Source organism: Rhamphochromis longiceps, linkage group LG5 (assembly GCF_057381845.1).
Source record: "Rhamphochromis longiceps isolate RC_006_pf linkage group LG5, R_longiceps_female_GT1.1, whole genome shotgun sequence".
Classification (NCBI taxonomy): Eukaryota; Metazoa; Chordata; class Actinopteri; order Cichliformes; family Cichlidae; genus Rhamphochromis; species Rhamphochromis longiceps.
In genome coordinates, this window is record NC_140561.1 from 31,952,364 (window position 1) to 32,240,721 (window position 288,358).

Here is a 288,358-nt window from a genome sequence, read left to right on the forward strand (position 1 = left end):
CCAAGGAGTGAGCCGGTGTGTACCTGGACGCCCATCCTCGGACACAAAGAACCACCAACGCACCGATGTCTGAGGGCGTCTGCCACTGGCAGGGGAAGTGGTGGGGGAGATAGGCCTCCATACCTTGGAGGACCTGGGATGTCCCCAGAGAGGTGGAAGCTGCTTCTTCAGTTCTAAGGGTCAAATGGTGGAGAGTCCCAGATTTAAACCCAGTGGGAGTTTCCCCCCAAAGAGGGACCAAGGACCCCCTCTGTGGTTTACGACACCAACTGTCTGCCATCTATAATCCAGTTTTGAGAACCCTTCCCAGACGCCTTAACGCCCACTCACATCCTGGGCCATCTGACCTCAGGAAATCACATGATAGGGTGGGGCCAGGTTTCACAATGAGCTCACCCGAAACCCTGGCTGATTGTGACCCACACCTCCTTTCACACCTTGGCTCATGTGATTAGGTACTGTAGATGATCATCAGGAGGTCCTTTGTCCCTTTTTGGGGGGAAACTCCCACTGGGTTTAAATCTGGAACTCTCCACCATTTGACCCTTAGAACTGAAGAAGCTTCTCGGATGAGAGGTGAAACGTCTTCAAGCAACTCAAAGAAGTCCAGACGCTTTTCTTTCCAAGCTCCTTAGACTACGATGACCTGGATGACTGAGAACCTTCACAAACATTTTGTCAAGTACATTTTCCTTCAAATACAGCAGATATCCTTAAAAGGATCTTCTGTATTAAGGATATCTTCTCTGTGTTCTCTGGCTTTGAGCATATATGTCCCGCTTACCAACTGTTCAAATCTTCTGTTTGAGAGGATCAGCCAATTAGAAGAAAGTTGGCCTAAAATAGCTTGTTTCAAACAGAGATAGAACAGATGCAAGGGCCTGTCTCCATCTAAAATAGAGCGAAGATAAATAAGGATCATTTTAAACTCATAATTGTGCATAGGTACTCGAGGAGATTCTAAGAATTTGGTTCAGCAAACCTTGATTTATTTTCTTTGACACATAGGAAAAAACAGTTTTAAGTGGTTCGGGTCTTTTGGGTGGGCTTTTTTCTCACTTAGCCTAGAAACCATCATCATCAACCATCATACCTTTAGTGCATCGCATGTTGCACTCTACCATCCTGACATAAACGCATAAGGCAAAGATTTTCTTGCATGCTAATCACTTCCATTTGCTTTTATAGATAAGACAACAACAAAACATAATGAAGTAAGAAATTACATTCTGTACGTTTCCATAACTGCAATGCAATTTCTTTAAAAAATAAAAATAAAAATACAGCTGGATTTCATTTAAACATGTCACCTCACCATCCACTCTGTGCTGTATTTGATCTGCAGGCAGTGGCTGTCCCCACTGACTAGAAAGAAAAGGCGTTTGTTCAATGAACTGCAAGTCTGTAAACTGTTTATGTATTAACCACACAAGTACTGCATGATGTATATTTGTATGCTGGTGTGTGGCCAGCCATGTTCTCTGTTACCAATCGATTGGTTTTTAAAGCTCTGCTGCTATCCCTGTTGTCTCCGTGGGGGTATTTTATAAATCAATGAAACATCACTGCTGCTGGTCACAACACAAGTCCAATGAGTTTCATTAAGAACACACCGAATACATTTACTAGCAAAACACAGTGAGCAAACCAAAACACACTCATTTATTGCTGCTGTGGTTTAATTGAAACAACTAAGCATTCATCACAGATGACAGAAATGTATTTACTGTCTATGCTTGATAATATATGGGTAAAAGGTAAGGTGTAGTTTCAAGGTACACTTTCATTTTCAGAGGTCTGGACGAGGAAAAGGACAAGGAGAGGTGATGCCAACGTTGGACATGGCTCTCTTTGACTGGACAGATTATGAGGACATGAAACCAGCAGACAACTGGTCATCTTCCAAGAAGAAAGGTTAGTAAAGTTATTTTAAAGTTATTAAAAACAAAGACAGATGGATGAGTTCCTACCTAGAACCCAGGACACCAAAGACCTCATTCTGTGAAAACTCTTAGAGAAATTATGGATGAGGACCTTAGTTTCACTGACCATATTAAGACTAACTAAAACAGCTTCTGTATTCGACAAATATAGCTCAAGTGAGATGTGTCAAAGCAAGATGTTGAGACGCTTATCAATAGCTTTATCTGTTGTAGATTTGGGTACTGCTATGCTGTCTTTATCATCCTTCCTAAAAAAGACTATTAGACAGCTACAGTTAGGTCAGAATGCTGCTCCTGCAACTTTAACAATAACTAAGAAAAGCAGTCAAATCAAACCAGTTATTAGCTCTCATTATTTTAAAAAGAAGTTAAAAACAGCATTAATCAACACTGCTGGACTTTTTAAAACTATTTAACTCCACTTATTTTTATTATGTTAATTTTGTCATAAACAATAAACAATAATTTTAAAATGTTTTTTTTTTTTAATTTTATCTTGTAAAACACTTTCAATAACTGTGTTTGATAGGCCCTTTATGAATAAACTTCCCATGACTTGCTTGTGGCTCCACAGAAACATCAGGATATCTATGTTTTTAATTTATCCACAAGAGACCTTGAATACAGTCAGAAAATCTCACGGCAATCTATTTAACACGTGTTCACTGTTTAAGTAAAGGCATTTGCTGATGGTGCCACAGACAGGTTAGGTGACGCTAATATCTGCATCAAATTTCATGGTAATCTGTCACCACTGTGATGAAGAGATTGACTGACTCAATATTACCATTACTAGAGACATGTTAGGATGGCTACAAACTGCATTATTAACACTTTATTTAAATTATATTTTAAATTTAAACAACTTGAAGCTACGGTGGCCCTGAGAGGCCAAACGGACTGCAACTTAAGAAAACACCAGCAATAAGAAAAACGCTGCAAAAGCACACAAAACATAGAGGAAATGGGAAAAATGACAACGGAAATAGGAAAAAACAGAATTCCAAAAGCACAAGGGAAGTGTTTGTGGGGAGACAATAACCCGACGGACCAGTTGCAGGAACCAAAATATGCTAATAATTGTGCTGGAAGACACTTAAAAGAAGTGGAGGATCTATCGGTTTTGTGAGGAAAGAAAAGAGGAGAGGTAAGTGTGTTAGCATAACTATTTGCCTAAAAATCTGTCATCAGTATTATATGAATCATGATAAAACACGCCTACCATGTTTTGGGTTCCTGCAGCTGGTCCTTTGGGTTATTGTCTCCCCAGAAACACTTCCCTTGTGTTTTTTCCTATTTCTATTTTCGTTTTTCCTATTTCTGTTTTGCTTTTTCCTATTTTCATTGTGTTTTGTGTGCTTTTGCAGCGTTTTTCTTATTGATGGTGTTTTCTTAAGTTGCAGTCTGTTTGGCCTCCCGGGGCCACCGTATGAAGCTCAAGTAAATGAAATATAAACTCAACACACATAATTATTTTGTAAGAAGTAACAAAGCACTTACTGCTGGGGGGCAGCTGGAGGCCTTAAATCTGCCATCAGTGTTTACGGGTGTCATGTTAAATATGTGAAGTAGAATTTCTTTTTTTATACATGAGGATAGCAGCAAGATTGAAGGGGAATGTTTAAAAGACAGGTTTGAAAATGCTGACACTGACAAAAAGGAGGCTGAGCTGGAGGTAGCAGGGTTGAAGATATTGAGACTTTCATTGGGAGTGACCAGAATGGACAGGATTCAATATGCGTACATCAGAGTAACAGCTCAGGTTGAGCGCTTTGGAAACAGAGTTGGAAGACAACAGAAAAGATTTTTGGATGTAGTGAAGGAGGACACGCAGAGGGGTTGGTGTGACCTAAAAGGAGGCTAGGGATGGGGGTCACATGGAGACAGATGATGATGGTGACCCCTAAAGGAAGCAGCCGAAAGAAGATCACACACCAAGTAGAATTTTGTTACTGCGTGAAAAACCCAACAGTTTGCTTGGATGACGCTGCACACTGATCAGTGGTTTGATGCTCAAACAGCTGTTTTCATTTCTTGTTCTGCAGACAAAAGGCGGAGTAAGAACCTCAGCAGTGGAAATATGACTGTGGATGCTGATGCAATTGAACCATGTGACCACCACCTGGACTGTCTTCCAGGTCAGTATAAACAAGAGTCATATTTATTTTTCAGGACCTTACTGTGACCTTATCGCTCTTGGCAGTTATCTTAAAATCCATTTATTGACTGTTTATAAAGTGATAAAACACCACACAGACCATGTATTCACCAGCATTGAAAACGGTGTTTTACACTGTTAGGACTGTGGTGTTGGTGTTGTATATTAAATGTCTATGCACACATATAAAACATGCTTGATTGATAAAAGACGTGTTTTTCTTGAACAAGGTTCCTGTTGTGACCTGAGGCAACATGAGTGTAAACCTCACAACAGAGGTCTCAACAACAAATGCTACGACGACTGCATGTGTGAGGAAGGTGAGAGATTATTACTTTAGTTTTTTACTCACTACTAGCATCATTAGGCACTTTAGCATCAGCATCAGCTCATCTCTTCATGTGCAGTTGTGCACTTCCCCCAAGTCTTACTGTTTACAATTAAGATTTTAAAAGTCTTTGACTTGTAATGGGTCCCCAGAGGGACTAAAAGATTAGAGGCTGACTAACATAGCAGTAAACAGTAAATCTCAAAGTGTCAGTAAATTGAGATTTTTTGTGTTTCATGACATTGTTTTGAGCTTAAAGTTGTTCATTTCATAGATTATGTGATGATGATGCAGAATTCTAACAAATATTAAATGTAAGTAATTTAATTTATACCTTCTCAGCTACATTAGCGTTGCTGATTCAGCTCTTTATTCTATCCTAAAATAGAGCATTTCTACTAATGTTAAAGTACTGCCTCTGGTAATTTAAAACTCATATTTTATCCAATTCAATCACCTTTTCAGATAATGGGTCACTTGTTATCTTTCAGGGTTTCGTTGTTATGCTAAATTTCACCGGAAGCGACGCGTGACCAGGAGAAGGGGTCGCTGCGTGGTGCCGGAGTCAGTCAGCAGTGACCAAGGGGGTTTCATTACCATATAAAGAGGAGGTGATGAAGGCCAAGGTGGAGGAAGAACATAAATAATGACCCCCCCTGACCAAGAAGCCACATGACCCTGCTAAACTGACCAAGTACTTAGAGGTGATGACTTGCTGGTTTTTCAAATCAAACCCACAATATATAAATCACCCTGATGCCAACACCTAGTCAGCTAAAGCGAAGTAACAGGTGGCCAAAGTGGAAATAACATTTCAATGTTGCATTGTGGGATACGTTATGCAGCCTAATCCAGCAAATCACCAACTTTAAGCACGCTTGTTTTAATTTAGTGTTGTTCATTCCCTGCAGGAAGACGGCCTCTCCAAATTCTTGTCATTAAGAAAACCTGCAGGGTTTTTTTTGTCTTTTTATTTGCCTGGTTGAAAAGATTCACTCATTGGGTGACACATCAGTGACTAAAGTTTGTAGCTATCACACAGATTAGGTTTGAATATTTACTGCCTTCATGGTTCCTGTTGATGTGGTTTCATTTTTAGGCAAGAACAGATTTTGTAACTTTTCATCACGCTGACCTGTTCAAAATAATTTTTAGTATTGCTTTAAGATCTTTGGAGTCCCAGAACAGTGGCGTTTTCCGCTTCAAGACTTTTAGACCAAGTTAAATAAAAATGGAAACAAAAATAATGTTAAAAATTCTTTTTTATCTTTGACTATTTGCCGTGACTATGTGAAGAAGCGTGTCAGATTTCGTTCCCTGTCCTCTTCTCTGAGCTGGTATTCCAAACAACTGCTAAAAGTTATTTTTAAAAATATTATCTAAACTGGTCTGCTGTCCTGTACTGTATATATGATTGTGTTTGAATTACCAACACCTTTTTTAATTGACACCACTGTTAAAAATGTGCTTAATGATAGTAAGATAAACAAAATGCTTGTCTGACCTTCCACTTTACATGTCTGTTTTATTTATTCAGTACTCAAACACGTGTTTATATATTCAGTTCTTCTGCCTGTTTTTATTTTTACAATTAAAACACTTACTAGGATGCACACTGTGTGATGCTAAGCTGTTTCTACACGTCTACACACTGTTTGGCTAAACCATTTTTACTAATCCTAAAAAGCAAACTCTCTATCCTTTAGACCAGGGGTGTCAAACTCAAATACACAGTGGGCCAAAATTCAAAACTGGAACAAAGTCGCGGGCTAACGCTAATATTTATTGAAAAAAAAAATCTCTGGATATAAGAATGAATCTTTTCTTATGGACTCAAACAAGTTTTGCTGAAAAACTGAATATGGAACAAGCAAAGCTTAATACTAAACAATATATATATTAACTGTATAATACCAGTAGGCCAGCGCTAATAGTAATTTGGTATGGCTTCGCGGGCCAAATGTAATTAGGCTGCGGGCCAAACTTGGCCCGCGGGCCAGAGTTTGACACCTATGCTTTAGACGGTCGTTTTATCGACACTATTGTGTGATGAGACACAAGGAGAACATTTCTAAATGCAATTTTTATATCACATAAAACAATTATTTAAAAAAAGTGCTTTACTTTTTTTAATATATTTTTGGACAAGAAAAGATTTGATCTTCTTTTAAACTAGTACTTAAACAAATATGATTTAAAACTGACATTTTTTGTTCATTTTCATAATTTCAGTAAATAAATGACAGATAAATAAGTAAAAGCACGTCTACATTTCCTAAACCTTCAAATAGATAAAATGATAAGAGCATTCTTAAGGTTCAAGTTTTTCTCTTTGCTAATCAGGTGTACGGTGTCACAAATCTAAAGCGCTCTCCGAGGCCTTCACAAGTAAAAGGTTTCGATTCTTGTGAGTCTGCCATGAGATTTAAAAAGATTTCCAGATAGAAACAAATTATTATTCTATAAATGGTGCAGATTTTAAATAACTGTTAATTTTTCCTGCCTGCCACAGGAAATGTATCTCATTTTGAAGAAGTGAGAAAGAAATCAAAGCCTCCAAGTACCTGAAAATGTAATCACGGGATCTGCAGATAACTCTCGCAACCATCTGTATCAAAGAGTATCAGTCTACAATCTGAGAGACACGCATTTGCAGTCTAAAAATAGAATTGGAACAAAACTGTAATTGGCCAGTGTCCATTTATACAGAAAGACAAGACCTATTGGAATAATGTGTTCAAAGATAACTGATCAGGAGCAGAAGCTTCTTCTAACTTAGGCACGGTGCTGGAAATGTTATGGCTTGGGGTTGCTTTGCCTCAGACATGAGGCAACTTGCAGTCACTGATTCAACAAATAATTCTTTATCTTACCAAAGATTATTTAATTGAACATAAGAGGTTATCTTTAGGAAAGCTGGACTTCACCTGGACAGGATTAATAATTTAAACACACTAGCAGAAAACAAAAAGAAAGTTCATGAAGTCCATAAAGAAGGATTATTAAAAATTAAGAATAATGACTGCAAAAATATACGTCTGCTAAAGAGAGCTATACTGACTCTTGAGATTAACACATACTAACTTTGACAAAAAATGTCCCATTTTAAATAATTTCTAAAAGCAATTATTGAAAAACATGTTCACAGGTAAAGATAATGAAAACTACTGCATGTGATTACTCTACCGCCGGGAATCTATGGATTTTTGGCACTTAAAATATGGTATTTATGTGATAATAACATCATATTTTCCTTTTTTTTTTTTTAAAATTAAATTAGAACAGAACAAAATCATTTACTTTGCTTATGCTTTAGGAAAATCTGTGCTTTAGGTTTATCTTGACACCTACTGGGTTTATGCAAATCAGTCAAATTAACACCTACTTTTATAATAAGTAGAACATGCAGCAGCCAAAGCCATTTACAATTGTAAAAATAATTATAAAACATGCCAGTTTCACTGCCACTGCTAAGCTAGCAGGGTTGGTGGTGAAGGTTTATCCTTGCATTGTTAAATTCTGTGTTTTTTCTAAAGATTTCTTTTGGATGTGAAATCCATAGGTAGGGGGAATAGCACGAGCCATTGTTATCGTTGCATGTATGCAAAATTAACACGATAATGGTCAACGTAACACACACAGGCTGTGATGCAAATATTCAAAGTTGGTTGGGTTGTTTGTTTTTGGCTCAGGGTCACAGGGAATCACTGGAAATGGGTAAAAGAGCCACATGAGGCTGCGACGCTGCAGTTTCAAGAGGAATAAGCCAAACACTGTACCAACCATGAAATAATAATTCGAGTCAGTTTTGAATTTAGAAACTGAAACAATGTGTCCTTATATTCTATTATAAATAGGCTTTTGGAACAAAGGATGGTGGGGAGTACTGGAGAGTGGTTCATCATTCTGTGGAAGAGGCAAGTCATTTAATAGTTTAAGGATAACATTTCTCAGTGTAGAAACACAAAAAGAATGTGAAATCTTCATCATCTTCAGTGCTCAGTATCATTAAACTGGGATAAATCTTTGCATGCAAGGGACAAGGCTGAAAACCAATGGCTGTGATGTTGAGTTTTGCCCTGAAGCAGCTGAAATCCAGTATCCAGAAAGCTTTAGAAACCACAGCAAGTAATGCCCACAGTTCTGAAACACTTAGAGCGTGCTGTTAAATGGAGAGGTGATGCAACGCGCAGTAGGAATCACGCTTAAGTGTTTCTGGCATCAAAGTCAAATTAAGCATATGTTTGGCTCTGGTTTTGTTTGTTTTTTGTTTTTTAAATCCCCCCTTCTTCTATTTATATTTTAAACTTTCTTGGAAACAGGGTTGCACAGAATATGTAATTAATCCCCTTCCACCACTGGGCCAGAAGGTAGTTAGCTAGTCCCTTTCTTTCATTATTTTATATCACAGTTTTAAGGAAAAAAGATAAAATCTTTATGAAGATGAAGCCTAAATGGCTCACTTTGCTCGATACACTTTGTAATGTAAGCCTGTTTCAAAGAGAGCATTTTCCTTAATATGGAGATTTTTGAGGCACCAAAGAAGCACCGTCTATCTTCATGTAATAAGATAATCTGCCATCTACACTTAAGTCTCAGAATGCTTTAACACAAAGCTTACGACACATTAGAGCAAGTGCAAGAAATTACATTCAGCGTAGTTCAGATCACACAAAGCCTCTGCAAATCTAGCCACATCAATATTTCATTAGATGAAGAAAGTAACACAGATTTTTCTTTCCTAAGCACCATCTCAGTTGAACTGCGATTGTGCTATCCTGATTTACAGACACAAAATAAAAGCAACAGTCATGTATTCTTTATATTTACCTATGTCAGAGTGCTCTGGTAGAGTGCCCTGTTGAAACCTGGCCAACAGCCAGAGAAAAGATAGATTACACACAGCCACATCCCTGTAGAGCTGCAGCTACAACAAATGCATGTTTACCTTTCTTGAATTAATTAACCCCCATGGTGTCTATTTCAAGGGAACTTTTCAAAATCAGGTTACTTCTTAAAGCACATAGATGAGCAAGAAATGAAAAGACGTCACATGGGAGCTAGTCCGAAATCTGCCACCACGTGTCAAAACATCAAAGAAATTATATGTGCTCAGTTCAAATATTAGTTTTTTGTATGAGTGCTTTATCTGTGCTGGATAAAGTTGTGACGTTACATTACAAAATGTAACATTCGTGTGTTTGTCCCACTGCAGTCTCATTTTCACACACATGTATACACGAGCACATTCAGGACAGCAAGGCTGCTAAATTTAATTATGGTGGATTTTAAAAAATTTATCTTTCAGTCAAAGAGAAAAATTAATTTGTGTGCTGCCACTGGGGTCAGAGGTCACGTGTGGGGTCAGAGGTCACATGTGGGGTCAGGGTTAATGCTGGATAGTGCAGAGGCCATATGCCAACACTGGGCTGTGAATCTGTCTTCAGTGAAAAGGGCACAGAAGTGCCAAAGACTGAGTCAGACTGCAGAACAGAAATCACAGAGAGTGAATCTCATATTAACATTTTAAAAGTTCGGCAGCTGCTCTCATCCACAGTGACTTACAGCGAGCTAAAGGTTAAATGTGCTAAAGTCCAGGGACATAATGTCACACAGGCATCGGTGAGGAAGGCAAATGGCAGTCACATAAGGAACGAGTGATACATACTTCATGATTCTGGTCATTTAGAATATTAAGAACCAAAGGGCAAGCAGCGCTCACCCTTTGAAATAATATAATAATCAGACAAGCACAGTTTTGAATGATTTCTACAGCTTTCAGCTGCACCTCCCTCCACTCATTCTCTTCCGCCATGGTGGGTGGAGCCTATCACAGCTGGCAGAGGCCAAGAGGCAGGGTAAATCCAGGTTGCCAGCCTGTCACAGCATCTGCACCTCCTGGCTTTCATCCACTTGAGCTGTGTGATGACAGACGAGACTGCTTACATATATTTTATATGCAGTAAGTGTTTCTGTGGTGATATATGATTATGGCTATTGCATATGTTTTTGTTAAAAACTATACTTATGGACTGAAAGACAAGAAAAGATTTTTCCACACCAGCTGTGTAAGGTTTACAGGAATGCACCTGCAAGATCTTTTGACCAGACTGTGACTTAATTGGACTTCACTAAATGTCTGAACTAAATAAAGTTATAGCTTACTTTGAAATCTGAATTAGCAATAAGAAAATGCTTGTGAATTGAGTCCACATGTTGTTTTCATTAAGACTCAATCATCATCAGGAAAATGTTTACTGAGAACTCAGTGAAGGTGGCTATAGGTTGTTGTTGTTGTTTTTTTGTTTTTTGTTGTTGTTGTTTTTTTTTGGGGGGGGGGGGGGGGGGGGGGCATGTATTGCACCAGTATCTATTTAAACAACAGACATCATCTGCTGCAAGTGGTTCAAATGCTCAAAGTACTCCTTCAGTCCCAACTTCCTTTTAAAGTCATTTTCACACTACTGTCTGTTAGTGCTCCGTTGATGTTATCAAACACAAAACATCTATGACAGTCTAATGGTCTTGTGGATACAGGATGATTAAATAATGCATGACAAGGTTTGCAAGAGTGTATGCTGATATGTTGGTGTGCTGCCTGACAGTGTCTCATTAGAAGTAGCAAACAATAATAAACATCTATCAACATATACGTGACTACCAAACTCATTTTTTTAATAAGCAGTGTCATTGTGGTATTCTAGTTCATGAGCTGTAAACACACAGGCTTCCTCAAAATGTGCATTGATTACGACACAGCTGGTCCAACCTACAATAAAGCTTAATGCTGCTTGACGTTGGCATTGTTGATGTTCTGTTGAAACTGCTTTAAATACAAGTGACTGAAATAAACTTACTGAGTTCCTCTTTGGAGAGGCTGCTGGTTCACTCTCTCTGGCTGTTTCTGAAATTTCATGCTGTTTAGTCGTGCTGAGTAAACTTAATAGTGTGTCACATCTGACAATGGCTCTCTGTCTTTAGCAACCACTGATAGCTAAACCATTTTAACTTGTTAGCTGTCCTCCATTGACCTTTGTTCTCCAAGCATTTCTTTAATATTTTTCCTTTTTCTATCCTTACTTGGGTAGAGACATGATTCGGGATGTGGATTAGCGGTTACTAAAATACAATAAATTAGCTGTGCTGTGAATGCATCTGCAAGAGTGGGTGGACTAAGCCACTTTGCCTCATTTGTAAGGGATGAAAGAGGCATCAGAGAGCTTCACTAGTTTTTGGAGCCCAGGGTGCTTGGGTAGTCAACCTCCATCACCACACTTTATATTTAGTTGACAGAATAATAATAACTCTTAAATAAAATGTTACTATTTTTTATATAATATAATATTTTTTTATATTAATCTTGTATTTTTTTTCTGTCAGCACTGAAAACTTCACAGAATTTTTTTATGTTAATATACTTTTAGAAAGGCCACTTAGGAAAATTGAACCGGGCTGTGCTGAGAATCCGGGTACAGTTATATCCTCCTGAGAATGTGTAATAGAATAGTTTTTGGTTGATATCTTTTGACTTATTTGAGCTACTCTACTAAGATGTACTAAATACATTCTGGACCTTTAATTGAAATCTCATGTGTTTGTGTGGCAAAGAAAAGTTCAATAATATTAATTTAATTTACCATGCGGGGAATATAAACTAAAAACAAGAGTGAAATATCATTTCAATTATATATATATATATATATATATATATATATATATATATATATATATATATATATATATATATATATATATATATATATATATATATAATTCCTTGCGTCCAGTTATTATTAAATCTCTGCTTAAGGAAGTAATACAAGAAGCACGGAAGCGGCTGACTGCCGCACACATATTTCCGGGTCTCTTCAGTTAGTTAGTAACCTTCCTAAGCAAATTTGCCAATTGAACCGCACCCCAGGGGTTGGGGGAAGGGGTGAGGGGGTGAGGGGTGAGAGGGGCAGGAGTCACATGGGAACGAGTCAGGTTGCTGTCACATGGCTTGTGTTTGCAAGGCTGAGCCGACGGAAGGAGGGGTTTGGACAGAAGTTTGTGTAAGAAGAGAAACTGCGGTACTTTTTCATGTAGCTCTTTAACAAGTTGAAACGCCGAATCGGATCAAGGAGGAGCTGCTTTGTCCAAACAGACAATTATGGAAATCCCTGCCATAAATCTAAAGGTGAGGTTTACTTTCTGCGTTTCTGATTGCCTCGGCTTGTACGCTCAAACAAAAGCTGGTTTTCAATGAAATGTCAGCTCTGTTCCTCAGTGGTAATTCCTCTGTGTGGCAACGACCTTCCTCTGCTTGTGACTCAGATCACAGCAAACTGCTGCTCTACTTTTTGCTATTAAGTAAGAAGTGTTTAAGGTAATGTTCAGGGGATACGGTCCCTGAAGGACAATTTTGAGTGGCAGCAGGTCCTTTGACAGAGGTCATTATTTAAACATATAAACATATTTATTTTCACAAACACTTTAAACACTCATATGCAGTGAATTTGGGGGGAACTAAGGTATCAAAAAATAGTAGAGACAAACTATATTCTGTGATGAACATTAACTGATGAACTGATGCCTTTGATTAACCGTGAAACTGAACAGGGACAAAAGTGTCCTTGTGCTCTGTCCAAAGAATAAAATGGGTCAAATGTAATTTTGGACAGCTCTTTCAAGGATTATAAAACCTGTGATGTTAAAAGTAAGCTTGGAGGACACTAACAGTTTCTGCACGATGGTGCATTTTTATATTCATTTAGTGTGTTCAGTCATTCGTTCATTTATCTCTTAAAGTTTTTTGAAATGAGTTAATTTTACTTTGTTTCACAGAATTGAAGGAAATCATATGTATAAAAAAATGCAATTTGGCGAGGTTAAAAAAGATGTCTTCGGTCCTCTTAGAGACCTAAATAAAAAGATAAATCATTGCTGCAGATTAGCTGCACGCAGTTATTATTTGAAGTTTTTAACTTGTGTTTGAGTGATAGAGTTTCATCATTCTTAGCTATACACTGGTTGTTCTGGGTCTCAGTTCAGTGTAAACACATTTTTGTCCTTCTCTATTCCAGGCCATCGTACTGGTGCACTGGCTGCTTACAGTGTGGTGAGTATGAGCACAGGCTTTTTTTCCACAAACCTGAGGAATTTCTCTCCTCTTTTGGCACACAGACACATGCTTATACTCCTGATTCAGGTCAACTCCTTCACCTACATGTCTCATCCTCTGTGAAATCGCACGTAACTCTCCTGGGGTGTGTAAGAATCTGTCTCGTATGAATTGTGTGTTTCCTTCAGGGGGAGTATGGTGTGGCTGTCGGTGGCCTTCACATGGGCGAACTTTAGCGTTTTAGCAGTTGGAGTGTGGGCGATTGCACAGAGGGACTCAATAGATGCAGTGATCATGGTGAGTCTCTGCCTTCATTTCTTCATACGCTCTTATAGCATCATGTGACACATAAAGTAGTCCAACTTTAGGTGCAGTGCTGCATATCTGTGCTAACCTATTTGTCTGTGGAATCTAGGGCATTCTGTGAGCATCCCTTTGAAAAAGAGCCCTTAATTTACCACAGTACAGTAGCTGAGGCCCTCAGACAGTTTAAAATGGCTCCTTAAGCAAATGTAATTTAAATGTTTGAAGTTTCAGAATTGTCAACCCATATCATACCGTAACTCTGAACCCGTGACTGGTGTTTCCATTGTACATTAGTGACATCAGCTGACTAAGGGGAAAAAAAACTAAACAAAAGTGTGACTTCAGAATTGTTTTTTGATTGTGTTCTGAAGCAAGAACAGCTTTTAATGAGAGCCGTTATCAGATAGAAGGAAAACTTGTGCAGTTGGCTCTTCTGTCTGTCAGAGGAAACTATTAAGCGCCTCATCCTGACTGTGGGTCAACAAAGTACTGAGCCCTTCTCATAGACTGTATATAGAAGATGGCCACAATGGTATGTGGTTTTTCATGGCTTTAGTTTTGGATCGAGTTTCACATTCTGGCTTTGGCTGTGTTCATTTTTTTTTCCAAGTCAAATCTGACCATATTAACATGAGCAGGCAGTGAGGAGGAGTTGCTATCTATTGCTAGCTAGTTTGGTTAGCAGGGTACCTTCATAAAGTGTTGTAATATTAAATGGGATGCTTATTCTGACTTGCATCAAAACAGGCTTAAAATTACTCAAGTGTGTTTTTGTATGATTGAACACTAAACAACACCAGATGTCAAAATGCTTTATGCATTTCTGCTGTAACGTTGGACATTTTTGCATGGGACCTGATTGGCCCGTGAAGCCAACCTCAGGGGCTGCAGCTTTTGGTGCTTCAGCTTCAGCTCTTATTTCATTTTTCAGCCCCAGAGGTTGCTACATTTTAGTTGTGTGTTCACTGCATAAATAGTTTTATGCTGATGCAAAATATTTGTTACACTCTAAATCTTCATGTCCTTGTAATGGACGGATTCTTTCAGTTTCTGTTTGAATGATGTGGTTACTTATTTTATTTAACTAAAACAAACTCTTTACTGCAATTGATGGGAAATTATATTAATCTCAGGGGGCTATGTAGCTTTGTGGATGACTCTAACCCACTATGACTAACTTTAACTGATGGATTTAACAAAACTATACTTAAAGTCCACCTTTGTCCAGGCTTTGAGTGTTTGAAATGAAGGGATGAATCTTGAACAAAATAGCTGTCTACTGTGTTATTCTTTGACAGTAACCAAAACGAGAGTTTGACAGTACTGGACTCTGTCACTGTACTGAACTTAATTTAGACTTATAGACGCTGGGATGTAACCACAGGGGAGCCTTTTACCTTGTGTACATTAAAGTCCAATGTCATATTCACTCATGTCCAAGATCTATCAAGAAAAAACACTGGTGCACAACTAATGGATAAGCAGGATTTCTTAGCACTGAGTGGTATTTTAAATTGGATCAATCACCCGCCCAATCAGCTGCAGGTAATATAGCCCACTGTATATCTTTTCCAGTATGGTTAAGTCCTGGCAGCATTTTTCTCAGGTGCCTTAAGTGAATTCACTTATTTTCAAGTGTTTAACTAATAGCATGTTTAACTCATATTTAATTCTTTTTTTATTGGAAAGTTATTTCTCATTTAACAATATGGACATTGACTGTCCCAAATTATAAGACAAGATCTTGTTTTGTTTTACTCTTTTTGTAATGGCTTGCCTCAAAAATCTTTTTCCAGAACATGTATGCTATACTTTAGTTTTTTTTTTTTTATATCACACCCACCAACCAAATGACTTCATTTTCCATGTTACAATTATGTCGCTTTACATGTCTCTTTTGTGTGCTCCCTGTAGTTTCTGATAGGGATGATTTTGACAATATTGACCGACATCGTCCATCTCGGAATATTCTACCCTCTCGGTGCCTCGACCGACTTGTTTCGCTTCGGCGCAGGGATGACCATCCTCAACCTGCTGCTCAAACCCATTTCCTGCTTCTTTGTCTACCAAATGTACCGCGAGCGAGGAGGAGATTACAACATCAACTTTGGTAAGTACGACTAGATGGGTCACGTACAGTAGCATAAAACATTTCGAGATTTAAAAAGATTTTGGCTCAGGTTCCTCAGTTTTTCATTTTGTTGTCATGAAAGCTGTGAAAAGGTAATGAAAGCAGAAATACATACACAACACAGAGGGTACATCTCCCAGTATAATTTCAGAACTAGTGAGAAAGTATCTAAAATACCTGAGCCTACCCACCACTTTATGACCAAAGCTCTAAGGTATGGAGTAATGCATGTGTCCAAGGGCACTTTGATGTCTTCCTTGTGTTGTTTTATGCCGTTTGCCATGAAAAGCCTGCCGAGAGCAGCAACCTGGCAGGACGCTGAGCGAAAGCGCTGGCAGATGATTCCACCGTCAAACTGATTAGTTACAGTCACAAGACTTAAAATGCAGAGAAATATTTGAGCTGCAGCTCGGCCAGTCAAAGAAACCCTTTCTCAATGAAATGTTTATTACATTTGTGTGTCATCCTGGCAACCAGTTTATACTGCATGGAGAAACACATTAAGCCCATGCAGGCCTACGAGTGTATGATCTGCCATGATAGCACATGGACAGAAATAGCACAGGAGTGATGTGGAAAGAAACACAGATGGACTCAAATCTGATGAACACAGAAAGAGACTCTTTGTGTTGGCACTGACTTTTGGGTGTATAGCGTTCTGTTTGCAGGCAAACATCTAATAAGCACGCTAACAAGTGAAGGGATGTTTGATCAAGTGTGTGTGGTCATTGATTTGCAGACTTTATCTCTCTCTGCTGAGAGCTTTTCCATTAGAAATCCCACTGAGCTGTGATGTCCGCTGGACTCTTAAATCCCGGAAAATGTTACTCATTCATTAGCGATTGATCCATAATAAGAGCAACAACAACACAAATGGGAAAAATAAAACCACATATTGTTGGTGTAACGCAATTTTATTACTATTAATATTAGTATTATAGGCCAAAATACTATGTTATTTCATGTCACGCTGGGTAAAGTAATGAAATTTCTCTTGCATTGCGACCCAAAACTGCAGTTGACAAAATATATTTCCTGCATGCTTGGCAGATAATTGAATATTGATGAATGTGCTCTCTCTGTGGTTTTACTTTACCGCCACATTCACACAGCAGGTACATCCATTAGAGTGTGTAATGACTGATGAAAGCGGCTAATGTCAGTTTCAGATTATGTGAGTTTTAATTGCTGCCTGATTGCGTTGTTGGCATCTATATGGTTCCCCGCTGCACTGAGCACTCTGGGAACCAGACAATCAAGTGTGTATGAGTGAACTGTTGATTCAGGTATTTGGGGCTCCCAGAATTTTGATTGATGGACCTCTTATGGTGGTTGAATTACTCTGAGTTTGTGTATTAGACTTAAGTTTTACATCCAATGAAGCAAAAACTGCACATTTGAGCCGTCACACTTTTGCAGTCAGTCAAAGTGACTGTGGTCATTAAACCAACCAGTGCTTAGCACCTATAAACAGGCAAATCCAGACTGTCAAAGCACATAGAGGTGAGGCACGTACTTTACATGGGTAGATGAAAGCATTGAAAAAGAACAGCAAGTAATAAGCTGTGATTTTGTTTACACTGTGAATGATTGGCAGGTAATTAAAAGCCATAAGCAAAATTGAAAGGAAAAGGTGCCTTCTCATTTGTGAGCCATAGATGGTAGCATTTTTTTTATGTACATCTTGTTTTTAATGGGTTTGGCCCTATTTTGTCTTCAGACCTGCCTTAATTCTTCATGGCATAGATTCAACACGGTTCTGGAAACATTTTTCAAAGATATTGATCCATATTGACACGACTGCATCACACTATGTTGCAGATTTGTCAGCTGAATTTCCTTTTCCATCACATCCCAAAGGTTCATTCTTAGATTCAGATCTCGTGGCATTACAGTGAGATCATTGTAATCTTCAAGAAACTATTTTGTGATGATTTGAGGTTTGTGAGATTCCAACTTATCCTGCTGGGTAACTTGGCAGCTCTCGTGCAGTAGGAATTGAGGCTTATTAGACAGGGCACCCTTTTTTTTTTTTTACAGTCTTCTGTAGTCCAGTTTAAAATTGTAGCCTCATTTTACTGTTCTTAGCTGAGGGGAGTGGTGCCTGCTGCTACTGTAGCCCATGTTACAAGTTTGAAGGGTTTCAAATTCAAATTCAAATTTTATTTGTCACACACACACAACCATACAAAGTATGACATGGGGTGAAATGTTTGTAGCTGTGCAATGCCCGACTATTAAATGACAGAAAAAAGTTTTACAGTATTTACAATTTACAGGTTACTACAAAAATTTACAAATTAACTTAGAAATTTACAGTAAAAAATGTGCAAATAGCAGAAAGAGGTTATAAAGATTATAAAGATTTTAAATTATAGAAAGATTGTTGTTGTTTTTGTTCTGCACACCTTGGTTGTAATGAGTTGCTTTTGCCTTCCTATCAGCTTGAAGCACTCTGGCCATTCACTTCTGACCTCTGGCCTCAACGAGCTACAAAAAAAATGTGGACAATTTTTTTTAGAGTGAAAAGGCTCCATCTTTGAGTTTGGTATCCTATTTATGTTTACGGCTAACTGCAATCATTTTGAGGTTTTAAATTGGCATTAGAAAAAGCCATTTATTAATGGTTTGAATAACTTCATATCTCAAACTGTGCCAGTGTTATCCAGGGTCGTATTTGCTAAAGAGACTTAGCAAGTGCTTAAAAACACACACACAGATAAGATTAATTTTTATCTCTGCGTTTGTGTAGTTTGATTTTTAATCGTGTGCATGCAAAGACTATTGTAGACAGACCAAATAGCAGTCTGAACAGTTTCCACATCATACAGTAAATACTAGGCCTAACGCCTACCAGGGACCTTTAAGCTTTAGCCAACAAATGCATATTTAAGACTGTTTTTAGGAGTCTCATTTTCATACAGTGCACCTCAAGACATTGAAAAGTTAGTAAAAACTCTGCAGCCAGGGAAACTAAATACAACAAACGACTGGAAAATTGACGGTTGGTTGCTAGATAAACATAGCACGTCTGAAATGACAGACTCATCTTTTAAACACTTATCATTAATTTTGAGCAATGAGTCTGCTGCCATTATGTGTGAACTGTACCAGAACTGTGCCGTGATGTAAAGTGCAACAGCCTTGCTAGCAATAACTAAGTAAATTGCAGCTTAGCAGACTGCCTGCCATGCATTACCCTTAAATTAATGTGCTCCTAAATTAAATTAATGTGCACTCCTTAAATATTTGTTCCCAACTTAAAATGTCATTATTTTTCTTGCATGTCATCCTTTGCTCTTTGGCATACCTTACTGTCACACCTTAGTATTTATTTTTTGTAAAGGCTGATTTTTGTTGTTGTAGTTGGAATTTGATCATTTCTTCTTCTCTTCTCTTCTCTTCAACCTTTTGACCTCTCAGACTTTGAGACCTCTGTGGACAGTCGATGCACTACGGACAGTGCTGACAGTGCCTTTATTGGGCGCCGCTATTGATTCCTGGCCTCTTCCCTTTTTACAGTTTCTCTCCTCCAATCATCCTCTTCCAACTCCTTCTATGCAGGAAGTAAGATTCCATATCAGGCTGCAGGATGATAAAGAGAAATAGATTTATTTTTTTTCCCCTTTTGTATTTATTTCTAAACAATCATCTTGTCAGTGTTCTGCTGTCCATCTCTTTGTGTGTTTTTTTTGTTTTTTTTAAATCTGTCTTTTAATTTGACTGTTCCCACCTTCAGTAAGCCCATACCTGCCTGCATTGCTATGTTTGTTTGTAGAGATTGCTCTTATGCAAACACTATTTATTGTATTTTAGGAGTTTATATGTATCTGAAAGTTTGCATCAGCTATATGGTTTATTCAGGTTTTTAGTCCCCAGATGCCTCATTTGTGCTCTTGCATTGTATTTGCATGTATTTAAAGCAGAGCTGCATGATGCTGCACATTCTAAAATGAGCCTAATTAAAATCAACATGATGTGATGTGATACTAGACAGTGAGTATGGCCTGGTTTTATGCACACGCTTTGTTGAGCTTTATGTGATGCCATCCTTTGGTCAATCTTTGGGCTATTGCCAATATTCCCACACAGCTGCAGTGAAACCAGATTTCTTGTTTTACTGGCGTTAAAGGTGCATGTTTGTCACCGCAGTTGGACTCTGGACTGTGCAGAGGTGCTGTCTTTGAAACGCCAAAGGGGATAGTTGATATTCTGGCCATGTCAGAGTCAGGACTGTTTGTTGTAGATGCTTCATGTGAAGTCCCTTTATAAAAATCTTTCATAAACGTTCCCACCTATAATACAGCAAGGAAGCTATATCCTCTGGTAAATTTATTTATTTATTTTTTTCAAATAATCTTGATTATTTGACTGCTGACAGAAGGACAAGAGATTTTTCATGTTCAGTCTCACATCAGTGAAGTTCCCGTGCCCAAACTCTTCTCAAAATGACTAATCAAACAGTAGTGGGGAAATGGGAGGAATTTCTTCTTCCATCAAAGAAGGATTTTGAATAAAAGTGGCTGTTTTCTCAGTCTACCATTCATCAGAGGGAGTGTGTATTTTTAATGTATGCTGGTAATAACAGATTCAAGCACTGTCATTTATATTTCTACAGACATGGCTGGGCACTTGACTCAAGATAGCAAATCTGCATAACCGTTTCATGAATCTGTGTGTAAGGAAAAAGGGAAAACAATAAAGAAAAAGATTTGAGCTTTCTGGGTGCCAGTACTTTAAATATGTATATCAACAACAGTCCAGTCTCCAAGGTCCATGATTAGATGTGGTTAAAATCTGATGTTGAAGACTTGTGGCTTGTCTCTGCAGGTTTCCCTTCTGTATCACGAAACCGAGATGCCTATCAGTCCATTGACCAGCAGGATGGCTCCTCTACCTCAGGAAATCCCTTCAACCAGACGCCGGACAGCAAACCAGGAGTTCGCGCTTACTGAACCAAGCAGCCGTTGAGCAATGCAGTGTTTTCCTTTCAGCAACACCTGCCCAGCACTTTGGGACAAGTATTATAATCAATTCTGTGTCGTCCCTGTTTTGTACAGTTGGCGTGTAACTCTGAAAGTTTTATTATGCTAAGTAGTCATCAGTTTGAGCTTCAGAGTGAAATGTGGCATAATTACACCCATTTTCATTTCAAACTTTGGCACATACCTGCTGAACGCACGCAGAGGAAAAACTGTTCTCCCATTCCCATGCTGTGATGCCGTACTTTTCACCTTCTATTTTTAGTAGACAGGTGTTGAATCGAACTGCTGTGTCTACAGCGGTTTTGTTTTCTGTTACCTTTTTTATTTCCCACAAATGTGGTACTTTCGGATGCAAAGAGTCCGTTTCTCATTTTGTAAGCAGTAGATTAATATTTTTCAATTGATCTTTTTATTTTAAATATTACAGTTCTGCTGACTAGAATGGAGGTTTTTGACTAACGAGAAATGAAATTAATGTGCATTGCTGTGCCTTGGAAGTTAAACTTTGGGTGAAAAAAATACAAAAGCAATGTGAAATTTGAACTGCTTCAACCAAACTGAACGCATAGCAAGAACTGTAGTTAATGTTTCATCTCCTAACTTGGCATGAAAATACACTCACTGCAAAGCAGATGGGCCCTATTCATTTATGCTGATATTTAGTTTCTTCATACTAAGACTTTTTTCATATCAAGCTGCCAATCTACCAAAATGTAAAATATAGAGACTGCTGATTTTGTAGCATCACATAATCGTCAGTTAATGATTATTAAAAAAAAGTAAACGATTGTTTTCTTTGTTATTCTAATAGTTGCAAGTAAATTGCTTAAGTATGCAAAACCTGTTTACAGTGTTTAGCGTAAATTACAGACCGCACCATACTGATATGTTACAATATGTCTGCTGTGTAGGCACAAGAGATATGAGAAAGTATTATTACAGTAAAAGTGTTCAAAGCTTGAAATGTTCACATCAGCACTGTGGTTACTGAAAATGTGCAACAAGTCGTTCACTGAGCTTTTCAAGAAGTGTGTACTCTCAGTTTTTGTTGGCAGATTGTCTGACTATGGTAGCGATATGAGTGTAAAGAAAAGCGGCTACAGGGATTGCATCATTTGGACAATTTGGACTCGGTTCACTTTTGAAAGTGTTACAAGATTGGAGTTTTGTGTTTTTTTTTGAAATCCTGATAAACTGTGTGACTAAATGGAGATGTGGTAACTATACTGGTCACAGTATAGAGATGTGAAATTATGCATGCCATAGTAGCGTGACATATAGATCACAAGACACACCTTACTTGCAGTTACTAAAGAGCCTGTAAGAAGCATACTAAATAATGCAGAGTTGCAGTTTGCTGTATTGCTTATGTAAAGTTATAACTTCTAAAGTTTAAGTTGTATTTTGAGAAACTGTTTTTGCACCACAAGAAATGCAGGTTACCATAAATTAACAAGAATAATTTAATTAAGCCAAATGTTTAATCTAATAGCCTATTTATGTTATTTATCAAGCCTTTACGTTAGGTTTAAACAGACATTACTGCTGTTGCTACTAAGAATTTCTATAGTTAAGATAAAAAATTAAACTAACACTTAATTCACATATCACAGGCTGAGGCTACTTTCACTATAGCATGGTCCCCACGTACCTGTATTCAGCCCTGGCAACATCTGGATCGTGTCCTTGGGCTTTCCTTGCAGACTTGGATCAAAGCATCAGTGAGCTTCTGGACAGACTGTAGTCCAGGTTCAGCATCACAGTTCATAAAGTCTGGATTCAGGCCTGTGGAACATGAGGGCCAGTCAATATCATCAGTGCCTTCATCATTCAGGGAGCTGCCTATGCACGTTTGCCATATGAGTCATTGTCCTGCACCAGGTGGTACTTAGTGCACCAAGATAAGGTCTAACAGTGCGACTGAGGATTTTATCCAGGCACCTAATAACAGTCAGGGTTGGTTAGCACATTCAGGTCTGTGCAACCCTCAAAGGATATACCTTCCCATATGTTTGCTGTCATGCTTGCACATGTTGCATAGTTTTTGCCGTCGCATCTCCAGACTTTTTTGTGAACCACCTCTAATTTGTAAGGAGAACTGGATGTAGCTGAGGGTTCTGGTGTTCTCTACCACCGGGCTGTGAGCAGAGGTCCCACTACATCACATCATGCTTTCATTCCACCCTCGTGGATTCTGATTCTGAGAGTTTGGTGTGAAACACACACAAGTAGCCTGCCAGAGGCCTTTTGTTGTGCTCTGGCAGTGCTCCTTTTGTTCCTGCCCACATAAAGGAGCAGGTACCGGACCAGCAGCTGGATTGTTGCCCTTTTAGAGCAATGTATTTCTTTTGTGTTTAATGGTCAATCTCCTCCACACCTCTGAGTGTGCAGGAGACACACAGTTAACATGGTGTGGATGAAAATACCTGAAGGAGTGGGCCTGAGTGGGCTGCAGGTTTCATCTCCTAACAAAAAAGAAAATGAAAACATCAATCAGAGGGATCTGTGATCTGTGGCCTCCACGTGTCATTCGCACAAAATCAGGTGAAATTGATGAAGAATTATGTGGAAGTTTAACTGATTCTGTGATGATCACCTTATTATATGACCTTATTTTTTTATTTTTTGTTTTGCACAGTCCATTTTCTTGCAATTTAATTTTTTTTCTTTTACCTTCTCTCATATACCTAGTTCCTCTCATCCTGCTCCACTAACATATATCTTTACCATTCATTTGTACCCCCGTCACAGAAGACAAGAAAAGACATTCATCTTCCTGTCCTCCATGCACTAAACCATTTTTGCACTCCACTGTGCATGTTCTGAGAGTCACACTACTTTCAATTTTGGCACATTTTGGCAAATTCACGCTACAATGAGTGAGTTAAAATGACACAAATGTTTAATACACACAAAAGAATCATGAAAGTGAAGGATTCGTTCTCCACTGCCTCCCTCAGCACAATTATAAAAATTCAAGTGACACAGTTGTACACGCGTGGAATGTAAACCACCTCATTAGCATTTTTTACCCACACCTCTGGTGAAAACAGGTGTGGCTCAGTAAATTATGTTGTAAATGAAAACATTTTATATACTCTAAAAGTAGTAAGTTAACAGATTATGAACCTGCAGTCAAGGTTTTTGTCACTAAGGGCTTTTATTATGATGAGGTAGTTAGCTTAAATGGTTTATTGTCCTCAAATGTGCAGGCTGTTGAGCTGAAAGCCCTTGAGCTGAGAGCTTTGTCATCTGTTTGTAGATTGTAGTACTTTGTGGGCTTCTTTATAAAGCAGGGAAATTCAGTTTCTGCCACAATAGTATTGTTGAGTTTAAAAAAATGTTACAAAACAGTGTAAAATTGACATAAAAATAGAATTAAATGATTTAAAAATTATATAAACTTCATGTAAAAGAAAGAACATTTCAAAAGAGTCTTTCAGAAATAAAAATGGGGACAGTTCACCAATTTGTCAAAGACTGCAAATCCGTATATTCAAAGTATTTGCTCATCATCTATGGTGCGCAATATTAAAAGACTCGTAGGATTGGCCAGATTCCACACACAAGGACGAAATCAAAACACAACGATTGTGATCCACAGGGAGCAGTCGTGTAAAATAGACACGATTCTGTAGTGGTGTATGCAATGGAAATCACTGCATGAGCTCAGGATGCTTCAAACAATATTAGTTATGTATTCAGTAAACAGTTTCTTCTTGCACTGGTAAGTGCAACCTCTACCATTTAAAGACAAAAAAATATGATCCTAAAGCACTGCCACCTTTTTAGGGAGCTCAATTAAGATGCACTGAGACGAAGAAGCTGCTGTGTGCGCATACCAAGAGGTTAACAGGTCAAAAAAAGTAAACTCTTAAACCTCTTGGAATAAACCCCACATATTTTAACATCCACGCATCCATTCTCTTCCGCTTATCCTCGTCAGGGTCACGGGGGGGCTGGGGCCCCTAACATAGGGCGTGAGGCAGGGTACGCCCTGGACAGGTGGCGCCAGTCTAATAGAGACAGACAATCATTTACACTCACACCTAATTTAGGTTTACCAATTAAGCTAACCCAAACAAGGGAAGAAAGGCCCCTACCAGGTGGTGGAATCCAACTTAGGACCTTCTTGCTGTGAGGCAACAGTGCTAATCACTGCACCACTGTGCTGCCCTATAGTGACACACTATGCTTTTGATTAAATGTTTGCTTTTTTCTATGGGAATGAGTTTTTTCCCTCTATAAATTTTACTCTCTACTGTTTGGTTGGCTAGATGGTTGATTTAGGATAATAAATGATTGATCGCATTAATGAGATTGTGACTTACGCACTGTACTGCCTTATTCAGCCTTGTTGTAAAAAGACACCTTTGAGGTGATGGCTGAAAAGTTTTGAATATACAAAAACACAAGTGAAGTTTGCAAAGTGTCTCATTTCCACTTTCAACTTGGCACTCCACTGTTTTAAAAGAGACAAACATATATGAGCAACCCTCCAACTATAAACATGGAGACAGCAGACATATTTTTTTTCTCATATTATTTATCTGCCATATTGTAGGTCATCCAGGAGGGATGTCAGCCAACAGCAAGCCATAAAACTGAAAGAACCAAACAGCACAGTTAATATGTTCTCAGCATACAGAGTAGGATCACGATTGCAGTTCAAGTTGAGTTGATTATTCACACCTGGGGAAGATGTTTAATTCATTTGGTCAAATGATTTGAGGATACGGTCAAAAACAAGGTACCGTGATGATCTTTGAAAAATAATTTCCTTTCTTTTTTCTTGTGATAACAGCTAGCTGAGGACATAATGTATAGATAACCTGTGAAAGATAGAATGAGAGGCTGTGGCTTTAAAAGAGAAAGGGGAAAAAAAAAAACAACGTATGAAGACGACAGAGTGTGAAGGTGCACCAGAGGAGGTGGGGGAGGAGGAATGGCCACGAGCTCAACAAGCTGTTGATTAATAAGGAGCTGCAGGACTGCCTCTCCTGAGCCTTGCATGCATGCAGGTTTAACACATCCTCGGGCTCACACCTGATTCCTCCGAGTCAAGGACACGCTCACTCACTGCCATTGTGGTATACGCAATAAAACCAACTCAATTTGTCAGCTCTGTTATTGCATTAACCATGATCCCTAGAGAGGTCTGAAAAAAAATGAATGCGTGGGCATCAGGACTGCAGACTTCCAACACCAATTTTCAGCATCTTTAGGTGTCCAATATTTCTGAAATGAAACTGGCCTGTAGGGTTTTTAAGGGAATTTATGTTGTTAAGTGAGCTACGTTTTTATTCCTCCATATTGTTTATTTAGGAAATCTGATAATTTCTCTGTGGTGACTGAGATAAATGATGGCATTACTACAGTTTCATTTTTTTGTCTCTAATGAGATACATTTGAATATAAGAATTAGTAACACAATCTAGTCTGTTAGCTTAAATTTACAGTTTATGTTATGGCGGTTTTACGTATTCCATACACTCATTTTTCATTTATTTTTGCCCTTCTTTCTCTTGTTAGTCTTTATTGTTTTCTCTCTCCTCAAACAAAAACTCAGGTTAAAATAAATTTCTATTTATAAATGCGATCTCTGTGTAAATACAAAGGAAAAAATATTTTTAATGACATGCTTTCAGCTGAGGGTGAGGGTAAAAATGTGACCCTGAAAGCAACTGAGGTCAACCTGACTCCCTTGGCTGTGTTCCTGGGTAAATTATACAACATGGGGGAAGTGAGTGATAAAATATATATATATATTTATTGACAAGCTCAAGCTGACGAGTCTCTAATTGAGTCTAGATGCACAGGAGAAAGAATCTTTGGCTTTCGTAGACGATAAGTTATGGAAAGCGTTACTTTGATATCCCAATCTTCAACATCTTAACCCTCCACCTGCTCTCTGGAGCTCTTCGGCAACCAGCAATAAGAAAACTACAAAAACAACAACAACAACAACAAAAATGCTCAAAAGTCCTCTGAGATTAAAACGTGTTTACATGTGAAATTGATCCAGCAGTGACATTTTTATGCCTCAGGCATCTTGAGTCCCCTAGGAGAGCGCTCTCAACCCTTGACCTTTTCACACTGCAGCCTCGTGCATCTGCCACCAGCGATAACGGCATCAAAATTGATTCCAATTACCCTCCAGTCCACACGAGCCTGAAGAGAAGGGGGTCAGCAAACCCCTGCCCATTAAGCAAGGACTGATTTATTTGCAGGATATAAAATAAAACTAAGTAAACACAGTGAAAACAGAGTCAGTGTTTCTCAGGGTTATTTCACAAAAAGAAATCTGGAAAAAGGTGCTACTTCAGCCCTAATTTCAGTTCAATTAAACAGTTCTGAAACCATTCTGCAAAGGCAGTTTGGTTATAACAATCACTCAGTCTGCATCACATCAGGAATCATTAAGAAGACAGAAATTTAAAGACAAATATTCACTTACAAATAGTGTAAGTGAATAAAAAGGCCTAGAACTGACAAAAAAAAGGAAAAGGTTGTAAATAACAAATGTAATGCTCGTGCTCTGCAAAACTCATAAAGGCCCAATAGGAATAATCACAGGAATAATGACTGATATCCTCCCTGGTTCTTGGACCTCAGGTTTGTAGTTTTTTATGAGGGAGGGATAGCTCAGTAGGTAGAGTGGTGATCGAAAGGTCGGAGGTTCGAATTCACTGAACCGCTACTCTGAGGTACCCCTGAGCAAGGTACCGTCCCTACACACTGCTCCCGGGCGCTGGAGTGGTGGCTGCTGACTGCTTCACTGGGTGAATGGGTTAAATGCAGCGGGCTTATTTCCCTATTCTTTATTTTTGAGAAGGATTTTCTCCTTTGAGAGTTCATGATTCCTCTATTTTGAATTTGTTTCTTTTGTAAATTAGCTTAGCTTTGGAGTTCTGTATAGTTTGTCCTTTCATCAGCGTATCCTCAGTTTTCCATTTCTGCATTCTTAGTTTAGTTACAGTTTCTTCCTGTTTTATTTTGGTAGTCTTTCATTTCTGGCGCTGTTTAGTTTTATTGCCTTGTTGGCTCATTGTTCCTGATTAGTTACAGCTGTGTTCCCCACCTGTTCTCCCCTCGTTACCTTTTGTATAATTGTCTGTCTCTGCTTATCGTTTGTTGTGTTGTCCATTTTACTGTGTCTCCTTGTTCTGTGGTCTCAGTGAAATCTGATATTTGGATTTCCTGTTCTGCAAATGTTTTGGGATTTTTGGGTCCTTTGTTTATTTTGTTATACTTCTGGCATTAAAGGTTTATTTTTTAATTTTGGGTATGCAAGACTATAAGACACTCAATGTTTCATAACAGAGACATGTTTTTATATTCACTTTAAAAATCATCAACACTGGTTGGTATCCTGGTAACAAAGTCCAATATCTGTGAACATTTGATCTAATTTATGAGGGAAAAAAAGAGTAAAGAAAGTTGTGGCCATCAGGTGTAACCATGTGACCCTTATATCAAACTTCGAAGGAAAACTCTTACAAGCTTAAATGGAAAAACCAAATGGTCTTTGATTTTTCTCAGCGTTTGATTTTATTATCTCTAAGATCTTTCTATATATACAAATGTAACGCACTAATTTAGCAATCTGTGCTTAGAAATGCTTAATCTCAAGTGGTCATGTGACTTCTTCTGGACACTGTTTTAAACTGCCCAACTTGCAAAACTAGCTTGCTGGTGAGTAGATGACTAGTAGATAACTGGTGAGTCCGACCTCCAAAAAACATGAAAGTGACCAAAAATAATTCTTCTTCCTCCTCTTTGTCCTCCTGCCTTTAGGGCTCACCACAGTGGATCATCTCTACAGGTCCTAAAATCCTAATACTGAGGCTCTGAAATGTGGAGAAACCATCTTTTATATATAGTCTATGCTTTAATCTTACAGAATATTCAAATATTCTCACTACGCAGGCTGCCATACCCTTTTCCAACTCAACTAGGTTACACTACAAGCCTCAGACATGGAGATATTACTCTTCTTATCTAGATCTCCACTAGAAAGTCTGTTAATAATTTTCCTAAAATGTTTATTCCTTTAACATTTCACTGGGACCAAGTATTACAGTCAGATTAATGTGTAATTTATTAGGGCAGTCCAAGGGCATCAGTGCCTGAACAGACTTCCCATGACTGTGATTCAGAAGCAGGTATTCTTATTTATTTATTTCTGTTAACTTGTTAATCCTTTGTGGAAAATTTCCATTGCTCTCATATGATCTTTGTAACTGTAATCCATTCAAATATAATAGCACATTTTAACAAATTAACCTGTCAAACCATTTCCAGCCAGCTAATTTTTAGAGCTAATTAGAGTTATGTTTTCATATTAAGTGCACTTCTGTATGCAGCATAATTAAGACTTTTAACTGTATTTTCACCCTCATTATAAAACCATGTGGTTTTATTCTTAATCTGCTCTATTTGCACTAACTGCATTCATCTTATTGTCATACATTTAAATTTCTTCCCTGACCCAATTTCTCCTGAATCATTAAACTTTCATTTTATCTTTTCCTTCTCTTCCATCTTTAATGCTTTTTTTCTCAATTACATGTTGATTAGGGTTTGAACATTTAAAAAATGGAGTTGTGAAGGCAGCATATCCTGTTAGTGTCTATACGAGCACTTCCAGTAAAATAAATGGCACAGAGGAGTGCTCTGTCATTTGCAGTCAAAAGAGAACCATCTCTCTTTAAACTTTCCATCCAAATGTGGTATTAATGCCCCTCAAAAATATTGATTTTTTTTTTCATGATGTAAAATGGCCTTTGGTTTTACCCCCCGCCCAACCTACAGTAGGTGAGGACGCACAACTCTTAGGGGGAGAGAGAGAATAATGAATAGTGAACATGAGCCTTGTATTTGGATGAGTGCAGATGATGAATGACCAGAGGGAGGAAGTACAGGACCAGAGCAGAAGCACAGCCATTTGTTACTCTGCTGTCACAAATGTATTTTTAATGAATTTGCACCTCTGACTCTTCTGCAGAGCAAGACTGTTCCTTAAGGCCAATGTGACCCCAATATTTCCTCTGAAGTGGTGGCTCTGAATGAACCCACTTTAGCTTCTCCGGTGTAATGTAAATAACCTTGTCCTTCTGTTTGCTCAAACCATCAGTCTGGCTCCTCATTATTATCCGTACCTGTGCCCAGAATAGTTTCTGTGCTGGTAGCAGGTGTGGAGGTTTCACCTTGAATTACTACTTAGTGTGAAGCTCTGTATTACTCAACTATGTTGTTTTTCTTGGCAGATTAAAAGTCCTTTGAAACAACATCATTTACACTCCTTGACGGTCTCACCTAAAGTGATTTAAAATTCAAATTGTAATATACTGCGTGGAAGCCCCTGTAGATCACCCAGCTTTTTCAGTGAAATGTAAATACTTTCATAAGCCAAGTCTTTTCAGTTTTATCATGGGATTTGTTTAACATGCCAGCGTGATTAATTAAGAAAAGATACAAGGGAGAAAGAAGGGCAGGAGAACAAGTAACAGTGTAAAAGTTTTCTACCGCTTTCCTGCAGGGCAAACACCTTAAAGCATGCCGCTGACACTTATCTGTGATGAAGTCCAGAGGCAAACCAAGAGGAATATATTTCATGCAGCACTACAGAAAGCCTTAGTTGGCTGGCATATTGGGGATGAGTATGATGTTGGAAAAAGCTAGCAGGAGATGGAGGTTAAGGCAAGGCCAGTAACATTCACACACCTCTGCCATTACAGCTCTTCTGCTTTTTGCATGTGGATGTTGAAACTGCAGGCAAAAAAAAAAAGCTCCACACACAATCCTGGAATAGACTGCCTCATTTTACGTTACGCCGACGCACGAGATGATACACATGACACACATCAACATGTGACCTCAGCTGACACCAAGAATGACACACACATCATTGCATTTGCTGTGTTTCATCTGTGCTGTCACGCCGGTTCAACGGTCTTCTGGGTAATCGGACCCAGGCAGTCATCCATCATCAGCCTCCACAGGAAATGTTTTATGCAAAGAATAGATACCAGAAAATGCAATTCCACACACTGTAAAAAAACAACCAGACAGAGCGATAATTCACAGTCTCAGTGTACTCATCATTCTAACAGCACAACAACACAAACAGAGCAACAAAAGGCAATCCAGAAACGTCACCTTATTCACTTTTGTTAATGAATCCCATGACAGCTCTTTATGATATTGTTGTATTTGTCCACATTGAATAAGGAGGTCCTGTAAGTCAGGCTCTGACAGGTGTGAGTCCTTGGCCTCCGTGTATATCCACTTAGTGTCAATCCCAGCGCTCACCTTGGAGCTGTTGACAGCTTCCTGCTGCTAAGAAAATGTCATGGTGTGGACAGCCATGAGAGTCACATCCCATCCTGTGCTTGTCATGGCTGAATTAAAGCACGCTGGTGCAATGAGTTGGTGTTTATGAAGGCATCTCATTGCCGCTGGACGCCTCTGTGGGGCCCCTCTGCCTGCCTGTACGGCGGGTCTTGACAGGATTCTCCCTCGAGCATCAGTGGGCGGCTGTTCTTGTCTCTGTCTTTAACACAAGTCTGGTTGTCACTGTGAATGAAAATAAATGACAATGCTCACCGTAAAACCAAACACATAAATCTTTTTGATGCCAGTGACTACATTTAACAGCATATATTACAACATTTTGGGTGAACATAAACAGAAATGCAGATAATTGTTTGATTTTTACTTTTATATGTCATTCTAATAAGAGTGATGAAACAAGGCATAAACATTTAAATGTTTCTTGTGTGTGTGTGTGTGGGGGGGGGGTTAGTTCTACAAATGAACAAAAAAAACACAAACCCCACACAAAAAGTTCCCTCAATCACTCAAACCTTTGCATCAAAGGCAGAAAAAAATCCTCAGAGACTGAAGAATTTTTCCTGAGGTTTGAAGTCCTTAAATTAAAGTACATATAATCTCTTATTCACAAAACAAACAAAATCTTTCATGCTGTGTGGCAGCTCTTTTATTCTAGCTGACAGTTTCTACTTAACATGAGTCTTCAGCTAGAGAAACCCTCTGTTAATCACAGCAAATATCAATACCTTTCTTGACAGTCTTTTGTCATTGTGCTGTCTTCATAGATTTTTAGCATCGTCTCGGTGCGGTCATCGAGGTGCTCTTTGGGCCCTTGAAACCTGCGAGACACATTTTAAGAGATGATTACCAAAAAAAATCACACACAAACACAACATAACTCTAGCCACAGCCTTTCCTAATAAGCCTGTTTGTTTCTTTAAAAAAAAATAGGTCACAAATGTTTTGCATGTAGTGGGGATAAAGATACACGTCTACATTCACTGTGAATAAATGTCAAGGTTTTGCATTAGTATGTGTGTCCAATACTTTATATTTTAGGAGATCGTGCTCTCTGTCTTTATGTAATCACTGAATCATTGCACCCAGACATTTCTTGCATAAATTTGTGGATGAAAGACTTTTATGGACATTGTGTTACTTTCACTCTTTATAATTTACTTACTTTCTGAAAGCTGATTATTTTTGGTGGAGCTTTCGTGTTTGAGTAACGAGGCTGTATCGTGTTGTATTTCAAAATATAAACTTTATAGTTGGGGGCTGTTTTTTGTGGCAGATTGATCCAAACTTTGTTAACTATCAGTGAGAGCTGCCTCTGTGTTGCCAGACATTGTAGTCATCCACTTTCTTAATACAACACCTGGGCTCAAGTCTCTCTTTCACTTTAGCAATGGACAGGATGTAGGGGCTGATCTGTCTAGCGATGGTGGTGAGGTAAGAGTTCTCCTGCTTCAGCTGCATCAGGTCCTGAAGCTGGGCTGCAGTCAGTAAACAAAGTTAATTAGACCTATTAAAAAAAGATTCTTTAAATTTGAATTTTTGTTGTCATTATTGGGGACAAACCTTCATAGATCTCCTGCTCATTCGTGACCCTCTGAAAAGTCTCATCCCACATCTGCAAAGAAAAGGTGCAAAGTAAGCTGATTCTCACAGAGCAAAATGTTGCAGGAACTGCAGTTGGTTCACTCAAGGGATACATTGGCATTTGCAGTTTTCTTTTTTCTTCTGTTTGCATTCCCTGTAGTCTACATTTATGACAAATGGGTGAAAACTAGCTTGTTAATATGTAATATTTAGCTAGAGGTACCAATCAAGCACACATGTTGATAGGTTTTAATCAGAAGTGCCAGAACATACTAAATGTCAGGTATCACTCGGCGCACCTCTTCAAACATGACTCTCATAGTTTCTACTGTGGAGTACTGGGCAGCTATCTGACTGTCAATGTGTAGCGATCTGTCCAGGATCTCCCCCATTTTATCTGTGTTGATGATGGAGTGGTGCTTGGTCAAATCTCTGTGCAGCTCCTGGACCTGGTCCTTCAGATTCTGCATCTCTGTCTGCAGAGACTATAAACACACAGACATGCACATATATAGGGCAACCTGTAAGAACTTTCCTTCAAAATGATGGGTGTACAGATGCCTGTGAAGTGCAGCTGAGCATGAAAAACTTGCTGCTCACTACACAAGTTGAAAATGATCTCCTGGTGGAATTTATGCTGCTGTGTTTCACTGCTTTACTTTGTGGGCTCCTCGTGTACTGTTGCGTATCTCAGTATCTCAGTGCATCCAAATTCAGGTGATTTATAAAGTAAATATAAAACGGTAAAATATTTCATTTATCTTTATAACTAATATACCCTATTTTCTACTGATTACAAAAGCCTACTAAAAACAACAAATCATCTTTTTTATATTTAAGTAGCTGTAAGATGATGGTTCTCTTGTAACCATCATCTTAAGAAAAGAAGCACCTTTAAACCTCTTACTCCTTGGTGTAAGTATAATTAATTGTGCAAACTAAAATATTTTTGGACCTAAGGATTGGGTAATTACCACAAATCCTGAAGGTGAATCCACAATATCACAGGTCACACATATCAGCTCACCCTGTAGGCGTTCTCATAATTGCGGCAGTGCTCGGTGAAGGGTGTTTCCCTGCCCTCGGCCAAAAGAACCTTAGTGCAGATGTTGCGGTGAGAGGTGGGCCTTCGCCCAAACGCCGAGCCCAGGGGCATCTCACTGAGCGACGGGGAGCGACAAGACACAGTGAGAGGGGACTGGAGCCTGAAGAGACAGGACAAAATATATTACCACAATATCTTATATTAAAAACAAAATTCTATTCTTAACAGTCAAATTAGTTAATAAGTCAAAACCTATAATATGTTTACATAATTTATTATAGATTTTGTGTGTTTTGGTGAAATAATTAAATCAAAAACTGTGCCAGAAAGTCAAGAGAGTCTGGAACCTTTACAAAATTTACTACATGCAAATATAGTCCATTTTTGGTTCTATTTCTCTTTCATTCTTATTTTGTGTTATAACTTTATCATGCTACACATTTTTAAAGCATATTCAAAATGTATAAGTTAGACTAATTTATAAAGTCTCCTCTTTGCTTCTTCTTCCTTGGTACTTTGTAAGCCGTGCCGATTGTAACTCAAAGTTTTAAACATGTAACCTCATCAGTCACTTAGATTTATTATTGTAAGGTCTACCTTCCAATATAAAGCACCTTGAGGTGACTGTTGTTGTGATTTGGCGCTGTATAAATAAAACTGAATTGGATTTAGAAAGTATGAAAGTACAGATATGTAAGCTACCAAAATCAAGTATCCACTATATCTCACTAATGTCTTTGGTGACAAACATACATTTTTACATTTTCTTTCCATAAAATACTGCAAAATTTGGACAAAGCAGACCATCTGCTGCTGTTCATATTAAAAACTAACCACAGAAAAAACGACAGACAGCGACAATAAATCCGCAGAGGAACTGTTTAGAAGTTGTCACTATCATGAGTGCGGTCATGAGTAAATCAACATAACTGCTGTCACTCAAAAGAGTAGCGCCTTATTGTCATCACTTCTCTGAAAGTATAAAGGTATGCAAGCACAGCATGTGGTAGCGCAACTAAACCTGCTTTTATCTGGGTCCTGGTAGGACCATAATTTTGGCTTCATGCCTAAAACAGCATAAACAACCAGAAAGGCGTTTTGTGGTGGGTGAGGTGTGAATGGATTACTCTCACGTTCCCATCTCCAAAAATCCAGGCTGTGTCTCAACACAGCTGATTAAAGACTTTGACAGTACTAAAGCAGCAGCATTCTTTGCATGAAAGAACTTACATGTACGACTTCACTGAGCTTCTGTTCTGTGAAATTATGATAAAAGGGATTGGCTGTCCACCAATCCCTGCTTGCATTGCATCCTGCATTAGAAGCATTCAGACACAACAGCACATTCAGCTGAGTAACAGGCTACACCATGTGGGTGTTATTTTGAACTACCATATGGTAAAGAAAAGCTAATTTATTCCTCTGTTTCTGAATTGAGGTACAAAGTGAAGTTCGAAGACTGATCAGTCAAGCACCTTGTGTAACCGCTGCCATCCTACAGTGCCACAGGCTTCAATGGAAATGTACCCACGAGTGCTAAAGCCAGGCTCTGATTCATAAACAAATTTAGTCAAATCTACACAGCAGTGGTGACTTAAAGATAACTCCAAAAGTTAAATAAATATTCTGGGCTTACAATGCAAGTTAAGGTATATGTTATATACTCAAAAAGAAAAGAAATTACCTGCAACCTGGTGGCCTCTTACTCCTGCCTCTTTGTCCAGAGCTGATGCAACAGCAAACTTGTCTGAAACATGTATTTCTCTGTCTGCTCTACACGTTATCCTCTGAACATCCAGCCCCTGTCCTCCCAGTAGTGACGCCAGTTAAAGACTTCGCCCGTGCTAAAACAGTGACATCAACGGTCTGGAACAAAACGGTCGGGCGGCCCCTGCATGCCAACTTACAGATGAATCCGAGAGAGTTCTGTGAAACCGGGATAAAAATAGTGCCAGGCAGCCGACTGACCACCAATCCCTACCTACTTTGCATCTTGCATTGGCAGGGCGTTAACTAAATTGCAAAGGAGAGTTGTCAGTATGTTGGCATTAGTGGGTGGGCTTAAGGACCTGTGAACAGTTGCGAGACACTGATGTGGAAAGAAAATGATCAGGGGAGTTTGTGTATGTGGATAATGACATAAAGCAAAACAAGAGAGGACTGAACTCTTCGTATTTTTATGGGTAGCGGCATGTGTCATTGTAATGTAATTACAATGTATAATTAATTTTATTTCATATTTTACTATTGAGAAGCACTTTGGTGTACCTCTGGTCTATAAATGTGCTATATAAATAAAGTATCGATTGATTGATGTGTCATATTTACTGTTGACTTAATATGATTACAGCTTGAGGAAAAAAAGAGAAAAAAAACACTGTGCAGGAACTGTGAGCACGTGCAACCACTCATGCATCCTTCTCCTGAATGTTATCTGGCCACGGCACAACCAGACCTTTTTAATACAGGACGAAGGACCTCCTGTCCAGCCTCCACACGACAAGGTGAGTTACATAACTATATCAGCGTACAGAGCTTACAGACAGATGAAATAACTGCCATAGTGGCAGTCAGCACGGCGCCTCCTTTTGTCTCACTGCAGTCCATGTGCACTTGCAAAACATTTGGGGATTTTGAGTTTGGATGCTTCACAAGTGTGAAATTTTCTGCCCAGACTTTTGTTTACTTGGAAGAATACAAAAGATGCCGTGGAAATATTCAGTTGGTGAAAGAACAATGTAAAAATAAAACTCACAGGAAGGGATCAGTTAGTGATTACATTTAAAGTGGTTCTAAGCCAAATGATCTTACCGTATTGCAGCACTTGTGGAACCAGTGACAGAAGGAGGGCAGCGTGGTCCTATCTGCAGCAGAGGCTCTAGACAGCGAGCAAACTCACTTCTGTACTCTGTGTTGATCTAATGGAGAGCAGAGATAATGTCACTCAGCCTTATTCGGGTTAAAAAAAAGAAATAAATAGCACAAAGTACAAAGAAATATCAAACAAAGTACTTTAAGATTATACAACTTATTTGAAAATGCATCTGTGGATAATACAATCATAACACCCATGTCTCCATCATAGATTTTTTTTTATATGAGATATATTTGTTAGCATGTATCTGTTGCTTTAAATATTACGATTACAGATATAGAGACACAAATGGCAGAAACACTGCAGATATATTTTCTCGTAGACACACCTCCTGCTGTCTGCTTTGCTGATTGGATTTATGAGATTAAAAATTATGCGAATCTTCACCAAACCAGGAAATGTCTTTTGAGTTCACGAATCTACATACTGAAGCTCTCCAGTTGCCTTAAGATGATTAAATGCCTCACCCAAGAAGTGTTACATATTTCTTTTTGCTTTCCTAGATTATAATCTATCTGTTTAACCAAGTGGCTTTTAATAATAAGTTTTAATAGCTCTTCCTGTATGAGTGATGTTTATTGCTGTCTGCAGCATTTATGTTATGTATTTCCACATATAACACAAAAACATCTTAGCCTTGCTTGCTGGAGTGTACTTACTTAGTCCTTTGCTATGTTTAGTGTGCCGATGTAAAATTCTGGGTAATTTGTTAGCCCATGTTTTGTTCTGATTCATTTATCGTGTGTCCTCTGTGCTTCTGTCGTTTTGCCAGCTATTTCTCTTCCTTATTTAATCTGTTGCATTAAGCTATCAGAGATCCACAGACAAACTGTGTTGTGTCGCTTATTAATAAACAAATGTAGTGCACGTTAAAAGGCCAAAAACTTTATATAAAAGAAAAAGTAGTTCTGACTAAAAAAGAATAACAACTAAAGGCTCCAGTGGATCGCTTTCTCAGTGTAACCTTTTTTATGTCTGAATGAATGCTGTTCCTACTTACTTTGCTGCTCTGCACTGGTTTCAGTCGATGAGGGAGCTTCACAATCCTCTTCAGCCTCTCCATGAGTTGCTGTGTACGCAAGAACATCCAGGTGTGATTCAGTGACCTGTTTAACCTCCCCAAGACACTGTGGACCTCATCTATTTAAAAGCCTATTCAGTGCAGCTAATACTGCAACTTTTCTCTTGCCAAGAAAACTTCCCCAGAAAGAGCAGAGCCCTTTGTGTACGCAGCAGACAGGACAGTCTCCTGTTATTAATCCATGCGTCTTCTTCCATACTCACTCATTCTTTTGTACTCACTCATTTCTTTTACTTTTGTACATCTTATACTGAAGGGCTGTTTTCCTTTATTGCAAAAAATACTAAAATACTTTCAAAATTATGGACATGGATCACAGCTTCTGTTCACCCAGTTTTTGCTATACTTACATAGCCCATATCCAAAAACTCAAACTTGTTAGCCGAGCTGAGGAAGGCTGAACAGGTGACAAGGTGGACCTTTAAGGATGAAAAGTTAAAGATTAGAGTAAAAAAAAAACAGATGCAAGAAGAAGAAATTTGCAAATGTATACAGATCTATATAATACAAATCTACTGAAATAACCTATTAGCTGTTTTGTTTTTTACTGTTGCTTTCATTGGCTGCTTGATTTGTTTTTGAAACATAAACTGTTTTGTTAAGTTAAAAAAAAGAAGGTGTAATGGGATGAAATTCTAACCCAGAATGTTTAAAAAGAGAAACCCAGAGCCTTAACAGTCGAAGAATTTTCCCAGTTCAGATACAGTTAAACACGAGTAGTTCCTTGTTGTAAAAAATAGTGATGTATTGTTTACTTTATAATCTTTATCGTTTGCTATCAGCTGTTTTCACCGTACTGTTTTTATTTCTTTATTACTGTTTTCCTTTAGTTTTGTGATGTAATTTTCCATAAACAGATTCTATTTGGTTGGCTTTCACAATGTGTGACACGACGTCAGCTTTTACAGCTTTTACCTGAGTTTTTGCACCACAAATTGGAGTGCTGCTGTATTTAGCATTTTAACCACTAAATGTATTATGAAGATGAAATAATAAATAATCATCATCACAACCTTTCTGAATTAATGATTTTAAACATTGTATTACACTATAAAAGTTTACATTACATTTATGTCAATATTTTTGTGCAGATACAGCCTTGATAGTATTAAACTGTATTTATAAAGGAAGGTTTTTGTTGTTGTTTTCTTTACAAGGTTTCTTGTATTTAATTTGTTAGATTGTATCCAGTGCCTTTAAAATGTGACAAGTGTTAATATGTGACCAGGTGGGAGTGATACTCGTCACACAATTGCCACAGCCCAGTGCATGATGGGATTGACACTGAATGGGCATCTTGTGTATCCACTCAGAAACCTGCAACTTTGATAAAATCTCAGCATTTGATTCATTTGTAACCACAGCTCAACACTGGCTAATTGAATATGTCTCAGTTAAATCAAAACAGATCATAATAAGTTGATTTATTATTAGAATTATATGCAGACAGATTTTTATACTTTATTCACTGCATTATTGCAGTACAATCAGGTAATTCAAGTACTTTTTGCTCATATTTTGCGTTTTTACTCATTCTTTTACTAGTTCTCTTAATTGCGTATTTTTATGTTGTTCTGTGTGTACTCTTAATTTATTAAGGATCCGAGTATTTTCTTTCAAGGTCTGATAGTTGTGGAGAAACAGAAACATTTGTCTACTTTACAGCACTTAACCTGGAGGGTAGGTAGGAGTGCAGTAAGGTGTGACAGTTGCTCCTTCAGTGCTTTCTCCTTCTCTTCATGTTGGCTGCAAACACACAAATGCACAAATATGTAAGACTACACCTTCACATTCACGCTTGCCACAATACACAGAGGAATCAGCTCAGGAGATGCAACCGCAAACAACATACTCCATATTTCCAGGAGCTAATCTATCTGTCTTCTCTTGTAACAAACACACAAGCACAGATGCCGGCTCAGATACACAAAGCCTGACATAAATAGCCTTTAACGCCCTTCCGGGAAGGCAGCCGCTGGCTGGCTTCCAGGCAAGAGGGAGACAGAAAGAGATGGAGAACACCGGCCACAAAAAATCTCATTAAAGATCCCCACAGAGTGCAACTTCATACACTCACCCACTCAAATACATAAAATTGTTCCCATTCAATCATGCACACGTACACATGGAGTGCTTGGAGAGGCGAGCAAAAGTGCTTGCAATGTTTTCCAGACAAAATAAAAACCTGGATAAACACAAATTTAAGTTTGCGAGTTTATCATCAGTTGGTGATAAGCCATTAGTCTTTCATAAATTTTACCTGACGTGCAGTTAATTGAACCAACGTACTAATTAGCTGCAACAGTGGCATTTAATCAAAGTTTACTGATTCTAATATAAATCTATTTGTAATTATTTTCGTGGCATAGAGTCAATGTTAAATAGTTTGAGAAACAAAAGTTCTGCACAAGCAAGCAGCTAAAAAGTAAATAGCAAAGTGGGAAAGAAAAGATAATATTCTCAAGACAGTGTATTATATATTTTCACTTGACCCATCAGTCGTCGTAAATATGTTCTGTTTTAATGCAAAATGTAGAAAATCTACAGACAGCTTCTAGGCTTTCCCGGAGCAGTTGCTTTTGTTGATATTATAGACTTCAGTAAGTCTGTGATTTACATATCATTTATTTGTTTTCCAACACTTTTCAGTTAGCCTTATTTTCATTGAATGGATGCAGACACACATATAATCTTACTGAAGTGGTTTAAATTCAGCTCCATGCTTTGATGAAAATCCAAGAAAAGGTGTTCGGTGCGGACAGAGATTATTCCAGAGCAAACAGGGCACTGCTATTTATCACCCTGTGCACAATGCAGCATGATACAATGGAAAAGGGTACCAAGTCATACAGTGACAGTGGATAATGGCATTCAGCCTCGTAAATATTATGACACAAACTGTGTGGAACAATGTAAGAAAGCTAACTCTTTATAAATGTGGTTTTTACCTTTGAGCTGCTTTTAACAGGATCTTCTTCCTCTCTTCTAGTTTTTCCTGTCAGATCAGAAAAGAGAAAACAGACTCTTTTATCCACCGTAAAATAGCCTTGAGGTCTCTAACATTAATTTTCAACATGTAAAATCCACAGTGTGCTTTCTGTTCTGTTTGATTGTGCATTTTGCAAATAAAATTCACTCTTCTCTCACAATTAGGTTAACAGAGACATCCAGTGGCCAAGCAGTGCTAATGGTGCCAGAATGTGCCATGTGTTATTTCTGTGAAGAAGATGATTAAGGCAGATGGTTAAATCTAAGCAAACTATCTGACAGCCATTCAGTTAGTCCAGATTAGTCCACTTCTCTGCAACTAATTTAATCTAAGCAGACCTGACACATTAAATCCTGGTAACCCAATGGATCATGTGAACATAATAAAAAACATTTGGTGTTAGAGATGATCTCTGCATTCACTTTAAACCCAAAAATATTTCTATAGACAGAAGTTTAGAGACAGTTGGATCTTTTTCCAGTAAACAATTTTAAGATTCAAAGAAGAGAACAGGGCAATAACCCTTTTTCTAAAGCTAAGGGATCATTTTAACATCTTTACACCTCACCACACCTGTCATCACAGCGCCTGTTGTGGTTACAGTGTTTAAACATTCTGATGCATCATCATCAGAGCTAGACTCAAACACTGTCAACACATTCAAACAAATATTTGTGTACGCAGTTTTCTTTTCCTACAGTTGGCTGGGGAGGATAAACAACAGCACCCGAATAAAATTGGATCAATATGTGACCTGCAAACTGTTGAACAGACTGCAGATTGCGTTCTCTTCTTCCTCCACGTTCAGACACACTTCTCCTAGCATAGCTCTCAGCAGAAGGATCGCCTCTCCAGTTGAAGTTTGCAGTTCCTTTACCACCTACAGAGGGAAAAGAGCGCTTGGTGACAATCGTGAGCTTTTTAACAACTTAATGAATGGGAATCATCTTTTATTTCAGGGAATGCAAGATCGTTCAATCGATTGTAGCACTTGATTGTACAGATATACTTAATAAAGTCCTTGAGATTTGGACTGGTTTAGTGTAGCTGTTTTTTTTATTGCCCAGTTCCAGGTAACACACAAAACACAACAACCGCCCTTATTTCTGAAATATGTCCCCAAGCACCTTCAAGCCAGAGGACATGGTTTCTCAGCCAGGCTGGGGATCGGACCTGAGGCAAGAGGAGTTTGGAGTTAAAGTATCTTCAGGTTTTGTTAATATGTGAAGGAAGAATAGAGCAGCAGACTGATAAGACCTCTACTCACAGTAGAGCCTGTGCACCTCCTGATCCAATGGTAGTTTTGATATCTGACTAGGATCTTATGAACCAGAACATAAGAGATGATGTCTCTCAGATGCCTTGATGAAAACATCTCTTTACAGTCTTAGTTATGATGGTGGAGGCGTGTTACAGGGAAGATAGAGGTCTGAGGAACTATGCTTGAAGTGCTTGTCCTGTAATCTGGACCAGGATAAGTGGCAAAAAATGGATGGACATACTGGAAATACTTTATTACTTGAAAATGTCACATATATGACTGGACAGTTCTATAGACTTTGGGCATGCAAGCTTTTCTTGGTAAGCCCAAAAAATGGGCAGTCAAATAGAAGCACAAATTAAAATGTTATTTTAACGAGCTAAACAAATTTTGGGAACACCTGCACCGCATCTCACATTATTATCAACACTTCATAGTACCTGAATTATTCATAATGCTTTTTTTTTTTTTTTGCCTTGAGTGTCATGAATATGTAGATGAACAAACAGGACTCTCTCACCAGCACAGCTTGGTCCAACATCTCACACCCCTGCATGTAAGCAGTTTCAATATCAATGCAGTGACTCCGACTCTCCCTGGGGAAAAACAAAAACACACCTGAATTAGCATGGAGAAGAGAAGAGAAGAGAAGAGAAGAGAAGAGAAGAGAAGAGAAGAGAAGAGAAGAGAAGAGAAGAGAAGAGAAGAGAAGAGAAGAGAAGAGAAGAGAAGAGAAGAGAAGTTCTGACAATCATAAATTTTATGCAGCGGGTTCACTCACACTTGCATGTCCCTGAAGCATTTGATGCAAAGCATAGACTTATTCTCTGTAGAGAATAGGATGTAAGGTTCCTCGTGGAGAGCTGTGGAGACACAGACGCCTTTTAACTTCAGCTCACAGGAGTGCCAGAGTTAAAGTACTGCTATTCTGTTATTCTAGTGGGCCGTATGTAACAAGTAAGGTTCATAATACAGACACAGGTTGCTGATTAAATTTAAAGACCACACTCATACTGACTGGGGTGTTAACACCACTCATTTTTATGCTGCGTTTAAAAATTACCCACCACTGCGTGTGAGAGTATGATTAACATGTAGCCAGGAAAATTCAGCCACAGCGCTGGAATAACTACAGTTCTTATGAACATGTTTCTACACAGGTGTAATTGAGCCTCGTAGGTGAGTAATTCTTCTGGAGTAAATTACAGGTGGCACTCACAGCATTTCCTGTGTTTGGCTTTGGTGCGTTTGGCCAAGGACACAATCTCATGGTGGGAAAACATTCTGGCCTTGTGTGTCAGCTCCCTGCAGGTGGCGCACAATGGCTGGCTGCAAGTGTTACAGTAGTACATCACCCCTGTGTCCTGTATAAATAAGAATATTTAAGAATGTTTTAAAAGATTTATGAATATGTTTTATATTAAAATTTTCACTGTTGTACTCAGTGGTCATTTAGACTTTAATTTAGAGAACATATATTATAGGAAGAATGTGAGCAGCATTAAAATTGCATATGAAACATCAAAAAATTAAAACTGAAAAGCTGAAGTGAAAAATTTTGAAGTTCTACAAACACTCCTGCAGAAATTAAGAATTCAGCCCCTTTAAAAGCTGCATCCCTGTTAGCCTTTGGTTTCTCCTATGCACTTATAAAGCCCAAGTAATAGGTTGCCTGTTTCCTAATATGTGGCTATGAAATAAGCATGCCATTAAAAGGGACTGTTTTGGATCCTGGTAAAGCTGGCTGTGTTAAGCATGTGAACCGTATGTTTTAAGGCTATTTACTCCTGGGTTCAAGTGAGCTTTGAGGCCATTTACTGCATGCCTTTCTCCTGGCTTTCCTGTCATAATAAAGACTAAAGAATTGGAAGCCTTTAAGAGAATGCAGGTAATTTTCTGGTTATCCATGGGCTCATTTAACATGAATTAATGTTGGTCTGTTAGATCAGTACCTTTTTGTTGCTTTCCTGGTCACAATTGGCACACTGCACCGCCTCCTCAGCATCTGCATTGTTGTCAACAAGAAACTTCAGAAGACGGTCCTCTGGTGGGAGGCTATTATTCCCTTTTACTATAGATGGGTATCTGTGGCAAAGACAAACAGCTTAAAAAAAATATGTTAAGAGGAATCATGAAAGTTATCTACAAACAGTATTTTGTGAATTTTCAAGTTCACTCCTGCTGGGAATCACTAAAACAATAACGACACAGTAATATGCAGCTCATCCACTCATAACATATAGGGCATTCTAAAAAAAAAATGCAATAAAAAAGGGCCTGACTGTCAGTCTATATCAGAGAATAATTTGCTTTTCTAAACTACACCAGACAGATTCATCAGTTTGCAAATCGTGACAGTGTTTTTACAGGAGGCTGTGATTCAACACATAGTAATTTAAAATCTGTATAACATGCAAAAGATCCATTCCATTTTGCACAAAATCTGCTAAATCAAAAATGTGGAGCTACCAACTGTGGTGACCCCTTGTGAATAATGGAGCATCTAAAAGTAGCTTTTAATGTGATGCAGCAGAGAGTAAACACACCCCTGTCACAGTGTTTTCTAAAACACTGGGGGGGGGGGGGGGGGGGGAAGGGGCGTTAGTGCTTTTTTCAAAGGCCTAACATTTTCTCATATCTTATATCTCATATCTATCTTTCTTCATAGATAGATAGATAGATAGATAGATAGATAGATAGATAGATAGATAGATAGATAGATATTTCCAGTGATCTGCAAAAATATAACAAAATCACACATAATATAAGACCGAAATATTTTTTTAAAAAAGAAAGAAAGAAAATTGCAAAACGAGCTTGTCTCCATGAAGAAGAATAAAAACCTTTCAAATATTTTGGTGCAGTATTGCAGCAAGCCTGAGGGGGCAGCACTGGAGACCTAAACACTGCCGCTGTCACCGGCGAAGAAGAGAAAGCGGAAGACTGTCAAATAAACGTGCGCTGTAGCGGAGGTTTGGTGGTGTGTTATCTGGAAATTTCTAGCAAGAGCTATCTCTGTAGGGAAAACGACAGCGTGTGTAACCTTTTCGACAAAGCGACGTTATAGTCAGCGTTAAACATGTCTGTTATTTCAGAGGAACATGTTCGAGGTGGCAGCGTTTTCAAGGATATTAGCGCAGACGACGACGACTGGCAGCCCACTGAGATTGAGAGCCTGTGTATGAACTGCTACAAGAACGGTACAACACGTTTGCTTCTGACCAAAATCCCTTTCTTTAAAGAAATAATTCTGAGCTCCTTCAGCTGCGCCAACTGTGGCTGGACAAACACTGAAATCCAGTCTGCGGGTCGGATTCAAGAGCAAGGCGTGTGTTACACGCTTAAAGTCAAAACAAAAGAGGACCTAAACCGGGAGGTTGTAAAAGCAGACAGCGCGACCACAAGGATCCCCGAGCTGGATTTTGAAATCCCTGCCTTCACTCAGAAGGGCTCTCTGTCTACCATTGAGGGTCTTTTAGACAGAGCAGTCGCAGGATTGGAGCAAGACCAGGTTGTGAGGCGAGCCACACATCCTGAGGTGGCTGTGAAGATAGAAGAATTCATCCAGAAGCTCAGGAAGCTAAAAGAGGTTGAAAATGAGTTCACTCTGGTGATTGAGGATCCATCTGGGAACAGTTTTGTGGAAAATCCTGTAGCACCGCAAAAAGATGAGGCTCTCACAGTAGCCTTCTTCAAGCGGACAGTCCAGCAGGATATACAGCTGGGAATAAAGGCAGATGATGACCTGGATGAGGAACCAGCTGGCAACGACCTGGAGACGATGAGAAATGAAGTTCTGACATTCAACACTAACTGTCCCGAGTGCAACGCACCAGCCTCAACCAACATGAAACTGGTCCAGATCCCCCACTTCAAGGAGGTAATCATCATGGCCACTAACTGTGACAGCTGTGGCCATCGGACCAATGAGGTGAAATCAGGTGGAGCGACAGAGGCGCTTGGCACCAAGATCACCCTGCACATCACCGATCCTTCAGACATGACCCGAGATTTGCTGAAGTCAGAGACGTGCGCCGTCATCATTCCAGAGCTGGAATTCGAGCTGGGAATGGCAGCCCTGGGTGGGAAGTTCACAACTCTTGAGGGCCTGCTGAAAGACATCAAAGACCTGACTGTCTCCAAAAACCCCTTCATCTGTGGGGACAGCAGCACTGCAGATCGGATACAGAAGCTGCGTGAGTTTGGAGAGAAAATAGACAAGATCATTGTAGGAGAACTCGATGTCCATGTCATCCTTGATGACCCTGCAGGGAACAGCTATTTACAGAATGTCTACGCTCCGGAGCCAGATCCCGAGATGACTGTTGAGAAGTACGCCCGCTCGTTTCAACAGAATGAAGAGCTGGGACTGAATGACATGAAGACTGAGAATTATGAAGAGAAAAATAATGTGCCAGCAGTACCTGGAGGGACTGAATGAGTTTATCTGTGCTAATTAATGTCCAAAAGAAATCCCAGTATAATTAAGTTGCTCCATATTTTCGGCCACTTTGACTCATTTTAAGTTAAACACTGGGTGAATACTCCCTTTCATTGGTATGTTGATCAATGAGAAGAATTCCAAGTTTTCTAAATGTACTTTAAAAATAAAAGGCATATAATAAGTTGTATAATAACACATTAAAATGCTGTTGTTAATCGTACATCCTTGATGACTTAGTGCATTCTTGTGAAATCCCTGAAGATGGCACTGCATTTACTCAGATTAAAGTGATGTTTTCCTTTTAGTGGGCCACTTTCTGTGTGACAAATGTATTTATTTTGACACCTGTAAGTGTGCCAAATACTGGTATTTAATTGGCAGTTTGGCTCTGCTCTTTGATTTGGCAGATTTGACTCTGAAAGCTGAATTTTACTTTTTGTCATTGCCTTGAGTCTGAAATACAAATTCTCACTTCACTCATTTTTTGGTAGTGTTCTCAATTTATTGTACCTTGAACACAACATTTTAAACTTATTTGTTTAGAGATTATCAATATTTATTTTTTTACAGCGTAAAATATCCTATTAGCCCAGTATTAACTGACATGGAAGAAACTGCAGCAAATTTCTAATTTCAAAGGTTGAATTGGAGTGTTTATGTTTGATTAAGAAATCAATTTGAACTGAAGAGCGATTAGTTGTCTATAAACCAATTAAATTACCTTACATCTAATTAATACTGAATAAAATCACTACCTTGGTAAGAAAGTGTCTTATTTTCATACACCTTTTTAAGCCTAGTTGTAGACCTCAAAACTTGTTTCACTGATTTTTTTTTTTTAATTGTTTAAATAAAGTGTTTTTAGAACCCTCTAAACCAGTTTCCTACACGTGATTCAACCCAGTCCCGTTTTTAAAGAAATAAATACAGGACTGGGTTGAATCACGTGTAGGAAACTGGGTTAGAGGGTTATAAAAACACTGTACATGCAGATTGAAACCCAAGTGCTGTACGACCACATGTAACCAGTTTTTGTTATATTACCACATCTGCACAGGCCCGTTTGACTTAAATATTGTTCTTCTTGCCTCCACTATGAACATTTTATCTAGTTTTCATAGCAACCGGGATCCATTGTGTTCTACTAATAGAGTTGTGAGTTCCTAGATTATGTGGTTCTTGAGTGAGCAGCTGTTAGCTGATGGAAATAGCTGCCAGACAGTGGGCCCCTGTATCCTGAGCTCAGACAGCAGAGCAGAGTGGCTTTGTGCCCACTGTGTTATTAGTGTAAAAAAACAGATCCAATATGTAAAAACATATGTGTTGGTATTACTTTGACTTTTACTGTTGACTATATAATCTGATGCACCTCATGACAGTTAAACTAGCTCTGAGGAAGTTAGATGCGGGGTTCCACAGTCATTAATTTTTCAAGAGAATTGTATTTTAAGAAATTCACCTACCTCATTGGCAGTGTAATATGGGTATGTGTAAAGAATCAATATAAATTCAGATATAAACCCAGAGGAATTTGATATACAATGTTTTGGTTTTTTAAAGCAGTTCCGGGTTTGAAACTACAAGAAAGTGGAAAGCATCTCAGAATAATTAAAATACTCTCAAATTCATCACCACTATATCTGATTCAGATAAGACAAAGTCGTATGCGTTCTGACACAGTAGAATAAGACTGATACTGTGCATCAGAGGACCTTTTCTATGGACCCATGCTTTGATGAGGGAAAGTTAACACTGCAGATCTGAAGGTGACTGTGAACCACGGGTCATTCCTTAATAAGATATTAAATGGACTGCTATCATGTGACTTCTTTTGATTGTCCTAAGCTGTTAGCACTGCTGCCAAATACCAGTATGCTTTGTTTGCTTTGTGACATGGCTTCATGGAAGTTGCAGCCCCTTTGCGTATTGGGGCCAAGGGCTAAATAAGAGACTGGGTTGACCCTGCAGCTGCTCCAGCCACTCAGTTCTGCCCTACCCACACCGGGCCAGCAGTGGGTCATAGCAGCGCCCTAAAAAACAAAACAGTGAGACTTGATGTTCTTCTTCAGTCTCCTGCACAATTTACATGGAACCAATCCTGTTGAGCAGCGCTGCCCAAGATGTGTTTTCAAGAAGTAAAGTTATATTTTATTATAAGAATCCAGCTTTTATCATATTTTGACAGTTTTACTCAACTTTCTAATACAAAATATAAGTAATGTTGCTGTAAATTGTGTAAGGTTGTAATTCAAAATGACAGTGTCTTAAGCCACCAAAACCACAAGTCATTCACTTTGGTGTGCTTAGGCTCAGGTCTCCTAAGCACATACTAAAACAGCATGTTTGACTTATACTTTCATAGTCTAATTTGACCATGACGAACTTAAAAGTGCCCTCTCTTACCCACAGAGGGGGCAGCTGAGGCGATTGTCAATAGTCCGACTTCTCAAGCAGCGGGCACAAAAGATGTGGTAGCAGTCCAATAAACATGGGGACTGGTACTGCTCATGGCACAGGTGACACATCAAGGGGTGAACATTAGCACAATCCACTTTACACAGACTGCCCAAGTTGTTGAAGATTCCTCCTGCCATCTGGGAACAGAGTACACGAATAACAACAATCCTTTAGTTTGTTCTTGGAACAGCCTTTTTTTAAGACTACAAAATCACATTACTTTAAAAAGCTTTCGATAGTGCTGTGATACTGAATTACACCCCAGAGACCAGGCCAAGAGTGATAATGAAACACTTTGATCATGAATAATTAAACAAGGACAACATTTATTGCTTACCTTGTCAGACAAGTAATACCAGCCTGTAAATTCGGTGACTATGCACAATCCACAGATCATAAATATATAACATAAAAATAGGATGTCATCACTAACATTATATCCACTATCAAACTAAACTTACTGTAAATGTAGTAGGCCGGTCTGTGGAAAGCACAGAGTGGCTCTGTCTTACCTTTTAGTGGTGCTATCAGCTACCCACAGCAGGAATGACAGCAATGCAGAAACTCTTCAATAGTAGGGCGATGGGCTCTGTCTGCCAGGCAGCTGACAGCACACACACACCTCATGCCAGCCCCCACGTGTTGCCAAAGTGCAAAAGGGAAATTTAATATTGCCATCCCACACAGACTGTAACAACAGTTGTCCTATTTCTAATGTCCTCCTGCTCAATCCCACGTGTTCATCTGGAATATGTACATATATTTATACAACCTACTCATTCACATGTAATCTGTAGACTCAAGTAAAGTGCATTATTCCAAGGCCACATGTTTATATGTGTAGGTAGGTAGGTAGGTAGGTAGGTAGGTAGGTAGGTAGGTAGGTAGGTAGGTAGGTAGATAGATAGATAGATAGATAGATAGATAGATAGATAGATAGATAGATAGATAGATAGATAGATAGATATTGGAAGAATGGGCCAAAAACAGACCTGAGCAATGCTTGCAACTAGTTTCTCCATACAGGTAGTAGGTATTAAATACATTTCAGTAAGCATGTTCAGTACTTTTCCCTGTGTCATTTCTCATTATTACACATGACTTAATTTATAGACATCTATGTTTTGATTTTTTTGATTTTTTTTTTGCATGTGTGGATTGGATGGATTGTTACTGACATCTGGCAAGAATTTCATCCCAATAGCACCTTTAGAAATATGTGTGGCATGTTCAATACTTACTTTACCCACTGTATATAGTCTAAAAATAACTGTTTAGACATGAGAATAGTGCACATTGGGGCTAATCTTATTTTTTACATCCTCCAAAACTGTTATATATATATATATATATATATATATATATATATATATATATATATATATATATATATATATATATATATATATATATATGTTGTGTTTTTAAATAATGTTTGCATGTGTAGGTATGTTTATGTATATGTATACACATATACATCAGTCTGTTTATCTGTGCTTTTAATTTTACACAGCATCTGAGGGAGTATAGCTATAATTTCATTATCCTTCCATAATGACAGTGAAATACTAGGAAAAACTGTAATATATTGTAATGCCATCTAACAAAATTACTTTTTTCCTCAAGTGGACCACATTCTGTGTAACAAATTTATCTATTTTGACACCTAGAAGCATGTCATCATCCAAATACTGTTATCTTAACTGAGTTTGGCTCTGCTCTTTGATTTGGCAGCCAAATCAAATGAATCTTGAAGTTTGTGGTTGCCTTCAAACACAAATACAAATTCTCAGTTCTATCAAGAGTTTGTTTGGTTTTGTGTTTTTTTTTTGTTTTTTTTTTAGTAATACTGTTAGTTTATTGCACTGTACCTTGAATACAGTCTTTTAAACTTTTTTGTTGCCAAAATATTATTATTGTTATTATTATTTTTTTTTCTTTTGCAGTGAAATATATCCTATAAATAACTTGTTTTATTGGTTCAAAATGTAACGTATGTACACACACACACACATACACATGTCAGTCTGTCTTTTATATAGATTTTATGAACCATATGACAGAGTATAATGACAAAAACACATAAAAAATTGTAATATGTAATCACAATAATTGTAATGTCTTCTAGCACCTTTGAAGGTATATTGATAACCTGCATAACACTATTACAATATTATTACTATTTATAATGTAATAATAATAATAATGGTAGAATATCTTTTATTATTTTCTTTTATAATTCATAATGCTAGTTAGGTTATTACATATGTGTTTGATGTTATTCAACTTTTCTAAAAAAAAATTATGTTTCCCTTTTAAAACCTACTACATAATACAAAAACTACATACTTAACCAGCACCTAATAGGAAGCTGTGTAGCTAAGTGCTAGGAGGGTAACGTCTCGCAGCCATCTTGAAATGCACTTTTCTGGGCAGTTAAAAAAAAAATCAAAATCAAAAAATTTTTAAAAAAGAAATATTGGCTTACTTGGCCCAACATCAAGGTTTTAAAACGCCCATTAAATCTGTTATACTTTAAACATTTTAGCCGGGAATTTTATAGTTGTAAGTGCAATAATCTCTCTCTATGTCTGGTTCCACTCCAGCTGACAAACTACTGAACACTGAACAAAGTTAACATTTGGTGCAACTTTAAGTGGCATTAACAATTTCTCGTACCTTCTTTTTTCTATGTAGTGCAACATAATCGAGTCTAGAAAAGTCGATGCGATCGATTTTGCGGCCGGCTCTTATATTTCCCGTGCAGCCTTTGCTCCTTCCCTTTTCGCTGAATTCTTCAGCCATGGCTCCGATTGTGAGTAGTAGCCCGACCAAATAAAAGTGCACACAGGCCACTTATTTTAGCTTGTCTTTCCATTTATAGACTTGTATATACGTGTGCACAGTAATATAGAAGAAACGAGTGTTCACGTGCGATTTTGTTTGCCTTTTTTAACGTTTCGTCTCAAACCACGTTTTGCTAACTGTTAGCGCAAGCTAGCAGCGATCGACGTGAGGGTTAACAGGGTGCACGTAAACAGTTGTTCGTGGTTTTTGCAACATTCTTTTACGATATTTACTTGAAATGCTAGTATAAAATGTCTGGAACATATTGAACACGCTGTGACTAACCGCTAATAAAGATATCTGAAGACTATTGTTGCTTCCTTACGCTTCGCTTTGGGGGTTTTCCGAGTTTAAGCAACTTTCTCCATTTGTGTTAGAAGAGGCAGGTGGTTAAGAAGCCGGGTGGGAAGAAGAAGAAGCAGATCCTGAAGTTCACCCTGGACTGCACCCACCCTGTTGAGGATGGCATCATGGATGCTGCCAACTTCGTGAGTAGATCACCTCTGACAGAAATGACATCTTGTCTGGTAATCAGTGTAGCAGCTGTCAGACACAAATGCTCTGTGTCAGACACTACTGTCAAATAAGGGGCATCAATCAAAGCCCTGTATTAAGGATCCAGTCAGTTGATATTAAAAGAAAAGAGAGAGGGGGAAAAAAAGACAGATGTCAGTCATATGTTTATAAGAAACTCTGATCTGTAGTTCATAAAGAGGCCTTCATTTCTGGTGCTTGCTGTGTGTGACTTGCTGTGTCCTCTGCACATGCAGGAGCAGTTCCTGCAGGAGCGTATCAAGGTGAACGGCAAAGCTGGAAATCTTGGTGGTGGTGTGGTGTCCATTGAGAGGAGCAAGAGTAAAATTGCTGTGAACTCTGAAGTTCCCTTCTCAAAGAGGTAAATAAAAGAAAAACAGTGCAACTATGCCATATTGTATTATTTAACTGGTCATAGTCATTTGCCATCATACCAGCAATCCTCAGTAAATACTGTGCACAGTGCTTGCTTCAATGTCTAAAAAGACAAATGTTAAGTTTTTAAGAAAATCTCTGTTGTTTGTGTGGAATAGAGAAGTATGCAGAATCCTGTTGAATGTAATATTGAGGGAAATGAAACACATTTGACATTTCAGCCCCAGTAATATTTTAATAGACTTAATGAACAGACATGAGAAGACTCCAAACAAATATGGCTGTGTTTGGTTGTCACTTTAACAGTGGTTGCAAAATTTTACTGATACTCAGCCTGAATGTGTCTTCTGACTGATCATGCTGTCTTTGTGGTTTCCCACTTATTTGAGAGCTTGTGATCTGATTTTTTTTCCAGTTCCAGCACAAGTACATTTATCCAGTATTACATGAGCTGGTTTCACACAAGTGTGGCAATAAATACTCTGGACAGATACACCACTAGAGAGTATCTACCTTATGTGAGAAGCCAAGAAATCTCATAAAAATGCTTAAAAAAACAAAAGATTTTTAGGGATCAGATAAGTTCATCATTGCTTGCCACATTGTGCAACAAGGTCCTGCTGCACCCTAATGTGGGCATAACATCAAGTTTGATGTGTGTAGACATAACAATAAAAAATGACTGAATCGTAGGCTATGACACACAACTATGGTCTCTTCCTATGGTGTGTCATCTTTAATGTGTACTCGTGCTGCCCCAACTGCACAGTATTTTCTTCTATGCTTGAATTCATTACCTTTTTCACAAGTTTTACTGCCACATTTTTCTTTTGTGTGTGAAATTGTCATTGATCAGTGCCTAATTTCATGCTGCATTCCTGTTGGTTGATTTAACAAAACAAAAAAAGGTAGGTTGTAGCATAAATTTTGTAAGGTCAGTACTCACTAGGGTGTCGCGTGTCAGGTGCAGGAGGCAAAGTCTAGTATTTATTATTTGACCATACTGTCTACATACTGTGTCTACAGTACTAAGAAAATACAAATACCATTGTGTATTTAGAATGTCGGCATCGAAAGGTACCATAAGTATCGGTTCTGGTGACATGTGCCTAGTGTGGAAGTCTCGTCCTCTGGCAGTCAGTTCTGAAGAAACATCCCTGCTGCTTAAAGGTTCTTCTGTGAACACATGAAGCAGTCGAATCATATAATGAGAGTTTCAGAATTATTGTATTAATTGTGGATTTGTCTGAAGTTTTGTAAATATTTAGAAAAACCAAAACTAATATCTTAAAGTGAGATCTATTTCAATTTCGATTCAGATTTATTTATATAGCGCCAAATTACAACAACAGTTGCCTCAAGCACCTTCGAAACACAGATGTTACTGTGAAGTGTAGTACTTAATGTAACTGATTAGAGTGGCACAGCCAAAATGGTTATCTTATCTTGTTATATATATTTATTAGGCTGTAGCCACCACTTAATAATGATGCTAATTTTCTATTTGGACAATAAACAGTATTAACTGTATAATAACCTAGATATAATAATGGCATGTGTATTATACATCTGATCATTAAAGTACTTGAACTCATTTTTAAAACCGGCTGTACCAAAGTTGCAAAACATACACATGTCCACCTAATCTACATCTTTTAAATGTTGGGTTACGTGGATCTGTGTGTATTTCTGGAACTTTCCCTAACCACCTTCATGTCCACTTCATACTGTAATTGTTCAGTAAATTTTAAACACCACCACCAGAGGGGGACTGTGCCACTCTCAGTCTTAAATGAAGCATTTGGTATAACCAGTGTAGGTCTCCTAGGTTAGAGCTGATGCTAAAGCAAATTAATTTTGTGATTCCACTTTTCTGCTGGTCACTGTTATGGCAAAAACCGCACAGAGCTGTTTTTTTTTGTGCATTTGGGCTACTGAGAGTTTTAACTGTTGTATGCCATGTTTAACAATTTCTACACCTTCATATAAATGTAGAAAAACAGCAGGATTTTGCTGCTTTACGGTATATAAATTGTGAAATCTAAGGGCAGATCGACTCACACTCTTCTGCTCTCTGCTTCCATTTTCAGGTACTTGAAGTATCTTACCAAGAAGTATCTGAAAAAGAACAACCTCAGGGACTGGCTGCGGGTGGTAGCTAACACCAAGGAGAGCTACGAGCTGCGCTACTTCCAGATCAACCAGGATGAGGAGGAAGAGGACGAAGATTAAACCTTACGCCACTCTTAATAAAATACTTAGAGAGAAAACCCTTCATGGTCTTGTTTTATTTGGAAACATTTGGTTTGAGTATGTTATCTGGATCCCACACAGACGATAAAAACAGAGATAAGAACATGTGACTGTGCACTCTGATTTCATTTAGCGTTTTTCAAAAATAATCCTTGCTATTTAGATGCATGATGACAATTTTGCATGTGTAAATTGCATATAAACCTGACATTTTTAGATTTAGGAATGTTTTCTGGTTCTTTATTCTGATGTGGGATGGTGCTTTTTTTGTCACCTGGTTACAAAAATGTTTATTTGCATTGTGTGATTTGCCCCCACCCCCCTAAAATCCTGCAGGATGTGGGATGAGCTGGAACTCTCAGCCTTTCATTTGTATATTTTGATAAAAGATAAAGTGACGCTGAAGCTGATACTTCCTCTGCTCAGCTCTCTGTGGGGCATCCTGTGATACAGCTGTGGTAACCTTGACAACAGTTAGACCACTGGCAGTCAGGACTCCTCACAGCTTGCAGTCATCAGCCTGCACTTGTGTGTGCTTTGTCAGGACAGTGTGGTCGCTTGCAAGATGAAATCGAGTCGGGTGATAGTTAGTTGGGGGTTTTATGCCTTAATTGACGTCCAAATCAACCAAAACGTCCGTTTACACAAACGGTTTGGCTTCAAAATAGAAAGCAATGCTGTGTTTCCACCTGCAGACACACTTTGGAGTGGAGCTTGTGAGTGAATAGAGCAGCAGCTGTGCGAGAAAGTGGGAGAAGTTTCTGTCTCAATTCTCCGGACTTCCAAAAGGAAATGGACAGGCGCGGGGAGTGCATCCGTCTATTAGCAGCACACGGCGCTCGATGTGCATTTTTTTTGCACGCTACTAGTTGAAGTGGTAACTAGGAGAGTATGACTAACTAGTTGTGGGTGAAATTATGGGATGCATCGTCATGGCAACAGACCAGACGTCACAATCTGGGCATGTGTGTTCCATTTTTGTCTTTCTTATTTTTCAGACTGGAAGACCTGGATAGAGATCATTGGAATATATATATATTTTATTTTTTTTTTTAAATTTTTTATTTTACTCGTGGAGAGAAAGCCCCATGTTCGTTGCACAGAAATAAAAAAAAAAATCTTACATTTTTCACAGCGACGAATACTATTCTTTTTGGGTGAAGAAAGAGACTGTGCTGCGGCGTCTGGAGGGTTAACTTTCAGTATTCCCAGCCTAAAAGGGGTTTGGGGGCTATGAGATAAAGATGCCGGGGTCGCTGAGCAATGAAGACGAGGGACAAGACGACATGGATTTTGAAGACGATATACCAGGTGAGGGAAAGGGGAGAGGCGGGGTGTCCTTCAGATAATTTTGCGCCGCTACGCCTTGAATGCGGGGAAAAGGGCTTGTCCTGCGTTCCTGAGACCGGAGAGGAGGGGTGGGGTGCAATAAGCAGAGTCATGCTATTATTTTTTTTTTTGTACGACCTGCAGTCTTAAAGGTGGCAAAGGGTTGTAGTTTTTTTTTAAATCTCTCCCCCCCACAGCTGTCCTCACATTCATCCTGATTTGGGGGCACGATGGAAACGCTGCTGCATGGTTTCTGTGGGCTGCCTTTTCTTTCACAGACTGCATGCGTGTACAAGTGAATGGCTTTGAGTCCAAACACAAGTTTTGTTCAGAGAGCTGTTAAAAAACCCGTACTTTGCTCGTTTCCGTGTCAGTGTGTCCATTGGCGATTTTCTGTCCCTTTTTAGCTCGTGGATGTGCTCTTTTGTGGAAAAAAAAGAAGGGGGGCTCCGGTGACAACGTGCGTGTTCATTTTGTTGTGGATGATGCGCTGCCGTTAGCGCTAGTGATTAGGAAGCTGTTTCAACTTTAATTCTTTTTTCTCCCACTGCATGGCCGCAGAGGTGTGAAAGCCACGTGTGGGCTACAGTAAACAGAGCTTATCAAGTGTGCTCCTTTGCCTTGGACGTTGATGACACCGGTTAGGTCACCGGCAGCCCTTCAGCTCTGGGTCGTGCGCGAACTGGAATTAACTCTAACCCACATTCTCTGCGTGCTGCTAATTCATTTCACATAGCAAGTTCATACAGGAGAACCTATGCAATAAAATTCTCCAGGCTGAAAAATGAACATGTCATCGACTCTGGCAGTGAACCAGCTTTCAGTGCTCCTACAGTTTCCTCCTTTAAAAAAATGGTCAAGATCAAATCAAGTCACAGGGGGTTTTAAGATTCCCTAATTAATGACCATGCACAATAAGGTACTTGCCAAATTTTGGCCATTTTTGTTTTCTTTTGGCTGGTAAGTTTGTTAGACTTTCTGGCAGGTGTCAATCCTAGGGCACAGGGGAATCCCAGTCTTAGTTTTTTGGCAGGCATGGCTGTGGTTACTTGTGACATTTACTCAAATTGCTAACTGTGTGGTCCATAATGTACACCAAAGAGCAGGCATCATCAGAATCTTCATCTGCGCAACACAAACCCAGTTCTGAACTGCTACTGATTGGTTTCTTGATCTAGTGATGCAGCAGCTCAGGTGATGAAGTGCCCTCTTGTTGCAGCCTGCTGAGCTGAATATCCAGACATAAGATTGTCCCGTGCAGCCAATGAAGTTCCTTTTATTTTAAAGTTCTTATAGCTTGCTCCAAACATCAGATGGTTGATGTCAAGGGCATGATTTAAAAAGTCCTGCTTTGCCCTCTGCTTCACTTTCACATGTGGAAAATGTTTGTGGTTGTAAAATACACTCCAAAGCCAAAAACAAAAGTCAGAAAGGTCGGAAAGTAAGAGCCCTGCTTTGGATCAGAGAGCTAGTTTCAGCGAAGTCAAATCACCCCAAAAAAATGAGGTCAGCTGACTCCCTCAATATACTGAATGACCAGGTTTTTCCATCAGTGGTTTTTGTTCTTCCCCGATAACAAAGACATTTTCCTGGATGACAGTACCAGGATTCATTGGGTTAAAACATGAAAGAGCAATTCAATGAGCACGAGACATCATTTTCCAACAGGGACTGGCCACCGCAGAGTACAGACTTTAACCCCTCTAAGAATCTTTGGGATTTGCTAGAGAAGATTTAGCAGACTGTCAAGCCCATCGCCAATACAAGGCATGAAAGTAACACAGCTCTAGGTGGAAATAGGTGTTGTGACATTGCATAAGCTTATTGAAATGATGCCTTGATGAATGCTGGCCATGATCAAATGAAATATGTGAGTGTGTGACTGCTTTTTATTGGCCGATCAGTGTAGATTCAGCATGAAATGAAGCTTCTAAAATCCAATGCAATGTTTTCTCTAGCAGCAGGCCCTCCTCGTCTTAAGTGTTGCTCAAATAATGCAGTGATGTGGAGTATAGAATACATGTGAAAGAAGGCACAAGAAGTTTTATTTATTAAACATCTTGCTGGTGTGTCTGTTGCATTGGTATTTGGTATTGCTCGTTACGGAGTGACGAAAAGTCATTTACTGGGACACTACTTCGGTGGCTTAATTGTGAGCAGTTGTCACAGTACTGAGTTGCCAAATTGCAATCCTTGCTCATTTCGTATGTGTGTTATAAAGCTCTTGAACATCTGAGGCTTTGAAGTGCTGTCACAAAAAATGAGGTAGAATGCATACAATTACGAAATTCAAGGGTACCACTGGTTACCATTTCTTAGACAGAAAAAGGTAATATACGCCACAATATTCAAAAATTACCTCTGCGTTTAACACAAGGTCTGAGTATTGTGATATCTGCATTATTTGAGAAAATCTTTTGCATTAAACACACATTTCTTTTGTTTATATACATATTTTTTGACGAGGGTAATTTGAACTTGCTAGTTTTTATGTGCATTTATGTGCATCTTAGCAGTAAGCAAGTGAAAAAGGAGGCAGACAAAGAGAACGGAGAGTCAGAGGGGGAGTTAGAGCAACATCTGTGACTGCCATCCATATTTAGAGGGAGAATACAGGCACTGATGTGTGTCCTCAGTAACGCATTAGTTTGTTAAACATGTATAAGAAAGGAAGGCTGCAGCTGAATATGGCAGGTGAGTGAATATATGTCAGTATTAATTAAGTCAAAAAAATGAAGAATGTGTTTAAATTGCTTAAATATGCTTTGATGGGATTTTTGTAGTCATGTGTTTCAGGCTTCAAAAAAAATTTCTTGTAATATAATAAATACCAGTGTGATCCTCTATGATGACGCACAATGTACCTACTCGAGGGTAAATCTAGTGAAACTCCGACACAGTGGTCCATATTGGTTTTGTCATCATGAAATTGTTCACAAAAGGGAGTCAGTCTTTCTAGTCTGAAAATATGACTGTTTTATTGGAATAACTTTCTTTTAATTTGTCATATCACGCACTCATCACAACAAAATGCTGCGGATCAATTGTTATGCTGCTGATACACGAAGCACTTTCCAGACAGTTTATGACCTCATCAGCAGGCTTCAAAGTGATAGACAAGGTCAGAAATCCAGGTCAGAGTTTTCTACCATGAAGACACTTCAGTGCAATTAAAACACAACAGTGTGGGAGCACATTGTGTGGGGACTTCAGACCCCAAAATGCTATCCTATCACAGTCTTTATTTGTTGTGCCACGTAGTGTCCTAAGTCCCTTTGTTTCACTCTGGGCACTTACACTGTCACAGATTGTTCCATTGTGTTTTCTGTTTTAATTGCTTTGTTCTTCCATAAAATTGAAAGATTATCATGGGCTTTTGTGTGCCTACAAATGTTATCCCCAGTTGGAAAAGGGGCTATTTTTGGATCCCTCACTGTGAAAGTTGACACAGTTTTTTTTTCTTAATGTGTGTGTATGTAGCGTAAGCATAAAAAAACATGCTTTTAAATATATTTTTGCAAATGAGTGGAACATCATTTGTTATCTGTTTCCTACCTGTTTATATGGGATGTGCTATGACCTTAGAATAGATATACTACAATTTAATGATGCTATTTAGGCTTTATCCTTCCATCACTTAGATGATAACATTTTCTAATAATAGCCTACGGATGCTTTTGTCTGAAGGCATTTAAAGCCTGAGCCATAAGTACCTAATCGATGAAGATAGGAAACCCTTTGGCCTCGTCTTCCCTGCATTGTGGGAAGCAATGCTGGGCAGCATTAAGTGGGTATTTCCACACAGGGGCCAACAGAGAAATGACTAATGTGCTTTCCAGTAAACTCTATCTTCCTCACTTGGGACTCGTTCATGAATCTCCCTTCTAATGGGTCAGTCTGGTGGCCAAGCCCTTGCAGGAAGGTCAGAACTGTGTCTGTGCCACATTTTACAGAAGGCTTGTTTGCCAACTGGAGCTTTGGTCGTCTTCCTAACACAATCTGTTGCCAGACCTCGGTGTGTCACATGACTGAGCAACCTCCCCTACTTCCAACACCTGGCACTGCCTGGTCCAGTCACCAAGCAGAAAGAATATCTCTCCCCTGATGGCTTTCCCCACGGGGACTTCACAGGCCATTTACTTTAGTCAGGGTTCAGATTTTAAGGCAATTCAGGTGATAAACACAGAGCTGTTTCAGGGAGCTGCATTGCTGTGACACATTCCTGTGTAACAAAAAATGATTACTGAGAACCCATGTGTTCAATATTTTATTTGACTCTCTGACAATCTGTTATCAGCACGTGGTTCTGTTAAAGAAATGTCAGCAAGCTAACATGGCCCCAGTTACAGCGCTTACAGGCTGATGTTTGGCAGATTTTATATTTAGAACATATATATATAGTTTAGTGCCATCATTAATTACAGTAATGAGCGCACAAAGCACAATGGTACAGCAGTAAAATAATGTATGACTGCCATTTTTTCTGCAAATTAAAAAAATCGACTAGATTATAGTGCAGAAGAACAGATCATTATTAATGCGCCGTGGATGTGTGTATGAAATCTCACAATAAACCAGTTGAAATAGTTCATTTAAAACTGCATATACTGAACTCATGGTGAAAATATCATCAAAGTAGGGCTCATCCGCTGGGGACCTTGAACTTCTGTATCAAATTTCATGTCAGTCCATTCTCTAGTTATTGAGAAATTTTAGTCTGAACCATAGAGGTTAAACAACCAAGAGGCTGACATTGTCAGACCTTGAGCTTCAGCACCAGCATGGCTAAAAAGAACTCAGCTCAGTCTGCTCAAAGTGAATTAGGTGCTTATCACCGAACCATTTAAACCCCACATCAGTAACACCGCATCACCACTGTCAAGTTGGATTGATTTATTTTACAATAAGCAGAGCCAAGGGCACAGAGATATGAACTGTACGCTTTGTGTAATCCAAAGCCATCTCGATCTGCACCTGAGCCATGTCATCATCTGTGCATCTGAGAGAGAATCAGAATCAGAATCAGAATACTTTATTGATCCCTGGGGGAAATTATTTTTTGTTACAGTGCTCCATTTTAAACCAACATTAAGACAAGACAGACAATACGCTAACTAAGAATAGTACAATATATACATATATATACATACATACATACATAAGTCACTTATAAATAAATATTTGGAAAAGAAACGTGTAGTTGTAGCAGCAAACAGTGTGTTAAGTGTTAAGAGATGTAAGGCTCTGCCGTGCTGTCGTCATAAGTTGCCTGGCAGGTGGCTAACCATGCATCTGAGACACAAAAGAGTTGCCCGTTTGAGCTACTGAATACATAAACTCAAGGCTTTATTTAGAAAAAAAGAAAGTGAAGAAAAACACCAAGGTCTGTGGGACAAGAAGAAAGAAGGAATGAGTAGCAAGGCAGTAAATGTCTGTCAGCACATTTCCTATAATAATATTGGCCAAGAAAAGCACAAGTTACCCCCAGTCAGGGTTGAGGAAAGGATGACACAGTTCATCTGGAAGCCAGGACAGCACAATGAGTTTGACATTGCCTCTGATTAAGGCTTTGAAATCAGTGTACTGTATGTGTATGCGTGGAATACCTCCTGCTAGCTTTGCTAAATAGAGGATAAGTGGCTGGTGAGGTTTGTGTGTCTACTACACAGGAATCCCTCCTCCCCAATCTCTCACTCCAGCTACCCAGGGGAGTGGTAGACTGCAGGGCTAGTGTTGGCTGATTGACTCTGATACATGTGCTGCATATTTCATGCCCTCCAGTCTGTCTGCGTGAGACACAGAGAGACGGGAGACATGCAGATAGACAGACTGGAAGAGACAGCGAGACAGTTGGGAAAATGAGATTAAATAAACCTTTTTGGGGCACTAGAGTTGCATCATGTGTGTACAATATTTTCTCTGTGTGACTTTTTACAGAGATGTATTGTTTGGGACTGTCTCTCTCCCTTACTTACTCCTCTGTGACCCACTGTGGCATCAGCGAAGTCTGCTGTGCTCAGCAGTCAGCACGTTTACACAGCAGCTTTGAGGCGGTACAGCTGACAACCAGCAGCAGGTCCCTTTAGTCCCAGCAAGCATTAAAGGCAGAAGATATGCTCAGTATACCTCAGTGGTCCTCCAGGGAGTTCCCATTTAGCGGCAGGGCACGCACTCCATTTATTTGTGTTTTGATGGGTAAAGTTGATACACACTCAATGATGTGTGATTATGAGGTTGATTTTACCAAGTGCTCCTGTTGGTCTGACATTGATTCATCATTGTTATTTTCACAGGAGGCTAACTGACTTTTCATCGTGGTGAGCTTTCACAGTAGAGCCTGCAGCAAATGAATATTTGCAACATCTATTGTTCATTTTTAATCTTTTTGATTAACCATTTTGTCTGAAATGTCAGAAATTTCGATTTCCCAGAACCCGGGGTTACGTCTTCATCTCTTGTTTTGCTGCCCAATTTCAAAACTCAAAGGTGTTTAATTCAGAGTAGATTCATATCCTCACTTTGATCAAACAAAATCAAAAAATTGAATAACCACTCACTGAGGCAGAAAAATGTACGAGTCAGGCTGAATGTGTCAGTTTAGTCTTATTACAAGCTGAATTATCGGTGTCGTTTAAGTGTACTAAGCAAATAATTCTCCTTTCCCCCGTGTTCAGATGAGGATGACGAAGGTGAGCGCAACACAGTTCCCCTCACACCTCTCGACCGCTTCTTTTCTGACGACGAGTCCCTCAAACAACAAAAGAAGAAGCCCAAAAAGATGAAGGAGGGAAAACTGCCGAAAGTTAAGAAGAGGAAAAAAGAGGTAAGGCATAATTCACATTCAGCACCATCTGTCCAGACCTCGGACACAACAGCTTGGCAGGCATTTTGGCTCTAGCCATATCCCGCATTCTCTATTTCTCAAACCATCGCTCTTTTGATGTCTCTGCAATTGGATCAAAGGTGTGTTTTGGCTGCTGGACTGCCTCTGTAATCTAAATGAGAGGCAGTGGACTGTCTCAGGCTTAGGGGAGGTTGGCAGCATTGTCACTGTTACTGCCAGTGTAAGCTGTGGGCTCCAAGCGACAGTTTAGAGTGTAGATTTGTGCCTGTGGTGCTGGTGCTGATGGCAGGGACTGTAGGTCAGAGGCAATGTGTTCATGCCTATCCAGTAGCGGGAGTGAGAGTTATGACAGAGCGGTTTTGACAGTCCTTCGCCTCTAGCCTCTAATTTCCAATATTTAGATAGCAGGATTGAGACTTGATTGGCTCAGAGCATTAACACCAGCGTGATGTTGATAATTTTACAGCTTATGAGGTGAACGCCTGCTGCTTTTGCTGAATAGGTCACATGTGGCTAAAGGAGACAGTTAGAGAATAAGGAAAAATTGCAGCATTAAGAGGTTGCACAGTAGTGTCGTGGTTAGCGCTTGCTTCTTCACAGCAAGGAGGTTACAACCCCTCTGCTCAGGGTTTGTCTGTGTGGAGGTTGGACACTTTCTTTGTGTCTCCACGTGTTTCGTTCAGGTGTGCCGGGTTCCTCATATCAAAGTGATTTAGGTCAATAGATGATTCTAAATGGGTCATGGGCATGCAAGAGTGTGTAATTATCTGTTTTGCTGCATTAGCACTGTGATTGACTGGTTACCTGTGCAGAGTGTACCCTCATTAGTCAGTTTTTTAGAAAATGGATGGATGCTAAAGTCAGTACTGTACTTTATATTATTTCAGTTCCATTTTCTGAGGAGACATTGTTTATAAATGATCAATTATTTAATTTTCAATTTATTATTAAAGAGATGGTTCTTGCATATTTTTCATCAGGCCTCTAGTGCTATTTATTCATTTGTATGACCTGCCCAATTTTGTAGATATTGGCTCTAGACATGTTTCCTTTCTCTTGAATATAATGGTGAAAAATACATTTTATTTTGTAGTATTTAGAGCACCAAAAATATAGTAGAAAAACTGAGATGCAGTGCGTCATTCCAGAGTTGCTAAAATACATCTTTTTACCCAGTTTTACGCCATTTTATGTAGAAACTTTTCTTTGTACAAATTTGCATCCATCAAAAGAAGCGTAAATAAGCTTTCTAAGGGTATAGCAGGGAAAAAACAAGCAGAGTGTATTGAAACCAGCAGTTTTAGGTTAGAGATCCAGTTTTATTCATACAGTGACCTTGTGGTTAAAAGTGCTGAAATTTGGATGATGATTATCTTTGGGCTAATAAGTCTACGAATGACCCCGTTTGCACTACCAAACAATGCATTTGATCCAGCATTACTTCATGATCTGCAGCTTGAAGGGCCATCCTACAAATAAAGTCAGCCCTTTAACTTCTGGAAAAGTTTTGTTTCTTCAAAAGCCCAGAGGCTAAAAGAAATATTTATTATTCAGTAATTACAGGAATTTGCTGTATTCCCAGTGATCTCCCCGCTCATGTTGGCGAGCTGTAACCGTGTCAGTGACATAGCCAGGATGTTCCCCTCCGCTGACTGGAGATGCCAGCAGTACCGTGAGGAGTTTGGCTGACCATGCTGCCACTCGGCCCTTTGGCTGCTCGTGGTAAACACTAAGCTCTGGGTCTCACTGAGCTAATGAAGCGGGGGGCTCCCTGTGACACTCTCCTTTCCCTAACTCACAGACACTGCTCTGTATTCTCCTTTTCTTCCCTCTCCTCTTGTCTCCCACATGCATCACCTCACTTTGCTTTGATTACAATGCTGCTGTTTTCTTTCAGTCTTGCTTTCTTGCTCCCCACCTTGCTGTATTTGTGTCTTTTTTTGCCTCCCATTCAGAAACCATTGCTCCTGTAATTCACTTCCAGTTACTCCCCAAAGGCTGGTGTCAGACAGGGGCCAAAAGTCAATTGGGGTCAGAGACTGTCAGTAGCACATCCCAGTCTGAGTTCACAGCTACTGGCAGGAGGAATGATAGCCACAGAGAGGTGCGCTGTGTTTACTCGTCTTCTCCAGTCTGCAGTGAAACAAAGAGCTGTGTAGATATGACAGGATATTTAATGGGCTTTTTAATAAAATATCTGTTAAATCAGTGAATTCTGGGTTTATGGAAAACAATTCATTTTAGCAGCAGAGGAAACTGCTGCATTTTGGCCACAATAAAAAAAAAACCATGTAGCTGGTTCTTGTAGCATTCACATTTTGCTTAAATACAGTCGGTTTGAGATGAGCTTCTGTCTTGTTTTTATAACTTCAGTATCCTCTCTGGGATTGTGAGTCAACAAAGAGCTGTTTCTGATTTCTGGACAAAAGGAGAGGCCATTGTTTAGAAACCATAAAATAAATTCTTAGAGCAGTTTTCTTTTTTTTTTCCTGTTGCACTACATTTTATTGAACATCCACTTCTTCGCTCATTTGATATTTTCTGTGGCATCCGCTCCAATCTCCCTAAGGCAGAGCCATTATGGGAAAGCATCTAATTTGATTAGGTTATCAGCACTTATCTGATTTTCTTTCCTCTGAAAGAACAGACACCATCTTTGCTGCTGTGCTGTTGTGTCCTTTGCTTTTATGATATGTGTTTAACATTGAACTCAGGGTCACCAAGAGACTGTTGCACAGTTTCACCTTGTCTTTGCAGTTGCTCTCAATGGTGGTTCTGCTTCTTTGCTTTTTGCTCCTCCATCTCCACCCCATCCCCCATCCACAATCTTCAATTTACTCTCTCTTTCTCCTTCTTTCTTTCTCTCTCTCTCTCTCTCTCCCTCCTTCTTCTTCTTATGCATAAATGAGATTTGTCTAGACGGGTGCTGGAGCACTGGCTCTGCAACCACAGGCCTCTGCATAACAAGCTCGTTATGCAAACGTGTCTGATTGGATGGCGCTGTTCCATTGGCTGCTGCTGTGATAGAGTGTGTGTGGGGGGTGGGGGGAGTGAGTGGCAGGATAGAAAGAAAGAGTGAGAGAGGAAAGAGAAAGGGGGAGAAGTTAAGAGATAGAGTGAGAGAGAAAATAATGGGGTGGAGGGGTGAGAGAGGAGAGCTATGAGATGTAAAGGAGAGAAAGTAAGAGGAGGAGAGAAAGAGAGAGAACGAGAGAGAGAGTTAGAGAGAGCCAGACACTGCTCAAATTTGGTCACCATGGCAACACAGCCAGGCTGCTGGTAGGGTTGGTGGGCGCTGCGGCAACGTGAGCCTTTCCACTGCGCTACAGAGCGAAACGCCTGCAAGTCTCTCCATGGAGCCACACAGGCCTGCTGAGCAACAGGCAGCGAGCAGAGCACAAAGCTGCTGTGCTCTAATTTTGCTCCACTGCATGTGCACACACAAGTTCACTCTCACATACAGTCATGTTTTACATATGCATAAACACACGCGAAGAGGAACTCTCACAAAAATAGCGTTTTGTTTTTTTTTTTTTAAAAAGGAAAGCACTCACAAAGAATGAGCGCACCCACACACACACGCTCAAAAAAAACCCCAACATGTCCACAAACACACAAAAATGCTCTCTCACAGGAACGTGCCCAGTCAGAGACAGGGGCACAAATGGAAACTTCCACAGGCCTACCACATTCAAACACAAATAATTAGGTGGCATGTGCATGATGAGAGAAACAGCACACTTTCCCTCTCTCGCTTACTCATGCGCACATACTATCGTGAGCAACCACTAGCAAATTTGTTCATATGCAGCACTCTTGGTCACACAAACAACACCTGTTAACTGTTAAATCCTTACAGCCTTCTAGATGTCTCATATTAAACCAGTAGGATGCAACTCAGGCTACAGATTAACTCTGAGCTCTGATTGGCTTGGGTACCTGAAGTGCTCTTTTTCTGGGTTTTCATTTCATGTAAAAGCACATTTAAAAGGTGACCATGCAGCCGCCTTGACTCTTCATCAAGTCACTGCTTACTTGTACTAATTTAAATATTTCATCACAGGCAGAAGAGTTATCATATTAGCAAGGCAGCGACACTTTCGAGTGATGTAATTTAATTTATGCAAATGCCATCAAGTAGTAGCTTTTATCTAAACTGCTTTAAAGTGCATTCACAGAATATGTTTTTAGAGTGGGTGGCCTCTGTGGGAGCTCTAATCCCTCACCCTGGCAAAATTAATGTCATGCTTATTTGCTTTATCAAGTTTAGTATTTTAATTATCCCCACCTTTTTAGCGCTAGATATAAAATTGGGTCTCAGAAGATTGCGCCTAGATTTCTTTTGTCCTGCTGTTTGTAAAATCCAAACCTGGAATCTAGTTGTGTCTCAGGAATCTGGCTTTGATGGCAGCTTTAGTCAGTCACGCTCGCGCCCTTAGGTACAGAGCTGAAGCGAGATTCAAAGCCAGATTCTACGTGTTTACATTTATAAAAATAGCTGCTTGGCAGAAGCTCTACACTACATCAAAGAAATAGCTTAGACAACATTTTCATTTAGTAAAAATATAAATCCAAATATACTAAAATATACTTTCAGCCTGTAAAGATGCCAGATTGAGACTGAGAAAGAGTGACATATTAACCTTTGCACAATTAAACAACATGCTGGTTGTTGGTGTATATGTAATGGGTTTTTTTTTACCTTCTCAAAATCCTCCAGGGAACAATTCAGGCACGACTTGACAGTGACCTGGAAGAGATTTCAGAGGTGGAGGAGGAACGGGAACGTCCGGAAATCGGCTCCGAAAGTGAGAGCAGCATGTATGGTCCCACCAAGAAGAAGAAGAAGAAACCCAAGGAGAAGAAAGAGAAAAAGCCCAGAAAGAAGAAGAGAGATGAAGAGGATGACGATGATGACGACGATGATGGTAACATGAAAGTAAGTGTATGTTCATGATGCTGACATGACTGTGTTTCAAATGAACATTAATGTCTGTAGGGGGCTCTAGGTAATGTGTGCAGAAATTGTCCAAAGTTGTTATCACACAGCACAAGACCAGCCCTGTTCTCCATGCTTTAACTCCACTTGGTTAAGGTCAGTGAGCTGCCCGGGTGAAATATGCAGGGAGCTGGACTGTGAATTTGCTGGACAATTACCTGCTGTTCTCACATGTGCAAATGGAGGAAACCGGCAGGTTAAAGAGCGTTTAGAGTCTGATCCCTTTGTAATGCACATTTGCATTTCTCTCACCTTTGTCAGCTAATCTCTAGAGAAGTTCAGGGGGGTACTGCATGTGTAAAAATCACATTTATCAAAATAAGTGACCGTTTCTTTATACAGTAATCTGACGATAATGAAAAAACGTAATGATGCCAAGACTAAATTTAATATTAAGTCTCAATTGACTAATGGTAGATGAAGTCGGGGAAGGTGTTTAACTTTTTAGCATAGTTATCATAATTATAGGCTAAAAATAGTGTCTGATACCGAAAGACCGTGAAAACATGGCGTGTAATGCTTTGTTTGTGGATGTGGAAGGGTAAAAGATTAAAATAACTTTAATGTTCACATTTCATGTATTAAACATCATTAACATATGTGCGTTGATCTGTTATCTGTACACCCCCAGGAGCCCAAATCATCGAGCCAGCTGATGCACGAATGGGGTCTTGAAGATGTTCAGTATGGCTTCACTGAGGATGACTATAAAACCATAACCAACTACAAGGCTTTCAGCCAGTTCCTCAGGCAAGCATCTAATTTTGTCTGGATGATCTTTCATTGTGTTAAAGTGCTTTGTTTTGCCTCAGTTTCTCTGGACTGTCAAAGTCATTCTCTGAGAGTCTTCCAGCAAAACTCCACTGTGAGACTAGACTGTGTTGTGACGAGCAAACACTGCTCTTTTTGTTTGAGCTAGAAAGCTCGGCTGTTGGTATAAAGAGTCTGTCTCACCTGGGGCTATCTGGCTCGGCTAAGCTTCTGCTCTGACAAAGTGGAGCATGAGCTCCTGCAGTGCCCCCTGTGTGTAGTCAGCTGCTTACTGGATGCCTGTGACAGCCAGGAGGCTCTGGGACTCGGTGCTCTGACCCACTATCTTTCACAGGCCAGCGTGCCAAACCTCAAGCTGTTGCCTGACAAATCGCAAACATGACATGCACACAGCAAAGCAGGGAGAATAAAACTTAAGGGGCAGTGGAGTGTCAGCAAATCAAGACCCAGTTCCCTCCAGTGCTGTGGGAAGCAGAGCTTCTATTAACAGGAATGAAGTGTGACATAATAAAGCTGCCATTGTTGTTTCATCTCCCCCTGGTTTTATTCAGGCCTCTCATTGCCAAGAAGAACCCGAAGATTCCCATGTCAAAGATGATGACAGTGTTAGGGGCCAAGTGGCGGGAGTTCAGTGCCAACAACCCGTTCAAGGGTGCATCTGCCACCGCTGTGGCCGCCGCTGTGGCTGCTGCAGTGGAAACGGTTACTGTGGCACAGCCAACGTCTGTCAGCAGCAGCCAGCTGAGCTCTCAGCTGGGGCCGATCAAAAAAGCCAAAACCAAAGAGGGAAAGGGTAAGACCTAATAAAAAGCGAGATCATTTTTAAGAAACGATAGCAAGAATGCCATCTGATTAACAGATCTCACGACTGACTCTGTGTGTGTCAGGACCAGGAGTTAGAAAGAGAAGTAAGACTGTGAAAGAAGTGAAGAAGAAGCCCAAGCCGAAGAAGACCAAATCAAAGTCGGGCCAAAGTGGGAAGAAGAAGAAAGCATCCTCGGTATGTCTTGCAGAACCCTTTTCCCTCAGCTTTCCCTTGAACGACATCAAAGCCACCGGCCTGTTTGCAGCACTTATTGTGAAAGTTGGTTTATCTTAATTCTTTCTGTAGCTCTGCGCTCCTTAGTTTCTGTGTTTGCTTTTCTAGAGTGAGGAGGACTTCCTAGAGGAGTCAGACTTTGATGACATCAGCATCCACAGTGCCTCTGTGCTTTCTGATACCTCGGGGGCCGCCACCAAGAAAAAGGCCCGACGTGGGCGGAAAAAAAGGAAAAGTATGTTTACTGTCTACTCTTGCCATGCTCTGTGGTGTGTTTTTCCCTCTAAAATCCCATTGAAATCCCTCAGAACCAGACTGTTTGATTTTGGGTAATGAGTAAATTAAAATGTATTTTTTTAAGCTTTATTTATTCTGGGAATGCTTTCTAAAGGCAGATGGTCTTCCACAGCAGCTAGTGTGCTTATACTCATTAAGATATTTTTTTATATAGAGGATTCTAATGTGTAATTATCTTGCATTTATCTATGCATCCATATCTATGTGGCTTTCTATATGAGGGAACTGCCCAGGTTTAATTGTTCTGTAACCTTCTCCAGAGGAGGACGGTGATGGCTATGAGACAGACCACCAAGACTACTGTGAGGTTTGCCAGCAGGGTGGAGAGATCATCCTGTGCGACACCTGTCCCAGAGCTTACCACCTGGTCTGTCTGGACCCTGAGCTGGAGAAGGCCCCAGAGGGAAAATGGAGCTGTCCACACTGTGTAAGTACATTAGTTTGAGCAGACTGACACATTTTGTAAGGTGGTGACTGCCCAAGTTGGATTCATGAGAGTTATTTTTGGTGATATCTTTGATGCAACTAGTCCAGGGCTATACAATGTAACAGCCTGAACTGTTGGCACCATCTTTAACCATCAGCTCAAGTTTGATGTGAATACGGAGTCAATAAAACGGGGTTAACAGAGAATACGTTTGTTAACGAGGCTGAACTCTTTTCATGTTAATAAAAAACTGTATGCAATTTTTAGTATTCATTTTTAGGAAGTCTTTTAACTTTTTCTTGCTGGTCAGGTTTTTCATCTATTAAGGATTGAAACTCCCTCAGAAGTATTGTTAACACCTGCTCCGAAATCAGAGGCAGAGAGATTTGTGCTCACTGTGAGGAAATCAGGTGATAAATAAGGCAAAAAAACATTATTATCCATCCTGAATATGTTTTGCCATCTGAGTTCAGGAAGTTGCTCTCAGGTCACTGTTACTTTGTACCCAGTGTAGAACAAACAGATTAAAATCCTTCATTACCTCAGATATTAGACAATTAGTGCTGACAGGAGTCATTCAGGTTATTTTTATTATTTTGTTTTTAATGGCTTTTTATTCTTACGATGTTAGTTGACTTCTGCCTTAACGTGCAGCAGTGTTTGTGATCAGCATTTAAAGACTGTAGGCTGTGTGACTATTAAGAGGAATTTTTGACTTTGTGAGCAGGTTTTGTGTATAAGCTGCAAACAAACTGTTCCCGACTGTGCACAAAAACAGCCAAGAAATCACGCAATTAAGAACAACTGGACTGTCAGTGTTTACGATGTTTGTTATCTTAACTTTACTTTCTGCGAATATCTCTATGTCTGAAAAATTGACATAGTCAGAGTTAAACTGAATATGTATGCTTAGTTTTACTCCCTAACATGCCCACATCAACTGTGTCCTCTAGGAGAAGGAGGGAATCCAGTGGGAGGCCAAAGATGAAGATGAAGATGAGGAGGAGGCTCCAGGTGAGGAAGAGGATGACCACATGGAGTTTTGCAGAGTTTGTAAAGATGGAGGAGAGCTGCTGTGTTGCGATACCTGCCCATCATCCTACCATATCCACTGCCTCAACCCGCCGCTTCCCGAGATACCAAATGGGGAGTGGTTATGTCCGCGCTGTATGGTAAGTTCATCTCAGTCGCCGTAGTATTTGATATTATTTTGTTTAAAATGGCTAATAATTAGGCATAGGTTCATGAAAATGTTGTAGTCAGAACAACTGGACATTTTACATACACTCATGATGGACATGAATGCTATTAATGGGACTTTGGGATTTCTGAACTGGTTTTTTTTTTTTCAGCATAAATGGTTGTACAGCATACACTCTTAATGATTTTAAACAAGAACTGAGTGCACAAGTTTGATTTATTTTAGATTTACTATAATCCACACAGTTCTTGTAGTTTCTAATATATCCATATACTCTCAATGATATGTGGATAAACTTTTCTTAGCAAGTTGCATCTTGAGAGGACACTTTTGGTAGTCATAAACAAACCTATGGCATAATTCTGGCTGGATATTTGACAACTCTTCTTGGCAGAATTGGTAAAGTTAATTGGTTGGTTTCCTTGAAAGTACCCCGTTTTTAAGCCTACTTCACAAATTTTCAATAGTGTCGAGGTCTGTGTTTTAGGAAGCCCTTTCCAGAAGTTCAATCTTAACCGACTGTATCCATTTCAAAGAACTGTTGTCATACTTTTGACCCTGTGTGCATTAGAGAAAATTGAAAATAAATACAAACTTGTGCACCAAAATCTTATTGTTTTAAAGTCAATAAAGATGTATGCTATCAATTCATTCATCATTCATCCTGGAAAAAGAGCAGTTAAAAAAAATCATTAAAAGCCCAAAATTTGCATGACATTCATCTCCATGATGAGTGTAAGTAAACCTCAATTGTATATGTGCACAACGATATTTAGTTTAACATTTGCTTTGGTGGCAGCACGGTGGCACGGTGGTTAGCACTGTTGCCGCACAGCAAGACGGTTCCGAGTTCAATTCCACCATCTTTCTGTGTGGAGTTTGCATGTTCTCCACGTGTTTGTGTGGGTTCCCTCCGGGTACTCTGGCTTCCTCCCACCGTCCAAAGACATGCAGCTTGTGGGGATAGGTTAATTGGATAATCCGAATTGCCACTAGGTGTAAATGTGAGTGCGAATGGTTGTCTGTCCCCATGTGTTGGCCCTGCGACAGACTGGTGACCTGTCCAGGGTGTACCCTGCCTCTCGCCCTATGACAGCTGGGATAGGCTCCAGCGACCCCGAAAGGGAATGGATGGATGGATGGATTTTCTTTGGTGATTTTGTTCAAATTATTTTGTTTTTCAGTCTTGTCTTTTCTCTTTGTTGTTTACAAACGTGACACATTTACATCATGTTGATTTTAATTACCAGAGCGCTGTCACTGATACATAATTGAATGATGCATAAATATACATTGTTAGAGAGCCAGAGCAGATAAAGGGTGACCTCTTTCACTTTGATAAGTGTGCACACCTACAGCAGTTTCAGCCACATTAGCTTGTTGATGTTAATGTGAAATATGTCTCCTTTAGGAGGGTGATTGCTTGTCAAAGACTTTCATATTCATCTTCATATTTTTACAGAAACTCATTATTGTTACTCAGTCAGAAGCTAAGAAGAGCTGTGTGTGTGACAGAACCTTACTTTTTCCTTGCAGTGCCCTCCCCTTAAAGGAAAAGTACAAAAGATTATGCATTGGACGTGGGGAGAAGCTCCGCTGCCAGCCGAACCACCTACAGGACCTGATGGCAAGCCAACAGATCCGCTCACCAACCCCCCGCTCAAGGGCCGCCCAGAGAGGGAGTTCTTTGTTAAGTGGGCTGGCCTTTCGTACTGGCACTGCTCCTGGGTCAGCGAACTGCAGGTGAGATGCCAGAAGTCAGTCCAGTCTCAAATTAACATTTCTGCTCTTCTTGGCCAAAGTGTTCTCTTTGTTAAATATAGAACAAACCGAAGGAGCCAAGGGAGGATTTTACTGGATGATCTATTACTTTTTAATATAATATTAGAAAAACACAATGTTACATGAAATCTATTTTTCAGTTTTTCATGGAGAAGTTTTCCTTCAAATGCTCGACAAAGCACCTAATTTATTTTACACGAACTTTTTCTTTATTAATATCAGTCTGGGTTTTTTGTAACTAATTAAGTCAGTTTCATTGTTACAGATGGAAAATAATATATTGCATTTTTGTACCTACTTTGCTCAAGGAGGTGCTTGAAGGAAACTTACAAAACCAATAGTTTTGCTTTGTTGCTGGTTGTGCAGTTGGAGCTGTACCACACGGTCATGTACCGGAACTATCAGCGTAAGAACGACATGGACGAGCCCCCGCCATATGACTACGGCTCCGGAGAGGAGGAGCTCAACAGTGAGAAGAGAAAGAGCAAAGATCCCCAGTATGCTGCGATGGAGGAGCGCTTCTACCGTTATGGCATTAAACCAGAGTGGATGGTTATCCACCGGATAATCAATCATAGGTAGCTGCTCACACAGACTCTCAGATCAGGGTTTTCAGGATGTATTTAAAATACCATACATTTTATAGACCAGATATTCTAATTATTGCTTTTAACATTTCACAATATATCTGTATAACAGTTAAATGATCAGAAAGAAACATCTTCCATATGGCGGTCTCATATCAAGTTGTTTTTCAGTGTCTGTTTAATGATCAGTGTGATAAATATATAAAACCTGCAGCTGTTTTCTGCTTTGTAGTTTTGATAAAGATGGTGATGTGCACTACTTGATCAAGTGGAGAGACCTGCCCTACGACCAGTGCACCTGGGAGGTGGATGATTTCGACATCCCAGATTATGAAAGTCATAAAGCTTCTTACTGGGATCACAGGTTAGTTAACTGTGTTTTGTACCTTTTTCAAGTAGCTTTCTCACGGTGGGAAGATGACAGTGAGAACACAGAAATCCCCTGCACACAAAAGTAAACAAAAGCATATGCCTACATCTGCTGCTGTTTCCCTTCATCCTCGCCCTCTGTCTGTGACAACCGTTAGAGTCATTTGTTGTGACATGAAATTGTTGCTTCGTTATAATTTTTTTTCCTTTTCCTCAGAGAGCAAATTTTAGGAGAGGATCAGCGCCCTCTTGTGGTGAGGAAAGGCAAGAAACTAAAAGATGACCATCCAAAGAGAGAAGTCCCTCCTGATGCCCCAATCATAGATGTAAGTTTGGATATTTGGGCCCACTTCTGCCAACTGAACTGTGATTGCCTGCAGCAGGTTTTTGCAGCAAACATTTCAAAAGTAATGCTCTCGATCTAAAGCCACAATTTATCGTGGCTGATTATTCTAGAGTCTATATTTAAACTGCACATATACAGTACTGTGAAAAAGTTATGAGTCACCCCTCATTTCTTTGCATTTTGCTTGGAAAATGGTATATAGGTGCTACGAAATATGGGCTAAATGGAAATACAGAGTAAAAGTCAAAGCCAAAGTTTTTACAAATTTAATTAGCTTGATATGAACACCTTCATTCTTCCGGACAGCCTGAACTCTCTTAGGCAATCCTTCATATAATTTCTTTAAGGATAATTCAGGGATAGTTCTCCAGGCCTCTTGAAGGACATTCAAAGCTCTTCTTTGGATGTTGACTGTGTTCTGTTCAGTTCTTTGTCAAGAGGATCCCACACAGTTTCAGTAATGTTGAAATCCAGGCTCTGGGGAGGCCAATCCAAAACTGATAGTTTTCTATTGTGTATTTTTCTATTCAGGTATGCTTTTACTGCACTGAGAGTGTGTTTGTGATGCTTTTAAATTGCATTGCATGTTGGATCAAAATCTTATGGAACTTTTCTGCATTCATAATTTCAGCAGTTTTGACAAGATCAAACCATGTTTTACATGGTGAAGCACCAGATGCATCTCTCACATCTTATCTCATGTTTTCCTGGATCTTTTCATGTTTCATAAGGACATGACTTTTAGATACTGTTCATCTGCTGTTGGTAGTTTTTTAGGTCTCCCGCTTCTTGTTTTGTCCAACTGTTCATTTTTTAAAGGCAAATTATGGGTTTTTGTGACAGATTGCTTGTAATGAAGCCCATAAAGATAAAATTTCAGATTTGTCCTTTGCTAAGTTTTCTTATGTTTATGCTAATGTTTTTTATGCTTAAATGATTCATAGGTTGATATTAAGTTGTTCAAAAACTACAAGATCTGGACTGGAAATGAGAGCCAAAGTAACAAAATAAAAAAGCATTGAAAGATCTTCCGAAAGACTCTTACAAGATTCTGCCTCCTATTTCTATTATCAGCCCACCATCAAGTTTGAGCACCAACCATGGTACATTAATGCCACTGGGGGAACGCTACATCCGTACCAGCTGGAAGGCCTGAACTGGTTGAGGTTCTCCTGGGCTCAGGGCACAGATACGATCCTGGCTGATGAAATGGGCCTGGGAAAGACGGTGCAGACGATAGTGTTTCTCTACTCGCTGTATAAGGAGGTAAGACTGAAAGACTGTCCTCTTTTGTCTTTTCCATATTGCATTGCATAGATCACATTTTGGTTCTGTGGGTGTAATTCATAAAGCACCTGTTAGTAATATAAATGGGAATATAAACTTAGAGCTAATAATATTGTGCGTAAAAAGTAAAATGATGAACTGAGTTCTTCTTCGGGTGATGTATTTTATGGGGAAGTAACCTAATGTCTCCTGTCTCTGTCAGGGTCATTCCAAAGGACCTTTCTTGGTGAGCGCACCCCTTTCCACTATCATTAACTGGGAGAGAGAATTTGAGATGTGGGCTCCAGATTTCTATGTGGTGACATACACTGGAGACAAAGACAGCAGGGCAATCATCAGGGAGAACGAGTTCACCTTTGAAGACAGTGCAGTAAAATCAGGGCGGAAGGTGTTCCGTATGAAGGTAGTGTACCCCATGCTCATCCATGTTTTTCTCACCAGGTCAAAATACTGTTTTTCAAGTGCATACTTTTTGAAGCCGCAGGTGATGAAATAAATGATAATTTTACTTTGTTTTTAATTCATTTTATGCCTATTACATGCAGCACATACTAAATCATCGTATCTACCATCCAATCTGCTCCCTTGCAGAAAGACACTCCTATCAAGTTCCATGTGCTGCTGACATCTTATGAGCTGATTACTATAGATCAAGCCATTCTGAGCTCTGTCACCTGGGCCTGTCTGGTGGTAGATGAGGCCCACAGATTGAAAAACAACCAATCAAAGGTAAAGCTGCACCGCCTGCACTGAGATATATCCTATCATATGCTTTGGAAGCAGAAACAGCATCCTTTTAACAGAAAAAGAAAAATGCATGAGAAGGATGAGTAGAGTAGGGTGTACATCTCTTCATATGGCATTGACTTTCGTCATCTTGCACAATCTCTCATGTTCAGTTTTTCAGAATTCTCAATGGGTATAAGATCTACTACAAGCTGCTGCTCACTGGAACTCCTCTTCAAAACAACCTAGAAGAGCTGTTCCACCTCCTTAACTTCCTCACCCCAGAGCGCTTCAAGTATGTGCTGTCTCTTTTCTATCGTATATAATTTCCTACCTTTTTTTCTCATGGATTTCATGCATTAAATTATGATATATATATAATGTTATGAACAATAAAAAATACAAACAGGAAGAAAGTGAATGTAAATAACTTCATTATAAATAATTGTGTATAAACTGATTTTAAGTCTTTTTTAATAGTTTTCTAAAGCCAATGAAAATTCACCATCATCTAATATTTTTTTGCCCGTATAGACTCAGTTTCTGTGCAGCTCAGGTAAATTGGTATAGATTTTATGACTGATCCTCCTTATTATCTCATAAGTTCAGCCCAGTAATGAGTCTTGTCCATTTAAAACTCCAGAATGACAAATTTTATACATTTCCAACATCACAGGCACAGCTAACTGACCAAAACACTTTTACATTTTGTGATGAGTAAGACTATCAGCATCCATTTTCAAGCAGTTTTAAGTCAGCACATTGTACTGGAGCAAAAATAGATAGATCTCTTGTTTTAAATAAAATACATTTAAATTAAGAAATAGGCTTTTTTTTAAAAATATAATTTCATTTCATTGTGACCTGCAGTAACCTGGAAGGCTTCCTGGAGGAGTTTGCTGATATCTCTAAAGAGGATCAGATCAAAAAGCTCCACGACCTGCTGGGACCTCACATGCTCAGGAGGCTGAAAGCTGATGTCTTCAAGAATATGCCTGCAAAGACAGAGCTGATTGTCAGAGTGGAGCTTAGCCCCATGCAGAAGTAAGCCTGAAAAAAATAAGCATAACCGTGTTGAAGGAAGCATGGGCAAATAATTGATTGTGATTTTCATTTCTTCTCCTGACTCTATCTGACCTCTAACCTGCAGGAAATATTACAAGTTTATCTTGACACGAAACTTCGAGGCTTTGAACTCCAAAGGTGGAGGGAACCAGGTGTCCCTCCTCAACATTATGATGGACCTGAAAAAGTGCTGCAACCACCCTTACCTGTTCCCTGTGGCCGCTGTGGTAAGGCAGATTTACTTTATTTGTTTTATTTCAGAGTACAGATGACTTATATCAACCAACACAGAAAACTAGAAAACTGCCCCTTTTTCTGAGTTCGGTTTAGCATGTTATTCAGAGATACTGTAGCAAGCAATGATTCTCGAGCTAATCTCCATCCTGGCATTGATTGTTTTATCTTGAAGGAGGCTCCTGTTTTACCCAATGGCTCTTATGATGGCAACCTACTGGTGAAGTCCTCAGGAAAACTGACGCTGCTTCAGAAAATGCTAAAAAAGCTCAAAGATGAAGGACACAGAGTTCTCATTTTCTCTCAGGTAACACTCAAATAAATGTATGTGTCAGAGTCTGTCTATATTTTAGCCATTTCTGTGCGATGGCAGTTTTATGTGATGAATGACATCAAAGACAATTTCAGGTTTTTTAGCTGTAAGGTCCAACATTGTGTTTACAGATGACAAAGATGCTGGATCTGCTCGAGGACTTTCTTGAGTTTGAGGGTTATAAATATGAACGTATTGATGGGGGGATTACTGGAGGTCTAAGGCAGGAAGCCATTGACCGCTTCAATGGTGAGGGTTGTTTTTTTTGTGCACTTGCACATTTGTCTCAGTCTGGCTTTCACTTACTCACACACTCTTAAACACACAAAGCAACTCGCTGCTCTGTTTTATGTCACAGCACCAGGTGCGCAGCAGTTCTGTTTCTTGCTTTCAACACGAGCTGGAGGCCTTGGCATCAACCTGGCGAGCGCAGATACTGTCATCATCTACGACTCTGACTGGAATCCTCACAATGACATCCAAGTACTGACTCCACATAGAATATTTTAATATTGAATTATTATTATTATTTATTTATTTGTAATTTGTAACAAGTTGAGCTTTAATTCTCAAGTGAAAAACCATCTCTTTAATTTCACCTCTTCACTCCAGTGTCATGCCTTGTATCTTCCTCTTTGTTACAGGCATTTAGCAGAGCGCACCGTATAGGCCAAAACAAGAAAGTGATGATCTACCGGTTTGTGACTCGAGGCTCAGTGGAGGAGCGAATCACCCAAGTGGCCAAAAGGAAAATGATGCTGACTCACCTGGTGGTGCGCCCTGGCCTGGGCTCCAAAATGGGCTCCATGTCCAAACAAGAACTGGATGACATCCTAAAGTTTGGAACTGAGGAGCTTTTTAAAGATGAAATGGAAGCAGCACGAACAATGGGTCTGTCTATGTGTATACTGACGTGTGTTTCTGTTATGGATTGAACAAAAGCACACCCATTTTTATTGGGGTTTGTCTATTCACAGATATTCCTGTGCTAGAGACCTTTTTGTGTAGATTTCTATCAGCATTTTTAAGCTTACACACTTTCCTCTGCTCAAAAGCGCCTCCGCTCGTTATTAAGTAAAAGCCTCTCATTAACAGGTGATAACAAAGATGGTGAGGAGGGCAGTGTGATTCACTACGACGATGATGCTATCTCAAAGCTGCTGGACCGCAGCCAGGATGCCACTGAAGACACAGAGATACAGAATATGAATGAGTACCTGAGCTCCTTCAAGGTGGCTCAGTATGTGGTGAAAGAAGAAGATGGAGAGGTGAGATTTTAACCGTCTTCACATCATGTGACATCATGATAATTGGGGTCGCACACACAAAATCTGTAGATCTCATTTATATCACAGTTCAATTATTTTGCTCAATACGCTACCTTCGACATAGGCCTTGTTTTAGAGATACTTACGCATGTGTTCTAATGTGCTATTATTCAGGAGGAGGTAGAGCGAGAGATCATTAAGCAAGAGGAGAACGTGGATCCGGACTACTGGGAAAAACTCCTCCGCCACCACTATGAGCAACAGCAGGAAGATCTGGCGCGAAATCTGGGCAAAGGCAAACGCATCCGAAAGCAGGTCAACTACAACGATACGACCCAGGAAGACCAAGGTAGGCTCAAGAGACACACAGCACCTCCCTATCAACATGTCTGCCGAGTTTTATTAGAGAGACAAGAGTGTGGCATTATCTCAAAATGGGATCATTTGGGTGTATCCTCTTCATTGTAACTCTTAGAATTCATTATACTGCCCTAAAGCTCACTTGTACCTCATGCATTTATGTAGTTTTATCAATGGGTGTTAAAGCACCCCTTTTTGCAGTAATTTTGCATGCTCAGTGTCCTGTCGATTGTAGTTGTCCTGCAGTTGAACTTTTATTTAAGAGTGAATAAAGACTTTAAAGCTCATTGTAGCTTAGAGTACACTCAAAGTTAAAGTGATTGTCTGCCATAGTTGCAAACCCTCACTTCACTTCCAGAGGCCTGAAGTGGTACAGTATGTGCATGCCCGACTGTAGTGGTCTGTAGTAATCTGCAGTGCCATGGCGCCCTCAGGTGGCCACCAACAGAAGCGAACGCAATGTACTGTTTCTCTTTGATGTGTGGCTCAGAATGGCAGGATGATCTTTCAGACAATCAGTCGGAGTACTCCGTGGGGTCCGAGGACGAGGACGAAGATTTCGAGGAGAGGCCTGAAGGTAGGCAGCAAAAAACACGATAAGTCACATTTGAATATAAACAAAACAGATTCTTACTGTATTTTTTCTGTCATTATACATGTCCCTACATGCGCCCATCTTTCTGACAACGGACTTTGTTTTGTTCTACGTAGGAGGACGCAGACAATCACGTCGGCAGCTCAAGAGTGAGAAAGACAAACCTCTTCCACCCTTACTGGCTCGGGTTGGAGGCAGTATCGAGGTATGAATTCCAGGAAGTCCTCGCATATCTTCAAGTGTATTGGCTTACTTTAATTGTTTGTCTTACCAGATCATTTTGTAATCAGTCACTTTAGAATATTTCCTCATTTGAAGAAAATTTGACATTTTTGAGCAGCATGTCAGGAAGCATCACTGCTCTGCAGCTGATCATGTGCTTCTTTGTAAAATGAGAAATCAGGATCAATAAATTCTCACCCTGTTATTACATCATAAAACATATATCCACAAGTATAATTTAGAACTGTTTTAATATACAAGGGAATACTTCTTATGTCTTTCTACTGCTTCTTTCTGACTTTTTGAATTCACAACCTCTTTATCTAAAACATCTCTATTACTCTGTTTTCTGATTATCATCATTTCAAGGTCCTTGGGTTCAACGCTCGTCAGAGGAAAGCCTTCCTTAATGCCATCATGCGCTGGGGCATGCCCCCTCAGGATGCTTTCAACTCTCATTGGCTAGTTAGGGACCTGAGAGGGAAGAGTGAGCGCGAGTTCAGGTGAAGCTCTAATATTATTCATTTTTCAACTATGACACAAGTAGCGTTATTTGAATCAGTTGTAATTTTGTTTTCACACAGTGCAATTTTTTTCTCAAGAGGGGCCTGTCATTATATTAAGTGGCAGCTCTTGGCTCTTTCATCAACTGTTTACACTGTTTGCTAGCCCATGGCAATGCTCCAGATTGCTCATGTCACGTTGGTAAAGGTCGGCCTTGCCAATTTCACTTTAATTTGGAGCAGTGGGAAAGAAAATGCCCACAGGTTGTTAAAACTAAAATTTTATGCCTGCAAATTATAACACATCACTCCTGTTGCTGCTATTGCAGCCAATAACACTATTGGCAAACCTATTACTTTGACCTTGTTCTCAATCAGTCAGTTGAAGTGATGGCATTATGTTTTACCAAAGCGACTCACTACACTGCATTAGCATTTACTTCAGCTGTCTTCTATGTATTGATAGTTTCTTTAATAATTAGAGATGGCACATCCTATATGTAGTTATGGATAACCATTTTACTAAGCTTCATTAAACAGATCAGAAAATGTTAACCTGTAGCTTACATGCTGATGTAGTGTAACAGTGCACCTGTCTAGTACACAGTGTCATCTGTGTAGTTTCAGTTTCTAATAGATGTTAAAATGTACAACAAAATCTAGCATGAAAGGTAGGGTATGTATGTGCTTCCAGCAACAAACATCTTCAGCACTCGCTGTGGTGTTCCGACCGTGTCGAGCGTGTAAGCCTGTGAAACGTATATAATCGTCTTTTCCTGAAGAAGAAGCTTTGATACTGTCAGGAGAGTAGTTTGGGCAGTGTGAGAGTGTGATACACTGACTGAAAATGGGTGTCTCACACTAGGTTTTTTCTCATGATGTTGTTATTTGGGGAATTCTCCAAAATGTCATGTCGTTTAGTGAGCTGCACAGCAGAAACATGTTTGAGTTCAGAGTGATACATGGCAGTGTATCACCTCGAAACAGTGAGATTTCTGCCACCAGGGTGTGCATTCTTGAATGACATTAAGATGACAGGAAAGGAGTGCGTGTCTGAAACAAGCTTATTGCTACCTCCCTAGTCGTTAGTAGAGGTTTGAAAATGTGAGTTTGTGCTGGTAACCTTATAGAAATTTTTGTGTTCCTTAGGGCCTACGTGTCTCTGTTCATGAGACATTTATGTGAGCCGGGGGCAGATGGAGCAGAGACCTTTGCCGATGGAGTCCCTCGCGAGGGGCTGTCTCGTCAGCATGTTCTTACCAGGATCGGAGTCATGTCCCTTGTCAGGAAAAAGGTACCGATTATTCAGCCAAAGAAATTTTCTTCCTATGCTGGAACATTGAGATTAGAAAAAGTAGGTCAGCCCATCCTGGAGGAAGCCAAAGCGGGGGGGCGGGGGGGGGGGGGGGGTAATCTTTGGGTACAAACTTTTTCTTGCTTTGAACATCATGCATATTCCAAAATAAGATGTTTTTTGGAGATTTGTCAGCAGTGAATACATCTGAGACTGAAGTGAATGAAGATTTGTATGTAAAGTGTTTAGAAAGGTTAGAAAGTTACTAAATACAGTTTCCACAATTATATTCGCCAATGTAGGATCACAGGCTAATACTACTTTTTCTTTATATTATACAGTACTGTGCAAATCTCTTGAGCCACCCTTGATTTCTTACCTTCTTACAATTCTTACAAATGGTCCTTTACAATAGTTTAACCATTTAACACTGACCTATGAATAATTTAATCATAAAAACACACCAAACTCAAGGGATGGAGGGACCGAAGAAGTCATATGGATGGCATCCAGATGAAGAGACTCTCAATGACTTCTTCAGTCGCTTGGAAATCACTAAAAGTTTGATTTTGTTCATCTGGACTCTGTTTCCAGATAAACAGAATGAACTTTCTGGGATTTCCTTACCTGAATTATTGATCCTGGATCGAGATCTTGACTCACTTGGGCAAGAACTGCCTAAAACTGGCATGTGAGTACAAGCAAACAGCACGTACATCACTCTCTTGGATCAGTGATGAAATGTTTCACATTTCTGAGGTCCTTCAAGAAGCCTGGAAAACTATTCCTGAAGACTACTTAAGTAAATTAGAAGAAAGTTGCCTAAGAGAGTTTTAAGTTTAGGCTTTGTTGAAGAATAAAAGGTGATCATACCAAATATTGACTTCCAGGCTCATTTGAACTGTTAACCTTTTTAACTGTCTGTCTTTATATGTTTTATTTCCAAGTAGGTTAACAGGTGTTTTAATAAATTGTTGCACCAGTTTTAACAACAAAATATAAAGAAGTTATGACGAGCTTGGGACTTTTGCACACTACTGTATAAAGCAAATAACAATAGCTATATTAATTCATTTATTTAAATCTATACATAGTAAACTTGTAGTATTACAAGATTTTTTAAAAGTATAACATTAGTGTATTACATGCTCAAGTACTACAGATAGAGACTAGCAAGTAGCTACAGCTGGCAGAATACAGCTCTTCCCTTATGAGAGCTACAGTTTAAAATTAGATTTTCTATTAATGTTTTTGTGCATGGCCTGTGGCAAATAAAGTTTTTAAAAAGTGTTGAAAAACCGAGTTGCCATGATAACTAGGCTAAGTTTGAAGTTAAAATGAGCTGGTCCATCTGGCTTGAGCCAGAATTAATATTTTACTAGTGCTTAATTATGCTACATGTACTTTATAATTTTATAATAGAGTTCTTCCTAATGCCTTATTTAAAGAAAGTAGGACATCCAGTGAAAGTATAGGATGTTCTTTTTATCACAGTTGAATCTCTTTTCTTTACTGTAGGTGCAAGAGTTTGAGCATGTAAATGGGAAGTTAAGCTCTCCTGATCTGATTCCCATTGGAATGGAGCTGAAGAAACTGAATGAGAGTGTATCCTCTGATCCCAACACGCCTGTGCCAGCTAGCCCTGTGGCTACTCAGCCCAGCACTCCTATCCCACAAGGTCTGCTTTGATCATGTTCTGTTTTCCTCTAAATGTTAAAGTAAAGTTCATGCTGTATCACTTTATGACTGCAAATGAGCTGAGTTGTTGTTTTCTGGAATGTAGAAAAAACTGAGTCTTTCTTGGGTACTGCGGAGGACAAGGAAGCCACAGAGCCAGAGAGCAAGAAACTGTCAGAGCAGGAAGTGAGTCCTTTTTTTTCTCCCTTTAACCACCACTTTCTTTCTTTTCTCCTTTATTGTCTTGTCCATCATCTCATGGGTCATCACACTGTAACCATAACTCATCATTCTCAGAAGACGCTTGTCAAACTCCGACACCTTTTAACTTGTCTTTTTTTGCCCTTTACCGACTCTATCCTTTCTCCCTCTGTTGTCCTGTCTGTTTTCCCTCGGCAGGCTTCCACTGTTGAGCCAGCATCTGCACCCGAGAAGGCAACTGACAGTGACGAGAACAAGGGCAACTCAGAGGAGAAAACAGGAGATGAGAGGAACAGAACCGAGTCGCCCTCCACAAAGACGGAGCCATCTGCTAACCCAAAAGAGCCAGCTTTCAAACAGTCCGAAGCGCAATCCACTATCACCTCACCTAAGAGTGAGCGGTTTATGATCTGTGTACTTCAGATTTTACTTATCTGCAAGGCTGTGCTTTGTTTATTCATTCTTTTTTCTTCTATCCTCAGTGGAGCCATGCAAAGAAACCGAAAAGTCCTCAGAAAAAGGAGACACTGATTCTCCTCTGGCAAAAACTGAAGACAAGGAAAATAAACCAGGTAAACGTGCTATGACTCCTTAAATTAAAGATGGAGGATTATTCTGCTATATACACCACTATATACACCACAGATATTTATTTTAATTAATTGTAACCTTTGCAGATGATGTAAAGAGTGAAGACGCATTAGAGGGTCGAATAAATGGAGACAAGGACACTTTGGATGAGATAGACGAGAGCAGGAAAGAAGACAAAAATGGATTCAAAGCAAAGTTCATGTTTAATATTGCTGACGGAGGTTTTACAGGTAAGAATCAATCCGATTTCTGCTATTTGTCCTTAATATACCTGATGCTGACTGACCAGGTGTCACCTGGAGTACTCTGGTCACATTCCTCCTTCATATCCACATATGAGATATGAGATAAAGTTGATCAATTAGACTCTGAGTTCACAAAGTCACTGACAAATGTTGTGTCACTGGGAGAAATTGTCACTTATAAGCCCATCATAGAAGTCTTCTGAGTCTGATTTTCTGAGACTATCCATATCGTCAGACTGTAGAGTGAAGTCTGCACCTTATAAATAGATATTCTTTCTCTTCCCACTTTTCCTCCCGTGTTTTCTTTGGTTTACTCAGAATCTCTACTGCAGGTTATTTCAGGTGTCACACTGATTTATCTTTGTTTTGATATAAGTTTTGTTTGTGTTTATATGCTCTTATTTCTCTTTACGTGTTACAGACATATGGGATATTACTTTGTATTTTTGTAAGAACCCTGTTTTTATTTTTACGCCGTCAGAGCTGCACACCCTCTGGCAGACTGAAGAGCGAGCAGCGCTGTCTTCTGGAAAGATGCATGACATCTGGCACCGTCGCCATGACTACTGGCTGTTGGCTGGCATCGTGACGTATCCTTTCTTCCAGAGTGAGGAGTGAGAAGCATATGGCAGAGCAATGTAATTACTTATGACAGAAGTAGCTGCGGAGCTGATATTTACAAAATGTGAGGATGATGTAAAACTACGCTTTCCTGCTTCCTCTTTATTTGAAGAATTTTATGAGGTTTTCCTTGCTCCCATTTGCTTTCTTTGACCGTGAATTTATCTCAGACATGGCTACGCTCGCTGGCAAGACATTCAGAATGATCCACGTTATGCGATTCTGAATGAGCCTTTCAAGACCGAGATGCATAAGGGCAACTACTTAGAAATGAAAAACAAATTCCTGGCTCGCCGCTTTAAGGCAAATGTGGAGTTTTTTTTGTTTTGTTTTTTTTTAAAAACAGAAAAATAACAATAATACATTCTTCACATTATAATCTGAATACAAATGGAACCAGTTTGCATCTCCCTGCTATGTCTGCATTTCATACAAACTTCTCTTTGTTACTTTGCCTCACTGTAGTTGTTAGAGCAGGCTCTGGTGATCGAGGAGCAGCTGAGGCGGGCGGCTTACCTGAATATGACCCAGGACCCGAGTCACCCTGCCATGGCACTCAACACTCGCTTTGCCGAGGTGGAATGTCTGGCCGAGTCCCACCAACACCTGTCCAAAGAGTCTCTGGCTGGGAACAAACCTGCCAACGCCGTGCTGCACAAAGGTCCGCAGCCCAGTGTCAAAAACAGCAACAGTTTAACCTGGCGAGATTCAGCTACCCAGTGCTGATAAATAGCTTTTTGTGATGCAAAGTAACTGGTTTGTTTGTGCTTCGTTCTGTTTCAAATCAGATGCAGGAGGAAATATTAACTTGAAACTCCCTAAAATCTTCCTAGAATTACCAGCACTTCACTATTTTTTAACTGAGACAGTATATTTTATGAAATAAATAGTATTTGTGTTTCTTTCACAGTGTGCTGTGTTGTTGGAATCAGTATACTAATACCAGAGTAAATTATGTTGCTCCAAGACAGTAAGAACACTAAGGAACAAGTTAAAACACCAATATAAAAAATTCCAAATGTTGCAAACAATTGCAAAATAGCTCCAATAATACAAACAGCTCTACGTATGTCATTCAGTGGTGCATTTAGGTCACCTCAGTCTCTCACTGAGCATGCTCCTGTGGCTGGACAGCGTGTCATGGAGTGGGTGGGTTAGAAGAGATTTATAACACGTGAAAAAAACTTCTGCAGTTACACTTTAAAAAGTCTTTTTTTATGTTATTTGAAACGGTGTCAATGTCATTTCACTAATTACTAGTACACAAAAGCTATTTTAACCTGTTAATAATACATGTTTTGTTTCCAAATGGAGACAGCGGTCAATTCCATCCATCCAGACAGTAAACAGGATGCCAAAGGAAGCATTTACAGATATTTCCACTCCACTGTTTTGTGAAGAGCTTCTAAAAGGCAGCCAGTAAATATCCTGTTTGACACAGTGGCTTCATTTTATGTTAATTTGACTCACCATTAAAACATGCTTACAGTGATTAGTAGGATGAAAGTTTGGGAAGAGGCCAAAGACTGATTGAAACTGAGGCGTTAAAATGTTATCGTTTCAAAATGATGCTGACTGTGACCCTCACTGATTTGTCTGCCAGTGAAACATGTTTTGGCATTTAGTTCTTGGCACTTGTTAATTTCAGGTCCTGGAACAAACAAATTAGCTTTTTTAATTATTTGAGGTTCACACTAATTATGTCAAGGGTGTTGGAAAAGTTTTACATGCATTTTCCCGACATTTTATCGAAATCATTCTTTTAATACTAACATAAGTGAAACTGCTCTTGTGTGTGTTCGTGCTCTTGCAGTGCTGAACCAGCTGGAGGAACTTCTGAGTGACATGAAAGCAGATGTGACACGACTGCCCAACATGCTGTCCAGGATCCCACCGGTGTCGGCGAGGCTGCAGATGTCTGAGCGGAGCATCCTGAGCCGCCTCACCAGCCGAGGCAATGAACCTCCACCGCAGCAGGTGAGATGGAGCGTGGTTGTCAAGGAGATCAGGTGGGTTTTAGAAAGCTTTTTAAAAAAATGGAATTAAAGTTATTTGAGCTCATTTCCTGTAAAACAGGTTAAGGCTCAAAAGTGGGCAACTTGGCTAAGTAAATTTAAGAAAAAGGAAAAGCTGTGTCCCAAAACCTTTGAAGTTCGCCGTTGTCGCAACTACACAGCCACACTATTCCTTTGAAATCTCAAACTTAGGCTCGCTATTCCCCACGGAAGATTTCCCTCAGGTGCGATATGGGGAAAGAAAAATCTCCCTTAAGTTGTTTGCTTTCACCACTGTGCTCCACATTTTGCTCCCAGAGGAGAAAAAGTTGTTGTGTCTTTGCTTTCCTCTCTGCTGTAGAGTGTGTATTTTGTTCTGTTATACAAGGGATCATTTCAGCCACGTAGTCTCTGTGGCCATATGCTCTGACAGTCTTTTTTTGGTTGTTATGACAACGCTTTCCTGACCATGACACAGTCGATGCACTTTCCTCCGCTTTTATCTGTCTTTACTTTGCTGGTGTAGAAAGAAAACTTCTCTTACAGAGCAACTCAAGCCTTTTAAGCACTGTATAGTAGAAAAAACCTCATACTGAATACCTGCTGTAATCACAAAGCTGTTTACAGCAAGATGACTAATCCTTTGTGTGTGTTTCAGCCGTTTAGTCCAGGTGGGTTTGGCTGCTCCCAGATGTACAGCGGCAGTTTTGGAGGCGGATTCAGAGGACCAGGCGGACAGCCTATGGTTAACTATAGTCAGATGCCCTTAGGACCATACGTCAGCGGTAACAATCAACATTTTGCACTATATTGTATGTGACACACAACACAGATAGCATTTCAATTTCATGTGCAATAGGCTGAGAGATTACATGTACAGTAAATGATGTCACCTTGGCAAATATGCAATAAAAAGCTACAAGCAAAAGTCTGCATATGTTTGCAGAAGCACTAGTTTTCTTAGATAAGTCAAGTGATTGTTAAGGATCATTTTAATTAATCAAGAATCCATGTTAATCAACTTATTGTCATTGTTCTTGCCATCCTTACTTAATGCTAATAGGCAGTCATTTAAAAGTAGAAACATTAGTAGAAACCCACAGGTTTTAAACAGTCACATTAGCTAAATTCTATCTTCCCACATCACTGCAGATGTCCATTGTGCACTTTGGCCTATGACCTAGCTTTATAAATAGCTGGTCATAGAGCTTTAATTTGTCATAGAGCTAATTTTTGTTTTGTTTTTTAAGAAAGATTTAGAAATTTACTGACTTTGTTTTGCCTTTAAACAACTGTCTCATACCATCTGGCAAAATTCTCAACATTCACATTCATATTGTTTCAGTGAACCACAAAAAAAAAGATCTCTTCTCTTTTCAGTCTCCACTAATGGCCCCCCACCCCCTACAAGCCATCTGGACAAGAAGTCACTTGACTCCTTGAGGGACGTGGCTACGCCTGACCTCAAATCAGGCAAACCTAGTGATGTCATCTGTATTGAGGACTAGACCAGCTCTGTAACACTGACCTCAGGTCAGAAACTCCCAGGGATGGAATCTCAATGGATGACTACTGACCAACTCTTACGCCACTCTCTCCTTGTTCTCTCGCTCCTTCCTAACTCCAGATCTAAAAGTCAAGCTCTCTTCTCTCTACGGATAAGGCAATTAACTTTTTAATGCAGACGTATGTATCTTAACAATTGCACTTTTATCTTTAAAGAATCCTATAGAAGTATTTCAGTAGATGTTTGCTTTTGTTTACCTGTGATGGAAAGCTGCAGATTAAGAAGGAAAATGGAGCAGCTTCTTTGAAAACAGCTTCTTTCGCTCTGCACTACAGTGGAAGACTCGAGCAAGTTGGTGGCACTGAGTTCCTGACGCGCTTGATTGGGGCTCATTCTGATTCTGGAATGTGTGTTTTATTTGCGTCAGCCTCAATTCTTTTCATCTGCATACACTCAGTTGCTTTTACTCATCTGCCTATTTACTGTACACTGTGACTGTGCTCCCCCGGAGCTTGTCCCCTGTGAAGAGTGGAGTCGTCGAGGATGTCTACAGTCATAGCTTGATAAGAGATTGCTTTTTGAAGGCCAGTATTGTTATTTTAAATAAACTTGTGTTTTGTCATTCATGTTGTAACCTGTGAAGAAAATATTGATTTGAAAGAATCAAGAACTATTAACATGTATGCAGTAGCTGGACACAGGCTTTTGGAGAATCCTCTAAAGACTGCCACCTGCTGGTAATCTCAAGAAAGTAATTTCTGCTAAACCTGCAGGGAGACTTGACTGCAGTACCTGGGAACGTTGGCCTCTTGTACTGTATATACTGAGAGACTGCTGTTTATTTTACCTCACATATGTCTAATGATAGTGAACACATGTAAACATACATGGATGAAATCAGAAGCCTGGCTTAGTGTTGTACATGAAAATCAAGTGAGAGAAACTTTGGGAGTGGCAAGAATGATTTTTAATGCATTTTAGAGAAGACTGAGTATTTCTGTGTATGGTACAATATTTGTGATTCTTTCTATATTTGAATGTTAGTAGTGGCTGTAGAGCTTAACCCTGGGGCCATGACCGGTGGGACTTCATTGTAAACAGGGACCCATCTGGTACATCCACATACAGGGCTTCAGTGTTACCGAGACCAGAGTCCTGAATGGAGGGTGGAGTTTTATCCCTCTTATATCCCAGGGACTTTCCCAGTTCCCTTTTAATTGTTAGGACTAAATAAGAACACATGTGCTTATGGTGCAATGTCACCTCAAGTTTAACATTTGATGCAGACTGCGCTTTTGTTTGCTTCTCTTTTTTTGAGGTTAAATCTAATGTTTTTGGTCACTTGGTGCCATTAAAGGATATGATCCAGAATGATTTGTTCTTGTTGCAGTGCATTTCCTCCGCAGAGGTTAAGACTGTAAATTGTGGTGTTACAGTCAAAGCTTTTCATTTGAAGTAATATTCTCTGTGCATCAGCATTCAAGGACCATCATTGCTTTTAGATGATGTCGTCACTTTCAGCCTCCTTAGTAACAGTGTACGTGGTCATTTATTGCTTTACCTGGTGATAAGGCTACTACATGTTTACTCATTCCATCTACTGTTTTGTGCTAAAGTGACTGCACCTGGTAAAACAGTCTTTTTATAAATTCACACGTATTTAATTTTCTATTAACACACTGCAAGAATATTAGGACTAAATGTACAAATCTTTATTGACAAATCTATCTTTTTTTTCTTTTTCCAATGATATGTTTGTATTATGATTATTATTATGCCATTGCCAAGGCACTTATTTGAAAATGCTGAAAGGATAATTGCTATTGACTAATCTAAAGTGAAGAAATAGTGATTTATGGTGAGTGTATATCCTTACTCTGTTTTTTGCCAGTTCAAATGGTTGTCCTTAGGTGCTCTCTTCTGATTCCCTCTTCATTTTTCCAGCTTGTATCGCACTCATCGTTTCTCGAAATGCTTTGACTTAAAAGTCAAATTCAAAACATTACGATTTGGAAAGCATCATGAGACTAATCTTGAGTGCACTACGCTTTTTTAGTGTGAATCGATGCTGTTTCCGTTACCGTTTTTGTTCATGCCAGCAACTACTTGACCATGACATGGATGGTTGACAGACAGAACCTCAGAAACATGTAAATACTTGTTGAAATTGAAAGATTTTTCAGAGATAAGTCCATGTCATATAGATTTTTGTATTAAACTGAAAAAGATGAATGTTTACTGGATGGTGTTGCCATAGAACTGCTATGTGCACCGTATGTGCTCATCAATCAAAAACTTGTCCTTTTCCTCTGGAACTGTGACCATGAGATGACGTCGAAAAACACAATACTTCACTGAAATGCAATCAAACTGAAGTCAGTATGAATGTAATGTCTGTTAAAAAGGCTTCAGTCTAATATTACCAATATGTTAACAATGTATGCACATGCTTATTAATGTGGCTTCAAAAGCTACCAAAAGACCCTGTTAAAAGGCACCTTTGTTGCAGTGAATGCACAGCATGTGAAGCGTTTGATGGTTCACTTTTGGGAGGTGGTGGTATAGCAGGCATTTACAGACAATGAGCGCCAAGCAGTGTTATGGTACTGATATTTGTGCTGTATAGCAGTTGAATGAAAAAGTGAATTGTCATCTTTTTATTTGTATTCTGTGTATTTGTTCAATGTGTTTTAATAAATCTTCTGAACAACAGAATGTTTTCTGGTCAGTTCTTGCCCTGTACTCAGTCTGGAGACAGCTGAAGAAGCATGCAGATAAATAACTGAGCTGAGGATTTCATAATCAAAGCGAATGACATTTGTCTACACTTCACCTCACACATTACAGTGTGTTCATATGCAGCGACCTCTAGCACATGTCACACTGTGCATGAGCTTGCAGAACTGCAAATGTGATTATTGTCAGAAATAGAAATACTGAAGTACTCAGACTGAAAAAAAGAAAGCCAAAATGTTAAGTGAATGAATGAATGAATGTAACAATAAAAAGTAAAAGTCTGATACAGGACTATCAAACACAGAGTCCAAGAGGCAACTGGCCCACCGAAGGGTTGAATCTGGCCCCTGAAATGGCGAATGTTAAAACTGTCATCAGGTCAATGAAAATGTACTTTCAAAAAAACTTAGTCAAATTGTAAAATCATTTTGTCCAAAAACACTCTGGATGTGTGTTTGTAAACTGGGTCATTGAACTTAAGGGAGTTTGATCACCCTGGTCCAATTCAAATTGAGTACCTTTATTTATGGTAAATGGTAAATGGCCTGTATTTATATAGCGCTTTTACTAGTCCCTAAGGACCCCAAAGCGCTTTACATAATGTCATCCACCCATTCACACACTGGTGATGGCGAGCTACATTGTAGCCACAGCCACCCTGGGGCGCACTGACAGAGGCGAGGTTGCCAGACACTGGCGCCACCGGGCCCTCTGACCACCACCAGTAGGCAACGGGTGAAGTGTCTTGCCCAAGGACACAACGACCGAGACTGTCCAAGCTGGGGCTCGAACCGGCAACCTTCTGATTACAAGGCGAACTCCCAACTCTTGAGCCACGATCGCTTTATGAAACTTAAAGCCTATTTAATATTAATGATGGTGTTTATTTTGTTAAGTAATTATGAATGCTGATAGTTTGTGTTTAACATGGCCCTAAGATGCTTCCATTGTGATACTAACACACCAGTTCCCTATGTTGTTTCAGATATTCACTGTAGTGCATCCTGGACACATTGCCAAAACATGACAGGGCTAGCGCAGACAGATGACACACTCTCTGTGGCTGATTTAGAATAACCAGTTACCATAAATTGCATGTAATTTGGTCTGTGGTCACCAAGACATAAAATGTGCATGTATAGAATCGTCAGTCACATGTGATTTAAAAAGAAAAAAGAAAAGAAAAGATTTTTTTGGTGTGATTTCCCATTACCCACAGATTTCAGTTCAGGATTCTTTGAGTGCCATGTCTGTTTCATAATGTCAAAAGTTGTGTATCAAAATGTCTAGCGTTAAAACAAACCCATATAGAATTTGAAGTAAAATAAGTCCATATTTGTTGTTTTTTACAATGCAAGGGATTATTTCCCATCTTCTCAAATTGTCTAACCTAAACAAAATTAATAATAAATAAGAAAGTATATACATTTATGTTCAATTCAGATAATAGACTGCTTCTTTAAAGTCCGTATTAAAGCCTTATATCAACGCACCTTAAACACAGGCTGTGTGTGGTGTGGGGGGAACACAAGGATTATAGTATTAAGCATTACTTTGCTGGAGAACCAAAAGTATTTTTTCATCTATTGTTTCAATTCAACCGGCTGCCTAGCACAGACACCTTCATCCCACACGGAAGTGCTGTGAGATAGCGTTGCCCCTAATTCCTCTAGTCCAACCCCTTTTTGTCTGAATCTCGCCCCTGATTGGTGAAAATATCATCCCCTAGGCATTTCATTGGCTGAATGCTTGCCTTTGCCAATCTGCTATTGGTCAGTTGTGACTGAGAACCCTCACCCCGCTTTGTGCCGCTGTCTGGACAGCAGCAGGGGTCTGGAGAGTGGGAGGAGGGAGAAAAACCAAAGAAAGGACAAAATGAAACTGGATGAGCTGAGGGGTGGCGGGTGGGGGCAATAAAAAAGAGAGGGGAGACAGAGGGAGGAACCGAACCAGGCAGCGAAAAAGGGGAGGGAGCAAAGAAGGTTACCTCATCTAGAACTGTACACACGGTGCAGGGGAGAAGTTGTGGGAAAGTAAACAGGACAGGAGGTTTCCAATCTGTGTTCAGCCACTTGCAGCCCTCACAGGAGACTATAAAGATGAGTGTGCTGGAACTGGAGCTGTGGTAAAAGCTGAGAGTTTATGGGAGGCTACCAGGATTAAAGGGTCATCAGGGAGTGCCTGAAGCTTCTCGGAGGACACACTACTGAGGACAAGGAGGTGAGAGGCATATTTGTTGTGTTCCAAATAGGTTCTCCCTTTCCTTGTCTTATTTTTTTATCCTTTTATTCTGTCTCTTCTCCTTCTCACTCCCCACTCTCAGCATGGTTAGCATGTTGCAAAGACAGCAGCTTTGTCCAAGAGGGCTATTGATGGAGTGGAGTTGGGGGTGGGTGTGCTGGTTTGTGCCTCTCTGTCTCTCAGTCTGGCACTTAGAAGGGCAGCTGAATGGACAATGTGGAGGAGAAGAGCAAAGGATGGGAATGGTAGATACCTGTGTGGCCCTTTGGCAGAGTACACACCATCATGGACGATTAAACCTGAGCCTGCCTCAAATAGCCAGCAGGGATACAGAGGATGAGGCCTTGTTATGATAGCATTTTCAGAGACAGACACCAGGAAGGATGAGAGAGGGATTGGTGGCTCAACCTAGATCCAAAACACCTACTAGCTGGGGTTTTTCTCCAGTGCCTTCAGCTATAAAAAAGAGGCCTGATCCCGGCCTAAACCATTCCAGTTTGACGGTTGCTTCCCGGCGTACAATGGCCCCTTCTGGGATGGATTTCACACTGCCTCTATACTCTCAGCAGAATAGAAAGGGGACACAGGAGGGTGGAGGGTTGCAGTTGGGGGGCCTAAGGGACCTCTGACCAACTAATTTGCATTTTGTGCTAGGGCTCTGTTTCTGCTTCACTGGCCGGATGTCCAAGGCATTTTTTTTAAAGAAACTCTATGGGCTCACTGTATCCGATCTTTTTTCTCCTTAGTCACAGTCCAGCACTTCCAACAGACATTAGAAATCCATTCATGCATGTCTTTAAACTACTACAAAGACGTTACTATCAGTGGACACCCTCTTCATTTTGCCAAACATTCACCCATGAAATTTGCACACATGCACTCACACAGTGTACACATGTAAGGCCTTCAGACTGAACTTAACAATAAGCCATTTGATAGTGGGTACACGCCTCCCAAATGTTTACCGGTGTACTGTATCGCACACTGACTACATTCCCTTGGGATGTAGTCAAGAATTAGATAATTAACTAGTAGAACACATTCAGAACTGTTTGGATGTAGAAGCTTATCTGAAGTATTTTGTAGTCACACTAATGTCATGTTACCCAAACATGTCTTATCTTATTTCCTGTTAGCTCTTTTTGATAACAAATTCTATAGCCAAGTCAACTTAACAAAATTCATTAGCCTTCATTAGCGTAATTGCCAACAACATGTTTAGTAGGTTAGTTAGTGATTCTAAACTGACTATTTTTGCAAAAGGCAATTTCATGGGCAGGTGCAGGCAATTCCTTCATTATGTCATTGTCAATTGAACAAATAAAGAGCCTGGAGTTGATTTGAGGTGTGGCACTTGCATCTAGAATATTTTGCTGTAAACAGACAACATGCGGTCAAAGTAGCTCTCTGTGCGGGTTAAACAAGCTTTTCTGAAGCTGCTAACGGACAGAAAAACAGAAACAGAAAAAAAACCTATCTGAGAAACTGCTACAATATTAGGAGAGGCAAAATCTACAGTTTTGTACATCCTAAGAAAGAAAGAAAGCACGGGTGTACTCAGCAATGCAAAAAGACCCAAACGTCCACGGAAGACAGCAGTGGTGGAAGATCGCAGAATCATTTCCATGATTAAGAGAAATCTCTTTACAACAGTCAAGCAAGGGAACAACACTAAACTCCAAAAATATGCAGTCAAAATGATTGGGTGGTGTTTCATTATATAGATGGACAATTACCCAAAACATACAGCCAAAGGAACCCAGGAGTTTATTGAAGCAAACAAGTGGAATATTCTTAAATGGCCAAGTCAGTCATCTGATCTTAATGAGCATCCATTTCTCTTGTTGGAGCCTAAACTTTGGACAGAAAGGCTTACAAATAGACAGCAAATTTGTCCAACTACCTTTGAGCCCCTGAAATGAAGGTGTTGTGTTTATAATGCTTTAGTTGCTTATATTTTTATGCAATCTTTTTGTTCAACCCTCTAAATTAAAGCTGAAAGTCTGCATTTCAACTATGTCTTGAGTTGTTTAATTTAAAATTCATTGTGATAATGTACAGAACCAAAATTATAAAAAAAAGTTGTCTCTGCCCAAATATTTATAGACCTAACCGTAGTTGGATCAGGTGACCCTGAATCCTTCCTTAGTTATGCCGCAATTGGCTCAGGCTGTTGGCAGCTTCCCATGATGCCCTGAGTGTTTGTTCTTCGTTCACCTCTTTTCACTTTCTGTGTTTATACACTCTGACAATGAAAGTTTGCCCTGTTACTTTGAGCTGCATAACTCTGTGTTTATGCATTTAATCATTAGTTGTTAAACTCAGGCTCACTTCCACAGTCTGGGTTTTGTCCAGTCTTCCTCCCCTCAGCCCCAACCAGATAGCTGTCCCTCCCTGTGGCTGGTTCTGCCAAAGGTTACTTCATGTTAAAAAGGAGTTTTTCCTTCTCACTGTCACCAAGTGTTTGTTAATAGGGGATCCTTTAATTGTTGTGGCTTTTTCTGTGTTATTGAAGTGTCTTTACCTTGCTTTATTAAGTGCCTCGAGGCAACTATTATTATGATTTGGCATCATATAAATAGTATAGAATAGAGGTGAAATTAAACTTTTGAGCCATAAGGAAACATTTGTTTGAAATTCAGTGAAATTGAATATGTTTACTAATTGTCATCTTTTGATATACTAACCTTCATCGGTCACAGTAAGTGTCAAAACAAAGATAATGCTGGCACTCACTCAAAAGTTCTCTTAGTGTGGGAATATCTTTTTATCTTGTTTTTGCTTCAGGAACTATGAAAGGAAATGTGAAGTTTAAAAAGCTTTGACATAAAGCATTAACAAACAACCAGTGTTGGTTAAATTAAGGTAGGGTTTTCAGGGTCTGACCCTGACAATCTTGGAATTTCTGATTAGTAGTTTCAGTCAGAAATATAATTTCTCATACAGGATCTGGGGTTTTAAGGATCGCCTTTTTCCCCTTTGGTTTCAAAGTGGATTTTTTTTAAGGGGGGAGTTTTGCATTTATTTGGAGTGTAGAGTAGACAGGAAAGGAGGCGAGAGCAGGGGAAGATGAGCAACAAAGGGCCGTGGGTAAGACTTGAACCCATGCTGCATTTCAGCCATATGGCATATGGTCGCCTGCTCAATCGGTGAGCTGAACTGGAAAATAGATTTTTTTAAAACTTGATTTGACTGATGTAATTGTGCGAAAACAACTGTGTTCTTTAATTTAGCAATTCAGCAGCAATGTGGTGGTACTTTGAAGTCTCTTTATGTACTCTGTGAACTATGCTATATGTTCTCGTGTATTTGGAACTGCTGACGGTACTGACAAAAAAGCCAAAACATCAAATCTGAGTAAAATAATTAACTTGGTGTCTTGTTCCAAACAGAGGTATGCACCTATTCTTTTCACCCCATAAACTATTTTCATCTTCAGCATCTCACTATTTACACTTTTTAAAAAATCTTCTATGTTGTTTCTGCACATAACTGCTAAGTTATGGAAGTATAGAGATCTAATTTTGGAACGTAAGAAACGCTAGGAACTAAAGATTAGGGCACCCTGACCTCTGTAGTATTGACTAGTCTCTTTCTGTCAGATCTAATGAAACTAAGATTTCAATTAAATTACATGTTTAATGGAATTGCAGGAAGGTTTAAGATAAGATAAGATAACCTTTATTAGTCCCACACGTGGAAAATTTGTTTTGTCACAGCAGGAAGTGGACAGTGCAAAAATTAGAATACAATAAGAATAAATACAGTACACAACTGTACAGAATAAAATAAAATACTATATACCAGAGGTGGGACCAAGTCATTGTTTTGCAAGTCTCAAGTAAGTCTCAAGTCTTTATCCTCAAGTCTCAAGTCAAGTCTCAAGTAATGTCAGGCAAGTCAGAGTCGAGTCTCAAGTCACTGGTGTAAAAGTCCGAGTCAAGTCACAAGTCTGAAACTTTGAATTTCAAGTCCTTTCCAGTCTTTAAAAAAAAAAAAAAACGAAAAAATAATGTTGCAGTTATGCTAAATGTAAATATTAGACCATGTAATTTTAAAATCTGTGTTTTTCTCAACACATGACAAAATAGTGAACTTAGAAAATATACACAAATTGTGAAATTGCACCTCTTTAAAATGCAGCTCAATTAAACCTAGCTCCAAGAATAATTTTCACCGACAGTTCTGAGATAAGCTGCATGTTATTCTTGGATGCGGTTGTAGGACCGGCTTTGAAATCGCATGACAAAAATATCATACACATTAAAAAAAACTGCATCACCAACGTAGCCTGGACAACATTTGCTAGTTAGATGAAGTCAGCTATCTCATCTTAGCATATTTATATTTATATTTATAATTATACGGTTCTTGGAGTGAGCGCATACGATCATGAAGTTTAGTAACTTCAGGTCACTGCAACAAGCCCAGGTACAGTTTACCGACGGATGGGTAGTAGTAGTAGTGGGTAGTAGTGGGATGGGTAGTAGTGGAAATAATTTCTGGTATGCGTTACAGAAATGTAGCAGTGACAATAATACTGTATGCTGTAATCGTACTGGGCAATTAGTGATACAAAAAACCTGTTTTATCCTGTGAATAAAAGTATATGTTTTTGTCAATGTACCATAATAACAGAAGCGAAACGCAATATTGTGTCAGGACAATTCACTATTTATGCGCAATAAATAAAGGAGCATAGCGCGACAATTTCTGTTCAGCGCCAGACTTGCTTGTAACCTATATCACCAATTATGTTAAGAAAAATGACGCATTAACTACAACAGCAGACTGACCTTTGTGTAAATGCTTGGAGCAGACTAACCTGTGAGCTGGAGTGTTCTGGGACGTTATATTTGGTCTTTGAATGGCTGCAATCCAGTCGCCTCTTTGTTACTTCGGAAACATGGCTCGAACAATTTCTCTTCAATGACATAATCCGATAACAACCGATCTCTTTACCCGTCGGCTTCCCGTGGCTGTCATGCGACCGGCTATTGCAGTTAATAATACAACAGCTTCTTGACATTTTTGTGTTTCTTTTTATCGCTGTATAACTGATTTTAATTGAAAGCCTGCGTGCGCTAGTACCGCTTGCCACGAGTTCCCAGAATCCTTTGCGGTTCTACCCGTGAATGACGTCACATTTTCAATCTCTATATAATATGCATGTTAAATTTTATATTTGGGGTAAAATATCAAGTCTTTTCAAGTAAACCGGTTCAAGTCCAATTCAAGTCCCAAGTCATTGGTGTAAAAGTCCAAGTCAAGTCACAAGTCTTAGAACATTTTTTCAAGTCAAGTCTAAAGTCATAAAATTAATGACTCGAGTCTGACTCGAGTCCAAGTCATGTGACTCGAGTCCACACCTCTGCTATATACAGTAGAATAAAATATACAATAAGATAAAAATAGAATACAAATGCTATATACAACTGAGTAAAAATACAACGATGCCAGAAAAGATTATTGCACTTAGTGTTATTGCACATGTGTGGATGTGTGTGTTAGATCAGTTAAAGTCTTTGTTGTGGAGTCTGACAGCAGTGGGGAGGAAAGACCTGCGAAATCTCTCCGTCCCACACCGTGGGTGCCGCAGTCTCCCACTGAAGGAGCTGCTCAGTGCTGTCACAGTCTGCTGCATGGGGTGGGAGATGTTGTCTAACAGTGATGACAGCTTAGCCGCCATTCTCCTGTCACTCACCACCTCCACTGGGTCCAGAGGGCATCCTAGAACAGAGCTGGCCCTTCGGATCAGCCTGTTCAGTCTCTTCCTGTCCCCGGCAGAGATGCTGCCGCCCCAGCAGACCACACCATAAAAGATAGCAGAAGCCACCACAGAGTCATAGAAGGTCTTCAGGAGTGGGCCCTCCACTCCAAACGACCTGAGTCTCCGCAGCAGGTACAGCCTGCTCTGCCCTTTCCTGTAGAGGGCGTCTGAGTTATGAGTCCAGTCCAGTCTATTGTTCAGATGAACACCAAGGTACCTGTAGCTGTGTGTTAATTGCACTATTATTAAAACAACTTCTTGAGATTTCGTAAGAAAACCAAAGATATTCTTTCATTTGGGAGCACATTTTCATATGTGATCTCTGATTTGATTGGCACATCAAAAGAGCAGCCACCCCTGTTTGTCACTGACAATGACAGTTTGCCTTGTTACTTTAAAGTGCACAATAGCAAACATCAAACAAACACAATGTCAAATCTAATGCTAAAGGCAACAGCAGACTGCAGAAATCTAAGAAAGTCGCTGCACATATCAAAAACTGAATTGTCTGAGATTGTTTACATAAGACATTTTAGATTTAACTAAGTGTAGTTACTGTTGTTGTTCTGTGGTCCCAGTTGCTGTTTTTATTGTTACGCTCTAGCCTGGAGCAAGATCAGATAGAAGAGACTGACATCTACTTGGAACTCAGAGGAAAGCCACTGAAGAGTTTTTATTGGCAACAGGGAATTATTCCCGCTACATTTGGATGCTCCAGCATTAGTCTGTACTATCTTTAATGTGCACAAAGAACAAATCAATAAAACACTTACAGCATACATCATACAAGCTCATAATAGCACTTCACACAGGGATTTTTTTTGAGTATTTGATGTTACTGGAGAATTCCCCCTTATGTATCAGACAACTTTGATATTTAGAAACACTTGTGATAAATGTTATGATCTTTCAGGCGTGTCTTTTTTGATGATTATATGCATTATATTATTATAGACATTGGAGACATTGAATCTAAAATGCAAAGAATCTTCTTCCTGGTTTCTTATTAGTTTTTGCATATTTGTCATACTTACATGCTTCAGATCATCAAACAAACTTTTAGACAAGCATAAACAAAGATAATACAAAACCCAGTTTAAAAACACTGATTTCATTTACTATGGGAGAAAAGCTATTAGTGGTGCAACTGATCAGAACTCTCACGGTTCTGATCGGCTCACGGTTTTAAGTCACTGATTGGATCAATTTTCGGATCAACAAAAAAAGACAAAAATGTAACATTTACTTAGTGAAGTATTTTTTTGCCTGTTAAAAACATTAAACTCAATACTTATTCCACAAAATTATATTAAAAAAATGACTGTACAATATAGGGCTTTGCATCTATTTTATTTATACAGTGTCAAATTACAACAACAGTCGCCTCAAGGCGCTTTATATTGTAAGGTGGACCCTACAACAATACATACCGCTCATTATATCGCACTCCGCTGTGACATAATGAGCTGTCACGGTCACGTAGCTTTCCGTTGCCCTGGAGATCCACCCATTTGTAGTTGGGCAACAGAAGATGCCTGGGACAGTTCAGCCATAACTTTAAACTTTTCCTGCTCATACATGCTTGGAATGATCTTGCCACTAAAGTGGACGCGTAGCGTGGCTCAAGCGCGTTAATCATAGTTTAAACCCCGTGTTTCGCACAACGGAATACGGCTTCCCGTCTACAGCTAAACACCCCAAAAGCTTTTGTAATAACTTTAGCCCGGTCGGATTGGGCAGGAAAGGGCTGCTTGAATACCGCAAACTCCTCTGCTCCTCCACTTGGACCGCTAGCGCTGACCATAACTATCGTTTGACAGACCCACCACGCGCACCATACACATACTTTTTTTCTTCTTTTTTGAATCTTCGGATCATGTGCGTGCCGCACCCTTGCAATCAAGTGTTAGCAATAACTGACCATGAGTCTTTCACATCACTGCAGAGGAATTTTGGCCCACTCTTCTTTACAGAATTGATTTAATTCAACCACACTGGAGGGTTTTTGAGTGTGAATGACCTGTTTAAGGTCGTGCTTACACAAATCTTGGATGAAATTCCTTTTTTTATAGCATGTATACGGAGGAAATATATCAACATTTGATACAGGCAATGTCTTTGGGCCTTTGTTTTCTAACAAATTGTATTGTAAGGTGAATAACACCATATTGATTAAAATGTTCCTCTAGACCTTTGAGTAATTGCTTTCATTCACTTCTAATAGCTGACTGCAGGACTTATTGAACTTAACCTTTCCTACATATGTTTCTGTCAAATCCTCCAACTAGTGACGTATTATTAACCTCACAGGTAAATCAAGGCATATAGAGACACCCAGATTACACATAAAATCATCAGTAATGGTTTTGCAAAAGAACAGGTGAAAATAAGAGAAGGGAATTAACATAGATACTACAGTAATTTGGGCTAGTTTGAATTAATCAACAATCCATTTCAAGCCTATGCAGGTACAGCAGTCAGTCAGTCTTACACATTTTTGCAGATATTTTATACTTAACATACTTTATGTTTTGGTTAAAAAAAACTACTTCATGGATCAGGATATTCTTCAGCATTTGAACAGTAAGGGACACACTTGTCTTGCCCACTATTGTGCTGTGTAAACAAATGGGATATGGGGAAGTCACAGTTAGTCCTACTGTTTTGTTTCCTTGATTAATGTGACATCACCAGCAAATGTGCTGTTGTGAGCTGACATTACAACCAAATCTCTGTACAGCAGAGGGCATATGAAGGCCAAAATGGTTCTTGAATGAATAATACATCCCCATATGTCTGAACAGTGAAAACATGACAGCAGATCTGGGAGAAAGTAGGAATAAACGATCAAAAATCTGTAAAGATAGCCCTCTTATCATATTGTGCTTACAGTGTGTTATTGTATTACACCTGGCCTTTGGCACAGGCGCCTTGTGAATCTCTCGTGATCATTCATAAAGTATAAACCAATAAGGCTTATCTTCTGGGTTCAAAGTCTTTGGTAGGGCAAGTCTATGTGTAAGCAAATCCATGAAATCCACAAATGTCTGTGAACAGCCTCCCACTCAAATTGTTACACCTTTTGACAGCCAAAGAAAGACATATTCCGTTTGTTCTCAAAGAACTGTTTGCAGTTACTAAATTGGCCAAGTCACATTTATATCTCCTGATAGGAAGTCCACCGGGATGCTGAAGAAAAGATGAAGAAGGAAGGAATGCCAGCAGCAGAATCATCTCTGCCTGGCACTGTTTGTTCCTGTCAATGGTCTGCTAGTCTCTCATTGTCTGCTGAGTGTTTGTGTGCCACTTTCTGTAAAGGAAAACCCTAAAGTAGTGGTGCTCTCAGTGACTCTCTGTTGGATCTTTCCAATGCTGTTTATTCAGTCATCACCAGCTGCTGTTCTTTGCTTTTGTCTATAGATATGTACAACATAGTCAGCCACTGACTGTTGGCTGTGAGGTTTATCTGTATTTGGTCTAGTACTAAATATGAAGCCCAGCAGTTGTTTTTTGTCTTCTAACTTTAAACTCTGTGATTTAATTTAATTTTTAAAGAAAATTATGCACCCTTACTGCTTTGTTAAGCTGTTAAGTAAACTGCAATAGAGAGATGAGATGGAATCGTGGAGCACAAATTGGATGCCAGGGACCCACAAGATTTCACTCAGTAATCAAAGACAGCACACTTTGAATGGAAATAAAATGCAGACGAGAACAATACTAAATATGCAAATCCAGCAACTGCCACATTTAAAGTACGACAAGGTTTCAGCTACAAGGTACTCTGTAAATGTGTGTCCTGGCACAGCCTAAAAAAGACGCATTTTGCACTTTCCCTGTACACATACATCCCTCCTCTCATTACCACATTTGGTGCACAGTGAGGGAGTTTTCAGAGCCCTATGTAGGTCAGGGACAGGGTGTGTAGGAGTTGGTTTCATCTCTATTCTGTGATGTATCTCATTTTCCCCACAAGAATAGCTTTCACAAGCTTGAATCTTTTTGATGGCTTGTCCAAATGCTTTCTTTCAAAGAAAGTTTGCTCAGAATACCTGTCATTTTAATTCTGAGGGGGCTACTTCAAGTTAAAGATTCTGAGTTGCGGTTTTCTATTAGTATTCACAAGCAGAACCTTTGTTTAAACCACCAGCTATCCTGTTGTCTTGAATTAATTCATAAACATCAATATTTCCATTGTCATTCATGTGTTGGCTCAGACCAAGTCTATAGTGAAGAAATGAGAATGATTCTCCATCCAGTAAGGCTTTCATCTGTGGAAGCACAACAGCAGAAACTTTCCAGTGAACTTAGTGTTAAGCTTGGCTGATGTTTATTTTTTCACTATTTTATATTTTTACCCTACTGACATTTCAGTCTGGCATGTGTATGATAAAGATGGTGAAATTTACATTCACCTAAATAAATAAATAAATAAATACATACATACATACATACATACATACATACATACATACATACATAAAATGAACCAGTATAAAGGAAAGGTATGAACAGTGGGCAGACTAAATGATTGAACTTTTCTACTTGGCTAGCTGACACCAGATAGGCTACTATGTTAAACTATAGGGCTGTTATAATGATATATATCGGATGATGATATAAAAACATCTATCGTTTCATTTTAGCTATCGTTTGTTTCGTGGTGTCGCAAAATAAAATGTTTACGGCAATATTTTTTCATCGTTTTGATGGTCACTGTAGTGGCTATATTAATTTCTTAAAGTTCTCTTTCTGTTATAGTTTATATAACCACACTAGGGATGGACAAGCGCCTGTTTTTATGCGTTGTGGTTAGCAACCACGACGGTAACACCATCGCGTGTCCGCTTGTTTATGTTCCACATAAACCTTTCACAATAAAGCTCAAGATCCTGTTGAGACTTTTCAAAATAAACGGAATCACGTGAAAGAGCAGATTATTTACGGATGAGAATTAAAAAAGAGCCGCCAGGTGCTAAAAAATAAACCTTAGACTCAAACGTTAGAACAGGCTTTTCCCCGCAGCACGCCGTGTAATAAATACTCACAAAGAAAACGGCGGCCTTTACAACTTATGTCTAAAAATGTGTAGTTTCATTCCCGCAAGACGAGCTGCCCGAGATTCACAGAATTTACAGAAAATTTTACATTTTTGTGATTTATATCGTTATTGGACGATAGAATTCTTATATCGGGATATGAGATTTTGGTCATATTGCACAGCCCTATTAAACTAATTATGTTATCAGGTGCTACAGTCAATGACTGGCACTGTACCCCAACAGTTCCCCTCCCCCATTATAGCTATAAACATGAATACTGAAAAGTATAATGGGGGGGTCTGTCCAAGCCTTTCCAAAAGGGTCACTGTTGACCACTCAGCTGAATTCTGCTGACATACTTTTTCAACTGTAAATAATACTAAGACATTCAGTTTCATAAAGAAAAAGTTAAACACCATTGCTGATAAGTTATTGCAGTAACAACCCAGCTCATGTTCATTATTTGGGTAATAGTAGCTCAGTGCTATCACTTAGCTTAACTTAGGAAGACACTGATTTCGGAGCACATGAGTGTATGCAATTCAAACTTTGGGAAGTACCTCTCATAAGAGGTCATTCATCAGCTCATGAAGCCGTAGCTTTAAAGCATGATCTCACTTAAAAATTGTCAAACAAACGGAAAAGTGTTGAAGAGATTCTTTGCTGACAGTCAGTGACCCCAACTGTTCCAGTGTGTGGTGCGTTTATTAGCTGACTTCTGCACCTTGAGAAAATGTGTGTGGTTGCATAATGGTTCCTGATGTGGTTTTATAATGTTCTTTTTCTGCTTGCATTTTTTTGTATTTGTGTGTAACGCCCAGAAGTGGTCGAGTGTACATGTGTGAATGTAAGTGACACTATCAGTGTAAGTCTCCTTTCTCTCTCCCTGTGAGGTTTTACTCTCTTTAGTCGCAGCTTTCTAAAACAGTCCACAAAGCAGTATCTGTGTTGGCTAGCTCACCTTTATCACTCAGAATACCCCCCCAATTTTATTAGGTACACTTTAATTCTCACAGTCTCACATTTCAACAGGTAGCTAGGCTCGGTTAAATTTTCCACCACCATCCCTCGGATGGCATTTTCATGTAGGAATGTACATTGCGTGACCTTAATACAGGTCATGGAATCCAGTATCAATTTAGTAGAACGAGGAGGGTCTTTTAAAAAAATGTTTTTAAAAGGGATTTCTAAATACACCAGCATAATGCAATACTGTGATATTGCACAAACCCCGTTGAAACATTCATGCATTCCTGCTACTTCTTTCCTTAAAAAAATCCTCCTTTCTTTTACAAAGAGATACAGCCATAGGCTACACAGCCATGATCCAAATGTCTAGTGAATTAATCAGTACCTCACTGCAGTGACGAATGTAGAAACAATGCTTTTGGAGGACAGAACAGAAGTTTTTTCATCCACAAAAGAGTCATTGTTGAGTTGACCAGGGAGTGGGCCGAATGGAGAAACTGTGTATGTGGTACAGAGGTTGTGAAAGAGGTCAAAGGCTGTGTTGGCATGCAGTTGTTAACAAGCAGAGAACCAGTTTCTGAGGAAAGGCTTGTGCTCTCTATTAAATTGTTCTGTTTTATGTTAATTTAAATACCCACAAATGTTAGCAATATTCCAACATTTTCCTAAAACTATTGTTAAGTTTTGGGGACTTGAATCAGTCCTTGTGTTCCTTAAAAAACACTTCCAAAATCACCATTTCCAATCTCTACAAAAATGCATGCTTAACTTTATCTAACATGAGGTAAGTCAGATGAATCAACACGATAGCTTCTTAAGTTAGTCTACGGCCTTCCTCTGCAGAATATCCTGTGTTCCCAGAAGCAATGTTTTTCCTTTTTTTTTTAGCAGCAATGCAAAGAGTGAACTATAATAAAACACCAACTTAAAAACACATTCAGTTATTTTGTGTTATTTTAATTACCCGAAAAGGAAAATGGACAGAAGAAAGAACAAAATAACACTCTAGTGTTCACGTTGGTATGTTATTGGTGTTTTAAGATTACAATGAAAACTAATGAACCTACTCTTCAAACACATTTGCTTTAGGATTGAAAGCCATCACTAAACCAGAAGCACAGCACAAAAAAACATCATCCAAATTGAGCTGTCAGCATGCAGTAAAAGCTAATGAGAGCCATAACAGACATTATCCTTGTATCCAGGTCAAACAAAATTGCTCACAATGATTTTTACAATCCTCAAGCAACATGTTTCATGGCTGTGTTCCCGTGCATCCCGTGTTTAGCTGTCATTTTCCCAAAGCAGTCTGACAAACTGCCCCCCCTAATCCCAACAATGTTCCAGCACTGGAAGCAGTTTGGTGCTAATCGAAATGCAAAGCAGATGCTGGGTTCAGCCGTGGTGCACTAAAATGGGCCGAAATGGAGTAAGTACAACATATTTAATAATTGGAGCAATTTAGTGCCTTGTGGGAATGTGTGCCATAGAAATTATAAAACAACAAAATAAAACAGAATTTTGAAAGTGCGATTGTGAAATCACAATGAAATGGCCTTTATTATGTGTACCAGTATGAAAGATTCTAAAATCATAATGTATTTATTGAGAAGACAAGATGAATTCAGCTTCTTCTTACAGTGTTCTCTATGCATTCATAAAACAGTTATCTGTTGTGTGAATGACTTCATTTCCTTAGTATTTAAAAAAGTGTACATGAATCTTATGTCCAAAACAAAAAGTCCAGTGTTCATCCTTTTGTTCTGAACACACTGCAAGGTTAAAAGTTCATTTTTTTCCAGTTTGGTGTTGTTTAGTACAACAGAGATCTTTATCTCCTACTTCTTTGTGTCTCTTAAGCAGCTTTGGTATGTTTGCAAAGTTAAGACAACATTCCAGTCTTCGAGCTTATTTACCTTTTTGCCTTGATCCTGGTATTAAAATTGCAGTGATGAGAGTTAAAACAACATACTTAATGTCTGCACAATGTTTTTTGATGGAGCAGCTTATTATTAGACTTGGGATGATATAACCACCACCTTTTCTCTGCTTTCTACTTGGAGTGTATTATCACCCTGTCATTCAGTGCGTCAAGTAACCTTATCTTTTTCAATGCTGAGGTCTTTTTTTGATTACGTGGACACGATACTTTTTCTTGTTTTGTTCTCTAAGTTATTATCTGTTATGAAAATGCTATAAACAAAACCATTTACACTAGACGTTTCACTCTTTTTCAGCGATTATGTCTACTGTGGTGTCTCAGCAACTGCTAAAAGAGGATGGAGAGGATGATGACGAGGAGCAAGGAGAAGAGTTTGAGTTTGATGACAGTACAGATGAGGATAAACTTCAGGAAGACAGTAAGACGGTCACAGACTGTGTCAAACCTGTCCACGCATCAAAGCATGAAGACAACGTGACATCAGGCAGCGTCTCACAAACATTTACTGACAGCACAACTACAACTTCACCTTCTGCTGGACCAGATGGCGTTGCCACCAAGGATCCAGTTTCAGTTTCTACCACAGGTAACTAGTGTCCAGAAGTAAAAGGGGTATCAGGCAAATGGTCATGTGGCTTCTTAGTTATGTATTTTGTAAAATAATAAATACATTCTACAAAACAGCATAAATAATTGGCCAATCTGATGTGTACACTGGGGGCTGTGTGATTATCGTTATTATATTTTAAGGAGAAAAGTCAGCTTCTTCAAACAGTTATTTATAGTAAACAGATGTGCTATTTATTTATTTATTTATTTATTTATTTTTTAGATATTTTTAAATGTCAAGGGATTTGCCAATTTTACATTTGAACTGAAACAGATAGTCCCTTTGAAATCCTTTTAAGACCACCCATTTACTCACATTTTTATCTTCCACTACAAAACTTAACTCTATCAAACATATCAAAGCCACACATCAAACAGATAAAACCATGGGATTTCATACTCACTTTGGCTGATGGACTACATACAGTCCAAGTCGGTCTCAATTGAAATGATTGTGCAATACCATATATTAAGAAAAATAACCTTCAGAAATGCCTTTTTTCCTTACATTTTTTTTTTAATTTAAGAAGAGGATTTTATTAAAAAACCAAGTGAAAGGCCGCTCTTGCTCAGCTTGCTTAAAAATTTCCCAGGCATCAGAAAGTATTAGGCTATTTCCTGTAAAATTATCTTCTGATTTAAGGCAGTTTCCATTTACAAAACAGATGATGAACAGCCTGAGAGCCTACTGCCATGCGGTACAATGTAAGCTTCACAGTGGAGAGGCACAAAAATTGACAATTACAGTCTTTGTGCTTCAAACAACTTGTCTAGATCTAGAATTACTTATAATTTTCCAGACATTTTCACACCTGCACAGCAATGCTGGCAGCAGCACAAAAGATGAAGATATTAATTTTATTAAAACGTAATGCTAGCCATCCAAAGTGGACCCAAGTTGTGGCCTCCGGCCGCATGTTTGGCACTCCTCAAATATTAACAAACCGCCAGCCAACATGCCGACGCTTGTCACAGAGCAACAGCAGCCTGCAGACACAATCTACCTTTGCATAATAACTGTATATGATTGCATTCACAGCAACGAGCTACCGCAAGGTAACTTCGGGCGGCGATCGTGTGGGTAGCTGTTAACTTGCTCTTTACGGAAGTTATATTCCTTGTTTTTTGCTTTTTGCGAACTGTCTTTTCATCTATGTACAACCCTGCATCAACAGCTTTATTGGGCACGCGGTAAGGCTAGCCTTTCTTGTACAGCCTCTAAAATGGACACAGGTAAACAAACGGATATGAACAGAAATATCTAAAATAAGTAATTTACTCGTGTAGGCATCGACAAAAAATAGTAATCCAATCCATGTCCTGAAATTATTGACGAAACTAGCTGGCATATTTAGATATGACGTTACTCAAACTCAGTACTGGGTAGCCGCATAAACTTGTTCATGGACAGCAGTTAGCGGTCATCGGCTTTTAAGGTAGTAAAAGACTGTCGCGGTAAGAGATGCGCAATGCTTTTTCTTAGACGTATAGCTACTTTTTTATGCATTGTGTCCCGAAAACGGGTAACGTGACACCCAGAACACTCTCTGAACACCTCTAGCCTGAGCAGCAGCGTAATAGACGTGGCTCGTTGGTCTAGGGGTATGATTCTCGCTTAGGGTGCGAGAGGTCCCGGGTTCAAATCCCCGACGAGCCCTAGGTATGTTTCATTTTTATTAGTAAAATTCACCAGTATAGGTAAGAGAGCTTCTCTTTCAGCATGCAGTGGTTATTTGTGCATATTTATCTTACAGTTCTATTTCTGTACATACCTGCTTCATTTTCTTTAATAATTTGCCTCATGTTTGCTGTTTTGCCATTATTGACGTTAAGGACTTCAGTGAATTACACAGAGTCGGTAGGTACTTTCAGCTGCCCCTTTGTTTCCCAAGGGGTTATGACAGGACATGAATCACATGTGTGATTTGGCACAGACTTTTTTTCCCCTTCCTCGGGATGGGCATCTGGTGTAATATCTGCTCCCTGAGGCTGGGTGTTTCTCCTCCTGGCTTCTCCCAAGAATCTTTTGCAAACACGATGACTGTGTAACCTACATCATAGATTTACCACCTTCATAATAGTACTTAGTCTGTTTTCATTGTTATGTTTTCTTAGTACTACAATACAGCTGGGGTAGGCACATGACCCTCCATGACCCTGAATTAGATAAGCAGAAGAGAATGAATGGATGGGTGGATGGATTATAATTACTCATGTAAAAATTTCCAGATGTGGAAATACTGTATAATTTATAAAAATGTTTTTAATAAGCATCCAAAGCTTTGCATTCAAAGTTTTACATCCTCCTGTCTTTTGGTCTAAAAAGCAAATAAATGTCTGTCAAATGTAGTGAGGTAGAAGTATGAAATAGAATAAAGTCAGCAGTATAAGTGAAAATGACTGTGTGGTTGGCTGTACAGGCGTTTCAAGTCATCAAAATGATACCTATTCTGGTTACAAAACTCTATTAAAAGTACACTGAAAGTACAAATGGAATAAAATGGAGCTTTCTTATCGACAAAAGTGAAGGTTACTGTTTTGATATTTTTCACCTGTGAAACCCACAAGCTCCAGCCCTGTGTTATATTACGCAACTTCCATTAAACTGCCCCTGGGCATAACGGTGAACTGCACCTACTATGCCACTGCCTAATAGCTCATCTCAGGTAAGCTGAGATGTAAATGTGATTTTTCATCACTTAATGTGATCTAATCTGTTTTCTGTAGCGAGGCAGAGTCTCAGTGACTTCAACCAGTTGCTTGTGGATTTAATCTCTCCTTAAAAGGATTTAATTGTTGCCCGAAGCAGACAGGCGTTAGAGAGCAGAGTTAACTAATTGGATGAACTTACGGTATGTAGATATAAGTATGGGGGTGGTTGTAGCTCAGGTGGCAGAGCAGGTCAGCCGCTAATCAGAAGGTCGGTGGTTTGATCCCAGGCTCCCTCCTGGCTGCATGCCAAATATCCTTGGGCAAGATACTAACCCCATGTTTGCCTACTGGTGGTGGTCAGAGGGCCCTGTGGCGCCAGTGTCCGGCAGCCTCGCCTCTGTCAGTGCGCCCCAGGGCAGCTGTGGCTACAATGTAGCTTGCCATCACCAGTGTGTGAATGAATGGGTGAATGACTGAATGTAGTGTAAAGTGCTTTGGGGTCCTTAGGGACTAGAAAAGCGCTATACATTTATATTTCAGGGTTTGTGCGGGTGCTTAAAATGCTTGAATTTTAATGGTGTATTTAATGTTGTATTTTCAAGGTTTGAAAAGTGCTTGAATTTCAGATGTGGTGCTTGAAAGTGTAACTGTATTTCATTCACCACAAATAACTATCTGATTGAATAGTTTTCTTACCAGACAGAGAAATAAAATGAGTCGCAAAATGTAAAAGAAAAATTTCCCCGCCTGGGCTGCCTTGTGTCTGTTTCAACGTGTGATCCCGCCCCTGCCTCGGCCAGTCGGTGATCTGTGCGCTAACATACCTGTAGGCTGCTGTTTTAATGTGTTTGTAGTCTCAAGTTAGTGTGTTGCCTTGTGTAGTTAGTGTGAATGTCACAGTGAATGTCACAGTTGCTGCAAAAAAGCCACCAAAGGCAGATTGCAGTGTAAATGCTGAGTGACACACCTGCTGTCAGACCTGCAGGTTTATCCCTGCGCTGTTCTCATCTGTTTTATAGTGGACACAAACTTTTTTTTGGAGTTGCATAAATAATTTGTGTGCCTTCTTATTTGATGCAGAACACCTGATTGTTCTGTACATACTTTTAAATGGTTATATAAAAAAACGTCTGAGCCTTGGCTGCATTTTTAGGTAAATAGTACCATATAACTTTGTTGTTTGCAAAACTGTGCATATTTTTTAAAAATGTACAATTTGTATTTGCATTACAAGTTATGAAAATGATTCGTTAAACATGCTTGTGGTTTTTACAGTCAAAAATATCACTTTCTACTCGTATTTAAAATTTTGTCTGAATTTAGATAAATTGTGCTGATACAGTTTGTCAAAATGAGAAAATAACAGATTGGCAAGATGAACAGGTGAAATATAGAGGCCAAATCAAAAGTAGTCAAAAACATCCAGTTATACCCTGGACCCCAGAGGGTTAAAGGCTAAAAGCAAAGTTGTCACCAAGTACTGTTTATATTTGTGTGTACAGCTTTTTTGAGTATTAACTTGGTGCCTTTGGGTGAAATAATGGTAATATGAGGGACCGATCCATATGGTCACAAAGACAAGTCATTTGTTTCTGTGCTAAGTACCAGAGTTCCCCGGCTTTCATTCAAAATGTGTTTATCATCAGCACCTACACATTAAACTACTTAAACATTATAAATGTCTTCAAGCTCACACTGAGGCCGGTGCTGGAAAAGTTTGAAAAGGGACCTTGAAAGTGCTTAAAAAGCTTGAATTTGATCCTGAAAAAGGCGTATGAACCCTGATATTTACTACCTGGCTAATGTTGCCAAATAGGCCCTGGTAATTACATGCTCAGATAAAGAGGGAGATTTAGGTCTTGGAGAAGTTCTGTTGGACAAAGTGGAGTGATTAGTCCTTAATTAAAAAGCTTTTTTAGCAAGTATGTGTGGTAATCCGTTAAGTGGGCTGTGAGATGCGTAGGGGAATTCTGAGTGTCGATAACAGTGTGTAGTGGAGGTCTTATGTAATCGAGAGCTGAGAGCAGCTAAAATGTAGATTCTTCCCTCACTTGGATGACTCAAGCTTTTGTGAAAGGTGCCAAAGTAGATTGATTGTAGCCTTTGATTAAGGGCACCTTTTTTTTTTTTTTTTTGTACAGAACGTATGCCATCAGAATACATTACAATCATGCAAATCACTTTTAGCTGTGGTTTATACACATATTGCTTCACTTTTAGTAACACTCATGAGTTTATTTAAATTCTAAACACAAATTTAGTTTATGAAAATTTCTGCATACGAGTAGTAAATAAATAATAAATACACCAGAGTCACAAAATGTCTTTTTATCACGTGGTAAAGTTTCATTTTAAAGTTTGTACGTAGTGCTTCATTTTCTTCGGAATAATTTGCCTCATGCTTGCTGTTTTGCTCTTTTTGACAGATGTTCCAGTTACTGAGTCACCCAACTGGTAAGTTGCCTTTGATTATGATCAGACCATGGGGAAAATCACTAAAGGGTGGTGGAGAAAGTAAACTCATTACTATTATGTCATTACGCCTGCGATAATGTCATGCTTGCACTTCATCCAAACACGACATTGAGTGGGAGATACTGTGACGTTATAACATTAAATGCCAGATGACATGTCACAGATAATGACGAGGTGATGTCAAGTATGAAGTGCTTCTGCTGATACAGTTCTAGAGGGAAATCACTGGATTGCCTGACTCACAATGATGCATACAGTATATTAGGATTAGCCTCATCTATAATTCCTAATGTAGTAATGTAAATTTTGCAAGTCTTTTTTGCAATGCAATTTAGTTTTCTTCATATAGCACCAAATCATAACATATATCAACTTAGCACACTTTACATAGTAAAGACTAGACCTGGTTTCTCTCCATTATCCTTTGCAAATGTCTCCCTAGTGGAAATGAAGCAAGTCTAAATGTATGCATGTACTGACAGTGAGGTGCATGTCGATTACAAAAACGGGGACAGCGTTTCTGCGAAGACCCGTGTGTTTTAGTATTTAGTATTTATTTTAGTATTTATTTATTTATTGTCATTGTCAAGAACAATGAAATTGCGTTTGGGGCTTCCATACAACCCAAAAAAAAGAAGAAAATAATAAATACCCCTTAAAACCCAAGTGTACATATTTAACCCAGTGTGACTCCAATGCAATAAGACAATCCTTAGCAATAATGTTCGTAGAAATTCAGACAAAGACCTGAGAAACATGACAAAATACAACAATGCAACCCATTCAATATTATTGTACTGTGAGATATGATATCAGATATGATAGTTATCTATTTAAGAAAGAGGGGGGGGCAGGAGGGGGAAGAGAATAAAGATATGATGCACCAATGCAGACCAGTTCATTGCTATTAAGAAGTTGGATATGGTTATTGTCCGTGAGAGGGGGGCAGAGAGTTCAGGAGCCTCACAGCCTGTGGATACAGGCTGTGTTTGTTTTTGTTATTGCTTTGAGTAGAACAAATTGAATTCCATTATTCTTCATTGTATAAGTGTTGTGGTACCTGTTAAAGCCCTGCACATATGGAACGCCCACAAGTTCATTCCATTTTTTTTTGTTGTTGGTGTTGTTGCTGATTAGACTTCTTAGAACTGTGTGGGCGTGTATGACTATAAATGACAGCTCCCTCCCTCGCCTGTTAGCTTTGCTCTGAGTTGTGGGGGAGGACTCCATGTACTCATATCTGTACACAGAGTCCTCACATAATTCCAAGCAGAAGTCTGACTGCCTCCAACCTGAGGAGTGGTCTAATCAGCCAGAATAGCTGAATATGCTTGTGTGGGTGTACAGGGACATTAGGAGGCAGATCACGGCATAACTTGGCGCATAATACTAACTGCGTGGTTCTCTTCCACGGGGAGTACATTTTACTTATTTTTGTTGTGCTTTTGGAAATATTACATATAATATTTGACATTCACGAATGAAACTTTCTACATCCATGAATACATGATAATCCAGTACCTGACTCTGAATCATTGGAAATGTAAAATGAACAGCAGACAAAATATCCATTCCTGAGAAGGTGCATGAAATGACCTTGATATTGATGCAGTCAGAAATCATCTTTCATGCAGTTAAGATGATTTGCTGTGAGGCGTCTGCATAGTAAATGATGATTTGATAGTTTATTGATTCCACTAAGGAAACTGTCTTTTTGCCTCCTGCTCTCCACGGGGAGGTCAGCAGTCAAAGTCACTTACAGAACAGAAACCCAGACACTAACGGGCAGAATTAGAGTTTCTCCAAAGCATATTTCAGCTCATGGTGTGTTTGAACTCACCGTAAGCTTGAAAGGCAGTCATCCTATTAAATCCCCAAAGGTAAAATCCATTGCGCCAGTCAATAATAATGAAAATAAAGTGAACACTGAAATTAGCCGCAATATACAAACACTTGACTTACACTGGTTATATAGTTACAGCTGAACTTATCAAGAGGTAGATTATCCTAGATTCTAAGTGGTATGTTTGCTTTAAAAAAGGACAGTTCTATCTACCTATAATCACTCAGGATTCACGACTCAAGTGTAGAGCAAAAACTGACCCGTGTGTTTCAGTCCCACAGGAGAGATATTCTGGCACACATTTAAGAAAAAAGCTGTACAATGTCAGTGATAGAAAGGTGTCAGAACACAGGAAAGATTGCTGTGTGTGGATATATGTAGCGACAGACTGGTCAAAGAGCCCACACTGACCCCATCTCCTATGTTGAAAGTGCTTTAATAGGCATGTGAGTGAATGGAAGTAGACGTGGTCTGATGAGTCACGTTTGCTGTTACACCGTGTGGTTGACTGTCTATGTGGCAGCAGGACACACTATTTAAAAAAGGCTGCAGAGGCACGCTATGGGCAGTATACTTTGTCTTAGCATTGATTTAGATTTTATTTATCAGTGTCGTGCTTCGGCAGAATTATAGCTCTTACTCTACTACAAAAATAGTTTCGGAATAGATTTAGGTATTGACTTGGCCTCTGAATTCCCTGGTGCTCCGATCAAATATCTGGGGATTGTGCTGGAAAATTTAGCTGTTTTTTGTTCTTCTTAGCTTTGTAGCTTATACTGCTTTTTGTACTATCTTTTACACACTGACCTTGTGTGCAGTTCTATTGTTTTTAGTTCTGTCTATGAAAAAAACATTAAAACTACAAAAAAAGACCAAAAAACCCCCTTTGGTTTGAGATCTCATCAGAATAATTTCTCTCTACCCTCTGTGCTTGCTTGATGGAAACCATGAGGTCTCCCACCTGTGCTTCTAGGAAGTGTGTTCAGAAACCTCTGCTGATAGTTTGGATTCCTGTCGACTTTCCTGTGCTGAGAGAAGTTGCCTGTGTTTGTACACAGGTGTGAGCGTGTCTGTATGTGTACATTTCTGCTGTGTGCATATGTGAGCTCATAAATGATTATATACGTGTGTGCTTGCGTGCCTGTGTGTGTGCGATAAAGTCACAGCGAGGTCTTGGCAATTTCTCATTCAGGAAGATTTGTGCTGAGTGCACATTTCCAGTTTGGTTTAGTCAATAGTCTGCCTTTTAAAGAAAAGCTATCAATAGCACTTTCCACAATCAAGGTGTTAAGACTGTCAGCACATCCACTAAATCTGTCAGCAGTTTTAGAATAATATTGCCAAAATTACTTTGCGAATGTTATTGTAGAAATATGTGTTTTTTTTTAGCACTGCTATGACAGCACATCAGCTCGTTACAGCTATTAGGCTCAAAGCAGCACTTCTCTCCTGAGTTTTATGTGCATGTCAGTGTTTGATACCAGCATTTACCTCTGACTTCACATTTTAACACTTGACAGATAGTTTTCATTAAACGGATGACACGGAACCCCAGCAGTGAAAAGATTAGCACAAAAGATACCATGACAACGTGTCTGCATGCATCTGTTTTATGCACACAGAGCCTTAACCTTACCGAATAACTTTCGTTTTTCACTTTTTGTTGTTTTTCCCCACAGAAGTTTTTTGCCTTCACCTTTTTTTCCCTTTTGCAACTTTGCGGGGAACTTTACACATTTGCCCTTGGAAAGCAATGTGTCTAATCTACCATGAAGAACGCATTTATTTTTCACAGCCACTTTGTTTGAAGAACTCTCACCTTGTGTTTCCCTCTGTTGGTGTTGCTGTGAACGAAAAAGAAACAAAGACGATTCTGTAAAAACATTCAAAGCAAACTAGTATATAAATATAATGAGAAGCCATGAACTCAAGACTTGCAGTGCAGTCTAATTGGAGTCTGTGATTGCTGTACAGAAAAGCTTGGCATTAACACAGTGTGCAATTTGGAAAAGGTTCAGGATAAGTAGTAGATTTTTCTATGCGTTTGCACCTTTCGTCCACACGTAAACGGCGTTTTTGGTCACTGAAAACGGAGATTTTTAAAAACTCTGGCCAGGGTGGATATTTTTGAAAACTCAGTTTTTGCATTTACGTGTGGACGAGAAAAACGCAGAAAACACAGCGTCAAAGGTGTGCGCATTTTTTGACGTCACACTGTGCGCCACGTTATTGTTTCGGTCAAATGAATTTCTACAATACTGTTAATTCTACTCTCTGCAGTGTTTAAATGCTTACATATACACACACAGTTACTGTCCGTCCACACATACGACTCGGTTCTGCTTCTATGCCCCAGCTTTGTTTACTTTTTCCCACCGAGGCTTCTAGACTTCTGATTGGCCAACATTTCTGCATGGTTAGGAATATATCGCCACCTGTTGCTTTGGCATGTTCATAGCCGTGTTTTCCTTCATTTCTGCCTTTAAGTGTGGACGGGATTATTTTTTAAAACGAAAACAGAAAATCTCAGTTTTCAAAAATACCCGTGTACGTGTGGACGTAGCCTCAGTGTGCTTAATAAAAACACTAAAAGTGCTACTGTTTATTGTTTGTTCTTTAAATTATGTTTGGACACATTGACTTAGATGAAGATCATTCAGATCACTGTGGCGGGGTGTGGTTTGTGGTTCAGCTGGGGATGTGTTCACAACGTTTAGTGGCGTGTAGTGTCTGCGCTGCACTCAGCGGTGACGTGGGGGTCGTCGGACACTTACTCTGGTGAGAAGGAGATGACATGGCCCCGCCGGCTCCGGTAATTCACTCCATGGGAGATTTTCCACTTGAACAGCATCGTGATGACACCTTACGCTCAGCCTTTCACCAAGTGATAAGAATTGATGGTCACACGGTGTGCCCTGATGCAGCGCTGACCTACCCGCATTTTGTATTGATTAAAGATAGGCTTTAGCGAGTGAGTCGTGACACTCGCACAGAAGAGGAACACACCCAGCTGTTGGCGCCTAAGAGCTGCTGCGAAATGAATCTCCAGGCGGCTCATTATAACCCAGTGGAAGGGATTATGGGATATGACAATACTCTGGAATGAATTATGGCCCAAATTACTGCCCGTGCATTTGGGGGGATCTGCATCAATGGTGCGTGTCCAGCCTGGGATGTGAGCTGGTCAACTGACCGGCCATACCAAAAAAAACCTTTGCGCCCTTTGCCATTAGTGGAGGACCCTTTTGAGCACATTGGTATGGAGAGTAGGCTAGGCCAGATAGCTCCCCGGCCTAAGTTGGGCAATGGGGGGGCAATGGCGGGGCAATGGCGGGATGTGTGGTGTCAGGGGAGGTTTTCCATCGCATGGCCACGCCTTCCCTTAGTAGGATGCCGAGACCAGGGGGAAGGTGTGCTGCACAGAAAGAGGTGGCTGAAAAGCCTTATGAGCAGGAAGCAAATTGTAAATAAAGTCATTCACGTGTCTATAACACTGTGTGCTTTGGGTCCTTTCTACCACACATATTATGAGCAATCACCAGAGAAATTCTGATAATTCCAAAGGGTCACTTTTCCTTTTAGCTCTATCTGAGATGATCAGGAGAGATCGAGGGGCTAAAACGGGCAGAGATTTGGCATATTGCACTGCTCTGGTGCTGTTGGTAAAGAGAATGGAAACAGATGGAAATGCAGTATTTGCATTCAAGCAGCTTCCACTTTAGGCTGTGCTCTGCCCCAGGCGATGTCATTTGCATTGGAAAATCATTCCTCTTTCTCTCCTTAAGCTATATGACTCACTAGGGCTTATAGGCAGAGATAAGTTGTGACGGGGGTGCGCAGAAATATTCCTGGATTGATTGCTACCCTGCTCAAATTACTCATACTTGACATGAATGCACACAGTCAGGGAGGCAATCTGTGTATCACTATTGTTCTGACTCTGCTCTTTTCCCACACAAGTAATTTTAATGACAAGAGGTCAGTTCATTGCAAGAAATGTGATGAGAAATAGCTCTTTTTTGTTTTCATGTGGGAGGAGATCCTTTTTGTCCTTCAGATTGAGATGAATGATGCCACATCATAGACAATGCATCAGAGTAATACTTTGCAGAACTAGACACCACTGTAAAACCAAACGGTATTATCAGTAGCTGTAATACAACATGTTGGCAAGGCGTATCTGCTTCCACCTATGGGGCAGGCGCTTATTGTGCAACAGGGAAACATGGCACAAACGACAACTGACGTTTTATTTATATATATATATATATATATATATATATATAAACACCCAGCACGCCCCTGCGGGCGGTTTATCCTTCAAGCTCGGGTCCTCTACCAGAGGCCTGGGAGCTTGAGGGTCCTGCGCAGTATCTTAGCTGTTCCCAGGACTGCGCTCTTCTGGACAGAGATCTCCGATGTTGTTCCCGGGATCTGCTGGAGCCACTCGCCTAGCTTGGGAGTCACCGCACCTAGTGCTCCGATTACCACGGGGACCACCATTACCTTCACCCTCCACATCCTCTCGAGCTCTTCTCTGAGCCCCTGGTATTTCTCCAGCTTCTCGTGTTCCTTCTTCCTGATATTGCTGTCATTCGGAACCGCTACATCGATCACTACGGCCGTCTTCTTCTGTTTGTCTACCACCACTATGTCCGGTTGGTTAGCCACCACCATTTTGTCCGTCTGTATCTGGAAGTCCCACAGGATCTTAGCTCGGTCATTCTCCACCACCCTTGGGGGCATCTCCCATTTTGACCTCGGGACTTCCAGGTTATACTCGGCACAGATGTTCCTGTACACTATGCCGGCCACTTGGTTATGGCGTTCCATGTATGCCTTGCCTGCAAGCATCTTGCACCCTGCTGTTATGTGCTGGATTGTCTCTGGGGCATCTTTACACAGCCTGCACCTGGGGTCTTGCCTGGTGTGACGCGGACCTTGTTGATCCGGGCGATCCTTCATATTTATCTGTCTCGCTCATGTCTGCGGTAGGCTCGCTTAGCATAGGGGGTCTAGCCTTAGGACCCTTACTGGATACAGACGCCCCAGGCAGGAATCGAACTTGCGATCCTGGGTTCCAAAGGCGTGTAGTCTAACCACTACGCTATCCAGCTGCATCACTACGCTATCCAGCTGCATTATTTATATATATATATATATATATATATATATATATATATATATATATATATATATATATATATATATATATATATATATATATATATATATATATCCCGAGGTCATTTGAAAATATTTACAATACCTTTTGTGTGTATATGTAGAGACATAACCAATGTCAAAGAGGAGTGCATTTAAAATTCCATCAAGCAATGCTTCCATTACAAAAACTCAGTTAATCTTACCTTTCCATAGTCCAAAAATCGCAGATGGTACAAACGCCTTCCTGCTAGCTTTGATCATTGTATGCGCTCTGCATGCTCCCGCAGTGAAAGATAACAGTTTGCAAGATTGTTGAATGCCAACAGTGTATTTCAAGCTTGCGAGGCTACCTCCCCAGCAGTTCCCATGGACAACATTCTTCTGGCACGTCTCATTTGTCTACCAGTTGCCCATCACCTTGAGTAGCTGCTGCTGCTGGTACTGGCATTGCAAGTGTTGCTGAGGTGTTTAGCTGAGAGACAATTTAATTAGTGTAGATGAGATTCTCCTACATGCTGGATCCTGTCATATTATCAGTCATGTGGGGGAGAAAAATGCCTCACTGGCAGCATCAACACAAGCATTGTGATAGCTGTATCAACACGATTCCCCCCTGTGGTGCTAGAGTCTGATTTTAATAGCTGGTTCAGGGCATGTTTTCATTCATAAAGCCAGTAGTAATTATAGTCAGCCTCAGGCATGACAGACGATGATATGACAGTGCTCAGGGACAAGTTAAGTGACTCAAGTAGCACACTTTGGGCTTTGCAAAAGTTCTTGTGAATAATTGAATCAGCAAAGTATAGCCCAGTTACAACTGAGGGTATCACTGTTTTTTTTTAATGGCATAACATTGCTGTCACAAGATTTAAACAATAATTCTACAATATGTAGCTTTTATTATATTTTCAGCATTGGTAGGAAGATGTTCATGACCAAAGAGCCTCTAAATACCATTAAAACAACCCCAACAACTCAAAAATACACAAAAAAGAAAGCAATGAGACAGGTTATAGAGGCTAAGCAGTCCTCTTAATTTAATCTTGGTTTCTGATCTGATTTCACAACTGCATATCGAAACACATAGTGACACAATGTCCACGTACGGTTTAGTGTTCATTTATATGATAGAAATCTGTGAAATTTTCCTGTTTCTGGTGGCTTGCTAAAAATTATGTTGACTTTTACTTTTGATGTTTGAAAACGCTTGATTAAACGAAACACAAATGAGAAAACAAGCTGAAATTATGTTAGAGACTTTTCTTTGGTCGTTGGACGGTGCCAGAATTCCCCAATGCAGCAAAAAAAAAAAAACTGTCATCACTTCCAACCCAATTTCTTTGAAATCAGTTTTTGTCTTGGAGAAACTTCTCTTAAATATCAAATAAGCACAAAGACAAAAGGGAAAACAAAACATCCTCTTTGTTAGAGGTAAAGCTGCACAGCTAGCCAAATTGGGAAAAGAATTCTGTTCCTGTTTCCGAAAGAAGTTACTTCAGAAACGTCACATGAATTTGACAGTAGCAAGATGTGTTCTGTCACACTTTAGGGAGTGTGCATTTGCACGCTTGAACAGCAAAGAACTATTTTCGACCACCCCCCACTCACCCACCCACCTCCAACCACTCTGCCTCCCCTTCCTCCCATTGAAATTAACTTATTATGAGGCACACAGAACTCTGTGTTAGTTTAACTGTGCTAATGTTTGGGTACCTTCCAGTGCCTCAGCAGCAGAAGCAGATGAGCCCAGTGCTTCAGTTCCTTGTGTAGGAGAGGAGCTCCGGGGGCTTCCTGTGGCACCATCAGCTGTGGTGTCCTCGGTCGATTCAGGAGACCACAGCAAAGAAACCGTCAAGCAAGGCTCGAGGGGCATCCCTGAAGGTACAAAGCTAAATTATATTGACAGTGAACCGTGCACCTTATATTGTAGATCAAGGGTTCAATTTCAGACCAAAAAAGATTAAACCTAAGCTTGCCTTGGGACTCCAACTCATTCCACCTATGTATTACAGTGTTCACATTGCGGATAGATCTGATAGAAAAACCAATACAGCCTCCAGAATTGGGTAAACAGTACTGTGGACCACACCATAATGAAACTGGCAATATGAATTGTAAACAGTATTTTGTTAGTATCACGCATTCCATCTCTTGACCTTGATCAAAGGTGGCAAGAACACCATATTACAAATCTGTGGTCGTCTCATGGCTCATTGATTTCTACATTGAAAGGCCAGACACACATAAAGATGCCTTCATGTGTATAAACACATATGTACCCCTTTCAAACATATACTGATACAATACAGACTGACACACACACTCACACACACACACATATTCTGTGCCATGATTTGATTTCTACCCAGACATGACATGAATCCAATTAATTTAGGACGAGGATCAATAGAGTACCATTTCCATGAGGGAAAATTGCTTTCGGATTTCGACTCAGTCAGCAGTGCTGCTGTTTGAAGGTGGCTCAGAAACGAGAGATGTAAAGGAGCCCTGCAGTACTGCATGACGTTTTTTATGTCCCACCCCTCTGATGCATTTTCACACAGGGGCCTCTGCTTTAGTCTGAATGCATACAATGCAGTTAAATTGATCAAATAATGGAAGTATATTAAACCTTTCTTCCTGATATCTAAAATTAAAATACAGAAAATGGTAGATGCAAGCTGACTTAAAGCAAGAAAAATGACTACAGTTGTGCTGATGCTAATGAGAAATTTATTACTATTTCACGCTTGCCACATTTTCAGATAAAGTCTTCAATTGTCGGACTTTGTATTTTGCATGTGGATTAACCTGCGCTGGAACCAAAGTTGTGTAGAGTCATTGTGAATAATTATGTTTTTTCTCTTTCTTAAAGCAACAATATATTTTTGTGATCATAGATATTATATGGATTAGAGTGTGCCTTTAGATGCAGTAAGAACTAAGAATGAGTTTATTCAAACGTCATTTTCTTGCTGTGGAGAAAAGTTAAATATAAAGTAAGAAAACACAGTGAAGAACTTCTGGTATACCACATTTAAAGTAAAAAGCCATGTTCCCAGGAGGCCCAGTCACTTTGCCGATATGCTGGGAGTCAGGCTGATAGCCCAACTCCAGTTGTTTTCTTCTCTGTTGTGAATCCTCTTTGAATGCACAGGCATCGGAAACCAAGCGAGGTATAACGAACATTTGTGGAGCTAATCCTTTTTTGTTGGGGGACAAAAGCGAGAAAGAAAAGAATAGTTTATCTTCTGGCTTGTATTGCAAGGTTATTTTAAATTTTAGACTCAATAATCCATGATAGAATTCACATCTTCAGTCAGATTAATTGAAAACAGTGATTGTTGCTATTCAGGGTTTAGGGGAAAGTGTTGCAGACAAATCACAGTTTAAGACCAAATCAATAAAGCTCACTGAGCTAAATTAGGCTGAAACACTCTCAAAGCAGTTAATGACAAATCCTGCCAAGCGTGGAGAGAGAATGGGTCAATAGCTCAAACAAGCCTGATACAATCATCTTATACATCGTACACAAGATACACATGATATTTGGCAGATCTCCCTGTGAATGATGATGTTTAAATGCTGTTAATGCCATAAATGTGGAAATATTCTAAAGCTAAGTGACACCCAGAGTCTAAAAGATCGAGCATAAACATTCAGTCGGTGTAAAGCTCTGTTAGATTGTGTTTGCTGTTTTTTTTTGAGAGATATAAAAGAATGATGTAACAAAAGCAGGTGCAAGTCAGAACAACAGTGTTTATTTCAACTCTCCTGTTTTACTCTGCCAACTCTATGCGTGACTGAAGCCGAACCCCCGACGGCAGAGGCTTCGGAGGTGATCTATGATGATGTTCCAAGCGAAGAACCCCTCTCTCCTGATGAAGGTTAGGAGCTGTAGACACCTATTCACTTTTCTTGCTTGCTTTCTCATAGATCTCATTATGCAGCTTCTGATGTGTAATAGCGCTTGTGTTTAGCAGATATGATCTATGAAGACGTTCAGAGAGACACTGGTGCGTTAGAGGCAGGCAACGGATGGAGCTCCAGTGAGTTTGAAAGCTACGATGAGCATTCTGATAACGAGGCCAAACTACCGACAAAGAGCAAGGTAGAGCCTGTGTGAATGCATCCGTTTACTTCTCTACACAAGTTGTCATTTCTCTAGATTGTAAATGGCATCATGACTGACCAGGTTGTTTTGGTTGGTTTCCAGCAGATAGAAAAAAAAAAATCAATGTGACTATTTCATCTGGTGCTTCTGCTGTGCAGTTGTCTTTATTAATGTATAGAACTGTAAGGAAACTATAAATAACATAAAAAATGTATACCAGGCTGTCTAGCTTTATACTTTCATTGTGGGATGAAAGTAAACACAAGGCATTTCTTTTTGAAAAGCCTCAGATCTCTTTGCCTCTTTTCTGCCAAGGATGCTGTTAATCAGTGTTCGGCTTCAGAGTGTCCTTCCACATGATGGCACTGTGTTCACATTCACAATGTGCTGCATTTCTTTTCATGCTTCACCAGCCTTCAACACGCATACACCGTTGCAGGCATAAGAAAAAATTGCAATCACTCTAATAAAAAAAAGTATTTTGCTCAGTTGAATCTTTATCAATGTATAGATGTACACCTACCTTTACATATTTTTTACATATTGAAGGTGTTGATATAACTCCATGGTAATCCAAGAGAAGCTCAAGTTAAATTAATGCTTTGAGAAGCGAGGGAGACCATAGGTAGATCAAAAATATACTTTTTTAATTCCTTCGTCCAATTAATTTTATACCAAGTATACCTAAAATTCTCATCTTACCGAAGAAACCTGGGAGACCTGCAATAGAATTTTCTTATTTAATATGTTCACTAAACTGCCTGAAACCCCTGCCATCCTTCTCTAAATCAAAGGCCATCAGTCTGATACAGCATAACCCCTCTGACCAATGCAGTGCTTCCAGCTTTCACTCTGCGCTTGTGATTAATTCCCAGTGTTTCGTTGCTTGTTTTGCCTTGATCTCTTTGCCTCCATTTCCCTTTTCTATTTCCTTTTTCCTGCTCTTTCATCCCCCTTTTGCCTTTTGTGGCTAAACACAACCCGCACCTATGCCCTGCCCTTCCTTGTCCGAAACCTGTAGCTCACTCCTGAAGTGCGTCGGCTGAGGGAACGGTGTGCCAGGACCAAACGAGAACTGGCCATGAGGCTGTCTGGAAAACACAACTATGACATCAAGGTATATCTCCAGCAGCAAGTGAACACAGCAATATCTCACCGTGTCTTTAGAGAGCTAAAAATCACTCTGCTAGATGTTTGCCAATAGGATTGACCCTGAGCTGAAATATGCTGTCTTGAATGCTCAGCTGATGTAAAGGCTTAACTGGCTTGCTATACCATCCTTCCCAACTTTCCTGTGGACTCTGACTTTAATTTAAGATTCCTGGTCAGTCTATTGGTCTCTCTCTCTGACTCTCTCTTTTCCTGCCTGGTTTAATATTAAGATATATTTGTGGAACTCATTAATTATTAACTAATATTCAGCCTATTTGCTTCCATAAACACTAGTGCAACTTGCCCCCAATTAATGACCTACTTTCCTGAAGTAGCATTGTTTAAAAATACTAGCACTCTGGGTATATTCTGGGTCTGTGGAGTCTTGTTGCAGGGCTATTCTGATACTAAAGGTGGAGTTTGTGGTCAGCTGAATTCTCCCGCCATGAGCTACGCAGCTCTGTTGCTCTCATGTGGAACTCTCTTACCATAATCTTCCCATGATACGCTCATAGACTCACTGATTAGAGCCTGTTCAGCGACCCACGGGGAGTTGCAGATGGTGAGATTCATGATGAGTCTACTGAGCGCCACTTCTCTCCATCTCTCTCCAGAGGTGCACAGTAGGTTACCAAGTTGCCACAGCATGGCACTTTCCTCATGCGCTAACACTCCTTTGTTGTCTCTGTCTGCTCTTTCTAACTAGGTTCAGCAGCTCATGAAGGCAGCAAGAAGCGGAACAAAGGATGGGCTTGAAAGGACCAAAATAGCCGTCATGCGAAAAGTTTCCTTCCTGCAGAGAAAAGATCAATTGGGTAATGCAGGAAAGTCTAAAACTTTGTAAATCTTGGTCAACTGGCTTTTGGGGATAGAAGTTATACTATGTTTAGGAAGTTATGAAGTTTGGGTTTTGTAACTCTTTACAGTTGACACTTTGAATTATAGGCAGTTGCTTGTATATAAAGCTAGCCAAGCCAAAGAAGTGTTTCAGGGAGAGAGAGTAGAAAGTCTTACTTTTTCTTTATACAAATCCCTTCAGGGAGAAATGAAAGCACTGTGAAAAACAGATCTCACTGATTATAACTACAATAAATAAAACAGACACACTTCCTCAGTTTTCCGACAGACAGTGTGGTCGAGCTATTCTTTTTTTTTTTTCTTTTCTTTTTTTGATGCTGGAGAAAGCAGAAGAATGAAGCACCTCGTGCGTTCTCATATATGTTGCGTTATAAGGACCTTCGCTTAATGGATTAGCATCCATTAATGGAGAACTGAGCAGCCCCATAAACCACAGGCACTAAACCCAGACCTCCAACAAATCTTAAAAGCCATCACAAAGAAGTAAAGAGGCCAGTGTTGCTATTTTTAGGTATTGATTGAAGGAAATCAACACAGCATTGTATTTCTTTTCCATCAGTCTTCTGTCATCGTTCCAAAGTCTTTAATTGGAATTTTGGAAGCTTCTGGTATTTATGTCTTTATGGTTAGTGGTGAAGTAGGGATTTTTGAGACTGTCGAATGTCTTTGTGCCAATGCACAGATGAGAATGTTTTGGGTTGTGTCTTTGCAGTCACACTCCTTTGTGCCTCCTTTACTCCTACAGAAATACAGTATTGTTTGATTTTTTTTTCTTCGTTTTTCTAAAGGCCTCTCTGCCTCGCCCGCTTTCACTCTCTCACTTCTTTCTCCATTGCGCTCCCTTTTCAGAGAGTACAGAAGTCTCTTCATATTTTAGAGGTAATAAACTTAGTGTGTCGCCGTTTTTCTCCAACTGCAGTGAGATGTGAGGGCTGCATTTTTGTTATTCTCGCTCTCCCTGCCTCAATCTCTGTCACATACGCACTCTTTAACCATTTTGTGTTATTCTCTTTTCTCCCCCCCATTTCTCAACATCTACAGAAGAGGAGGATGATGCAGGATATCTGGATGTGGCTGTGTCAGAAGTGAAGCATCCTCCCCCACAGCTGAGCCCGATGCCAGAGGGGCTGACCAGCCACCAGGTACATCAGAGGGCTTTTTGTCACAAGCTTGTGCATGTTCTAAACGTCACATCTTTATGGTTATTGTGTTTCCAGTTGAGGCTGTTAATTGTATTTATTGTTTCCGCAGTATTTACCTCACACTCTATACTTTTCATCCTCTTTCGAAAAGCGTTGCGTTTTGTATCTGGTACAATAGTTGCTTTCATGTCAAACAAATCCAGTGATTCATGCAGTCTGCTGCAAACCTTGTTCAAACAAACCTTCCTGTGTTTCAGTGTTTTCCTCCTGTGACAAACATATTATCATAGTTCAATCCATCAAACTGTGCCATGCTTAACTGAAAGCATACACATACTTCTGCCCAATCATATCTTCTTTGCGCTAGATCTCCTGACTGGTCTGTTGTGTGCGCAGGTTGTCAGGCGCCATATCCTTGGCTCCATCATTCAGAGTGAGCGCAGCTACCTGGAATCTCTCAGGAGAATCTTGCAGGTAAGCTGTTTAGTCCAGTTGTCCTCTTCTGCCACATGCAATATCATCAAAATTTAACTGTTATGAATTACACTGAAAAGAGAAGCGGCGGTATCAATCAAATTATCGAGGTGTCTCAGTGTAAATAATCCTGATAAAATACCCATCCTCATTTTTGTGATGTTGTACCGCTGCCGCGGGAGAGAGGCAGAGTTGTGGTTGCATAGAAGGGGGTGGAGCTTCTCGTCCTTAATCTTCCTTTTTGGAGGGAAAAAGAGTTGTTATCTCCTAATCGGTGAAAAATAAGAGGCGCACCTACTGAAATTGAATAAACAGTGATCAGTGGCTTCACAGCAAAATCCTTCATTGTAAAGATAGAATGGGCTACCTTTGTTCTTGAGTGACATGATTGCTTATTATACATAGGTTGGATTAGCTCATTTGAAATTTCTCTTTTCTTAGTCAGAGAGTCCTGATAAATACAAAAATAGTATCTTCAAACATATGAAAATAAGAATCTATACCTACCACAATTAGATACAGAATTGTAAATCCATTATTAGAACTACATTCTGTATTATAACATAGAAAAACTACTTTGCAGTTATACTGAGTTGCCTAGCAAATTTTTTTATGTTAATTATCAGTTTGGTGGATATGCACAGACAAGACTTGCAAAACAACTAGAAGGGCTCTTGGAAAGCAAATCCTTTTCCAATGCCAATGCCAATGCCCTATCTCCAGTATTACCACTGAGTTATAATGCTCATTTCCAGCTCCATATTTCCTCTCTTAGACCCTCTTTGACATCATACACATCCAAGAGTAGAAGAAAAATGTTGGTATCCAGCCATTTAGAGCTTGGCACGAGTTTTTGGTTCATAACAATTACTTGCATATACACTAGCTCATTATTTTAAACTTTGTCAGCTGTAATAAGAGTTGCACCCAGCATGTAACAAGTGTATATATGACAGGAAATACAGAAAAGCATAATGGACACACTTTAAAAATTTAATGGACTCTTTCCCAAATTTAATGGGTTCTTCCTTCAGATAGATCTGTCAACTCAATACACTCTGTTTCCATCTTCAGTCTGACAGTGCCTCAACTCTAGCAGACATACAGCTGTGGTCAGAAGTTTACATACGCTCGTCATAGGCAATAACGTCATGGCAATTTCGGGCTTTTAATGATTTCTTTGAACTGTTCTTTTTTTCAGAGTGGAATTTTTATATAGCATACATCTTTAATGACTTGGTTGCACAAGTTTGAATTTATTTTGGATTTTCTGTAATCTATACAGGGTCAAAAGTCTGGCTTCAAATATATATGTGTACTCGCTTAAATCCTTCGATTAATAGTGCTGAAGGTTCCATGTCTTTTACTTGACAAGGCCAAGGTCTGTTAGCTTCTCAATTTAAGGAACACAGCAAAGACCTTAGAAGGAGAATTATAGATTTACACAAGTTGGCCATTTCTAAACAGCCACAGATTCCAAGATCATCAGTTCAAACAACTATACCTAGCAGAGATCACTGTGAATACGGGCATCTTTTATATACCATCTATGGTGTACGAGGAAAAAATGATCAACATGGTTACAGCATTTGATTTTATTTTCTGTTAAATAACATTTTTATCTTTAACTTACAGCTTACACATTATATCTATACTTCAGCAATAACAGGTTCAAGGAAGTTAATTATCACCCACAGAGCATCAAGGCATTTCTGTACGCTGTATAGGCCAATATACCCATCAGTGCTGACTGAAGAATTAAGCCTCTTTTCGCCATGTTGTTTTTTTTAATCTATAACTGCTGGGAGCTCTTTTTTGTCATTATTATTCTGGCTTTTGTGATTACAGGTCACATTGAGTTCTGAACATGTTTGTTAGTGGCAAATGCTATTTTACAATCCTTGAATTACTGGGCTTCCAGGCAGAATAACTGAATTTTCTTTCTCTCCCTGATTCACAAGAAATGCGTCAGTTACCCTGCAGTTTATGTCTGTTTATGCTTCTGACAAGAGAAGTGCTTAAGAGAGTGGATTGCTGGTCTCTCTTAAGAACCTAACCTCCCACCCACATACTGTATATTGATATACAGAAAAATGAAAACACAATTTTCTGTCACAATCTCCCCAGGAGTACCACCGACCACTGATGGAAGCTGATCCGCGCATCCTGAGCCCACGGAAAATCCGGCCTATATTTTACCGAATCAGGGAGATCACCCAGTGCCACTCCATGTTTCAGATTGCACTGGCATCACGTGTGGCTGAGTGGGACAGTACTGAGAAAATCGGAGACTTATTTGTTGCATCGGTTAGTGTGCGTGCATGTGCATGTTTATGGTGTGTGCGTGGGGCAAATAGAAATGAAACCGGAGGATAATTTGCTGTCTTATACACGTTTGTGTGTTTACGTGCATTCTTTGTTTGTTTCTAAAATGCAATCAAAGTCTTGCATTGTGTCTAGAGGCACTCATATTGTTTTTACCATTTCTGGCTAACATTATAACACCGGCTTTGCTACCAGAGTTATAATGAGCTACAGGTTTTAGATTGAGCAAACAGGCATAGTTTACTCCAAACATGAAATCAATTACAGTTGTGATGAATATCCTCGATGCATCCACTGCTCTCTGAGATGTGTGCTTACAACTTCTGGTGCTAGAATAGTAGTGTTCAGGAAGAGCTTTCCTATGTGAGTCTCAGCCATGTGCTCACCCATAAGGTTGGCTCATTATTTGCCTATCAGAGGGGCTGATTTGACTCCCTGCACTGCTGGCCATTATAGTGCTATTCCATTGATATCATAATGCCTACCACCAAATGAGGACACATTGGAAACAAGAGTACTGGGACTGCGTACTCCTCACTGAGCAGGTCTTTTTCATGTGGTAATGTACCTGTACCTGCAGGGCTTGTTGTAATATCTGAAAGGCAGTATCCTGAGGGGCAGTGTGAGCAAAGAGGGTTAAATCCTTCATGCAATTTGCCAATTCCCCACTACACCTCATACTGCCACTATCAGCTGCCTGGTGTGGGTTTAATTGAGGATAGAGAATAAATGACACAAAACGGACACACCCCCTTCCCCCACAGACACATGCATGCACACACACTCGCTCGCTCTGCCGGCTCATTCCTCTTTGCCCAACTTCTCAAATGGCTCGTGAAGGGTGTTTTTCAGTAACTGGAATGGTAAACAAACCATTTTAAAACACTATACTTAAACATCCATTTCCTGGCTTCTCTTTACATTAAAATTAAAGGTTGCAGGTCGTCCTGCAAAATGGATGGTTAGTCATTTGAGATATTAGAGGAAATTACAGGACAGTGGATTCTGCTATAAAAACCAAAACACGGTAGAGCCTCTGCTTGTCTAGCTGTTGCCTCCGATTCAGAAAATGATGCTTTCTGTTTGTGCTTTCTGTTTCTACAGTTTTCCAAGTCCATGGTGCTGGATGTATACAGTGACTATGTGAACAACTTCACTAATGCCATGGCGCTCATTAAAAAGGCGTGCATGTCCAAACCAGCTTTTCTGGACTTCCTAAAGGTGAGCTCCGACCAGAGTATAGTGTGCATATTTGTCTTATTGACAGATTAATATGAATCATTTGTGTTTTAGCTCCTATTTTTTTCCCCCTTTTAGTGTTTAGCAAACGCTGAATCTAGCAAATCCCCAAATCTCACTGAGCCATATAATTAAATCATACATTTTCGCTTTTTCAAACATACAAATAGTTAAGTTCATAAAAATGTGGTTATTTACACAAAATTGGGATTCAGCTCATTGATTGTATTAAATTATGGTCTGATTTAGTGTGTGTGCGATTTAAAGGCTCTGCTGTTTACTTAATGTTTCAGGCATTAATTAGAAATCATGGGCTCACGGATAGGAAATAAAGTACCACAGTGTATGGAGGATGCCATGAAATGATTTAACAATTCCCTCTGCTCCCAGCATTTACGCATGAGTATGACCCAGATCATTGAGCTGTAATGCTGATTTACAGAACCATATCACCCGGCTGACAGGCTTGCATGTTACTCCAGATAAAATGTGTCCTGTTCTTTCTCTTGAAAGGTTCCTCTTTCTCTCCCACTGCATGTTGCACCTCTTACTGCCAATGGGATGACAAACAAAATTACAAATTACATGGACATAAAGAAGAAAAAACACTGAACTCATGAAGGTTTTAATGGGTTCTTTTTCAAATATTGCAGCAGCAGTGACATTATCATGTTATTTCACTGTGACAGCAAAATGACAGCTATAGTTGTAGATGTGCAACTTAGTGAGTTCAGTACACATCAGTTGATACAGTGATTTACATATAGGGTTAAATCAGACAATACATAAAATCTCAGAAACACTATGACTGTAAGTACTCCTCGTTGATTCAACTTTGCACTAATGGTACTGTTAGACATTTTGTACTTACCCGCATTAAAGTGTAGCTTAATCCAGATCGCAAGTTCCGTTAGTAGAGCAAATGTGAAGTGAGCTTGTTCTTGGATGGCAAGACTTGTTATTAACCCTGCTGGAGATGTCACTGGCCTAATGTAGTTCATGGCAGCTGTGGAGGGAAGTGTGCACTTGATAGGTCCAATCCAGTCTTGCCCTATTCCCCTTTTTTCACATTAGAAATTGATGTCAATTTCTAATGTGAAAAAATAAAATACTTTCCCCCAAAATAAAATTAACATGGGGGAAAGTTCAATCATTTACGTCATGTCGGTAAATGCTGAGGCATCTTGCTGTTTGATGTTTAGGTTGCAAACACAGCTTTAGGCAGCAAGGTAAAAGTGGTTATATTTCTGGTGACATTGGCAGGTGCTTGCTTTAAAATAAAATAATTTGATTGATTGATCATACATGTGCCGATCTGCTATGTGCTTTTTGCCTCTTCCTCGCCTGCTTCGTAGCTCTGACACAGCAACAGATACTTTGCAGACAGTGGTTTGAATGACAAAATGGGGCTTTGTTGCATCATCCTACATTGTGGCTGTCACAAAGTACAATTTATTTTCTAGATGTCATCACAGAAACAGATGTTTTCTCCTTGGATACCACTTTGAACTTTTTTTTTTTGCTTTGGATCTCATTTTAAGAACCTTGATGTGGTAATCAGAAGTTAAAATAGGTGGAGGAATCCCAAGTTTTGGCACAGCAGTGCAGTGGTTAAATGACTAAATTAGAAATAGGCCACAAAGCAATTTGTACTTTGAGCTCCAGTTAATTTGTTTTCTTTGGCACAGTCTTTGATTATTGGCTGTGTTCAGCAGACCTGTGCTGGTGGTGCTTTGAAGTTTACTGCTTTTTGTGTTTTAAACCTCTACCTGGTAAAAAGCCAGTGTAAAGGTGAAATTCAACAGCAAATAACACCAGTGAGCATTACCTACTTAAAATTCATTGAAATTGATAACTGTTAACAAACAACAACAACCATTTGGAAACAAGCGCTGCATAAAATTTGCTCTCGTTTAAAAAAAAAATGCATAGAATGATTAATAAAATCTGATAAATAAATCCTTGACATTTCATAATATGGAATAATGGGATAAATCCATTGACTGAGAATTGGGGATATTGTGATTAAACTTAAAGCATAAACTTGATCTTTTTCCATCTGTGAGAATAGCCTTCTCACACATTAACATTTCTTCTCTTATCTGGAAAATACAGCAACTGTGCCTTTAGCTAGCAGACTGATTCTGAGTCAAACTGCACAGAAACAGTTTATGTGTTTGGTGATATTTGATGAGCATTTTTAAAGGCTGTATGGGGAACTGTTGCAACTTTAATGCCATCTGCATGCGAGCGCACGTGACAGACATGGGAAGAAAAACGAGGATGTGTTGAGATTGCCGGCAGCACCATGGGGTAACATTACTTTCTGATTTGTTGATTGAGTATCTGTTTTGCATCAGCTGGAAGCATCACCAAGCTGCAGCTCATAAAAAATTAACCCGATTAATATTATGTATTAAACTGCCTATCAGATTTAATTACTCATTAATTGCAGGTGCTTTAACACCTAGTTCCCGATCATTTTGGCCCACTTTTATCTCTGGTGGGAGCTGATGTTGATGTTACATGGTTAAAACAGTTAACCCCCCCCCACCCCCGTCTTTCTAACTCTCTTAATGGAGATACCTTTTAGTTCCTCATATATTAAGAAGCAACTCCAGGGTTTTTCTGGACACTTCTTATTAGTGTGGAACGAGGAGTCCTACTCTGCCTCACTTGGTGTTTCCCACGACCTCTCTATTAAGTGAGAGTATTCAGATCATGTCCTGAATGAGGAGTCAGGTGAACGTCTACGGCATTCAGATTATCTGAGACAGTATTATGGTTTTATAGGCCATCTGTGTTAGACAGATTTGACTGTACATGACTGCCCTCCAAAAGGGAAATAGAGACGTTCTTTTTAAAACTGCTCTCACCTTCAACTGCCTGACACCACTCAAACATTTTAGTGCACCAAGCAGGAAAGAGCCCATCTCCAATGACGTCTTGCCTTGGCCAGATGTGGTGAAAAAGATTTTAATCTGATCATTTGAAATTCTTCCACTCAGGGGTCACCTTTGGTTTGTTAAGTTACCTTAAAAAAGTTGTGTTTGTCAGTGTGTGAACATTAGATCAGGTAGATACGATCTTAGAGATCACTGCCTTGTACTTGCAATTGTGTTTGAATAGGAGGGTGGTTGCAGACTACTGCCAACTTGTCTTTGTCAAATGATTGTGTGTAACTTGTCTTCTGTGTTAGTATTTTCTTTATACAAGATGTCTCGTCTTAAAGCCCATTTACAAGGAACACTATTGAGCCACAACTGATGGACAAGAAACAAGTTCAAATCTTTTGCCATCATTAAGAAACACTGGTCTTTGATAACACTGCATGATCAAAAACTAATGGAATTATGACATGTAATGAATAAAAAACCAGTAGCACAGAGGTGTTGTTTTCTATGAAAGACTGTGTTTTCTTAATTCTTGCTGATGCATTTTCATGATAGCCAGTATGGGATCATAAAGGAGATATGTGAGAAAATATGATGAGCTAATAGTGGAGGTAGTCGTCAGCTTTTTTCATGAATTTCTTCTTTCATTTGAGGATGGAAGCTCATTTCCAGCGAGTGGCACGGGAGTAGCATTCGTATATTATTTGTATAATATTCAAATTACATTAAATTATGGACTTTTGAAAGTGAACATGGACAAAATACTCTCGTTTCACTTGTTAACTGGTTTAAATCACTGTTGAAGAAAATCAGTCAGTTTTCTTGTCCCATGATTCTACTAACAGGGACCACTAGCACATAATTACATCTAATCTAGGGTGCATTACACACAACATAAAATGTCATACACCAATGACTCCCACCAGCATTAATGCTCCACCAGAACCATACTCGATGGGCTCAAAGGGATGTTTGGCCAAATCCAATTCCCCCTCAGCACAGACATGCCTGTTGTCCGTAACTGACAACCTATCCTATTTCAAATAGCAGTCCAAACTAAAGTCAATAATGATCAGCAAAACAGTTTATGTTTTAGTTCCTAAACATAAAAAATGAGATGCAAAACGCCTTCTGGTCTTTTTCAATATTTCTTTTTTACAGTTTGGTTTATCCAAACTGTTCCACCATACAGTCTATTAAATAGGTCCAGTGATTTGTCTTTTTACACTGGCGGTGTCATCATGTCATAGACTTAACACTGCACCAAACGATATCTTTTCCTGACCTGCACCCACAGAAATACATTAGACATAACACACTCAAAGAAACTCCCCTTTTATGCACTCATATGACTAATACACCCTGTTTTTCATATCTTATTCACCCACTCACACACCCACACGTGGTCTAAAGAGAATTCTGACTAGATCCTTTTAAAGCCGGAATAACATAGTTTCCTCTTAATGGCCTTTTTTGAAAGACGTTTTCTCTAACTGCACAACTCTGTTTTCTTTTTGCTTTTGGTTTCAGAAAAAGCAGGCATCAAGTGTTGATCGGATCACTCTATATGGCCTGATGGTTAAGCCCATTCAGCGATTCCCTCAGTTCATACTGCTCCTGCAGGTATAAAGTGTTGTTTTTAGAGCCTAGTAATTTTATTTCTTTTATTTTAATCAATCTCTTTATGTCTTACTTGCTTTCAATATAAGAAACCTTGGTCACATTAAAGGCTGAGTATATAGACTAATAAAGATGAAAAGCTGCAATGCAATGGATTATGGGTTTTAACTCCAAAGTACATTTCCTCGCATACTTTCAAAGCACGAAAAGTAGCTAGCCACATCAGTTTTTCATATTGCTGTCTTTATGTCCTAGCTTCCATTTTCCATTTTGAGCAAAGATTTGGATTTGAGCTTGACTTGCTGGATCTGCAGTAGCTCATTTCATCCCTCAGTAGGCATTGATTATCCATGAATTCCAAAGATAAGTTATGAATGTGAATCAGGCATTTTCTTCCAGCCTAAACTCAGTACTCTAAAGAAGAAGTGTATGCATTAAATCATACATTACAGGGAAGTAGACCTGAAGGTGCAGCTGAGATGCATATCAAGAAAACATTTGACTTTTCACTGGGTCATAGATGCAGATGGAAGGCACAGCACAAGCATGTTAACAGACATCTGGGGGTTTTAAATCTGTTTTGTTGATTGTGTGCTTTATAGAGCTAACACTGGAAGATCAGTGTGATAAACATACAGTGAGCATTTGATCCTTCAGGCCACATTAATTCATTGTATTTTAGGATAAAGGTAAAAACACTGAATGGCTTATAATTCTAACAAGTTATACCTTTACTTAAAACTTTTTTGTGACCTTTTTTAGGACATGCTTAAGAATACGCCAAAAGGACATGTGGATCGCCTGCCCCTGCAGCTTGCTCTCACAGAGCTAGAGGTGCTGGCCGAGAAGCTGAATGAACAGAAACGAGTAGCCGACCAGATTGCAGAGACTCAGCAGCTAGCCCGCAGCGTTAGTGATCGCTTGCTCAGTAAGGTGACTGGATACGCATGCACTCCCGCATAAACATATCTACATTTGCACACACGTACATATGCCCCAATCAAATCAGCTGTGAACCAGTCCACTGAGCCCTCTAACTCCACGTGTTGTTATCACTGTGAGCCAAACACCTAAAATTAAACTAGTATAAAGCAATCACTTATATCACTTTCCCAAACATTAATCTAGGGAGGCATTTTTATTTAGAGAAATTACCTCATAGAAACGATGCCCATTATCATCCCAAAACAGTACCAAATGCAGTGGCAGAGGCGTTGCTTCTCCATTACCACTCTGAAATTACAGTCCTGCTGCTGCGAATCTGAACAAATGCTGCTCTGAATAAGAAGAATTAGGGGGTAAATGAGACATTTAATTGGAAACTGTAAGAGAGCTATCTCTTTCACCCTGTCGCTCTCCCTCTTCCTTTCTCCCTCTCTCCTCTTTACCTCCTCTCTATTCCCCTCTTGCACTCCATTGCTTACTCTCTTGCTTACCTTCTCACTCAGCTTATATACTCTTCTTCTCTTTCTCTAGTGTGACTGCTTTTTTCTCTGTCTTCTTCACTTTTTCACCCTCCCCTTTTTACTTCTCTCTATCAGCCCCTGCTTTCCAGGACTCCGAGATGAGCTGATTCGGCCAATCTCCTCCACTCACACAGAATTCCATTTGCTGCGGTGACACTGCAGAATTCCAATAGGAAACACTCGCCTCTATTGCCCCCATAACTATCCAATGAAATATTCATTCTTTGTCTCAAAGTATCTAAGTCACCAGAACAGGACAGATAACCATGCGAGAGAGTTTCATACACGCACATACACAAATGCACTCACATGAGCGCACATGCACAGTGCACTGCCGTGTGTGTCTATTGATGCTTGAAGACTTTAAGAATGTATTCTCATAAGAGCCCACATCTCGAAGGAGCTGTATGGTTTTGTGCCCATCAAATAGCAGTCCAAGTCAGACTAATGAGTCATTCTGTGAGCTATCTGAGCCAAAATCAGCTACTTCTTGTAGATAGGACATTCTGTTTTCTGAAATGTGGTCAGCTGCGTTGTTGCACTGCAGGTTGTAGAATGAACGCAGCAGAGAGTTTCATTATTTGCTAAAATTCGTGCCTTTTAGCGAGCACAAACATCAATGTATCAGGATGTGAGCTTCATCTTTGAACTTAACCTGGTGCTTGCACTACAGTGGTATTCTTTTAATTGTGATGAGTCTAGCTTATTTTGGTGCAGTGTGCATAAAATAAAAGTATTGATTTAGCCAGTCATAAAAGAAGCTGGACCAAAGTGATAAAAAGCTTTCCTTTGCCATTTCTCTTAGACAAACATATGGATGACTGAAAAGGAAAGCATGTGCCAACATAGTGTAGCATAAATTCCATCTGTTATTGGATTCTTTAACTGTGTCTCTGTGTGGGTGTTCGTGTTAAAGGGGTGCACGCAACAGCTAATGCATTTGTATACCCGTGTAGTTGCCCTGTTGTGGTGGAAAGGATTGCATGTCCAAGTGTTCATAAGCTAAGCCAGTTTGGATTCTGTGTTAGTGGGATGGTGGAGAGCATAGTATAGGCAACAGGACAAGGAATAATTGTAAGCATATTTCTGAAGCATTGGGCGAAAAAAATCCGGGCAAACCTTTCTTGCCCTCAAATTAAACTGAAGGTTGGCTTTATGATCCTCTCTCATTACTTAAGAATAGTATGAAAAGCAGAGATAGGCAGAAGGGCATGCGTGGGCTTACTTTAACTAAGTCTGTAGAATAAACGTGCTTTAGATGTATTTGCGTATACATTCAGGACACACACATTAAACGACCTTGGGAAGGATGAGTGTGTTGCTAATCCCTGATCTGTCTGTTCCTCCAAGCCTGACTTGTGCGTCCTCCAGGCACTGAACTCCAGAGGACTGGCCCTTTGTGATACTGTCTTCTGTGCCTCTGATCTGATTGCTGTGTCCCTTTTAGCAACTGAACTCGGAGCAGGGGTCACTCGTCCTTTGTGAGACGCTTATTGAGACTGTGTATGGTGAGCGGGGACAAGTCCTGAAGTCGAAGGAGAGAAAGGTCTTCCTCTTTGATGATGTACTCATCTGTGCCAACATAAATGTCAAGTAAGTCCCTCTTGTAGAGCAAATTGAGCTAAATGCCCTTGCATCCTAGAACACTTTGCTAATGCGTTCCTAATGTGTAGTTCTAGCATGAAGTTGTGTGCAAGTTGCGAAAAGACAGTGTGGTACGCTGCACGGTTAGAAGAAATTGCTATTAGGTGGCAAAAGGCTCTAATGTTGTGCCCTAGGTTTCGCAAAGATATTTTGGCAAACTGCATAGTAAAGAGAAATAGCTGCTAGGGGTTTTGAGCACTATCTGGAATTGCAGCAGCTTTATCAGCTTTAAACAAATGGTAGAATACCTAACTACAGCTTCAGGACTTCTAGATTACTGACATAAAACATTTTTTGGTTTCTGTCCAATTTATCTTATGTGACAGCACCATTGATCACATCTCTCTCGCTCACTCTCTTTCTGCATTTCTCTCACTCTTCCCTGTCTCTTTCTGTCTGTCCCTCTCTTTCTTGAGAGAAGTAAACAGGAAAGGGATTTGTATATTTTGCAAAGCCCCTGTCAAAGATGTCGCTTAAAGCCTTCTTGTTCAGCCTTCAAAGCAATTATCACTCTTCGTCTCATTCAACTCGAGTGTCCCGAAGTTGACTTTGTCTGCCCTCCAGGAACTTGACAAACCGATCACAATGTTGATTGTCTGCGTGATTACAGGAATACATGAATAGCAATGAACTCCTCCTCACAGCCAGGGGTACAATTTTGGTGAGGAACATGGGTGATCATAAAAATTCTAATTCCCACTACCAACCACCTTTGTAACATTTCGCAGAGCATCTCGTTCCATCGAGTGTTTGGTGTAGTGCTTTTAGCGGGAGCATTTGGCTAGAGCGAGGTTTTCTCTTGAGTAGTTTTCCTTTTAATTACATCCCTCCTTTTTTTTCCTCTCTCCGTCTCTAACAGAGGGCCTCCAGATATCAGCAGCCTAGTCCCTGTTGGCCCCAAGTACACCATTAAGTGGAGCGCCCCCCTACTACAGGTGCAAGTAGTAGAAGTTGGGCAGGAGGGCTCTCAAAGCAAAGACACCTTGTTCCAGCAGAGTGGGGCTAAGAGGCCAAGTGGTACCTTCACGTCAGGTAAAAACAAGAATGCGAACACGCCAAACTGTCTTTTCTCATTTATTTTGTTAATCTCATCACTGGGACTGACTGTTAGCCCCAGCCCTTGCTTCCGACTCAGCAAGCCTAATCTGTTTCTGTTCTGAAGCATCGCATGGAGGGGAGGAGATGCGTCCGCGCTGCTTGTCACTCTGATTGAGGATGTGTTTGTGAGGAGGATAGTGATGATGGTCACTTGTTCTCATCTGCCTGGGGTGTTTTATCTTGGAGAGCGATGTGGGGCTAGTGAGCCCCCTGCTGCATCATCCTCGCAGTCTCATTTCACTCTCTGATAGACCACAAACACATCTAGAGTGGAGTCATCAATCTGCAGAGATTATTCCCTCCCTTTCCAGGCCCAATTAGAGAGCCAGTAGCTGTAGATAGGAATCTGTGGTTGAAACACTAGTTCTCCCACCACCCCTCACAAAACTCTGGTGTATACAGAGCTTGACGAGATCCCTGATAAATGTGCCATGGGAAAAGGGAGATACAAAGCCTTATCAGGATGTAATGCTACACACTTTTTAAAGTTGCAGCTCCATGACTTAAATATTAATGGCGCCTTCTTCAGAGCTCTCCGTGTCATGCTCGGTGAGCTGCTAGTGTTTTGAGAGTTGGTTTAGATTCTCAGAGGATTTAGTTTTTGCAGTTGTTCAGGTAGTCTGTGGTTGTATACTCACTACATTGCTGCAAGGTTTTGGGATCGTTTAGGGTTAGCTCTCACCCACCTGTCTGTCTTCCTTACCTGTGTACAACTCTGCAAATGTTATGCACCTGAGAGGTGCTGGATACTGATTCTAACATTCTCTGTTCTCTTTTTTTGCCATTTCGACACAGTGTGGTAATCATAATCATGTCTATCAAGAAACCTCTCTGAACATCTGGGGGCTGTTTCCCAAATTTTCATTCTGACTGGCTGTCCCATCTATTTAGAGTCCCCTGTGATGTCATTCAGGTTTCGGGTGTCTAGTCTAAATCCTTCTCTCGCTCAGCATGGCTCAAAATGGAGTCATTTTTCATCTTCTGCAGGCCCCAGTACCCTTCTTTATTGAAGAAAGCTGGCCTTCAGGGACATGCAGGCCAGTCTTTTTTACTCTACCCAATGAATCTGCCTGTGTCTCTATCGTGTTGTCTCTCTACTTCTTTTTACTAATACACAGAAGACCTGACAATGTTTATGGGTTGTTTTTTTTATTTCCTGAAAAGCCAATTGTGCCATTTGTTTACTCTCATGCTGTCTTACCTCGTTTTGCCCTTTTTATTGCTGCTTCCCTTTTGACCCACTCCCAGAAAAGCTATTTTTTTGTCAGAAGTGTAACAGCGGGCTTTGGCTGGGAGTCAGACAAGGATTTTGGTGCAGGTGTGAATCTGCATTGTCTCTAAAGCTACCAGCTAACATTACCGGTACAGCAGCTGAGTGCAAGGATGGACCCCTCTGGGCTCAAGCCTTCCACACCAGTGAGTTATATGCCAGGCGGCTCGTGTGGATAGCCGTGTCTGAGTGTATAAACCATATCGTGCCTCACCAACTGGATTACGCTGGATTACAACTCAGCACATTCACCTCTCTGGCCATAGCCAACAGCAAGCCCGCGAGGACTCGACAAACCTGCACAGGGTTCCCGGCAGTCTCCTCGGGGAGAAAAGAAAAACGTTGTTTTTGCGGCTCGCAGCCCACCTCTTTGTATTCAGATGTCTCACCTATTGATTTCCTTCCACAGATGACAGATGTCACTGTCTCTCTGTGTCAAAGATCCATTAAACCCCAAAAGCTGCAATGGAGCTTTTTAGATGAACAATACCAGGCTATCTCTCTCTGTCTCTCTCCCTTCCCTATTTTGGCTATACCCTAATTTCACGTATGCACGTGAATACACAGAAAGCTGCAGGTCCCATTGGACATGCATGCCTCACCAAGCCTGCCCACCAGCTCTGCTCTTCTGCTACTTTATTGTGTGGTAGTGATGACAGTGCAGGACAGCTCTGGAGCAAAAGCTACCTGCAGAATTTAATTAGGTGGTTCTCATAGTGCCTGCTGCTTGGGAGATGTGGGCCAGGGGAGCTAGGACTGAGGATGGCAGACAGGAGGAGACGCAACTATTGATTCCTGGCAGTAGGAGAGAGAGACTTTGAAGGAAGCGGAGCTCAAATCGATGCTGAATTTTGCGTCTAATGAGACACCTGCATTCCTTTTGGCCAGTAAAAGGGCATCATGGCTCCAAGTAACAGTTTCTCCATCTAATTTTTTTTTTTACTCATAAATTCACTCTCTGTAGTTCAACAAATAATTAAGATCGATCCATCTGCACATCGAACCTCTTTTATTAGTGCCACTGGAGTTTCAACAAAAGCAACTTTTCTTTCAGCACTTCCATGAGTTCTAAGGAACAACGTCACCATGTTCTTTACAGTTTTTGAACACTGTGACCTTGAAGCTTTTGCTTAAATATATAAAATTCTTTTAAAACCTAATCTGGCCAGTTGGTCCATAAACTGAGTACATTTATAATATAAACTGAAGTGGGATTGAATCAATTTATTTTTTATCACTCAATTAACGAGTGATACCGGTACCGGTCCGAGGCCCGGAGGTTGGGGACTGCTGCTGTAAACTGTCCACTTGTTACAGCTTCTCAAACCTGAAAAGTCTCTTCATTATTATCCACATTTATTTTTGTAACAGTAACATATGTAATATATTCCCTCATTACTAGCAGTTGTTGAACAACGTCTTATTCTTTAAATAACAGTAGAGGTGGTCATTTCATAAACTCTCCAACTTTGTGTGTTGTCTCTTAGGTAGAGCAATCCTAGGCCCTCCACGGCTTTACCAGGAGCTACAAGAGCTACAACATGACCTTTCTGTTGTGGAAGAGGTCACTCTGCTCGTGGGTACATTGGAAGGGACATATCAGGTACTTGTCTCTTTATGCGACTTTTGCTGTTCCCGGAGTGTCTCACAGGGAAGTGTGTATCCCAGAACATTTGTAGTACAGCAAAATTAGCTGAAAGACAAGGCACTGGACATTGGCTTTGTCAGTCCAGCTGACTCTACGGGCCAAACCACAAAAGTCACAGTGTGTCGTTTGTCATATGGCTGCAAAGGCTAAATCTCTCAGAGTTTGCTTAGAGAACTTAATTGTCAACTATAGAAAAAGAAGAAAAAAATTTGCACTGACCTTGAGGCATGCTGTTCTCCTCTCAGAAACCGCTTTCAGCATCACAAATTATTCATAAATGCGTTATCTCAAGGCATGGAATGGAAATGGTTGAAGTATGGAATGTGTTCTGTAAACTGACAATACCTTCTAAGCCTTGAGAACACACTGAAGATTCACAGAGGTAGCAAAGACAACAATGAAGTATGCTCAGTTAAATTAAATCTCTGAACTCAGTGTAAACTCAGTGATCACATTTGGATAGTGAAAAGACCGTTTGGGGAGTCTGTTTCTGTTCCTGTAAAAGATATTGCAAAAGGCTTCAAGATGTTTTAAGTATGAACAATGAGATGTATAATATGCTTCTCGGATCACTGGTTTCAAATTCGTCTAATTATCAATAGTAGCACAACTGTGAGAATGAGATGCACCTCTCATATATTAAAGGAGTGTCAGATTTGTTATGTTGCAAAAGAAGCTGTCAGTACCCCTCCTGCAGAGTTTAAATCAGGGCACAGTAGTGCAGCACTGTCACATTAACAGTGCCATACACTGCATACAGTAACACCTCCGGGGAGGTATACTCCAGCAATCACCAAAGAACCTCTCAGGCTAATGGTGGCACCTTTGCCTCCCTGCACTTAATGTGCATAATGTCCTCAGGAAGAGTGATATTCGCCTTGCACTAAATGACATTCACTTTCCACAGAGTTCTAATATTGTCCGCTGAACAAATAGACAGAATATCTCTGCACAGCTCATTGACTTCAGAAAATAGATTTGATTCTGTTTGACTTGAGGGTCTATGTTTTACTGTAAAATGGATACTGGTACTGAAGTCAATTCAGAATTTCGCTTGATAAGATAAAAATGCTTGTTCAATATGTTATTTGAAGCACATTGCCTCAAATCACCTACTGCAGTTTTTTTTTCTCAAATGGATGTGTGGCAGTTTCTCAGTTTGTGTGCAACAGTATCAAGTACATCTATAGTATACACCTGTGCTCGGTGCACTTGGGTCTGTGCTAGATGACCTAGTGTACGCTAGAACTGAGAAACAATTTTTAACTGTGTGTTTTTCTGTCAAAGAACCTCAACACCACTGTGGCCCAGGACTGGTGTCTGGCTCTGCAGAGGCTTATCCGCATCAAAGAAGAACAGATCCAGAGTGCTAACAAATGTCGCTTACGCCTGCAGGTGCCTGGCAGGCCAGACAAGTGAGTAGTATTTCACATACAAATGTGGATCCAAGTAAAATGTACTGTTTAAGTGTATATGACATGAAGAGTAAAAACAAAACAAAACACCATTAACAGTAGTTCAAAAGTGTTTTTTGGTAAATGGTTTAAATGTTCAAATGATGAAATTACCAAACACTGACACAACCTGGCAGTCACATAAACCACTAAACGATAACACCCAGTGATGAGCGTTTTATAACCAATGAGTATATTAATTAGTTATTATATTACTGTGCATGTTCTATCACCGTGGAGAATTAGGCTTATGCTCGGCTAGAATCCATGCTCCCTATGCTTTGCAACATTTTTACTTTTCCATGCCAAGCAGCCGCCGAGGCTGATAGATGAAGCCCATGCGCAACGCAAAAAAACTGCAGTTCCTCAATTGGACACTTGAGCTTCAGTCATTTAAAAATTCCAACATTTTAGTAGAAATAAACATGTTTAAAATCTAATTGAAAAGATGTTTTTGGTCTTTATGATTTACTTATTTTTTTATATAACTGGCATACAACATATATTTCAACCATTTAAATTATATAAAGGCTTAAAGTTGTGACTTATTTGGTTTTTGGCACTTGGTGAGTGCTATTTTGTCTCTGTTGTGAGAGTGAGAAAAGTGGTGCTTAAAAACACAAAAATCTACAACCACAATTTAAAAAAAATGTTGGAACGTTGTGTAACTTGCAAATCAATACAGAATGTAATAAGTTACAGATATTGTGTTTTAAACTGACAAAAATCTAAAAGATAAAAAATGGCAGAAAAATTCAAAAAACGTTCCAGAAACATCTGGAAACTGAGGAGACCAGTTGCTTGATTTGTGGGAGAATAATGTTGTCAAGTCTATTTTAATGCAGTGCTGTCCAAGGGCCCAAAGGTTATGAGCATCCAATACTGAGTTTTGACCTTGTCCCTTGCACACAGAGATTTCTCCAGTCACTCTCCATTTTGTGTTGATATTATGTATTATTATGATGATAAGAAATTCAAAGTCTTTGCACTGGGAAATTTTATTCTGACAGGGCAGTTTTTTGCCTCTTTGAGGCTCTTTTTTTATACCCAGTCACATTGCTGACCTGTTGCCAATTAGCTTAATTAGTTGCAAAATGTTCCTCCAGCTGTTTCTTTTTAGTACCATTTACTTTTCCAGCCTTTTGCTCACAACTTTTTAGAGTTGTGTTACAGCCATTCCATTCCATTACTAGCATAAGCTGATTACTGCTCTAGGGCTTTTCTAATGGCTGTCCACAAACCGGTCGCTGATTTCACAGTGGGTACATCCATCTTTTATATACAGTCAGTTACAGTTCCAGCTGGCAAAAGCTGTGGCTGGAAGCTTTCTGTTTTTGGGTACATTTGTGCATATGTTGATACATCTCACAACATTTCTTAAGTGCCTTGAGGAAACATTTACAGCTTTGGCACAAAAATTCACTTGGACTCATTTGATTAGATTTTAGAATTCAGAGGTTAATCTCCTGTTTCAAGAACACAGCATCTCAGGAACACTTGAATTCATTTATATTTGCAGCAAATGGTCACGAGTAAATGTTGAAACAAATGTTTTTGGCATTTATTTTTTTTAACATTGACTTTTTATTTATGGTATTTTTTTAAATGCCTAAATTCATATATTTTTATATTTGTTAATGTGTCAGAGGCAGAAAATACTGGAAGAAAAATAGGAATGGGTAAAAGCAACAGGAATTGTGGTGACATACATGCTCTTAGAACCGTGGGCCAACAGGCACCTTGACCTTTTGCAAATCAGAGGTGGGAACAGTTTGTTCTGTCGTGACTGCGTAATTACCCAACTCAAATAATTCATTTTATTCAGTGCTTGGATTGAATAATGAATTGTCTCCACAAAATTTTCTTTTTCGAGCGTATAATGAGAAACGTTTTTTGCTTTGGCCTTTACTTAACTCTCGGCCCCTAATGTGTAATTTTGATGAATTGCCCGGTAATATCTTTCTACATTTACAGTGTGTTTATAGTGTCTTGAAATGCAAGATATTCGGTCCTATAATTGGATTTCCTAATATAAATGTTGTAGTCTTATAGTTCTTTTATTTAGTTTTATTAAGTCACAGAAAATTTGTAAAATGCAATACTATGAACTTTCAGGCATGTTTTCTTCAATAGTCCAAAAACAAAAAAACATTTGATTTTTTTTATTGTCTTAGGTTAAAATACAAAGCTGCATACAATGCACAGAAGGTTACCTTGCACAGAAGTGCTAGTGTTACATGTTGAGGTGCATCCTGGTGGGTGGATTGACTAATGAATGACTGAACACCTACTTAGAGACCAACAAAGACGGCAAGGAGAGAGCATATGAGTAGCTTAGAGTGCTGGAACAAGAACTGGAAAATAGCAAATAATGGCAGATTATAATGGATTCCATTTCGTGGCTTCTGCTGGGAATAGGATAAGAAAGAGGCAAGGGAAGACAAAAAGAGAAAGATTGCGATAAAGAAGCCAGAGCCCTGCTGAGACATACTAAGCAGGGGGAGGAGAGGAAGAAAGAAAGAGTGAGAGTGATGAGCGACCTCCCCCATGAAAGATTTGGCTTGGTGCCGGCAGGGCAGCGGCAGTCAGAAGAGTGGGCCTAATGCTTCAGAGCCAGAGAGAATCTAACTGTGCCAAACCAAGCTAAAATGACAGCTTGAGCAGCGGAGCTGTGCAGATCACTTCTCCCACATCTCCTAGCTTCCTCATCGGCTGTCACACCAGGCCTGCAGGGCCAATCTGCTTACTCAGATGTTTGGTGGAGCCAGATGCCACGCTTACAAGAGAGTCCCCGAATTCCCCTTTAAGGGGTACCCTATTTGCTGAGTTCCTGTGATAATGTCATTAGCAACTGAACTGACAAGGAGATTCCCCACCCCGACATATGTCCAAGCTGTATATTTGTACTTAAAAATTCAATACTGTAGAGCAAGACTCGTGTTGAAATCATACTTGGAGTTTTTGTGGTGACGTAAAAGATAACAATGTCAGCTGAAAGAGAGAAATCTCCTGTAGGGAAAAAGAGCCAATTCTGGTTGTGTGATAGCAATCTAATTGAGGCTGGGCCTCAGTGCTGGGTGGCTGGACCGGCAGTGAGCCTCGGGGCTGGGGTGACAGGTGGCACAGCGGGTACCCGAGCCATTCTGACACTACCCAGGGTGCAATAGCAGCAGATTGTAGGGGAGAGCAGTGGACAGACTGGCTCTATTTCTCTCAAACACACATGCGCACACACACGCGCACACATTGTTTTTTTCCTGACTGTCCTTTTTTGTTTTGTGACTAATATGGTTCACAATTTCTGGTTCACAGTCTGTGTTTCTTAGAAATGCACACACACACACGCACGCACACACACACACACACACACACACGCACACTCACACACACACACACACACAGCTCCTTCCTAACTGTCTTTTTTCCATTTTGTGACTAGTATGATTCATAAGCATCACACTGCTTCCAGCACCTGTATGTTACATGTATTCACATATACTTCCCACTGACAAATGCAACTGCAAAAAGAGCAAGCATGTATTTCACACGATGAGGCACACACATTATGGGGCAGAAACATAGATACACACTCTCGCACGCAGAGCTAAGCCTTTGCTCTGCTGGTGAGAGAGTGGGACCGCAGCAGGGACCCCCTGTACTGAGTTGGTCCCCTCCTGTCTGGCCGCAAGCGACTCTCTGCAGTCAGGCAGCACATCACAGCCTCCACACTGCAAACAGACGAGTACGTGGAGAGAATCCCGACTGCTGCCTCAAAGGCACCAGCCTACGTGTGACAGCAGTTCATTAACATCCTCTTTTACTGCGTCTGCAGGAGCAACCACAGGCATAGATTCATGGACCATACTGGCAAGCGATAGATACAGAGTTCAAATTTCATAGTTTAACCAAATGTGTTTGTTGCTTCATCCACTTACACCACCAGAACAGCATACACAAAAGAGCAGTAGCAGAGAAACATTTTTTTCTTCCTTTTTTTATTTAACGGAAGCTTTTATGTGCCGAATGCCTGCAAGGCAGGTGGCAGTACTTCAGCTCGCAGTCAGATGACTGATTTCTAGTGCATTCTGACTGAAAGTCTTATCTTTGCATCTGGACAACAGAGGTTTTTCTTTGATTGTTCCACGTGTCTAACAAGAAACATACAGAAGGCATGACTTGATATTAGTACCGGAAGCCCTAGTTTCAGGAAAAGGTTTCTTACTTGGACTACTTTTTTAGCTTTAGATTAAAGTTATTCATGCTTTGTCCAACTCTCAGATGTTGTCTGTCACACAAATAAAAGGGGACTAAAATAGAATTGAACTTTACATTACTCTTTTAGTAGAAATTGATAATTAACGACAAGCAAATCTGCCGCTTGAACAGGCAGCAAACTAACTGAATTGTTTGCAGGGAAGGGCAGCGGAGTAACTAAATAACAGGATGACTCTTTTAATTAAGCACAGCTGGACTGAAGAGAAGGGATCTTGTGTCGGCACTTCTGTGATTTAGTTACCATTTAGTTATCTGGAACAATGAGACATATATATACTGAGGTTGGCAGGTGAGGCAAATCATCAGGCTGATGAGTAAAAGCACACAACAGAGTGAGGATCCTGGCCACCGGCCTAAGTACTGGAAAGCATCCAGGGCAGCGGGAGACACTTGTCCCAAATTTCTGAAGATGGCAGTGTTAGTATAACATCTGTAACATACATGTGAATACATACTTATGTGAAAGGCACTCCACCTTTGCACCTACCTGCGCTGTTCTTCTATTTATAGCCACTTTTATCCAGGGACAGGTTGCTCTTTTGTTTCTTTTTCTCCCTTCTTATTCCCACATGTACAGTACCCACATTCGCACAAGTATGTGGCAAAGAATAACCACCGTTCTCTACTATGTGCTAGTTATCGTTTGTAGTGGGGCTGGAGCTGAGGGGCACCTAAGACACGTTTTCCATGGTCAGCTTTAAGTGGAAACATTTTACTCACTGCTCGAGCAGTCAGGGCTGCTGGAGGAGTATGCTCTCATTAACTGAAGAGGTATCTTATATTATCTGAACCTGTTTCCACAAGAACATATTCATAAATAGCTTTTTGTTATGTATTGATTTTTTTTTGTATAAATGCTTCTAACCTTTACACCATGAATTTTAATTACTAGATACCACTCAATTTAGATGTCAAATGTTGCTCTAAACCTTTATTTATATCTCCAGCGCCTGACAGTAACATCAATGAGATAGTGGACGGCCCACTCAGCTGTCTGTTCTCCCCTTCATAGTTATAAAGATATGATTCTTGTGAGTTAACATTAACTTTTCATAATGCAAAGAAAAATAACTTGTACTAACAACAACTCTGCCAAGCTCACAGAAATCTTTAAATGAATAATTCCATATAGCTAGAGAAAGTGGGGGAAAAAACCCACTTCACATCAAACACTGCTTATTTTAAATGTAGCCTTAAGCTGTGGAATAAATCATATAATAAGGTCACCTCACCCTGTTAACTACTTTAACTGTAAACACCGAGGCAACCAATTAAGATGAAATTAAATTAATTTTAACCATGTCCTCTAAGTATAATTCTTTTGTGTAGCAGAGAGATTTCCACTACAAGGATTGCAGGCTGACTTGAGACTTGTATTAATACCGACAAGCAGATATTTACTTGCGATCAACAGTATCGCAGATAAAACCACAGTGTATGCTGTCCGTGTCTGTTTTTATTGTGTCATCTGCAGGAGGGCTGTGCTGGTACTGGATTCACAAACATTTAAGTATCACGACTGCTGCTGTGGCGGTTTGAGCATTCATTCAGATTTTAGGCGCTCTGGAAGTTGCAACCTGCATCACCAAAAGCCAAACATGATTTTGCACATTATCATGAAACGCCTCTATAAATCAGATTCGATCCTGACGCACTTTAAGTGTATCTCTCCTGAAGTTCCATCAAGTCATACCAGAACTACATCTGAATGCTTCCCTTAGTTATCTCACTTTTTGCAGAACAAACATTCTCTTTGATTCTCTGGAGGACGGGGTGAACTGAAGGATGGGTGCATGACAGGCTGCCACTCAGCACTCAATCCTACATCTGTCCCGTCCTTGTGCATTAGTATCACACGTGTGCTTCGGCACTGACCTGCTCCCATAAATCCATTGGGCGAGCGCCTCTCTCCGCTCCCTTGCCCCGCTTTGCCCTCTCTCTGTTTCCCTCCCCTTCCCTTTTCTCTCTTTACCTCTCAGCCTTTCTCATCTCGCCTCTGCCAGCATGCCCGAGTCTAGTTCTCCATTCTGGCAATGCACCACACCTGCACTGCGGCTGTCAATCAGAGGGCAGGAGGGAGGAATGGAGACTGCGCTCAGTTTAGCATGTTTGATGCCGTGTGGGCATGAAGTGTTACCTAAGGAATGTAGCCAAGAGAGTAGTTGTATTCTCATCACACCCTGTCTACCCTTCTGTCTTGGGCAAATTGCCTTTCCTATATTTAAGCAGCAAATTGTATGAATTACACCTCTTTGTGAAAGGTCCACTTTTTCAACATGTCAAGGAAGTTTGAGATCTTAGTTACTTTATTCTGTTCCTGTCTTCAATCTCTCTCTCTCACTATACGTGTGTGTCTCTCTCTGACGTTTTCATCCTTCCTCTATGAAATTAAAATTAATTTGTGGCGGGCAGTGGCAGGTATGACAGAAGCATAATATCCGACTACGCACTGCTCTCCACTCAATTGCCTTCTAATGATTCCTGAGTGTGAAATTGTCTTTCTTATGTGTGCCTGAGACCCTAGCCCCTCCTCACCCCTTTTTCTGCATTCCCTTGCACTTTTTTTTTTCCTTTCATTGCCTCAGAATCACTGCAGAATAGCTGTACAGGTGACTGAAGGTAAAGCATTATTTTGGAAAGTTGCTTAGCGCTCTAAAAAGATGTCCCATCCTTGGCTAGACAATTTACTTGCACTTCCAATAAAGCCAGACACCACACCACCGTCTGTCTGTAGTTAGACACTGACTAACAATGAGTCATTGTTAACTCGGGGCAGTCTTTGCCAGTCTTGTTTTAGACTGCTAGGAATTTAGAGGTTATTGTATTTGACTGAAAAGAGAGTGAAAAATCAACACATGCATGACTAGTGGTCTCAAGCTGACAAAAAGCCTGACAAAAGGGGATGCTTGAAGAGACTAAGTGTTTAGACAGGCGTCTATTACCTGGGGATGAGTTTTGTGTTTCTAGCACTTTACACAACCTTTAAGTAATGGCATTCAAACAGAAAATCTACTTTAAAACATTTTGCTCTGGGAGAGACCTTGCATTTCACGACCCATTTTGATACCTGGTTTGGTAATCACTTGGAGTGTTTTCTATTGGGTGGGAAAACCCGCTTAAAGCTTTTACATAAGACACGCTCAGTGTCACAGGCATAGGTCTTGTTTCAGCACCAGGAAGGAACACATTAAGCTGAGAATCTTGGGGTGTCGAGACCTGTTGAGATTTCCTGCGTTCAGGTGACTTTTAATGCACCAAATTGGTTTTTTTTTTTTTTATGTAACAACATTCAGGCACTAGCTAACAGTTTAATATAGACTGCAGTATAATGCAGTTAGACTATTGCTTTCAAACAATTACCCTCAACTTTTATCATTTACTGTTTACTGCTGAGTCAGCACACATGTGTTTGTGTGATCCCAGACGTTAGTGAAAGGTAAAATTTCTATCTGATATAGCACAATGGTGCTCAAGCGCATGGCAACCATGCATAGTATATAAAGCATTTGAGTGCTTTAAGCTCAAGCAGCCAGGAAGGCTCAGCCCATAACAATTTGACTGACGTTTATTTGTTCACCGCACATGTTTTTTTGTTTGCAACCCAGGACTACAGAGAAAAAGAAATTGACCAGAGGGGATAAAGGAGACACAACACCAGCTGGCTTTAAGGCTATTGACAGTGTTAACAGCTGGCAAATTTAGGGTGGTTGGCTGTGCGTTAGGGAGGAGTCAGTGCAAGTAAAATATTTTGTCTTCACATGTTTTCACTGCAGTTTGCATTGATAAAATTCAGATTGTTCTGAATTCAAATTGTAGTAACTCCTTTGTGCTATTTATCACGAATAATTTTCTGTTTTCTGTTGCTCACTTGTCAGTTTGTTTCCTAAATCTGAAAATATGCACATATTCAGAAAATATGGGAGAATCTTGAACATTTTCAGTTGTTGGTTACTGTCTGCACTGTTGTTTTAATTGTTTTGTTTTTTACTTTTTTGAATTTTTATCCAATTTAAAAGTTAGCATTTTTTCCCCTTTCATATCATACCTATTTTAAACTCATGTAATTTTAAAAGGACTTTACGAAATAACCTTTCTAATTCTACGTGCTGCCTACCTTGAAGAAACAACCTGTAAATACATGTAGATACTGATAACCAATATTACCATAAAGCATTGGAGGCAAAATGCAAATTTGTATAAAGGCCATAAGCAAACTATATTAATGGGATATAAGGATGTAGGTCATTTTTCAGCTTTGTTTAACTTCAAGTTATGAGTTCATAATGAAACTACACATAAACAGAGTAGCTAGTGTTGTTCAGGGCATTTGTTTCCTCTGGTAAATTATTCCCTTTCCATTTATTCAACTTTTGAGCACCTTCATTAATTAATGACTAAGTTTGTCTTATGGTTTGCCAGCATATTGTGTATTTTGAGGATAAAGAAATGCCCAAATCACTCATTCCCTGTCTGCACTCCTTGTAAGAAATCTACTAATATCTTTGTCACATTAAGGCTAGAAAAGAGTTAAAAGAAACTTTTCTTGTCACTCTAATAGCAGAATCATTTTCTGCTAAGTATGGTATTCATAAACTTGTCTTCCTTTTAGATTGAGAGATTAAAATCTTGTTTTTTTTAAAGAAAAACTAAGAAAGCTGTTACATGCTGACTGAAATTATATTAATTTAAAATGAACATGTATTTCCAAATTTCTCAGTATGTCAAGTATAATAATCCTTCGTTCTACCAGTCATTTTGTTCCTCTATTCCTTTCACACCTATACTATCTGGTCTCCCACTGTTTCTGAGTTTCTTTCAAAAGAGCCTGTGCTGGTTGTGCCATTGAAGCCCATGCATTAGTGGCATTTTGAACACTGGAGGCTACCTATAAGCGATTTAGTGGGACCACGCTGTGTGATCATCACAAGCCAAACTGAATGTTGACGTACAGGCTGAAATTATAAAGCCCCAGCTTACTGGACTGAACTGCTGTAAAGCTACAAGCAGGCAAGCAGCTGTTATGACATAAAAAATCTTGTTGTATTAAACTTAAAGTCCCATGAAATGAAAAATTTCTTTTGGTGCTCTGTTGGTGCTGTTTCTCTGAGCGTATTGTTCTGCTTTCTGCTTTTATATAGAACATCTCGAGAATATGTCAAAAATGTGCTTTTGCTGTCTTTCGTGTGCCTTAAAGGTATCAGCCTTGTAGTGCATACAATGTATTAATAAAGATAAATAAAAAGAGGTAAATCTAAAACAAGTTCACCAGCTTGTCACTTTAATTATGTGTTAAAGCAGACTTTTTGATTAGTTTAGTTCACAATTTAAACACATTTTAAACCCCTTTTTTTTGGCATTTCTCAGCCAGTTATAAACTAATGCATGGCCGCAGTTTGTTTTGTTTGGTTAAGGTCATTACTGCTTGGTAGCGCACAGAAAGGAGTGATTACATGCAACAGTTAGAGTGTGATTCCTCTGCTTTTAGAGCTCCATTGGTTGAATCCTCCCTGCTGTTTTGTTTTGGGGATCAAGAACGCCTTTGCATTTATATGTTTATTTAGTTGTTTTACTGCACCAGTAACACTGATGCAATTTTCAGTTCAGTGAAATGAGACCTGTTAAGCATGCTGTTTTTTCCCCCGTTTTCCTCATTCTGGTTTAAGCTTCATGCTTTCACATTAATGTGAATTTGAATTTGTAGCCTTCTGTTTTGATGTCACAGTGATGTCAGGTCTACTTTGTTGTATACCACTTAAAATGATCCCAACAACACAGACAAAATCCATCCATTCATTCTTTTATCTTTTTATCCAAGTCAGGGTTGCAGTGGGGCATGGAACATATCTACGCCTCCACAGCTTAAATAGGGTGTATGCCACAGATCTAACAGAGAAACAGACAATCATTCACTCCTACTGTCAATTTAGAACAACTGATTAACCTAACCAGCATGTCTTTGACTGTTGGAGAAAGCAAGAGTACTTGGAGAGAACCCATGCAGGCTAGACAGGAACATGCAAACTCCACCCAAATGCCACCAAATTGCACAAATATAATAAAAATAAAAGAAATAATACCCAAAAAGTGTTTCTGCTATTGCTTAATAATGCCTTTCGATGCCATATGATGTCTGCATCCATCTGAAGCTGAGTCTGTGTGTTTTTTTTTGTGCATTTGTTTTCTCCACCAGGTCAGGGCGTCCTGTCAGTTTCATGGTGGTCTTCAACACTCCTAACCCCCTTAGTAAGATCTCATGGGTCAACCGTCTGCACTTGGCCAAGATTGCACTACGTAAGCACACACAAACACACACATTCACAAAGGCATGCAGCAGTCTAACACAAACAGAAAGGATTACGAAGTCATTTCTTTTTAAACGGGATGATGTAATACAATGAAATGCAATGACAATGTTTTAAGTCAGGCGCTCAGACACATCATCAGTGTTTGCTTCTTACTCTATTGGCTAAGTACTAAGTATTACGGCTTATGTAAGCAGAGAAAAGGATTCTCACTTGGGTCACCTGAAGTTTATGTTGAACAGTGAAGCAAACTGTTAAAACAACGTTACGTTAATACAATTTTCCATCTGTCTGTTGTGGAAACAATCGTCAGTGATCATTCAGGAAAGATTCCCGCCTACGAGTTAATGAAGTTGCTTTGTAAGGATGAAGGTTACTATTGGGACTGAAAAAGCATTAGCTTTAGAACTGTTTTATAGCTCTATATCCTACCATTTTTAATGCAGTAAGTCTTCTTTTTCTAATTCTGGACATCACGACTGGGTATCAAGACTTCACAACGTGCACATTCAACATAGAAAGAAATAAAATTGGCCAGACCCTGCCCAGCAGGGAGCAGCACAGTTCTTCTTTATCTCCCTAACCTCTTTCCTCTAACCCTTGTCTTGCTCTGCCCAGACTTTTGCCTATTATGCAATCTGACCATGCTGTAGTACAGGAGCTCTTCCTGTCTTTGGTTCATCGGTGCATTCTGTCATCCAGTGGCAAAAGCAGAAACAAGACTCTCGAGGACAGTAATCTGTTTATTTATCCATGAAGGCGCATTTTCGACTTAATCACCACCTCTGTTTCCTTTTTCCAATCCTTTCCCTTTCACTGTATTGCCTTGAGCACTTTTTATGTCACATACAGTTTATTCTGGGTTTGTTGTGCGTGCAATGTGTCCCCTTACACAGCTCTTGTGCAAATTCAATTGCACTGTGCATGCTGTTGGTCTTCCAACAAAGCTCTTGTGCAGTTTTACTGATGTGGTTTCTTTCATCCAAGAGGCTATTGCATTGAGTGTTAGCACAGAAAAAAATAGTTTTAGAAGGTTTTGTAGCTAGATTAAAGAAAACTCAATGAAATGTCTTGTTTAGATAAGTGGCCATGTATTTGGGAATGATTTAATACCCCTACTGGGCTTTGAAATGAACAGGGGGTCGGATAAATCTTGGTTGTGCAACGGTCAAGAGGAAATTTGAAATGTTTTGTGCTTTACAGGATTTTTCCCAATAACTATACTTCTGCTGTATCTAGAGATTCTCCAATCTTGCACATTACAATAAAAAAACAACACTGGATTCTTCCCATGCGCTGCCGGCCTACCTCTCACAGCAGGGGTATAGAGGTGCAAGAAGCATGAAGTGCACCTGTAGACCCTCCAGTAGATCCTGCTGTATATGGTTTGTGTCAGAGTGACATCAAAGACATCAGGCTGAGAGCAGAGGATTCTGTGGTGGCAGTGAAGCACAGCATCCCCAGTCTTTCCTTCTTGCTCACACCTTTATCAGCAACACAGCAGGCGTACTGATGAGGACAGCACCATAGTTATAACACGCAGCTCTCCTCCCCTATGGCTTCTGTGTGGGCATTATTCAAAGCCAAATCATGCAAATTAGCCATAGTTGTCATACTCACAAGGAACCCCCATGCTGCAGTTATTACTCATTTATATAGACCATCCATATCAAATATGAATTCAAGAGAATACTAAGGAGAATACAATGACCAGAAGAAGATTAAAAGTATGCAATTTTAACCCACTGTGCTTAAATTAATCCAGTAAACAAAATATATTTGGCATTCACATGGGAGGAAGACAAACATTGAATTTTCTTGGTTTATTGGATTTGACACCTTTAGAAAGAACCTGAACAGCCTGAAGACAATGGATAAAATGCTATCAAAATGTAAATATTGTATTGTATTATTAATATTATTTTACTGTAATGTTTATTCACTATAACGGCAATGTCAGCACCTATTTGTGTTTGCCACGTTACCCTTCTACCTTGCAGTGTCAAGTGCTTGTCACTGACATTACAATTTTTCTTTGACTTAGAAAAGTGTCACATTTTTGACATATCTAAGATTGTAAGATTTTAGGCCTTTAGCCAACACTGCTATCAAGGCCATGTTACCATGAGAACTGCAGTAACATACATCTAGATTTTACCATCACCAACATGACAAGCAGTCAAGTGTGAGGAGAACAAGCTTGAAGGTGCATGGAAAAGTAATAAAATAGCAGCGTAGGGACAAGGAATGAAATAAGAGCGAGTAAGAAGATGAGTTCAAAGAGAGGAAAAGATAGATTATAGACAACCTCCCGCTGCAGTCAAGATATCAAGTAATTATGTGATTACTGCATATCAAGTTCAAGACACAGATTTGGGCAGTGTAGGCTGGAGGAAGAATGAAGACCATGCTTCAACTTGATTCCCTGTCAGTGATTGACAGCATTTGTGTTTAAACCTGTGCTTACTTTGATGATGTTTGCTTTTTTTGATTGGATTATCAAAAAACAACTAGGGTTAAGTCTCAGATTTTGTCTCAGGATAACATCAGATATTTACAAAGAACTTAAGTTGCAACATTATTTTTTTGGACTTTAATATATACATAAGCCTTGGTTGTTTCGATCTGCAGAGCTCTGTGGTGTTATTTCATGCTCTTTTGACTTTTTTGCCCAGAAATGATAGAAGTAACTCTCGTATTATGCATCATACAGCTGTATCAGTGCAGTTTTAGGATCACTGCAGTCTTAACTTACCAGTGGCATGCACAAAAATGATGCACATAAAAGTGCGAGCAATTGGAAAAAGTCGTGAGTGGCACAGACTTGAGAAAAGTTGCTTGTTTTCGTTTTATTTTATTTTATTTTTTCAAAGTATTAGTCTAGGGCCATCTTACATTTCTCTTACCCTTGAAGAGAGCGAGCCAGAGAGAGAGAGAGAGATGGGGAAAGATGTAAGATATTCACAGCTGACAGTGCACACAATGTCACTCTACTTCATTTGCAATCACAAACTGAAACTAATGGAAATTTTTAATAGCTAATAAGAGTATAGAGTTTATGAAAACAAAACAAAATAATTTAAAAAAAAAAACCTTGTTTACCTAAGCTGGTCTAAAAGTATGAATTAAACGAGCTGCCTGTAGTTCATCTTTCTGGTTATTTGTGATAGCTTCTATAGGATTACAGGGGTGCAGATGACCCCAAATGCTGTAAAGTAAGCGATACCACATGCAAACCATGAATGATTGTTGAATATTAATACACAGTTTAGTGCTAATTTTATTTTATTAATCTGGAACATATGTTGTGCAACTAAATAGATTCTAAAAATGTACGCAATTCTGACCAACTGTCTAAAATGGTCTTGCATCAATTTCATGAAGCTATGCTTGAGGTTTATTCTTGACAATATTTGTATGACCAGCTGTTACACTTGTACAGCTGTTGTAAAACATCTTCCTTAAGTTTAGAATCGGTGTCATAATTCTGCGAAATATATCTTTTTTCCAGTTGATCACAGAAGCATTTAGATCACTTACATTACACCGGTTTGGTAATGAAGCTGCCCTGTGACCCATTGGTACTCAGCAAATCATTCATTTCAAAACAAATGGTACAGAGGAGGGCAGGGAGATGGATTTCATTGAATCCCTTGGGGAAATAGATCAGCACCAACCTGGTCAGGATGACAATTACGTGTTAATTGTATTACAACCACACTTTGCCTTCCCATTTAACCAAATGTAATTACAATATGGGAGTTGTTGATTTAATTTCACGGATGGCGTGCTGTCATCGAGGCTTCCTCATCATTGCAATCGTAGGCAGGCCTGGCCTGTGCTCAGGGGAGACCTAGAGTTGAATCAGCATTTCAAACGCACCGAACCATGGTCTTGTTTAGTCTGAAATGGGTGCCTTGCTTCGAAATGTCCCTGAATAGTGGACAACACAAGTAGATAATGTTCGCATGCATGATTTAGTGAGCGATTAGATATCACAAAACTCATTTTCCCAGACCCATCTTCACACTAGAGTTTATCCTGTTACCCCCATTTAGAGAAAATACGGCTCCATCACTCTGACGTACTTGCTGGCCTTCCCTGTGCGTGCCACATGTGACTATCACTGACTTTTAATGACATTTCTGTACACTGTATTTAAGTCTTATTAGTGTATTGCCCATTAACCATGGTTTGTTGATACATTTTGGTCTCTCAACTCATTGCACCTGGATCATCCATAAACCTTTGGTTTCTTGGTAGTTTAAAAAAAAATCAACTACAGCATGATGTGCTTCAGCAAGATGTTTAAACTGTTCTGGTAGTGGGCTTTACATATGATTATGGCAGCAAATTCTGACAAGACATGTTTCCAGAAAACAGTTTTTGTCACTTTTGAGTGCGTGTGGTGTAGTTATGAGGCCTAGAAACAAAAAGTGAGAATTATCCTATGGTGGTTCCTTGCCAGGAGCCCTGGGGTCCATTAATAACCTGGTGTGCCACTGCATCTTTTATGCCTCTCCGAGTGGCCCTACTGTTTCTGAAGGGTCTTCGTGAAATAGCCAGAAGCATTGCTTAATTAATGGGTTTTCTCACTGCAGAATTAATTGCTTCCTTCCATGCAGTCCCAGCTCTTTCAGGCAGGGTTAAGGCTGCAGACTTTGATGGCCCTCACAAGAAGAACAAGAGGCCGTCAAATCATGAGAGACTGTCGCTGAGACATTGGAGACAGAAGTGGAAAAATGAATGAGGGTAAAGAGAGAGAGAGAGAGATGGTGAAGTTGTGTGGGATTGTGTGTTTGTGTGTGGAGGTGAGAAAGTGGCGGTTGTGGAGGGGGGGGTGAAAGGATGATTGAGACAAGCAATCAGTCCCACTGCAGGGAACAGAGGGCAGACAGGGGGCTGTTGCCTGCGGTTACACTGCTAAGTGTGGCGGTCTCTCACTTTTTCCCTCGTACGTGGATCAATAGATGAGTTGAGTGCGGCTTGGGGGTTCTGGCACACACTCTGACACGCCTTCTTAATCCACTGTGTGATAACCTATGCCATGCCGATGTATACCACACAGGAGACAAGTAAGGGTAGAGAATACAAAATCCACCTGGTCTTATGGGAGACCGTCAGGGGTTTACTTCCATTAGCCAAGGGATTTAGATTACTTGGTTGCTATGGTGACTGATATTGCTGCATCTCTTCAGATAACATTAGTCAACCTTATGTGGAAGTGTTGTCTTTTATTTTTGTGCCAGTAAGCTAAAGAAGGTGGAAAGATTTCTTTTGAACACCTTTGTCTTTTAAACTAAACATTCAAGGAAAACCTCCCATTTAAAAAGGCGTTCATCAGAAGGATTTTCTGTTAGCCCTAAAATTAATCTGTCAGACAGCAGAGATTATCTCCCTATCTCACTGTGCTCAAACATGGGAAATGTTTATGATGAGCAAACATTATCACGGATTTAATTAACAGATCCCACACTCGCATTGATCCATGGGAAATATCAATTGCACTGGTGTATTTAATTAGTCTATATCTTTGGCCTTTGTGTCACAAGGGTTGATAGAGTGCCATGATCTGCAAATTAATCTTAATCAGCAAAAGACTTGAAACAAAAGCATGATAAGAATAAAGAAACTGAGAAACGAAATCTCCCTACTTAGTATTCCAATCCAGAAGCGTTACAAATGATGTTATGAATAGTTACGGTACAGTAGCTGGGATTGAGTAGAACTGACCATGACCTTTAATTTGTGTAATCTCATCTTTTACATAATTGCTTTTAATCAACACTGTATGAAAATAAACATCACGGCTGGAAATCACTGCAATTTATTTTTTGCTTTTTAAGACAGTAAAATTTTATTTTAAAAAATTCAGTGTTATGATTTAATTGGTTGTTTTATTAGTTTTTATTGTAACAAGACACTAACGCTGGTATAAAATGGTCAACAGTGTTCCAATAAATCCTTACGATGGAGGTTTGCAGGAAATGTAGACCGAGAACAGACTGAGTACTTCAGTGTCATTAGGGGCCAGAAACAGCAGTCACGTATAGATGTAACTCCGTTTTTGCGAGTGGGAGCATAGCTCAGTAATTGACTTCAATATGGTTTACCCTGAGATAATAAGTGTAGCCCTTGCCCAAACAGGTGGTAGCTTGCCCTGCAGAAGTGCCATTAGCAGTCATTTAACTAAGAGCACACTAATAGAGCCGTAGCATCCGGGCATTTGAATTTAATATGTACCTCAGCCCCCTGGTGAGATTATGATTTAGTAAGCCTGGTGGTGCGAGAGTATTTGCCTGTAAATGGCAAACTGAAAGCTACATTTTGACTTCTGAATATTTTCTCAGACTCACTATAGATTTTTCCCAGGAGACTACACAGAAACACAGGATTTTCTGGTTTAGAGGAAACCCAAGTGGTTCATTCAAAGGTTTTGCAAACAGCGCAAAAATTAAATGTTAAATATCAAAGAGGTTAGATTCATGAGAACTATAATGTTCTTGTAATCTGTGAAAGGTTGTATCTGTCATTATTTCTTGATTTATTATCGTGTATATTTGTAATCCCATTTAACCAATGTGATGTAGTTTGCATGTGACACCAGCGTGAAAGACATTTACTGTATAAGCTGCCAAATGACGAGGATGATATGATTGATGTCTCGTGTTTTTGCATGGGGGTGAGGCAAACAGGAAAAATCAGTCAAGATCTAGTTATCTACATGGTCTGTGATGTTTCCAGGGAATCTGATTGAACTGTTACTTGGGCATACTACCAGATTTTCCAGTTTGTGTCTAAGATGTTTATCCATATGGTTCATGCCTTCAGTTTCACTGTTTTCCAACAGGGAATTAACAACTAAGCTGACAAATTTTGTACTGTCACATAATTTTATATGTCAATTTCTTTGGATCAAATGTTGTATTATTCTGATAGGACACCATGGTAAAAAATAAACAAACAAACAACTATTGTCTGTATGTGACATTAAAACACATGTTTTTAACAGCCTGCTTACAGGTGGATGCATATTCGAAGCCTCTACATTTAAGTTACTAACCACCTGCATGGAAAATAACTGTCTCATTTCATAATACCATAATAACTCACCTCTTTGGTTGTTCTTTAGACTGCTTTTGTTAGTAGCTTTGCTGTAGTTTTCTGCCTGTGTCGACAATTTCCGACAATTTGAATCTAATTGGTATGCATAGGAAGATACAATAAATCGCATGTCCTACACAACTGCTTGTAATTGCGATTCGAAAGCTAACGTGACTGTCTTTCTCTCCTGATTTGTAAAGCCTATCTGTGGTAAATTCAACACGATGTGAATCTAGTTTGAGGTGCAGTGTGCTGTGAAGACAAACAAATGCTGTAAGCATGTGAAATGTAGTTTTCTTATAAATATTTATTTGGCTATTGTCCTTTAAAAAGGAGAAAATCTAAGACATGATATACCAAAATCACATTTGTTGTTGTAATAGAGATAAATACAGCAAAAGTTTTCGTGTGCATCAATAGGAGCAGTTCAGGCTCCTGTATTAGCTGATGTAACATCTGGATATGAAATATAGAGGTTATAAACGCGTGTGTGTGTCTGTCTGTGTAGTTCATATATTAGTTGTCAAAAAAACAGCCAGACACCGGAGCTTGCCCTGTTGTTATGCGTTTACACGATGTGATTGGTTGCCGTTGTTGTGATGACGGACTAGCCCGACAATTTAGTTGGCCAACACATGACGTCACCTCAATCAAAGTGAATGAGAAGTGAGACCACTGAAGCCTAAAATGCTTACGTGAGAGTCCTTTATAGGAGAAATGGGATGTAACAGGAGGACTTGATTGTTAGATTTTCCTGTGTTTAAAGGTTTGACTGATGCAAAATAAATTCCCAGATGCGAAAGTGTACTGTGTAGTTGTACATGCGTGTGATTGTGCGAGTGTGTGTGTGAGGATACTGGCCTGTGTGTCCCTATTCGATGCCGTATTCAATTTAGGTCTGTGCTTATCATTTGTTCACCGTTATTCATCTTCATTACTACATGGCAAAGATTGAAGGTTAAGGCTAATTTGTGTTCTTTCCTACCACTTTTCTCTCTGTCATTTTCTTTGTATCCCAGTCCTTTTCATTCCCCGTGTTTCTCTCTATGTATTTGTCTTTTAATTTTTACTGAGTGACAATTTAGTAAAAGAAGTCAGCGTACCCAAACGGCACATTATTTATGCTAATCTAATAATTAGTTGAAGAAAGTCGATAATTTCTCTGTGGAATAGAAAACCACTGAACTTGCTGCTCCGTCTTCAATTAGTCTTTTAATAAGTGACCTCACACCTCCATGAATCGTAGCAGGGGCTTGCTGAGGGATAGTCAGCACACAAGCCAACCACACACAAAATAATCACTGTATTCAATAATACTCCACAATTCAAGATGATTAAAAAAATACGAAAGGATTTATATTAACCCTGCTTTTAGTGTGACTGTTTAAGTGTTGAGATGAAGCACTCAAATGGATGAATTCTTTGTAATATCTCCATTAAGTATCTAACATAAAGCATAATTTGATTATACAGCTTAAAAAATGTTTGAATTGTAAGTAAATTATATCAAGTATGTTGTGTGTATGGGGTCAACAAGGTACAATCTGTATGCAAAGCTGCTTAGAATTTATAATATAATGTACAAATATTTTTTTCTTTATATCTTTACAGGAGCCAGGAATATATCCTGTTATACTTGAGGATATTTTGATTAACAGAATATTAATATTAGTTTGCTTTTTCCATTGTAAATTTTGTTTTTAAAATTGCTTTCATCCAATAATTCAAAGTGACAAAATTAAAATTTGGATTTGAAAAGTAAGCAACCTTATAAAATAATTAAAAACTGAGACCTTTCATTTACAGAAGCACTCGTGATTTTTGCTGTAGCGTTCCAAATTGTGTCCAAATGGATCCTGTTTGCTTTTTTTTTTTGTCTTTTTTTTTAAATGTTTAAATTTGATTGGAGTCCATCAATGGAATATCTTTATGAACATACATCTGTAATGAAGATGTTGAATTTATAAACAACAAGAAAAACATTTCTGGCCCTGGGATGGTTCTGGTTTTTGCTTGAGGTCCACTTATAGTCTGTGGTCAATTGGCCAGTGTCATGGTCCTGGGCCATGTTGGCCCAGTGTTCTTAGTTTCCTTGTATGTTTGTATTTTGTTCCTTGCTTAGGCCATGTTTTCTGAGTTGCCCTGTTGTGTTGTTCCCTAAGTGTTTTTCCCTTCATGGCTTTTACCCCCTGTGTGCCCCTCTGTGTATCTGTGAGCCCTCGTCTCTCCTTATGTTTTATTCCATGTTTCCCCTGCCCATTATGTCTAAGTTCTCCCCGTGCTCTCTCTTCCCCCTGTGTGCCCTCTATGTATTTATGAGCCCTCGTCTCCCTTTGTGGTTGTTTCATGTTTCCCCAGCCCGTTATGTCTGTGTTTTCCCCGTGCTCTCTCTCCTCCTGTCTGAACCTCTGTGTACTTCCTGTTTACTTTGTGACTCTCACGCCCGTACATGTTCAGTTCACCCCGCCCTGTCTCGTTATGATTATCAGTGTCACCTGTGTTCCCCGTGTGTTCCCACTTTCCTCGTTAACCCTCTGTGTATTTCTGTCTGCGTCTCCCTCTGTTCAGCGTGACGTCGTCCCTCATGTTGTGTGGATCTTCCTGTGCCTTCCTGCGAATGTTAGTTTACTTTTTCCCAGTTAGTTCTGTATTTCCTGTATTCTGCCGTGCCAGCATTAAAGCTGTGTTCTTTAAGTTTATCCCCGTGTCTGTGAGTCTGCATCCTGGGTCCTTCTCCTGCCTGCCGCACAGCAATTCATGACAGTACGACGTCACCAGATATGGACCCAGCAGCACTCAACCCACCAGAAGAACTGCGTCTGGACATTATCTACTCCGTGGAAAGACTCCTGCATCTGTGGCTCGAACATGAGGGGAAGGAATTTCGCCGTGCTGTGGAAACCAAACTACAGCGTTTAATCTCTGGTCTTCCCTGGCTACTCAGTGCGCTCCACCCACTTGAACAGGATTTAATCCACAACGAACTCCACCTTCATCCCCCAGCTGCTACTACCCACCTGCCTGAAGGGCCGGATGTGGAGCCGCTCGGCCCGTCAGAACCATCATCAAAAAAGAAACGACGATCACGCCGCCAGCGCGCCACCCCACAGCCGGACATTCAGACTTGTACATCGCCGGCTATGGTGAATAAGGACTCTTTTTCTGTGTCGAACCGTGGGACTATTCGTTCAGGGGTTGTGTTTTGTGCTACGGACGGTAATGTGAACAGTTTATCAGCTGCCCAGCCTCCTGACGCTCTCTTAGCTGCCCAGCTACAAGCTGCGTCTCCTGTGTCCCCGCTAGCACAGCCATTAACTCCACCACACGCTCCATTTTCACCTCTACCATCGCTTCAGTCATCAGTTCGGTCTGCCACTCAGTCGCCCTTAGTTCCGTCATCCACACTACCACCTGTTTCCCTTCCACCACCACCATCACTACACCCAGCCATTCAGGCTGCTACTCAGTCAGACATTCAACCCATAGCCCTGCCGTTAATATGCTCTGTAGCTGAGCCACTAGCCGCCCGACCCGCAGCCACTTCAGCCACTCCTCCACCCGTCACACCTCCTCTACAACCATCACTGCAGTCTCTAGCGCAGTCTCCTGCAGCTCTGCTTTCCCCAGTGCAGTCTCCAGTGTCCCCAGTGCAGTCTCCAGTGTCCCCAGTGCAGCATCCCTTAGCACAGTCATCCACTCAATCACCAGCTCCACTTTCCCCTCAACTATCACTACCACCTCTAGCTCAGTCTCCTGTGCACTCACCTCTGGTTCATTCTCCTGTGAAGTCATCAACTCCCCTGCCTACTCCGCTCTCACCACCTCCGTTACAACAGACATCAGTTCAGTCCCCTGTGCCAGTGCAGACGCCCTCAGTTCAGTCTCCCGTGCAGTTATCTACTTCACCACCATCAGTAGCTCAGCTCCCACTCTCACCCGTGTCGCCAGTAGCTCAGCTCCCACTCTCACCCGTGTCTCCAGTAGCTCAGCTCCCACTCTCACCCGTGTCTCCAGTAGCTCAGTTAGCTGCCCAGCAGCCTCTCTCTGCTCAGTCTCCTGTGTCGCCAGTTTTGCTCATTCACTCCATGCAGAGAGGTAACTTGATTTCTACTCAGGGTACTTTTCATGGTTTAGCCGCCGTTGGCACAGTTGGCCACTCCAGGGCTTCCCCAGAGGCTAGGTCTCAGTCCCCAGCTGATTCTGGACCCCTGAAGTTTAAGCAGCCCCCTAAGAACTGCACCATGTTCGCATTGCCTGGGCAGAGTCAGTGCTCAGTGCAGCGCCAGTTGTCCTCATGTCCGCCAGAGGACTTCATGCCTGTTGGCTTTGTTTTAGCCTCCGCTGGAGGGTCCGAGGGGCCCGTTCAGCCTCCTGTCTCCGCTGGAGGGTCCGAGGGGCCCGTTCAGCCACCTGTCTCCGCTGGAGGGTCCGAGGGGCCCATTCAGCCTCCTGTCTCTGCTGGAGGGTCCGAGGGGCCCGTCCAGCCTCACGCCTCGTCAGCTGGAGGGTCCGAGGGGCCCGTTCAGCCTCCTGTCTGCGCTGGAGGGTCCGAGGGGCCCGTTCAGCCTCCTGTCTCCGCTGGAGGGTCCGAGGGGCCCGTTCAGCCTCCTGTCTCTGCTGGAGGGTCCGAGGGGCCCGTCCAGCCTCACGCCTCGTCAGCTGGAGGGTCCGAGGGGCCCGTTCAGCCTCCTGTCTCCGCTGGAGGGTCCGAGGGGCCCGTCCAGCCTCACGCCTCGTCAGCTGGAGGGTCCGAGGGGCCCGTTCAGCCTCCTGTCTCCGCTGGAGGGTCCGAGGGGCCTGTCCAGCCTCACGCCTCGTCAGCTGGAGGGTCCGAGGGGCCCGTTCAGCCTCCTGTCTCCGCTGGAGGGTCCGAGGGGCCTGTCCAGCCTCACGCCTCGTCAGCTGGAGGGTCCGGGGGGCCCGTTCAGCCTCCTGTCTCCGCTGGAGGGTCCGGGGGGCCCGTTCAGCCTCCTGTCTCCGCTGGAGGGTCCGAGGGGCCCGTTCGGCCTCCTGTCTCCGCTGGAGGGTCCGAGGGGCCCGTTCGGCCTCCTGTCTCCGCTGGAGGGTCCGAGGGGCCCGTTCAGCCGCCACCTGCGACCGCCTCGCCGTCGCCTGGTCCAGCTGCATCCGAGTCTTCGTCATCGCCTGGTCCGGCTGCATCCGCCTGTGCTTCTGCTACGCCTGGGCCAGCCTCTGCCTGTGCTTCTGCTACGCCTGGGCCAGCCTCTGCCTGTGCTTCTGCTACGCCTGGGCCAGCCTCTGCCTCTGCTTCTGCTACACCTGGTCCAGTCTCAGCCTCTGCTTCTGGTCCAGCTTTGGCTTCTGCTTCTGCTCCGCCTGGCCCAGCCTCAGCCTCTGCAGCTCCGCCTGGTCCGGCCTCAGCCTCTGCAGCTCCGCCTGGTCCGGCCTCAGCCTCTGCAACCTCGTCTGGTCCGGCCTCAGCCTCTGCAACCTCGTCTGGTCCGGCCTCAGCCTCTGCAACCTCGTCTGGTCCGGCCTCAGCCTCTTCGTCCTCGTCTGGTCCGGCCTCAGCCTCTTCGTCCTCGTCTGGTCCGGCCTCAGCCTCTTCGTCCTCGTCTGGTCCGGCCTCAGCCTCTTCGTCCTCGTCTGGTCCGGCCTCCGAGTCTTCGTCCTCGTCTGGTCCTGTGCCCACCAGGCCATGGCCAGCACGCCTGGGACTGGAGGGCCGCCGCCGCCTTCTGCGCGGTCGGCCCCCTGAACTGCTCCGTCGTCTCCTTCGGCGCCGCCGCCGCCTTCCGCGCGGTCGGCCCCCTGAACTGCTCCGTCGTCTCCTTCGGCGGCGCCGCCGCCTTCCGCGCGGTCGGCCCCCTGAACTGCTCCGTCGTCTCCTTCGGCGCCGCCGCCGCCTTCCGCGCGGTCGGGCTCCTGAACTGCTCCGTCGTCTCCTTCGGCGCCGCCGCCGTTGCCTTGCGCACGGCCGGCCTCCTGAACTGTTTCCACGTCGCCGCCGTTGCCTTGCGCACGGCCGGCCTCCTGAACTGTTTCCACGTCGCCGCCGTTGCCTTGCGCACGGCCGGCCTCCTGAACTGTTTCCACGTCTCCGCCGTTGCCTTCCGCATGGTCGGCCCCCTGAACTGCTCTGTGTTTGGGTTGTTTTCTTGGGCTCCGGTGTTTGCTGTGCTCTTCTTTTGTTTTCTGTTCCGAGCCCTCCGTCCTGGGCCCCCGCCGCCCGCCCTGGGTTGTTTTCTGTTTGGTTTTGTTTTTCTGTGTTTGGGCTGTCTGGAGCCAGCCCTTGAGGGGGGGGGTACTGTCATGGTCCTGGGCCATGTTGGCCCAGTGTTCTTAGTTTCCTTGTATGTTTGTATTTTGTTCCTTGCTTAGGCCATGTTTTCTGAGTTGCCCTGTTGTGTTGTTCCCTTCATGGCTTTTACCCCCTGTGTGCCCCTCTGTGTATCTGTGAGCCCTCGTCTCTCCTTATGTTTTATTCCATGTTTCCCCTGCCCATTATGTCTAAGTTCTCCCCGTGCTCTCTCTTCCCCCTGTGTGCCCTCTATGTATTTATGAGCCCTCGTCTCCCTTTGTGGTTGTTTCATGTTTCCCCAGCCCGTTATGTCTGTGTTTTCCCCGTGCTCTCTCTCCTCCTGTCTGAACCTCTGTGCACTTCCTGTTTACTTTGTGACTCTCACGCCCGTACATGTTCAGTTCACCCCGCCCTGTCTCGTTATGATTATCAGTGTCACCTGTGTTCCCCGTGTGTTCCCACTTTCCTCGTTAACCCTCTGTGTATTTCTGTCTGCGTCTCCCTCTGTTCAGCGTGACGTCGTCCCTCATGTTGTGTGGATCTTCCTGTGCCTTCCTGCGAATGTTAGTTTACTTTTTCCCAGTTAGTTCTGTATTTCCTGTATTCTGCCGTGCCAGCATTAAAGCTGTGTTCTTTAAGTTTATCCCCGTGTCTGTGAGTCTGCATCCTGGGTCCTTCTCCTGCCTGCCGCACAGCGATTCATGACAGCCAGTCAGTTTACAGACGGCTTTAATTTTTCTAAAATGTATTCTTGAAATTATCGGTCATTGCCTAACAAATGAAAGCCCAAAGACGAGAAGTGATCCTCCTCCTTTGACGATCATGTGGATAAGACAGGGGGTGGGGGGTGGGGGGTTGCTTGTCTCAGGTACAGTTAGACTGTGCAAAGGTTGAATGCAGCCAAAAACGGAGGTCCTTGTAGAAAACCTGTTACAGGCTTTTGAAAAGGCATTTGAGTTTGGGGAAATAGTTCATCTATAATTTCAGTGAACAAAAACATTCTGTCACAATATTGCAGAAATGACTTAAGGACAAGTCACTGACTGTCCTTGAGTAGCCAAAGCTAAGACATAAACCCCTCAGTTTTAAGCCTGTAGACACTCGCCTAAGAAGGTTTGAATTTGTAATGGCTGCCAAATGACAAAGTACTATTTTTATACAAAAAAATTGACAATTCATATACAACAAATAATTAACATTTTTTTAATGGTTTATTGAATGTATGTTGATTAGAAAAAATGACAGTTATGATTCTGCTTTTACGAATCCAGTAGAGCTGAAAGAAATTCTGTAGAGGTCAAAAGTTTCAGTATGGAAATGTGAAAATTATGAGAAAATACAAGGCACAAAGCACAGGATGAAACTCACTGAAAGAAATTTCTAAAAAAGATAGAATGCACTTATCTAAGTCTACACAGTTTTGCCCTTGATCATTCTTATTGTTTTCTTTGTATAAATGTGTTTTGGCTTTTATTTATACTGCTAAAGCCTCGAATATCACAACAATGCAAGATGCCTAAAACAACATCAATATTAAATAGATATTAAAAATCCAGGAATAATATTTGAATCTAAACATATTAAACACAAAGCATGACAGCTGATATGCTGATGGGAACAGGTGGATTTTGAGCTGTAATTTAAACTATGTGATAGAGACTAGTTGTAAGAAGGTGAAAAGGGTAGTACGTTCCAAAGACGAGGCACAGCACAGCTAAAGGCTCTGGCAACCAATGCGTTTAGTCTGAAACGAGGAGCAGTCAGGACAGCTCCTGAGGTTGAGCGTAAAGCACAGGATGGGGTGTGAGGGTGAAGGAGCTCGAAGAGATATGGGGGTGCCAACTCACTGAGAGCTTTAAAAGTGAAAAGCACAATCTTGTACTGGATGCACTTGGGAATGGGGAGCCAAGTTGGATAGGTGCAATATGGTCTGTGAACTTTGTGCAGGTGATGATTCTTGCTTTAGAGTTTTTGAGGAGATGAGAGAGAATGGCATTAGAATAATCCAAATTAGGGGTGACCAGGGCTTGAACCAGAACTTGGATGCTGTGTTGAGAAAGAAAAGTGCATAGTCTAGAAATGTTACATAGGTGGAATAGGCTGACTGTGACATTATTTGTGTGAGTGGTAAAAAAGGGAATGTCTAGCGAACCAGCTATGGAGACACTTTGGAAAGTGAGTACTTTGAGTTAATATCTATGACTTCAGTTTTATAGCTTTTTGCTTTGAGCTAATTGATTGTTAATCAAGTGGTGATGGCTTCTAGGCGGGCAGTGAGGTTAGAAGGTGAAAAGAGGTGTTGGGGTTCGTGGAAATATAAAGTTATATCCTATCAGCATAAAACTGAAACTGTATTTCAAAATGGAAAAAATATTTCCAATAGGAAGGAAATAAATTATAAATAGCAGGGGTCCCAGAACTGATCCCTGAGGGACACCACATGTTCTGGAGGCTGATGGAGTGCAGAGAGTCTTGCCTTGGGCAAACTGTTTCCTGCATTTTTTTTTGCAATAAAAGGAGAGCTATTGTAGTGCTTTGTCCTTGATTCCAGTGCTGGAACTTTTGAGTAATCCAATGATTTTGCAGTAATGCAAGCATTCTTGTAGAGGAGTTGGTGATTAAGGTATGTTTTCTTGGGTACAGCCAGGCTAGTTGTCTTGGCCAACATAACTGACTGACTCTTAAATTTTATCCCCTACCTAAAGAATAAGGATATGATACTCTTATAAAACAAACTCTGCAATTAGCTTTTTCCTTTTGCTCATTATAATGCATCTGTGATCTCTACTAGCTTATACCTAGATAAAATATGCAAACAAACCAGAAAGGAGAGCTGTTAAATTTCATGCTCAGTTTAGTTTCTATACATTGAAATAGATGATTACACAATTATATAATGGGAGTACCTTGGCAGAATTGCCCAGTTACTTGTCAGGGGTACACCTGTTGTAAGGCTCAGTGCTATGAGGCTCACACACCAGGCAAATCCATTATATTATAACACAAATCCGGCAGTTGCATTTTTCCTGCTGGGGCAGACTCTCACTGTTGATTAAGTAAAGGTTTAATCACTGTTGAAGCCCTGCATTGGCAGTACTTGGCCTCGCCTCCTACAACAGGGGATAAGCCTCTGGCTGATTATTCACATGCTAATCACACCATTCATATTATATACCTGAGATTGTGAAATGTCTTTATGGTGATTTTATGTGGTTTGACATAGCTTGAAATAGTTTACAGATTAGCTGAGCTGTGGGAATGAGATGCATGTTGAAAAGAAATAAAATAAGTACATAAACTAAACATCAAGTTGGGGTGACCTAAGTAAGAATGAATAGAAAAGAGTCTCTTTTTTTTTTCTATTTCAGGAGAGGAAAATTCACCAGGCTGGTTATGTGGAGAGGATGAAGGAAAGACGACAGCCCCCTTTTGGTATCCACTGCTTGCCTGTCACATGTCTGTCTTTGCTACAAAATCAACAGAGAGAAAGGTAATTTTGCTTCTGTGATTAAAGGAAAAAAATCTATTTTTAAAAACAATTAGTTTGTACACATGTTTCTGAAGTTTCAAAGATCAGCCCCTGCCAGCACTGCTTTCCAACAGTCTAATGGTATTTCAACATATAGGCTCCATGTTCAAATGTTCATTCTGGTCACTGTTCTGGTGAAGCCAGTCCAAATAGCATCCCTGCTAGGTCAGATAGTAACTGTTACATGTTGTTTTAACATGGCTGTCTCATTTACAGATGAGCAGACACAAAATTAGGATGGCATCTCTATGTAGCGCCTTGAATTGCGCACCAAAGTCATTATTGTTTTGGAGAATGTTATAAACAGCAAGAACATAAAAAACCCCAGAGAAATAGATTCTCTCCTTCAGTCTCTATCTTACATTCACACTGCTCAAACTAATCTCATGGAAACCTCAAATCTGCTGTTTTGGGAAAAAACAGCAGTACATCTTAAGGTTTTAGTGCACGCAGGACAAAGTCTGAACATTAAGCTTTTTAACATTTAAACACCAACACTGGTACACAAATATCACTGAGAGGAAGAGGCACAGATTTTATTACCAGAGGTGCAAACAAACCACTCCATTAAGACAAAACTCCTTTTATGTGTGTTGAATTTTCCTCTTTTCCCCTACTTTGCTTTATTATCTGTTATAATTTAGATGTTGATTTAAAAGCAAAAATGTTAGGGTTTTACTATGATAAGGGCAGAGTATGTGATGACTCATTACTCATGACTATACCTTAATCCATCCATGAGGAAGGTTGGAACAATCACCCACAGAGTATGACAGCAGCAATTCATTAATGAGTTAAACCATTTCTGGCATGGAGACTAGAGCATTCAGGGTCTAACAGGAAATGGCATTATGCCCCCCACTTTAGACAGGCGAGCTGTTAAACAGTCCAAATTTATAAGCTGGAGTCTACTAATTGTCTAATGCAAATCCAGAGATTTCTTGGTCTGTGTTTTTGTTGGAAATAGCTGTCATCATAACAGACACACACATGCACATATACACAAATACACAAGTTTGAAAGTGTTATTACAATTCTCTGCAGTTAGTGCTTACAGTATTGGTTTCAAGAAGTGCAACAAGCCTATTAAATGTTCACACCACGCCCTGGCTCTTCCTGATGGAGTATGTCTCAATGAAGCATCACTTTACCAGATTGAGGAAGCCAATGGTGTTACATATCCCATGTCTGGAATGGGCTAAATTGCATCACAGGTTTCAGCTTGCTTATTTATGGTCAAAGCAGCACATCTGGTGTAATATTAAGCTGTACCTTGTTGAGGATTATGGGTGTATGTAATTTTATCTTGTAGAATTAGCAATCAACTGGATGAACGCATTCTGCTTTTTAATACTCTCACTGACTCGGTATAATTTAATTGGAAGTGCAGCAATAATGCTAATAATGACTGATGAAGTATAAACAGTGGAACAAATTAAATTTTTAGCAGGATCATCTTACTGTTGTTGTCAGTTCAGAATTTTAAATCTCTGCTTCTTTTTGAACTTGCCAATTGTGCTTTAGCTGCAAATATTTTGATGTGTTCAATGTTTTTGAACTGGCAGTGTTTATATTCGGGAAGCAAAGTGCCTCTCTTAAGATCAATCTGTCAAACCAATTTGACTTCCACTGACGTTAACTTTTCCTGTGAAGCAGCCATTAGTCCATAGTGGTGGCAGAATGGCTCCTTTAATAAAGATTTTGTCAAAAGAGATCATAGTGCCATTTTACACAGCCATTTCCCATTGAATGTAATCAAAGCCCACTTGCACTGACCTAACAGATAAAAATACACCATCTCAGTGATGATCTCACTCAAAAATACATAGACTATTGGAATTACAAGGTGACACGCAAGCTTTTGCTTCTGGTTGCTGGCTCAAGAATTCCGATCAATACAAGCTGTTAAGACCTAGAAGCTGCCGATAGATCAAATGGTCAGTACAGGTGAGAGATAGACTTAAGGGGTTTTAGAAGTCAGTGGTAATGGTATGAAATCAGTTTGCAAGGGCTGAAAGATGATATTTCCGACCACATTTTCTGTATCCATAATGTGGTTATGGGTCCTACTGTGCAAGTTGGAATGTGGCGGGGAGGCAAATTACCACAACCACCAGGGGAGGATGTTATAAAGTGATCATGCAATTATCTTAATGGCTGTGGGACAACCAAGCATAAATCAATCTTCCAGCATTAGATTAAGACCTGTACAGCAAACCATTGTCTGCTAGCCATGTTGATGAGAGAGGACGATAAGGTGAAAGAGCAGCTGGTGAAAAGTGGAAAAAGTGCAGCACTGACACAGCGGGGTCAGGGTGGGGTGTGGGATTTCCCAAAAGGTGCTAATGACTATCTGGAGTATTTTGCAAAAGCGTGTTACACCCGTGTAGAAGCTGAGCCAAGTGAATTAATGAATTTTGAGCCAGAGGGACGCTGCAGTCTCTAAGGATCTGCTGATACCACCGTCTTCTTGCAAAAATAAATGAAGCACCTGAGCACACCAGTGAAAATCATAGCAGCTATGTCAGTTACAAACCTTGTTTACCGCAAAATTGGTCCATGTGGTGAAATGAACATGCATGAGTAAAAGGTAGAAGCATTTACGCTTGTACTTCTGTGTGTGCAGGTATTATGTTCATGCTTCCTTAACTCTATGAATGTGCATGACTTGCGCGTTGCGCTATATTTGAGTGTATACTGTAGCTTTGGAATTTTATGCATCTCAAGAATGGGTTAGTAATGGGAATGGGGGCCGAGGTATCAGAAAGCTGGAGAGGTAGGCAGTAATATTTCTTTCCTTTTTTGACTAAAGAGAAGGTAGCATTAAATGGAGTGACTTTAAGTCCTTCATGCAGAGCAGACTGTGATTAGGGGCTTAACTCAGCAGCAGCCCCCCACTCCCTCTCTGTGTCTCCATCTTTGCCTCAGACACTGCCTCTGGGAAACACACGCCTCTCTGTGCCAAAGCTCCACAGCTCTTTCTCCAGCTTTTGCAGCTTCTCTTGGCAGTCTGAGTTACAGTGAGTAGAAAGGATGAAGAAAAGGCAAAAAAGAAATCCCAGATTAAAAAAGATGTGGCCGAAGGGGCCAAAGCCATTTCCTACAAAAATAAAGTTCTAAAGCAGCATAGCATGAACAACACGCACAGGTCACCTTAGGGAGCTCAATTCACTGCTGGCTGTGTGCAGCTCTGTGTGCCCCGGTCCACTCAGTGGGAGCTGGAGTGGGCTACTGGGCGAACTCGTTAGGCGCCGGAGATAAACCTTATCACAAGTCTGCTGAGTGAGAACAGCAGGGGTGGACTGATTCCTCTCAATTTATCTCTTTCATTCTTTTCCTGTCTTTCTCCCTCGTTCTCTGTCTGTCTCTCACATACACACAAACACACAGGATCAGGCACTATCTTGGTTAATAGACAAACCACATTCTGATGGTCCTTGTTGTTTAAAGAGTCAGTGCACGCTCTGTTTCACTGCCCTCTTTGCCACTTTGAAAGATGAAACGGAGCAGGTTTGGCAGTTGGCCCAAAGGGAGGGTGTGAGGTGGTTGGGTTAAAGGATTAATAGGAAATCCTATAGCAGAAAGGGTAACAGCCGAACCAGACTTCTATACAGGAGAATTGGCTGTTAGATGGAACAATTAATACTATTTTCTGCAACAGTTGCATGTTGGTGCATGATGTCAGTCTTAACAGGATTGATGTTTTTAATTATTACAGATAAACAGATTAAACGTTAGCTCAGAATTTGACTGAATTTTTGCCGAACTGTTCCCGAGTGCATCGGTGGTGATTCAAATAAACATAGCACTGAAACGAACCAGTTTTGAAACTCAGGGTGTGTTTACAAAACAATCCGTTTTAAATTCAATTAACTGCTTAAGTCATTTTTCAAAGTAAAATGCCAAATGTAAGCTACTTTTATCTTTTCAGTTTCAGTATATTTACTATTTTGTATTGTACGATTGGAACACTTGGGTTTCAGCCCAAAGCCTGGATGAAGCAGTTTAAAAATGGCATCCTGGACTCTGTGGTGACGTGGTAATGTTTCATTACTTTAACTGTGAGAAGAGTTGCAGCTCTAAAAGGAGGTAGTAGCTGAATCAGGAATGGTATTTACTGCACTGTATTTGCTGTAAAAGGGGGAAAAAAAAGGACATGATATTTTTTGGCATGGACCGTAATCATGTTTGTTTGCTCTTTCTCCCCTTTCATCTCTCTCTTTGACTGTACAGCTCCTACAGTTTAATCGGCCGTATCTTTCGGTTTTGTCAGACAGGCTGTGTTAGTTTGAAGCCTGGAGACCAATAATGGAGGCGTTTATGAAACCCAGTAATCTGACAGCTCAGCAAGCTGTTTAGCAACTAACTGGCATTCGATGGCATCACATGGAGCACTTGGAACTGAATTACCTAAATTACATACCTGTCTCTATCTAGGACACATACTGTATGTTTTCTTGTGCACAGTATTTCTGTCCCACCACTTAGTCAGCAAGGCTCTGAAGATGATCAATGCCTACTTCCTTTCGTGATCTAACCATTTTCAAAGAGGTGTATGTGCATTCTGTATTTGCAGTATTTTACAGTTAGGGGACAAATAGTGAATCACAAATGCCTCATATCTTCTCCAGTAGGAAAGCACCTCTTCTTCTGCCGCTCTAAAAAGGTTCTTTACGATCCAAGACTACAAAGACTTGCGAAATAGTAAAGGGACATGTTTCTAGACTCCATTTATGAGGCATTAGGCTAGGATGGGGTTGAGGATGGCTGCTATGCCAGAGCTCTTATAATACCTTGGGGGATTTCATCATGTATGCTTTGAAGTGCGGAATGACAAACTGGAAGGGGGTTTGGACTGCATCAGGGTTAGCCTTCTTTCTCTATTTCTGAGAGGATTAGCTTCTGTGTCTCAGCTCAGAAAACGGCAAAGCCTGCTCACATTCACCGCTAATACACTCCACTAGTTTACATAGATCGCACAGATCATCGCCATTATTATTTATTTACTTACTTATGTTTGCTGTAGTCAAACAAACGCGTTTGAATTGATTGGTACTAAGCCTCGAAAACTATTAATTATAGGTGCTCGGGTCATTACCATCTGTTGAAACGCACCGAGGTCAATTCTTGTTTCCCGGACTAGCTGGTGCTGTTGGGCCATGTTGTGCATGTCCCTCTCACTTGCTGTGTCATCCATCTTTCCTGCTGATGGAGTGATAAGAGAGCAGCAATGCACATTCAGCTAGGCACATGAAAGTGACTGCATGTACAGAAAATGAGCGGGTTGAGTGGCACCCCTGGCAGCAGCATACACTTTGTTCATGGCTACATTTATGGCATTGTCAGGGGAATGAGTGATTTACAGACATAATGACTCAAAGCTTTTACACAAAAGATGAATGAAAGAGTTCACTTTGAAGGCTCTGTGTGTGTGCATGGACAGTACAGATGAGACACAATGTTATGAAATATGGATTAAAAAGGACGACAGTGTGAAAAGGTGGCCTTCCCCTGTAGCAACACATTTCTGATGATTTATTTCCTTTTCCCCCTCTAGACTATTTTTATTCTAATTTTTTAAAGGTAAAGTCATCAAATTGGCAAGTTACGCAATGCTTGTCCCTCTGTTTTTCTTGAAGGTCATTTGCTACCTTTCAAGGTAGCAGCTTCAGCCACCTCTCTGATTTGTTGAGAAAAGATGCCCCAGCATGGATTAAAAGCTTGTTCTATCCACATAGCCACCCAGGCGTAGCGGCTCCCCTTCTAACTCTGCAGTAATATCCTTCTGGCAAACAGAAAAACACAAACAGCAGGATGCGCAAGTGCTTGAGACTGTTTCGAGAGAGCACATCGATCTCTCTCAGACCCGATCCTCATCAAGATCACTTTGCTTATATTGTTAAAGGCTTGACATTAACTTTGAAGCATCTGTCCAAATATCTGACAAGTGTGTTTAGATTTCACGTAACTAAACATGAGTCTCTTTTTCATTTTTTCAATGCATAGTGCAGTTCTCAGATTCTGAATGAACATTAGAAAGCAAACAAAGGAATTAAAATAATTCATTTATTAGGGGTGCAACGATACACAAAATTCACGGTTCGGTTCGATACTTTGGTGTCACGGTTCGATAGTTTTTCGATACAAAAAATGTTCACGCTTTTTTAATTTGTCATTTATTATAATTATAAATATATATTTTAACTCAAATGTACAGTTTTTAAATTTAATGTTGCTGAAACAACAAAGTAATAAAAAAAATAAATCTATCTTATCAAGAAATCACTCATCTTTGGAAAAGAGAGTTTATTACAGAGAAATGTCTCTTTCCAAAATAAAAGCTATACTATACGCTTCTTCTGGGCTATATTCTCAGCAGCATATTAAACATATCAGGTCCCCATAAGGAGAATCACGTGCTAACGGCTGTCTAAATGACTCGGGTAAAGTTTGTAGCATGCGTGCTTGTTGTTTTTGTCTGCTTCCACTTGTCTTTGCACTAGGATGATGTCGGAGTAAATGTGCAGTCATATTCGTTGTTCCCACTAGTGCTGTCAGCGTTAATCTCGCTAAAATGACGTTAACGCCACAACACGGCAAATCTCCATTAATGAGCTACCGCGGTTCGCCCCGTGCGTGGGGCTGGACAGCGTCAACACGTTAACGAGCTAACTGCGCTAACGCAGTAGTTCCCACCAATGTAATTGAACATTGCGTGGCACATCCGACATACTGTTTTACTTTTGTCCATGACGCGCTTACCTTCAGGGTCATACATCACATGAAGACCAAAATAGTTCCAAAGGCCAGATCTGAATGAGGGTGGGGGAGGTTCAGTTTGCCATGTTGCAAGGAGAGCTTAACTTCTGTCTCGCTAGCTTGCCCTGCACTCAGTGGATCTGCGCTGGACAGTGCAGCCTAGGCGGAGCAGTCGAACGCAGATCCACTGAGCTCTCAACACAGACAGCATCGTCAGAAGAAAAGTTGATAAAATAAATTAAAAAATTTCTATTGTTCGATACATATGCGTACTGAACCGAAAGCACTGTATCGAACGGTTCAATATCGATACGAGTATCGTTGCACCCCTATCATTTATGCGTGATTCTTATAAGTGGCTATAAACTGTGTAACCTTTAAATACTTCACAGTAGACCTCGTCCCAGCTACAGGGCAATATAAGGTGAAGAAATTGTTTGTGGTCGCTTCACAGATTATCTTATTATTTTTCAGTCAACATCATATTCGGAAAAAATGTTTCTCAGGGCACATTCATGAACATTTAGTGATTAATTAGTTTCAGTGCCATTTCAATTCAAGCCACTGCTCCTCTGTAAACAATCTCTTCATTTAATCCCTCAGTTGATTAATCACTGATCATCAATACTGTTTTACAGGCACATTTCATAGTAGTTCTATAAATCGCCATATCCGTGCCTAGCAGGTCACATTTAAGAAAGTTTCTACATCAATTTATTAATAATTGCCGGAATGGAAATGAAACGTGTGTCCCTATTTTTACAATGATTGCAATTTTGTAAAACAAAATCAGGTGCGTCTGAGGCTTTATAAATTGACTCTTGATTAGTCAATCATAGAATTCTGAGTTGGGTAAATGAAGGGGAAAATAATTCCTCTCCTCAGGAGCTCCCTCTGCAGGAGGGGGAGATACAGGAGAGGTGGAGGAAGATCTCAGCCTGGGTGTTTATTGTCTTATGTAGTCTGGAAGATGAGTGGATGGTGGGGTGGGTGCAGTTTTCTCTGTGGTGGGGTTGGGTGGACTGTCCCGGGCTCTGTGGGGCCGGGCGGCGCTGCTGCACTGGGCCCGGTCTGGATGGGCCTGGGCCCCCTTTCCCTGGCGGGTCGCGGAGTATGGGGGTGCCTACTGGGGTCAGCGGGGGAGCTGGCCCCAGGGAGGGGTCACTTGCCCCTCCCTTCCTTCCCTCCCCATCTCCAGCTGCCTCCCTCTTCCCGCTCCACCACAACCACCCACACATGCAGGGCCTTGGAGTAGGGGTATGTCACCAGGGTGCAGAGGAGGCTACCCCCCCCTCTGTCCCCTTCTGGCTGCCTCTGCCTCAATTTTATCCCACAACTTAGACATTCACATTACTCACACTCTCATTACACATACATATAGGATCTTGGGGGTGGGCACGATACACGGAGTCCAAAGTACCATCAGGGTGTACACCCCACCCCTGGCATCGTTGCCCACCTCTCAATTTTAAATACACGTAGACATTGAGGGCTAGCAGGAGGGACCATGCGCTTACCTGCTGCTCTCTGGCAGGTAGCTCCATGCCCTCCTGGGTTTTAAATGCACCTTAGAACACACATGCATCAACATTACAATGAGCGGGTGGAGGGAGGTTTGGAGTCTTCTCTCATCCCCGTTCTCTGCGACCTGCTGGAGCAGGGGGGCTAGGAGGAGGAGTTGGCCGTCCGACTGCGGTCTGGAGTGTGGAGCCTTCCTGCTGCTGCGGAGTCGGGGCGGTCTGCCTCCCCCCACCGCAGGGAAAAGGGAAACACCACCTGGGTCTGGGTGCAGTTCCCCCCTCCAGGGGCGGGGGCACCTAGACCCGGTTTGTAGAGTACGCTTGGGGAGTGTGATCGTGTGTACAACGTCTCTTTATGTCTGTCTCCACGTTGGTTGAGTGTGGAGTAAGTGCATATGAGAGCATGAGGGTGGGAATGGATGTTTGTATCTGTGTGTGCCTGTATGTCTGTGTCTATATGTCAGGTTGGGTGTCAGGCGCCACCTCTCTGGGGACATCTCAGGCCCTCCAAGGTTTGGAGGCCTATCTCCCCCTACCACCACTTCCCCTGCCAGTGGCGGACCCCCTCAGACATCGGTGCGTTGGTGGTTCTTTGTGTCCGGGGATGGGCGTCCAGGTACACACTGGCTCACTCCTTGGCGGCCGCTTATCGGGGCCTGGAGCCTGGGGCTCGCTCGGGCCACTTCGGAGGTGGGGTGCCCCCGGCCTCTCGGCCTGGGGCTCGGTCACTCAGGCGCAGCTGGCTGCCGGCGGAGCTCACGGGCGCGTCACTGCAACTCCCCCTGGCTTCTGCTCCGCGGCTGCTGAGTGAGCCCTCATCTGGGACTCTCCTCAGCTCTTTCCGGGACAGTGGCGCAGCTGCCCCTCTGTTGGTCTTCCTTGGTCTCTTGTGTTCTGGGGGCCTCTGGATGTCTGGAGTTTTGATCTCCTCCACACCTGCTTCAAGCCCTGGAGGACGGGGCTGTGGCCCCCCCACACCCTCTAGCAGATTATTACATGAAGGAACCTTTTAAAAAAACAAAAAACAAGCGCGTCCATGCTCACAGGTGTACACACGGGTGATCACACCCACAAACTACACCCTTTTTGGCTCCTACCTCAAAGCACACTGTGTTCTGTTGATCTTATGTGCTGCACAATAATGTTTAACATTTAGTATTTACTGTCATATTCCCATATATCATTGTGATGTTGTTTATTCTATTACTCTTGTTCTCTTCTGCTTGCTTTCTTTTTTCTTTCTCAGCAGGTGATCCAGGTGATTGATATATGCATTTTTTTTCTCTGCCCGTTCTGTTGGTTTTTGTCTTTTGCCCTTCTCCCCCGTCCCTCTTCTCAGCTGTTTCTCTTTCCCTCTTTCTTTCTCCCCTTCTTTCCCCCAGTCAAGTCTGTCCCGTATTCAGTAAGTGAAAATAAAATAAACAATAAAAGGTGAATCAAATGGACCATTACGGCAAGGCTGGGATGGTCAGTTTGGTAAAGTAAATCCGTTGGGCATCTTTCTTTGCCTTTAGACAACAATTCTGAGGGCAAAAGAGCCAAACGGGACAGGCCAAAAAAAAAAAAAAAAAAAAAAAAAAATTCAGACTGTTATTCCGCATCTAACTGTTATTTGGAATATTTAACTAAATAGTGAATAAAGACAAACTCTTTAGTTTGTTTCTGACTTTTAACTTGTCCACTGAGCACAGTGAAGCATTAGAAATTTAGGATACTCAACATACATTGGGTCATATTAATAATGATGTTCAACAAGTTCAAATAAGTTTTTCTTCATAATTTTTTGCTGCAGCGATGCTCAGATCTAACACCAATAACTGCACTTTGATTTTGATTTTTGATTTAACCCCAAATAAGGCTAATATGTTCATGTGCGCAGCTTCTGGATTTGTTTTGGTTTGCAAGGTTTGCAGTTTAGATTCTGAAGATTTATTGTATATGTTCACCACAAATTATGCGTCACGCTGATGTTTTCACAGGATAACCGGCGTTGTTGGAGTTCTTGCTTATATGTTCGAATAATTGCGGTCTTAAGCATTAAATGCATAGATGTTGGCACATTCTGTTTTTTAAAACTGCTTTTGTGTTTGTTTCAATCCGCAAACTTGTATTTAAAATGGATTTGGTATAAAAACTGTATCCTCTGATTAGTAGATGTAACTGATTGCTGTAATTGCTCTATTTTTAAACCACTATCTGAAGCTTTGTAAACATGGACCATTGTCCTGACCACAAAAACAGAGCACTTCTGTTCATGCTCATCTTCTGAGTTCAGAGAGGGCAGAGGAGTGTTTGGCATGCAGAATATAACAAAGCAGGAGGAAGTGTCAGTCTAATTTCTCTGTGTGAAGCTGGATCACAGCAGATCTGTCGCCAGAGCTGGCCCTTCTGGTCACTGCGGCTCAGCACAGCAAAACCCAACCCCAGACACACCAAACTTGTCACTGTCACAAATACAGGGGGCATTGACAACCTGCAGTTTCAGACTGCTTGACATTCCCGATCAAAGAGCCCTCTCTCTGAGGTCAGGGCAGAAGTCAAACTTTGGCATTCGCCGAGAACAACTCTGGGGGAGTTGTGACAGTTCCCAACATTTTGGCTAATGTACCAAAGTGTCCAGAGGTCATGCTTTCTTTGTAGATCTGTATCTACCCTGCTGTTGGTCAGCAGCATCAGCAGCCGAGATTATTGAAGTCATGTAATAGTTAGAAGGTGCTTCGTATAATATTGGATTGACTGCTGTGTGTCTGGATCTCTCTTAAATTCTGTATCAACGGTTACAAACAGGAGCTGACTATGAAAGTGGGAACTTTTTACAATTTTATAAGCACCTGTGGAAAAAAATGTACTAGACTAAAAAAAACAAAAAGAAAGATAAGGTAAGAATTTAAAGCCTAAAGCACATTATTTTTATAATAAGTGATGCTGACCTTGTACTCTTTCAGACTTTCAGGGGGAAACATTTTTGTATTGTATATACAACCTAACTAACAACATAATACCAGAGAGGAGTTATTGTATTGTGTAGTTATTGTATTGTATTGCAAATGGCTGCCAAGCTCACTAACAGTAACCACCTTTTCTCCCTGCCTTATTGGCCAGCAGGGCGATACCGCTTGGACTGCCAGAGCAGGCATTAAAGTTGCTGAAATAAACAGCGGTGTTTCGAAATAAATAGTGCAAACTCTGAAAGGCTTTTTTACTACCTGCATGTTAAAATAATTATGTCATCATTACCGCCTGTGTATCTAGCTTTTAATTAATTTGCTAAACAGCTGGAACTAGGAACAGTGAAAAGGATTTGAAAATTTTAATTTATAGTGTAGTGAATGGATTGCGGTGGTCTTGCTGTCACAATTAGTGCTGTGGAGCAAGAGTCTTTCACTGAATGCATTTTCAGTTTTCTTATTATTTACACATGCTGTGCATAGTCTTTGTAAACTAGTTAAAGGCTTTGCAATGTTCACTTTCCTCTGCTTTCCTCCTAGCAATCTCCTTTCCAAAAGAGGGCAGTGCAGTGTCTGTATAAATGTGAATAGAGCAGCCACACCCCTGCTTGACAGTGAGGTCATTTGCAAAGGGCCTGATCCGTTGCTGTGACAGCTAACATACTAATTACAGTGAATCATAGACACTCTAGCAATGCCTCAGAGTGGAGTTCTCCTTCTCGGGCCCTGGGTTTCTGCTCGCTCTGTACTTGTCAAGATAGCATGCAGGAACAAATTATGTACCCAGAAGGGAAATCCTGCAGATCTGCTAAATGTGCTAATTTGGTCACATTTTCCTCTGTGATTATACATCAATATGGAAAGGATGATAGGAAAAAGCTGTATTGAGTCAAAGGGAAAGGGATGAAGGCTGTCTTGTCTTTGAGTTCCTATTGTGCTAAACAAGTCCTGTCTATTGCAGTGATAGCTTCTCTCCTTATATTGCTTTTCCAGTTTGTCTAATTAGTGTTTCTGCTTCATATTTTTAAGACATGCAGAGCTACTGCTCTGAATTCTGCTTAATTTTTTGTTGTTGGCCACTGGTAAGCTTTTTAAGGATAGGCTGTCTTTGCATTCTGATCTCTCTTTATGAAGGTGCAAACACCAGGATTACTTTTAGCTTTCAGGTTTTTCAGAATGTTTGTTCAATTCATTTAATTACTGTGGAAACTCATGAATTTGCCGTTCAGTTCAGTCATGAAAGAAGGTTAACCAATCTAAGATCATCACATCATGGTTAGAAAAGTATATGTTCATCAAAAGTAACAGAAGAAGAAGAGAAATTGAGATAACTGGCCTAACCTATGGTGCTTGAAGTCCTGTTTAAGAACCAAAGATTTATGTTTGTTTTATGTTATGCCAAAGAGGCCACCATAGATTTAGTGTCCAAGGATTGTAAGGGCCACATTCAAATTTGGGAGGTACTCCTTGATGTGCACAGCTTCCTTGGCAAAAGTGTTACAGCCACCAAATGGCTAGGACTGAGCTGGCACCAAGGTTCCCTTTGTTCTGCATTTCCTGCCATCTGATATTAAGGATTATTGAAAGCCCTGTCCAGTCTTATGCCCAGGGTTTCATCTGGGACCCCATGTTGACACACAGTTGTGTCAGTTTCTGTGTTTGAGGTGAGTAAAGATCCCAAGCTTGTTTGGACCCAGTACGGATATCTCCTGTCTCTGGCAAAAGGGAAGGGAAGATGGAGGAAGTGATTGAATACACAGTAGCCCGTAGTCCTCTTTTGAACCCATTAATGCAGGGGCAGTACAACCGCTTTCATCCAGAGTTGGAACTGCCATGGCCGCAGGAGTCAGCGGTGTGGGTGTGTGGATCCGTGTGTGTGTATCTGTGAAGAGGGGGCATAGCGACACAGCGAATTTGCATCACATTTGTTGAGCGTGTTGCAATCGTTCAGCCAGGAGCGGTGAAGGACACGAGGAATAAAATCTCAGTCGAGTCATGAATATGAGTTTGTAATGTCCTACCAATGTCAGGCTGTGGCTTTGAGCAGAGATATGCAAAACCACTCTCCAGCTTCATTCCACTTATTGCTGATATGATCTGTGGCATAGCCAGGGGAGACAGGGAATCGTTACTGTACAGACAGTGGTTATTAAATTGGAGGAAATGTCCTGAGCCAGTTTTAATAATAAGCTGATAGCCATATGGTTTTGCAGCAAGTCCTAACCACCTCTAAAAGGCCCGATACGGACCTATCAAGAATTAAAAATCAGGTTGTCTACTCAGCCTTCTTGTGCAGATGGTTTAATCTTATTGTCTTCCAATGACTTTGAATATTCTGAGTGTAACGCAGGCCTGCAAGCACAGCAGGTGGTTGGCCCTTTGATCTCTGCTTGTTGATGCTAGTGGAATTTAAATCACAGGGTGACATCTAGCTCATGAAATCATAACATTAACAGCAAGTTTCTGCTTTGATCCTGTTGTCCTTTTGTATTAGGTTCATGACAGATTATGATAAATTGCAAGAGTGATAATTAGCAAACAACACTTTGCCGTGGCCATATGGTCATGTCTTGAGAGTGTGACTGTCCACAAGCACTATGTTTGTGAAATTTTGTGTGCATATGGTATACTCTACATGTATGTGCAATGGAAATGTTTTGTCTTACCAACTCTTTGACCTTTACAAAATCTGCCTGCAGGTACAAATAAGGTAACCTGAACCTGAATGACCTCTGTTTCAGCGTCCATTTACTTTTCCCTTTTAAATAGAAAAAAAATAAGTTTAAAAAAAGTTAATATTAGTTAAAATTTACTAGTTACAGCAAATTGTGATTTGCATATAATAGTTACCAGTGAATAGACAAGAGATTCTAAGATGTAATGTCCATGTTTGTGATTCAGCCCGAGTTTTCTTATGGTAGGAAGAAGCAAGCACATAAATATGTTAGTTAACCTCTCTCTAACCTCAGAGATTACTCCGTGCAACTCTGCAGGTCTTTGTTCAATTTTGCTGTCACCATTAAAAAAAACATCAATTGTTATTAAATATTCATGATATACTTTTTTTACTTATAGATTTCCCTATTAGTAAAATAATATCTCAGTTGTTTCTATAGCAACATTACACCGTGCCAATAATTTATTTACACAGCTCTTCTCTGTTTTTGGGTAAAATGTGCAAAACTAATGTCCCTTCTTCCCTATATGTACCTGTCACACAGAATGGCCCTGTTGAATATGAGCCCAACAGTCAGTAGTGTAAAAGGAGCCTCCGCTTACTTAAAAAAACAATAATAAAACTAACAGACTGGACTGTCTCGTCACTCTGTTAGTATTAAGTAGTTCAAATACATTACCCAAACTGTCCTCAAGTGTGCCAGTGTGATCTTGGAGGTATTAAAACTACAGGTTGACAGAGGTCAGAGTTCCTTTGTTCCAAATGTATTCATGGTCTTTTTTTGTTTCTTTTTCAAAATTCAGTTTCTTAGACAACAACCAAAAAGTACATCATTTAGAATTAGATTAATAGACAAGGATTCTTCTGTAAATTGATAAAAAGATAAAGGGATAATTAAGGCTTTGGATTGTATCATCGTTTTGTTTTTTTATGCGTGTCAGTGTCAAAAAGAACTGCAAAGCACACCAAGGACTGATGGGATTTTGACCGTTGTGCCACCTGCTGACCAGCAGAATTGAATCGTTGAAAAAGAAAAAAACAAAGCGTAGGCATAGTTGTTACATGCTTTCACTTTGTGTAGTTGAAATCTTGTCTCTGGTTGTCCTCCCCCTCCTCCATTACTCTGGTCAAAAATTCTCACTGAACATTTGCTAAATGTCACCTTGTCTTTTGTTTCTTTCAGCTCTCACCATCTGTCTTTCATGTCTTTGTAACATTTTTTTCTTCTTTTGTTTGTGTGTGTGTTCAGACTGCGTTGTGTATACCTCACTGTAAATTATTTTTAGCTACACTCAATTTTTACCTACACTCTTTGACTCCCATCACCCTTTGGAACACAAACTTGGAGTAAGTAGGACCCTACACCACCGGGCAGAACATGTTCCCTCTAAGCCTGAAGGAAAAAAGAAGGAACACACACATGTAAAGGAAGCACTCAAAACGTGCGGCTATCCTAACTGGGCGTTCTTAAAGTCAGCAAAGAGGCACAGAAAAGAAGACCAGACACCAGCGAGGGAGGATAAGAAGGACAGACGCAACAACATTGTCATCCCCTATGTAGCCGGTGTATCAGAAAAACTCAGGAGCATGACATCCCAGTGTATTTCAGACCCAGCAACACGCTCAGACAAAAACTGGTTCACCCGAAAGACAAAACGCCAAAACACAGACTTAACAATGTGGTGTATGCGGTACAGTGCAGCAAGGAATGCTCAGACCTCTACATTGGAGAGACCAAACAGCCACTTCACAAGCGCATGGCACAACACAGAAGAGCCACCTCCACAGGACAAGACTCAGCAGTCCATCTGCATCTTAAGGATAAAGGACACTCTTTCTAGGATGCCAATGTTCACATTTTGGACAGAGAGGACAGATGGTTTGAAAGAGGAGTGAAAGAAGCCATCTATGTCCACTGTGAGCGACCATCTTTGAACAGAGGCGGGGGTTTACGACACCAACTCTCTGCCCTCTATAATCCAGTTTTGAGATCCCTTCCCAGACGCCTTAACGCCCACTCACATCCTGGGCCATCTGATCTCAGGAATTCGCATGATAAGGTGGGGCCAGGTTTCACAATGAACACACCCGAAACTCTGGCTGATTGGGACCCACACCCAGTTTCACACCTTGGCTCAGGCGATTAGAGGATCATCAGGGGGTCCTTTTGTCCCTCTGTGGGGGGTTACTCCCACTAGGTATATATCTGGGACTCTCCACCATTTGACCTTAGAACTGAAGAAGCTTCTCGGATGAGAGGTGAAACGTCTTCAAGCAACTTAAAGAAGTCCAGACGCTTTTCTTTGCAAGCTCCTTTGACTACACTCACTGATTTACTTTCTTTTTTAAAATGTAATTTTCGTATTTGTTTTTTGTACTTTAGTTCAAGCACAGAACAAATCCAATATATTAGGAGTTTCAAGGGAATTTTTGTGCAAGGTTAGAAATCACTTACTCAACCGGGACCAGGCTGTGAACAAGTTTAGAGCACGTTTAGATGTAGAGAGCACGCTCAATAGAAGACACGCTTGTCAGTGCTACACTGACATAAAAGGTCAGATTAAGACGAAGAAATGTGGTTAACCAAGTCAGTATCGTGTTATTTAGAAATACCTGTGCGTCAGGGTTGCCTTCTTGATAATCTGAGCAGAAACTTTGAAAAATCTCTTATATTTGTGGTTTGTTTAGTAGTGTGCATTACCTGTAGCAAGGCTTTGGATGTAAGCAATTTCAGGCTGACTGGCGATTCACTCTGCGGCCATCCTGCCTGTAGCCTTAGGCAGTGGGGTTGCAGTGGGGAGGGAGCGCAAACACCAGTCAGTCAATTACCAGTTAATAAACAGTGGAAGTTTTCTATTAGTGCTTGTTAGTGCGTGTAAAAGATTGTTGGTATGTGGAATTGGGGGAAGTCACTGTGACTATGGAATCCGAAAAAAATAGTACAGCCATATTTGCTTTCTCTGGGTGTAATATACAGCACCCAGCCCTCTCTGTGCATGCCATTTAAAGAGATAATATTTGTTATTTGATTTTCAGAAGGCCATGGTGCAGTGTATAGCGTTTCCAAATACTTTTTTTGTCTCGTAAAAAGGTCCAGAAATGTGTGGTCAGGAGTTTCTAGTAAGGCAATATATCATAATTGACTATAAAGCTCTCTTTCCAATAAAGCATATATAAGTGTAGCGGAGGCCAAACAATGCAACGCTGGCTGCAGCGTGTCTCATCTTCTTGTTGATAACATTATAGGACCCTAGTGAATATGATGCATGGACTTTTTTCGGGAAGCAATTGTCAAAAATCCCACGTGTAGTAAATCTCCTGCATATCTGAAAGCAGGTTTCACTGTGCTTACAGAGGAACATTGCTGTAAGGAAAAACAGTGCACCTGAGTAGCCTTGGGAAGTATAACAACATTAATTGGATTTGGAGAAGTCATCTTTTGCAAGGGAACACTGTTCTGACAGTCTGACAGCCAGAAGCATGAATCATTAAAGTGCCTCCCTGTCATATTAGACCACTACCAATCTCTACCACTGCATGCATTTGCAGCTGTTGTTGCACAGAGCCAAGAGCTGTACCAGCGTGTACACCAACTAGGCAAAATCTTCACAGTAAATAAAAGACAATAACAATAAATGGTCCCATCCATTCTTCCCTGTAGGATTGTAATTTAATTACACACGTTTCACATTTATTTTCAGAAGAACAACAAAGCTCCCGTGCTTACCATTGCCACCTGGAGCCAGCATCTGGGCTGGCGCCGTCTTGGGGTAATGGGTGGGGGACTTTGCAACTTGTTCTCTAACATGTGCCTTTCTTTTATTTTTGTATATGTCCCTCTTGATTGTATATATTTCTCCTGTTTGCTGTTTATTCCCGCTGTCTACTTTTTATATTTTATTTTGGCACAGCTGGCTCAGAGCACCCACAATTTCATTGTACATGTACGGTGACAATAAAGGGCTATTCTATCCTATTCTGTTCATTGGTAACCAGCAGCTGGGAGGCCGCGCTCTCATCACATCAACAAAGCTTGCTTTAATTAGCTCACCTGCCCATTTCCTCCCTTTTCTTCCCCCGTGTTCCCTGAAGTCTTCCATCAACCCTCCCTCAGCTGGCTTACAGGCTCACCTTCCTCTCTCATCCTGCCTCCCGCGCAGGGGAATAGCGTTAGCTTTTCAACTTCACACCTACAGCTCTGCAGGCACACACACGCAGAATGTGCGATAAACGAGACTGACAATAGACTTTGAGAAGGCTTGGATCTTATTGATTTTTAAATGGGGCCTCACTGATACGGTATTAGCATTGGGATTGCCAGTGATATGGCCATTGCTGAAGGCTCACATTTCCTAGGTGCCTGTCAATATAATTTGCACATTCACAGGTAGAAGTGGTCTTACAGGCTCTGTTGTTATGCTCACCCGTGCTCTTTCCACTGGCTGCTTAAAGAACTTCAATAAGTGGACCAGTGGTTTACTGTATCGATCATAGTCACTGTCTGCACTTTAATGGGAGCCAGATCTATCCTTGGCTTGGTATCCTTGTGTATATCAGGCCTTGTGAGCTATTTCCACTCAAATTGTTCATGTAGCTGTTGAAGAGCTTCATTTCAAATTGATAATATAGAAAATATGACTCGCACTAATTATCACATGATTGTGTGGAATTAAATAATTGCCCTATGAGGAAAGAAGTGCTGTTTAAGATTTTAAGCATAATAAGGGGTCATTAGCAAATAGCTAATTACTTATACAATATTCTAAAATGAGATTTCCTCTTTATACCCGCAATCATTTTTACAAGAGTAGGCGTCAAATTTTTCGAATGGTGGATAACTCATTAAGGAAGGAGCCTCTTCATTTACAAATGAGTTCTTTATCCGAATGATCCGAATGCACATTCCTGTTTTTGAATACTGCTCCCATTTGTGCTGCCAGACTGACTTTGCTAACTCAGAAAGTAATCTAGGTCTGGGAAGATTGGCCTGCAATGCTTACCGGTCTCAGGTGACTGATAAACTCCAACCACCATTGTGCTGCCAGCACCGTAAGCTATAGTGTTCCTGTCCCTCTGGTCCACCGTCTCTCTCTTTCTCTTAACCACAGGGCTTCCATATGGATACCTATTATGGCTGCCACTTAATTACCTATCAAAAAACATTTCACAGCTCTTGACGGAGGGCTTGCAGAAGGGGAAAAGGGGTGGGGAGGCAGGGATAAAGAAGAAAAAAGCAGGGATAAAAAGAGCATGAACGATGCAAGAGAAATGGGAAATTGGGACTGAAAGATTGATAGAGAGGACCAGCCATGCATCTGTGGGGTGAATTTGAATAAATGGAGAGAGACACAGAGGGAGTGGAGAAATAGCCTCGCAGTGCAGATGAGGGGAGCCGTGAGCTATCCACTACCATTTTTTTGTTTAGTGTTTACAAACACACCCAACAAGAGAGAAAAGAGGGAGGGTCTTGGACAAGGGTGGCTATAAATTACCTGTGATTGATGCTTGCTGCCATAGAGGACGACAGTTAAAGACGCGCAGCTCTTATTGTTGACACTCTGTTCACTTTCACTCACCCTTCCCACCATTCTCAAAAGAAGCACCTTACCCACTGTCACCTCCCATCATCCCGACAACACACAATTAGCTGTTCTCTCTGTCACACAGTCCACCCTTAGCGGTCATACAGTAAAATGGTAATCATTTCCTATATGACAGACTGCAGGTTAGAGAAGCTGGGGGTTTGATCGGGTATAGACTCCACACTGCAAATGTCAATGTCTCATTTACAACCTGTCAAATAACTTTCGATTTATTTTACTTTTTTAAAACTTATTAGCTCTTTTGTATTGATAATTTGACAGGTACTTTGTCTTTCACATCAATGTGCATTCAAGTTTGACAAGTTAATATTGTAAAGTTAGCAGCTATACTAAATCCCAGGTACTTTTTAAGGGAATAATCTTTGCAAAATTATTGCACGTGGAAATAATAAGGAGATTCACTTTTCTGCCTTTGCTCTCTATGTTTAAATTGTTATTTTTGTGTTTCAAAGTTTGCCAAACAAAATGTATAAAGTGCACTGAGCAAAAGAATTCATAGAGCGAATAAGTTGATAAAAAGGGAGCTGAGGGCACTAAAAGAAAAAAACTAAACTGAAAAGTAACAAATCCAATCATTTTTTATAAAGAAAGCTCAAACTAAACTAGAACCCCAATGGTTGCCTCCAACAATAGCTGGAACATCAAACATTGTTTTGGTGTTGTTCTTTTGATCTTGCCAATGGTAGCAGAATGCAAAGTAACATTTAACACCTGCTGGTTATATAATAATAGGACATTGGATGGAAAAAGCTGTGTTTTTCTGTGTCAGTGTTCTTAGAATTCAACTCAAGAGTATTTCAACAGCAAACGAGTAAAAAGAATATATACAGTTGTGGTCAAAAGTTTACATATACTCATCATGGGCATGGATATCATGGTAATTTTGGCCTTTTCAGGATGTCTTTCAAATGCTCTTTTTTAAAGGTTATATAGTTGTACAGCAAAAACGTTTAGCAAATAAAAAAAGCAAGAATTGGATGAACAAGTTTGAAATTGTCTTGGCTTTTCTCTAATACGCACGGTGTCAAAAGTATACATATACCCCTACCAATATTTGGTTAAATGTCTCATAAAACCAGCTCGTCCAAATAATTTTTGGTAGCCATCAACAAGCTTCTTCCATAATCCTGGCTAGACATTTGACGACTCTTTTTGGCGGTGTTGGTAGAATTTATTTATTTGCTTCGTTGGGACAGCCCCAGCTTTTAAGCTACTTTTTTTTTTTTAATAGGGTTGAGGTCTGGGCTTTGGGCAAAACTTTCAAGAAGCATAATATTAGTCTGCTTTAACCATTCCAAAACCACTTTTGATGCCAGAAAGCCAGAAATTAATCAAGCATGATATTCAACCACAAAAACAATTTTTATTTTTTATTTTTTTAGGGGAAAGCTAGTAAATAACTGTAATTTGGCATTTTAATCAAACAGTAATGATTTGCTTTACTGATTTTTTTTTTTTTAATGAATTTTAAAATTCATGGATAACAATAACAATAATTATGTTTTAGCATTAAAAATATAATTTTGATTAAAAAGCTAGCACATACTGGTGGATTAACCAGAAACATAAAAAATGATTTAAGGCAGCTGTGGCGTAAAACTTGCATTGGGTGATGATGTAATATGAATGTAATATGTAATGTTTGTGGGAAAGTATATAACAAGGTTCTGTCAGTGTAAAAGGAAAAAAAATGTTAAGGTATGGAGCCGTGATAAATACATTATATAAGCAATATTCATTTTTGTCTCTTAAAGCTTGAAGCTGCTCTCCACAATCCTGTTCATTGTGCACTGTTGGGCTTCTCTGCAGCAAGTACATCCTTACCTCAAGGATACCTCTGGGTAAGTAACATCTTCCTTATACACGCATGCAGACATTACATTACAGGCATTTAAAGTAAAAAAACAAACTCTTCACTCTGAAAATGAAGAGATCTGATGGTGATGATGAAACATTTAGTTCCTGAGAGGGGCGATCTCATCTGGAGTGCTTTAGGCTATAACCTTAAAAACCACATCGCCACCAAACTGGCCATCTATTGGAGATAGTGCTCTCAACTGCTATCATCATCAAAACAGCGGGTAGATTTTACAGGAAAGGTGGGACAAGTAAAGTTCTGGCAGCACACAGTGACCTTGACGCTTGAATATTGGCTTTCCTTTAATTTGTCACCTGTCTGTACAGGAGTGTATATAAGCACACAGACGCTGTTTAATGTCCATTGACTAAACTCAAGGGAGAAGAATGCCTGTTTTATTGGTACTGATTATTTAAGCTTTTCACACAATTACCATGACAATTTAAATGTCCTTCCTAAATTTTCCTCTCATTCATTAAAGAGCGAATAAAAAAATCTATCTCAAGGCTAAGAACAGGATATGCAACATTTTTCATTTTGCAAAATATCGCCTGAAAACTGTGAATTCATTCTGTAAAAAGGCTACCGTGGAGTAACTGCTGCAGAATGTTTCATGGCGAGCGAGGAAAATTGCAGAGCCTGACTATCGCATCGTGTCTCGGGACTTGTGGAAATTTAGCTGAATCTACAAAGACGGGGAGAATTTAAAATGATGCAGACAATCTATTATTGCTATTAATCTTCCAGTTTTAATTTTTTCTTCCCCTTCTTTTTGGAGAAGGGTGGTTAAATCAAGTACAGGCCCTCCAAGAGACAGACTATGGCTCAGTGTCTCAGGCTTAATTGCTTTTGTGTTGGTATTCTAAAGAAGACTGGATGCTCACTCAGATGAGGAGGAGATATGGTGCCATTACCATTTAGGGTCTTTTGATATCAGTGATTAAAGGAGAACAGGCTGATCTAACTTTCTACTTTTTTTTAGAGCAGAGTGGCCTAAAATAAGGTAAAATAAACATTTTAAGGGGGATTAATGTATTAAAAAAGCTGAAGTTGGTTCACACAGTTTTTGTGAGTACTTTTTTTAAATCATGAATTTGAATTAGGCATTCAGAGAAGATTGGTTTGATGCTTGTAATGATGCAGTGAGACGCGGTTTTGTACATGTAGATGGAAATGCTTTAGACTAGAAGAAACAGTTGTATTGATTAAATAGAAACCATCTGTTCTGTCAAATCAGAGTGAGAAGGACATCTGCAGACCTTCTTAGACGTCTGTAGGCGTAGTTTGTTAAATTTGCAGCTCTTCTAAAACTTCAGGAACTTCCCCAGGTCTCTAACTGCTGATCCACATTGTCTAAATGTTTTCTTTCAAAGTTCCAGTTTTACCGTGTCTGAATTGAAATCTTTTTCAGTTAACTAACTGCATTTTGCATGAGACCATCAAAGGTTTGCGGGCCGTTTCGTATTCTCGGTTATTTAGAAACATTTTCAGGTCATCGCCTCAGAGGTTTCATTTCTAAGTCAAATATTTAGGGACTAAATTCCAATTTTGGTGACGCTCAAGCTAAAAATGTAAGTTTCTTTTGCCTTACAGTAAAAGTTTTCTATGTGGTTTGTTCTTATTCTCCTGTGCTTGTTTTGGGTTCTTCTTCTGGGTTCTCCCACAGTTGAAAAGCAGGCCATGGTAATGTCTTGATGCATGCTCACTCATCCAGGTGACTGCAGAAGTCACTTGGATGAGTGACGAAACGTTTCTCCCACTGAAAACTCTACGTCCTGTTGAACAGAATCAACTATCTGGGGCGTGCTGTGTTAATGCTGCCTATTTTAAACCAGGACACTTGAATGACATATCAGATCTTAATGAGTGAAATGTCCAAGTTGAAAATCATGACTAATGTACTGATGCAATTTGCTGAAAGAAAATAAATAAATGATGTACAATGGCCACTGCAAATGAAACTCCAAATCACACCAACAATGAAAGTTAAAATTGTGCAAGTTTCCCATTCAGTTCTCTTGAGCATCATATAAGTGTGCTTCAAAAGAGAAAATGCTGGGGTTTACTCAGATGGAACATTGCTCGGTAAAAAACGGAAATGTATCTCTTGACGTATTTATAATTTTGTTTGGAAACAAAACTACTCTAAATTGTTTTTACTCTTATTGCTCTTCCATAAGTTCAAAATATCTCCCTGTGGAAACTAAAGGACTGAGAGTCCTTTGTGTTGAATGTTTTCTATAACAAAAATCCATTCAGGAGGTAATTTTTCTTTGTTATGAATTAAAGTCTCAGGAGTGAATTTCCTTTGCATTCTGCTTACGCAGTGGTGCACAGTACGCAAACCAACCTTGCAGAAAGAACAAGCAGCTCCTGAGTAGTAAATACACTGGTCCTCTTTTTTTCTATCACGGTGATTGTTCCATACAGTACGGTACCAAGTGTAACAAAAAGATGGTTTCCAATAAAGAAAAAGATAGCGAAGGCCTGAGGAACCAGGACGAATAATTAGTGGCTGAGTGTTCCGCCTCCAGTTGGTTCTACCTCCCTGGCAGGCTTGTCAAATAAGGGATGACACTAATCATGTTAAAGTGAGATGGGCTATGGGGATTTCTGCGTGCTTTGATCAGAGTAATGACATTGTGTCTAATCATACTGATACCCCAGTGTTTCCCTGTTTGCCTTCACCTTCCTTGTCCCACTTTCCCCAACTTCCTACTTCTCATTTTAGATAAAGGCCTAATGAATTCTGGTTTTGTGCGTTTTCTTTACGCACCTATTCAACAAGCTACCTTTCATAGCTCATGAGAAACTTAAAAATATAACAGCTTCAGAGGAAATTAACAATGTAGTGACCCATGGTTTGCATTCTGTGTGGTGAAAAGAATTTAGGAGAGGGTGCCATCATAACCACTCTCCCACACCTCCTCACGGTTTGCAGAATAATCTCATTAATGCTGGCAGAGAAAGTTTGTTTTTCTTTCTCCAAGGCAAAGATTCTTTCCAGGGCATAACTCCAAATGTATCTGTCCCTTTAAATAAGTCTTTGTGTGGACACCACAGATTCCCTGGATAGGTTAAACTAAGGCTGTTTGGGTTTTGGGAGGTACAAGTGGACGTGTGAATGTTAAATTGTGTAAGAGGCAGGATGAAGGGGTCTAGGCCTCTGGCTCTGTTTCCACAGTCCTTTGAAGTCATTTTTGGGCTCCTTCCTGCAAGATAAGTTCTCCCTATCGTCGCTTCACCCTGTGCAACAGAGCATTATTTGTTCTGGCTCCTTCTCAAGAGCTCGAAGGATTGCTCCTGTCCAGATTCTGCACACTGATACAAATCAAACAAATGATTGCATGCAAATAAGGGTGAGCGTGGAGGAGAAGAGCTAAAGACTATATTTAGCTCCTGTCACATTCGCACGATGTGATTCATACAGGGAATAAATCCTCGCTGTCTCGCAGCAAGCTGCTGTGTGTGTTCTTTTCCAAGAACAGCATTGTGTTTTGTATGTACATCTACCTTGGCTTCTCACAGGAGTAATGAAATCATATTGAAAACTCAAAGTGACACTTTAATTGTTTAGGAATGAAAGCGATGTCATCTTAATTGGAATTGCATCAGCGATAGGTTGGAGGGTTCCTGCCCTTTTAGTTTTCTCAGCATTGGTTTTGACAGGCTTACTCACAGACCAATAAATGCGCAGTAAAAATGTGGTACACAGGATATCAAGCTTCTGTTGAGGCAGACTTTTAGCTACAGCTCAGGGTGTCAATCGCCTTGAGGAATTTGTCATGGGTGGTGATGCTTCTCCACCCATGACAAATTTATGGAGCATCAAGCAAAGTGGGCGACATCTACAGTCATTGATTGGTGAAAACTTTCTCCACATCGGGCCTCCACGAAACTGAGCTGTCAATAGCTCAGTTTGTAACCTTGTATATATCAGTGGGGTCAGTGTTGACATTGTGGAGGACTATAAATACCTTGGAGTACACATTGACAATAAACTGGACTGGGCTAAAAACACCACAGCACTTTACAGGAAGGGCCAGAGTCGTCTCTATTTTTTGAGGCGACTGAGGTCCTTCAACATCTGCCAGAAAATGCTGAGGATTTTCTATGAGTCTGTTGTGGCCAGTGCGATCCTCTATGCTGTTGCATGCTGGGGGAGCAGGCTGAGGGTCGCAGATGCCAACAGACTTATAAACTAATCCATAAGGCCAGCAATGTTGTGGGGATGGAGCTGGACTCCCTCAAGGTGGTGTCGGAGAGGCGGATGCTGTCCAAGATAAAGACAATGTTGGATAACACCTCCCACCCACTCCATGACATGTTGGTCAGTCACAGGAGCTCGTTCAGTGAGAGACTGAGATTACCGAAAAGCACCACTGAACGACACAGGAAATCATTCCTGCCTGTGGCCATCTCCCTGTACAACGCATCCACTTAACACACTGGTTACTGCTACAACTACACATGTTTCTTTTCCAACTATTTATTTATGAGTGACTTATGTATGTATGTATGTATATATATGTATATATTGTACTATTCTTAGTTAGTGTATTGTCTGTCTTGTCGTAATGTTGGTTTAAAATGGAGCACTGTAACAAAAAATAATTTCCCCCAGGGATCAATAAAGTATTCTGATTCTGATTCTGATATCTGAATATTAGAACTGAGAGCAGCGTCTCAGATGTTTAGTGTGACCTTGGACTTGTTAATATCAGATGTCAGTACATTTAATTGAAAATGATTTTTCTTTTCTCTTTGTAATGAACTGACTCCTGCAATCAGTCACTTGATCTTGTAAAGTAACAAAAACCATCATGATTAAACAACTCAAAGCCTTTCAGAACCCTCTGTTCTTCACTGATGAAAAGATCGCACAAGTTTTAAGATTCGTTTGATGTTCTGGCGATGACATTGTGAATCCATTATATAATGGTATTTAATAGCCTAAAGAATATAAAAGGGAGTGAGTTTGGGCTACAAACAGAACGCTTTAACAGGATAATTGGTTCGATTTTTTTTTTAGGTCTACATTGTTGTCAGGTAGATAATGTTTAATCATGATACTATCCTCTTGCCTTCAGTGAACATACACTGCAATTGTGATCTAAGAGAACTGCTCCGGTTGTGCTCCCTGCTACTGGTGTCCTTTTTTCAGCAAAATAGCTTATTATCCGTGGCATTATGATTCAGTCCACTGGTACCGCTTAACATGAGGTCTCAACCTTTTTCACTCAAGGTTTTTTCCTTTCTACAGGTGGCTGGTGGAGCAGAAGGTTCCCAAGGACAGATAGAGATATTTTCCCTCAACAGACCCATCCCACGGGCTGTAAAAAGCCTGCAAGTAGATTCTCCAGTCCGATGTCTAGAATATGTCCCGCTACCTTCCCCGACTGACGAAGTGGAGTCAGGAGTTCATAAGACACCCTCGGCAATCGGCTCCAATATTTGTGTTGGATTAGACGATGGCCGGTGAGCGACACAAAATATAAGAGAGGTTTAATGTCAGAAAAGGCCAATTTTTAAAGCTATGCTTAGTGTAACAGAAAAAGCACAAATTCAAAGTTAAGGGAGGAAATGGCTTTGGGTATACCTGACATCTTCTGTTTTAAAATAATCTGCTGTATTATTCTCTGTGATGGTCCCCTGGGATTTCTAGCAGTATAGATTTGCTTGTCAGTATTTCATCAAAGCAAGATATCAGAGATGAAACCTCAACACAGCATCAATACCGCTACTTTAGCTAAGATCACTGTTTCATTTTCAAATAATAAACCTTCTGATCCTCACTGTGTGAGATAGGGGATAGGTTTAATCTCAGTCCCCTGTCACAGTTACAGTGCATAAATTGTTGTTGTTGTTTTAGACAGAGAGAACTCCTATGTTTATAAATTTAGTTATTTTTATTAACGTTAGTGTTAGTCATTTGCATAGGAACTGATATGTCAGCAGTTTGTTTATGCTGACATATTCCTTTTCAGTGTAAGTGTCTATTCTGGGGCAAGGGGAAAAAAGATATAATAACAACTAATAAATAAAATAAAAAAAACACAATTTCAGCATTTTAGCACAGCTTGTCAGCTCCAATGTGACTTAACATTTTTTTTCTCAGTCAGAAAGAAACAAATGTGATGTGCATTTGTCATCCTGAAGAAGACAATAAGATGCAGCAAAGTTCAGATGGCATTTCAAACACAAGAAAGACAGAGTAGTCCCACATACTCAATGCTCCGTGCACTCTTAAATCAAACTGCATGAAAATGAGCCACTCTGTCATTTCAAATGATGCTCATTTATCACGTTGGCTTGTGCCGCTGTTGTTCTTACAGAGTGCTGGTCTATGGCAGTGTGGACACTGCAGCACAATGCTTACTGACCCTCCATAACCCAGAGGGGTGCCCTGTGCTCTGCCTGAAGCACTCCTCCCGCTTCCTGTTTGCAGGACTGCGGAACGGGACCATGATGGTTTATGGAAGAAATAACAGTGGTAAGGTGCTCCTGAAGCTGCTTTGCTCCATAGACTGATTGGCTATAGTTTAGTGTCTGTGAGGGGTGGCTATCTGTCTGTGAGTGTGTGTGTGTGTGTGTCTGTGTGCTAGTTAAGGAAGTTAAGGATGTATAATTGACACTGGGTGTAGTTTGCCCTTTGTAATGGGTATAAAATGATAAAGACATCAGAACATAAATGCATATCCGTTGGGCATCTTTCTTCGCCTTTAGACAATAATTCTGATAGCAAAAGAGCAAAATGGGACAGGCAAAAAAAAAGAAAAGCATATTTATATTAAATAAATGCCAAAAATGCTGTTTTTTCTTTTTTTAAAAAAAACATGTATATCCTGTAGAGATGGCAAATGAGGTTTTCTCCTTTATGAAATCAATGTGTGTTGTTTTTCCAAAACAGTCCCAATTACACAGGCAGAAAGCATTGTTTTTAACAACAAATTAAATTTAGATTACTTTGTTGGTTATTTACTCATGTGAGGTCATCCCATATTTCAGGTCTTTTTGTGCCTCTACAGATAGGCACCTGCATGGCACTGATGTCAACTCCTAATGAGACGTGACACCAAAATGGGCTAAAGAGTATTTTATGGTTGATTTCTAATGGGGATCGTTAATCAACAATAATATTTTTCCCAGCAGTGAAATAATTAGTACACATGGGTTTGCTGTTTTCTCTCATTAGGTATTTATAAAACATCTATTGTATTCAAATGTAAATTGTTTCATTAATTTGGTCTGCAAATTTGTGTGTGTGTGTGTGTGTGTGTGTTTAGATAAAATAATCTAAAAATAAAAATGATTTATTCTATGTAATATATATATGTCTCCTATGGCAATAATTTCAAATCTAGTCCTATCTATCTATCTATCTATCTATCTATCTATCTATCTATCTATCTATCTATCTATCTATCTATCTATCTATCTATCTATCTATCTATATATATATAGGACTAGATTTGATTTGAAATTATTGCCATAGAATCACTTTTCTCAGTATGCTACACTTCCCTTTCCCAGTGATTTTCACACCTGCTGAAAGTATGAAAGTAACACTACACCATGTGGTAGATGGCATGCCATGTTTAGTCAGGCATTGCAAAGGCCAAGGGGGCTTAACACCATCTCAGCAGCGCTTTGCAGTCTTCACAGCCAGCAGGAGCACAATAGCTCTATCACCAGATTCCTTTTACCTGGCCACAGTATGTCAACAGGCTCGCCTGCTTGCCTCTTGTGCTTCTCTCTCCTCCCAAGCAGAAAAGATGATTAATTACACCAAGCTGCTGCATACCGATTAAATATTACTATTCATGCATTGCATTAAAAAAATTTTTTTTAAAAAGAGGACAGGAGAAGAGCTCTGGAGGTTGCCCAGGAATGTTTGTGGGTTCGGCACATCTGTTAGAGATTTATGCCCCTGACTAGCATGTTGCTGTCTGAAAACGAGTCTACAGCATTCAGGATATACCAAGGCTTCAGCTGAAACCTTTGTCAATACATTTAATAAACTGTTGACAATAAATAGCATGCTTCTGCAGCTTATCTCACTGTGAAGTGCATGTTGAATATCATGTACTCTTGCGATGGTAATATTACACAAAACGTGGGAGGGAAGTTTGGTTTACTGCAACAAGATTGGACCATATGTTAAAGAGAGAGAAGTAACGGCGTGGCATTGCTTCGCCATAGTGGCCAGAGGGACATTTACAAGATTGAATTTTGAAAAGGTGAAAAAAATGACCTTTATAACATGCCAAACAATTAACCTGTGGAAGTCAGAAGGCATTGTAAAGCTATTCTGCACTGAAAGGCAGAAATAAACAATTCAAAATGTTAATTAACTGGTTGGATGCACTCTTCTCTAATTTTGCTTCATTAACGCATAGCAAAGGAAATTCTCGTGTAATTTACTTTATAATGTGCTTCTGTGGTAGCCACAGTGTGTGCCCCGTGATTAAAACTCTGCTTCATTTTCACACCGATGAACCAAAGAACGAGGATGAGGTGTCGAGAGCCAAAATTTCAGTTTTTTTTGTTTTGTTTTATTTTTTAATTGGCAAAAGACCTGGTGATAAAGATGTTAGGAAATGCACTAAAGTGTACACCAGGCTCGTTGGGATATGGGTGGCAAGGGTGTAAGCATTGTTCTACACAGTGTGGCGTTACACAGTGTGTGGCGAGACGCAGTGTGTGGTATTTCAAATGGAAGTCCACAATCTTCAGTCAACCTGTAGTTCTCTCACAGTTGTTCAGTAGAATGAAAAAAACAAAGCAAATCTCTTCCGTGAACCCTCTCCGCTGAAGCTTTCGTAATTGCTCAACAGTGTTAAAGAGCTCTATTTATATTTATTTTTTTATTTTTTTGTGTTATAAACACCAAGCTAACTTGCTGTGGTACAAGTGGGAAGAATTGACTTTAATTGCCTTACTCAGTGTGAAAGGGCTCCAGCAGAAGTGGGGCATGTGTTCAGACTTTATTAATATAACTGTAGGCTAGCTGTGATAATAGCCTTTTCTGATTTTAAGGGGTTTCTCACATGTTGGTTGTAGTTTTGAGCATTGTGGTGTTTGTTTGTTTGTTTTTTCTCATTTCGTTACTGTTTTTGTTCCTCAGATGATCTTTGGGACCCTAAATCCCGTAGATGTGTAAGCCTGGGTACAGAGTCAGTTCGGACACTGCTGGTGTTAGACGACTCAGTGTGGGCGAGCTGCGGGAACTCTGTCACAGTCATGGAAATATCTAGCTTCAACACACAGGTAAATAAAGAAACTGTCTCTGGACATACAGTTTGGCAGTGTATACAACTGCTAAAAATGTGAACAGCCAGTGATTTTTCTACATTGCTTCAAACTAAATAAAACAGAGCAAAACACAAAACTTAATGTTAGTATTTGAATACTGTTGAATTTCCACAGCTGATAGTAAATCTGCGTTATGAAAAAGCCCATAGAACAAAGAGAAATGTATTTGGTTGAAACAAGTCAGATATAGTTAGCAAGTAGCTGATGAGCTGATAGCTGTTGTCACTCCCTGTCTGTGTGAAATCTCATTTCCACATGGCCAATGACAGAAGAGAAATTATTGCATGCTAAAATTCAGTTGTTAGAACATCCGTTTATGTTCCCTGCTAATATTTTGTTCTAAGAAATATTAGTTAATGTTATATTTTCAACTGCATCTAGATTTAGCATCTCATCACGGTTACCCATCATATTAAGAAACAGGTTAAGAAATAAACTTCAAAGAGATTATCTTTGACTTTTTCCAAAAGGTTACGCGAGCAAATAAATGAGTTCAGTGAAAATCCACATTACAGTGGTTTTGTTCTATTTTTGTTTTCTGCAACATTTGAAGAAATGCAAACTTACACTCCTTTCATTTTCTGGGAAGATTTATGCAGCCATCCTAGAGAGCCAGCATTCTAATTTGTGATGTAATCAAGATTTACTGCCTGGAGCTGCTGCATAGACAGAGACACAGACCCCTTGTAGAGTCATACAGTGTTTGTTGGAGTTCTTGCTCAGAAAATGGTTTTATTTTTCTGTGCCACTCAAAGTTGCGGCACAGAATGTGTACCATTCTCTCCAGAAAATTAGTTGCCTTTGTCATTGTTTCCATTTTTCGTGTAGTCATTCTCCAAGGTGTTCTTCTGTACAGCGCGTCATTAGCGGTTTAGAGCAGGGTGACTTCTCCAGCTGAGGTACACAATAATGAATGACATAAAACAAACTCTTCTGGGTAATGTTAATATGGTATTCCGATGCAAAACTGCAAACCATTACTGCTTAATTATAGCTCCCAGATGTAAGTCTACATGGCTGTATAAATGGACAGGGTGTTAGCTTAAATGAGCATGTGTACCAAGTCAACCTTTCCTGGGTAAATAAAAGTTTATGACATATAAAATTAATTGCTGAATTTAATTAAAAAAACAACAACTAACAAACAGAAACAATACCAATTAAGAGAATTCACTTCATTTCATTTCATATAAAAGTGTTTTTCATTTTCATTGTAAATGAGTTACATTTTCGGGGGGGAGAAAGCGGTAGAAAATGTACCACCTTCATTTCAATTGCAATTACTGATGTTTTTGTTCCCCCTATGCCTATCATAAAACTGCTGATGTACTTGCCCAAAAGGTAGAGGAAAAAAAACATCTTCCTCAAAAATCAGAATTATATAAGATACATTTTATAGGTGTTGTTTTTGGTTTTTTCAGAAACATCACGTGACAGATCTGGATATTCAAATCAAAAATAGCTGCTTTTTCAGCATGCTTCAAAATCGAGTCGAGCTAGTGTCTCCTTTTATTCCTTCACCTTTTTTCCCGTAGTCTACTTCTCCAGAGACACAAGCTTAATCAGCTGAATGACCACGCAGTTCTGGTTCACAGTATCTCCCACAGAGCTTAGCAGGTCAGCTCTGGTTACTACTTTGCTAACCTTGTCTTCCTCACTAATATGGACTCAAGAGGGCTGACTTCACAGGGGCTGTGGTGCATATCCAGGATCTAGACAAGAAGTATTTGGCACCTACAGGAAGAGATGTGACTTGGTTCAAGGCTCAAGGGTCATGGACTCAGTTCTACTTCACTTCATTGTTTCCCCACATGGATGTTCACCACTTTGTGAGATTTGTACTTCTGAATCATTTATCTGTGACTCTGCTGGACACGTGCCCCGTTTCATTTGATGCACCCTGCTGCTCATCGTGAGAGTCTTTTTAAATGTTCACAATCTGGCCTTGGCTGCACAGTGTTATTTAAATATATCATTTTTAGTCTGTTTGGGTAAACAAGAAAATACTTCCTATGGTGTTGAAATTGCCTTCAGCAGATCCCCAAAGGATTGTCATAACACTTGCAAAATTGTATGGACTCTCAGCTTTGTATTATTTAATTATATTCACTCTAGCCCAGTGGAGTACGTGAAAATTATAGTGCTGACAAATGCTTAAAAATACCATGTTTGTAAGGAAAGGAGAAAGCAATAATAGAAGAAAGAACACATTTAGAAATTCAGAAGCAGCTATCAGTTTTATCACACAAGGATATTTTATGTAGTTCAAAGAAACTCCAAATGGCACTTTTCACTGCTGTATCTGTAGCTGAAAACAAGATGAGTGTTATTTTAACCAAAATGCAAATACTAGCATGACAATGACAACTTTCTCAATGCTCAGATAGCACGCCGTTTATCTTGTTCAGCTCTAAAAACAAAGTACAGTTTATGACCCAACCTCAACAGATTTTCCCTGTTTATGAAAATGGATCATCATTTAATCGTTATTTGTGATTCAACCTCTTGGATCCATCTAGGTCGGTGCAAAATTTCATGCTAATCTAGCCTATATTAATCAAAACGCCCGTTGCCGTCTGAGTTGTTAGTGGTGCTAAAATGTTTTTTCAGACAGAAGCAGAGATCCAATCCTTGCCAAGATCAGCATTAGTTCCCACTAATCACACCTCTAATTTGGCACACATCTGTTTTATGCATAGACTGAATTTGAAATGTGTAGACCCCTCGTGACTTCACTTGTTGGTTGTGAAGTTCTGTAAGGTTTTAGAAGTGAATCCATATTTGTGTTCATTTACAAAAATATGTTCAGAGGTTGCAGATCTAACATTTACATGCTTAAATGTTTACATATGCAGCTTTGAAAGGGTTCTAATAATGTGCTGACCATTTCTGTGGTTTTCCTATGCAGTTTAAGATTTTCTAGCTTCAGACTGGTGGAGTTGATAAAGTGTGGCAAGACTAAAGGTGCTGCTTTAGAGAGTTATCTATCTCTATCAGGCTGTTTCTTTTCAGTAAGAGTGATCAACTACCTCACAGCAAGCCCTCACTTTACAACTTTTTGGAAATGGTCGTGACAGCAAAGGCTACGTGGTTAGGAAGTGACTTGTCAATCAAGATGTAAAAGTAAGGATTGAGACCACATGCTCATCAGGAAAAAAATTATTGATGTATTATTTTAAGTCAGAAGTTGGAGCGTTTTCTAATGCAGTCGACCTTGCAGTCGCTCCTGCTGGCCATGAAAATAAATATAGCTTTAAGAAGTGTGCTTTTGTGTTATTCTCAGCTGTTTGTTTTCTTGTATTCAGACTAACAGAGCTCAACCTAGATGTCGTTCAGTTGGCACTGCAACAAAAAAATACCCCCCTCTTGACCTAAAAAGGATTGCCACCAACTCTTTCCCCCACCGCCACACCCACTGTGTCTCTTCACATACAATTGCTACAGTCACGCTGTGAGGCATGTTCACACCGACCAACCCTATTTACACCAAACACACACAGAAGGTGTGTGTCGGGGTGGAGGGAACAGTGTTTTTATTTGTTATTAAACTGTTTCACTCAAACAAAAACAACGAAATTACTAAAATTATAACCCTGTTTACATTCACATCACGCCAGAGGAAAGGGTTTGGTAGCAGCAGGAACGCTGAATACGACGGGACTCTGAAACACCTTCATTGATTAGAAAATGAAGAAAATTTCAACCAATCAAGGGATTTTTTATTTAGTAGCTTGTCACGCAGTAGGGGATCTGACTATGAGAGTAAAACAGAGCTCGGTTTGTTTGTTTTGATTCATACACAAATTTCATTTTGCTCGAAAACTGCCAAGCTTGGCTTCGTTATTTCAGGCACTCAACATCCAGTCTCAGTATCATTACAGTGCTCCACAAACTCCAACAGTCTGTGGAGGTTTGAGTCACTCCCATATAACCAGACCTTAACAAAGTAGGACATACGTGGGCATACAGGCTTTGATCAATGCTGACTGGCAGGCCTTGTTCTTTCCTCTTCCCATTACTATTTCTTACTCTTCCTGCTTTCGCCTATCACTCACACGTCCACTCAGCTCCTTCGCCCTTAGAGTGAAGATGTGGACTTTGCACTCAGAAAAGGACAAAGACACCTTGTCACCCTGTGTAATGAAGGACTAATGAGCTGTTCAGACCAGCTGTAGTGTTTGTGGCTTTAGCTCTGCTGTTATTTCCCACTGCTGGTGGGAGGAATATAGGGGAGATGTTGCTGTTAGTGTGGCACTGCCGAGCTGAGTGGAAAGGGCACATTACTACTGTCAAGCTTCACTGACTAACTCATCTCTGTAAGCAGCGTTGGATTCAGGAGACTAATACCACGTTGTTGGTTGGGGGCAACAGTTGTGGCTTTTACTTACCTCGTATTTGACACAACACAATGGGCATTCACTGTGTTTTATCTACAGTATACGTGTGATGAAATATGGAATGGATTTTGCCGTGCGGGCTGAAATGTGAATCGATGCTTTTGTAAATTTTATTACACCCATTAAATGGTAAATGGTAAATGGCCTGTATTTATATAGCGCTTTACTAGTCCCTAAGGACCCCAAAGCGCTTTACATATCCAGTCATCCACCCATTCACACACACATTCACACACTGGTGATGGCAAGCTACATTGTAGCCACAGCCACCCTGGGGCGCACTGACAGAGGCGAGGCTGCCGGACACTGGCGCCACCGGGCCCTCTGACCACCACCAGTAGGCAACGGGTGAAGTGTCTTGCCCAAGGACACAACGACCAAGGCTGTCCAAGCCGGGGCTCGAACCGGCAACCTTCCGATTACAAGGCGAACTCCCAACTCTTGAGCCACAATCGCCCATTAAATCAATATTTTAAATATTCTTGGGCACTTTTTGAGAATCCTTGTAGCCCCGTCAGATGGGCCTGATGTGTTGGTTTCGTTTTTCCAGGATCCTATCCAGGTGGTTTCACACACATGGCAGGAAAGATGGCGTCTAACCGCCGCAGTATGTTACCCATTGATGAGCTGGAAGTCCGTTTTAGAGCCACCTTGCTCGATATTGAGGAATGCATTACTTATACATCGCATGCAGTGCAACAGAATTTTTCTCTCCAAACGTGTCAATATATTTGAATTGCAATGGCTTATTGAAGGTGAAATTTTCCTTGTTATTATGGATATCTAATTTTTCGATGGCTGCACTTGAAAAACGTAGAGATGCACTGCATATTGTTTCCCTAGTGGAACAGGCACCCACTGCTGAGGAGTCAATTAAAAGGGAAAACACATCAAAGTCTTCTCTCCTTTTCCCTAATTTCAAACAAAGGAGGACCCACTGGCAAGGGCACACAAACAGGTGGTAATCCCTGTCTGCCGGTGCACTTGGGTTGGGGTGGGTGGTGCATTCTCATCCATACTGAGTCACTCTCACTGACTAATTGCCCAGCTTCATGCAACTTGTGCATTGACAGTGATATGAGTTTCAAGATGATGCCCAAAGCAGCCCTTGTCACGCCTTAGACCGCAGGGGCTGTATGTGTTGCCATGATAAGGCTCATTGCATTTATTTCAAGCTACTCATTAAGACTGTGCCCAAAACTATTTTTCCATTGTGCTCTTAAAATGATAGAAGCCAAGGGAATGATGCAAAAACATGCCCCGTGTGTCAGTGACTCTTTAAATGACAAAATTAGGAGGGACAGCTAGACTTTATTTGTAGAGCAACACTAAATGTATTATTCAGGGGACTTCTACTTCGACCTCATCGAGTTGTAATATAACCACGGCAGTTATCTTAGATATTTAACAAAAAAAATGAACACTACACTCTTGAAATTTGAATTGAATGCCACAATAATTTGAACGCTAACTGAAAATGTTGTCATTTTTTCTCTGGTTCACTTTGTATTTTAGCTGGATTTTTATAGTTGATGCTGAAAATCTTGCAAATATTGTACCGAGGCCTCAATATTGGATGTCCACTCATTATGTGGAGAAAAAGTCATGTCTGTTGTTTGAAAGACCAGAACGAGAATCCAGAGAGAGCTAACCTTTCAGTTTTCTAAATGTTTTCTATATTATTTATTGATGAAATGGATGATTGCATTTTCTTCACATGTTGTTGTAACAGAAATAAACTGTTTGTTTGACAGAAGTTTGAAGTTCATCCAGACCCGCTGGTCAGTGTTGCACACATGGCGTGTGCTGGTGGAGGGGTGTGGATGGCATTCTCAGAAGGTTCCTCCATTCGTCTCTTTCATACTGAAACGTTGGAACTTCTGCAGGAAATCAACATCTCAACACGCTCAACGCTCCAGAACACTGGTACATGCCTGTTTAATTTTTTGGGGTTTGTCTTTATTGCACAACATGATGCTTTCCTCCAGAATGCAGAGAAATATTCTTCTCCTTTGGTTTCTTGCACTCACAAGATTGACCTGATAAGTATCCATCTCGGGCCTCTGGAAAGCCATAATAGAGTCTCTCGGTGAATGACAGGGATTAATAAAAAAAAGATTAATGTCATTAAGCAGTAGTAAAATGGCAGCCTTAAAGATTTTATACATAGGATTACTTTGAAAATATTCTTGCCTTTCTTCAAATCCATGCTTGTTTAATATCGTGCCATTTTACCTCTTCTTCTCTACATGCACCTCCCCTCTATCCTCTTTTTGAGTTAATATTTTACTTTCTTTTTGTCCCACTTTTTCCCTTACGCTCCCTTTTTCATCTTTTCCACTCTGCTTTAAAATCCTCTCACCCCTGTTTTACTTCTCACTGCAGTGTGTTTAGGATGCCACAGAGAACCCATTACTTCCTGTGCACCTTCCTTCATGATGGATGAAATATTTATCTGCAACTGTGGGTGTTTTTCCCTTTTTTAAGCAAGAACTATGGTAAACAAATTAGAGCATACCTAAAAGTGTCTAATGTGATAATGATAGTTTGACTCAGTGTCAACTTCGCTCAAACATTTTCAGGCGGTGGCTTGTGCACCTATTAGCCTATTTGAAACATGAATTCAGAATATTGAAGATCGCTTTAAGCTTAAGGGAGAGGTATAAATACATCTGGATTCAGAAAATTTGGTCCTTTTATTGAGTCACACCAGAGTGTGATTGATGTATTTAGAGCATTACTCCATCATATCAGGAATAAAAAGCTTTTCTCTTGTGAGTTGTGTAAAGAAAGAATACCAACAGGCATATGTTTCAAGCACAGAACCTTTCTCTTTTAGATCAAAGTTCCTTTTTTCCCCCCCTGCTCACGAGGAGACTTTAAGGAGAACAGGCTCCTATGGCCATAGTATCTGGAGAAAACTGTGACCCAGAGGTCATCTTCACCCAGCGCTGGTGCTCCCCCTTGAAATATGCAGTAGATCTGTGGGAGGGTCACAGCCTCAAGACTTGGCCCTGGGGGAAGTTACAGGGTGAAAAGAAAAAGAGTTGCGCGGCTCATGTCTTCTGGGTCCACAAAAGGAAGAGGATCTTTGACTTAAGTTGTGATTTGTTGAGCTCACAAGAGAAAAGCGGATCCCTCGACACTCTACAACCAAAGATACTGCACATGAATTACTGATAGTTGCTTTCCATCACTCGGTCTCTGCTCCCTTAGGTTTCTCCTTGACTTATGCTAGGACATGCAGTAATGATATACCCCCTAATCCTCTCCCCTTAATGTGATTTATACTCAACAGGGAATTCCAGTTGCAGTAAACAACAGAGAAGTTTCTGAGGCAGAGAAAACTGCTGATCTCTTCTCTACTAATGCCTTTAATAGTTCTATCCTTAGGGTGAAAAAAATATCCCAAAATAAACTCCTCAGTGACATATCATAGGGAAACATTTATCTTTTGGAGACATCTTCTTTTTAAGCTCCCACGATAAACCCACTACATTTCGGAGTGTGTACATTGCTGTAAAAATTGGAGGTGCAATATTGCTCGAGGTTAAGCTATACCTCCTTAATCTTTGCCATTATCCCTCTGTAACACTGTTCTAAAGACAATGCCTGGTGCCCACATCTTCCGACTTAACTTGAGATTTCATGGTAGCCTGTGAGTGGGTGTTCATGAGCATCATTCTCTCACTTAAGCCCTCTAACCAAAGCACAAACAGACAAACAGCTCAAATAAACAGTTTTGAGATAAAAGCCATTTCCCCCGACGTCTAACTAACTGCTGTGACCCTCTAACGTCTCCATCCAAAGGCCTCTGCGCTCTGTTTGCTCACTGCGCTTCCTCTTGTACACACTGCATGAACTTCTTACTTGGCAGGATTCATCTCTGCACAGTGAAATTAATTAATTAATAACAGTGTTGAGCCACTCATGCAAATCGTCATAATCTGAGCATGACACACAACCGCGTGTAAATACAGCTACACATGTAAATGAGCATTCTCTTGGTTGTATTCAAATGACTGTTGGTGTAATTCAATTATCATTGCCATGGATATTATGGTAAATGGTTCTATAGATAACTAGGCCACAGTGGGAGCCAAAAGCTGAGGGACCACATAAGGAATGCAAAAATAAATCCACAGCAACAATGTTTTTTTAGTCCTTTGTTAACTGGAAACAAAGAATGTGCATGTACAATAAGAGGGTGCAATTATCCTTTCCAAGGCACTAATGCAGTGCTACAAACAGCTCTGCAGTGGGAAACCTAACAGTACAAAATATATGTTGAATATTGCATCATGCTCTATAACAGAATTTCAAAGTTAACTTTATCCAAAGGATTATTAACACACTCTAAAGGAAAAGAAAATATGCCTGAATTGTAGCAGAATGAATAACAACTTGCTGCAGTGCATCACATCTGGTGTTATCAACTACAGACGAGAATAAATAAGTAGGTAAAGAGTTAAAGCTAATTCTGCTTGTCCACGTGCACAGTGATGGCCCTGGTTAAGATAAATAACAAGACACAAAAATCAAAACTTTTGTAGATGCGTGTGTGCGTGTGTGTTATCAGGAGAGTTGGAACTCCCTCCACTACAGTCAGCAAAACATTTCTCCCATGCCTTCTGCTTCGCTTGCACTCTAAATCTTCCCAGAAATTGCAAAATAAATATACTTTGAATAATAATGTGAAAATTACAGCCCGCAATTTTAAAAATAAATCAGCTAGTATAATTACGAAGCAGCTGAAAATGATATTTTTTAATAAGAACGGCCAGTAAAAAACAGCAGAGGTTCAAGCTACGAATAAGACAAGATATTGCTCTTCCCAAAATAAAATAAAGCAGGAGGTGGCTGTGTCTCAACAAAACTGTCACAGAGCAAAAAACACCAACCCCTTCATATCACAGTATCAGTTTTGTGCAGCATTGTTTTGGGGAGACACACCTGACACATACCTGCACAGCAGATAATACACAAACTTGTGGCCTACAGCATGTAGTATACACACTCATATTTTCACCATCAGGACTTTTTAAAAATCAGACCCATGTTCGTGTTAAAGTTGGGTTTGTTTTAGTATAGAAGGTGCAGCGACTGTGAAGCAGGTGAAAACGATGTAGCTCCACATTTCTGAAGCACTCAGTTCGCAGACAAAAATGTTTAATATTGAGTTCACAGTCTCGTTTCTTCTGTTGTGCTTCTATGAGTTTTCTTTCAACTGGGTCAGTAGCAAGAACATGGATCCAACTTTTCATAATCTTATGTAACCCAGAGCCCTAGGTAGCTGTGCTGTGCATGTGTTAAGCTTGGCAAATACAGACTGATCACAGAGCTTAAATCTTACCTAAAGCTAACACCGGGAATCAACAATGAAAGTATTTCTATTTATTTACTTATTTATGTGGACATACTAGGACTGAACTGTTCTGGTATTATTAAAATAAATGAAAGCCCATAATTCATTCTCTAAAAGATAGACCATCCAGTCTGGTTGTATCTTTTTATCAGCAGGGAGTCTATTTTTATTCCACAATCTCCAATAACATGCTGGAGTTTTGAACTATGTTATTCTGTAACAATACGTGGTGAAGAAAACTCAATTTTCTGTCAATGTTTTCTATATTGCAGGTCAGAAGAGCATGCGAGTCACAAGTCTTCTAATTTGCCAGGGGCTGTTATGGGTGGGCACAGCTCAAGGCTTAATTATCACTCTTCCAGTTTCCAAACTGGAGGGCATCCCCAAAATAACAGGTATGGATCAGAAGGGGGTGTCTGACTCTGATTGAACGGCCTCTTAAGAGGTCAAAAGAAAATGGAGGAGTTGTGCTTTTTTTCGAAAGAAAATTACTCTGCACTGCCCATTATTGAGGTCGCACTTCACATTCTTCTTGTTACCGTGGGAATCAGTGCAAATATAACTAGGCTGACAAGACACAAATCATTGTGTGTGTATATATGTTTTCGAAGGATAATTTAAAAACTGCTTGGCTGTGTTTTGTTTATAATGCCAAGGAAATGAGGTCATTAGTTTCCCACTTGCAGTACCCTTACTTCACGGCCATCTTATTCCAGGCTAGTTTATTGAATAATATGTAAATATGCCACAAACTATAGCTGCCGTTATTGCTGCTATATTGGTAGGATTATGATAAATTGACACAGTTAACAGCTGATGACATATGATCCAAGGCTGGGTTCAAATCATTTCAAGTTCATACATTTGAAATTGGAACTTGCATTATTCTCACATTTAATTGATGCAACTCATGACGTCTTGACCCCGGCCCTGTTTACAGCAGAATGCCATTTGAATATTTTTGTCTTCTGCCTTCTTCAGGAAAGGGAATGATCTCACTAAATGCCCACTGTGGGCCTGTGGACTTTTTGGCGGCCACCACAAGTTCTCTGTCTCCTGAACTTCTAAAGAGGGATTCTGTTGGGGAGAGCCCAGACTCTGCATGTGTAGTCGAGGATCGCAGTGACAACTCCTCTCAGGAATCCCTGCAACCTTCCAGCTCCTACCAGGGAGAGGGGAGAGGCAAAGGGCGTGGCGTTCTGCTGCAGTATAAGCTGCGCTCCACGTCGGGACTGCCCGGACGGCCGTTAACGGCGCTGGGCGACGAGGCGTCGGACTCCTCGCTGGAGTCTTTAGAGCACAGCGTGGAAGACGGATCTATCTACGAGCTCAGCGATGACCCAGAAATGTGGGTCCGGGGACGCACTTGTGAAAGGGATGGGGGCCGCAGGGACAGGGTGATTTCTGCTGCAGTTATCTCTGGAGGAAAAGGTTTTCGCAGACTGAAGGAGGGAGCAGCAGCAGGTACTAGGACAAGTGGGGAGGGTTTAGAGAATATTCTTATGGTATGGCAGCTCCCACTGACAGTGTGATGTGGCAAACTTATGTGTATTCATAGAATTCTCCATAGCTTAGGCTTGAATCACCTACTCCATAAATTCTGTACATTTGAGTATATGATGAGAAGGCGGTGCCTCTGTCCCAGAGCATGGCATGTTATGTTCGAACCTGTGAAATAAGCACGCTAATGAGTTAATGCTGCTTATAAGTCAGCCCATAGGATCCTTTGAATGTTCAGGATGGCGCATCGTGATCTTTGCAGCAGAGGCACAGGCCACTACAGATTAGGTGTGTGCTGTGGGATTGTTTTGAACAGCTCCCCTCCTTAGTTAAGATTGATGCGCCACAATTTAACCTCATCATTGCTACGTGTGCCGTGCCACATCTACTCGGTGCAAAGGATTTCTGTGTGAGCGCCCATGGACACGACGCGTTTGAGAGGCAGCCTTTGTGGAATCTGCCATGCTCTGCAGAGTTGGAAATGGACGTCTTTTATCTGATCCTGTGGGAGAGATCCCATCTGTTTAGAGCTGAAAGCTGGGGACTACCATCGCATCACAAAGCACATTAGCATCACTTTATAAGCTTTGCCAGCTTTTTTCTCATCCCATACAATGTGAATGTACGATACCTTGCATTGTGTCTCAAAGCTGAATCGGTGCTCTCTGGGGGAAAGAAAAAAAAAGAATGTCATTTTTCTTATTTTTTTGCAGGTGTTGCAAAAATTACTCTTGGTTCTTAAAGCGTACTTTGCCTATATTAAGAAGAGTCATCCTAGTACAGTGTTTTAAAAAAAAAAAGAAGAAGAAGAAAATACGTGATTTGGAAAACTACCTGATGAGAGTCACAGATGGTGATACTCTACACTACAGAATCTATAATCACACTGCAGAATGATCTAATTATTACAGTTTTATTTGATCAAATGAAACTTTTCAGTGCCAGAGCAGCGTATTATCTTCCCGCAATATTATAAATGCCAGATATGTGTTTCATTAGTCACTGGCATCTATCAGCATAATTAAACAAATGTGCACCCTGGTTTGCGAATACTCGGCTCACATCAGTGGGAAGCCACATTCAAATATTCAAAGTTAGACTCAAACGAATGATGAAATGAAAGCGCTGCAGCCATCTAAACTGCTGTCAGCTGTGTACAAATACAAATGCTCATGTTTACAGGACCATTAATTTCAGTAACAGAGGAAGATTCTGACTAAATATGTTCTAATACAGTTACAATACAATTAACAGATGGTCGTGATGATGTATATTACCAGTGATATCACCCAGGACTTTAAGTCATGGAGACTTTTTCGTGTTTTCCTTCTGTTTTGCTAATGTTTTGTAAATATTTGGAATTTTAGTCAAACATTTTGTCCATAATATTTTATAATCAGGATATGAAGACGTCCTTAAACAACCTGTCATTCCTTATGTATAGAAACCTCACAGTTTTTCTGTGGTTATCATGTCTCGAGATTAGTTGATTTACAGAATCTGTGTTTAACCAAAAAAAAATATATATAAAACTCTTTTTTTTAAATAATTAAAAAAATACAAAGGGATAACAAAGTATTTGTAATGCAGTGTCCTTAGAGTCCATACATATTTTTAAACTTGTGAGCACCCAACAGTATGAGAAGTGTTCAGTGGTACTGTGTGAAGTATTTGAAAGGTTTTCCTTTAAGACGTCTTAAAGTTGAACACGTGTTGGCAGACTTGTAAACACGGACTTTCATAGAGGAACCCAAATCAAGAGGTACGTATTTTACAATGCACATCTTTCACGGTGTGCAGGCACAGTAGGTGGAGGCCACACAAGTATCCGACTACGACCTGAGTTTTGTTGATTTTCAATAAGCCTAGCGATGGTTAAGGTTATGGTATATCATTTTTCTCCACCTCTATTCTACTTAGCTTTTCCACCACACGTGGATTCTCATCTTATCCCTTTATCGCAGAAGCATGAAGTTCATGTTTTGTATTTCCCTGAGGCACACCGAGGTTTATTCTCTCTTTTCTTCTGCTCCTCACAAGTGAGATTCCAAAAAACGTTTTAAACATCCCGCTGTCAGCCGGAATCATTCAGGAAAAAGATAAAATAAAATAAAATGATGTAAACTGTCCTTGGATGCTGTCATCTAAATGTAAATCTAAATGTCACATCAGAAATGTATATTTTAATTCATGTGAAATTCAACGCTGCTGAAGGCACAAAACTCACAGTAACTGTAGAGATTGTTCATTCAGCCGTTTTTAGGGTTATTTTTTGCCTCGACTGGAGAGGGAATAGACAGCAAACATGGCTGGAATCAAACCAGGAGTGTTGCATTTGGCTACTATGGCACTTAACTTATTTAAACAGAGCATAAATGTAATTTCTGCAATAAAAGTTTCATATCACATATCAACCTTGGCATTTCATTTGCTTACAGTATTGGCCTGCAGGTATTATCCATGCACTGAATGTTAATACTCAAGAATGAACATAATGTATTACTAATTAGAAGTCCTACTGTACTAAACCTATTTCATTTTATATAAAGGACTGCAACTCTACTGACGTTTTGAAATAAGAAGCAGTTTACACATTGTTTTCTTCCTGTGGTGATCTATATAAGTAGATTTGACAATTATTTCTTTGAGCTATGATAACATTTACTCACAACGTAAAGATGCTGAGATTTGACAACATTGTGACAGTACTGAAAGTAAGAAGCCTCTGTTGTAAACACCCATCGCCTACTTTGATGTCGTTGTACGCATAATTTTCCTGTGCAGTGAAGCATTATTACCGTCATAAAAGATGCATCCACCCTAAGTTCCTCCTCTTAGGTTTGTTGGCTTATTTACAGGCTTCGTTGTCACATAGTTCCCAGATCTCAGTGACTCGTTACTTTGGCGAGTAGAATATTATCATAGCTGATAGAAATGTAACGTCAATAAGGTTAGAAAAGCGATGAAGAAGAATTATACTTCAAGTAATAATATTGCACTTGAATGGTCACAAGCATACAGGAAAAAATGCTTGTTTCCTTTTGCTGCAGTACTTCGATGTTACATGTCTAAATATTGTCTAATGTGCATATACTAAATTAAAGCATTTCATTGAAGATGAAGAGTTTAAGCTTGATTTTTATTTATTTACATGACTGATTAATAATAACGGGGCAGTGGATGCTGTCAAAAGTTTACTATATTGCTTGTCATTAAAATGTTGCTACTTTTCTGAGATTTAGCAGCAGAATGTCCTCTATTTGTTTGATACCATCATTTGGGTAATTACCTCATTTTATTTTGTGTTTGGTTATTTAAATTATAACAGGCTTAATCTGTTGGAAGCCGGGCTTTTTAAAAAAAAAAAAGAAACAACAACAAAAACCGAACTTTTTGGGGACTACTGAGACTGAGGAAAACAAAAGCTGATGTAATTTTTAATTTTTGTGCTCAGTGGTTTCCCACTACCCCCAAGACATCACATCACAGGCTACTTAGTCCAGGACTTTTTTTCTTGTTATTTCCCAAGAGCATTGTTGGCTTAAAACTGAAGACGGCATCAATTTTACAAGTGGATTTAATTTAAAAGAAGAAGAAGAAGAAGAAGAAAAGCATTGATTATATCCTTTAACAGTCAGTAGGGGACAAAATGTTCCATGCCTATATTTCCCTAGATTGACAGCTTTTGTCAATCATAGGCACTTTACAGAGATGTAGTTTCTATAAGTGCAGTCTTTGAGTAGAACTTCGAAGTTAAATTATCGCCACTGAGACTTGTTTTGTCACATCCTTTATGCCTCTTCACCTTCATCGTAGGTAAAGTGCCAGAGGCTTATGTCGTTGCATGGCACACTGCACTTCAGGGAGACGGGCAGGATTGTTACCGGCACACTCAAAAACACACTGGGGAACTCCTACCATTCCTCAACCATCCTCTTTCACCCCTCCTCCCTCTATTGCCTCTGCCTGTCTTCCTCTCTCTCCCTCAATGTCTTTTTTTTATTCTCATTTAAAATGTGCCAATGAAGTCTTTACAAATATAGAATACTTTGTAGTAGGAAATCCAGCCATGCTTTTTCCTCATGAGTAATTCTCAGGTCAGTGTACACGGGTGTCCTTTGACCACAGTTATATTAATAGTCTCCTCTTCCTGCTACTTTCACATGGAGCAGTCAGGCCACATGAAGGCTCCCTTTAGTGCTGACAATGTCAGATAAAGGTTCAGAGGGTGGGGGTAATGGGGCTGTGCGCCAATGAGTTGAGCTTCCACAGCAGCCTACAGGAAATTACCACGAAAGGTCAGCTCTTAAATAAACCATAAATGATGGACTAAACAAAGAGAGGTCAAACTGTGGTTCAGCTGTATGCAGCAGATTTAGATTACATGTCTAAACTGATCACAACCAGCTGAGGTATAAACCTACTGTAACCTTGTGCCCATCAGCTGAGGCTGAAGAGGTTGCACAGTCTGGATAAAATTCACATATTACAGACAAGTGCAAAAAATAATCCCAAATATGCACATTCAAGCACACGCTCATGCATACATGCAAGCATTAATGCACACTGTAACAAAATCTTAGGGCACAACCCTGAAAGAAAAAAGAAGAAGAGAGTAGGGATTTGCAGTACATGAGTAATCTGAGAAGCGAAACGATTGTTACCACTGCACTAATCTTCTTAATATTTGATTGCTGTAATACACTGCTCTTATTGCTCAATCCACACATTTTCACATTTGTAGCTGGTGCAACATTATGCTGGACCATATTGATTGTGCAGGTTTAGTGTTGTGTCTTGCTTTTGTGTTGTATCATGTTTATTTTATGTATCCATTGATTTTACAGTTTGTATCAACTTCTTGTTTACAGTTTTTATTTTAACCTGTTTTTCTGCATTGCTATTTATTTTGTGGCTTACCACCCTGTTTTTAAATACACTATGCAAATGAACATGGACTAATTTTCTTTTTTTATTTAAAATAGTAATAACGTCCAAAGTCACTGATTCAGTTAGATAAACATAAAAGTCAGATCTAGATCAGAAAATAATGCATTCTCTGCCATTAATATGCCTCTTCATTTCTTGGGTATGCGCACAATCTAGGTTTTGTTTACTTGTACTCCTTTCAGTTTTGCCGCAAGCTCTCATTTACCCAAACTTTTTGGCTCATAGATGTTATCGTGGGAGCATCCAATACGCAAACATGCATCCGGCAGCACAATAAGGATGACACCACAACAGGGAGCTCCTGAAAAAGTCCATAAAACTCCAGTAAGAACTGAGAATGTAACACTTATCTGATAAAGCAGTGCTCAATTGCTTCCTGTACCAAGGTCAACAATGGAGCACATGCTTGCCTAGAAGCGAAATGAGAGGCCAAAATGCTGTGCCAGCATTCCACTGTCAAACCCCAAACAGTATAAGGCATAAATAAGTGTGCTTTTTCTGGTGGGACTTCACAAACCCCCTTTTCTAAACCTTTCTATAGATATTTTCTGCCAATTAACCCTGCTCCAGGAGAGATTTGCCTATCTCAAGCCCCAGCTTTGCGCCTGTGCAGCTTGCGGCGTCACTCTCCCTACGTCTCAGGTATAATTTGCATGCCTCGGTCAAGGCTAAACTGAAGCGGATGAAGCTTTGCAGTTTGAAGGTCTCCCTGCTTTATCTGCCGACTCCTAAAAGCCTGGCATATTTGCATTGCTTTTCATTTCCGCAGGCTTGGCAGTACGAATGATAAAGGAAGAAGAGCACACTGTACAAACCTTGCCTAACAAAGGAGGCAGTAGCTACTGATTTGCATACGAAGAATGCATGGATAAGGCCCGCACAGGGCTGCCTCGGGTCTTATTATCACCCTCCATCAACGCTCGGAGCTGATGCCTGTCAACATCTAATGCACAGCCCCAAAGAGATAGGCTAGGTCACATCATGATGTCAGATGTAACTGTCTCCTCTGGCAATGTCAGCTTCAAATAAACAGGAAAAAAAATCAATATTTTAATAGTGGATATTGTTTTTGAGTTCAGAAACTTAGAGCTGAACTAAATTCCCTCAATGTCTCGTTTAAAGTAGGACTGTCTTTTACAATCCTCTCCTGGCTGCTTATACTTATGTTTTATTTACAACGTTTTAATCATGCAAAAGACTAATACAATTTTGATAACTGTACATTATTTAACTTGTCCCAAAGGAGAGAGGTCTGTTTAATGGCATGATACATGGCCTGTATTGAATAGTAATAATCTCCCAGAGTTTCTCTCTCTTTGTCCATCTACTTGTATAAAGGTACTGAAAAATAAAAATGTGATTGCTGCTTGTAAAAGTAGCGTCTCTGTGTGCTTTGGATTGCTTTATGTCCCTTTGACAATGGCATTTATGTGTTTTTTTTGGCAGTCTGTAAAATCATAATAGGTGAAGTGCAACTTGCAGAGTTTTATAGCCAATTTTCTCCAAATGCATTTATATAATGTCTCAGGCCAACGTTCCTATCCCCACTATTTATTTACGGTGCTACGCATAAACTTGCCAGTTTTACATGTTTCTGCACACCCTTCTGTCCTGCAGTGTTTTATTTTCCAAGTCTGTTTAGGCCTTTGAAGGGCGACCTTCAATTCATATATCTGTTGCTATAACTCTTTGCTACTACCTCAGTGGGACCTCTGTAGAGAAGATAAAATTTCTTTTTATGTCTCGCAGTGTATCTAGTCACTTTTATGCCAACATTTCTCTGACTATTCAAACAAAATGAGAATGTTAGCATTCGGGTCCAGGTTTTCTCCTTTTTGCATCCCTGTTGAATCTGGAAGCCAGCCAGAGAGCATTTCAGAGGTAAATAATGTGTTGAATGTGGCTCTAACCTGCCTGCATTTCACCGGAGGGGCAAAACTATGACTTGAATTTTTTTTCTTTCAGTATCAAAAGCAGCAACATCTCATCTTCACTGTCTCTGTCGATCGGTTTGACACCTCCGAGGCAACGCTTGCATCACCTGAATCACACGATTCACAGGATAGCTAAGCAATTTTTATTTTTGATCCATTGTTTTTAATATTAACCATATTTCCAACCATCCAAGTTTCCAAGCGTTTTTGTTTTGTTTTTGTTCAGTTTTCTGTGACTCTCATTCACATGTTTCTGACTTGTTCTCACTCTTACGCTTCCTCATTATCTCCCTCTCCATCTCTGTCCTGCATCACTTTCTCCCTGGGGGGAGAGATGTGCTGCACCTTTTACTGCTCTAGTCTTCAGCATGACAGATGGAGGCTATTAAAACACATTTTCATTGTATTATGGTAAATATGGCAGCCATGTTTTATAAAATATTACTGTTCCCAAGACAGTACTAAAGGATGCAAGAGGAAATCATAACTGTCCTGCCACGGGTTTCTCTCTATATATAAAGTAGATGTGGTATCTCTGATTTAGTTACTGTGGGTTGTTTTTACAGAGCTACGGCATGTCAGCTGTGGTTTTGATGGCCCTAGTTCAGAATGAAATATTTAAAAAAAAAAAGAGAAGAAGATATGACATAAGCTCATCAAGCATGATTTCCTGTCTTCCACGAAAGGAGTGTAACAGAGTAATGGACTTTTGTACAAGGCATCAAGTTTGACAGCCACTTACACGGTGCAGTTAAGATTCTTGGTTTTCCAGAGGTATAGAAAATCAATGTGAGTGGTGGCAGGTATGATATTTATTCAAAATGCACTCCCTCTCTTGATAAAAAGAGGAGAGGAGGGTTGGCTTTGCAAGAAGCTTGGCAGCTTTTAGGCTGTCTATTTTATAGAGTGGACATTCACATAACCAGCAATGACAGTTTCTATTTTTATACCCCTCACTCCTCTGAGAAAGACCCTGCAATCCAACACTGTCACAGCAGTTGGTTGGACCACAGAGAATTCATTTCTTTTTCAAATACAGAATAGAAAAAAACCCCATTGTATTTAAACAGTAGTAATACAAAATAATGATCAAAAACATGTCCAATATGTTAAAACAGAATGAGCAAAATGTAAAAAAATTATTTATTTATTGCTTTTTAGGCAATAAACTGTGCAAAAAACACAGTCAGCCTTGTTGTTAAAGTTAAGCTACTGTGATTTAGGGCTGAGAATCGTAGAGTATCTCACAGCTTGTGACTCTTTGTGGCGGAATAAGAAAACAAAATACCTCTAAAATGGCAAAATCCCAGTAGTCTCACACTCTGACTCCCTCTGTGTGTATAATTATTGTTAAATAATAATAATTCATTTAATTAGCTTTCTGATTTGTGTTCCCCTGCTGTGGACCATTTTCCCAGTTTCTTCTTAATCACTGCACGTTAGTTAACTTTAGTTTTTTTTTAAAACTCCAAAATATTTAAGAAGCAAAAGAAGTCCTGAAGTAGTAACAGGTAAGACAGACATTTGGCCACAGTGCATTAATAACTGCATCGAAAAACAAAGTGATACAATAAACTGCTCCTTCAATATTTTGTTCTAACCATAATGGTATTTCTGTAATAATGTTTAAAATGTGTAATTTTCGAATTTTTTTTTGTGTCAGCAGAGAAAGCAGGGCTTCATGGCAGTGCAGCTGCACACTCAGCACATTTCCTAACTAACTTTCAGGAGGAGGTGAGACTGCCAGTGGTCAGGGAGTAGAAGTTTTTGAACTGTACTGAAGACGCAGAGAAATGCAGTGACTGTGTCATTTGGCTGCTATAGTTAAGATCAAATATAACTTTGAATCTGTAAATACAAAACAAAATACCAATAAATTTGATGTGTCACATGGCCCTCTTCCTATTGAAAAAACAAAAGTTGTATCCAAGATGGCCGACTTCTAAATGGCCACCATGGTCACCACCCATCTTGAGGAGTTTGCCCCCTCACATATACTAATGTGCCACAAACAGGACTTTAATATCACCAACCATTCCCATGTTATTACGGTGTATCCATATAAATGGCCCACCCTGTATATGTAGATAAATAGATAAACATGTATAAACATAGTGCACGGACAAGGCATTATGACGCTAAATTCACATTACAGTGATGATTATGTGGTGACTTCTATTACAAAGTTGTTTCAGTTGTCTGAACGATGGGGGGATTAAAAAGTTAAACGTGGCTTTTTCAAACCTTTGAACTTGCATTACACTCAGCTGACGGAGGAAAATGGAAGAGGAGAAGTGGAGCTGTGGACGTTAGTTTTAATTATTTATTGCTTTATTTTTTTCCACAAAGGCACAAATAGATGATGGTGAAGTGCATACACACTCAAACCAAAAACAACTACTGCTAACACACTGACTCTGCACGGACAACATGCCAACATTAGCATGCCAAGTGAATGCGTGCCAAACCCATCCAAGCAACCAAAGCTTGGCTTTCAACAGGTAACAAAAGCTGAGATGCTACAAGTAGTCGGGCTCGTGGCACTGCAGTCCATTTCTTCCTTGTATGTGTTTCTAGTATGACTGCTCTGGCGTTGCTGAAGTGCCTTTTGGGCTGGTTTTCAGCTTTGCTGTCGGCTTTGTGTTAAAATTTGAACACTAGGAGAAAGAACTTGTGTTCATCCTCATTAGAAAAGGGATATGTGTCAGTGTTTGGGACAGCAGCCTTGGGTTTATGTTGTTAAGTGGTAATGACAATGCATCTCATGGCATATAAGGTAGTAACTTTAAAGTGATGCAATGAGTAGTGTAACAAATTACTTTCTCCAGCCAATAATTAGGTAAAATAATTTACTTCTTTCAAATAAAAGTAATGAGGATTTTGTATTTTTTTTATAATGACTCCAAAAGTATCAGTGTGTTTTAAAACATACTGATGATAAGGATCCACGTACAATGAGGCTTTTAGTTTTAGTTTGTTTGCTAATTTTTCTGTAAGACACACCAGCTTATAGCGACTCGTGTGGAGAGTGATTCATGGCCCCTAAGCTTACGCAAGCCAATTGGGTGGTACCTGCCCTGCCAGCAATGTTCCCTCTAATTTTTCATGTGTCTGAGCGAACACACAAACTCCCTGCGCGCTCCCTTGGACCACTGTGAGCAACAGTAGACGTGTGCACTGTGGTCAAGCCAGCATCGAATCCATCCAAGTTACATGGTTTATTGAAATAATCAAATTACAGCGTTTACATTTATGTTAGACTACTTTTAATTAAGTGCTTTAGCCCACTTACAATGAAAATGAAAAAGACCTTGTTCATGACCTGTGTAGTATGTTAACACTATTGGAAGTAAAAATAACTTTAACTCCAATTTTCAAAACAAAACTTTCTTTATTTTTTATTTTTATAAAGCTCTGACTTGTATTCTGAGTCTGTGGTCTGGTAGAGAGTCTGTAACTCTCTGTCTGCAAAATACAGTATATAATGACCAATGTTGGGCAATTAATTATATACGTAGTTACTTCTTCAAAAAAGTAACTGAGTTTTGCAAACAACAAAGTTTTTTTTGCAGCTGTTTACCTAAAAATGCAGCCAAGGCGTTTTTTTAAATAAACATTTCAAACTATTTACAGAACAATCAGCTGTTCTGCATCAAATTTGATGTCACAAATTATTTGTGTCACTCCAAAAATCATTTCTGTCCACTATGAGATAAAGGAGAGCAACAGCCTGATACCTGCAGGCCTGACAACAGGAGATGTATCACTCCTGTAACACCTGTAACATTCAGCAGTCGCCTCATTGTTCTGACACACACAACAAAACTATTGACCACACCAGGGGCGGAGCGTGGGGGTGGCTTACGGGGCTTAAGCCCGGGTTGTTTTGTCAGAAGCCCGGGGTATTTTGGAGTGTAATTTTTTCATAGTTAGATGCCTGGCTGACAACTGTATAAAACAAAAAGTACACACAATATTCGAAGCACATAGTGCACACTGTGGGAATTTACGACTGTGCGTGAATCCCCCCCTGATATTGGTATGATCCAAGCTCAGGCACTAAGCGACTGAGCGAGGGGGCGGGGCAGCTGCTGCCCGTGAGTACGCTGTTGGAGAGACGGAGCCAGCCATACTAAGGAGAGCTTAAGTTTGACCAGGTACCAAAGCAAATCATTCGTACCGTAAAAATAATGTAAATATGACGGTGCATCACGAAAGATTGATATGAAACTGATCACTTGACCAATATTACGTTACTTGCTCTTCAAGTGAATCAACAAATGGCAAAATGAAAAGCCGAACAAATGCTATTTTTTTAGAGAGTCTTAGCTTACGTGTGTTTATTTCATATTTTCAGTTCTTACCCTCCCCGACTAAATCGGTTTCAGTTATGTACTGAAACATAAGAATGGACATTCGAGGGTTCTTTCAAAGAAAAAACTCAGGTAAATGTTATTTTATATATTATGCTTTGTATGTTGTTCAGTATATTTCTATGCAAAACAAGAGGGATTTCAGTACACAGCAGGATATTCACATTTGTAACCAGATATTTACATACACTTTAGGGAGAAAACATAAAACATTTTTACTGTACAACATCAATTTAGAGTAAACTTTTGTTTTAGATAAATATTGAAATATATTTTGAATTAGTTAAATTTCAGAATAAAGAGAGACAGAGCTATTTTTATCACTTTCATCAAATTTAGGAGTACATGTACACTAAATTTATTGTTAATTAATAAGAAAACTCCAGACGATTCCATTCTGAGCTGAAGAAGCTTCTGATAGGTTAGTAGAGTCCATGTGAGTAAATTGGTGGCACAGCTGTGGATGCATATAAGGCAAAACACAGAGCCTGTTTCTTTGACATGGGAAAATCAAGAGATATCAACCAAAACACCAGGAAAAGAACTGTGGAGCTCCATAAATGTGGCTCAAGTTTGAATACAATTTGGTGCCATTTGCAATTAAGAAATACAGATAGTTTCTCTCTTTACTCTTAAAGTTAACAAATATGTTTTTATATTTATCAATCTAAAAAAATAAACATTTAGTCTGATTTGATGTTACAATTAAAAAAGTGTTTTTATCTGAAGAGTAAATATCTGGTTTCAACTGTATATTTGATGATTGTCAGCACAAAGAGGGAGAGAGAGGAGAACGAGGACAGAACAGATGAACAAGAGCAGGTGAGACACACATGTTAGTCAAATGGTTGTTTACCAAAAGTATCACCGTATCATAGGTACTCATGTATCTCGTACCTAGTGTTTCTTTTTAGGTTTGTTATTTTTCAAATTCTGTATTTATTAAGTTCTGCAGGCTTGTTTGCACAACAAGGCTAAATAATTATATAAACTTTTCTCAATCTAAATAGTGGACTTTGGTAGAATTAAAAAATAAGTGTAGTGCAGGTCTATGATGATTTTTAGTGCTATCATCTAGTTCTGATTCTGGTTCTGTCTTGGTTAAGTCCTCAGTAGTCCTGATTTTGAACTGTTGTAGTCCTGTTTTAATTCTGGATCAGTTCTGGGTCTGGTTGAATTGGGGTTTAGTCCTCGTGTCTTGATACAGCCCTGACCTTGTTCTGCCTTGCTGCTTAATTAAAAAACTAGTTTAAGGTGTCCTGCACATGTGATATATATTTTTCCCTATATGAAGTCATTCTTTTTTGAACAGAGCCTATTAATCTTTTAGTCATTTCTACACCCCCCCCCCCCCCCCCCCCCAAAAAAAAAAAAATCCCACATGCATACTACTCTTTGGGCTAAGCCCCGGGTGTTTCAAATGTCTGGCTCCGCCTCTGGACCACACTACACACTAACTACACAAGATTTGCGTTAAACGTCGAAAATCTCTCACATCTCAAATCACTTCTAAAACTTCCCCCTTCCTAAACCTCAAAATGTAATGTTGCCATATCATTTTTTGATTGGTCGACATGGTAAATTTTTTGACCAATAGGAAAGGGTGGGGTTTTTTTTGGCATTGTTTTTGCTCACAGGTGGAGAGTGCTTTTGAGCGTTTTCCTTATAAAACGCCGTTTTTACTGTTTCTTCCCGCAGTAAATATAAACAACGATATTATTCAGGAAGAAAACCAAACATTGCAAAATTTTTTATCATAACTCTGGTTTTACGTGGCCTATCAACACAATTTAAAAACTGGTATAAAGTCCACACTTTTTTCGTCAATTGTTCCGTCTGTCCTGCTCACATCTCCAATGGTTGTACACGCTGTCATTAACGTGGCTTCACTCCACATCAGCCACGCCGCCTTGGCAGCTAAAACACTGGTGTTGGCACATAAGGACGCTGTCATAGCCTGTCAACGACGTTGATTGGCTGCGTATATATGAATGTGAATCGCATTATTGGCTGGACTATGGGATAGGTGGCATCGTTCTAATCACATACGGGAGCAGCCAGTCACTTACTGACTAACACTGCAAAACAGAATTGTTAAAGTATTAATTTTAATTTCAATTCAGGTTAGATTTTTTCTTTTTTGTGCGCAACGCAGATTTTCTGTGCGCAGAGACCGTGCCAGCAGTGCGCAATTGCGCACACGCGCAACTTAGAGGGAACATTGCCTGCCAAAGGTGCCAGACAAACAGACTGAAGACAAACAGCAAGTAAACAAATTTCTGGTGAAACCAGATGCAAATCTTGTAAGAATTTTTTATGTTCAAGACAAACACAACTCTTTCCAACTGAAGATTTTCCTGTAATTCAGGATATGGCCATGCATATTAGCCTACTTCGAAAAGCACTTTTTGCTGAAAAGGCAGCTGTGTAAAATTTTTCTTTGTCTATTCACTTTACACACATCTCAGCAAGAAAGGAATGTTGCTCCAAGTTTTCTATACTCCAAGGTGGCTCAGTGACTTCAACATTTATTCAATGTTGTTCAAACAGTAAAAATGAGGGCTCCGCTTAAACCACCCATCAGGCTTTGATGCATCGTGCATCTTGTGCAATACAGAAGCATCCATCCTTAGACACAATTAGTGATCCAGTTGGTGTTCCAAAAGCACAGCTTATTAAAAAGAGGAGAAAAGTTGACGCATTGTTTCATTCATTCTTTTTGCAGCATTTTTTAAAAACTGTATGGCTGTGCAAAAGTCACAGCCATACAGTTACAAGTACCAACATGTTCAATGACAGCTCATTTTACCAACCCACTTGTTTAAACCTGGAGTAAGTGATACATTTATTTGTTGTTTGGTCTAACTGATTTAAGCCTTTCAGCTATACCAGCTTTAACAGGCCAAAGCATTTATTGAGCGTATTGACTGAATATAGCCCTTCACTGAAACCCTGTTAAGTTTTGACCAATTTTCTTTTATTGTTACTCTTCCTCTGCTTGTCTGCAGGGTTGAGGATTCTCAGCAGTGGATTCAGAAAATGCTGAAATACTTGACGATTGAACTTCACCACCCACTGTGTAGTGCAATCATCTTCAGCACAACACAGTAATGTGCACATTTCTCTACCCTTGTTTCTTTTTTGGATCTGCGTTCCAACGGTCTCAGTTTGTATAACAGCCTCATCTAATCAAAACGGGAACTTTTAGCAGTAACAGTGGATATTCTGTATCACGTGAATATTAGACACATGCGTTATTTCACACTTTGCCTACCATATGAGAAACACACCGGTGTTTTGCAATAAAAATATTCTTTAAATTCCATAAAAGCTATCATTTAATTATACTGCTTTTGTTCTAGAATATATTTCAGCAATGGGAAATAGCTGCTTACTGTTTTACAAACTTTAAATTCAAAATTTCTATTTTATTGTTATTTCTCCTGTGGGGTCAGTAAAGTTCTATTTTTCATGAATTATATTATGCTAATTCCTAATTTGATTTAAAAAAAAAAACAATTAACACTTTAAAAAACCCACACTTCTTTCTAGAGAAGTAGCATCATTTCATTAAAAGCAGTCAGAGGATGCTGGATACAAATGCGAGGTTTACTCCCCTGTTGTTACAGAGGTAAGACAGAGTGGGAGTTCACAGTAAAGGCCGTTGTGCACTGCGAAGGTCACACTTGGAGTATACAGTACAAACAGCGGATGAGTTAGTGCTCTGAATTCATGAACAGCCACTGTTTGCAAAGTGCAAACAGATGCCCATAATCCCAGTTTACAAAGATGCCTTTCTCTTGGACACTCTGTATAATGGAAAAGGTACAAAAACAGTATTAATGTCAGAGCAACTGTCAACAAAAGACATATCAGCTATTGCTTTTTTTTTTGCTTAGGAGACATTAACACAATAGAGAGTGGGCATATCTGAGGAGCATTTCTTAACACCCCCCATCCCTCCATTTTTTTAACAGATTGGACTCACTGGTTCTTTCTTATTGCTTGAGGTAGTTGTCACACAGTAAATCAAAATGGGCCAGGCAGACAAATAAGCCAATGGTTACTGAAGCGATTATGTTGCTGTCACAGTCTAAAGGGTTTCTGTATTTGCCAGAGTCTGTGGGATTTTTTTTTTGGTCTCATCTCTAATATAGGATTACCCCTTTGGCATGCAGAGCAAGTTTAACTAAACAGTTTAATGTTCTAGTGCCTGAGTATTACCACACAGCCACAGGGATCCTAGCTCAGATTTAAGAAATTAGGTGGCAAAATTGAATAAACCCGATACCCCAAAGGACTTTTATTGTGATATCAACAATCCAGGTGGCATAAAGTAGAAGGTAATCTTACGGAGTATAACCACTGGAGACAGAATGTGTATACATATCAAATTGGCTGGTGTGCCTAAGGTTTAATGCTCATGCAATATGAAAAGCTCAGTGAGAGGATGTCCGGGACAGTCAAAGCTTATCAGATACATTATGTAAGGGTCTCTATGGACAGGAAGCCAATACTGCAGATGGAAAATCTACTCATGCTGAGCAAGATGGAGTGAGAACAATGCCATACTGTATTTTCCACAATTTGTTATTTAACTTAACATTCATTGTTTTCTTGTGTGGGTGACTTTTGAGGATAGCATAATTATCAGTATTTTTTTTTTAAGTAAATGTTCTAATACTATGTTCTCTTTTCACAAGCTAACAATGGAGATAAAATACACTGTTACCAGAGCTCCACATATTTTTTTTAAATTAAAAACAAAAATTGCATTTTTATCTTGTTTGTCTGCATCGCAAATCAGGTGATATTTTGCTCAAGACAAACTGTGCAGAAAATTTTGCACTACATTTCTAGCAGATCAAAGTTTCTATTTCCAGTATCTTCTGATTGAATGGGCACAAGAAGTGGTGCTGGTGCTAAATGGGCTAAAGTTGTTCAAAACATTTTTTATGACTCAAACTAAGGCTATTACCCCATGTACCTGGGCTGCACTACTTACTAGAACAAATGTTAAAATGGTAATATAAGAACACTGGGCGGAATGGATTCAATGGGAGAACTCAGAGGTCAGGTTTTGCGCATTTATTCACAGTGAAAACAGAGTGATATATACAGGTTGTGATGGGGGAAACAGAGGCTCCAGGGATCCAGGCAAAAGGGCCATCCAAGCAATCCAAACTCTCCTCTCTCATTCAGCTCAGGTAGTCTCTCCAAGCACTCAAGGGAGGGAAAAATCCAGGGAAGGTCTGTAAAACGAAGGAAAGAACAATGAGATTAGTTGTAAGGGAAACACACTAGACTAAAGAGCCAGGGCTTTACTAACAGCATAGTTCAACAATCCAGCAAAGACTGAATCTCAGCCACCACCTTAAGTACTGGCCTGCTGATGAGATCATCTGGAACAGGTGGTTGATTACTGCAGGCGTGTTCAGCCAGAGGCAGGAACCCATGATGAGTCCCGCTCATGAACACGGATGTACACAAGCATAGAGAAAGGAGAGGGAGACAGAGAGAAAACGAAGCCTGGAGTGGGCAGCTCAGGAGGACTGAGGGAGCACGATAGGTAAACTTGTAGATCCTATCTGATAAACACGAGCACGAAAGCCACTATCAGCATGAGCACTTTAATTTCTAATATGAATCGCGTCCCTCAATTTTGAGACATATGCGCTTCCAGGGGAAATATTTTGAGCTGGCCTTAAACATCATTATTTACTTATTTTAAACGCCACTACAGGTATTAAACATTATCTTCAGTTTAACCTAACTATTACCACATGGTCAGTGTAATTTCGATATGCTCTTCAAGTGGGATCCACACATGATTAACTTGGAATAAGATTAACTTGTTCCCAAGAGAAAGAGAATGGACTATTACCCTGCAGGTGGTTCTGGCTCAAAGACCTATGATTACCTGGAAGCAATTTTATGTTAGGTATCTTATCACTTGCTCATTGTGGTACAACTGCCGGTTGTAGACCTTTAACATTAAGTATAAATTCGCCATTTACACAAAGGCTTTTTTGTGCTTTAGCCCTACAATGGAAATAAGAAAACCTTACTCTATAACCAGGAAACCCAGTAATTTTGAGTTAACCAGTAATATGAGGAACATTTCCTTTTTGAGTCTGATGTGAATACTTCACATTAATTAAATGGCTATTATTACATTACATTGCATTTGATGAGACAGAGATGAGATAGCCTTTATTTGTCAGTTGCAGGTCTTTTGCCCACAACCGAGATGACAGACCTTGCCGACCGTACATACAATACACAAACATCACATTGGGGAGACAGGTCAGGCTAGGTAGCGAGGAAAAAAACATCGAAATGTGTAACACAAAAGGATAATATAGGAATGCACAGATATCAACACACCATAGCACAATAAACACAGACAAGCAACATGGGAAAGTGTTCCAGTGTGTACATCTGATCTGGGACCGCTGCAATCTTCAACTGCGCCTCCAGCTGACCCGATGTCCACATCAGAGGGGTAAGCATTGGAGGTGGCGTTGGATCTGGGGTAGGGAGGGTGATGCGTCAGTGAGTGCTTATCAGAATCAGTACATGTATGTGTGTGCATGTCCATAGTTCAGCTGAGACAGTGTCCTTCGCCCTGCCAGGCTAAGTAAACAGTCTTCCAGCCAACCCAGGTGGCCTTGCATTTAAGTCAAAAAGAAAAAAAGTGATTTTTTTTTTAACCTAATATCACAGAAAATAAATGAAGGAGAGACTATAAATGCCGTTTATGGTATTTTCTAAATAAAATGTATTACAATATGTAAATCTGAAATGCCAATATATTTACAACACATACACAGTCCTCAGCTCACTCAGTATGACTACCTTATTTATGTAGTAATTTATTCCCACTGGTTCTGTACATTAACCAAACAAATTCTAGATTCCTTCTTCCACCCACCGAGCTGTCAACCTGTATTTCTGCTCTGCGACATATACCCATGATATGCATTATTGCAGAAACATTACTGTGGGGCTCCACTTATCTTAGACTGTCTGTCAGCATTGCTTTTTGCACATTATCACACTTTCCAGCCCCAGGAATTATGTCCGTGTTCTAAAATCTCCCTAATAGGTCCCTCATGTTGTTCACTATAATCCCATCATGTTAAGCTGTTTGGTTGTTATAGACTAATCATACCTTACTCTAAAACTATGGTTGCTCTATACTTGAAGCTGTCTTAAAATGTATAGCGAAGCGACTGAATGTTCAGAGGATTATCTATATAGTTGTGCCAAGTGTACGTGTCTTTTTACGGCACCCATTCCTACAAAAGATGTGTTGCCCGTGTACTGTGATCATACATCAGTTTACTTGGAGTACATTTCCCTTGCAACTATGATATCAGGGTAGTACCATGTATATATATTTTTCACAGGACAAATAAAGAAATTCTGGTGCTGACAAATTGCCCAGCAGCTACACTGGGTGACAGGGCCTACAGTAAAGCCAGTTTTCCTTTGATGACTCACAGCATCCTTGAAAGTAGAAAGTGTAACCTTGTTACTTTCCAGTATGCAAGTGCTGGATATATGTGGCAAGATATATCTGTTTTCTTTTTTCCCTTCATCTCAAGGTTCATTCTTTGTGCACACTAATCATTCTTAAGTGACCTTACCTCAGACTTTCCTTGTTGATGCTTTTTTGGGTTCCAAGTGATAGTTAGTGAACTCAACCTTTCAGTCTTTTTGATATTAACTTCCTAAGACCCGAACTCTTTCATGGCATGCATTTTTAATTTTTCTTTGCTATTTGGGTTGATTGGGACCTAAAGAATTACCAGATTATTATTATTTTTACCTAATTTTTGTTTTTGAGAAAAATGAGATCCACATATGAGGACATTTGTTTCAAATTTTGATCGAACAGTGACAGTATAATGTCCTCGTAAGTGGATATCAGGCCCTTGTAGAGAAAAATTAAGTAGTTTGGTCTAGACGCCCCAAAATGTGATGTCCACATATGTGGACGCCAGGTCCTAGGAGGTTAAGGTAAATGGCCTGTATAGCGCTTTTCTAGTCCCTAAGGACCCCAAAGCGCTTTACACATCTAGTCAGCCACCCATTCACACACTGGTGATGGTAAGCTACATTGTAGCCACAGCCACCCTGGGGCGCACTGAAAGAGGTTGCCGGACACTGGCGCCACCAGTAGGCAACGGGTGAAGTGTCTTGCCCAAGGACACAACGACCAAGACTGTCCAAGCTGGGGCTCGAACCGGCAACCTTCCAATTACAAGGCGAACTCCCAACTCTTGAGCCACAATCATTTTCACCTAATGAAAGCTATTCCACGCTGCTTCATAAAGTAAAGAAATGTATTGGATATATAATGAATGTAATAGACAATATATGGAATACATGGGAAATAGACTGTACATTTATCATATTTATATAACCCAGCTCAACCAGTCATCCCTGGGACGACGTACCATAGTTAGTTAGTTAAACAACCTTTGACACTGTTTTGTGCTAATTTGGGAGGAAGAATAGAGGTTTGAATAAAATAAGCTAAATCACCACTACTGGTTGTAGCCAAGAACACTGTAAAACAACTGACTGAAGTAATTGTTCACTAGCTTGTTTGTAAAGTGGACAGCTTCAAATTCTATAACCATCCATCTGCACCTAAAACCAGTTTAGAATCACCAGTTAACTTAACAAGCAAGTCTTTGGACACAGTCATATAAAACCATATTTAAAATAAAGAAAACAACGAAAAGTCAACTAATACATCTGTTGAAAAATTACTATTGGAGATATGATAGATTTTAACTGGAATATTACTTGTATAGATGGTGTCAAATGCACCAGTGTGAGGCACATGTGCAGCAGATTCTTGCGATCCCTAATCAAGTAACCTGTCTCAGGTGTGAAACTCACACAGCTGAGGGAGTGAAAAAGTTGACCTTTTTGACCACAGGATTAATCAGACAGCACCTTCTCTACACGTATACATTTCTGTGAGATCCCACCACTCAGAAAAGTAAAAATGAACTACAATGATGAGGCACACCACTTATGGGAGCGAAAGACGGAGCTGTTCAAGTCTTTTCAAGATGTAAGTGCCACCAAGCTAATAGATAAGTTGATTCTTGCCTCACTAATACAGCTGGAGTTAACCACTCATTCTTTATTGGGTCCTGAAAACAAGCTTCGGCATTTCACATACAGCAGCTGATTGAACTAAAATAAATAGTAAATGTGTCAATATTTGCTGTTTTTAAGTTAGATTTGATTTCTAAGCAGAATTCTAGCTCCTAACGGCTCAGATTTGCTCGGAAATCCCTCAAACAGCAGCTACTGAGTCTAACCATTCATCATGTATGGTTAGACTCAAGAGTCCACATCTGACTCTTCATACACCGAACTCCAATTTCGATTTAGCACAACAAGATTGGAGTTCGGTGTATGAAGAGTCAGATGTGGACAAGGCTTATGATAATTTTCTAGATATTTTTACTATGTGGTACAACAAACATTGTCCTGTAAACGAACACATGACAAAGAAAAAAAAGATAAAAAGTCCTTGGCTCACAAAAGGAATTATTAATGCTTGCAAAAAGAAAAACAATCTGTATAAACAGTTTATCAAAGTAAAAACAAAAGAAGTGGAACAAAGATATAAAGCATATAGAAATAAATTGACTGATATTATAAGAACGAGCAAACAACTTTATTATAGAAGAAGATTATATGAAAATAAAAACAATATAAAAGGAACTTGGGATGTGTTAAACAACTTAATTAAACAAGGATCTTCTGGAACATCATATCCTGAATATTTTACTGATGCAAATGGTGAAAATCACAACATGAGTAATATTGTCGATGGGTTCAATAAATTCTTCATAAATGTTGGCCCTGAACTAGCAGCGGACATCCCGTGTCATAAAAATGAAAATATCAGTAATATAAAATCAAATCCCTTTTCACTGTTCCTCTCAGCTACAAATGAGCAAGAAGTAATAAATATCACATTAGAATGTAAAAGTAAGTCTTCAATGGATTATCATGACATAAATATGTCTGTAGTTAAACAGGTTATTCTGAATATTGCTAGTCCCTTAACATATATCTGTAATTTATCATTTCAGTCCGGTTGTTTTCCAAAAAAAATGAAAATTGCGAAAGTAATACCACTATATAAAAGTAATGACAAACACAGTTTTACCAATTATAGGCCTATTTCTCTACTGCCTCAATTCTCAAAAATTCTAGAAAAACTTTTTAATTCAAGATTAGAAAAATTCCTTGAAAAACATCAAATAATAAATGTTGGTCAGTATGGTTTCAGAACGCAAAGAACCACTTCAATGGCGATAATTGAGGCAGTAGAAGAAATTACTGATACACTGGATAAAAATAAATATGCAGTTGGTATTTTTGTTGACCTCAAAAAGGCCTTCGACACAATTAATCACTCAATTTTACTGGATAAATTGGAAAGATATGGTATTCGAGGGAAAGCTGGTAACTGGTTAAAAAGTTACCTAACAGGTCGGGAACAATATGTTAGCATAGGGCATTACCATTCAGAGAAACTTGGTATTACATGTGGTGTTCCCCAAGGGTCAGTGTTGGGACCAAAACTTTTCAATGTATACATAAATGATATTTTTGATGTTTCTCAAGTACTTAAACTCATACTGTTCGCAGATGACACCAACATATTTTTCAGTAGCGATGATTATACTGATCTTGTAATGACTGTAAACAGGGAGCTAAAATGAATAAAAAAATGGATGGACATAAATAAATTATCATTAAATATAAATAAAACTAAAGCAATGTTTTTTGGTAATTTAAAATATAATATAGAATTACCAATTATCATTGAAGGTGTACCAATTGATAATGTGAGTGAAAACAAATTTTTGGGAGTTATAATTGATAACAAAATTTCATGGAAACCCCACGTCAGACACATAAAAACCAAAATTTCTAGAAGCCTCGCAGTTTTGAACAAAGTGAAACAATTCCTTGATAAAGATGCACTTCGTACTCTGTACTGTACCCTGGTTCTTCCATATCTTACATATTGTGTGGAAGTGTGGGGAAATACATATAAAAATACAACTAATCCATTAGTCACAGTACAGAAACGAGCACTGCGTATAATTCACAAGGCTGGTTATCTAGATCATACTCACAAATTCTTTCTTCAGGCAAAGTTACTTAAATTCCAGGATCTGGTTAATTACAATACATCCATAATTTTGTATAAAGCTTTTACTAAACTTTTACCGGCAAATTTACAAACTAGATTTGAAATTTGAGAAAAGGTTTATAATGTGAGAGGCTTTGGAGAATTCAAATTACCCAGAACTCGAACAACCCGTAAAGGCTTTTGTGTGTCTGTATGTGGTGTGAAAATCTGGAACAGTCTGAGTTTACAATTGAAACAATGCAAAAATATTCATAGATTTAAATTTCTCTACAAACAGTTGGTCTGGTCACAGTATACTCAATGATGGGTTTTAGTGTGCTCTGTAATGTCTGTCCTCTTACCATTGCTGGTATGGATTCCAAAATAAAAAAAAATAAATAAAGTGTCCGTATGTATGTACATATATGTACTTGTGTGTGTAGATATATATGTATGTATATGTATGTGTGTTTGTTACTTGTAGTTATTACTGCCTGTTACCTGTGGTAATGCAATTTATAATTTATATATTCTGTAGGCTCTAATTGTTGGTTGCGAGCTGCCGCTTAGATGCTTGTATCTGCCCGGGGCTGTTGATGGGTCTGTATGCAATGATGGGCGTAGCTGCGGGAAGTTTATTGTTTTTTTTTTTTGTTGATGAGTGAGTATAGGGGTGGGATTTAATAAGTTTTCTTCGTCCCACTCCTTTTTCAGGCAAGTTTTGTTTTTTGTTTTGTGTATTTTATGTTCAATATAGGTATTTGTTGTGCCTGAAAATGAATAAATAAATGAATGAAAAATGAAATGAAATGAAATGAATGAATTTATGGTCTGTTCTTTGATGCAAGTCCTTTTTGCTGAATGGGTGGTGGAGCAACAAACCATTTCCCCTTTAAGAGGGAGAGATGGTTGCTAAACCTATTGTGCTGTGTATATATAGCAAATCCTACATTATACAAACACTGCTAAATCTAACAAAGCAATTTTATTTCTGAAACTAAATCTCACATTGGAACAGGAAAGCAAGCCGAGTGGTATAAAGTGGTGCCCTTGTAGAAACAAATGTATACCAGTGCAGCATCTTCATAATTGGTCCTGTAACCTTGCTTTCCGTTATTGTTCAGCATCAAAGTGCCACATGATGCATTGGCTTGTTTGCGTTTTTCTGAAGCTTCTGAGGTGAGTGTGGTCAAGGTTGCAGGACTTATTGTATCTGTTATCTAAAGTTCTCTTCATCTCAAGGTTCAACTTAATATGTGCTAATAATGCTCCACTGACCTTTGTTTGTTTGTTGTTCTTATAAATTTGATTTAAAAAAACAAAACAAAAAGATTGTATCTGTAGGTTTGATGTTAAGCAATCCCTAAGATATTTGCGTATATGGAGAACGGATTTCTGCATCTTGTCCTTGTCACATGACCACATTAAATTATCATCCATGTTCTTGTACTCAGCTCTTTACTGCTAATATGATTAATAGGAAGATCTGGGTTTTCTTTTTCTATGTTTAAAAAACAAACAAATAAACTGGAATATCTTTCTTGGTAATAAGAAACATCTCTGATCCCTAAATATATAGCCAGAATTGTGCATAGTAAGGAGCACATGTGTCCGATGTATACATATTTTACTGGAAAACTCTGCAGTTAGAAATCTGTATCTCAGTCGTTGCCTGAAGAGTCCTCCCTCTCCATCGCTATGAACATAAAGATGCTGAGCATGCGTGGCTTGTATTTTACAGCAAACGTCTAATTTGCCAAGAAACAAGAGACCAGAATGTGAATGGCAGGAGGACTGAGGCAGGGAACCATCGGACACAGTGTGTGGAAGCTAGTAGGAAGCAGAAACAGGCCTGGGTTTTGGCAGGTTTCAAGTGACAGAATTTGGATGCAGTCGGCTTTAGGCACAGTTGTTGATTTAGAAATAACAGGGATGGTCCTCTTGGGTAACTTCTCTTCTCTTCCCATCCTTGGGCTCCATATGTGAAAATTGCATTGAGTGGGAATTGGCCAAAAAGCTGATTTTAGCCAAGTAGGGGTTCAGGTATGACAAATATCTAACAGATTGCTGTGAATGTTCAGATCTCTGGTTGCATGATGAAGGATAATAAGCTGTTAATGCATACAAAACCGTATACAAAGAAAGTAAGCATAGTAAAGTACTCGGTTTAGTCATAAAGCATTATCTAGCTCCTGTGTGAAGGTATTAAAATGATAGGTTGGACTTTCACTGTCGTGCTGTTGCCATTAACATTTATAGACATGCGAGGGTTATTTTTCAAAATACTTTTCACCCAGAGTTTTAATTATAAATGCTGTGTGTCTCACACTCAGTATCCTAATGGCATATTAGCCAAACAGACTTTCATTTTCATGGCAGAGCAAGGGATTTTTTGACTGCACCTGTTCTGAAAATGTGCAAGTAATCAAAGCACATTCAAACATCCTTTTGATATCTGAGGTGGCTCTGAGGGCTTGGGAGCTGGTTCCCACAGGCAGAGTGCAGCACTTTTGAGCCCTAATGATGTAAACCAGTGGAAAAGAGTAAGTCTGCAGTGGCATCAAGGCTTAATTGCTCTTGTACGTAAAGCCATTCTCCTGTTCTAGGACTTAATGAGAGAGATGCCAATGTGTTACAGTCAACTTACCTCTTCATATGTTACCGTGATGATAATTAGAAATCACTTGGATGTGTACCAGTTTGGAGTGGGCCCAAATCAAACCGACAGATCAATGTCTAAGCAGACGATGTTTGTGGTTATACTGGTTGCAGCAATGAAGCGTGAAGAGAGGAGAGCCTGTGGCGATGTAGGCAAAACATGAATTGTGTTGTCTTCCATAGCACATGCCTGCATGCACCTGTGCACCACTTGCATTTTTAAGTGCACTGGTCTGTTTTTCTATACGCTCCGTCAATGTGTGTGCATAGTACAGAGCATTGTATCAAGGACACGCTCTAATCTAGTTCTAGACTTTCTTACGATTTCTGTTTAGTTTTAGACAGATTTAGAACTCCATTAAAAATGGAGAATATGTCTAATTAAGCTAAACTGAGTTAGTCAAAACACACTGTTAACATGGTGAGAAGCATTTCTGAAAGAGATCACTCTCTGCACCTTTTGTTCTGGACAGTCAATTTCACTCAAACTGCTTATGATGATTGTAGGACAAGAAACATTCTTAACCTGCAGGTCTTTCTAAAATGTTTTGTGTACTGGTGTCAAGGTGTACTTTAGCATCAAAAGCTTGTAATTAAATTATTAAAAGACACAGAAACATGTGAAGAAAATCTTTTTTTAATCATTTCTGTTTGGGCCAAAATTTGAGATTGAACTGCGGTAAGAATACCCCAAATGTTGCACTTTTACCCTCAGATATGATAATTTTTTTTCTAAAATGACCCCGAATACAAAAATGAAAACATTGCAAAATTTTGTGCTGTTCAAGTAATTTTTGGTACATTTTGTACAAGTCAAGGAACACAGAACATCAAAAAAAATGTATTTATGATTTATACTGAGATTTATTCTTAGAGAATTGAGATGAATCTAACTGATGTTAAAATGGGGATCAAAAGAGGGATTTGAGGGTCACAAGATTATAAAAGCACATAAGCTGCCATTTTAGTGAGTTTTGGAAACTCATGTGAAAGTCCCACACATTCAAACTAGTCTGCTTTAAATGAACAAATAGTCCATCTTATAACTAGATGGCAGCTCTGAGATTTAATTTTTTTTTTCTCATATAGCAGTAAGTATTTAATGGTTGTGATTATTTTGCATGGAGATCCTGAATATGCTTGACATTTTCACTTTCAGTATATAGTTAAATGACTATATTTCCTTGTCTTAGGTCAAACAGAACATTATATTTTCTTATCATGGATGTTTCTCCAAAAATTTGTGTTTTAAAGACTTTTAAAAAAATGGAAGCCTTTTAGTCATTAAATGATGCAAAATGAAATTGTAGAGCAGCTACACCTTCAAATGAAGAACAAACATGCATATGAACAGTTCACAAGGGTTGATGAAATGAAAGCATTAACCTTTCAGTAGTTTAGAGGAAAAATGTAAATATCACAAATGTGGATGAAATCATGTTTAAAAAAGACTGTTAATTATTCTGAGATCAGGTGATACAGTCACTGAATTCCACGTCTTATCTTTGACCTTTTTTTTTGGGCTTGCTTTGACTATATGCATAAGATTCCTATTCTGCTTGTATCAACTTTGTGTTATGCAGCATTTGGTTGAATCTGAGTATACAAACTGTATGAACATCCATGCTGTTGCTTCTGTTTGTGGCAGTGAAATCGCAGACAAATGTCAGTTACATTGGCAGTCACACATGCCCTAGCTGCAACAGAAGCACCACATTCTTTTACAGATGAGGTGGTCTGCTTCAGGTCATGAACTTTTCGTTTTTCTTTCTCTCTATACTTTTGTTTATTCGTTACCTTAACAGAAGTTTACTTTTTTAATTTGTCAGCTGTGCTCCTCATATTGCTGATTTGGATTTACCAGGGGTTTGCATCGTATCAGGAAGTCCTGGGGTGTGTACGGCAGGGTTTGGGGTTATCCAAGTAACTTCGGGGTTAACCCTGGGTTTTCGTTCTTCTTATTGGGGCCCTGTCAGGGCCTGGGTCTGACCCAGCGTTTTGAATTTATTTGGTGTTGTCTTGTGTTAAAATGTTTAGTTAGTGTGTTGTTCTTAAGGTTGTAGTTGAGTTGGTTATTTTGACTTATGAGATAATGTTGTCTTAGTTGAATCTTAGTCTGGTTTATGTTTTAGGTCTCTGTGTTTATGGAGTCTTTGTGTCCTCTGCGCAGTCTGTCTTGTCCCTCATGTTAAATGTGTAAGTTATGCCCGTGCCATCGACTCCCTTTTCTGTTCCCAGTTACCTCTCCCATGTTCCATCCGTCCTCAGTCTGCCACGTGTTTCATGTCTACATGCTCCATGTTCCATTGACAAGGCTATGTTGCGTGTCTGTGTCTCTCCATGTTTCCCTCTTTTATTTTGAAAGGTCTAGTGTTTCTTTCTAGCTTTACTTTAAGTCACAGGATGATTTTCAAGCTTGGGTTCAGATTCATGTTTCATGTCACAGTTTTCATGGTTAATCCTAGCTTCCCCATTTCAGGTTATAGTTTAGTTTTGCCATTGCCTTTTATTTTAACATTCCTCTATCAGCCATAATTAAAGACTTTTTGTTAAAACCCATTTTCTGTCCTTCAGAGATTTTTTTTTTTTTTTTTTTTTTTTTTTTTTTTAAATTGCTGTATGTAACTTGATTTCTCTTTTTATATGTAGTTATTGTTTGCTGCAAGCAAATTTAGAACAATTATATTATCCTATAAGCATGACTATATGAACCTGAAGCAGGGCACTTATTTGTAAATTGGTGGACTTTACATCAAATTCACACTTTGCCTAGTCTAAGCCTATATTTGAATTCTGTTTTGGTATATGTTCTTTGCTCTGTTAAACGCCAACGATGCTGCAGCAGAAAGAATAAAAATTAAAAATGTTTTGTGCACATTTCAATGTTAATTTAATGGACTAATCATTAGTCGATCATGATATTGATAAGTCTGTTAACTTCCACAGTCAGCATTTTTTTTTTTTTTGATTACTTTCCTTTCTGCCTTCAAACAGGCAGAACTTCATTAATTTAGTGGCACTTTTCAAGTCTTACTGACCAAAGCACATGTGCATTTATAGTGCTTTTAATACTAAACTACTGTGCATCGCTTTTCCTTTCGCACACACTCACACCCCTGATTTGTCTGCAGCAGCTGTCTTACTTTCACTTTATATTCTAGGTGTAACCTCTATATTTTCTCCATAGTACAGTTTTATTTTCCTTTGTAAAATAAAACCGAGTTATTTAGCCATAATTGTGATTAGTCAACATCACACCTTTCGTATTAATGTACAAGGAAAAAAATGAATTAACTCATCAAGTTGATTACCAGGGCAGCATGGTGGCACAGTGGTTAGCACTGTTGCCGCACAGCAAGAAGGTCCTGAGTTCAATTCCACCATCAGGCCACCATCTGTGTGGAGTTTGCATGTTCTCCCCGTGTTTGCGTGGGTTCTCTCCGGGTACTCCGGCTTCCTCCCACTGTCCAAAGACATGCACTTAGTGGGGACAGGTTAATTGGTTAATCCAAATTGCCCATAGGTGTGAATATGTGAGTGCGAATGGTTGTCTGTCTCTGTGTGTTAGCCCTGCGACAGACTGGCGACCTGTCCAGGGTGTACCCCGCCTCTCGCCCTATGACAGCTGGGATAGGCTCCAGCGCCCCCCGCGACCCTGAAAAGGATAAGCGGACGCGAATGGATGGATGAAGTTGATAACCAGCTTTATACCACCTCCTAGTACAGGCTTCTTGTCATGAGTCTTTTACTGACAACACTATGGTTTTATTTTCTTTTAAGCCTCATTCACTCTGCAGCGTCACCCTCATACTGACAGCCAAATCCACCTGCAACTTAATGGCAACTGTCAGCTTAGTTACCTAAGCACTAAATAATAGTGTAAAGCTACTGAAATTAAAGCAGAAACACTTTCTTATTATAGAAAATGACATTAAAGCTATTTTTTCCATGCCCTGTTTAAGTTATTGTTTCTTGTGAGTTTCAAATGAAATGGTATTTGAATGACTACAGACTGTTGTTGTTCCTCTCCACCTATCATTACCTGAACCACTGAAATAATTGGGTATGACTACACCTGGTGGTAGTCCATGACCCAAAGTTACAGGTGCAATTTTCCCATTTCATTGCGAACACATAATAATTATGTTTATCTGATCACTCATAGAGCATCGGCGCAGAAACAAAGCATTTGTGATCATTTATCCTTTCGAATGTCAGCCGTTACAGTGCAGCTGTTAACACTGAAGTGTTTTCCTGTCTCAGCTCTCTGCAGATTGGTATGAACCCTCTCCATCTGACGATGTACTGTCAAAATACAGTCATATCACTGATGTGCTTCGTGGATTTACACTTGAGAATTTATCACCTGACTAGCTAGCTTTGCATTATTCATTGAGCAGGGAGAGTGATACTACGATCTGAATGCAGACAGCGTCGTATTCACACTCAGCCATATGACAGCATTCCCTTCACAATGCCCTTGTTAAAACTCTGCTTTGGGTAACAGGAGGCAAAGACAACCCATAGCCTCATTACAATCCTGGCTGCATTTGTTGAACACTAACAGTGGAGGGGGAAAAAATATGAACTGTCATTTTAAATCCCTTTGCAAGAGCTTCCGTTTGTTTACAAGAAGTGGAGTCACTCCAAGTGAACACCCATTGGATCCTTGAAAACTTGTTCCACAGCAACAACAAAACGTAAACCACATTTTTATGTTCAGAAACAACAAAAAATTACTGCACCACATTTTCTGTGTTCCATATGTTAGTCTGAGCTTGTATTAGAAAAGGATTAGAGGCAGATTCCACTGCTCAGGACACCTTTTCATGTAACAAACACAAATTCTACTTTATCTCAAAGTGTTGGGATTCTACAGGGTGGGCCATTTATATGGATACAACGTAATAACATGGGAATGGTTGGTGATATTAAAGTCCTGTTTGTGGCACATTAGTATATGTGAGGGGGCAAACTCCTCAAGATGGGTGGTGACCATGGTGGTTATTTAGAAGTCGGCCATCTTGGATACAACTTTTGTTTTTTTTCAATAGGAAGAGGGCCATGTGACACATCAAACTTATTGGTAATGTCACAAGAAAAACAATGGTGTGCTTGGTTTCAACGTAACTTTATTCTTTCATCAGTTATTTACAAGTTTCTGACCACTTATAAAATGTGTTCAATGTGCTGCCCATTGTGTTGGATTGTCAATGCAACCCTCTTCTCCCACTCTTCACACACTGATAGCAACACCGCAGGAGAAATGCCAGCACAGGCATCCAGTATCCGTAGTTTCAGGTGCTGCACATCTCGTATCTTCACATCATAGACAATTGCCTTCAGATGACCCCAAAGAGAAAAGTCTAAGGGGGTCAGATCGGGAGACCTTGGGGGCCATTCAACTGGCCCACGACGACCAATCCACTTTACAGGAAACTGTTCATCTAGGAATGCTCGGACCTGGCACCCATAATGTGGTGGTGCACCATCTTGCTGGAAAAACTCAGGGAACGTGCCAGCTTCAGTGCATAAAGAGGGAAACACATCATCATGTAGCAATTTCAAATAACCCTAACCTGGCCCTCTTCCTATGGAAAAAAACAAACAAAAGTATCCAAGATGGCCGACTTCTAAATGTCCACCATGGTCACCACCCATCTTGAGGAGTTTGCCCCCTCACATATACTAATGTGCCACAAACAGGACTTTGATATCACCAACCATTCCCATGTTATTGTCGAGGAGCGTGTCAGGCTACATTTCACTGTGTGTTATACTTGTATAACTATGCATGTGACAAATAATAAAGAACCTAGAACCTTGAACCTTATTATGGTGTATCCATATAAATGGCCCACAATGTATATATATATTTTTCCAACTATGCAACATAATTATCATATATGCTCATTTGTAACACCAATACTTACAATTTATTTTACTATGCAAAATTAAAATTTTGTTTATAAATATGCAATTTCAGATGTATAGTATATACAGCTGCTTGAAAAATAATCATATTTCTTCATGTGTAGATGAGTTACGTGTCTTATTTATGTGTATTATTGTGTATGTTTTCAAATAAATGATTCTTAAAGTTAGTTTGTATAATTTCTTTTGCTTAAAACTGATATTTATTTCCATTAATTCCTTGGATTTCATTTTAAAAAAAAAAAAAAAAAACCTTTTTAATGTGTGTTCTTTTTCTTGGATCTCTCAGCCAGTGTAATATTTTGCTAAGATGGCAACAAAATTTAATACAGTCTATAATTCCTGGCCATGTGGTTCACATGATAGATTATTGCAGTGCAATTTTAACAGATGTAGAAATACAGTCTATCCCCCTGATCTTCAACTGCTTGCTGACAAATGGATAAAAACTATAACATACACTATTAAAGCTATTATACAAAGCAATTCATCAAGTTTTATCAGCAGTGACAGCCTGTGTAACGAGTGGCTGGCAGAACTGATCTTGTCTGAATAACTGCCTCGTTATACCTTACCAATATTCCCAGGGGATTAGGGGTTTTAGCCCTGTATACATCAATGAAGTATCAGCAGTCTAGAGCAGTCTTGTTAAAATATAATTGGCTATTCTTGTAAGCTCTATTCATACACTCTCTTACCATTAAAGTACCAACTGCCCTCCCAGAATACCTGACATACTAACCTTTTCACAGTTTTCTCTAAATGGCAATGTTAAAAAAAAAAAAAAGTCACAGAGCAATGTACCTCTGGGCCCAATTTTTATGTATATTGTACCAAACAGATGCCTGTAACTAACAGAGCTCTCTTAGGCCATGATTTATTTAGAATGGTTTAAACACTAGGGATGTAATTTTGTGCTAACTAAAATGGCATTTATTGACTATGCAGCTTATTTAATTACAAGAAACCTACTCTAAACCAATCCAACTGTCCCTCACAATTATAGTTTTCCCCTCTTAATGCTACAGTGCTTAGGAATGAACTAATCAGTGCAGTCATTGTCAGTTCTGTAGATATAATCCCTTTAATTTGTGTTGTTGTATAATGCTATTCGTCGCCATCATTATCATGTCGCCATCATTATCATGCTAAAATGTAGACCAGATATTCTGTATCTGGTCTACATTAGCTGAACCGACCACTGACTACTGCTAAGAACACACGCAGTCTCAGTCAGGCTAAGAGAAGATCAGCAGATTGTTCTTTTCTTTTGTTGGATCATTATGACAGCTGTGGTCCCAGGCTGTTCGTAGCAAGTCTGACTGACAGGCTCAGTGCTGTGGAGCTGACAGGCTTAGCACGTCCATTGGCAGATACAGATGTCACATGCACCACAGGTCCATCTTGCAGCTGGGAATAGAGTACAGGGCAGCCATTACCAAAGGGCCAGAGAACACACAGGGCAGCTTTACAAAGATATCCAGTGACTTGAAGGCTGAACACATCTATTTTTTTTTTAAGTTGCCATGTGAGTCACAATTGAATTCAAAGTTTAAACTGTGCTGTTTGTTGATGAAAAGCATATTTGAATGATTGCATGCTAAATAAACCCCACACCTATTAAATGCTAGGCATGTCAAATATCCTCCCACAACAACCTTTACAAATGCCAGAAATGAATAAAGACGGGTCTTATCCAAGGATGGCTCAGCAACTATACAGCATATAAAAAGAAGTTGTAAAAGCTGCTCAGTTTAACTGACTTATGTGACCTAATTGGATGTGACAAAGTTCAGCATCTCTTGGGGATAGGATTAAGAACACATTGTGGAATGCAGCCTGTTCGGACAAAATCGATTATGACACTAATCCTTGAAGAATAATGAGTATGATCATTTATCAGAGACGCCGCCGGGGAAAGTCCATTGTATGATGATAAAATGATGCTTGGAGGGGAAATTTGAAATGGTCCATTTACTAATACATGGTAGTAATGATAGAAACCTTCTCTGTGAGGATAATGTGCAGTGCCCTAAAGCACCAGCTTAAGACCTTTTCAACCCACGGGTGAAAAGGCCAATTGAGAAAACCAATTTAACTAATACAGTTGAATCTGTGTGAAATACCTGATGCAAAATACTCAGTGACACAGGTAAGTTGCCTGCTCCTCTGGGAGGATATAAACTCACTTCCCTCAAGCTGCAGTGCTTAAATAATTTAACACATAAAAGACTACGTGAGGGATGTGTTGACTGAAAATCAATTGGATGTCCACAGTCTCATATGTCTCTTTCGCAGCGTTGGCACTAGCACTTCTTTAAAAGGTGCAATAGGTTTTCCCTGCAGGGGCTCTACTCAGAAAGTACTTCAGGAATCCAGCACACAGCAACAGTGTGCTTCCTTACAACATTTAAGAGACAGGTCACTGAAGCTATGACTTTCAGTTATACCAGTCTTTAAAATTTTAACCTTGACTGTGAAAAACAGAGGAAACAAAGGGACTACTCTGAGCCTTATCATGAACCAGTAGTGAACAAAAAATTCACAAAGTGAGCCCAAAACTTTTGTTTTGTATAATGTTCAGTAATCTCGTTGGATTGTAATTACGGAAGAGGAGTTCATTTGAGAACAATGCTATTTTGGAATAATCCCTTCAGACACTACCACAGACTCATTATAATCCTAAAAGTCATAGAGGCTTTGCAGTTGGGACACAAAACTCCAAGCAAAACAGACTGAAGTAGCCGCGCATTCTTAACTCAGACACACTGGTGCTGCTCAGTTTCTTGATGAAGGTGGTTTGTATTCCCAGTAGGTAGAAATATTCTCAATATTACGCATGTATTTTTCCTTCTTGTGTCAACCTTGCCCAAACCCACAGGGAGATCTTGATTATTGCTTTTTTTTTTTTTTTTTTTTTTTTTTTTTGTTATATCAAAGTCTCATAAAAATCACAAGGAGCTCTTTCAAATACACAATGTTTTGTGTCATTTATGACCCCTAATTTCTTTGCTTCTAAGGCGAAATATTTTCTTGGAAACTGAAGAAGTAGAGAAGGAAAGAAGTGTCAGGCTTGCAGCGTATGAACAGTATGTGAAAGTCATATTTTAAATTAAAATCTAGCAAAGACCTGACACAGAAACTGAGAAATGTATCTGACCCTTTTGTTTATTAATCTAAAGTTCACTGAAGAAGCATCCTAAATGGTCTTTGTTCAAGGGAGGCTGCAAAGAAGCCATTCTTAAGGATAGGAAATTTGGGGAAAAAAGATTGAAGTATGCCAAATTATACAAGAACTGGATTGATATTAAGTGACAGTGGCATGGAGTGATTAATCCACCATACAATACTACAGGTTTTTTTTTTTTTTTTTTTTGGCATGACTGATCCCAAATACACTCACAATGAGAAAACATCACAACTGGATAGAAAGAAAAACAAAAAACAAAAAACAAAAACGGTCACAGTTAGTAACTATCAGTCATGGATTGGCCTCCCCAGAGCTCAGACTTCAACTGCACTTTGAATGTCCTTCAAGAAGTATGAAGAAGTATTCCTGACAACAACTTCAAGAAATTACAAAAGTGAGTTGAGGCTGTGTTGAAGAAAAAGGGTGGGCATACTAAATATTGACTTTCAAGCTTGCTAGAAATGTACAAACTTTGTTTTTGCCTGATATACTTTATTTCTATGTGCACGTTTCGATGCCTCTCTACAGCGATTTTCCCTTTTTCCATCAATATATAAAAAACTGAGGGGTAGCGCAAGACGTGCTGTGCATCATAAAATGCTTTCAGTGTTTTCTCTGCTCAAAATTCTATCATCCCTGTTTTTCTTTGTTTGCAAATATTTATACCTTAATAGAATTTCAAGAAGTCAAAACTCCAGCACTACTTACACAGTACTGTATACATGTATAGCAATAGTTTTATTTTTTCTTAAATAAATGCATTACAGGTAACATGACAAGAAGGAATCATTTGTAAAAACCAGCAAGAGCCTAGTTCAGCCAGCAGGGCATTTATTTGTAAATTCCCTCCATATCGAGGCTTTCTATATGTCTCAGCACACAAGTCCACGGCTTGTTCAACATGCACCTATAAGAATTTCACGGCGTTCTGACGCAGATAATCAATCATGTGTTTGAGATTCAGTAATATTTCTGTGGTATGTTGTTTGAGGGTCCTATAAAATCTTTCAATGTGTTATGCTACAATGCCATATTTTACAGGACTTTGTCATCCTTCCTTCCCAAGAAACATTTCAACATATGTGGTGCAAGTGCAATGAAGGGTCGGTGTTTCAGTGTGCTGCACTTGTGTCAATATGATAAAAAGTTGAAAAAATGAACATGCAAACACAAATAAAACAAATAAACATCCAAAGTTCTAAAAACTGTTTTAAAAAATATATTTAGGTGCCTCTAAAATTGTAAAGTAAAATAAATAAATGGATGTCTCTTCATTTAGAACCCATGTAAAGAATGTTATATTTAGCTCACAAGCAGGTGTTTAGTTATTGTGGTGTGTTGGGTTATTAGACCAAAAATAAGACCTGGTTTGTTCTAGATCTTGGAAACTGTCATGGAAAAATAACATGGAAATGAAGTAAGGCCTTTCCTTTGTTTTTCTCCATCTTTTCCTGCACTTAACATTGAAGCATCATGGATACAGCAGCGTTTGCTAGATGACTCAATTTGTAATAGCGCCAAAGCTGAATTCTTGATTTATGAACAGTCGGGGATCTACAAGAGGCTATTAAATACAGGGAACGAGGAGGAGTGAGGTGTATGAATGTAAATTAAAATCCAGGATTTTCCTGTGCAAAGATGCTTTTTTTTGTATGAGAAGTATTTGAAGTTTATACCATAAATGGATGATTACAAAGTCTTTTTTTTTTTTTTTTTTTTGTATAAAATTTCCAGTGTGACCATCTTGCAGTACAGTCAAAGTGTATTGATGGTGACAGCATAAATTAAGACAATCATTCATGCAGCACCCGGTATGTAAATGTCTGCTGTGTGTGTGTGTGTGTGTGTGTGTGTGTACACTGATTATATAAGTGTGTGAGTCAAAGTGAATGAAAGGCAGGCTTATGCTGGTGGGGAACAGTGTGTGTGTTTATGAAATACATCCAAGCTCAACCTGAGTTTGTTGATTCAACTTCGCGAGTTTGGACAGAGACATTTCACAGAGCATAATTCTGCTTTGCAAAGCCACCAAAACTCAGCGAGGCATACTTTCAGGGCCCTGAAAGTTCCACAACGTCAAACACGCTGATCCAAGCATTTCCATCTCAACAATGGTTGTAGTAATTTAAATGATCTGACAGGTACATCCTCTCTCTTGACAGACGCAAGTTATTACAAAGAGTTTGTGATTCACATATGGGCTGAGCTGAGACTATACCAAGTACAGAAGCACAATCCGTCATTCACTTATTCCCTTGGATATATACTTTTAGACCCAATTTAAATCTGGTGTTTGTAAGGGGACATACGATAAAACAGATGCTTAAACAAACAGCTGCTTCTTGGTTTTCACCAGCTGCTTAATACAAATGCCATAATGGCCTAAGCAGTCACATGTCGTTCTGCGTTTTTCAGTTTAGAATTTGGTGTCAAAATGTATGAAGTGAAGAGAAACTTTTTTTCCCCCTACTAACACCACAATAATCCAATTTTTGTGTTACTGCTTACTACAAGATTTCATAGAGCTCAGAGGTAAAATTGAAAACAAGCATCGAATTTGGTCTGCAAATCAGTCACGACATTTGCAAATTTCCTGATATCAGCCTTTTAAATAGCCTAGTCTAGCAGCTCAATCCAGTATCACGGCAAAATGTGTAATAGACACCTCCCTGTGCTGTTACTGCAACTTCTGCATGCGTGTCTATTTCACGTTTTAGAGAGGAAAAGCTCGAGATGAGATATCGGTTTGAGCAGCTATGGTGTAGAGGTAGCAGTGGTGGCCCTTCTGTATTATCATCAGCATTTCATCAGCACCTTTTTTCTGAACAGAACAGTGGATGCCACAAAACTAACAAAAACGTACACGCCAATGCAACTGCAACCAAAGTTGTCAGTCAATCTATGCTATATTGCATATCCATGGCCACAGGGGTATAAAATCAAGCGCCTAGGCATTCAGAGTGCTTTTACAAATATTTGTGAAAGAATGAGTCACTCTCAGGAGCTCAGTGAATTTCAGTGTGATATGTGATAGGATGCCACCTATAAAGAAATCCAGTTGTGAAGTGGAAGCGATTGGGAATGACAGCAACTCAGCCATGAGGTGTTAGGCCACATAAAATCACAGAGCGGTGTTAGCTGATGCTGAGGTGCAGTGTGTGCAGAGGTTGCTAACTTTCTGTAGAGTTTGTTGTTATAGTTGTTATATTGTCTGATGACACTGTTCCAAGGGTAAAGTTTGGTGGAGGCGGGATTATGCTATGGGGTTGTTTTTCAGGAGTTGAGCTCGGAACCGTATTTCCAGTGAAAGAAACTCAACATTTGTCGAGGGGCCAACTTGACATTTTAGACAATTTCATGCTCCCAACTTTGTGGGAACAGTTTTGGGCTAGCCCCTTCTTGTTCCAACATGACTGTGCACCAGTACACAAACAAGGTCCATAAAGGCATGAGCCTGTTTGGTGTGGAAGAACTTTACTGGGTTGCACAGTGCTGATTTCAACCTGACAGAACATCTTTGGGAAGAATTAGAACAGATACTGTGAGCCAGACCTTCTCTTCCAACATCAGTGTCTGACCTCACAAACGCACTGTCAAAAAATCCCGTAAACAATCCTAAACCTTCTGAAAACCTTTCCTTGGAGTTGAAGCTGTTATAGCTGCAAAGGGTGGGCTAACATCATATTAAACCCTGTGGATTAAGAATGGGATGTCACTCAGGTTCATATGTGTGTGAAGGCAGACGAGCAGTTACTTTTATAGATATAGACTATATAATTAAATGTGGTTAATTGTACATACAGGCAGGTTTGGAGTTATAATTTGAGTGGAGATAAATAATAGACCAGATGTGTTCTTTTTGTGTGTGTTCTCTCACCCACGCTAAGACTTGTGGATCACCATATCACTCAATACACCCGAAACACAACTAGAATGCAGATGTTCAATTGTAGTGTTTTCATAGCATCTTAAATCCTCTCTCAGCATGCGCTGGTTCTCACGTAACCAAAAGCCTGCTAAAGCATCAAGTCCAGAAGAAAAAGGTGAAAGCCAACATTTCCACGTTGTCAAAATGTTGATGTGCTTAGCCAAAAGATTTTTAAGCACATCTCTGTTGGCCATGAGGATGTGTTCTTCAGTGAATGGTAATTTTGAAACTCTTAACATTAATACCTCCATAGTGGAATTTGTTGAGTTAGTAGGGCTCTTGACCTCGTACCCACATCCATTACAGTAGCTTTCAAGAATGAAAAAAGAATGTATTCGACAGTGATTCTACCACTCAGCATTATTGACCTGTGCCTCCCACACAGTACATATTTATTTTTATTCTATTTTATTCTACTGTATATAGTATATTATTTTATTCTATTCTGTACAGCTGTGTACTGTATTTATTCTTATTGTATTCTAATTTTTGCGTCATAACTTTTGCACTGTCCACTTCCTGCTGTGACAAAACAAATTTCCCACGTGTGGGACTAATAAAGGTTATCTTATCTTATCTTATCTTATCTTATAAAGGTCAGTATAATGTCTCAAAAAATAGTGGAGAACAGAGAACAGCTTAGCTTAAGGCTCGCTGTGGAGACTTCATGTAGTCTTTCAGAGACATGACAAGATGGGGTTGAAGGTCAAAATGCTATTTTAGTGTGGCATTTCCTCTTGGCCCCGATGTCTCAGGGAAGCACAGGCCAAAGAAGCTGCCAGGAACCAGCCGTTTTTACTAACCAATGTTTAAAGGCTTGAAACTTTCTCAGAACCTTGCTGATATGGTGATATGTTTCTCGAGGGTTTCTTTCAACTGGCAGTTTTCTTACTTTAGTCAAATTATGTGATCTTGATATTTTGACCCAATGGCATAAAAAATCTTGTTACTAAACATAACTGACTTGTTTCTTTCTCTTTACTGCAGCAGCAGGATTTGGTTGCTGTCATTAACCAGCTGTGAGGAAAGAAACCTAACATGCGGACACTAAATTTGAAAAAAAAAAAACCCAAAACAACAATTTTAGCAGCCTGAAACTATCGTAGAAATCCTTTTTCTTATATCAGCTGTCTTAAAAACATACCAAAGACCCGTACTTCATTTCTTACCAGGGTACACTGCCATTAAGCTGCAGACCTAATGCACTGCTGAGCAAGTTATTTTCAAAGCTATTGACCAGTAACTCTCTTGCAAATAATATGAACAAGATCACCAGGACCAAGGAAGACATGGCCTAGTTTTGGCCTCTCATGATAAACTTTAAATAGCTTTAGTTTTTTAAATATACCACTGTTCTAGTCTCATCAACTCAACAAGCACACACACACATTAGTGCATTGTTTTTCCTTTCACACACGCTCTCGTTCTGCTTTAGCTGCAGCAGCTGTGTTGTAGTGAACCTGTATTTTATTTTTAAGCTCTTTTGGATGTTTTTGCATTTAAGATTCATCCCATGGTTGCAGTTGGTGTGTGTGTGTGTGTGTGTGTGTGTGTGTGTGTGTGTGTGTGTGTGTTTTAATTGGTCATATGACCAGGAATGATTTGTGTACGCCCTTATAACTAACTTAGACTAAATCAGGAATGTGTAAACATCACTATTGCTTAATGCTCTAAAAAACACAATGCTGTTTCTAAGTGGTTGATAGTAGGATAGCTTCAGCCACATAGAAATCATCAGTAGTTTCATGGGTTTATTATGGTGGCCCCTAGAGACAAAGCACGTACAAACTCCAAAACACATGCAAACTCCAAAACACATGCAAACTCCAAAACACATGCAAATTCCAAAACACATGCAAACTAAAAAACACTTGCAAACTAAAAAACACATGCAAACTCCAAAACGCGTACAAACTCCAAAACGCTTGCAAACTCCAAAACGCTTGCAAACTCCAAAACGCTTGCAAACTCCAAAACGCTTGCAAACTAAAAAACGCTTGCAAACTAAAAAACGCTTGCAAACTCCAAAACGCTTGCAAACTCCAAAACGCTTGCAAACTCCAAAACGCTTGCAAACTCCAAAACGCTTGCAAACTCCAAAACGCGTACAAACTCCAAAACACGTACAAACTCCAAAACACGTACAAACTCCAAAACACGTACAAACTCCAAAACACTTGCAAACTCCAAAACACTTGCAAACTCCAAAACACTTGCAAACTCCAAAACACTTGCAAACTCCAAAACACTTGCAAACTCAAAAACACAACGGAAGTGCTCCAGGACGCTAGGGGCAGTGTTGAGCTCTATTTGCAAAATAAACGGCAAGTTTGTCTGTATGGGACGGTCTAGTCTCTGTCGCGCTTCCCAGGTTGCCTAGCAACCATGATACTAACCGCTGGAAACGTGTCATACAACTTGGTTTGACAGAAATGAGGGAGAATATATTTTGTTCATTTGTTTGTTTCTACAAGAGCTTTGTGTGATTTGATAAGTATCTGAGGCTGAGACCACAGGACAGTAAAACATGATTTTTGGGCTTCATTTCTGTACTGAACAGTTATTTCAAGATTAGTTAGTAAATAAGAATTAGCTAATGTTGTTCATGAGACTAAAGTCATATCACTTTGGTAATGTAAATATAATATGGCCAATATTATAGTTATTATATAAATTATTAGCTATTACAGCAGTGAACATGAACTCTGTGTCAAATACTGACCAGTACAGATTCAAGTTGCAGTTATGTCTTATCACCTTAAATCTTCACTCAAAGACAAGTATCTTTGGCAGTGTATATATAGGTGTATCATATATCAGAGACAAATGTTGTTACTTCAGTATGTTGCCATTACTAAATTTGGCTCATTGCTTACATATATTTATAAAAAGAAAATGTACAAGCTGTGATAACTGTTTCTGATAAAATGAAGAGTAGACTGATATATGAAATATTCCTTTATTGGGTGAGAAAATCAGACCATGTCATAACTGCTTTAAGTCATACAGAATAGATATCAGAGCCTTAAACAGGCTGACTTCTGCTAAATGGGTCAAACTGGGCAGAAAGTATACAAACACATAACATCCTTATAGAATATGATGTAACACTATAGATCAACTTACCTCAGAATATATAAAGCATATAAACAATTACAGCAATATGATGCAACAAACACAGCAGTGCTACTAATCCAAAATACTCAAAGCTTCATAGAACTGGAACAAACATTTATTTTTAGCTCCATTCTGCTGCAGATACATACTTTAGGTTTCTGAATATTACACTTGTTGCTGCCTTTCATAGTGTGTAACTTGAAGGCCCTGAGTACTTTCTCCCACACTGAAAACACTGGGAGGATAAAATTATTTGAACATTACCTAATAAGACTGATTCAGGACAGACAGTTATGTTAAACTTTTCTAGCAGTCCTTCACAAACAGGGAACAGTCTGTCTATTCTCTCCATCTGTCAGCTGCTGCTGGCTCTTCCTCCTCCTCTTCCTCACACACTGTTGAGTTCGGTGGATCATCAGGGATGCAAAGCCTCACAGATGATGTGCAGCAGTGGGTCCCTCAGTCTGTCCTCACTCTGGACACTTGCAGTTGTCACACATGGAAATCAAATGTGTGATAAGCTGCAGGATTCAAACACAAGTGTAACTTATAAACACATGTTCATACTTTTATTCCACAATCAGAGAGAAAGAAAAAGAGAGAGAGTGCAGGACAGACACAGGTTAAAGTCTCAGGTGTATACACTGCTACAAAACAGCACAAAAGAAGGAGGATTTAGTTTGTGTTATTACAAAACAAGAAGAGTTCCCAGATGGTACAGTGGACACATGTGTGACTGCTGTGATTAAAGCATCTTTCTTTCAGCTTAACGAGTGAACCGTCAGCTCGTTCAAACACACGTTAAAGTCCGTTTGGCTCGACACCACCGAACAGAGGCAGCAATATAACATAGCTAACGTTAACAGTGCAGTGAATCCTGCTTGTGCCGTGATATTCATGACTGCGAACTGAGCAGCATCACTGACTTTCAGCTTGTTGTGTTTGTGGATATATGACTGACTTTAATTATCCACAAAATCATCTCTGTAAGATTAAGGTCGACTATATATATATTTATTAAAGTAAAGGCTTTAAAACCAAGTTAATTCTGAAAGTACAAACATCGCTAATGTCAACTTTCCCGACATGTGGCCAACAATAATGGTTTCATGTTCTTCATTAAAAAAATATTTGCGCATAAATAAGTGACATAATATTCAGTACTTACTTCTGAAAGTTTACTCTTCCTCCGCTCCGCTTCCACCGTTTTTTTTCCGGCAAAATTATCCACACCACCACCGCACTATGAAGTCTGGGATATGTTGGGCCATGAAGGCTACACCGACCCATCCTTAAAATTCAGGGAAATTAAGGACGCATTTCAGGGCCGCATTTCGGGCAGCCTTTGAATTCGGAAAGCCTTCTCTTGTCGCTGTGAGGTAATCGGCCTTAAAATGCGGCCTTTAAGGCTGCAAACCCCAAATCCGGTCATTGGTACTTCCTGGCTTGTGTAGTTACTAGGTAACAAAAGCTCAACACTGCCCCTAGCGTCCTGGAGCACTTCCGTTGTGTTTTTGAATTTGCATGTGTTTTTGAGTTTGCAAGTGTTTTTGAGTTTGCAAGTGTTTTTGAGTTTGCAAGTGTTTTTGAGTTTGCAAGTGTTTTTGAGTTTGCAAGTGTTTTGGAGTTTGCAAGTGTTTTTGAGTTTGCAAGTGTTTTGGAGTTTGTACGTGTTTTGGAGTTTGCACGTGTTTTGGAGTTTGCATGTGCTTTTTAGTTTGCAAGTTTTTTTTAGTTTGCAAGTGTTTTGGATTTTGCAAGAGTTTTGGAGTTTGTACGTGTTTTGGAGTTTGCATGTGTTTTTTAGTTTGCAAGTGTTTTTTAGTTTGCAAGTGTTTTTTAGTTTGCAAGTGTTTTTTAGTTTGCAAGTGTTTTGGATTTTGCAAACGTTTTGGAGTTTGTACGTGTTTTGGAGTTTGCATGTGCTTTTTAGTTTGCATGTGCTTTTTAGTTTGCATGTGCTTTTTAGTTTGCATGTGCTTTTTAGTTTGCATGTGCTTTGGATTTTGCAAGCGTTTTGGAGTTTGCATGTGTTTTTTAGTTTGCATGTGTTTTTTAGTTTGCAAGTGTTTTTTAGTTTGCAAGTGTTTTGGATTTTGCACGCGTTTTGGAGTTTGCATGTGTTTTTTAGTTTGCATGTGTTTTTTAGTTTGCATGTGTTTTGGAATTTGCATGTGTTTTGGAGTTTGCAAGTGTTTTGGAGTTTGTACGTGCTTTGTCTCTAGGGGCCACCGTAGGTTTATAGCATTCTGTAAGTCTTTAGAAAGAGTATGGTTAAATGTCCACATTTCTTGAATGAAGGTATTAAGTGCTGTAAGGCTAGACAGGTCCATTGTAGCTGAACAAAGTGGTGATCTCGGTGATTCACACATGAACTGATGGGTAAACCTGATGCTCCAGTAATTAATTCTTCATTCTGTCACTGGTGAATATAGAATATTATTCCCAGAACAAAAGTGTGGGGTACTGCCTTTAAGCATTAACCAATCTCTTCCCAGTGCACCACGTTTGATGTAAGTGGCACTTTTTAGTGTTGACACATGATGCATCGGCGATGATTTCACAGAACACATGTGAAAACCATTTACTCAATAGTGTCTCAGCGTTGGAGTATGTGAAAAGGAGTGGATGAAGAAGAAAACTGAATGAAAAAGTAATGGACATGTGTGTGCTGAGTACATGTGCTACTATATGAGAACGTTCCACACAGTGCCTTGAAGATCTTTGTCAGTTCCAATGCATTCAGTCCTGCATGTGACCATTTTAGAACATACATGTGGCTACAATATAGTAATGCACACTTTTTAAATATTTATTATTTATTTATTTATTTATTTTACATATAACCAGGGATTTGACATTATAAAAGCTCTAATTTGTGAATGGTTTATGGTATACTGGAAATATTAATTATTAAACTTGTTCCAGTAGAGATGAACCATATCGGCTTTGTAAGAGGCAGGGGCATGAAAAAATAGACTGTTCTTTTGTAGAGTTAGATGGTAATTTTAAACAATGTAAAAATAAACTATTTTTTTCATTCAGTTTACAAGACTAAGTTGGAAGAGTGAAAACATACATTAGTTGAAGTTAGTCATACTAATGTCATAACACTATACAGTGTTTATACAATGCTCCTGATAAATGTGTAGCCAAATGATCTGCCCGAAAACCAAAACACTGACCCATTTCTATCCCAAACAGCCAAATTTAGATCCAGAGAATAGAACATTTAAAGACTTTACAGATGGAAAGTAGAAAATGGAGAGTCTGATCATGATCCAAAGGAAAATCCCCAAATGAGATGTGGGTTTAAATGTGAGATCCTAATATAATTCATGCTCTGACAGAAGCTTTATGGTAAAATGCATGAAAAGAAGAAATAATTTCTCGTTGCAGCATGCCAGTTCTGGAGCATACTTTCATAAAATTGCCATCCTTTTAAGCCTTTTATCATTTTTTTCTCTTTACCTCTATTAACTTAAAATTTTGTTATTTTTCATCTTCTTTTAATGCTTAATTTAACATTTGACCAAGCAACAATAGTTAAAGAAGTTGGAGAACACTGGCTCATTATTATGCCTCTAATGTTTGTCTCTAGTCAGTTGGTCTACATGACCAAACACTTGGTGCCAACGGGAAGGAAAAGGTCCCTTTTAACAGGAAGAATCTTCTGGTAAAATCAGGAATTGCAAAAGTAGTCTATGAACACCTGGTTGGAGGATGGACCATGGGAGGTCACCCAACTGCTGAGCCTTTAGCAGCATAACTAAGGAATGGTTCTGGATCACCTGAACGAGCTTTAACTACAAATTTTATTAAAAGAAAGAAGGAAAGAAACAATGAAAGCTTTAGGCATAATCTTAAAGCTAGAGAGCATTTGTTTCCCTAATCCAAACTGGGTGTTGGCTACACAGTAGGGACTTGAAAGGCTTTGCTTCCCATCCTACTTCTGGAAACCCTATGAACCACAAATAAGCCTACAGTTCAACAGTAAAGTGCTCTATTAGGACTATGTAGTCATTAAATTCTAGATTTAAATGGGAAACGAAGAGAATCAAATATGGTAGAAATGTGGTCTAGCTAGTAACTCCTCAAACCTCAAAGTAACTTTGAAACTCTGAAAGGATGTTTCTAATCTTAACAATATTACACTGATAAAAGAAAGCAGTCTTACATATTTGTTTGGAGCACATGGTGTAGGGCATTGTGTCCCAAAGGTTCATCACAGTGTTACTTGAGGCCAAGGTAATGCCATCTAGAGGAAGTATCTTGTTACATCATATTTCTAAGATTTTTAGGGCCAAGTACATTAAGCTTAGTTTTTTCAGAATTTAGTAGATAATAAATGCAATACATCAAGGCCTTCATATCTTTAAGACATGCCTGTATTTTAATTAATAGATTAATGTCATCTGGCTTCATAGATAAATACAGCAATGAAAATGTAGATTTCAGAACCCTGACGAACTAACTTGTGTGTGTGGAAAAGACTCTCAATTTACATGTACAAACTGAATCTATCAGGAAATCATTCAAACCAGTTCAGGGCAATTCCTTTAACACCTAGCGTGTATTCAAGTTACCGTGGTAAAGTGTTGATATTGTGATCAACAGCTTTGCATGGTGCACTGAGGTCTGACAGGACAAGCACAGAGATGAGTCCACTGCATCATTAGTGACTTCAACAGTGCTGTTTCTGTGCTATGATGAAATCAAATCTAAATTCTGGATGAATCTCTTCAAATAAACCATTCCTCTGCAAATGATCACATAGCGATTGCATTATCAATACAGTCAATAATGAGCTAAATCCTTTTAATCACAGTAAATGGTCTTGTTGTCTTTGTTTCCAACGATGTTCATGTTTCATGAGATGATTATAATTTTATACTTGTGTTATATTTGCATCCTAGCAAAGGTGCCATTATCCCTTTTGAAGATGCTGCAAAGGAGTGGGCTGTGTGATGAGGTATTGTCTCACTTTGTTTTGTTGAACTGGGTATTTCTTTTGAACAGTCCAACCAGAATGTACTTCAGATAATTACAAGACATATACACACACACCTGTGCGTGCACACACTCAAACACAAAAACAACAAACCCCCTGAAACTTCTGGTGTTCATTAATGAACAGAAAAGATAAAACATTCCGTGTTAGTATGGAACAATGAGGAAGTAGAGGCCGATCAAGCACAACCTCTGATTGCTAACTCTGAAATGTACGAGTGATTACAAACACATCATCATCACCTTAGGTGCAAATTAATGTTTTTAGTTTTACATGAGTGTCAACTCATGCACAGCTCACTTAAGATACTGACGTCAGCTGCCAGTGTAATTACTTAACAGAGCACCCTGCACTGAAAAAACATCAGTTTGATTAACATGGAAAAATAGGCACAACAATTGCATGCATTAACATTATGTTTATTCAGCATTAGTTTTCTCATTTTAATTTGTTGTATTCAAATGACTTTTATATGATGTTTTTATTCATGTCGAGTCTTTACAGCTATCTCACAGCTCAGTAAGCTATAATTCATGCTTACATTTAAACAATTTTATCTTTACTGTATTCAGGTACCATGTGCAATACAAATATGTTGTTTCAATTTAATAATTCCAACACATATTCTATTATTATGTATATTAAGCCACTATCAACATGTTTGGTGTGTTTGCATCAGAGTTATCAACATAAAGCTAATTTTATAAATACGACTGGCCAACTACTGCAACACTAAAGTTATTTTTATGCAAAAAAGTTTAATTTTTGTGATGTTTTTAAAGAGCTATTGGGAAGATACAGTTCACTGTGTTCACTGCATCATTCCATGTTTGGCACTGATCACCACCTGCACTCATGTATATATCTATCTACTTAGCACTTTTAATTCTTATTCTTATTTTTATTTTCATGTCTATTTTAGCATAATTTATGACAGTATGTTTGCACTGAAGCACCGCAGCAATTTCCTAATGTTGTAAACCTGCTCAACATTTGGCAATAAAACCCTTTCTGATTCTTCTGATTCTATGGCAACAGGTATAAGTGAAATTAGTATAAAATGTCTCATAGCAAAGTAGTAAAGCAGGACTCAGCATACTCAGTATTTTCTTTGAAAGTATGCCTTCTACTGTAGCTCCAAGATCAGATGGCAGCTGTAGTTTCTCACAAGGTATACTTAAATTCAGGAGAATACTCTGAGATGAAGGTAAGTGTATAGTAGTCCAAATAATATAACAGTAGCTACTACAGAATTATCTGACCCTTATAAGACCAAAGGACAGCCGTGATATCTTGTGGTTTGTATCTATGTTTTAAGAGCACGCTATTTTCACTGTTGTCTCCTCAAAGCATCCCTGGATGTGAAATCACTACAATTTCAAAACAGTGCTTTAGAAGTTTTAGCTCTACATCAAATTAAAACTGCTGGCCCAAAATGTCAATTTGATAAACTAACTGTTTCATAGTCAAAGTCAGTCAGGGTTATATCATTGACACTCCCATTGAAATCATCAAGAAAGTGAAGGCATAATGTAAAACAGCAGGTTCAGTAGTTTCCAAAGAGTGCATCCATTAACTGAAGTTTCAAGTTAGTGTTAAGAGTGCATTGTCTTTGTGCCTCTAATACATTTTGTGACAGATTGTGAAGTCTGTGTTGTGTCAACCTTTGACAGCTGATGTCTTCGAAACTTTGCTGGCATATCACTGCTTGATGTGTCTTTGCATTTAAGGACACTTTACTATTTAGAGAAAGTTTTTCCTTCCATTTAAAAAAAAAAAAGCAAAGAAAAAAGGTAAATACAGTTTTACTCAGAGTGAAGTCAAGACTGCTGCTTTTCACAGAGCAGGTATCTGATCATCATCATCATCATCTGCAAATGCAATACAATAGAGATGTTTCAGCAAGCCAGTTGTATCCACTATACTACGTTAGCTTAACTGTCATCGCTGATACCTCTACTTACTACATGACACTGATCCAAGTTTGTTGTAGTCAGTTCATTTACAGAAGAGAAACAAAATCTAAAATGTTTCACTTAGATCACATTTGCTATGATTATCATATTGATCCTATTATTTGATAGCTGTTATTGTTAGCTGGTCAGAGCATTACGTTTGCCTTTGATGTTTCTCAATAACCTTCTTAGCCACAAGAAGTCCCATACAAATGTATGAAGGCTCTACACTCTTTCTATTCTGTCTCTATTTATTTATTCTTTCAAAGTCTAGCACTCCAGACCTATAGTAATTTTTTTTTAAGCAAGAAACAAAATGGACGATGGTGCAGTTAGTTTCCCTCCAAAACACCTTACCTGTGGCAGAGGTTCAGGAGAACACATAACCACCTTCTTTCAATTCACTATGATTAACTCTAAAAGACTGAACCCCTTTTAAGATTATATGAAAAGTGCACGCTTATTTTTATGTACATGATGCTTAGATGAAAATCGTAAAATTAGTCCTGCTGGACATATGAAGATCATATATGTCAATTTAGCAGTTACCCGATTACTGTATTTTCCGTGTGTGTACAGCAGCTTGAGCCAAGAATGAATTTGATTAAGTTTGAATTACCACCACAGCAGACTTCATAATATTTAACATTATTTATGTTCTCAAGTTGTTGCATTTGTCAAATTACTTTGACCTCTTCATGATGTAAATTGATCTACAAATGTATCAGCTTAAACAACGTATGAATATTTCAGTTATTGTAGCACAGAGAACCATGGAATGAGGCTTATGGTTAAATTATGCATCCTAGAGTGGTGAGCTCATTAGCCCCCAGGAGGTCCCTCTAAATAGACCCCAGGCCTCATCCAGGACTCCATTTAGAGGCTATAGAAGGAAAATAGGCATGGAAACCATGCTAATGGTTCACAACTTGATGAAAGTGAACTGATAATGGCACAATAGTCACACAATGATTCAAATTAGATGCTTCTATCTCATATTGTATTGTCCATTTCTAACTGCAGGCTAAGCATCCATCTGTAAGTGATTCATAACAGCTCTTTATGAGTCACATCCTCCCTCAAGGATTGTGTGTAATAAAGACTGCTGAGGAGAATAAAGTGTTTGATCACGCATCAGTCCGTTGGCATGACAGCCTAATCCAATAACTGCTCCTTAAGGAGGTCACACTGAAAACTTCGGGCTAGTTGCAGACAACACAGAAAAATATAGATGATTATTTCCATTATTCACCATTACAGTTATGACTACTGTTATAGTGAGGCAGATGCGTCATTCCATAACTGGTAAGAAATTTAATTTCTAGACACACAGTATGACCTGCCTTTGGGGGCCTGCTGGTATGAGGAATCTGTATGATGTAATAAGTGGCAAGAATCCTTAAATCTACCCTGATAAACAGCGATTCCTGTTGTAGCTTATTGTATCATAACAATCCCACTGCTTCCTGTGGTTATTGTCAGCCAAGACTATGTGTCACCTTCTAACTGAAGACTTAAACTCGGTGAAGGTGTAGAGTCCCCCTGGGAGTCCCATTACTCGTAACAATCCCTACATCTCACTACTCAGAGGGCGGGCGCATGGCGTGATATACACCTTCACATTAGCCCCTGACAAGAAAGGGTTGTTTTTGATGAAGTGTGTTGCTTTGGTGACAGCCTCCTCTCTCATGAAGAATATTTACACAGCCACAAGTGGAGGGCTGTAAATAAATTGGCTTGTGGTGAACCGCAAAGTCACCAGACCTTTACCTGCAGAGAAAGCAGAGGTCGGGGCTGATGACAATCTTTCTTGTCTCCATCTTGCCATAATTGCAGCAATGGATCTATACAACGCCCTGAAAAAACGAGTTATTTTAGCATATTTGTGGATTGTTGCTGAGTCCAGCTTTTTCGATTTAACTCACTGGGACTGCTCAGAAAGCTTCTACAGCCTGTCAGATGTCACTGTTAGGAAATGTAAAGAGGGGAGCTCATGTGTGTTATGGGTGCTGTGGTCATCAGTCATCTTTGAATGTTTTAAGCAAGAAATGCAGATTGGTTTGGTGTATTTGCAATTGCTAATCATCTAAGTTGTTGTTACTTTGTTTATGTTTATGGTTAGCACACGTGGTTGATTTCATTTCTCTCACCTTTTGTTCATTTTCACCAGCTGGTTGGGAGCGTTTAGATGCCAAAAACTATTTTACTATGTTTAGGCAGGGAAATCTACCAATTCAGGAACAGATAATAAACAGATTATTTTCCTTTCCCCTTTTGGAAACCCTGCACACTGACAGAAGACTTAGATCAGTCTTTGCAATGACCCAGTGTGTCAAGGCAATCACGCGATGAGCACTATGTGAATATCCCTCTGACAGCAGCAGCTTTGACAGTACTGCAGGATTTGGTGCCATGTGAGTAAAAATCCTGGTTTTGTTGTCCATGTAGAATTGTGTAATGGGTAATCTTGGGAATCTATCATTTAAAGTACAAAAAAAATAAATCTTTGCACAGAGCTATATACTGTAAATTAACACAATCAACACCGATATTTATCTGGCTATGGGTATAGAATAGCCATGTTCTTCATGAGCTGCTGAATAGATGATATTCACTGATTCATTCAAAAGACTCTTGACACTTTCATGTTTTTTAATTTGAAAAACAAAAACGACTTTACCTTGGAATGCTTGTGCACAAAGATTTTTACCGGCAATGTCCTAAAAGGAAAAAACAAAGAAAAAATGAATTTGATATTTGACTTTGCAACTTTCATTATTGTGATTTTTTTTTCTTTTTTTTCATTTTGCTGGAAAACAATGCAATTAATATTGTATGAGAGCAATGTGAAATCACCCACTGTCATGGCACTCCAATAAAATAAACCCCATAGTGCCCAAGCTGTGAGGATTAAAAATCAGGTGCTCGAGGCATTACATCTGATCACCATCAGTGTTTGGAACTGTAGACACATTACATTTCTGTGTAATGCGCTAACACAAAGCAGTACTTTTGCTATATTTATGCAAAAGTTAAGCAGAGTATTAGAAAGGACAAAAATAGCAAAGTTGTCCAAAACTTTTGATGGGCGGATATATCCATGTTACTTCTTAGTGAATGGCCGAGAACGTTGAAGACATTCAAAGAAAAGAACAAAATGTGCCTGAGCAAGAAAGAGCTCTGTTATCCACTACTGCAAACACAACAAAAGCACCTGACCCCAACCAAGCATCCAAGGATGTATTTTCAAAAGTGAAGAAAAGCAGAACTGAACAGGCTGTAGCACGGCTTATAGTTAGATTTTAGGAAAACTTTGGCTAGTTTCTACTTTGCTGTTGGTAGAACTTGGATATTAAAAAAAAAGTATGTTGGCCAATATAAAGTTTCATTTTTTTATGTTAACTGAAAATTATGTGACACATACAGGTGTAGGTTTGTGGAAGGCTCCATGTTGCACTGCCATCGTGAATACAATGGCTGAGATGCATCTGCCTAATTGCATTTTATTTATGCAACTAGAGACCGACCACATATGTAGAGTGCTTTAAAGTTACTTTTAATTTAGAGATTGCAAATATATGATCATTTAACAGTTTTACATCTATAGTTTCATCCTATCTTTCTCATCATGTCATTTCCCTCTTCCTCATCTGGCTCCTCCATCACCGCTCATCTCCTGAATTAATTAAATAAAAAAAACAAAAAACATATGGACTACACTGTACATTAGTAACCCAAGTCAGGTTTCTTGTTGTTGTAGTTCACCAAAATATCCCATTTCGTATGTGTTTAGTTTCTGGAGTTGGGTTTGCTACTTGATTATGGAACTACATGGTCTTGTGTTCAATAGCATTTTGACTGGAGTTTTGACGAGCAGCACTTTTTATGTATGTCACTGAGAACTCTCTGCGTGTGTGTGTGTCTGCACACACGTGTGGTGTTATTGTCATCATCGCTTGCTAACCTTTAATTAACCAGACAGCATATTTTCCTAAAAGGCTCTTTGCTTGCTGTAGGCCATCTGTGTCAGTACAATAATTTTAATAGTCTACAGTATCTCATGCATAAATCTTCTATATAAAATGCAACCTGAATAGTGATCAAATGAGGAAAGGATAAATACATGCTGTTCTAAACTGCCCATCTTACTTGCTCTCCTTCTCCCTTAAAACATTCCCTGGTAAGGCAAAAACTCAAACAAAGCAGTTCACTCAGCTAAAGAACTCCCTCTATTTGAAAGATTAGATAAGGACGACAAGTTGAGTGCAGCCTTTTGCAGTCTAAGGTGAGTTTGAGCGCACAACAATTCAAGAGTCCATGTATGCAAAGACCTGACAGACATATTTTGGCAGTTCTGTCATATTGCACTGTCTGCAATATGTCCGTGGTTGTGTTGTGGCTTACTTAGCAGATAGTGATAGTGTCTTGCATGACGCATATCTTTTAAGCAGAAGTTCCACAGTCCTTAATTAAGCAAAAGTTATTTCTGGAGGAAAGTAATGTGCTGACAATCACACAGTGTTTACTTCAATCAGGCAGGTTCACTTGTGCTACTGTGCACACTGTAATTAAAGTCTGCCTGGACTCACTGTAGAGTAGATTAGGACATCTGTTCATTTCTTTTCATTGAGAAGTGGCTCGTGGTGCAGGGGCTTACTCTGGAATGTTCACGTGTCATGGAATACTAATTAATATAGCACACACAATCAGCCTACAATCATGAGCTCGCAATATGTTAGACATATTGGTAGGGAAATAGACATCACCATTCCCTCTCTCTGTCATGCTTTTTCCTGGCAGAATCCTAAGTGATGCTGCATCTCCTTGAAGAAATGAAAATCACAGATCATAATGTTTTTTTATTACAAGAAATTTCACAGAAAAAAAAATCCAAATCCTTGTTTCATTGATTTTTATTCGTTTCCCTTCATTACGATGTGGCCTTTTCGTGCTGTGTGGGCAAACTAATTATATCAAATACACAAACTGCACATATTTTGTTCATCTTGTTTATTTGTCTAGTGTTTAAAATTGGCATGTCTCTTTATTTTGCTTACACTTTGGCTTGCTGGCTTTATATCTGGAAGCCAAATCATCAAAATAATGAATATTCTACCCACAATAATGCAATGTCAGATTTATGAGCGAGCATCAAGCAGAGTATCTGAGTTAATTTATCTATCCATCTATATTTTTTTTAAAGGCAACTGCAGCTGACAAAAGTGGGATGTGAATTTTGGGACCACATGGTGAGCTTGTCTTCATCTGGCCCAGCAGGGGTGCCACTGGCCACCTCTTCCATTCTCTGAACCTTTTGTCAGAGCACCACTTATCTGTTCACCCAGAACAGTGGCTGGCTTCAGTCTAGGTTCATCCTCTCCGTCCCCTCATGCTGTTCTGCGGCATTCCTTTGTGAAGAAGAGGGCAGGCTAATACCTGTGCTATTTGCAATGCTCAGGAGCATCTTATCACATACATGCAAAATCCCTGGCCTAGGAAGGGAGCAGCTAGCCCTGTGTTGTTGGGAAGAGGCTGAGGCTGTGGTAAGCAGTGGCAGGAAGGCAGCCTTATCTTAGTGTGAGCAGCCATGGCACCCCTCCCTATCCCTCTAAACTCCACACATCCTCTCAGATTAACAACACCCATCTCCTCCCTGCACCCCCTGCACATCCCCTTATCCACCTCCCTGGCTCCCAAGCGTCCTTGAACAGACATCATTACTGTGATTATTATTGTTTATCAGGTTGATGAATACAGAACAAAGCATTGTCCTGCTTTGTTCAGGAGTAGCTTTGTTCTGGATTTTCTGTTTGTTTGTGGTTTTATCATGGAGGTAACAAGGAGAGCTATCAAGTGTATGCTAACAGGCCTTCTGGGAGGAATGTTTCCACTGGACGCTGAGCAGGAAGTGGTAACATATATAACACCCCTGATTTAGAACAGCTTGCTAGTTTACCATGATCCTCTCTGTGCGAATTACTGCAATCCTGATGTTTTGTGTACTGTGGTTTATGTTGTATTCCTCTGTGCACTGTTGTACGAAGGAATGATGCACTCAAACACACACACCTCTAAATATTCGAAATAATAGTACCCTCCTTTAGCCATGTGCTTTGCTGCTTTGTTGGTCTGTAAAGAATTTTACAATGACCCAGTTTGTTAAAAGCACGTTATAAATGAATTTTGCTAGCTTAGAATTGACTTGGTATATGTTTACAGCTCCCACAAAACTGTATGCACAGTGGAAAAATCCATTTTTCATTTTCAAGAAATCTGATTTGGGTTTTCATTACTCAGTTATTCTCCACTGAAAGCTAACCTGAGGGCAGTCTGTCATCAGAATCTGCACAACTCTCCTGGCAGCATGATTCCGTCACAAACACAGGATAGAGGATACAATGCCAAAGGTTAAAAACAAACTTTTTAATCCTCATAAACCAAGCTCTATTTGTCTTCTCTCTATATATAGCAAAAGACATTTTAAACTAAGAGTAGGGCATCTGTTGATTTCCGAAGACAAACGGGTATCTTAATTAAATTCAAAGTGGTTTATGCAAAGACATTATTCAAATCATAATGTCTGAGAAATTAAGTTGGAATGCATTTGAAACATGAAGTCAAATATACTGGAAGGGGAGCAAAATGGTTTAATTAAATCCCTATAGTCGTCATTAACATGCAGGCTTCTGGAGCCCTGGTCACAGATTACATGTGATGCGCTAAAAAGCTGACAAGCACTTTTATTCAAAAGTTATTAACTTTTTAAGCACCCAATTACGTCTGCTGGATTGCAAGCACACAACTTATAATCTTCTAAGGCAACTCTGGCTTAGGATCATTGTCCCTCTGAAGTATGGCCAATTAAGCCTGGTTGAGGTCTGACAGAGGAAAAACAGACCTTGTAATATCAATAATGTCTTTTTTTTTTTTTTATTCCCAGAGTTAAAGCAATACAAGGGCTACAAAAAGCTTAGATTCCTTCAGTTACTAGATGATTCACATGCAAAACAAAAAGGGAAAATATAGTAAACAATCACATTAATTATTCAGCTTTCTTGCAAGGCATGAAAGCATATCAAATGATAGACGTGATTTCCACAGACTATCAGCTTTGCCATCATGACAGGTGATAGAACGAAAGGCAAAGATTCGCCTGGAAAAAAGGAAATAGTTTGTTTTCAATTTACTCTGTGTAGAACTCTGAGCTTCGTCTCTGTACTTATCTTTTGACTACACTTTATTTATTCAATATTTCATCCCATCTCTTAAGAGAGAGCAGAATATCTGTTTGCCTTTTACAAAAGAAATTGCTCACTTATAGCCCCCCTCAAAATCCAGACTTCATTCCATACCCTTATCCCAGGCTTATTATAGTTTCTTATATTCTCATTAGTTTCTTTATTGTTTTAATTCAGTTTCCATTCAGTGAGTTTCCAGAGTGCATTTTCTTATCTTTATTAAGTTAGCTTATGTGTTTGTGTTTTAATTTTATTTCATTTTAACTGTATAATAATTTGCATAATAATTTGTCATGAGTAAGTTTAGTAAAGTGTCACATTTGTGCTTCCACAGTGTAGTTTTAGGCGGTTTCCATCCCCCCCCCACAGATGTCTTATTTTTATTTAGCTAATAAAAAACAAGACATCTGAAATCTTTTTGGGGTTTTTTGTGTGTGTTTTCCCCCGGCACACCTAGCTTGGGGTTTGGTTTACTCTAATATCCTTGTCTTAGAAAAACAATCAACAGCATCATCAAGCAAAACTTAAAAGACAACAGTAGCTCAATTGCAAGGGGACATAATACCATGTAGTACCTGTTAACACACAGAGTGGTGTTTTGTTTACAGGAGGCACTCTTTATGGAATTGGCATGTTCATGTGCTGTATCATTTTGCAGTAGTCAGTCTTCGTATTTGTCAACTTACTGGAATTCTGCCAGTCAGGTAGAGGAAGCTCATGGGGTGAAGCTGTCATTGCAAAGACTGGAGGGGTCATGAGTAACTTGGGTCAGCTGTCAGCCAAATAACAGTGTTTCAATCCTTGACTGCCTCCCAGGGTGTACATCCCAGCGTGCACACTCCCATGCCAGGATACAGTGTAGCACAATGCTATGATGGCCATTGGTGGGATCTAGCCATCAGCCTGCTTTAGACCTCTCAACCCTACAACCCTAAGAAGCTCAAAGCCTTTGACACTGATAGCAGAAAATGGATAAAGACATGTGGTTGCATGGAGACAGCAAACAACGTCGCCCAAGTCTGAGCACAATTGAGAGAGGTCAAAATGTATTACTTTCATCTACCAAGATAAAAATTAACTATTGATCTCGAAAATGCCTGTAGTGATTCTATTCAGCTTAAAATCACAGTGTGATGAGACACACGTTTTTATTAGCGATTTCAGAACATTATGGTGTTCTTTCTGACATAATAACTAAAAGCTACTCTTCCAAGAGAATAAAAATGTAGTGGCGGTCTTACAAGCTGTGCGGTATGAATCTGTTTAATATATATTATTGTAGCTATAGGGTCAAAACTTCTGTGTAATTCTACTTTTCTTCATCCCACAACTCACATATTATCACTGATATAAAATAACACACAGCACACTTGGTTAAAAGAACATGGGCCAAAAAGACACTTAAATCCCCCATAAGCTACAGTAGCAACCAGGCCTGACAGCAAGTTTTCGACTTAAAGCTGACGTGAAAGTGAATAGCTCTCACCCGAGCCCCTGGTTTGTCAAAACTATATTTGCTTTTAATCTTCTTATTGAGTCCAATGCCGGCCTTTTAAAGACCAATGGAAAAAATGTAAATCACATACAAATGAGGAGTAATTCTGATTTCCTCACTCCACTTGTCCCTCACTGACCATATCCAATTTTCTGAGTTATATTATCAGGCCTGGTGAAGTGGTCAGCACACTAAAGGAGCTAATATCTGTCAGACCAGCTGCTCTGCCATTGCACACAGAAAACCTGATTCATACTTTGCTCTGTTACTCCATTTAAATAGACAGACTGGAGCTAATTTTAAATAAAGTCTAATTACTGACATGGTTTTGAAACGAATAGAAACATAAGCTGTGGCTACCATCTAGTAGCAATTATTCGGTGGCATTATTCATCTTAAATAGAGTGAAACAGACTGTAGTGCATTAATTTCCTTTTAACTTTCTTTGGACTAACATCAAAGTTCAGAGTTCATATAATATTTTTTTTTTCTTTTAAACTTTGATGAAGTTAGGCTGTTCAAATTACGTGAATATCTTACTTCAGAAAGGACTGTTGGTAGTAATGAACCAATCTCCTGCCAAGTTGCACCAAAATTAAATACTGAACCAATTAAATGGGAATAATTCAAATCTATACGATTTATATGGCAGAATAAGAGTGTAACACAGATGGCTGATTAGGTATTTTTCATCACTAGTTCTTACTCATTATAGACAAAATGAAAGAACCAGATATCAGAAAGTTGAAGAAGACCAGGAAAAATAGTAACAGATGGGTTGCATATGATAAGAACAGCAGTGTATCATCATATAGCTTTGCATATGGCTGAGCGAACAGTCTTGTTTTTCTGAAACTAGAGTTTTAAGTTCCAGCGATGAAATTTTAAAAGAAAAAAATCATTCATTCGATGTTTGATAAATGTATATACAGTATTTTTTTTACATATCTTGTTTTATAATATGAACAATAAATATATAAATGGCTCGAAACACCACATTTGTCTGCAAAAGCTAAGATATGAAAGCGAATTCAAACACAACTGAACATTGTTTCACATTAAATTGTTCCATTTATTGTATGAGTTCATTTTTGTTCACTTTTTAATTTGTTCATTGAAATGTGTCTGTACCCCACTTTTTAGTATCAATTGTGACTGTAAAAAAATGCAATAACAAATATAATCTGCAATTAAATTGGAAGTGAGCAAGATATTATGGATTGCATAGCTTGTGGGTAAAGTGCAACATGTCTTTACAGCTGAAAGCTACAAGAAAAAGTACATAAATATTCTTAATAATTAAATAATAAGTAAAATAATAAAAAGCTTTAAAAAAAACTTGGAAGAGTCAAAAGTGACCCTTTTTTTTTTTTTTTGCAAAATGACAGTGTCCTGAACTTCCACCCACCTGTTTTTCTCTGAGACATGTTGGTTGTTTAGCTCACTGGAAAGAATGTGGGAGGTGTAAATGTTATCTTTTCCCCTCACACAGTGAAACCCTTGCACCTCAAAGGTTTTGGAAAGTTACAGACATACACAGAACAGATGCTCCATCAAAAATATTGATCACTGAAAACGTAGACGTAGACCTGCCATTTGATCCGAGCTGGGGAAGTGCTATAATGTATTTACAGTAATGTGTTATGTCTGGAGCTGATGTGGCTATTACCACCAGATCCTTCTTCCAGAGTGCTGAAAGACTGATATTTAAGGCATCCTCATCCTCCCCTGGATTCTCACCAACAAATGTTCTCGTTCACCTATCAAATTTTAATGAAGTTTTTACGTGTATCAATGTGACATAAGACATTATTATTTTGAAAAAGGAATTATATTTTTTTATTAGAAAAATGAAATGAGTTATGTTCTTTACCAAAGGTACAATCAGCTTTCTACAAAGGCTTAATCCTTCAAATTCTGAAATAAATACCACTGAATTTGTGACTTTGAAGCAGAATTAAGCTAATTTCACACATATACTGCAGCCCTAAATATTGTCCAAAGGAGGTGCATGTGAAAACTCTGTCATTTAAACGATACAAATAACTTTAGTTTGTATAGAACCTTTCAAAACACAAAGTTGCAAAGTGATTCACAACTTGAATAAATATACACATTCTGATCTGATAACGATTAGAGAAAAGCTGACCTATAAAAATGAGTTTTTCAGCAGTAGTTTAAATTGTCATTCATTTTCTGATTCTCCAATAAAAAGCCTGTACAATGTATGTTTGTCCCCATGTGAGAACAGAGCGGATAATTGGTGAATTCACAGAGAACACCTGGAAGTCTATCCACATGTCCTTCCTTCTGCAAGCTACACAGGCAGCACCATAACCGCACCATTTCCAAAAAGAGCATTTCCTGTTGTGTGCTGCATAACATAAAAGCCCCTTAGACAGGGCAACTTCTAAAAATGTCCCACCTGATTCTCCCAACACTTTATCGAGTTCATGTTTGGAAAAATGTGTTTATCCCTACGGTCTCCCACGTTCAATGACCAACTATACAGCACAGCTGGAAGCTGACATGGTTTCGCCTCTATGGATGCAATCATAACACCTGTGTGGTGAGTGAATGTTTTTATAACTATAACTGTTAATTGTAAATGACCATAGTCTAAACATATTGATAATATTGAAGGCAAAATGGGTGGAGGGCCGTGAGTGGTGAAGAGGTTTAAAATTAATGAACCAGAGGATATACTCGCATATCTATATTATTGCTAATATATATTTATAATATATCTATATCATGGCTAAAGCACTTCTGGAAGGATGCAAACTGCATTTCGTTGCCTTGTACCTGTGACATGTGCAATGACAATAAAGTTGAATTCTATTCTATTCTAAATGTATTATTTTTGTCACAGCTTGATTATTCCAGTGTGACCTGTTCAAGTATCTCAGAATGAAGCTGCAAGATGTGCATTGCAATGTGCTTACAGAACTATTGTAAAAGATAGCCAGACTAGATTATCATGCATAACTGTTGAACAGAGATTGGCCTATACACTATTAGGTTTAATGAGTCACATACTAAAGACAAGAATGGTGAATGTATTCTATTAAAGACTGTTTTTACATTTTAGTCAACATAGTTATCAAGCACCAGCTGCAACAGAAAATAAATGTACATTGTCAAAAGTTAAGCAATATACAGAAAACAGTAATTTAATGAGTTATGAAACAGTTACCATCTTATGTTGTACATCAGAGTAATTTAGATATTAGAGCAGTTTAAATATTAAAACAGTAATCAAAATTAATAAGAACTTTAATTAAAATTGTTTGGATAAAGATGTCAGGGAATAGAGATGCATATGTCTTGTGACTATGAGAGCAAATTGATCTTGGAATTAAAATATACATGCATGTAAAATATAGAAATGTGTAATTTGGATATGCACCAACATAAATGGACAGAAATAGAAAAACAAATATAAAATTACAGTGGAGAATAAGCATTGTTTATTAGAATGTTTATTTATTGTATGAATGTCAGTTTCCTTCTTTTGATTCTCATTCTTTTATCTGGTCGTTTTTATGTTTATGTGTTAGACTGAGTGTGCAAGGACTGCATGAAGAGTAGCTAAGGCTCAGGCTGATGCTAACGAGGAACCTGATTAAACAAACGAACTACAGAGATGTCAGTTTAGACTGTACTGAGTATTAGTCCTGCAGCAGTGTTAAATTTATAAGCCGTAATCATCACTGTGAGGCAGCGATTGGGAGTCTTGAGAAAAGTGTTCACATGTAAGGCAATATCAGAATCAGTGTAGACATCGCTTTCCTAAATCTATAAAATGAAATATAAGAAATAAATACAACAAAGAATGTAAACTGACTGAACTGGTAATAGTATGCTGAAATAGTGAATGGTCAAAGTAAATTTGTTAAACTGCATTTGTATTATTCATCAATTTTTTTTCCCACTAGTCTTATTTTAACACAAACTGAGTCATCAGACTCCTGCATACCAGTTCTTAGCTTGACTGCACTTTCCCTCTCTTGCTCTCTTTCTCTCTTACACACACACACACACACACACACACACACACACACACACACACACACACACACACACACACACACACACACGCGCGCGCACGCACACACAGTGGAAAGTGACAAGAGACGGCTGAAGCGAAACAATATAAATCATGTTGATGACGTTTGCAATTAAACACAAACACACCAAAAAAAGCTGTTTGTGTAGCAACTCTGAAATATTTCCAAACTGCTGCTGCTTTGCTGTCAGCTTCCTCCATGCTACCTTCTAGCTGCCGTCTCCATGTGGCAAAGCAAACAGAGAAATGAATTAAACAGATTGGCCCACTGTTATTCATAACACAGATCTCCAGCTTTTCGAGCTGGGATTGGACTGAATTCCAATCCAAATGTCAAAATGGTTCATTCCTAATTCAGACAGACATTCAGACAAACTCATAGGATGAAAACTTACCAGTCTCACAGTAATAGCTGGTTTTAAATTAATTCCCATAGCTTATTACGTTAGTTTTCACTACTATCATTTTTTTGAAAAGAGGTGGTTATCTCCCCCCCCCACTACTTTGAGATTTTAAAATGCTCCCCAGTGTCAAGACTGCCAAACTGAAGCAATAAGTATTGATGCAAAAAATAAACTGTGACCTCTGTCAAAAGGAAAGGTCAGAGTCCCAAATTCTCTGTCCCAAAAGGCGTCCTGTCAGCTGCTATCACAAACAGCATTAACCCATCTTGGTGGCACTCCTGTGGAAATCCCACCAGCAATTTTCACCATCTAAATGAACTGTCATTCTCTTGTCATAGTTAACTCTAACTGATTCCCAGCCTCTAATCTCCTAAGCTGATATTCCAAAAGGACACAAAGATTAAAAAAAAAGAGAGAGGGAGAGAGAAAACTCGAGGAATGATTTCACATTTGGGTCATTTGACAGTCATTGTAGTTCATTTCTGAAGGTTTAAGGGTCATGGCAATAATATTATTCATCATTCTGTATAGTGTTTAATGGACATTTTGACATAATCTCCATTTACTGCGGATTTTAAATGTACGGCACAGTTAAGTGGTGGACACTGATGGCCATATTCATTTGGTATTCAACTGCCATTCAATTTTAATGCACTGGTCATGTCTAGTGTGTTGCTTGTTACTAACTTGTTTAACAGTTAAAATGTCCAATTACACAGTTGGATGACCATTAAGACTACATAAGCATGCAACATGAATGAGCCATTGAAATTGGTTTTGCTGTGTGAAATAATCTTAAGTCCCAATAGCATTATGCAAATGATGATGAATATTTAGACAAAGAAAGTGATGCTGATTTTCTTATGACTTTGCCATATATAAGCTTTGCCTTTACTAAGCTAAAAACAGAATATATTAATTGTAAAGTTTGCTCTGCAGAAGTAGCTGCAGGCCAAAACAAAATCTTTCTTTGCTTTAAATATTTGCTGTCATGATCATCCATGTTCTTTGCCCCATCCCCTACACCCCTTCTGGTTGTTAGCCCATTTATAACAGTACACATGTGCGATTGATACATGTCTTGGAGACACAACCGCAGAATACTTGCATCAAAAGTGAGGGTCCTCTTCCCAGACTGCCAGTTTTGCTCTGCTGATGTTTTGCTTACACAAGCAGTCGCTCCCATTCTCATATGCCTGCATCAGTCAATGAGGGTAGTCTCTCTCTGGTGATGGCTCTGTAAATAATATCCTTTCACACAGGTAAACAACGTTCCACTCCCAGCACACGCTATATTATTTCTGCCTCAAAATATTTTTTTTTATTTAACAGTAATAGTCTCTTGTGACCCACGTCTGAGTCTGCATCTATGGGGAACCTTTAGTACAACACAGGGAGAGTATGAAAGTAAAGAAAAATCAAGTATTTTTATGAGCATATGCAGATGTGTTTTGCCAGTTCAAAGAAGTTGCTCAAAATGCGCAGGAGCTGAAGTTTCAACCTTGTTCTGTGTATTCCAGAATTTTTAAATCTTTGTTGGGGGAAAAAAATGTTTTAGCCAAGTTAAAGGTAGAAGGAAAGCATTCGGTCAAAGTGCTCCTAACACCTGTAAGCACAGTAAATAGATATTGAAAGCATATAGTGGTATCTGGAGAAGGTAACGCCTGGTGTAAGAGCTGATAAGAAACTGTTACAAGTGCCATAAGTAAGGTTTTTACCACTCCACAGCACAAAATAATCTTAAAACATCTCTGGTGGCCTGATGGGGTTGGTGATCAATACCAGTGACACAATGATTGCCCTGCTGGGTGCTGAGATCTCTGGATTTTTCAGTCTATTCTTTGTTCAGAATAAACATCGGTTCGGCTGAACTTGCACTAGTAGACAATGCTACAAGTAATGTCTGTTTGATTTGTCAAACAGACATTAGCTTGTTAGCTTGTTAGCTTGTTTACATGGCCGTGATTGTAAAAGTGTAGCTTCTGTTTGTGTCAATTATGGTAAACTGTGACAGAGACTTGTTGATGCCACGTCTTGTCATTGATAAAGGCAGATAATTTATGATCACTTATTACCCATTTAATTAAGGCATGTTGTATTATCCCATTTATCATGGTTAATGTGCAACTCCCACCAAGGGCACAAGGCTGGATTTATTTATGCCATACTGAGGCTTGTTTAGAGCTGGTGTAATTCCTCTCACCTATCCTTTTATCAAATGACATTGCAACACTGATGTTTTTTGTCTAAGTTCTATTACGGAACGATACAAGTGTTCCTCGATTCTTCAAAAGGATCTCATTAAAGACATTTGATAAGTACCCCTCTCCCCAGGGTATATCAAGAAACTCATTAAATCCCAAGTTAAAATAAAGCCCCAAACATTCACTGTCACATTACCAGAGTCTGAGACATCCAAGGGCTGTTTGTATGTCTGGGGAGTGGCAAAAAGAAGCATCAGAGACGTGACACACAGTGTTTTGTGGGAGTGATTAGTGCTGCAATATGGGATTTAACAGTGTGAATACATACTTTGTACGAGGCACAGTCCACTCACCCTCCTTGACCTTCTCCAACAGAGGCGCTTGACTAAAACAAATGATGAGCATCTGCTTTGGAGTCAGTGTAGGTGACAGAGAGACACAAACTCATCAGGCATCCAGGATCAGTGGTATATTTTAACCCAGGATAAAATACCCTCAGCGCTTTTGGTGATCCAATAGATAGTAAAACAGTTTCCCTACAAGAATTTTGACCTTGGCTGGATGATTCCCTGCTTGCTACAGAAATGTCTGGGTGCACACAATGTAGGGCAAGACAAAAATGTTATCTATACCATATGAATAAATCTGGTGTATGTGTGTTTCTAAGTTTTGTGTTGTGCATAAGTATATATAAGTATGGTAATTTTCACAATAAAAGCCTAAAACATCATTGTGCCATAGTAAGATTAAAAGCTTGAATACTAAACATGTGAGGATGTGAAGTTAGTCTGAAACCAATTTTCCCATTGACATAGAAGCACTTTTAATTTATTTACCACAGTCAACTGCTGGCTATTCAACTACAACTTACAAATTGCTGTAAACACTTGTTACAAATAAGACATTAATTTCTTTTGGGTTGGTCAACATTCATAATAGACTGAAAATCTTTCCAAAGAAAATGAAAGCTTTTTTTCTGTATGAATATAGCCATAACTACATTTAAATGCTCTACTGCAGTCATTTATACATTGCGGTCAGTGAGGTGAAATAATTTTACCTGTTTTGTAAACTGCCAGTATAGTCAAATAGTGCTTAAGGTTGTTACAATGTAATGTCATGATTCGTTCAGTTATAATTACGCTATTTTAGTCATTTTAAGTATGATTTTTCCATTAAAAATGTAAAAACAAATTTCTTCTTATTAATTACTAAAGGTGTTGAAGCTTTTGAACGGCTGTGCTGAACCAGTTCTGCCATGTTTATAAAAAACAAAACTTTGCAGTATGTAAGTTTAAATCACAAAGGAAAAACAAGAATAATAGTTCTGACCTTTGAGTGCAATCTTTTAACTTGTCACAACCACCACAGAATATGGACTTAAATACCAAGTAACTATTGTAGCCTAAAGCTTTCCTCGTAAAACATAAATCACAGTTAGTTTGAACATAATATGCCTTAAGCAAAGTAACAAAATGATCATTACATCCAATTACATCCCACTTTATGAAAATGCTGGACTAGATAAACAAGACTGGCTTACTAATGATCACAGATGCCTGATTATGTTTTAAAAATCGTGGTGCAAACTTGGAAAGATACATAATTGGTGAGAGGTCTGGGGATCAGGAATCATCCTCCTGTACTCATCTAGCAGAGTTAAATTGAGAGTGAACATGAATGCATCAAGAAAACTATATCCGGTTAAGGACAGAAGCAAAGTATTAGAAGAATGGCTGTTTAATGCTTGAAAATAGTTCTAAAACATTATGTAGTCTAAAATGTTAGCAGCAAGAAGGCGATTCATTTTGAAGATCAAGCAAGGATGAAAAAAAAATGACTAAAATATTTTGGACAATTAAATCTGGTAGACAATGTCAAACCACAGGTTTTTTTAATTTCTGTCTCCATGAACAAGGCCATCTGAAGAGTCTAACAAATGCAACACAGCAGCAAATGCTGGACATTTGAAATGGTCTCGCAAAATCCAATTAAGAATCCTTATTTTCTAGTTTTCTGTTTTCTAGCACCATTATCTGTTAAGTTGAATGAATTCATCATCATAACATCAATAGGTAAGGGTGACGCTTTGAACAAAATGAATGCATTTGCTCCTTTTACTTCATGTCACATGGTCCTCTATATTTTTAGTGATTAATTAAATCTGCAGATTTAAAATAGTTCTTCCTGTCTGCAAACACAAGAGGTGGGCAACATTTCACAAATGAAAATACTAAGCACCACAACTGTAGATGACCACAGTGAACTATCTAAGTCCATTGGTTGGGATTAGAAAAATTAAAGTATTGAGCGTTTCTGAAACTTATTTTTATTCATGTCCAATACATAAAAAGAAAAAGGCTTTTAATCCAGCATGCAAACTATTGAATCAAACAATGTAGTATTCTCAAATTTAAAAACAATATTATCGTTTTAGTACAGATATGTTTGTTACCATTACACATTTTTATATGAAAAAGCCAGGCTCAATTGTTTCTAACAGACAATCCCACTACAGTGGCCTCGTAGCTCGCACTCCATCTGCCATGACGTATTTGCTTTGTGATGTTTGAGAAGAGCGAGACGTGAATGTGAATCAAATACACATCATCACAAAACACCTGCTTCATAATTCACCATTGATGGTGCATTCTGTGGCTTAGTTCAAGTCTACTGTATTTTTAAAAGAACTCGGAGACTTAGGGACAGAGACTTGAAGCAATAGATAATGAGGATTAGACATATGTAATTATAATTGTCTTGCTACGTTGGGTGAGCATATTCATGAATACCAAAATTCCTCAACAAAGGAGTTATTCTGTCAGGCCAGAGGTACCAAAGAGCTATTGTATGTGTCTTTTGACCTGTTTTAAGCTACAGGATAAGAAGTTCCAGATAAAAAGTTCACTAGTCTAACAGACAGAAAATACAATTTAGCAGGTTAAATACAATTTGATCCAACTATACTCAAGAAAGACAAACAGGATAAGAATTTGTTTATCTCCTGTTTATATACTGTAACATACAGTGCATTCAGTTGATTGATAGGAGTCATTAACAGTCTTAAGGCTAAACAATTAGTTAAGGGCTTTTAGAAAAGAAGGTCAAATGTCAGTTAACTTAGTGGAAAAACATCAGTCTTTCTTTTTTCATTGACCCACTTTAATGTAGCATTCATGTTTTTTATGGTAAGAAAAAGAGATGGCAGAGGGACTCCCAAGTAAAACTGAGGGGAAAAGTACTAAGGCAAAATATTCTAAGCAGTACAGTATAATACTCTAAAAAGACTAAATATTTTCAGTATGTAAAAACAAATGTTGGACGATTTTTTTTCTCCCATGGGAGAGTGACCTTGGAGAGAAGATCAAATTGTCTCAAGTGAAAGTCACTAACAGGTGGCAAAACCATGAATATTTGTTACAGTAAATGAAGTTATCCATAAGTCAATCCAGTATTCAGATTCTCAGCTCAACCAAGATCCTCTTATTTCTGCATACCTCAACTCAACTCTATACCTTTTCCATCCACTGTAGCCCATGCATTTAAATAGGATATTTAACTGAACTGCACCAGCATTTTGGTATATATGATGGTCACTTGTACAATTCTGGAAAGTCGACCTCACAGTTTGAGCCCTGGGATATAACATTTTAATTTATTTATGCCTTATTCCAAATCCATATCAAGTGTCAGTGAATACTGTATCTCTTATGGGGTGGAAAAAATATGTTGAAACTAAAGTTGCTAAGAGTGAAAATCTGCTGTATTAGCAGTCTCTGAGTCATTTAAGACTTTGAATGCTTTCAATGGGCTTTGATTTGAATTCCATGTCATTTAATTGCTGATCATCATCTTTAAAATGTCTTGTAGCACATGTATATTTAAAATACACAGCATGTGCATTGGAAACCACAGTATTAATGCGTAGCAGACTTAGAAACAAATTACTTTCCTGTTGTTCCTGTGGGCTGCAAAACTCCCTCAGGGTTTGAGGCCATGCCCTTCAGTTGTCTGGTGGAAAAACCTGGACACAGTTTGACAGCTGTAGGAAAAAATATATACAACTCACAGACACCGCAGAGCCATGACTGAGCAAGAGAAATTACTTTTTGCCAACATCCAGCCTGAACAAAGTCAGAATACAGTTTCATTTTGGTACACATTTAGGAATTTTAGATTGTGTGAATTTAGCAAATGCCAGACTTCATATGTTATTGCCAGTAGTTTAGCTTTAATATCAGATATTAGCATTATTGTTCACATTTTTAGGTGTAAGAGTGACAAAACTGTCATTTTTTTTATCATCATAAATTTGGACAGGTTTTATAGTCTTACAGTTCTGCACCTTAATACAGAAAGTATTAATCTTAAATGGACATTTGTAAAGGTTACTAGGCTTTTGTGAATTCCTGGATGATTACTAGTTGCTGCACAAGAGGGCATGACTAATACCAATATCCCTGCAAAGATAGCCTCTTAAACCTAATGAGCTTTGAAGCCAGAGGCTTGACCAATCAGTAATGTATGTGAAGTCATTTAGATGGAAACTAAAAGCTTTGAACTTAGAACTTGATCTGTGTCCCCTGAATCTGGTGTCATGAAAATATCTACATAAAAATAAAATGTGTTATTGATGGAAAGTTAAGCGTGACTCGGGAAATTAATGGTCTCCGTTTGACACCAATTTATGAGGCACAATATCTCACTAGATACTTATAAACACCTAAAAAATAAATAAACAAGAAGGACAAGTCAGCAAGCAGTGAATGTAACAAAATCTGCATTTAACTAAATAGTATTGATGACTTTGTCCAGACCATTTAGTTGTGTCAGCACACTGTTGCAGATCACTTGCACTGGAGGACCCAAATGAAATACAGGAATTTTAAAGGTTACTTGAAGATTTACTTTGATATTGTTTTATTACTTCTGCTTAATTTTTTTCTTACACATACAATATGTTCAAATAAAAACATCACATTTGACAAATCACTTCCATTTTGGTCATAATACACTAATGATGTTCTTAATGTATTGCAATAATGTGAAAGAAAGCTTTGGCAAAAGTTCAGTCAAGAAAAAAATATTTTATTTCACATTATCAGTCTTAATTCTTGTTTGGGTAAATTGTTTTTTTCCACTGTTTCTTATTTTCTTTGCCTTCTTTACTTTCCCAATCTGTTCACTTCTTTAAGACCTCTGACTAGTGATTGTTTTCTCTGCTTTTGGATGCTTTTCTTTAAATAGCATTGAAATTCTATTTGGAGTTACTGGTTTACTGCTGTGCAACCCACCAACTCTTCATTACCATCATATCATCCAAAGTGCCCAGGTAGATTCAGTTGAAAATTTCCATTAACCACCCGCTGTGTTTACTTTACTATCACGAGCATTTAAATTTGAGGAAGGGGGGTGGGGGTGGGGGGGAGGGAAGGTGTTCCTATCCCATCTTTTTTAATAAAGATTCATCACACTGATATTTGGTGATTGCCAAAGGTTTTCCTTGTTGCTAACCTCAATTATACATCAAACATTAGAAAGATTAGAAATTAAATGGGGGGCTTAAATGCTACAGTGTATTACACACCAGCATTGACACATGTTTTAAGATGTGGTAGTTGTGATTTGAAAGGACTAGAATAATAGTTGTGGCCAGGCCGGCCTCTGGCATGCTGTACAAGATCAAACCAGTCATTGTGCACAAATGAGAATAGCAATCCTTTGCTTCTCAATATGTGGCCAAGTAAAAGAAACTCTGAGGCGTGCAGGTCTCTATGCCCTCTCACTGGCCTGCTTAATGATTAATCAGCCACCCAGTGTGAAAAACTCAACTAAAACAGAAGCTGTCACAATGAGCTGTAAAGTGTTGGCCCGACTGTGTCAAGTCTGTGGAGGATATTTCATAAAGAACTCCTGCTAAAACACCAGCTGGACACTGACAACCTTATCACACAAACTTTAAGCCAAGGTTTGCAACAAGGTTCACGTTTTGTAACTGTGTAGGCATTTCATATCCTTATCTTGGTTTTAGATTTCAGTTATGCAAGTGCGCTGTAACCGATGAGTACGACCAGCACATTGTTGACATGTCATCATCCACAGAAAGCGATCTTTAGGTCCATAATTTGTTGGACAAAGACATCATTTTTTTGTATAACAGCATACTGGATTTTAAATAAAACAACCAATATGTGATTGAAGTGCAGACTCTCTCTCTGAGAGATTTTTATTGATGGCCTCCTTTGGTTTCACTGACATCTTTTTCGACCTCACATTTAAGATTACAGTGAAAAGCTATAAAATAGAAATTCAACACCTCGAATCAACTTCACATATTATGTCTGCTTCATTTTTTTTCTCAAATAACAAGGGACCATTCCTCACCTGGCCATCAAACTGCTTGTCAGTCAGTTGTCAGTCATTTTTGAGCCTGAGGCACTATGTATGAAAATGAATGTAATTCCTAAACAGTTAATGCAAAAGTTGTGTGAAACCCTTTGACTTAAAGATGAAAAAAGGACTTTAATATATATGTATATAAAATTCAGTGTGGTGTTGTACAGAGGCAAAAATACAAGAAATTATGGACCTAATTATTATTATCACATTATACCTACAAACACGCTAATAAGCTTCTATAACCGATGAATAAACAAAAATATTGATTAGCCTTTTGATAGATAATATTGAAATGAAAATGTTGCGTCCTATTGTTCTGCATGCTAGTGAAGCTCATTTTCCTTTTACAGTCCTGACAACCCATATGGAAAAGAAATAGAAAAAAACTTCATATAGTGAATCATATAAGGCTTATATGATTTACTCATTACTTTCTCATTGCTTTCATATATTTTTTAGGAAGTATCCAAAACATACAAGCTCCATTTATATAATTATTCAAGGGATCTTATATTGGTTTTCACTCTTGTATGCTTTTAATACAAGTTTCACATAAGACAGATACAAACCTTATAAGATTTGTATATATATCTTTTCGATATGGGAAGAGTCTGCAATTGGTCTTGAAGTCTAAACCCTCAAAAAAATAAAAATAAAAAGATTGATCATATATCTGCTTTTTGGGCTAGACGGTTGCTCTCGGGTTTCACAAATTTAGGTGTGAAAGCATCCTGACTTCACTCCTTCTTTTATTGAATAACCTCTCTGGCTGAAGGACGATTTATATAGGAGACAACACATTTGGAATGAAAGATGGTGTTCTTTTAACTAGAGTTTCTTTTTTTTAAACACCCCAACCCTTTTTGCAATGAAATGTGTTGGGTCAGCTTGAGCCATCAGGTTGCGCTTGTGTCCATTAACAGGAACATCGCAGCTCTGCTAGTGCAATCCTCCACCTCAGTCTGAAGCAAAAGAAAACATGAGAAAAACGCCTTACACAGAAACAGATCACCGACAATAGATGTAATAGAGTGTATCCATGGCTGGCAAGAGAAGCCCACCTAAGAGCAAGGGATTTACGCAAGCACAACAGTAACATATTCAAAGGGAAGATGACCAGTCAACACAATTTAGCTAGCTCTAGCAATCTTGAATTGCAAGGGCAAAGGTAAATAATTTCAGCGAGTATTAGAGAAACCAGGCTAAAGTTCACCAGCACTGATCTGAACTTTTTTTTTTTTCTCAAAGATGCCTCACGTTTAGGATGATCTGCTTTTCCTCTATTATTCATTTCCTCCCATCGAAGCAGAACTTTTGTCTTGTAGATCACAGTTATAACTTTTGAGGGCTGCCATAAATATGTGTACAAGTGGTAAAAAACAAAACAAAACAACCAGTCTTCTTTTAGATGAACCAAACAGGTCATGGTTACATTTAGTGCATTAAGGGCAATGAGGCAGCATAAGCATAAGCAGTCCTAAGAGGTCATGTGCAACATGTTACTAGACTCCAAGGACAAATTTACATCTTCTGCTAGGAAACGAGTGATATTTTTTTTTGTTTTGTTATAAAAACCAAAACTGAATAATAACAGTCAAAAATCAAGTATAGTATTTTTCTTCTTTTCTGGAAAAAAATATAATATTTCCAAAAAGAAGCTTTATTCTTTTTTCTGTCATTAAAAATAGATTATAGCAGGATTGTTTGTCCTTAGCCATATGATGGTTCACTGTTTTCTACCTTGTTCAGCGTGTGATTCTAGATTCGAGGACACCTTTCAATGAACACTTTTCTACCTAGGTGTTACAGATCTTTTTGTTCACTGTGCTCAAAGGAGCAGTCAATGCTCTCACTCATTTAATTATGGCTATGTGATGTACTGGCTAAAAGCTATACCTCACCTGGCTTCCCTAATCTGATGACAAATAAGGGTGACATCCATCTCACCATGTCAGAAATAGTAATGACCACAGTTTCTCTTCTCTCTTTGGTCTATATTGATGCAAGACAGCCATTCGGCATCAACTCCCGTTCATCCTTCCTTTACTTTTACCATTTATCACAGTAACTCCCAACAGATGAGATCGTTTAACACTGGGCACGAATGTTGATGTGCACTCTCTCCTTCTCTTAAAGAAGAGCCTCTGTGATTTCAAGTTCAGAGCATGGCTTCAAAGGAATTTGTCACTGGGATGGACATTTTAATTGGATCATTAACTTTTGGAAAGACTCCTTCAGATAACTTGATGAGTCAGTTTTTCTGCTCTAACCAAAGCTCAAACACAGTCTTTTACACACACATCTGACAACATCTTCATATGCACTATTTCCACCTATTACAAGGGACTCTACTCACAAGAGTATTACATTGTGCCCCTGTTTCTGCCCGTCTGGTTCAGTAGAAAGGTCAAAGATTGGTGTAGATTTTTGTGAAGCCATAAAACCCTTAATAGATTAAAAATTTAGCTTAATATTTAAACATGTATGCATATGTGCAAAGTAGATTTGTTTGCACTTATAAAAATAAAAATTAAATATGGGCATATTTGTTTTTTATTTCAGAAGGCCTGTTGCCTTTTCATAGTATTCACAAGAGGTGTAAAGTTAAGAACTGCCAAGAAAATGTTTGTCTTTGCATGTCTGTGATCAGTGGAGATGAAAACAAAATTCTGAGCATGCAGATTCACTTTTATGTCTCGATATTTGCCACAATATTACTCAAAAATGTGTTGATTGCAAATCAGTCCAAGTGAATGTGAGACGGAACACAACCTATGCTCTTGGACTTTAAAACACTGCCACACTACAAGCAATACAAACAGGGAAGGAGAGTAGTAGAGAGATTTCCAATTCTCAAAACCTATTGAAAATTACTCTTGCTAGACAGATGAGGTGAGAATGAAAATAGAAACATACAATGGAGGGAAGACTTTTTTTTTCCCCCTTTGCCTGTCATCAGTAATCACTGAGGCAGGCAGGAGAGAGTAATCTCAGAGAGGGTTCAACAATTCTGCCCATCCTGAGATTACATTATTTTCCCAAATTGCAAGTGAAGCCTCTCAATCCACTAGCCAATGAATCAACAGTGTAGGTAGGGAGCAGAGAGCTATGTATGGCGTGTCATCGAAGACAAGGTGTGTGTGAGACATTCCATTAAGGAAAGAACAACTGGGAATACTCTGTGTGAAACATAAAGGCAAAGCAGTGCAATGGCAGCAGAAAATTATTTCTTAGAACCACACTGCAAAGGTTCCCGGGAGCAATCCTCATCTCTTAGAAATGAATGCATGATGTAAAACGTGTTAATAAATATT

The 288,358-nt window shown here is 39.5% G+C and overlaps 8 protein-coding genes and 1 non-coding gene across 14 annotated transcripts in view; 8 read left to right on the top strand and 1 right to left on the bottom strand.

Moving 5' to 3' along the window:
- Positions 1-5,266, top strand: part of draxina (dorsal inhibitory axon guidance protein a) — a 21,139-nt gene extending 15,873 nt beyond the window's left edge. The window contains exons 4-7 of the mRNA XM_085407232.1: positions 1,794-1,914; positions 3,989-4,081; positions 4,332-4,421; positions 4,921-5,266. Of these exons, the coding sequence (XP_085263358.1) occupies positions 1,794-1,914; positions 3,989-4,081; positions 4,332-4,421; positions 4,921-5,033 (417 nt within the window). The 3' untranslated portion in view covers positions 5,034-5,266. The remainder of the gene's footprint in view (positions 1-1,793; positions 1,915-3,988; positions 4,082-4,331; positions 4,422-4,920) is intronic.
- Positions 5,267-12,427: 7,161 nt separating this feature from the next.
- On the top strand, positions 12,428-21,742 carry agtrap (angiotensin II receptor-associated protein). Of its 2 annotated transcripts, none has more exons than XM_085407234.1 (5): positions 12,428-12,608; positions 13,495-13,529; positions 13,721-13,829; positions 15,753-15,948; positions 19,393-20,759. In XM_085407234.1, exons 1-5 carry the CDS (start codon positions 12,582-12,584, stop codon positions 19,464-19,466), a joined length of 441 nt encoding a protein of 146 aa, XP_085263360.1. In that variant the 5' UTR covers positions 12,428-12,581; the 3' UTR covers positions 19,467-20,759. The 2 variants fall into 2 exon arrangements, with proteins under 2 accessions (XP_085263360.1, XP_085263359.1); XM_085407233.1 differs by lacking the exon at positions 19,393-20,759 and adding an exon at positions 20,800-21,742 and having other exon boundaries at positions 12,435-12,608.
- Positions 21,743-29,816: 8,074 nt separating this feature from the next.
- On the bottom strand, positions 29,817-49,694 carry rnf207a (ring finger protein 207a). Its single transcript, XM_085407235.1, is given in 19 exon segments — positions 29,817-31,474; positions 31,476-31,532; positions 32,036-32,128; positions 32,668-32,785; positions 32,871-32,922; positions 33,191-33,376; positions 33,919-34,096; positions 36,748-36,854; positions 37,812-37,880; positions 38,243-38,311; positions 39,566-39,638; positions 40,841-40,887; positions 41,636-41,761; positions 42,663-42,738; positions 42,924-43,005; positions 43,362-43,506; positions 44,095-44,227; positions 48,990-49,180; positions 49,556-49,694. Coding segments are annotated over 18 exon segments (1,884 nt in total). The 5' UTR covers positions 49,556-49,694; the 3' UTR covers positions 29,817-31,392.
- zpr1 (ZPR1 zinc finger) lies at positions 45,068-46,806 on the top strand. The gene has a single exon (XM_085407236.1). The coding sequence runs from the start codon at positions 45,222-45,224 to the stop codon at positions 46,581-46,583; it is 1,362 nt and encodes a 453-aa protein (XP_085263362.1). The 5' UTR covers positions 45,068-45,221; the 3' UTR covers positions 46,584-46,806.
- A 2,059-nt stretch (positions 49,695-51,753) lies between the features above and the next one.
- On the top strand, positions 51,754-55,069 carry rpl22 (ribosomal protein L22). Its single transcript, XM_085407238.1, has 4 exons — positions 51,754-51,858; positions 52,268-52,378; positions 52,661-52,785; positions 54,890-55,069. Exons 1-4 carry the CDS (start codon positions 51,769-51,771, stop codon positions 55,029-55,031), a joined length of 468 nt encoding a protein of 155 aa, XP_085263364.1. The 5' UTR covers positions 51,754-51,768; the 3' UTR covers positions 55,032-55,069.
- A 143-nt stretch (positions 55,070-55,212) lies between these two features.
- chd5 (chromodomain helicase DNA binding protein 5) lies at positions 55,213-92,409 on the top strand. Its single transcript, XM_085407237.1, has 40 exons — positions 55,213-56,363; positions 63,056-63,204; positions 67,946-68,164; positions 68,856-68,974; positions 69,547-69,788; positions 69,883-69,995; positions 70,143-70,269; positions 70,592-70,758; positions 71,712-71,930; positions 73,496-73,702; positions 74,108-74,319; positions 74,561-74,692; positions 74,915-75,023; positions 76,118-76,309; positions 76,533-76,733; positions 76,922-77,059; positions 77,230-77,351; positions 77,927-78,100; positions 78,207-78,348; positions 78,531-78,662; positions 78,800-78,917; positions 79,027-79,151; positions 79,313-79,559; positions 79,764-79,936; positions 80,111-80,285; positions 80,808-80,873; positions 81,008-81,096; positions 81,483-81,616; positions 82,766-82,910; positions 84,429-84,588; positions 84,694-84,773; positions 84,987-85,182; positions 85,271-85,360; positions 85,466-85,609; positions 86,106-86,214; positions 86,416-86,548; positions 86,711-86,906; positions 88,059-88,222; positions 88,898-89,024; positions 89,620-92,409. Exons 1-40 carry the CDS (start codon positions 56,297-56,299, stop codon positions 89,745-89,747), a joined length of 5,982 nt encoding a protein of 1,993 aa, XP_085263363.1. The 5' UTR covers positions 55,213-56,296; the 3' UTR covers positions 89,748-92,409.
- A 2,006-nt stretch (positions 92,410-94,415) lies between these two features.
- Positions 94,416-218,125, top strand: arhgef10la (Rho guanine nucleotide exchange factor (GEF) 10-like a). 5 transcript variants are annotated; one of them, XM_085407239.1, is made up of 27 exons: positions 94,417-94,702; positions 108,742-109,032; positions 114,134-114,161; positions 122,912-123,072; positions 125,001-125,078; positions 125,172-125,302; positions 126,327-126,422; positions 127,164-127,272; positions 128,357-128,457; positions 128,854-128,931; positions 131,059-131,238; positions 132,361-132,477; positions 136,920-137,012; positions 137,772-137,942; positions 139,923-140,068; positions 140,979-141,151; positions 143,975-144,090; positions 145,423-145,550; positions 156,055-156,155; positions 172,901-173,022; positions 194,323-194,409; positions 199,690-199,904; positions 200,762-200,919; positions 203,554-203,696; positions 209,893-210,064; positions 213,776-213,898; positions 214,485-218,125. In XM_085407239.1, the coding sequence occupies exons 2-27, from the start codon at positions 108,747-108,749 to the stop codon at positions 215,033-215,035; spliced, it is 3,864 nt and encodes a 1,287-aa protein (XP_085263365.1). In that variant the 5' UTR covers positions 94,417-94,702; positions 108,742-108,746; the 3' UTR covers positions 215,036-218,125. The 5 variants fall into 5 exon arrangements, with proteins under 5 accessions (XP_085263368.1, XP_085263365.1, XP_085263367.1 ...); XM_085407241.1 differs by having other exon boundaries at positions 94,418-94,702; positions 125,175-125,302; XM_085407242.1 differs by lacking the exon at positions 126,327-126,422 and having other exon boundaries at positions 94,416-94,702.
- trnap-agg (transfer RNA proline (anticodon AGG)) lies at positions 110,641-110,712 on the top strand. The gene has a single exon. It is a non-coding gene; the product is annotated as a tRNA-Pro (tRNA).
- LOC146670374 (uncharacterized) lies at positions 165,731-170,224 on the top strand. Its single transcript, XM_085407245.1, has 2 exons — positions 165,731-168,393; positions 168,773-170,224. Exons 1-2 carry the CDS (start codon positions 166,051-166,053, stop codon positions 169,610-169,612), a joined length of 3,183 nt encoding a protein of 1,060 aa, XP_085263371.1. The 5' UTR covers positions 165,731-166,050; the 3' UTR covers positions 169,613-170,224.
- Positions 218,126-288,358: the final 70,233 nt, after the last annotated feature.

Excerpts from the sequence above, each read along its gene's own strand:
- agtrap (XM_085407233.1), top strand. The coding sequence starts at position 12,582 with ATGGAAATCCCTGCCATAAATCTAAAG. Across the intron at positions 12,609-13,494 it reads TCCCTGCCATAAATCTAAAG|GCCATCGTACTGGTGCACTG; the intron begins GTGAGGTTTACT and ends TCTCTATTCCAG. Across the intron at positions 13,830-15,752 it reads CAATAGATGCAGTGATCATG|TTTCTGATAGGGATGATTTT; the intron begins GTGAGTCTCTGC and ends TGCTCCCTGTAG.
- zpr1 (XM_085407236.1), top strand. The coding sequence starts at position 45,222 with ATGTCTGTTATTTCAGAGGAACATGTTCGAGGTGGCAGCGTTTTCAAG.
- rpl22 (XM_085407238.1), top strand. The coding sequence starts at position 51,769 with ATGCGATCGATTTTGCGGCCGGCTCTTATATTTCCCGTGCAGCCTTTG. Across the intron at positions 52,379-52,660 it reads TCATGGATGCTGCCAACTTC|GAGCAGTTCCTGCAGGAGCG; the intron begins GTGAGTAGATCA and ends CTGCACATGCAG. Across the intron at positions 52,786-54,889 it reads GAAGTTCCCTTCTCAAAGAG|GTACTTGAAGTATCTTACCA; the intron begins GTAAATAAAAGA and ends TTCCATTTTCAG.
- chd5 (XM_085407237.1), top strand. The coding sequence starts at position 56,297 with ATGCCGGGGTCGCTGAGCAATGAAGACGAGGGACAAGACGACATGGAT. Across the intron at positions 76,310-76,532 it reads TCTACTCGCTGTATAAGGAG|GGTCATTCCAAAGGACCTTT; the intron begins GTAAGACTGAAA and ends TGTCTCTGTCAG. Across the intron at positions 77,352-77,926 it reads CTCACCCCAGAGCGCTTCAA|TAACCTGGAAGGCTTCCTGG; the intron begins GTATGTGCTGTC and ends TGTGACCTGCAG.
- arhgef10la (XM_085407239.1), top strand. The coding sequence starts at position 108,747 with ATGTCTACTGTGGTGTCTCAGCAACTGCTAAAAGAGGATGGAGAGGAT. Across the intron at positions 145,551-156,054 it reads GTGCCTGGCAGGCCAGACAA|GTCAGGGCGTCCTGTCAGTT; the intron begins GTGAGTAGTATT and ends TTTCTCCACCAG. Across the intron at positions 173,023-194,322 it reads CAAAATCAACAGAGAGAAAG|CTTGAAGCTGCTCTCCACAA; the intron begins GTAATTTTGCTT and ends TGTCTCTTAAAG.
- LOC146670374 (XM_085407245.1), top strand. The coding sequence starts at position 166,051 with ATGGACCCAGCAGCACTCAACCCACCAGAAGAACTGCGTCTGGACATT. Across the intron at positions 168,394-168,772 it reads CGCCGTCGCCTGGTCCAGCT|CCTCTTCGTCCTCGTCTGGT; the intron begins GCATCCGAGTCT and ends GTCCGGCCTCAG.